This window comes from Dryobates pubescens, chromosome 10 (genome assembly GCF_014839835.1).
Source record: "Dryobates pubescens isolate bDryPub1 chromosome 10, bDryPub1.pri, whole genome shotgun sequence".
NCBI lineage: Eukaryota > Metazoa > Chordata > Aves > Piciformes > Picidae > Dryobates > Dryobates pubescens.
Window position 1 is genome coordinate 2,137,639 of NC_071621.1, and position 288,358 is coordinate 2,425,996.

The 288,358-nt window shown below is 39.9% G+C and overlaps 1 protein-coding gene across 2 annotated transcripts; it reads left to right on the plus strand.

Annotated features, from left to right (window-relative positions):
- Nucleotides 1–31,000: 31,000 nt before the first annotated feature.
- On the plus strand, nucleotides 31,001–206,168 carry NLGN4X (neuroligin 4 X-linked). 2 transcript variants are annotated; one of them, XM_009904350.2, is made up of 7 exons: nucleotides 31,001–31,080; nucleotides 49,832–50,682; nucleotides 104,003–104,062; nucleotides 107,434–107,586; nucleotides 193,297–193,482; nucleotides 195,146–195,935; nucleotides 205,274–206,168. In XM_009904350.2, the coding sequence occupies exons 2-7, from the start codon at nucleotides 50,211–50,213 to the stop codon at nucleotides 206,121–206,123; spliced, it is 2,511 nt and encodes an 836-aa protein (XP_009902652.1). In that variant the 5' UTR covers nucleotides 31,001–31,080; nucleotides 49,832–50,210; the 3' UTR covers nucleotides 206,124–206,168. The 2 variants fall into 2 exon arrangements, with proteins under 2 accessions (XP_009902652.1, XP_009902653.1); XM_009904351.2 differs by lacking the exon at nucleotides 104,003–104,062.
- The last annotated feature ends 82,190 nt before the right edge of the window (nucleotides 206,169–288,358 follow it).

Below are 288,358 nucleotides of genomic sequence, written 5' to 3' on the forward strand. Positions count from 1 at the left end.
TGGGTAATAGGGTCGGGGAGCAGTGTAATGCCCCAGAAATCCATGAGGAATTAGTCCGGGACCTGCTGAGCCACTTGGACACCCATAAGTCCATGGGACCAGATGGGATCCATCCTAGGGTGCTGAGAGAGCTGGCAGATGAGCTGGCCAAGCCGCTCTCCATCATTTTCCTCCAGTCCTGGCTCACTGGAGAGGTCCCAGATGACTGGAAACTGGCCAATGTGGTCCCCATCCACAAGAAGGGACGGATGGAGGAACCTGGAAACTACAGACCAGTCAGCCTGACCTCAGTGCCAGGGAAAGTGATGGAACAGATTATCCTGGCGGCAATAACTGCGCACCTGAAGGATGGCCGAGGGCTCAGGTCCAGCCAACATGGATTTAGGAAGGGCAGGTCCTGCCTCTCCAACCTGATCTCCTTCTATGATCAGGTGACCCACCTGGTGGATGTGGGGAGGCCTGTGGATGTAGTCTATCTGGACTTCAGCAAGGCCTTTGACACCGTCCCCCACAGTAAACTGCTGGCTAAGCTGTCAGCTCGTGGTTTGGACCACAACACTCTGTGCTGGGTTAGGAACTGGCTGGAGGGCCGAGCCCAGAGAGTGGTGGTGAATGGTGCCACATCCGGCTGGCGGCCAGTCACCAGTGGCGTCCCCCAGGGATCAGTGCTGGGCCCCATCCTCTTTAACGTCTTCATTGATGATCTGGATGAGGGGGTTGAGTGAGTCATCAGCAAGTTTGCAGATGACACCAAGTTGGGAACAGATGTTAGTCAGTTAGAGGATAGAAAGGCTCTGCAGAGGGACCTTGACCGACTGGACAGATGGGCAGAGTCCAATGGGATGGCATTTAATAAGTCTAAGTGCCGGGTGCTGCACTTTGGCCACGGCAACCCCATGCAGAGCTACAGGCTGGGGTCAGAGTGGCTGGAGAGCTGCCAAACGGAGAGGGACCTGGGGGTGCTGATTGACACCCGCCTAAACATGAGCCAGCAGTGTGCCCAGGTGGCCAAGAAGGCCAATGGCATCCTGGCCTGTATTAGGAATAGTGTGGCCAGCAGGAGCAGGGAGGTCATTGTGCCCCTGTACTCTGCATTGGTTAGGCCACACCTTGAGTACTGTGTCCAGTTCTGGGCCCCTCAGTTTAGGAAGGACATCGAGACACTTGAACGTGTCCAGAGAAGGGCAACAAGGCTGGTGAGAGGCCTTGAGCACAAGCCCTATGAGGAGAGGCTGAGGGAGCTGGGATTTTTTAGCCTGGAGAAGAGAAGGATCAGAGGCGACCTCATTGCCCTCTACAACTACCTGAAGGGTGGTTGTAGCCAGGTGGGGGTTGGTCTCTTCTCCCAGGCAACCAGCACCAGAACAAGGGGACACAGTCTCAAGTTGTGTCAGGGGAGGTTTAGACTCGAGGTGAGGAAAAAGTTCTTCACTGAGCGAGTCATTCGTCATTGGAATGGGCTGCCCAGGGAGGTGGTGGAGTCGCCGTCCCTGGAGGTGTTCAAGGGGAGATTGGACGTGGCGCTTGGTGCTATGATCTAGTTGTGAGGTCTGTTGGAACAGGTTGGACTTGATGATCCTTGGGTTCTCTTCCAACCTTAGTTACTGTGATACTGTGATACTGTGTGAAATGAAACTAAACTGAAAGCTCCAGCCACGCCGGGTCTTAAGGTCTCACTCCCCCATAATCCACCAATGAAATTCATTTAGAATATAGTATATTTACAAACATTTAGCCAGAGTGCCCCTTCCTTAAAGGCACAGCCTCAAACGGCCACAGTCCACCCCTTCTAAACAATTTCATTGGCCATTCGTACTGTCCGTCCAATCTGGAACAATATTTACAGTTCATGAGTAAAGTTCATAGTCCATTCCAGCTATCCTCAGATGTAGATGATCCAGAAGTCCAAGAAAGTCAGGAAGTAAGAAAATGGAAAACAGTTTGTTTCTCTGCCGATGAGGCGAAGAAAAGGGGAACAGAACACCGGGACTCTCAGTTGACTCAGGGCTCTCAGGGTTCTCAGGGTTCATGCACCATAGATTCCTCAGGGGTTCTTCTTTTAGGCGTGATGTAGCTGTACAGCAGTCTGAAATTAAACTCTTTCAGCTAAAGTTAAATTTCTTTGTGGGATACACTGAATTTCAGCATTCTCTTGCATTACCCAATAAGTGTGACAAGGACCTTCTGCTGAAACCACCCCTCGGACAGGTTTAGCCTCTCCTGAGGGTGAAAATACCCAAACAGTTTTACCTAACAGATTCTTTTCTCTAACAACAGGAACTCTATCACCTTCTACTTTCTGTAGCAGATCTGAATGTGCCGGTCCAGCTCGGTTCACCGAACCGCTACTATTCACCAGCCAGGTTGCTTGTGCTAAATGTTTTTCCCAGTTTTTCAAATATCCCTCCCACGGCTTTGAGAGTGGTCTTCAACAAACCATTGTAGTGTTCAATCTTCCCTTCAGTTGGTGCATATTAAGGAATATGAAATATCCACTCAATACCATGCTCTTTTGCCCAGCTCTTTACAAGGTTGTTCTTGAAATGAGTTCCATTGTCTGACTCAATCCTCTCTGGAGTTCCGTGTCTCCACAGGATCTGTCTCTCCAGACCGAGAATGGTGTTGCGTGCAGTTGCATGTGGAACTGCATAAGTTTCCAGCCATCCGGTGTTTGCCTCTACCATAGCAAGCACGTATTGCTTACCAGAACGAGAACGTGGTAGAGTGATGTAGTCAATCTGCCAAGCTTCACCATACCTGTACTTGGACCATCTGTCACCATACCACAAGGGCTTAATTCACTTTGCCTGCTTAATAGCAGCACAAATGTCACAGTCATGGATGACTTGTGTGATGACATCCATGGAAATGTCTATGGATCTGTCATGAGCCCATTGGTATATTGCATCTCTGCCTTGATGTCCTGAGGAATTGTGAGCCCACCGAGCTAAGAATATCTCGCCTCGGTGTTTCCAGTCGAGATCAAGTTCAGAGTCCTTGTCTACTTGAGAAACTCTTGAAGCTAAATCTGCCTGATGGTTGTGTTGCTGTTCCTCAGTAGCTTTGCTCTTAGGAATGTGAGCATCAATGTGTCTCACCTTCACTGGAATTCTCTCAACTCAATCAGCAATGTCTTGCCACAGTTCAGCTGCCCAAATAGGCTTTCCTTTCCTCTGCCAACCATTCTTTTTCCAGTTCTTTAGCCAACCTCACAGAGCATTGGCTACCATCTATGAGTCGGTGTAGAGATAAAGCTTTGGCCATCTCTCATGTTCAGCTACGTCGAGAGCTAGCTGGACAGCTTTTACCTCTGCAAACTGACTGGATTCTCCTTCTCCATTCTTTACTTCTGCAACTCGGCGTGTTGGACTCCACACTGCAGACTTCCACCTTCGCTTGTTCCCGACGAGACGACAGGAACCGTCTGTGAGCATAGCATATTTCTTTTCATCATCAGAAAGGTCATTGTAAGGAGGAGCTTCCTCAGCACGAGTTACTCTCTCCTCTGGAGGTTTAGTATAGTTGGTATCTTCAGGCCAACTTGAGATCACCTCCACCAGACCAGGTCTTTCAAGATTTCCCATTCGAGCTTTCTGTGTTATCAGAGCCATCCACTTAGACCAGGTGGAATCTGTGGCATGATGTGGTGTGGAACCTTTGCCTTTGAACATCCAATTCAAAACTGGTAATCTGTGAGCTAGGAGAAGTAGTGATTCAGTTCCAATCACTTCAGAAGCTGCTTTCACTCCTTCATAGGCAGCTAGAATCTCTTTCTCTGTTGTAGTGTAATTTGCCTCTGAACCTCTGTAACCTCGACTCCAGAAACCAAGAGGTCGTCCACGTGTCTCACCTGGGGCTTTTTGCTACAAGCACCAGGTTGGACCATTGTCACCTGCAGCCGTGTACAAAATGTTTTTAATGTCTGGACCATCTCGGACAGGTCCCAGACCCATTGCTTGAACTACCTCTTGCTTTATCTGGTCAAAGGCTGCTTGTTGTTCAGGTCCCCAGTGGAAACTGTTCCTCTTTCAAGTCACATCATACATAGGTTTCACAATCTGCCTGTATCCAGGAATGTGCAGTCTCCAAAATCCCACTATTCCCAGGAAATATAGAGTTTCTTGTTTGTTTGTGGGATTTGCCATGGTGGAGATTCTATTTACCACATCCACTGGAATGTGTCCATGTCCATCCTGCCACTGCTCTCCCAGAAAATGAATGTCTGTGGTGGGACCTTTCACCTTGTCTCTCTTGATGGCGAAACCTGCATTCAGAAGAATGTCAATGATTTTGTTACCTTTTCTCGAAGAATTCCTCAGCAGTTCTACCCCAGACGATGATATCATCGATGAACTGGATGTGTTCTGGAGCACCACCTTCCTCCAGAGCATCATGGATCACTGCATGACAGATGCTGGAGCTGTGGATCCAGCCCACTGGCAGTCTGTTGAAAGTGTACTGGATTCCTCTCCAGGTGAAAGCAAACTGAGGCCTGCATTCCTCTGCTATGGGAATAGAGAAGAATGCATTAGCAATGTCTATGGTAGCATACCATTTGGCCTCTTTGGATTCCAGCTCATATTGGAGTTCCATCATGTCTAGTAGTGCAGCACTCATAGGCGGAGTCACTTTATTCAGGGCTCAGTAGTCCACTGTCAGATGCCAGTCTCCGTTCTGCTTTTGCATAGGCCGCACTGGACTGTTGAAAGGTGAATGAGTTTTGCTGATGACTTTCTGACTCTCCAACTGACGAATCAGATTCTGAATGGGCAACAAAGAGTCACGGTTGGTTCTGTATTGTCTGTGATGTACAGTCCGAGAAGCAACAGGCAATTTAATGTCCTGAATCTTGTGTTGTCCCACAACTGCAGATTCATCAGAAAGCTCATGTCTAGTAGACAGCTTCAGCCTTTGTCCATCAATTTCTACAGAAGCTACTCCAAAAGCCCATTTGTAACCTTTAGGGTCCTTGAAACGCCCTTCTCTCAGGAAATCAATTCCCAAAATACAAGGTGCATCAGGTCCAGTCACAACTGTATGCTTCTTCCACTGTTTACCCGTTAGACTTATATTAACCTCCACCTTACTTAACTCTTGATATCCACCAGTGACTCCCAGAATAGTTATAGACTCTGATCCCTGATAATTTGATGGCATTATGGTGCACTGAGCTCCTGTGTCAACCAAGGCCCTGTACTTCTGAAATTGTGAAGTGCCAGGCCACTGGATGTACACATCTGAATAGATTCTGTTATCTCTATTATCCCTTTCCTCCCCCTGGTGGGAGGCAGGGCACCCCTAATTATGGGGAACATGCCCACATGTGCAATGAGCACAGTGCAGTGTTAGAACTGGAGCCACTGTTGGAGCTATTATAGTTGTCCTGGGGAACTCTGGAAGCAACAGCTACCCTTTTGGTATTGCTACCCTGGGTTCTGCCACTTTGCAGTTCCCTCAGCCTCCTGAAAAGATTAGAAGTTGGTTGACCATCCCATCTGTTCATGTTCTCACCAAACTGATCATGCAGAGTTATCCAAATAGTCCTACGTGATTGCCTTGGTGGTCTGTTTTGGTTTGGTCTGCTTTGGAATGACCTCCTTGAAGGACATCTATTCCTCACAGATGAAACCTGTATCCACCTGGAGGAATAATTGGAGTCACCTCTTTGTGCCAATTGGTATATGGAATCTTTGATTTCATCCTTCAGCTCTCTCATGCAATCCTTTATCTCACCAGACAGAGCTTTAATGGCTGAAACCAAAGAAATACATGTCATGCTATCCTCCAATTGTCTCAATTGATCAGTGAATTGGCCAACATTAGGAGGATCTCCACCATAATTTTTTGCTGCAATTCTGCTTGCCAAAATATTCACATAATTAGAAGGAGCAAGCTTGATGAGCTTTTTAGCAAGACCAGTTGCCACAGGAATATCGTCAGGATTCAGAGTTTCATGTTCACCATAGAGTATCTTTCTAACAGCAAATTCTCTCAGACACTTAATTCCCTCATCTATGGTAGTCCAGGGCTTAGGATTCCATGGAAGGTCATCTCGGGAAGGGTATATCAGGAAAACTTCCATTAAGAGGTGTATCCACAGATTAACCTTACTGAGAGCCTTGCCTAGATGTCTATCTATTCCATTATCCTTTGAGAGAGTTCCTAGCTGAGCTGCTGACTTGTGTCCAACTATTAGAGCTAGAGCACCTGTATCATAACATCTAGCAAGCCAAGATAGGGTTGGTTCCTTTTCTGCTCTGATGTAATCCTTACGCACATTTTTCAATTCCTCGCGAGAAGAGCAGCTCTGTAGATCATCTTCTTCTCCATCTATCACATATTCCTCAACCTTTTGTCCCCATAATCCTGCTGTCACTCTCCTGAGGACCTCTTTAAGCTGAAAAGCACCACTGCCAGGTGCTGTCTTAGCTGCATCTCCCTTCTGTGATGATCTCAATAACTCAGCTATATCTTTAAGACAAACCTTCTCTTCCTCTCCAGCAGGCCCTTTTCTAGCAGAGGTTCCCTCACCAGGATCCGTCTCCTGCTCTTCACAGTATCACAGTATCACAGTAACTAAGGTTGGAAGAGACCCCAAGGATCATCAAGTCCAACCTGTTCCAACAGACCTCACAACTAGATCATAGCACCAAGCGCCACGTCCAATCTCCCCTTGAACACCTCCAGGGACGGCGACTCCACCACCTCCCTGGGCAGCCCATTCCAATGACGAATGACTCGCTCAGTGAAGAACTTTTTCCTCACCTCGAGTCTAAACCTCCCCTGACACAACTTGAGACTGTGTCCCCTTGTTCTGGTGCTGGTTGCCTGGGAGAAGAGACCAACCCCCACCTGGCTACAACCACCCTTCAGGTAGTTGTAGAGGGCAATGAGGTCGCCTCTGATCCTTCTCTTCTCCAGGCTAAACAATCCCAGCTCCCTCAGCCTCTCCTCATAGGGCTTGTGCTCAAGGCCTCTCACCAGCCTTGTTGCCCTTCTCTGGACACGTTCAAGTGTCTCGATGTCCTTCCTAAACTGAGGGGCCCAGAACTGGACACAGTACTCAAGGTGTGGCCTAACCAATGCAGAGTACAGGGGCACAATGACCTCCCTGCTCCTGCTGGCCACACTATTCCTAATACAGGCCAGGATGCCATTGGCCTTCTTGGCCACCTGGGCACACTGCTGGCTCATGTTTAGGCGGGTGTCAATCAGCACCCCCAGGTCCCTCTCCGTTTGGCAGCTCTCCAGCCACTCTGACCCCAGCCTGTAGCTCTGCATGGGGTTGCCGTGGCCAAAGTGCAGCACCCGGCACTTAGACTTATTAAATGCCATCCCATTGGACTCTGCCCATCTGTCCAGTCGGTCAAGGTCCCTCTGCAGAGCCTTTCTATCCTCTAACTGACTAACATCTGTTCCCAACTTGGTGTCATCTGCAAACTTGCTGATGACTCACTCAACCCCCTCATCCAGATCATCAATGAAGATGTTAAAGAGGATGGGGCCCAGCACTGATCCCTGGGGGACGCCACTGGTGACTGGCCGCCAGCCGGATGTGGCACCATTCACCACCACTCTCTGGGCTCGGCCCTCCAGCCAGTTCCTAACCCAGCACAGAGTGTTGTGGTCCAAACCACGAGCTGACAGCTTAGCCAGCAGTTTACTGTGGGGGACGGTGTCAAAGGCCTTGCTGAAGTCCAGATAGACTACATCCACAGGCCTCCCCACATCCACCAGACGGGTCACCTGATCATAGAAGGAGATCAGGTTGGAGAGGCAGGACCTGCCCTTCCTAAATCCATGTTGGCTGGACCTGAGCCCTTGGCCATCCTTCAGGTGCGCAGTTATTGCCGCCAGGATAATCTGTTCCATCACTTTCCCTGGCACTGAGGTCAGGCTGACTGGTCTGTAGTTTCCAGGTTCCTCCATCCGTCCCTTCTTGTGGATGGGGACCACATTGGCCAGTTTCCAGTCACCTGGGACCTCCCCAGTGAGCCAGGACTGGAGGAAAATGATGGAGAGCGGCTTGGCCAGCTCATCTGCCAGCTCTCTCAGCACCCTAGGATGGATCCCATCTGGTCCCATGGACTTATGGGTGTCCAAGTGGCTCAGCAGGTCCCGGACTAATTCCTCATGGATTTCTGGGGCATTACACTGCTCCCCGACCCTATTACCCAGCTCAGGAGGCCACTCATCCTGGACTCCTACCTTGCTGTTAAACATTGAGGCAAAGAAGGCGTTCAGGACCTCAGCCTTTTCCTCGTCTTTGGTCACCATGTTCCCCTCCAGGTCCAGTAAGGAGTGGAGGTTCTTCTTGCCCTTCTTTTTAGCATTGATATATTTGTAAAATTGCTTTTTATTATCTTTCACAGAGGTGGCCAGCTTCAGTTCCAACTGGGCCTTTGCCTCTCTAATTTTATTCCTACATAATCTAACCACTTCCTTAAACATACCTCGAGAAGCCTTCCCCTCCTTCCAAAGGTGATACAGCCTCTTTTTTTCCCTTAAATCCTTCAGGAGCTGCTTGTCCATCCAGGCCGGTCGCCTTCCCCGCCGGCTCATCTTTCGGCACATGGGGACCGCCAGTTCCTGTGCCTTCAAGAGCTCCTGTTTGAAGTAGGTCCAACCCTCCTGGGCCCCTCGGTTCATGAGGGTTGGTACCCAGGGAACTTTACAAATAAGTTTCTTAAAGAGGCTGAAGTTTGCCCTCCGGAAGTCCAAGGTGAAGGTTCTGTTGGTACTCCTCCCTATCTCCCTGCATATTGAAAACTGCACTATCTCGTGGTCACTGCACCCTAGGCAGCCTCCCACGGTCACATCTCCCACTAGCCCTTCCCTATTGGAGAGCAGCAAGTCAAGCAGAGCCTGTCCCCTGGTAGGCTCACTTAACAGCTGCGTCAGGAAGCAATCCTCTATCCGCTCCAGGAATCTTCTGGACTGCCTTCTCTCTGCTGAATTAAGTTCCCAGCAGATATCTGGCAGGTTGAAGTCCCCCACGAGGACAAGATCTGATGATCTTGAAACAGCTTCCAGTTGTTTATAGAATAATTCATCAGCCTCCTCATTCTGGTTGGGTGGTCTATAACAGACTCCAACCAGGATGTCAGATTTGTTGGGCTGCCCTCTGATTTTAACCCACAGGCTCTCAATTCCCTCATCTTCCACCTCGAGTTCTGAGGCAGAAAGTGTCTCCCTAATATACAAAGCCACCCCTCCTCCTCTCCTCCCTCGCCTATCCTTCCTAAAGAGCCTGTAGCCCCCCAGTGTAGCACTCCAATTGTGCCTGTTGTCCCACCATGTTTCTGAGATGGCAACTATATCATAGTTGCCCTGGTGGATTAGGACCTCCAGCTCATCTTGCTTATTGCCTAGGCTGCGTGCATTGGTGTACATGCACTGCAGCTGGGCTCCTGAGCTCTCAATTGACCCTACCTTGTGCTCTACTCTTACCTCTGCAGAGGGACCGATGTCTTCACCCACCCCCTTCAGACCTAGTTTAAAGCCCTCCTAATGAGTCCTGCCAACTCTAGTGCTAGGACTCTCTTGCCCCTTCTAGATAAATGCACCCCATCAGGACCCAGGAGGTTGGGTGCCGTAAAAGTAGCCCCATGATCAAAGAAACCAAAGTTCTTCCGCTGGCACCATTCCCTGAGCCACTTGTTGATGGTGTGGGTTCTCCCGTTCCTCTCAGTGTACTCCCCTGCCACTGAGGGAACTGAGCAGAACACCACTTGTGCGCCTGCCCCATCAATCAATTGTCCAAGGGCCCTGAACTCCTTCTTAATTGCCCTGGTGCCCTTCCTGTCGATCTCATCACTCCCAGCCTGTATTACCAGCAGAGGGTAATAGTCAGAGGGACTGATGAGCTTGGGGATTCCCCTTGCAATGTCCCTTACCTGCGCCCCAGGTAGAGAGCAGACCACCCTGTGGGATGGGTCGGGACGACATATGGGTCCCTCAGTACCCCCCAGGAGAGAGTCCCCAACAACTATAACCCTTCTCCTTTTCTTTGTGGAGCTGGTCGTTATAGCTGGTAGTGGCCGCTTGGCCTTAGGCTTGGCCTTAGGCTGCTCCCTGGAGCTGGTCGTTACAGCTGGCGGGGACCGCTTGGCCTTGATCTCCCCTCTGGATGGCTGCTCCTCAGCCCTCTCATCCCCACCGCCCTCAGCCCGCAGGGCCTCATACTTATTATGCAAGGGCAGCGGAGGGGGAGGAGATGGCCGGGGTGGATTTCTCTTGCCACCCTTGGCAGGGACTTGTGTCCATCCCTCTCCGTTTTCAGGGGCCCGTCCCTCAGCAGGGGAGATCTGCAGAGCCTTCTCCCACAAGTCTAACTCCCTTTCACTTTCCCTTATTGACCTTAGCCTAGACACCTCCTCTTTCAGCTCGGCCACTTCATCCTTCAGCTCAGCCACCAGGCTGAGGAGAAAGTTCACCTGTTCACACCTGACACAGGTGTCCTCACCCTCTCCCTCTATTCCAACTGCCAGGCTGAAGCACTCTCTGCAGCTGGCAGCCTGGACTCCAGCATGCTGGAGAAACAACTCTGTCTGGGTAGATGCTGTTTTTCTACCCTTGGTCCGAGTAATGACCATGGTGCAACGTGTGGGTGAAAACCAAAATTTTTTTTTTTTTTTTTTTTTTTTTTTTCCTCCCAAGCAGCCGAAAGGCTCTCGGCTACCGAGCCAAAATGGCGCCGCGCGCACAGCCCGCCCGGGATTTAAATCTCCCGCGGCTGACGTCAGGCACTAGCTCCCGTGCACGCTCGCGAGAGCACGAGCCCGCCTCAATCCCTGCCCCCGAGGAGTCCTCCCGACCCGCTAAACCCCGAAAGCAAGGCAAAAAGCCGAGCAGAAACTCACAAAGCGAGCGGTGCTGTCCCGAAGGAGCGGTTCTGACCGGCTACCGAGCCAAAATTCTCCTCCATTAGTTCCTGGATCAGCTTTGGCCTTTCCACCTCTGTTTTTTAAAATTGCTACTTGCTTAACTAGAGCTGTGTTTGAATTTACAGCCACCTTGATAGAAGCTGACAGGTCTTGATCCAAATCAGCTGCTGTGGGGGCCCCTTCCAGTCCTGTCATGATGGACGGAAATGACCTTGCCTGGGTAATGGTGGCTGACGATGGGGGAGTTGCCATGTTAGGAGCAGCCATGTTAGGAGCCACCGCCCCTGGCTGCTTGCCAGAATCAGCAACAGTAGCATTTAAAGCAGCCTTTCCAATAGACTTTGCTTTATCCTTAACTGATGCAGATTCTCCACATTCCTCATCACTGGAGGTTCCTGGGCCAGACCCAGAGGAATGCTTCCACTTCTTGGATCTATGCCTAATGACAAAACATGGTCTGGAAACCTTTTTCTCTGCCTGCGCAAAGCCACTAATAAGTATGCAATTACTATCTTCAGCAGCAGATTCACACACATCAAATAAATCACTTTTGGATCCCAGCCATCGGTTAAAGTTATTCTTTCACCTACTGGAACCTTAAACTCCCTTATCTCAATCAGCAAAGTGGATGACGTTATATTGCCATAATTACTGAGCCGAAAAAAACCCAAACAGCGGTCATATAGCAGCTGGATCCTATGCATAAACCATAAATAGATTTTACACATTAAATATTTACCTAGGTGGTCTAACATCAATCCAATGCAATACTTGTAGATCAATATAGAACACACTGAAAAGAGCAATTGCTTAAAAATCCAGAGCACCTTCATTTCACTCCTCTAGCTGAAACAAGCAATAAATCAAATTAATTCTCATGCCCCATGCTGGGCGCCAAAAAAGGAATGTGGTGGGTTGAAAGGAAAGGCCCAGCTTTCCCTCCCCCACTAAGAAGAATTAAAGGGAAAAAAAACCCACAAGTAGCCCAGCCGGTGAAGCGAAGGGAATGCTGTATTTACAAAGGCAATTTTGGAATGCAGGGAACTTATGTACACAAATATACAGAATTTGCAATATATACAGAAATATACAGCAAAGAAACAAAACAGGAATAGGACCCCCTGTGGTAGGTTGAGAGAGGGCTTAGCTCTCCCTCCTCCACAAAGTAAGAAACCACAGCTAACTCAGTCAAAGAGCAAAAGCTATATATTTACAAGCATATATGGAAAGCAGGTTATATATAACACAATATATACAGGTATTTAAAATATATACACAGAAATACACAGCAAAGACAAATAACACAACAAAAATCCCTCCCCAAGGGAGGGATCCCCTCCTTGGAACCCCCTCTCTCCCCCCCCTACCTCCCTTTTTCCCCAAAAAGGGGTTAGAGAGAGAGAAAGGCAAGTTACTAAGGAGAAGAGTTGTTAGCAAGCTTCAAAAGCCCATGCAGGATTAGTGTTTGCTTATCTGAAGGCCAACTCCAGCAGTTCGCAGAAGCAGGCAGGGAGAACAGGCTGAAACCTCCAACTCCCCCAACTCCCAAACTGAAATCAACTGAGGAAAAAAAAATAAAATTTCCAACTGCTTCACAATCTAAAGTTGAATTTTTGTTTATCAACCAATGAAATTCATTTAGAATATCAGAATGTTTTGGTTCTAGTACCAAAAACATTAGCCAGTGTGTTCCAGCAGTGTTTGTTCTTAAAGGCACAGCCTCAAACGACCACAGCCCCTAACAGAGGGGGCTTCCCCCTGGACCCCCTTCACCCCCCTACCTCCCTTTTTCCTCAAAGAGGAGTAGAAAGAGCAAAAGGGTGTTAACAAGGCAAAAAGAGGCCTAAGTAGAGGGGAGTTAGTAGCTTATCTGTTATTTGGCCAGAAGCCCAGAAGCGGCCAGCTAGAAGGGAGGCAAAAGGAAGCGAAACGAAACTGAACTGAAAGCTCCAGCTGCCCCGGGTCTTAAGGTCTTACTCCCCCATAATCCACCAATGAAATTCGTTTAGAATACAGTATATTTACAAACATTTAGCCAGAGTGCCCCTTCCTTAAAGGCACAGCCTCAAACGGCCACAAGTGCACATACCAGAGGCCTGAATGATCAGACTATTGTTCTTTCTGATAGCAGGTTTTTTCACATTTTGCTGTGAGTTACTGAAACTTCATTCTCCCACCCAACATAGTCATTCAGTGGTTTCAATCAGGTGAATAACAGAAGCTAATCAGTTATGATAGATGCAGATTGTTATGGGTGAAAGGGTGTCTTATACAAGTACTTTCTGTGTGAGATATTATTGAAAAAAAGTGTATGTTTCATAGGCTTTTCAATTATGCTGAATTTAAAAGGGCTGGAAAAATTATAGTTGGTGCAGACTCTATGGGAAATTATTATGGATATAGTTCTATGTGGCTGAGGTTTATGAACTCAGACTACTGTCTTCATTTCTTTCTTGAGGTTCTTAGAGTGCATGGAGGACAGCTGCTTATCCCAGGTGCTGCACAAGCCTACCAGGGCTAAGGCTATGCTTGACCTCCTTTTCACAAATAGGAAAGGGCTGGTGGGTGATGTGGTGGTCGGAGGATGTTTAGGGTCCAGCGACCATGAAATACTTGAATTTTCAGTACTCAGTGAATCTAAAAGGAGCAGCAAGAAGACCTCCACTCTGCACTTCCGGAGGTCAGACTTCAGGTTACTCAAGGAACTAACTCAGAAGGTTCCTTGGGAAACAGCCCTTAAAAACAAAGGGGTCCAGGAGAGCTGGGATTACTTCAAGAAAGAATTCTTGAAGGCACAGGAGCAGGCTGTGCCAATGTGCTGGAAAATGAGCTGCCGGGGCAGACGGCCAGCCTGGATGGGTAATGAACTTCTAAAAGAACTAAGGGAAAAAAAAGTGGGTGTATCATCTTTGGAAGAAAGGTGAGGCAACCCATAGAATGTTTAAAGATGTTGCTAGGTCTTGTAGGAAGAAAATTAGGGAGGCAAAAGTGCATTTAGAGCTTAGACTGGCCTTTGCTGTGAAGGACAACAAAAGATCCTTCTATAAATATATTAATAACAAGAGGAAGGGCAAGGACAACCTCCACACCTTGGTGGACACTGAGGAGAACATAGTAACAAAAGATGAGGAAAAGGCAGAGGTACTTAACACCTTTTTAGCCTCAATTTTTACTGGCAGAACATAATGTCTTCCAGACAGCTGGCCTGCAGAGCTGGCAGATGCAGCCAGGGAGCAGCATAGTTTGTCTCTGTTCCAGGAGGAGGGAGTTAGAGATCTCCTCAGCTACTTGGATCCCCACAAGTCCATGGGACCAGATAGGATCCATCCTAGGGTGCTGAGAGAGCTGGCAGATGTGCTGGCCAAGCCACTCTCCATCATTTTTCAGCAGTCCTGGCTCACTGGAGAGGTCCCAGAAGACTGCAAGGTGGCCAATGTGGTGCCCATCCACAAGAAGGGCCGGTTGGATGAGCCAGGGAATTATAGGCCTGTCAGCCTGACCTCAGTGCCAGGCAACATTATGGAACAGGTCATCTTGAGTGCAATCACACAGCACTTACAGGATGGCCAAGGGATCAGGCCCAGCCAGCATGGATTTAGGAAGGGCAGGTCGTGCCTGACCAACCTGATCTCCTTCAATGATCAGGTGACCCGCCTGGTGGATGTGGGGAAGGCTGTGGATATAGTCTACCTGGACTTCAACAAGGCCTTTGACACTGTCCCCCACAGCAAACTCCTGGTCAAGCTATCAGCCCATTGCTTAGACAGGAGCACATTGCTTTGGGTTAGGAACTGGCTGGAGGGCCGAGCCCAGAGAGTGGTGGTGAATGGTGCCAAATCCAGGTTGCAGCCAGTCACTAGTGGTGTGCCCCAAGGATCAGTGCTGGGCCCCATGTTCTTTAACATCTTTGCTGATGATCTGGATGAGGACATTGAGTCCATCATCAGGAAATTTGAAGACAACACCAAGCTGGGGGCAGGAGTTGATCTGCTGGAGGGTCGAGGGGCTTTGCAGAAGGACCTCGACAGGCTGGACAGATGGGCAGAGTCCAACGGCATGAGATTTAACACATCCTAGTGCCAGGTTCTGCACATTGGCCACAGCAACCCCATGCAGAGCTACAGGCTGGGGTCAGAGTGGCTGGAGAGTGGCCAGGCAGAGAGGGGCCTGGGGGAGCTGGTTGATCGTAGGCTGAACATGAGCCTGCAGTGTGCCCTGGCAGCCAAGAGGGCCAATGGCATCCTGGCCTATATCAGGAACAGTGTGGCCAGCAGGAGCAGGGAGGTCATTCTTCCCCTGTACACTGCACTGGTTAGGCCACACCTTGAGTCCTGTGTCCAGTTCTGGGCTCCTCAGTTTAGGAAGGATGTTGTCTTGCTGGAATGTGTCCAGAGAAGGGGAACAAAGTTGGTGAGGGGTTTGGAACACAAGCCCTGTGAGGAGAGGCTGAGGGAGCTGGGGTTGCTTAGCCTGGAGTAGAGGAGGCTCAGGGCTGACCTTATTGCTCTCTACAACTACCTGAAAGGAGGTTGTGGACAGGCAGAGGTTGTTCTCTTCTCCCAGGCAACTAGCACCAGAACAAGAGGACACAGTCTCAGGCTGTGCCAGGGGAGGTTTAGGCTGGATGTTAGGAAGAAGTTCTATACAGCAGGAGTGATTGTCCATTGGAATGGGCTGCCCAGGGAGGTGGTGGAGTCACCATCATTGGAGATGTTCAGGAGGAGACTTCATAGGGTGCTTGGTTGCATGGTTTAGTTGATTAGGTGGGTTGGATAATAGGTTGGATGTGATGATCTTGAAGGTCTCTTCCAACCTGGTTTATTCTATTCTATTCTGTTCTTTGAGAGTTTTGCTAAGCGGAAAGCAGTGGAGATGGCTTAATTTTTGGGGGTGGTGAAATGAAGTGTGGAACACTTAAATTTACTGGACTAAGTTTCAATATAGTCACTGGGAATTTCATAAGTATTTCAGAAGGACAATCCCCATGTGAGTTGTATGCCCGAATGCATTCAACTCAAGATATAAAATCCCAACTTTCAAAAGCCACGACAGAAGCAGCAGCTTGCATCTATTCAAGCCTGAATGCTCTAACCTCCAAAGTTTTCTTTGGCATTATGAATTAATTGCAATATGAAAATTTGGAAGCAGAAGACAGTTAAATGATTCAAGCAAAGATCTAAGAATTTCCAGTACAGCAATTCAAATTGGAAATAAAGGCGCTGCAATCTGCAGTTTCCTATAAATGGGATCCTGTGGCAGATCATATGGGGACTCAGGACTTGCTTCTCTGTCTCATATCTTCTCAGATGCTGTGACTATAATTCAAGTTGCCCTTGGCTTGCAGAGGGCTTGGGGGGGGCTCCCTCTCTTGTGTGCTCTATAACCAGGCTGTAGTCTTTCTGTGGCTCTTTTGGGATTCAGTTCTCTTGGAGCTTTTCCCTTTTCTGCCTTGTGCCGGGTTCAAGGCCCAGGTGTAGTTGTTGCCTGTTAGGACAAGCTCTTCAGCTGCTACTCTGGCAGCATTTGACTCATGTTACTGTCTGGGTGAGAACAAGGCAAGTTGCCTGACTTCTTGGCTGGTTTAAATACTGTTTGAAGACAATTAATACCCTTTGGTAACACAGAACCCTGATAACTGGAGCTATAGGAGAGGGAATATCCAAACATGGTTTATCGAGACCATCTGGACCCCAGGAAGTGTCCAGGTTTGCACATTCACAGGTGCTCACAAGGTTAGTTACACATGCTATACAGTTGCCTGGACCATCTGGACCCCAGGAACTGACCAGTTTAGCACATTTGCAGGTACTTAGCCCATGGTCTGGGCTGGGTCATGTTTCAGGGTTTGATCCTTCAGGACAGACATATATTTCGGTTCTGTTTTAAAATTTTACCCAAGGATACCAATCAAAAGAATAGTTAGTATATTGGTTGTTGCAGTACAGGTCTCTTGGTTCAGAGAAACTGCTAATCCTTTGTCACATGAAAGGGGCAAAAGGGTTAGGTGGGTTTGGATTTCTTCCTAAAACTCATGTTAAAAAGGTTCTATTAGAATAATAATGTGCTTATGTATGCATATATATATTCTTCATATGTTTCTTATTGCCAAGCAAAAGAGTGCATATATCCACTTGATTATCATGAATAGCTTTGATTAACAGCTGCTTTTTAATAAGTGGTTAAAAAAAGAAAAAGACAAATAAACCCCCAAAACCAAAGAAACACACATGCAAACTCAAATTCTAAAAAAGCCCAAACAAATCACCTGTAGTGGTTGTTATACTGTGAAAATCTGTCTTTTGAATGTCAGCTGGAAAAGTTTGGGTTTTTGAGGGCACGCATTTCAGCTGGATTCTTTTGTTTATGCATTTGGAAGTGATTACGTAAGAATCTCACTTCAACACATTATGATCTGTCCTCTCTATAGGATGGTATTTTTTCATCACTATCTCAAGTTCACTTTCAACTTCAATTAGTTGAGAATATCATTAACACAATTTGAAACCTTCCCTAAATATTGCAAAGTTAAGACCGCCATTGAAAAACACCAATGAACTTATGCCACTATTATTATTAACTAAAATTAATAATTATTATTATTAACTAAAACCAGCTAATGGTTTCAAAGGCATTTATCATTCTTCTATCTATAAGTCTTGGACATCTTATTTTTTTTTTCCTTTCTATCTGCCACATGATTATCATAACAGAACTGCATCTTCATCTCACTTTCATCTCTAGGCATAGACCTAAGGACCATGGAGCTATGGAGCTTTGTAAAGCATTTTCTGACCCAGATAGATTGAAGGATAAATCAAGAGATGGAGGACAGATAAGACCATAAAACTCCCCAAGATGAACAACCACAACCACTATTTTTGCACCCATCCCAGAGCCAGGAGCAAGAGCCTCACCAGCTGAGATACCATACAGAGGAGCTCAGCCCCAGTAAGGAGGCCCAGCCAGCACCTATGGATGATAGTGAAGGAGCCATCAATCCTCTTCCTACCTAACCTGGGGGCCACCAGGCCCCCCAACCTTTGTTCCCACCCCAGTTAGCTGGTATACATCATGGGGATACACTAGTGATGAGAAGTAGATCCCTCAGCCCAGGTGGCTTCTGCTTTTCCTGGTGGGGAGGGCTTTCAAAAGGGGAGTGGGTGGGAAGGGCCAAGTGGCCAAACCCATGGTGGGAGGATATGCCAACAGAGCCCAGGTGCTCTGGGATTTGAGGGGAAAATGAGGTGGGTGAGGGACTTTTATGGTGTCAGGACTAGGAGGAATGGAAAAAAATAAAGACATGCGTTGATTCGATAGGATGTTAGGAAGAAATTCTTCACCATGAGGGTGGTGAGACACTGGAACAGTTTTCCCAAGGAGGTGGTAGAAGCCCCATCTGTGGAAGTTTTTAAGGCCAGGCTGAATGTGACTCTGGGCAACCTGATATAGTGTGAGGTGTCCCTGCCCATGGCAGTGGGGTTGGAACTGGATGATCCTTGAGGTCCCCTACAACCCCAACAATTCTATGATTCTAAAACACTTTTGCAGTTTAGGCTGGATGTTAGGAAGAGATTCTTCACAGAAAGAGTGATTGTCCATTGGAATAGGCTGCCTGGGGAGGTGGTAGAGTCACTGTCCCTGGAAGCATTTAAAATAAGACTGGATGAGGCACTTAGTGCTATGGTTTAGATGATTAGATGGTGGTGTGTGATAGGTTGGGCTTGATGATCTTGAAGGTCTTTTCCAACCTGGTTAATTTTGTGATTCTGTTTAACAGAAAAAACAAAACAAAACAAAACAAAACAAAACAACAACAACTGTAAACTGCAATGCTTTTATGTGTAATAGGGATTATGCATTAGTAGAAGATTTGGTATATTTGTAAAAATGTCAAATGTTTGCTAGCATGCAGAATGTATTTGTTAGCATGCTTGCCTATAGTGAATTTTTTTTATATACAAATAAGCAATTATTTTTTAAAAAAATACTAACCACAAAATTTGCAGTTTACAGTGCTCATGAAAGACAAGGATTTTATTGCTGCAGTGGCTTGACACCAGAGGGGTCTTTTGAGGTATTAGTTTTTTTAAGCTTTTGAAAATCAGACCACTTAAGCTGCCTGATGTGAGGTTACACTTTATCATTATCCTCCATATTGATATTGACTGCACATGTGTTTCTGGAGGCTGTGTATACTTGCAATAATACTGCCACAAGTATTTTTCAGCAATATTTGCAGCAATTTGCAATGGGTAACTCCAAGTTACTTGTAGAACTGGACTCAGTACACTTATAATGCTGTTCAGTCCTCCAGATGCTGGGTGAATTTTTCTCAGGCAGAAAGTCTTCTGACATTCTTCTTCTGGGACTTGAACTGTTGACTTCTCACAGCACTGTGAGGTAGTATGTGATGTACTAGTTTGGTCAGAATTAGCTTTCTTTGTGTGGTGGTAGAGCCAAACGGGCCCAACACAAACCCAGACAAGTCCTGGTGTGTCTAGACACGATGCCTCTCTCCTCCCTCCCTCCTACAGGAGTCTGGGGAAACACGGGAAAAGGACTAAATAACAGGCACCAATAAGTCAAGTAAACAAAGGGACATATTCTCCCTTTATGGTTGCAAGAGCATGTGCACTGGCCATGTTCCTCCTAGACCAGGCCTATGTCTTCACCTTTTATGATCACACCCTGGCAGAAGCCCATTTCATTGGCTAACTGCTTGCTTCTGTTCCCCTATTGGCCCAAATTGAGTCTCGGGCAAGTGATAAGTACAGGCCAGACTGTATCTGCCCTTCCTTGCCTAACCTTGCATGACATCTGGAAGAGAAGCCGCAAGCCTTACCCTGCAAGCCTGAGAAGCCAAGCCTCACTTGTCTTGCAACGTGGAATCTGTGATGTACTTCATTTTACTCAGGAAGACGCAAGTGCCCTTTGCAGTACCATGTCATAAAAGCCCAGGAGCAGACAGGTGTGTCTTGCCAGGCAGAAAACCAGGCTATTTGCAAACCCCCAAGACAATCTGCAGATCCTGGGAAGAAATGTCAAAAGCCTACTGGCTAACATAGAGCAGCAGCAGCCCCCTACTCGGGTGATAGTAAGTGCATAGGTTATTGCCTCCTTTGTTAGAAGGTTCTTGTTGAGTCTCCCCCAGTGGTCAAGCATCATACTGCGTCAGGGATTCTCTTTCCCAGTTATTTTTCTGGTTTGCTTAAAATTGTTAAATATTGCCTAAATATTGTACATTCCCATTGCGATTATATATACCAGCTGTACACCAAATCTAATAGTGAAGTTTTGAAAATTTTTCATATTAATATAAGGTTTTAAATATAATATTTACCTAATTATTGTTTCATAAATCCATAATCATAACACTTTGTCTATATAACACCAGTTATATCATCACTTCTTACAGCTTTTTGAAACAAAATTTGTCCTGTGGTTTGGAAAATGGAAGCCGTTTTTCTTTTGTGCAAGAGACTTCTAAAATATGTTTCTCTGTAATACTGTACTCGAGACCTCGTGATAGTTATTCTGTCTCAAACCATTATTGTAGGTGTGATTTATAATTTTCCAGTAGTAGCTACCACTGTGTAGTTACCTACGTCCTGTCAGAATTTTCTCACAAAAATTATGTGTCCATTAGGCTGCAGCTAAATATGAGGCAACAAATATGAAACATGGATACTTTGACTGACCTCTGCAGTCTGCTGATCTGGTGAGGACTTCATTGACTACAAATGACTCTGGATCAATCTCTTCATTTCTGTTCAAAGAATGTGTAGCCTTTCTTAAATTTTAGAAACTAAAACACTAAAAGGCCAGCATATTCCTAACTCATTCACTCCTGAATATTTCTATTCTTTAAAGTAGCATCAGGGCAGAGAAAAGCAATTGTCTTCTCAATCAGGTAAGTGAAAAGAGAATGGAGATACTGGATTCATGACAATCATAACTTTGTTTTTGTTATGACCTGTAATCAACAGCTCATGATATAACTATGGATATTGCTGGCAGAAGACCTGAAGCTGACTGAGCCTTGAGTAAACAAGTTCTAGTCAAATCCAAGGGGTTCTGAACAGAGAAAAATGACTTTATATATACCCCTACATTAAGAGAAATATTTTGATTTTTGATTCTGATGGAGGACAAAAGAGGGCTTTTGGGAAGCTTTAGACTCTTTAGCAAATATTCCAAGACACTGGAACCATTTTAGGCAACTTACACAGTTTACACAATGCAGTTTTAAAAAAAATAAAAAATTACCAACATAATTATTTCCTGCCCTGGGAAACTTAAGGGCCTTTATTATTACTGTTTTTTTATTAGCTTGTTAAATTAATTATTCTTCACTGTCTGGTGCTAATTTTGGAGAATTCTGAATCTAACAAATTCAGTTAGTACATGGAGTGGTTGATTAGTTGAAGATTGAGATAATTCATAGTCAGGGGCTCATGTTTCTCTGTGGGTGTTCCAGGAATCTCTCATCACTCTTAACCTTTATCTAACATTTGCTACACAGTTCATTGAATACAACAGAATTATAATGCATGATTAAGTTATAATCAATGAATTCAGCTTAATTCTTAGTAAGAACATTAAACAAACTGCATTTATTGCATGAAAAGGATCTAGGGCTACATTTTCGCCTGTTACATGTAATTTAAATCAGCCTCAAGTCATGAAGTGCAAGGAAAGCAGTTACTGTCAAGGCAGGATCCTTTCTCATTTAGTTTCTCCATTCACTTGCAATGACACTAATGCTGGTAGCAGCCGCCATTGTTGTTATCTCGCATTTTGACTGTAAAAAAATTTACACATTTTAAAATACTTGCTTTCTTCTATACTATGATTTTGGTAAATTGACAAATTTCCTGAAATCAGCAAGAAAAGCACTGCTCAGATAGGCCAGAATGGAATTTAGAGGAAGAAAGACTTCCAGCAAGACAATTTTCTCCTCATTGAATTTGAGGGAAGAGGCAAAGGAATGTTAACTATAAGTTCTTCATTATTTTCTTTTGTTAATTTTTGTTGCTCAAGTAAATTCTGACTATATTCAGACTGCAAGCTGGGATAGGATTTGGAATACTTGGGGCAGATTGGTCTATGGGCAGGTGGAGCCATGATCTGACGCTGATTCTGTAGTCCCTTTTCCTCCTTGCTTCCTCCTCACACTTACAGTTATTTTATCTGTTGGGAGGAAACCTCACATGTTTAAAAGCTAAATAAACTGTGGTTTTACTAAGAGGTCTTGTGGTGTAGACAGCTGTTGAGGTGCAGGGGAAGGGACTACAGAACTATTCAGCTGTAAACTTATAGGAGCTCTCATATCAGTCATGTGAAACAGTGTTGCAAGTTTCAAATGTGTTCCTGTTTGCCATTTAGCTACGGTTGCCAGATAGAGACTTAAGTGCTTTTGTCTTGGCAAGGAAGCTAAAAGAGGTGTGAGGGTATCTGTTCTGTGATGTCAGTGAGTTCTTTGTAGTGCTAGAAGATGATGGATCTGTTTCTTTTCTTGTGCTGGTTGTGATTTTCCATTAGTAGGCAGGTGATTCTGTACCAAATGATTTGTACCAAATGGGAAAGAGTTTGTATGTTTTTCCCTTAATTCTTTTGAGCACAGACCAACCCCTGGAGATACAGGACTATAGCAATCCCTGTTACACTTGACTTGAATAAGGCTTTTTCTTGGTTTTGCAGAAAGATACTCACTTGAGATGTGGGAGACTACAGTTCAAGCTGGTCATCAGTTGCTAATAACACTGCTCCATAAAGAGAAATAATGGTCTGAGTAATGGATGAAGTGATTAATTGCCATGAATTAGACATAACCAAACACTGAACATACGCTCTAACCTTTACAACAGAAGCATGACTTCTTTGAGTCAGGCAAGACTATTTTTGATGGCATATTCTGTTTTTCTCAAAAATGTGCATGTATTTACAGATCACAGAGGCACAGAATGTCTGAGTGAGGGACACCTACATCTGGTTGCTCAGAACTATGTCCAGTCAACATTTGAATATTTCCAAGGAAGGAGAGTAACCTCTCACAGCAGCCTGTGCCAGTGCTTGGTCACCTTCACAGTGGAAAAAAATAAATGTGGTTCTTGATACTCAGAGGGAACCTTCTGTGTTAGTGTGTTCCTATGGGCTCAGGTCCTGTTACTGGACATCATTCAAAAGAACCTGGCCCTGTCCTCTTTGTAACCTCCTTTCACATACTTAAAAACGCTAAGAACATCCCCCGGAGCCTTTGTCTGCTCATCCATCCCAGATGTCATCAGCTTCTCAATGCGGATCTTAAGGGAATCAATGTGGAAAGCCATACTAAAGCTCTACTGGATAGAGTAGAGTAGAGTAGAGTAGAGAAGAGTAGAATAGAATAAACCAGGTTGGAAGAGACCTTCAAGATCATCGTGTCCAACACATCAACTAATCCAACCCACCTAATCAACTAAACCATGCAACCAAGCACCCCATCAAGTCTCCTCCTGAACACCTCCAGTGATGGTGACTCCACCACCTTCCTGGACAGCCCATTCCAATGGGCAATCACTCTCTCTGTGTAGAACTTCTTCCTAACATCCAGCCTAAACCTCCCCTGGCACAGCCTGAGACTGTGTCCTCTTGTTCTGGTGCTGGCTGCCTAGGAGAAGAGATCAACATCCGCCTGTCTACAACTTCCCTTCAGGTAATTGTAGAGAGCGATAAGGTCACCCCTGAATCTCTTCTCCAGGCTAAGCAACCCCAGCTCCCTCAGCCTCTCCTCACAGGGCTTGTGTTCCAAACCCATCACCAACTTTGTTGCCCTTCTCTGGACACGTTCCAGCAAGTCAACATCCTTCCTAAATTGAGGAGCCCAGAACTGGACACAGGACTCAAGGTGTGGCCTAACCAGTGCAGCGTACAGGGGCAGAATGACCTCCCTGCTCCTGCTGGCCACACTGTTCCTGATATAGGCCAGGATGCCATTGGCCCTCTTGGCTGCCTGGGCACATTGCAGGCTCATGTTCAACCTACCATCGACCAGTACCCCCAGGTCCCTGTCCGCCTGGCCACTCTCCAGCCACTCTGACCCCAGCCTGTAGCTCTGCATGGGGTTGCTGTGGCCAATGTGCAGAACCCAGCACTAGGATGTGTTAAATCTCATGCCGTTAGATTCTGCCCATCTGTCCAGCCTGTCAAGGTCCCTCTGCAGAGCCTCTCTACCCTCCAGCAGATCAACTCCCGCCCCCAGCTTGGTGTTGTCCACAAATTTACCGATGATGGACTCAATGCCCCCATCCAGATCATCAAGAAAGATGTTAAAGAGTATGGGGCCCAGCACTGATCCTTGGGGTACACTACTAGTGACTGGCCGCCAGCTGGATGTGGCACCATTCACCACCACTCTCTGGGCTCAGCCCTCCAGCCAGTTCCTAACCCATCGCAGTGTGCTCCCATCCAAGCCATGGGCTCACAGCTTGGCCAGGAGTCTGCCATGGGGGACAGTGTCAAAGGCCTTGCTGAGGCCCAGGTAGACTACATCCACAGCCTTCCCCACATCCACCAGGCAGGCCACCTGATCATAGAAGGAGATCAGGTTGGTCAGGCAGGACCTGCCCTTCCTAAAGCCATGCTGGCTGGGCCTGATCCCTTGGCCATCCCGTAAGTGCTGTGTGGTTGCACTCAAGGTGACCTGTTCCATAATGTTGCCTGGCACTGAGGTCAGGCTGACAGGCCTATAATTCCCTGGCTCATCCAACCGGCCCTTCTTGTGGATGGGCACCACATTGGCCACCTTGCAGTCTTCTGGGACCTCTCCAGTGAGCCAGGACTGCTGAAAAATGATGGAGAATGGCTTGGCCAGCTCATCTCAGCTCATCTTGGCTCTCCTCAGCCGCTTGGACCCCTACAAGTCCATGGGACCAGATGGGATCCATCCTAGGGTGCTGAGAGAGCTGGCAGAGGAGCCCATGGCTTGGATGGGAGCACAGTGCATTGGGTTAGGAACTGGCTGGAGGGCCGAGCCCAGAGAGTGGTGGTGAATGGTGCCACATCCAGCTGGTGGCCAGTCAGAATGGGACCTGGGGTTACTGGTTGACAGGAGGCTGAACATGAGCCAGCAGTGTGCTCAGCAATAACCTTATTGCCCTTTGTTCTTTTATTTAATTTTTAGTTGCTCAATTGAAGACAAGTTGCTGTGTTGAAAGTTCAGTTAGGTAATCTCAAATTTTAACAAAGCTTGTAAAAGGACTTAATATCATTCATTTTATCAACAGATGTACTTGGATAAAAATGAGTTTCTGGATGCAGATGGCCATGTCTGAAAGGGTTGAAAAAGTAGCAGACTTTACTGAATACTTGCTTACAATACATGTTCTGGTCATTGCCTCCTAAGGAAATATGTATACAATTCCTTTCCTTTCACAACATAATTAATCAATTTGACAATTTGAGAGGCAGCACCTCTGTGGCTGCTATAGATGATAGGTATCACAGAATCACCGAGGTTGGAAGAGACCTCAAAGATCATCAAGTCCAACTTGTCACCACAGACCTCATGACTAAAGTAGATCAGTCATGTAAAAATATGTAAAGAAAGGCTATAATAAAAATTAGAGCTTCTCCAAAGTAACATGGAGGCAATAGCAAGATTCACATCTCTGGAGTCTGTACTTTCAATTGCTCATCAAAGTTAAGAATTTTAGTGCTTAGGCTTGTCTCAGAAATTTTAGGTTTTTTGGGTGGAGAAACAGGAAAAGTTTCAGTAATAGAAGAATGTTTTAGAACAATTCAGTGGTAATTAGTTGCTTTCATTCTTGTCTGATTGTGTGAGTTTTTTCTGCTTCAGAGTTTGGTGGGATATGAACATTTTATGAGAATTTCTTCCTAATTACCTAGGCTCCTAAAAAATATCATGTGGGAGAAGGGCAGAGACATTTATCAGAGCTTGCTCATGCACAAAGAAGCATATATGAGTTCCTCAAGGGTAATTGTAGTTCTAGTACTTGGAAGTGACACAGAGTCAACATTATGTGGAGCTTAGCAAGAGCCTTCCTGTAATAGCTGTTGAAGTGTCTTTTGGTACTTTTTCTTGCTGTTAGTTTCAAAACCACAGAAATAATATTGAAAGTCCCGAGAAGACTTAACTGCATACCTGAAGTAAGGACTGAATAGATGATCTGAACTTCATGCCATTGGGTGGATTATTCTGTCTTCTATTCATCTGATTCCCTAACTACAGTCTCTGAAAGCTGTACCTTGACAGGCTTGAGGGTTATTCTGTGAAGCTCTTGCTGTTCCAACCGATCTTTAATTTCAGTATGTCTCCACATGGTCTTGAAGCACTCTTTTGGATTCTGTTCCTTTGACTTCAGTTTTGTCAGTTTTGTCAGTTTTGTCGTGGTGTGGGTGTTTTGTTTTGTTTGAATTGGTATTTTGCCCTCCCTTTTCTGCTGTCTTTCTCCTTTAGGTGTATAGTCCTCCTTAATCTCAGGTTTAAGGCCTCCTTAATCTCAGGTTTGCCTTTCTGTTATCCCTGACTTGAGAATCAGCCTTTTCTTTTGACAGAGAACTGGCATGCTCTTCCCTTCTCTTTGACCTTACACTTAGCCTTTCTTATGTCCTTCATTTTTACTATGTCTTATTCTGCATGCTTTCTTGGCATTGCTGCTTTCTGGCCTGTAGTTCCCCTAAGGGGATTTATCATTCCATTTACCATTCAGAATTTCTGGACATGACAAACCACTTTCTTCTGCATCATCAGCATTTCTCTTGTGTTTTGAGCTCAGGCTTTATGAGTTTAATTCTTCCTGACTTATCAGAGCAGTTTGCAAATTCTTCAAAGGTTTCTTTTATCTTATTTTGGTTTGATTCAAATCAAACATCTTTGTTTCCAGCCTGCTTGTTGTGTTTTGGGTTTGGTTTTATTTTTTTTTTCCCCCCATTGCTTTGTTTTCTGTTAGGTTTTATTTTTTCCCCTCAGCATTTTTTTTTTCCTGGAGCTTTTCAGGTTTTTGACCTGCAGTGTTAATTTGTAGGTTTGTTTGCAATCTCATTTTGCTGAAGTTGTCATCCTTTCAACCTTTAGATTTTTGTTTTTGTTGTTACAAAAATCTTCTAATTTTCTAAATAGATGTGTATTATATGCTATTCAAATATTTACCCTCATTCTTTCTTCTGATGAATTTTAGTCTGTCTTTTTTGCTGTATCACACATGATATTTTTATATATTTTATTTTGATAGGCAGTTTGTAGTGATTCATAGCTCACATAAAATTGACTCTGTACTTTGCCAGTCTTATTAGCAAAGATTCGTATCTAAATACTTTTGAAGCCAAGATTTTTTCAATTAATATTACTACTTTATGGAAAAAATAGGGACCTCTGCAAATTCACATAATTTGTTCATGACAGCCCTCATGCCTTATAAACACTATCACTCCTCCTCAGTCCGTATCCCATGTGTATTCAGCCTTTCTGTTTGTGTTACTGTTCCTCTGCTGCTGCAGTGGTTTACACCCCTTTTTCTCTGAAGAGCAGCCTCTGGTTGTCATCTGTGTCTGTTCCACCTGCTTTCTCAATTCATCACTTGTCTCTTGGGATTCTTCTTAACCCTGTAGACCTTGCCAAACATTTATCCATTCTTATTATTTTTCTTGTAATTTCTGAAGCCGACCACATGTTCTGTGGGATATTCTAATTGGTTGTGGTGGAGGATACAGTCTCTCACCTCTGTCTTCAGAGGAGTGTTGATCTCTTTTTCCTGTTTTCTCTGAGTATGCTACCAGAAAGGGGTAGTTATGGGACAGGCAGGAATCAAGAGCAAAGGCACAGGCAGGTTCACAGGTTTAACTAATTAAAACAGAAATACATGAGCAGAGAATCATGAGAAAACTGCTATGTCAGAGGGACAAAGAACCAACATAGGTTCCATCATGTCTTTTGGATATGCTGGGAATCAAGGAATGCAATTCAGAATTTAATCATTCATTCATGAGTGGATGATGGGTTCCTGTTTTATTCTGGGGTGTTGCTTTTGATTTAAGTTGAAAGATGACTCCCCAGCATGGGAGTGTTTTCTTGTTGCTGAATTTCCTCTCTATAGGCAAAGAGTTACTGTCCATTTAGCAAAGATCTTAAATTTGACTGCCTTTGCTTTATTTTATACTCCCTATTTTTTTTCTAAGTAACGAAACTGAAATACTACCAGTCAATTCATAGATATCTGGAAGTCAGCATTACCTCTGTTTGTATATGTTAAAACAGTTGTTTGTTTTCTTAATTAAAGCCCACATTCATTGACTTATGGAGGTAAACAAGCCTTCTGCCATTTTGGATGCCTATTTTTTCCTGCTAAATACAAAGGAAGCATGAGGTCAGATTTTGTTGTTTAGTTTTGAGTTACCTAAATTAGGGAAAAAAGTTAATTTCATTTGCACATCCCTAATACTTCTCAAGCTGGTCTGTGTCCATTTCCTGCTGTGAGGTCTGCCTCTAGTTGGCTTTCCTTTTCTGAACATCCCCCTCCTCCCACACTGTCTGGTTGAAATAGCATTATCTGCTTCTCTGATATTCTGACTTCTGGGCTACTGATGCTGAGAGAACATCACACAACTGTACAGATGCATTTATGCATTGTTTAGTCAGTCCTTGACTATAGAAGTGAAGACAGCTTATTAAAATGTTCAAAAGAAAGAACTTGATATGACATAGAATTATTCACCTATATCTGGATATTGCCAATAGCTGTCAGATTTTTGAGATAGTTGGAGTATTCAAAGCAAAGCAAAACAGTATTTTTATGAGACAGATTTTATTTCTCAGGTAAGGGCTGATGTAATTATGTAAACATAATGACAGAATGCGAGTCTTAGTTCCTTGTTGTTATATCATCTATAAAATCAGAGATTGTTGTGATAACTCTAAGAAATTAGCAAATTAAAGATGCTTAAACTTTAAACAATAGAAGTAAGGTAATTATAACCCCATCAAACTCAAGTTGTCTATGAGTGTGTGAACTGGGAGAACCTGTTTTAGGCTTCAGGAATACATGCTTAGAAGGACTGCCAGATTCCCTTAATATTTTTATTGAAATGTTATAATTTTATGAGGAAACCAATTGTCACAAATATGAAGATAAAATGACACTTTTTTAATAAAAGAAAACATAATTAGGCAACATCTGTATTTTTGTCTATGAATTTAACTAATAGTCTTTTAAGATGTGTGCACATGCTTCCTGATATAGAGGAAGTGCAGTTGGGTTTTTTGAGTGCAATTGCGCATTACAGAGATTAAATCTAAACGAGATCTGTAAATGGACTAGAGAAAACAGGGTAGTTTACTAGAATGTATGAAGTCTAACTTATAATCCATTCATCTACAATTAAAATCAGTCTGGCAAGGAGAATTTGAAGATCTGTAAAACAAACTGAAGGTGAAAATGATAAACATATAGGTGCAAAGATAACTTGTAAAACCTAGTTCACAAATATCACCATCTTCATTCATTTTTGTGCTTTGAAGATGGAAGTTATTTTGGTGCTATGGAGAGACACAAAATACAATACTTATGTTTAACAGTAAAGCAGAGATAAGTTTTGTTCTCTTCATGTAGCAGGAATTAAGCTATAAAGCTTGTCAAAATAAAGAAATGCAAAATTTAAATAACTGAGATGGGAAGCTGTGTTCACCTTAGTGGATTTTCACTGTCCAGCCATATCTTAAATCCTTCTTTATTTCTTATAATCCACATTTAATCACCTACTACTGTTGGAGAATTGGAATGGCTGTCAAAGTCTCTAGTACAAGTGCCACTGTCATTTGGAGAGATTTAAGACAGTACTGTAACTTGGCATAAAGACTGGTCAAAGCTTCAGCATCTGATTTCTCAATGGGTGTGCATGAAAAGTTGTAGTGTTGCCAGGCTTCCACTGTAGAAAGTATCCAGATGGACACTTTCACAGTTTAGCTAGAGTGTTTCACACTTCCTTATTCATAAGGAATTTTGCTTTGCTTCCATATTCCTGAACTACTTCTATTCAAGCATATATTCAGATAGCCATTTGCTGGTATTTATTTCTAATATACAAAGATAATCACTATCTTTACACATAATTGAGGGCTATGTTTGCAGCTCTATAAATGATTTAATTGCACTTACAGGGAGTGATTTAGCAGGGGTGTGTCAAAACATTCATGAGAAAGTGTTATGCAGTGTGATTAAGACTGCAGAATCTGCCAATAGCAAGTAAATGTTAAAGCCTGATTCCGTTTACTCTGTTAAACGGCCTGACATACCAAGTGCTTCTCTCTGTTGACCAGCTTAATGAAAACAAGAATAAATTATAGAAAGAGCTTTAGTACTTTGAGAAAGGGGGGGGGGGGGGGGGGGGGAACATGAATTACCCCTGCAAAATGTGTGCAGCTATAAATGCCATAAAATCAGCTTTGCTATCTGTTGAGGGAAGGGAAGTGTTTCAGCTGATATAGTCTTGGAACCCGTGGAAATAACCTGAAATAACTTTCTTAATACTGTTAAGGTTTTAGTTTTAAATTGCAGTGTCTCAAGGTAGCCCTAACAGAAAAGACTGTTGGCAAAAAGTACAATTTAGTCTATCTAAAATGGATAGAATATTGTCAAATAGTTTATCCTTTGAATTGTCATTTGAGGTATAAGCTACAGTTTTGAATTACCTATAGAAAAGAATAAATAACAGTTAAATGTATTTTTAAAATATTTGAATATTTGTATTTTAATGTATTTGAATATGTATAATATATGCTTACAGAGTACTTATAACCTAAGGGTCTTACGGCGACTTTTTTCTTTTCTCTTCTATTATTTTGAAGTGCTTGCCTTAGTTTTTTCCCCTTCAATCTATACTTTTATGGTATCTACTTCTATTTTTGTAGCAGTAATCAAAGAAAATATGTTTCTATTATTTTTTATGCTAGAAGTCAATGCATTATGAACAGTATATTTACTTTCTGAGTATCAATGTTGTAATTTTTCTTAATCTTGAAAAATAGCATTGCAAGTAACTCTTTTTTTCACCATTTATGACTCATAAATATGCAATTTTTTTCTTCATTTACTATATATATATGTGTTCCTAACAGGTAAAACGTCTGCTGTAACTAAAATGACATCATGCAGCCTTTTGTGGGGGAATTCTGAAGCTTTGTCAAAAATACGACACCGTGGTAAGTACTAAAAGTATGTTTGTAACAATTCTGCATTCCTTTAAAAAAAAAATAAATAAAAGAGTGTTTGCTGTTGATGTTATTAGATGTGTTTGAAGTACACCTTTGTAATATGTATTTCCAGTTAAAATGCTTATTTGCCATATTTTCATACAATGACACATCAAAGACAATTGGTTCTAAATATTAGTGCTGTTTATGTGCTTATTCATAAGCATCAATTTGTCTTGTTTTTCAGTCCTGTAAATACTGACTGACACCAATCAGTTTGCACTTAAAAGACATAGGATTAAACCTGGCTATTGTGACAATACTACTCACTAAGGTTTGGGGTGTCCAGATCATAATGCATCAGGTAAAGCTGACAGTCTCCACTTTGCAAAACAAGGTTGTGTTCCAAAGTTCTTATGGGGCCATATAAATAAAGGGGCTTGGTTGCTGTTTCATAGTTTTCCTCTCAATGTATTAGCAAAACATGAGATAACCTGTGGCAATGACAGTGATGAGCAGTGTGAGCAATCTGGCAGTGTAGGCCTAGAGCCTGACAAGATGGTAGGCCATGCTCAGCATAAGTGCAGAAGTGGCTAGCAGTGTAGCAAAACAGTGCTGTGCCTGCAGCATGTAACTAAAGCAGGGCACTGGTAGCTATAAACATAGAGAGTTATCTTGGAATAACAGGACACACACCTGCATCAAAAACCTTGTGTGTCATTAGTAGTTTGACCAATAATCTATGATAGTATGATGTGTGGGCACTCGTGGGGAACCAATGAAGCTATGCCAATGATGCTCTCCAAGTTTATATAAGTTGTAGAAGTTTCCTTGATACACACTTCTTTACTTTACTTTGCTATACTATACTCACTATGCTCGCACTATAGTCATGCAACACTGGAATAATAAAGGAACAATATTAAATCATATTGGTTGTCTGCATTGACTTTAGTCTCCATCGCCAACAATGACCTACTTCAGTATATAGTGTACGCACAGACACACACACAGATATATGCATATATATGCACACATACCTAAACATTCTCATGATAGAAATATGAAAAGGGTTTCATTTAGAAATCTATGCATAGATTAATATAATGAACATTCTTTCATATTATATCTGACACATTGCTTAATGAGAAGGGAAAGACATGTACAAATGACCAGAAAAAAAATTGCCTGATGCTTAGTTCTTCCTTCTTACTTTTTCATCTATGAACTTTAAAACAGTTGTGACTTTATCCAAATTACTGTGCTATCTGCAGTACAGTGACTTTTCAATTTAGTGTTATCTTCGGGTCCTAATTTTAAGAAATAAAATAGTAATATATATGATAGTAATAGTAGTATAGTAATAGTAATATATATGCGTGTATATATATAGTAATAGCAATATATATGATGTGATAATAAAGTTGTGAATAAGCAATAATTCAAAGGTTAGTTATGAGATCTGAGGGTATCATTATGTGAAATGTAAAAATCAGACAAAGAAAATGACAGCTTTGAAAACTCTAAATGATATTTGCATCACTGAACCATGCTTATTCCAATTTGCATCAATTTAAATGTAATTGAATAAAGACCACTGTATGAACAGGAGCCTGTTTAATAGTTTACCATCCACGCTAATCATGGACATAGCTGAAATCTTGTGGGTTACTACAGTGATTATTACATCTATGCATGGATGCCACATACAGGATTCAGTTAGTCTGCTCAGAGAAATCATGACATTTTTTCAGGAAAAAGACAAGTAATCAATACAAAGAATGTAAGACTGATATAAAGAATACAAAATTGAAGTCAAATTCAAAATAATTGCTTAATTTCTTTAGGAAAGAACTAACAATTTATGGTAGATTTACTGTGTCTTGAACTAGAATTGGCCACAGTCATGTGCCAAGAAGGGAGATTTCAAGATTACCATACACTGGGATAAACCACAGAAGCTGGGGAGAGGATTTTGAAGGGGAAGCTGAGTGATGGTATGATTCTAGTTTTCACTGTTTGCTAAGGAGTTTGTTTTTTCTTCATAATGCAGAGGGAAAGTCAGGGAGGAGAAGAAAAGGAGACAACATGAAAGCAGAGAAGTGAGACAGAGCCTCTTGATGTCTGGCTTCTAACTCCCACCCCAAGTTAGGTGACATTGGAAGCCAGCTGTGCCTTTTGAAAAATTCCTTGTTTGTGTGAAGTGATAATTGGACTATACATAACAAACCCCAGGAGAGTAGAAAATGTAGTTCTAAATCTTCATGAAATTGATTTCAACTTCTCTGTTTGCTAATTTCTTTAAGATCATTGAGTCAACCATAAGTCTAAAATCTCCTTTCAGGTAGCTGTTGAAAGTATTAAGGTCTCCCCTCAGCTTCCTCTTCAGATTAAACAACCCAAGTTACATTAGCCCTCTAAGACTTTCTCTCAACCCTTCACCACCTTTGTTGCTCTTTGGACATTGCTTCATTGTTTCCTCAAGCTATACAATACTAGGATTTTTAAAGATACTTAATCAAATTAAGTACCCAGTCAGTTTCTCAAAAACAAAACCCAAACTCTTGTACTCCTTTTTCAGCCTTCCCTGCAACACCAGCATTCCCAAATTCCATGCTAGCGGAATAGAACAACTGTGTCTCATTTTGTTATCATTCACTTAACCTTGAAGACCAAGATCTCTGATCACCTCTTTAGTCCTCTGCTTCCAATGAGATGAACTTCAAGAGGGTCAAGGATAAATAAAAAAAAAATCCTGGGTACTGATTTATATTCAGAATGTTATTCAGATAGTCTGCATGTGACTTATTAGTTAACTTCAGCAGCACATAAACTTACAGAGGCCTTCTTTTTTTGCATTCTAATGCTCTCTGATATCCAGAGACACAGTGATTTTCAGGTAAACTTCTAGATAGAATCACAGAATTACAGAATCCTTTTGGTTAGAAAAGACCTTTAAGATCGTCGAGTTCAATCTTTATCTAACTCCACAATAATACTGCAACCCTTAAAATCCCGATAAATATCTAGGCGCTTGAAAAGCTCACTGAAACCACCATTTTCTACAGACACACAAAAATATGCTTCTGTACCTGCCCAGATGTCCAGCACTCATTTTTGTTCTCATAACAAAACCTCAGAGCAACTGAGTCACAGTCAACTATATTGGACTAGGATTTCAGAATACTCTCCCTGAAGACAAATTTAGAGATGCCTACATAGAATGCTGTGAAACATCCTGCTAGCACACCTAGACAGAGTGGTTAAATTCCCGGATGGTAAGTGATCAGTTAAATTTACACTACCTAAATGTCTTGAAGAATATGCAGTTTCCAATTCTGAATCCTACTGAAATGTTGCTTATCAGCTCCATTAATTAACAAGACCAGACTAACCATTCTATGATTCTGTGATTCTATGATACTTGAAAAAATGTTCCAAATTATTTGCATGCAGGTGAAACAACTCAGGTGAAGTAAAATTCAGATTCTGTTTTCAGGAATTAAGTCTTTACTTTTCCTGAAGAGGAATGAACTAATACTCTTTCACTTGATTGCAGCTGCATTGATAGTGATGGAGATTTGGCCATCGGCACTCACAGCATTATCATGGATTTAAAGCTTACACAACTATTCACAGAATGTTAGGAAAACCATCTTAATTTTTTATGTTTTAATATGGGATTAGCAAGTAACTGAAAAAAATCAATGCTTAGTTATAATCTTTAAAATCTGCATTTTTTGTTGGTGTAAAAAAATAATAATCTACAACCAAATATCTAATAAATTGTGTTTTGGCTCTGCATGGTGGAAACAAATCTCTTTTATCTGGAACTAAATCACACAGTCAATTGAAATGTAGTTTGCAGTTAGCAAAGTTAATTTTACTGGGAAAAGAAGTGTTGCTTCCATCATATGAGATTTGTGCTTTGCTTTAAAGCTACATAGGTGATATTTCTTATACTACGTCATGTCACTCTTAGGGGTAGGCATTTGTCATGAATTCGGTTCACAGTATCACAGTATCACAGCACATTAGAATTTGGAAAAGACCTCGAGAGATCATCGAGTCCAATGCCCCATGACAAAGCAAGATCAATTAGGGTAGTCTTCACAGGAATACATCCAGGTATGTTTTGAAAGTCTCCAGAGAAAGAGACTCCACAACCTCTCTGGGCAGCCTGTTCCAAAAGCTGTCCAGACATGGATGGTCCTGGGCAATAATCTTCAGTTGTTACTGTTTGAGCAGAGGGTTTGAACCAGATATCCTCAAGATGTCCCTTCCAACCTCCACTGATCTGTGATCTTCATTTAAGAATGATTCAGTTTTTCTTCCCATGGATTAAAATAGCAGTTTGTGCTTTTCACTTTCATTACCTGTAAGAATCAAAGGAGGAAAAAACAAGCAAAAAACTATATTAAAATTTTACACGATGATAATCAGTCATCTGAAAAGTTACAGGATTGATGATTAGATACTGAGAGCCTCTATTGTTACTGAAGCTCTTTTTAAGGGAAGGTGAGTGCAATAAGTATACTTTATTTGCCCAAATGGAATGGAAGTAAATATTTTAAAGGCTGCTAAAATAATTTTTATTTCATATTTTTTATTAATTATTCATGAAATATAACTGATTGAGCTCAGTGGTGTGAGGCTACAATACAAAGTTCAACTGATGGTAGAACTAGAATCTGGTCCATACACTTAGAATCCATCAAAACTAAACCCAAAAGTGTGCATAATGAAGTAATAAGATACATAAGGGTACAGGAAATTCAGATGTGCTATTTTCAGCATAAACTAAATTAATTTGAAAGGAGAATTCCTTAAAAAAAAAAAGTCTGAAAGACAAATCTTTCATGGTAATGCAAAAACTAAGTAGTCAGAGTTTACTAATTTACAAAGCAAGAGTTTTCAATTAAGGAGCTTGAAAACAGAGATGTTTGTATTAGAGTTTTCTCAGTGGAAAATCAACATGGAACAGAACAATTACACTAATAACAATAAAAGGTTACTGTCTTTTCAGGTTCATTGTGTTTTAGAATGTGGACTTCACAATGCTTTTAAATATTAGCATAGCATTAGTACAACAGCATTCTGAGCTTGTTAACTTTGAAATATTATCACAGTATATTATGAGTTAATTTTTTTAAAAGGACATAAAGAGCTAACAAAACATTTGTGTTTCTTAAAATCATGAAATCATGATCGGTTTTCTTCTAGTTGACCTGCAGTTAAAAACAAGTTGACATTCACTTGATGCAGAGGTTTTTTTGTGAAGTTATTGGGAATTTAATTTAAAACCTTAGCTGATTTTTTTTTTTAAATTTTATTTTTTTCAGCTATGTTTGGTTATGGTTAAGTGTTTGAAATATACAGACAAGAAAATAGCAAAGTCAGGAAAAAAATATTTTATGGTAGTACAAATCTTTTTGTTTGAAATACAAACTTCGTAATCAATAGTGCCAGAAGATGACAACAACACTTAAAGCTCTTAGTAATAGCAGTGTAGATCTGATGTCCAGAAATGCATCTATATTGGTGCAAGAATTTCAGAAAGATAATTGTTACTAATGTTCTGAAATTGTTACAAGATTTCAATATTCCAGGAAATTAGAGACAGGGAAATGATTAGCTAGGACTACCAAATGGTTGTCTCCCATGCGTATAGGGAACAATATTACATACCAAAAAGAAATTGTTCAGAAACTTGCCACAGTGATAGTTATATCATCCTTTTGGGGGGACAGACTTCAAGGAGAATAGCAGTTATCTAAACAACACCAAAAAGAGTATTTGGTTTTCTTGTCCTAGGAATCAATGAAATTACTTCTGACAAAACATACGTAGGAAACACTTTCCCACCACTTTAAAAATAAATATTTACATAAAGAAGCAAGCAAGAGCTTTAGATGATTATTCTTGTCTCTCATGCCAAAGAAGGCATTATGGAAGGAATTATTTTGAAGAATAGAAGTATGAGATCAGACAGAAATCACTGACATATCCCCAATACAAGGTAGAATGATCTTCTCCTCTGTCAAAGGGATTTAATTGTCTGCCCTGACCTCCATCTGTTCTACTAATTGACTGCATTAGTTTGTGGTAGATATTTTTGGTTGTTAATAGGTTTTATTAGTGAGATTTATTGAGATGATATAATAAAAGCACACAGAAAGCTGTAATTCTTGCCAAATGACAAGTTTTATAATTTTTCAATCCTGACCTAAATCAGTTAACTGAGGGCAGGAAAAAATAGATCACTTCTTCCTAATGAACTTGGCAGCTGCAAACTGTCTCTTTTATTTCCTTTTTTTATTTTGTGCAATATCATTCCATGCAGATATGATAAAAGAAAAACAAAAGAGAAGAAAGGAAAAAGAAAACCAGAAACCCCTTATGAAATAAATGAAATAATTTCTCTTTAGAAATGTCTTTGACCTTGATTGAATGGATGGGTATATATTTTTCTCTGTATATCTCACCTATATGTGCAGAGAGTTGAAAGGAAGCTACAAACCAGGGAGAAGAAAAAATCAAGAGGAAAGAATTGTAGTTTGGAGGAAGTAGCAAGCTATTGATGTGCACTCTGTGAGAAAGTTTTTACAATAAGGCAGTGGACTGAGAAGGCCATATGCAGAAAAGGAAAAGCATGGAAGTTACCTTTATAAGAGAACACATTTTTAAGCTAGGGGAAACAAGAACAGGACAGGTCTGGGAAAGGTACCACCAAGGCATAATATTTTGTTATGAAATCATACTGTTAAAAATTATTTTTTGTCATTACAAAAGGTGCTAGTCTATTTGCTTACTACCTCCTGTTCTCTTCTTTTTTTTTTTTTCAGATGTGATCAGAAATTTATACCATATATGAATCTATAGTGCAGTGCTCTATGTATGTGTTACATGGTAAAAGACATCAGTGAAAAAACATACTAGTTTCTCTGTTTCGAAAGTGTCCATATAATTCCATAGTCCTGTGAAATCCTGTGAAAATAGGTAAAGTGTACTAAGTAATATGATAATAAGAGTGTTGCATGGGTCCTGTTAGAAAATAATTTAAAAAAAACCACATTACATTAAAAATGTCATGAGAAACATGTTTTTGTCAGGTTAAGAGACATGAACCGTACAATTCTAAGATAATATTGTTTTTCACAAACCTATCTGTTCCATGTTAGTGAAGACTAATGTTAGATGTAGATGGTGAAAATGGATAGGCTTATTCCCTGATGTTCAGTTTTGCTTCATGGAAGATAACATACAGCAAAATTTTCAAAATTATACAGGACATGGCTATGGGAATAGCTACAATAACAATAGCAGTTATAACAATAGTAGTAACAATAACAATAGCAATAATAATAATAATATGCATAGTAACATGGGTAATAAAAGGAATACCTAAAGTTTAGTCTAAACTCTATATATTGAATTTCTTACCAATGGGTGCTGTATCATTTTTAATAAACCACTAGCAGAACTAATGAATGAAAAGACAATAACTAGTAGAAACTCAGAGCAGAATATGCTTTTCCTGATTTTAGTCATGAGGACTTGGTTTATGTATGAAGCTAATGCGAGGCTACACCTTGAGTACTGTGTTAATTTTTGGAGCCCTAACTATAAGGTGCTCAAGTGAAGCCAGAGAAGAGCAAAGAAGCTGGTGAAGTGTCAGGAGAACAGGTCTTATGAGGAGCAGCTGAGGACACTGGGGCTGTTTAGTCTGGAGAAAAGGCTGAAGGGACACCTTATTGCTCCCTGCAACTACCTGAAAGGAGGCAGTAGCAAGGTGGGTGTTGGTCTCCTCTCCCTAGTAACAAGTGATATAGCAAGACGAAATGGCCTCAAGTTGCACCAGGGGAGGTTTAGATTGGATATTAGAAAGACGGTCTTCACTGAAAGGGTGACCGAACACTGGTATAGGCTCCACAGGGAGGTGGTTGAATCTTAATCCCTGGAGGCATTTAAAGATCTATAGATGTGGTGCCAAGGCAATGGTTTAGCACCAGATTCCAAAGAGTTAAATAATGGTTGGACTTGATGATCTTGAGGACCTTTTTCAGTAAAAAAAAAAATCTATGATTGTATGACAAAAAAGATAATTATATATATAATGGTATGAGGTGAGAGAAGAAATTGTTTTCTTGTACTTCAGCTACTGGTCAGTTAGCTGTCAAATCTAGGCTAGTGACTAATTTTGAGGATGTTTTCATGGTGGTTGGCTTCAAATAATATTTACATATTCCTACATTCTAGTAGGAAGAATTGCTGCTTCTCATTTAGACAGAGTATCTAACTTTATAACACAAACAATGAGACAAACATGAGGTTTAGTGATGTGTTCAAAGTAGAGGAGGTACTTTTTCACTGGGCAAAGATGGAAACTTTCTACTAATGGGGGTGGAAGGGTGAGAAGGAAGATAAATAACAGCTTTTTCTTTTGTTATTGTCTTTCCTTTTCTACTTGGATATTAGTTCTACACACTACAAAGCAAATAAGATATATATGTTAGAGTTCTGAAAAACCTTTGATGCAAGAAAATATAATTAACTAAATGTGGGATGGCTTTGAAGTTATGCATATAGTAGAATGGTAGGGGCTGTCATGCAGATAATTTTGATAAATTTGTGTTTTGTACCTAAGAGTAAAGCATTCACACAGTAGTTCTGAGATTTGTTTTGCAGTTAAAAGTCAGTGAAAGATGATCTGATTTTTATTACTGGGAGAGGACAAGGTTGGAAATGGAGGACCTTTTTAACTGATTAGAAAATTACCTAAAGAATCTTTTATTTTTATGCCACTTTCACATTCTGTCATTGCTTTCTGTTTTGTTGTTGTTGTCGTTGGTTTGCCTTTTTGTTGTTTGTTTGTTTTTGGGTTTTCGTGCTGCCTTTTTGGCAACAAATATAATTGAAAAAAGTGATTAAAACAAAAAACAAAACAGCATGGCTTGCATCTCTGTAGTGAAAATCTTTCTTACCCCAAAAAACACAACACCCAAAACCTGTCTGTTGAGGAGAACCTACAACCTGTCCTGCTTCTACTTGTGCCTGTGCTGGAATACTGTGGCAAGACAGTGCTGGAGCCCATGCTCTAGCCTTATTTCAAATATAATGTTTGTAACTTGGAAGAGGGGAGTTGTGGGTTTAGAATTCTTCAAGTTAAGGAAGGTAGTTACTTGCCTCTCCTGTTTCCAGGATGAGTTCATAATTGTAACATTATCATATGAATGAAAGCAGTATCACTACCTGGTAACTGAACTAGTTAATGCAAAGTACGTGTGAAGCCTATGACTCCTGTGTAGTTTAGTTCTGTGAATTTGTATAATAGAGCATCAACTATATTTTTTGAGTACATAGTGTATTTGAGTAGGAGAGCAAAATCTCAGCTGATTAAAATTGCTTTTCCCACCCTTATTTTGGTTATTGGAACATTTGTAATGTTTCATATTCTAAGACAGGAATGCCAACAGGCAAATATCAAATTATAATCAATAAACAGCCTCAAGAGATCAAATTGCCTAACAATCTCTCTCCTCAGTTTCTCTGTTGCTACAGACAGGAGTTTTAATTTCTTCCATCTTTGAGAAAGGCACACACATAAGCTTTATGGTGAAGAAAGAAAAAGAGGAATGAGACCTGTGAGTTTTCTTGTTTAATATTTAGACAAAACCTCAGAGATTCCCTTAAGAATTTTCATTTTTAGTCATTTGACCTTTCTTACTGGAGAAAAGTTAGACTCATTCCATGCTAGAAATGTTTATTTTTTTATGTCTTGCAATGGTAATAGGTATAAACTGATATTTTTGAAGATTTGCTCAAATTATAAATGTCTATTCTGCAAAACTACAGAACTGTATGAAATAGTGACTTTTATATGCATTTTTTTCTTTTTTCTTTTTATCCTAAGTCCACGGGACCTGTTGCATTACAGAAACACAGGGATGAATGTCACCTTCCAGATCATAACCTTTTATTTTGGAGTAACACATCTGAATTTAAGAGAATAGAGGTGCAGAGAAGAGATAAAGAGAGGCCCATTCGTTTAATAAGGTCATATCAGATGTAAAAGCTGCAATTGTGCTAAACTGTACTGATTCTATTTCTTGTACATTTCTCTAAAGTGTGTACTTGAAGAGTGGTATTTTCTTAAGCCTTTGCAGCCACAATTAGATTATCAAATAAGTGAATGTATACTGTGATTATTGTGCATGGTCATATTTTAGGCATTGGATTGTCTGAGCAAGAAAAGTCTTAATACTGCGTCATATTACCTTGCAATCAAAGTTAATTGCTGCTTTATTATTTCAGAGTGTGTCATGATCTCTCTTGCATTCTGGCTTCAGATATTTTAATAGCTACAGTGTCCGTTCAGTCACAGGAAGCATGACGGGTTTTTTTTAAATCATTTTAAGTACAACAGAAAAATAAAGGAAACCATCTATTTGAATATTCAACCACAGCTTCTTATAGTCAGATCCAAAAGGGATTTTTCACAGAATGTTTTTTACAAAGTGTATTTTTTTGTGTGTGGGTTTTTTATTTTTCTTGAAAAGGGGTGATGATTACACTTTTCTTTCTCTCTGCATGCTTTTCAAATTGTTTTAATTATGTAGAGAATTGACAATTGCAATAACAGTGTTGGGACCAAAAAGCCTTTTCCTTATAATCCTATTGCTCTTTTTGATACTTACAAGATTTAGAAATTCAAAGTAAGAGTGGTAGCTGTAGGCAAGAAGAAATGGTGTGATGTAAATGCATGTCTGTTTTCTGAAAAAGAAGTGGTGATTGTGGTTTCTAACCTGAGAGATCCACTGATGTTGTCTGAGAGACTCACTGGAGAGATTCATAGGAAGGTAAATATAGAATAGTATTAAAAAAAAAAAGCTGATTAATTAAAAGCTTGCATATAATTTCTATTGCTTTTCAATCTTTATTTTCCTATTTAAAAGGGAAAAAAAGTAAAAAACAAAATTTGTCCTCAGTTACTTCTAACCATAAATCTTAATACCAATGTCAAGGTTCATAGGCATGTTTGTATAGTTGACATCTATTTTCACTGCTATTTTACTTTCTTTTAAATTCTAATTTGTAAATATTCAAGAGAATATTAACTGTGAATTAAAAAGAGATGCATTAGAATTGATGTAAAAGATAAACGACAGTGTTCTCATCACTAAAAGCCCTTTCACCCCTTTCACATGCTGAATTGCTGTGACTAAACACAGAATTCATGCTGACATGTAACTTGGTTAAACCATTAACAATTTAGATATGCAGCTCAGATACTCATCACTAGTGAAGTTTCTAATGCAAAATCAGGGTTATTCAGAATCTAGATTTGTTTTGACAGTGTTTGGGTTTCTTTTGGTGGGTTGGGTTTTGATGATTTTTTTTTTCTTTGTTTCTTTGATACTAATGTAATAATACATTGTTGAAATCTATTCTTCCTGGGAAAATGCTTACCAAAAAAAAAAAAATCAACAAAACAGACATACAGCTCCTATTGGGAAGAAGAATTTCTCATAAGAATAGAGTTACTTCAGGCATAGCTATAGTTACAGTTCTAAAATTTAAATCTATCTATGATTTGCTTATTTCAGTTAATAACCATTCCACCAATCTTCTAAGTAATCCAATCCAGAAACCGCACATTAGTTCATGACTGATGTTCCTTTTTTTGAATTTGTCTGAGTTTCCGTTAAGATTTTGTGTAGTAGGAAAGAGACCTGGAAATTAGGGAAATAAACCCTAAATAAATTATAACTGCTTTTTGATTGGAAAGATTGTGGGCTAAATCAGTATACATATACTCATATTTGGAAGAACTATTCTTCTGTTATCCAGCAAATATTTTGAATACATCAATGATTTAGAAGCTGCAGTGCTGAATTTGACATGGAGGTGTTTTGGGAAGAACACTTACAGACAACTCTATGATTATATGTATGTATTGCTAAAATTAATATTGTAGACATATTCACATACTGCTATGCCTTAGGTAGTTCTTCTTTATGGTCTTCTGCCACTACATCAATTGATTATACAGTCTTATGTTTAAAGCAGGATAATATTTATAATTACTTTTTCAAACAAACAAACAACCCAACATAAACAAAACAACAACTAAAAACCTCCCACAAACTGATAGCTATATAACTGCCCTCCCCCAAAACACATAAAAAACCCAAACAAATAAAGAAACTAAACCACCATAAACCCACTTAATTTAATGACTTAATAACATACTGGTAGAAGAGAAGGGAAGAAGAAAAGCCACAGTTGATGTTCTTTGCAAATGAAATACTTTTGAAATCTCCATATTGAAAGAATTTGGAGTCCTGGTGGACAGTAGGTTATCCATGGGACAGCAATGTGCCCTTGTGGGCAAGAAGAAAAATGGTATCCTGGGCTTCATTAAGAACAGTGGCCAGCATGTCAAGGGAGGTTCTGCTGTTCTTCTGCTCTGCCCTGGTGGGACTACATCTGGAGTACTGTGTCCATTTCTGGGCTCCCCATTTCAAGAGGGACAAGGAAATACTAGACAGAGTCCAGTGGAGGGCTATAAGGGTGATTAAGAGACTGGAACATCTGTCTTATGTGGAAAGGCCAAGAGAACAGGGGCTGCTTAGTCTGGAGAAGAGTGAGAAAGGATCTTACTAATTTTTACAAATACCTGAAGGATGGATGTCAACAAGATGGGGACAGTCTGCGATAGGACAAAGGGCAGTGGACAAAAATTAGAACACAAGAACTTCCACCTCAACCCAGGGACAAACTTCTTTACTGTAAGGGTGATAGAGCACTGGAACAGGCTTCCCAGAGAGACTGTGGAGTTTCCTTCTCTAGAGACTTTTGAAACCTGCCTGTATGTGTTCCTGTGTGGCCTGCCCTAGGTGATTCAGCTTTGGGAGGGGGTTTGGACTAGATGATCTCTGGAGGGTCCCTTCTATCCCTTGGCATTATATGGTTATATGATATTCTGGGAAATGCATTTAATACTGTACAAGATACCACTATGAGGAGAATATGAAGTTTTATTGATTATGTTATTTGTTGTTTTGGTGACTAGCCAGTGTCTTTCAGGATTCAGATAATCAATCCAACTGTATGCTTTCAGAATGTATATATAAAGAGGGGGATGTGGGCATTCGACCCTGATTCTGTATTGAGATGAGACCTATGTACACATCAGAAACCTTGTCTCAGGGAATTTGAGCAGAAGGAGATGAGAGAGGACAGAGACTGAAGATAGTGACTGAAAGCTGAGGTGTGCAGTAGTGCACCAGTTTGTTTAGATAAAGCCTGAGAAACTCTAGAAAAATCTGTGCAGTTCTTAGTCTCCTGTCCTATTACATTTGTGGTTGGCATTCTCATGACCTGAACAAGGAGGCCAAAAAACCTGAAATAGCTTTGGAGCTTTCTATTCTACCCTGAAGAAAAGAGGACTTCTCTTATTTCCCCAGGAGGTATAGAATTAGTATAGAGCTATTGACATACTCATCGGCTCAAGTTGGAGAAGTGCTAACTGCAGATCCTGGAAACCATCAGGCCCTCAAGGCCTGATTCATAGTCTATTTAGGCATATCCAGTTGTGACTTAGGGTACAGATTTATAATCAAGTACCAGTTGTTTTTCTAGCAGGTACACATCCATGTTTTAACTCCAATCTGCAATTATTTCAAAGGCCATAAATGTCTCATTAGCCTGGAATTATGTTCCTTTGCCACTGAAGAAATCATGCATGTACATAGTTTCAGATCTTCTTTGACTTCTCTTTAAATATTGTGTTGCCAGAAGTTGCCATTTTAAATTGAATATTTTGCTATGGATTGTTTGAGTGGGTAATGTTTCCAACTAGCAAGCAAGTTTGTACACATTTTTCTAAGGCCTGAAACTGTTAAAAAGAAATAATGGAAAAATACACCACTATTAGTGGTAATAAATAAAGACATGACAAGTACAATTCCTGTACATACTCCATATGTAAAAATGCGTTACGTATCTGGTTGGAAACATTTAGATGTGCATCAAACTTGTTTTGGTATAATATCTAACAACATTCTAAAATACATAAGAGTTTTCTATTTAAGATTAATCTCTAAATGCAATGTGTGAGACTCTGTTTACATCTTCTAACCTTTTAATGATGCACATAGTAAAATCAGTTTGTTCATGAATGTATAGTTAGATGGCCTTCTTCCTTATCTGTAGATACTCTTACTGAAAATTATGTCTTTCTCCATGTATGAATGTGTCTTTTATATGTGAAACTGAACTTAGGAAAATTGTAGTTTCTCTAGTAATTTCAATAAGCTAAAAAAGGGCATATTTTATGCCTTTGCAAAACAATTTTCTTTGTGAGATGTATTTTTAAGGATTTACTGTATACAGTGACTGTACATAATTTATTGCTCATGTAGACTTGTGGAAGAGACCTGTTTAATAAGAAATTACTAGAAACTTTGCAGCAGAGCTGCTATTTAAGTATCTAGAATAACTTTCAATAACCAGAACATGTTACAGTAAATGTTAGTTTTATTCTGCCTTGTCTTGGGATTTCTCTTTTATGGTATACACCTTGCCTGTGTTGATGAACTTGCCCCTATCTGCTGTTTGTGTGTGTCTCTGCTGTTTGTTTATGTCTTTGCAGTGGTTGGCAAAGGCTGCAGGTCTGTTATAGGTGCAACAGGGGTTCTGAGAGACCTGGTTATATTCTGTGTGTTTAGCAACTGATTTGCTTTCTTATGGATTGGAGATCGTTAAAATTCAGATGTCTGCATGTGCATGTATCAGAAATACAACATTTGTATATGTTCCTGTTAAGGTACAGAGGATAATAAACCACATTATATGAGTGGATTAATACTGACCAAACTAACTTTTGTTGGTCTTACTTTCTAGATAAGGTAGTAGATAGCAGATAGAAAATTAAGTTCCAGGCCAATAATAAAATTTCCCCTTTTCCTTTCAGCCTATTCAAAATAATGACACATTACTGTACTGTACTTAGTATGGATAAATATTATTTATTAAATGATATTTTGACAGTTGTATATTCTTTCTAGTACTTGTACCAACAGAAATTTCTGCATTCCTTCGTGTTCTCATTTTTCTTTTTCTCAATGCTGATGATATGTGTGCTCTTTTCTATATGTCATTCCTATTTTCTTGTTTTGTTTTATCCTTTTTTAATTTGCTGTTTGCCCAGACAAATTTATTCTCCAGATATTTTTCATCATCTGGATCACTTGTCTTTCCTTCCACCTTGTCAATTTCCTGAGTGCTTTATTCCACATTTATTTTTCTTAAGTTCCTCAGTGTGAATATCAAGGGAATAGGATCTGTTGCTCCTCCCTGAGCATAGGTTAAGGCCTTAGTCAGTTACAACTGTAAAATGTGCTTTGTTGTGCATGGTCAGAAAAGTGTACTAAAGTCAGAATGGAAGAGGGCATGAGGGAACACTACCCAAATTTAAATGTCTGACTGTTTAAGATCCAAATATCAGAAGGGAAGATGGTGTTTGAGGCAGAATATAGGGTGACTGGTATCCAGCTGACCATTCTGAGAGCCAGGGAGCTGCCAGAGTGGGGCTGCCCTATGAGGGAGGATGAGCCATGAGCTGAGCACTGCAGAAGGAAGGCTAATATGTTCACTGACTGGGCATCCTCCTATAGCACCCTGTTGAGGCTGGGCTGGTCACAGGGATGGGACCTTGTCCAATGATCAACAGGCCAGACAGGGTGAGAGATCAGGTCCAAAGCAGATCCAGGGACCCAGTCAGGGCAAAATTCAGTCTGGGCATTATTCTGGGTACAGAGCTTCTTTTAGCATAGCTCAGGCAAGGACTGATTGCCCTAGTGGCGCCCTCTCAGGGACATGACAATTATTGCTGTTACCTTCAGAAATTATGCTTAAATTGCAAGACTTTGGAGGCAGCGTCTGAGCCTATTAGCTGCCAGTGAAAACATCAACAGAAATTTAGTTTCACCCTTAATAACATGTATTAGAATTTTTTTTGGTTCTCTTGTATTCAGGTGTTTCCAAAATTTTGTGGTGCAAGTGCTAAAAGGAAAGAAGTTCTGAGAGAATTAAATATTTTTATTTCAAATGCCTTTCCTTGTCTAAAACAATCACTATAGATGTCTCGTGTGAGACGTCTTGGTTGTTTGGAAGTTTTTTTTGTGAATATAAGTTTTGATTTTTTTTTTGTTTGTTTGTATATGTTTTTTGTTCGGTTTTGTTGGTTTGTTTTGTAGTGGGGTTTTGTTTTAGGTTTTTTGTTTGTAATTTGAAATCACTATCAATAGCTACTGCTCTTGGAAACTGATTTTATACCTCTATGACAGAGTCCTGGATCTGGTAGTCCATTTCTATAAATTTATATGTAAATATGTGTTCATCCTATCAAATATAAAGTATCAGCATCAGTTTCCTATAGCAAGGAAAGTTTTTGCTGTGGAATTGTTATATGTGTTTTTGAGTTGAATAGTGTTTAAGTCCTTTATGGTTTTGGGTGAGAGGAATATAAATATTAATAAGTATTAATGTATACTACATGTAATGGTTAGCATATATTGTAGAATCATAGAATGCTAAGTTGGAAGGAGCTTTAGGGATCATGCAGTCCATTTCGGCAAAAGCACAGGCTAGACAAGATGGCCTAGCACCTTGTTCAGCTGAATCTTAAAAGTGTCCAATTTTGGATAATCCACTGCTTCTCAGAGATGATTATTCTAATGTCTGGTTGCACTTATTTTGAAAAATTTTGCTCATATCTAATCAGATATAGGTAATTTATACCCATTACTCCTTGTCTTTCCATGCAAATCCTTGTAAAAAGCAGGTCTCCATCTTCTTTGTAGCCAGCCTTCAAATACTGGAACACTGTGGTAAGGTCTCCACTAAGCCTTCTTTGCTCAAGGCTAGACAAACCCGGTTACCTCAGACTTTCTTCATATGGTAGGCTTCGTTTTCCTTTAATCATCTCTGTAGCCCTTCTCTGGATCCTAATGTTTGAATCTAGCCTGTCCAAATCTTTTTTGTATAGTGAAGATGAAAAGTGAATACAGGATTCCAGGTGTGGCTGACAGGCTCTGATTGGAGTGAAAGAATGAGTTCTTTATCTGTGCTGTTGATGCCCTCGCTGATGCAATCCAGCATTCTGTAGGGTTCTCTTTGCCACAGCAGCACACTGTTAACTCATATTGAACTTGTTTTCCACAAGGACCCAGAGGTCGCTTTCCACAAATCTGCTCCCCAGCTGGGTAGATCCCAGCCTGTGCTACACTCCTGGACTGTGTTTTCCCAGGTGCAACAACTTATGCTTGTCCTTGAACTGTCATCCTGTTCCTCACCCATGACACAGACCACTTGTCTATACGTTAACACATCAATTTATTTAGGAGGAAGTTGTGGGAAACCATATCAAGAGACTTGGAGAACTCCAGGCAGACAATGTCTAGCACTTGCACATCAGCCAAGCAGGTTGAAGATGATCAGATTTGTCAAGCATGATTTGCCCTTGGTCACATGCTTCCTTTGACTTCTGGTAGCCTCCAGGAGGATATGTTCCATCACTGCCCCAGGAACTGAAGTAAAACTGATTGGTCTATGATTTTCTGGGTTCTTTTATGCTCTTCTTCTGGATGGGGGTGACATTAGCATTCTTTCAGCCTTTTGTGATGTTTCTCAACAGCTCCTCAAAGATTATGAGGAGTAGCCTAGTAATGATATCAGCCAGCATTCTTAATATTCTTGGGCTGGTAAGATCTGGGCCCATCAATTTATTGGGGTCGAGCTCCTGTAATGGTTTGCATACCAACTCTTTCACTGATGGTGTGTCTGTGTTGGCGTCAATCTAGATTTTTGTTCCCAAGGCATACATATATATTTGTATGTGTATATATGTGTGTGTTTGTATATATATATATATGACTGGTGTTTCATTACAAATTAACAGCATTATGGTAAGAAATGTCTAAAAATTAAAAGTAGGAGCATGCAAGAAGGTGGTGTTACATATTTGTTATACTATGTAGGTCAAATCTGACTTTTGAGATTGTAGCATGCTTTTTTATCTTTTTGGTACTCTTATGTCAGACATAGAACAAAGAAAATAGATATGAACATGAATAACTTTGTATCTAATTTTGACCAACTGTTTTCTTACACTTGATTTGAACCAATAGAATACTATTACATTAGTTGGAATTTCTGAATTAAGTGGAGGCAAATTATGTTGTCATACAGATGCGTAGGCATACTTGGGAAAAATACTATATAGATGTCATATTGTAACAAAGAAAGATTATTCAGTGCAGCAAAACATTTAATGAATGTTGTTTCCTGTAGGAGTGCAAATATGATTAAAAAGAAAATTATGTTTATTTAGGGTAGAAAATACCCTGAAGCTAGTGCTTAAATGTGATATCCTTCCTGAAAGCATCAGTGTTTGGGTTGTGGTTTGGTTTGGAAGCATACATAGAAGCAGAAATACTTGGTTTGTGGTATAATATCTGACAAGCTTGTGGCTTCAGTTTTAATCTCTCTTACCTTATGTATCTTTGGCAACATATAGCTGACCATGGTACCTAAATTTTATAAAACATTTGTGGACCTTGTGGAAACAGCATGTGGATTTAATAGTTTTGATTTATTTTTTTAGTGGTGGTGGTTGTTTCTTTTTTTTTGTTAAAAGTTATATCAATATGAATGTGTCTGCTATTTTGAATTGATTGTTTTCTTTTGGCCACAGGCTGACTGAGTGGGCTGGACTTCACTGGAAGGAGCCATTTTGCTGGAAAAGTGGAGTAACTGTGGATGTCTCTTCACACTACTTGCTAGAAAGTGCTGTGTGTTGCCAGGATTAAGCTAACACTGAAGTCTGGGATGGGCATTAGGGGCAAGTGCTCCTTTGTTTCTTCTGACATTGGGATTTGTCTACAGCCAGGCAACTGAGGCACCTACCACATACCAGCTTTTGATTTTTTTTTTGGCTGCCTGAACAAAGTTACATTTTCCCTCATATTATCTCATTTTGACTACTTTTTAATTTTACTGATTTTCATTCTCCTTGACTGATTAATTTTCTTCTGGCTGTGAGAAAGAGAGCCCTGCTGATGTTGATTTAGATAATGTCGAAACCAATGGGACTCCTATGGCTGCCTTTGATCTTCACCCCAATGTGTGTCATGCTGAATTCTAACTTCCTCCTGTGGATAACTGCACTGGCTATAAGATTTACTCTCATCGATGGCCAAGCACAATACCCAGTTGTTACCACAAATTATGGCAAAATACGTGGTTTAAGAACACCTTTGCCTAATGAGATCCTTGGGCCAGTGGAGCAGTACCTGGGTGTTCCTTATGCCTCTCCTCCAACCGGAGAAAGGCGATTTCAGCCCCCAGAACCACCGTCATCTTGGACAGGTGTCCGCAATGCTACACAATTTGCTGCTGTCTGCCCACAGTACCTGGATGAGAGGTCATTGCTTAATGACATGCTGCCGGTCTGGTTTACAGCCAATCTGGATACTGTGGTGACATACGTTCAAGATCAAAATGAAGACTGTCTGTATTTGAATATCTATGTGCCCACAGAGGATGGTAAGTACTCTAAGAACCTCACTGCAATGCACCCACAAGTTTTGCACACATGTAGCAGCCAGTCTTTAAAGCATTTTGCTCAATTTCCTCCATATTTTATCTGTGGCTGTAAATCATGCCTCTGAACACACATTTTAAGTAATACTTTATAGATTGAGCATGCTGCATGTATTTTCATGTTTCAGTGTAATAACTGCAATTTCATTTGCAGGCAATAAGGTGTATAAGCCAGACAATTTTACAGTGAACTAAGCTGAGCACTGAGCATCAGTCACAAGAAACAGAAGGGGAAATAAAGATTTACCAGAAGTAACATATTTATTTTTTTTTATAGTACAAATATTGCCACATACTAATTTTTAAAGGAGAATTCCACCCCCTCCTCCCCCCCTTTTTTTATTTCTCCTATAAACCCTCTGAAGCTAGTGTTAACTCTGCTTGATTTTAATAGATAATAGAAAATTGGTTTAGTGTTTCTGTATGCAGTTTTTTCCCAGGATTTTTACCTATGAAACTTTTCAATCCAAGTTATTTTTCTTTAAAGTGAAGTGAACATGATTTTATTATGCAGTGGTGAACAAGTGGCATTAAACTTTCATCTCTTTTCTGCAACCCTTTCTCAAGAGGGCTACTTTAAAACTACCTTCTATAGACAAAAAGGATGAACACAATTGGTAACAGACAGCTCTTTGAATGTTTTCATGATCTCAGTCTTAAAAATTGTAGTGTTATGGCATGCTGAGTGTATTTTTTTTGTCATTCTGAATGGTATTGCTTCCTACAGGCACAAAAAGCTGTTTTTGTCAGGTGCCAAATGTGTTAAGTTTGTTCTATATCACAAGGAAATAAAAAATTGTACTGGCAATTATATTTAATATTCTGCTAAAAGCCGGTTCTTTCAGCTTCTTACAATGTAGTTACGAATGCATAACATGACAGATTTCTCCCAGATATGCAAATCCCTTCAATTTATCTGAGGGTTTAATTTGCATAACCTAGGCATTGTGATTTCTCAGTAACCATAGTCTAAATATGCAAATTTTGTACTTTGATTATTATAATCCTTCTGCCTTGGTTTGCTTCTTTACTCAGAATTTCTAAGCTATTTGCCAGCAATAAACATACCTCCTTCTTTTCCTGTTCTCATCAACTGAAGCAAAAACTTGAAAGCTAAAAATAAATGGGTAGGGTTTAGGAATACTGGAAGCTCTGCACACATAAATACTACCAAGCTGCTTAAAGAAAAGTGCTCTGAAGGAAAAAAACGTGTATTTAGGGCCTCTATGTGTGCATGCGTTTTGTCTGCATGACTGTAGATAAAGGAGCAGGTCATGCCATTCAGTTCTTTCCCTCTTCCAGTTTCATTGCCCTGCATTTCATTCCTTGGATAATGACATAGATAATTATTTCAGACTTTTTTTTTTTTGTTTTTAATGATCTGGATTTTATCCTGCAGCTTTTAATTAGTCACTAGGGTAAGCTGACCCTATGAAAGTATTTCAGCTTAAGATTGTATTTGTTCTCACTGGAGGAGTATCAGCTACACTAATTCAGTCCTTTTTTAAAGCTCAATGTTAATATATATTCTTCCAATCTAGTAATAGGAAGCTTTATCCATTAATTAAGGAGGACAGGAAATTAAATATGGAAAAATACACACAAATATTTAGGAAAAGAATATTTTAAATCAAATGGATAATAATAAAATGCTGTGTGCTCAATGACGAACAACTTATAAAAATTCTCATTGTGCATGTAATGCCTAATGTTATATTTAACATAGATAGGTCTGATAAATTTTATTTTACCTGTTGTAGCCAGTTTTGTCCGTTTAATTCCATGAAAGGTGTGTTTTACATTTCCTTCTGGGTTTAGATTTATTTATTTAAACCAAGTAGCGTGACAATGGAAATAAACCTTGTTTTGTATATCCCCTTCAAAATATGCAAAATATTTTGCATATTCAACCTATGCAAAATATATACCTATGCATATAGCTGAATAATGAGAGACAAAATCGGCAATGAGCCGAAGGCAAAACTGTTGCTGTACAAAATTACAAGCATTTTCAACAGGTTCCAGTGGGGAATAAGAAACTTAATAAATGGAGTCCATACAATTTGATAAACACATTATACTTCATTATATGAGTCTTAGTTGGCAAAAATAAGCTACATTATTATGGAGGCAGACTATGAAATTAGTTTTTGAAATAAGATCTCATAGTGAGTGACTTGGAGTTAAATTCCTATTTTCAGTTTTCTCAATTACAGATTTGTTTAAAAGAGTTTTGAAAATGTTTTGTGTTGTGAAGAAAAGGTGCATGAAATCATCCAAACCTAATTAATGTTCTGACTTAATCTGAATAATCTCATGCTATCTTTAAAAAAAAAAGAAACACAAAACCCTACAAACTTTGGTATAGGGAGTTGACAAACAGCTCTAATGAATTAAGTGAACTGTGGACACATGCAGTGCTATTAGTGAATAACTAATCAAAATGCAGCTTTTGGTGTGTGGTGTTTTGTTGTGTTGTTTTGTTGTTGTTGTTGTTGCTATTGTTTGGGTTTTATTGTTTGGTTTTGTGTGTTTGGGTTTTTTTGTGGTATTTTTTGTTTCTGTCTTTTGTGTTTTTTTCCCACTATATAGCATGACCTATTTCTTACTCCTTGCATGGTTTGATCAAAGGGAACCAAATTTTGGTCATGTACATGGAATAAGGAATTGAAGAATAACTGCACACATGTATTCATATGATTACAGAATTGCTTCATTGGAATTTTGCCAGTATGAACTAATGGAAATAGGAGTATAGTTCCTTTAATTGAGTAGGTAGTTATTTCTAATAAAAATCATTTGAAATGTTGCTGCTTCATGCACACTGAAATTAAAAATGGCATAAAATTTTATAATTCCTTAAATTAATTGGAACATCTAGGTAAAGAAGTTAAAATCCTCTTACACAGTTTACATATGTATTAACCATAGCCCTTCTTTTCATTCTGGATTTCTAATGTCAAACAGTGGCAGAATCCAATCCACATTTTCCATGTTAATTTTAACATTTTTATAAAGCAAAAAGTATCTTTCTTGTAACGTGGGATTTTTTGTTTTGTTCAGGGGTTTTGTTGTTTGGTTTGGTTTGCTTTGGTTGGTTGTGGGGTTTTGTTTGTTTGTTTTTCATTTTAGATGGAAATATTATCTACAATAGAAATCAAAGCACTTACTTTACAAAATATTTTTGCAGTTCTTTCCATGTGGTTTTTCTATTCTTTTGCTGGACAAATGATTTGTACTGGCACTTTCCTTAGAGTAAGTTGTGTTTCAGAGAATCTAGGGTAGCTGGAGAATTTCAGTGTTCATTTTCCTTTGGAAAGGAAAGAATTGAAACCACTACATTCACTCAAGATTTTTTTTTTTAACATAAGTAATAATGCATTCATTTTAAAGATACATAGTACAAGCAATAAAGATAAAATTTAACAAACTGGGTTTATTTTATACGTCAAACTTATGATCATAAGAAATTACTCTGAACTGAACTGAACCAAATATTTATAGTAAAATTATCACTTATCCCACTTGCTTTCTAAGCATTTGGCTTGATCATCAAAATAATTTCTGTGGGTATATATTGGCTTGACTGCCTTTCCAGTTGCTATTAACTGCAATTTTCCATGAGAATACTTGGATGTCGGTTTTAAGGAGGTCATCTAGGGAAATTATATTGAGGACAGTCTGTTTATTACAACTTCAGTCTGAATATGGGTTTATCTACAGTGGAACTGCTAGACTGAAGAGGACACAGACTGTTAATCTCTGTGCTTAATCCCTGGCCTTCATTTTTATCTGTGCATGCTGAAGAAGGTTGAGCATAACTGAGGAAAAAACAAAAAGCAAACAGAAAAGACCCTTAATTTGGCGTTCTTTCATGCTAAAGTTCAAAACTCTATTAGTCGAAAGGACAGGTAAAAAAAAAGACAAAAAATCTCCAGACAAGCTAACCAAAAACCCCAGTGAACAAAAGGAATAAATATTTTTTTGTTTGACTGTTAAGATTGTTTGTTTAATACCTGCTCTGATGAATCAAACCAGAAAAATAAAAATAAGATTAATTTTTTTGTCTTTGCATGATCACTAGTAAGTGTATATACTTTATGTATTTTGGTATACTGACAGAAAGTACATTTTACAGACCTTTTACAGAAATGGGTGGCTACTCAATGACTATATATTTGTGAGGGATCAGCTAATGGAAGTGTTCAGCATCTTCAGAGTTTTACTCCCTAAAAATGTGCTGTAAGCTCTTGTCTCATTTACATCATAATAAATACTGACAAAGTGACAAAAAAATGTGGCAGGCCTTGACACTTATTAAGGCTGAATGGGTAAATCATAATTTTTAATGAGATTAGGGAAACTGAAAATACTATCTGGGATTAGTGGTACGTTTAACTGTGAGTTACCAGGAAGAAAAATTCCTGGGTAACTGCAGGGGAAAAAAAACCACCACAACAAAACCACAAACCCAGGATTAAGTATCCAATATTTCTTGTCCATCAGTTTATAGTTTTGATTCCTCCTCAAAATCTTTATTATATGCTTTTTTCAGTCAATTATAAGATACAGGAACATAGATACTTCTGTTTTCAAAAGTATTTTTTTCAAGGAAATTATTTAAAAGTAGTTATATTGCTAAAGAATATTTAAAATCTTTTAAAAGACATATTTAGGCATGATATTCTAACAGATGTTTGAACATGATTGTTTCATATTATAAATAATGTTTTTCTAAAACAAAACAGAATCTTAGCAAATTTGTTTTCAGTTTCAAGATTGTCACAGGTTTTGGCAAATGGTTTATTTTACCCTCCATCCTTTCAGTTGCTTCTTTGTTTCCTTCAGAAAATTACATATTATTAAAATTATCTTTTAATTTGAAATGCATTTCAGTTTATACTGTGCAAAAATTGTACACAATAAGTTTTGTAAAATACTTCTATCACTTCCCAAAGTGAGAAGGCTTAATAGTAGAAAACAAAATTATCACTTAGGAATGATTATATATAATCCCAGTTGAATATAAACTTTTTAGCATCACATATAAAGTCACTATACAATGTGAAAGAGAAACTCCCCATTGTGTCAGAGCACCTCAAGTCAATTCTTTCACTGTTGAAGTCCAATGTATCCCCCCCTTCAAATACACAAATACTGCAGTACCTGTGAGAAGGAACAAGGCATATGTCTGAATATCCTGTGCCTGCCAGGATAAAGCTGTGGGTAATCCAGGCCCTTGTTTGACGTTCTTGCTTTTAAGAGCCACAAATACCTTCTGACACCAAAGAGCAGGATGCTAATCTCAATGAAATAAAGTTCTTAAATTCTTAGAGCTAAATTCAGCTTTAGTCACTGATTTCAGAATGCTGTCCTTCCCTTCAGGAGTTGTCCATTCCACAGGCACTTTACAGGATTGCACCCAAATGGCCTTTTCAGGACTTTATATGCAGTGAAGGCCAGTGAGAACGCTCAGCATTCAATTTGATGTTATCCAATCTGAACAGGATTTTTGGCACAGTCTCTCAGAGTCTCATCATTGCTGATATTGAAAAAGCTGTTAGAATGTGAGGAATATTCTTTAAAACATGATGAATCAATGTTCCTTCTGCAAAGACAAATTCATGTTATTGTCCTTTTAGTCAACAGACAGTTCCTTTGGAGTTGTAGAGGCTGTGCCATTTGGTTCAGTGACACAAAAGAAGTAGTCTTTAGTCATGTGGGTCACAAGGCAGATAAGATAGGAAAATTGACTTAATTCAGCCCATTGACTTCTAGTTGTCTCTTCAGGGCACTTTGGGACTTCCTTTTTTTGTTTTATTTGGGTTTTTTTGTTTGTTTGTTTTCTTAATGTAGCTTTTCTCTGCACAAGCAAACTTGTCTGCATGTGCTTTTCACCATGTGTCTTGAATTCTCACAAAACACAAATCAACATGATACCTACTAACACTATGGCAGTGCCTCTGTTCTAGAGCAGTACTTGTGGGTCCTCATCAGAACTCTGAGTAGTGAATAGTGTGAATATGCTTGGATCTTATCAGTGTCATGGTTATACCAGTTGTGTGAGCTTTGATTTTCTATTAAGGCTTTGTGATCTCATTGATCTTCAGGTGTGGTGTTTTGTTGTTGTTGGGGTTTTTTGTTTTGTTTTGTGTATGTGTGTGTGTGGGGGGGAGGGGTTTGGTTTTTTTCCACATAGGTCAGAAAGTTTTGAAAGTTATTTGTATCTTTTCATTCAACTTTTGTTTAGTTTCCCTTACTTGGCACACTAATAGCATCTTTGGACAAAACTGCCACTTGATGAGTAGTTCAATACGCAAAGATCATAAATCTGTGGAACTACTTAAAGCAATTGTCTCCACATAAATGTGATAGTCCTAGGTAGCGTGTGATCCAATCAGATTTGAAGTTCTGTTGTAAAAATGTTGAGGTACTTAAAAAATAAATTAGCACAAATTAGAAATTAAGCAAATTAATTAGAATTTGACCAAATTAATGATAACAGAAACAAAGATAAAAATTCCTTCTAAACAGAACTGTTTTGCACAATATATTGGTTTGTCATATTTTTTAAAGTGAAAGAATATCTCCAGCATTCAAGTCTTTATGCCAGTGCTTCTTGCTTATGATTCCAGATGAAATTCTCAAAATGGCATGTAATCAATTATGCATGCTGCAGCAGGAAAGTTATGATGTAGTTGCCATCACAGAGATGTGCTGGGTCGACTCACATGACTGGAGCGCTGCAATTGATGGCTACAGGCTTTTCAGAAGAGACAGGCAGGGAAGAAGGGGTGGAGGGGTGGCCCTGTACATCAGGGAGGCACTAGATGCCATTGACCTGGAGATCAGGGATCATCACGTTGAGTGCCTGTGAGTGAGAATTAGAGGGGAGGTCAACAGGGCTGACATCCTGGTTGGAATCTGTTATAGACCACCCAACCAGGAGGAAGACGTTGATGAAGCATTCTATAGGCAGCTTAAGGCTGTCTCAAGATCGCCTGACCTTGTTCTCATGGGTGACTTCAACCTGCCTGACATCTGCTGGGATCTCAACACAGCAGAGAGGAAGCAGTCTAGGAGGTTCTTAGAGTGCATGGAGGACAGCTTCTTATCCCAGGTGCTGAGTGAGCCTACCAGGGGTAAGGCTATGCTTGACCTCCTCTTCACCAGTAGGGAAGGGCTGGTGGGTGATGTGGTGGTCAGAGGCTGTTTAGGGGCCAGTGACCATGAGATAATTGAATTTTCAGTATTTGGTCAAGCTAAGAGGGGCAGCAAGAAGACCTCCACTCTGGGCTTCCGGAGGGCGGACTTCAGACTACTCAAGGAACTAACTCAGAAGGTTTCTTGGGAAACAGCCCTTAGAAACAAGGGGGTCCAGGAGAGCTGGGACTACTTCAAGGAGGAACTCTTGAAGGTGCAGGAACAGGCTGTGCCAATGTGCTGGAAGATGAGCCGCCGGGGCAGACGGCCAGCCTGGATGGGTGATGAACTTCTAAAAGAACTAAGGGAAAAAAAGAGGGTGTATCATCTTTGGAAGAAAGGGGAGGCAACCCATGAAAAGTTTAAGGATGTTGCTAGGTCTTGTAGGAAGAAAATGAGGGTGGCAAAAGCACATTTGGAGCTTAGACTGGCCTCTGCTGTGAAGGACAACAAAAAGTCCTTCTATAAATACATTAATAGCAAGAGGAAGGGCAAGGGCAACCTCCACTCCTTGGTGGACATGGAGGGGAACGCTGTAGCAAAGGATGAGGAGAAGGCAGAGTTAATTAACAACTTCTTTGCCTCAATTTTTTCCAGCAGGACAGAATGTCTTCCAGACAGCTGGCCTGCAGAGCTGGCAGAAGGAGTCAGGGAGCAGCATAGTCTTCCTCTGTTCCAGAATGGGGTAGTTGGTGATCTGCTTAGCCACTTGGGTCCCCACAAGTCCATGAGACCAGATGGAATCCATCCCAGGGTGCTGAGAGAGCTGGCAGATGAGTCCTGTGAGCAGTCCTGGCTCACTGGAGACATCCCAGAGGACTGGAAGCTGGCCAGCGTGGTGCCCATCCACAAGAAGGGCCAGCTGGATGAGCCAGGGAATTATAGACCTGTCAGCCTGACCTCAGTGCCAGGCAAGATTATGGAACAGGTCATCTTGAGTGCAGTCACACAGCACTTAGAGGATGGCCAAGGAATCAGGCCCAGCCAGCATGGATTTAGGAAGGGCAGGTCCTGCCTGACCAACCTGATCACCTTCTATGATCAGGTGACCTGCCTGGTGGATGTGGGGAGGCTGTGGATGTAGTCTACCTGGGCCTTAGCAAGGCCTTTGACACTGTCCCCCATTGCAGACTCCTGGCCAAGCTGTGAGCCCATGGCTTGGATGGGAGCACACTTTGTTGGGTTAGGAACTGGCTGGAGGGCCGAGCCCAGAGAGTGGTGGTGAATGGTACCACATCCAGTTGGCAGCCAGTCACTAGTGGTGTGCCCCAGGGATCAGTGCTGGGCCCCATGCTCTTTAGCATCTTTATTGATGATCTGGATGAGAGCATTGAGTCCATCATCAGTAAATTTGTGGACAACACCAAGCTGGGGGCGGGAGTTGATCTGCTGGAGGGTAGAGAGGCTCTGCAGAGGGACCTCGACAGGCTGGACAGATGGGCAGAGTCCAACGGCATGAGATTTAAGACATCCTAGTGCCAGGTTCTGCACATTGACCACAGCAACCCCATGCAGAGCTACAGGCTGGGGTCAGAGTGGCTGGAGAGAAGGTGGAGAGGGACCTGGGGGTGCTGGTTGATGGTAAGCTGAACATGAGCCTGCAGAGTACCCAGGAAGCCAAGAGGGCCAATGGCATCCTGGCCTGCATCAGGAACAGTGGGGCTAGCATGAGCAAGGAGGTCATTTTGCCCCTGTACACTGCAAAAAGAAATAATTATTGTAAGACTGTTAAAATGAGTGAATGCTTATAGCTATCTGGTGCTGATATATTAAAAATCCATTCCAGAAATGTTATAATAAAAGGAAAATTTGTCTTTTACAGTTCTTGCTGTAGGCAAACTTATAGTGAAGAAGGAATTTGCTTGCAATCCTAAACCAATTCCTACACTGTTTTTAGGGAGTTTTAGTCTTAAATATAATTTCTGGTGCCTTGTTCCAAAATGCTTGTTATTGCTGAGTTGGTGTTAAATGGATTTTCAATTGACAGGGTGTGACATATACAATCTAATGGAGAGAAATTACTTTGTGCTGACTCAAATGACTATCCAGTTAATCACTGGTAATATTTACAAGCCGTTGTATCTGGAGAACATGGATACATTGTCTGATTTATTAAATATGCAGTAGAGCAAATGAAAATCTAATCCAAATATATATACATTTAATCCTCTTACAAATAAATTAACATTGTTACCATTCATGTGCTATATTTACTGTGTGTGAAATTGGTGTCTAAGGTGTGTCCTTGGAAATTGGATCAAATCTGATGTTTACTATGATGATGTGTAAAACTATCCATGTGAAATAATTCCTTTGCTTTGTCACTAGCAATTACCTCAAAACATATTTAAAGTTAAAGAAAATGACATAACCATCATACAGAAAAGAGCAGCTTAGTATGACAGTCTATCAGTGGGAATATTTTGATGGAAACAGATTGAAGAAAGGACTTAATACAAATAAAAGGAGCAGCATGAACTTAAAAAAAAAAAAAAAAAGGGAAGTTTCTAATAATCATGCAGGATGGTTTATTCTTTATTTTCATTATCAAGGGATTATCTATAATGCTTTCTGTCTGATTCCCAGAACTAAACCAGAGTAGATGGATTGAACCGCTGCATTTTTATTTGGAACTGTAGCCATTTTCACAATTAAACCTCTGAGGGATGTTCAAGCCATATTTCTTTTCCTTTTACCCAGTTTCACTGTTCCTTGCAACCACTTGTTGTTACTGAATTTACCAACATAGTTTTGCTCCTGTTGTAAGCAAATACCTTTCCTCAGTTTAGAAGTGAATATAATAAAATAGATGCTGTGAAAGATCACCATTGTGTAACTCTTGTCTTACTTAAGTTCAACCAGTCATTTTTGGTTTTTAGAGTATTTGAAAGTGAGGCCTGTAATACCTAAGATAATTTTCTGTCATTCTTAAATGAATGAAGTTATTAGTAAGCTTAGAACACACTAGCATATCTCTTGTATTGCAAATACTATTAAATTAATGGTTTATGCTATCTGTGAGTGCTGCTTCCAGATGTGTTATTTCGTAATATTGTACCAAAATTCTAAATGTGTGCTGCTTTAACATGCATGTCTTGTGTATCTAACCCATTAAATCAAGATGGCTTAATCTTGGGATTTAACTGGATTTTTTGGAAATGCAAATGAATAGCTTTTGAATTTGCTTGTCTATATTAGTTTTCTTCCCACTTTACCTCAACAGAAATGATAACATAGTTATTTTTGCATCATAAATGGAAGTTTAAAGGATATTTTTCTTCATTAATATGTTATTTTACTAAAAGTAACCTTTCTTTTTCTTTTTTTTTTTTCTATTTTGTGACTTTCTTATTTCTTTTGCAAGTAATAGTTGGAATCACAAACACCTCATAACTTAATTCCCAATTTCTTCATGTCTTATACAGACTTATTATAAATTTCTTGTTTAATTGGAGATGTGACACAAAATTGCCTTTTTTTTTCCTTTTTTTTTTTTTGGTAGAAAATTATCCAACCAAAAAAATTGTATGGCTTAGGTACATTGGGACTGAAGTGGTCTAAGGGCATTTCTAACAGAGAGATGTGAGATAGACTATCTGCTGCCTTTGTGCCTTGGTGGTCCATTGTGAAAATTAGGATCATATTGATTGTTATGATTGGAGTTAGAAACAACTGTCAGAAGAAAGTGTCACTAGGTGATAAAAGTTACTTTCTATATACTTACAACCTAAAAGAATTCATTATTGCTTTTCTTTGTGCGTAGATTTTTCTACTTTTCTCACTCACCTCTGTGACCCATTTACTGGCAGCACTTTGCATATCAATGCATTGCATTGTAATGTCTAAGCGAAACTATGGAAGGTCCAAAGTGCAACAGATGTAAGAACCATTTTACTGTGGTGATTTTAAGGTATTCAATAAAGAGGTTTAAAACTAGGATATCTAAAAGATGTTCTGACTTATTTAATGATAGAATAGTGATGTCTTGCTATCAAATTTACATTTATGTTTTACTCTCAGTCTTCACGAAGTAGAGGAAGAAATTACATGAGAGAATTTTTAGAATAGAATAGAATACAATAGAATACAATAGAATAGAATAGAATAAACCAGGTTGGAAGAGACCTTCGAGATCATCATGTCCAACCTATCATCCAACACCACCCAATCAACTAAACCATGGAACCAAGCATCCTGTCAAGCCTCGCCCTGAACACCCCCAGCGACGGTGACCCCACCACCTCCTCTGGCAGCCCATTCCAATGGGCAATCACTCTCTCTGTGTAAAACTTCCTCCTAACCTCCAGCCTAAACCTCCCCTGGCACAGCCTGAGACTGTGTCCTCTTGTTCTGGTACTGGTTGCCTGGGAGAAGAGACCAACCTCTGCCTCACTACAACCCCCCTTCAGGTAGTTGTAGAGAGCAATAAAGTCACCCCTGAGTCTCCTCCTCTCCAGGCTTTCCAAAAGATAAAAGACATACCAGGAGATAAAAGACATATGCCAGAAGAGGATCCTAAGGCTTTCAAATACTGGAAGATGGGAAATACTTTGTGACTGGGTGAGATGTAAAATCTGCCAGTGTACTGTATTTAAACTCCGAAGGGATCGGATAAATTACTGATGAATGTAAAAAAGCTATTACTGTTAGGATGCATAGGTACTAGGTTTCTTTCATAAAGCTTACCAAAAGCATGCAGTCAGAAAAGGATTTGGAAGAGAGTATGATGTTTGCAGATGCAACATAATGACTTGGAATGTTTCTGTGAGGCCTTTCTTTTCTTCATTATCCCTTAACTAATACCAAAATTACTCCCGAGTACAATATCAAGTGCTTGCTCTAGCAGATCTGTCAGCTGGTACCTAGTTGGCATAAGCCTTGTGGATGATTCTGAAATGAATGCTTTTCATGAAGCATAAACACTTTCCTCAGACTAGACCTCCTGATAGAAGGTTATGGTGAGGTGGTGTCTCATCCCTCAAGTATCAGGTGACAGGACAAGAGAAAATGGCCTGAAATAGTGCCAGGATAGGTTTAGATTGAATATTTTAAAAATTTCCTTACAGGAAGTGGTCAGGCATTGTTATAGGTTACCCAGGGAGGTGCTGGAGTCATTGTCCCTGGAGGTGTTCAAGAAATGTATGGACATGGCACTTCAGGACATGCTTTATTGGCCATGGTGGTGTTAGATCAGCAGTTGAACTCAATGATCTTAGAAGTCTTTTCCAGCCATTGGAATATGTTCTTGTATGCTGGGTCCAGCACTCTGGTACCACCAAATGAATTCTTTGTGCACAGAACTTTAGTGCCCTTTTCAATTAGTGTAGACCAAGACCCTCACCTATGCTGACTCTTGAGTTGTGGCTGTTGAACAATGCTTGCAAGGAGCAATCAACTACTTCTATTTTCAGAACTTAAATCTTTTAAGATGTTTTGCTTGCAGCCCATGTTGTGTAGAACTAGAAAATGTTTTTTTACCTAATCCAAGAGGTGCTAGAAAATACCACACCTTTTGGTGGTTCCCATTTCCTTAATACAGCATTTGGTTCTGTATTCTCTAGCTTGTTTTTTCTGATCAGTGACCTATAGCCTTGTCTATAACCTTGATTTGATTTCAAAGTCTAAATGATTCCATGGTAGGCGTGTTCCCTCTTTGCTGGCAGGTGTGTTGCTCTATTTTCCCCACAACTAAGAAAGAATAAAGAGGTCAGACATTGTTGGGCTGTTGCAGTAGGAGAGATAGCTACATGAGCTGACTATATGCACATTCTTAGTCTATTATAAATGCAATGAATTTTAACCTAGATGTAAATAACATTAATGAAGGATGCTTAAGATAATGCATGTTGTCCAGTATTTACTGTGAGTTTAAGGTACACGTACTATGAACATTTACAGTTTATCTAATGTGTTTTAATGGTAATGTTTCACATCCTGGAAATTTAAATGTGCCAGCTCTAGTAAACAAAATGACATATGAATATGCAATTTGTAATTTTATCCTAGTTGTATCTGAGGGTAAAGGGAACTTCAGATGAAGCAGAATAAAATAGCAACAGCTATCCACCTTGTATGTTCATCAGCATAAAGAAAAGGGTGATTGCTCCCATTCCTACATGACATACCAATCAAGTGAATTAGCAAAATTTTATGTTTCCTTATCAATAATAGGAATTCTGGAAAACATAGATTCTATTTATGATTCGCTATGGTCTTTGTGAAAATGTTGAGATCAGCATTTCTTAGTAATTTTTTATCAACACAAAGAATTACATACTTGTGCAGTCCTGATGCTGCTCCTATGTAGCCTGAAGTTTATAAAGAAATAGATTTGAGAGCCTAATGTATTGTTTGTGGAAAAAATAAGTTGGCTCGAGTATAACCAAGAATTGTGAATTTTTCATGAACGATGACAAAGCACTAACCTGTTTGCTTGGTAAGTGCTTTGTCAATTGCTTTCATATTTACTGATATTTCCTGCAAAATTAACTGTATTTGCCGGTAATTTACAGTACACTTCAGTACTTTTTACTGTGCAGTACAGAGGCATAGAAAAGCTCTCAGGTAAGAGAGCTAAGGATAAACTATATTTTTGCTGAACAGTTACACTTCATCGGTGAAGTTGTTTGCCACAGAAATAAGCAAGAAAAAGAAAGTGTTCCTTTATTCTCTAAAGAGGGCTCTGAGTATTCAAGCTTTAAGGAAATTTCTTTAAGGAATCTGATAGAACTCTCAATTCTCCTTTGAAAGGAAAACATCTACTGGAGCACAGCCATTACAATTTTAGAAAGGACTTGTATGCTATGCTGGATTAATAGTATCACAGTATCACTAAGGTTGGAAGAAACCTCGAGGATCATCGAGTCCAACCTGTCACCACAGACCTCATGACTAGACCATGGCACCAAGTGCCACGTCCAATCTCCTCTTGAACATCTCCAGGGATGGTGACTCCACCACCTCCCTGGGCAGCCCATTCCAATGACGAACGACTTGCTCGGTGAAGAACTTTCTCCTCGCCTCAAGCCTAAACCTCCCCTGGTGCAGCTTGAGAATGTCCCTTTATTCTGGTGCTGGTTGCCTGGGAGAAGAGACCAAACCCTTCCTGGCTACAATCACCCTTCAGGTAGTTGCAGAGGGCAATGAGGTCACCCCTGAGCCTTCTCCAGGCTAAACAATCCCAGCTCACTCAGCCTCTCCTCATAGGACTTGTGCTCAAGGCCTCTCCCCAGCCTTGTTGCCCTTCTCTGGACATGTTCAAGTGTCTCGATGTCCTTCTTAAACTGAGGGGCCCAGAACTGGACACAGTACTCAAGGTGTGGCCTAACCAATGCAGAGTACAGGGGCACAATGACTTCCCTGCTCCTGCTGGCCACACTATTCCTAATGCAGTCCAGGATGCCATTGGCCCTCTTGGCCACCTGGGCACACTGCTGCCTCATGTTTAGGTGGCTGGGGACTGCATTGGCCAGTTTCCAGTCATCTGGGACCTCTCCAGTGAGCCAGGACTGGAGGAAAATGATGGAGAGTGGTTTGGCCAGTTCATCTGCCAGCTCTGTCAGCACCCTAGTGTAGATTCCATCCTGTCCCGTGGACTTGTGAGTGTCCAAGTAGCTCAGCAGGTCCCGAACTAATTCCTCATGGATTTCTGGGGCATCACACTTCTCCCTGATCCCATTGCCCAGCTCAGGAGGCCACTTCTCCTGAGCTCCTGCCTTGCTGTTAAAAATTGAGGCAAAAAAGGTGTTCAGGACCTCAGCTTTTTCTTCGTCTTCAGTCACAGCATTCCCCTCCAGGTCCAATAAGGAGTGGAGGTTCTTCTTGCCCTTCTTTTTAGTGTTAATATATTTGTAAAAATGCTTTTTATTTTCTTTCACAGAGGTGGCCAGCTTAAGTTCCAACTGGGCCTTTGCCTCTATAATTTTTTTACGACATAATCTAACCACTTCCTTGAACATACCTCGAGAAGCCTTCCCCTCCTTCCAGAGGTGATACAGCCTCTTTTTTCCCCTTCAATCCTCCAGGAGCTGCTTGCTCATCCAGGCCGGTCGCCTTCCCTGCCGGCTCATCTTTCGGCACATGGGAACTGCCAGTTCCTGTGCGTTGTAGAGCTCCTGTTTGAAGTAGGTCCAACTCTCCTGGACCCCTTGGTTCATGAGGGTTGGTACCCAGGGAACTTTACAAATAAGTTTCTTAAACAGGCTGAAGTTTGCCCTCCGGAAGTCCAAGGTGAAGGTTCTGTTGGTGCTCGTCCCTATCTCCCTATCTCCCCCTATCTCCCCCATATTGAAAACTTCGCTATCTCATGGTCACTGCACCCTAGGCAGCCTCCCACGGTCACATCTCCCACCAGCCCTTCCCTATTGGAGAACAGCAGGTCAAGCAGAGCCTGCCCCCTGGTAGGCTCACTTAACAGCTGTGTCAGGAAGCTGTCCTCCATTTGCTCCAGGAATCTTCTGGACTGCCTCCTCTCTGCTGAATTAATTTCCCAGCAGATATCTGGCAGGTTGAAGTCCCCCACGAGGACAAGATCTGATGATCTTGAGACAGCCTCCAGTTGTTTGTAGAATAATTCATCAGCCTCCTCATCCTGGTTGTGTGGTCTATAACAGACTCCAACCAGGGTGTCAGATTTTTTGGGCTGCCCTCTGATTTTAATCCACAGGCTCTCAATTCCCTCATCTTCCACCTCATGTTCTGCGGCAGAAAGTGACTCCCTAATATACAAAGCCATCCCTCCTCCTCTTCTCCCTTGCCTATCCCTCCTAAAGAGCCTGTAACCCCACCAGTGTAGCACTCCAATCGTGCCTGTTGTCCCACCATGTTTCTGAGATGGCGACTATATCATAGTTGCCTTGGTGGACCAGGACCTCCAGCTCCTCTTGCTTATTGCCCAGGCTGCGTACATTGGTGTACATGCACTGCAGCTGGGCTCCCGACCTCTCAATTGACCCTGCCTTGTGCCCTACTCTTTCCTCTGCAGAGGGACCAATTTCCTCACCCACCCCCTTCAGACCTAGTTTAAAGCCCTCCTAATGAGCCCTGCCAACTCTAGTGCTAGGACTCTCTTACCCCTTCTAGATAAATGCACCCCATCAGGACCCAGCAGGTCGGGTGCAGTAAAAATTGCATCAGGATCAAAGAAACCAAAGTTCCTCCGCTGGCACCATCCCCTGAGCCAATTGTTGATGGTATGGGTTCTCCCATTCCTCTCAGTGTACTCCCCTGCCACTGAGGGAACTGAGCAGAACACCACTTGAGCTCCTGCCCCATCAATCAATTGTCCCAGGGCCTTGAACTCCTTCTTAATCGCTCCTCACTCCCAGCCTGTATTACCAGCAGAGGGTAATAGTCAGAGGGATGGATCAGCTTTGGGATTCTCCTTGCGATGTCCGTTACCCGCGTCCTGGGTAGGGAGCAGACCTTCCTGTGGGATGGGTTGGAATGACCTATTGGTCCCTCAGTACCCCCCAGGAGAGAGTCCCCAACAACTATAACCCTTCTCCTTTTCTTTGTGGAGCTGGTCATTATAGCTGGTGGGGACCACTTGGCCTTGGTCTCCCCTCTGGATGGCTGCTCCTCAGCCCTCTCATCCCCACCGCCCTCAGCCTGCAGGGCCTCATACTTATTATGCAAGGGCAGAGGAGGAGGAGGAGAGGGCTGGGGTGGATTTCTCTTGCCACCCTTGGCAGGGACCTGTATCCATCCCTCTCCGTTTCCAGGGACCCTTCCCTCAGCAGGGGAGATCTGCAGAGCCTTCTCCCACAAATCTAACTCCCTTTCTTGTCTAAAACAAGGGAAATAATTTTTGATTTGCATTTTGTTTACAGCTTTGCTACCAAGGGGCACCTACTGGAAGCCTGGGGAAAGACTGTTACGAAGGGCTTGTAGTGATAGAATGAGGGGCAATGGTTTTAAACCTAGATTTAGGTTGGACATAAGGTAGAAGTTCTTTACAATAAGAGTAGTAAAACACTGGAACAAGCTGCCCAGGGATGTGGTTGAGGCCCCATCCCTGGTGTGGCAGATTGGGATGGGTGCCCCCTGCTGCTGTCACATATGATACACCTCCAGTGTCCTGAGGGTCCAGCCCAGTGGGTGGACACATGAAATAGAGTATTTCATTTCCATAATGTCCTGCTCCCTATAAATATATCGGCGTGGTCTCACACTTCCTCTTTCTTCTCTTGCTGTTCCTGTGGGAGATGCTCCCTATCTGGTAATGGAAAGGGAGTTATCTCAAGGCCTCTTGGGCCTGGCTAGGCCTAATGCCAGGATGAGAAGGGGGAAGAGCAATCTCAGATCTGGCCAGATGAGATTAGCCTAACAGTGGAGGTGGGGAGGAATAAAGAGACCTGGGGGTTTTGGGTGTACCCTCAGGTGGGGAGAAGGGGAGTGCTGGGAGGCTTCTGGTTATATTTTGGGATCTTTTTTGTTGCTGTGCTTGTAGCTCTCTGTAAAACATTCACTGCTTTTCCATTTAAACTTTCTGTCACTTCTGCAATCCATTTGTTTGAGTCTCAGGTTTTTTCTGCCTCAGTGGGAGGTAAGGGAGGATTTGCCTTTAAATTCCCACACCTGGAGACATTCAAGATCATTCTTGATATGGCCCTGGGCAGTCTGATCAAGTCAGACATGTCCCTGCTCACTGCAGGGGCATTGGATAGATGACCTTTGGGCATCCTTTCTAACCCAATAGATCTGTAAATTTACTTCAGTTGTATATTACAATGATAGCCATTATTATACCTCTGTATTGTTTCCTTAAATTGTAACAGAGTCCATTTTTAATGCTGCAATAAAAAGGATGTGTTTCTCATGCATTTTTTTTCTCCTATGTGAACATCAATATTTGATAGCACCTGATTCCAGGGAAATATTTAAAACAGATGCCATTAAAAAAAAAAAGGATATGTTTGATAATTGGAGATTTTAAATGTCTTCATTTTGTTTAAAGAGACTAATCACCATATGGATCTTTTATATATATACATATATATATGTAAAACAGTCCTTAGAAATACAAGATGCTTCAGAAAATTAGTATAGTACAGATTAAGTTTTCCTACTAGAGGAAAACCCATGAGATAATGTTAACCTTGTAAAATACAATACTGTTTTGAACGTTTCTATGCTTGACCTAAGCTAACCCCAAATAAAACTATGTATCTACAGTATGCAGTGTGCAGTGCTGTGTGGGGAACATAATGAATTGCTCCACCTAAACTAACTGTTCTTGCCACTTGTCAGAGTTAATTATCTTAAGTGGGAAGAATATAAGTTTTTCTGCTTCTAGTTGCCAGAAACCTGTTTGGTGCTAGCTTTGGGATCTCTGTACACTGCGACTTCACACATTCAGTCCCTTTGGGACTCATTAAAAGCATTTAAATTTTCCCCATATTTGAAACTTCTGTGTGTTGCCCAGTATATATGTTTATTACTGTAACTTACTTTATTTTACAAATAACTTACTCTTCTGAAAGCATTCCAAAGCTTTTTCAGTTTTCTGTCTAGTCAAAGCTTTACTACTACATGTTGTCATCTGTTGGGTTGCCTATTTTTCTTGAAGTAATAGACTAGACAGTAGCAACTGTGTTTACAAGATAATTTCTTTATTTTACAAATAACTTACTCTTCTGAAAGCACTCCAAAGTTTTTTCAGTTTTCTGTCTAGTCAAAGCTTTACAGCTACGTGTTGCTGATTTTTCTTGAAGTAATGTACCAAACAGTAGCAATTGTGTTTACAAGAGAATTGTGGATACACATTTTAGAACTAAACTACTTAGTGAGTGCTCATAAATCCTGCCTGTCAGTAATGGCAAATTTGCTTCCTGGAGAGACTTCCTCTCTCTGGTGCTCACTGAGCCTCAGTTTGATATTTTTTTTTCAGGGTCCTAAATTACATTTTGAAAATCAAAATTTGTATAGCCTCTAGGCATATGTGACAAATACAGCTTAGCCCTCTGCTCCCTAGTCTCTTCTATTTTTCTAATATTGCACAATTACTGTCTATGTCTGTAATTTCACTGATTTCAGACAATGCCTACTAATTTGACAGTAGTAGGTAGTATATGGAAAGTGAGCAGAATTCTTACTTTGAGTTTAACAAGGGGTTAAATCATCTGCAAAAAGACAGTAATTTGTAGGTTTGTAGGAAAACCACCAAAAACCAAGGGTGGTAAATTTGGAGTCCAGTTTAGGAGCTACTCCTAGTCACCATATTTGTTACACTAGCCACAAACTTGAGATACCAAACATAATTTAATTGACTGGGAATTGATATTTGTCACAGGATCTACAAGATGTAATGATATGCAATTTACCTTTTCTAAGCAAATTTAAACCTCAAATTTGTATTTTGGTCAGAAGATGTATAGCTGTTTGTGATGCTTTAAAAAAATAATGAAAGTGTAATTATGTATACTCTGGTTTATTATTTTAATTAATCTATTTCTTTACTGATATTCTTCACTTTTCATTCATATTTTGCAGATTTCTAGTTCATTTGAGTAGTTTGTGTATTCCTGTGGAGCTTCCTGACTTTGTTTGACTCTGATGCCTTTGAACATAGTATAAAGCATAAAAAGTATAAAATATTTCACTCTGACCATTTATTCTTGTTTGCTCAAATGGTTACATTTCTTGTTCCTGTAGTATTTCTTATAGTTTATTGTTTTCCTGATCAATTCCTACACCTTCAGGTGACACAACTACTTTATACAGTGTTGGACCTCACCATGTTATTCAATTGTGTGTGCCACATTATGGACTTCAATTATGTTTTTCATATTGTCGAAAGTAAACTTGACAGCAGCATTTGGCCCATAGGTGTGCCACTGCTTCCAGAATGAATGCCCAACAGGCCAGCATTGAAGCTAGTGTCTTACAGTGTGGTCTGAGGCAACTAGGCAATAGAGGAAGGTAGTCAAGAAAAACAAGCATTTCTTTCTTTGTGCACCACATCAGGGAGCAATAAAAGTCTCATCGGAAGTTTCACACAAGTGCAATTCATTTTTTTATTACCCGAACTGTTAATTAAGCACCTGTTCATGGGACTTGCTACATGTTCTCTGACTTTCTATGTGTCCTCTTCCAGTCATATATGGCAACTTTGGAAAGGAACTCTTAAGTGGAATGGTTAAGGGTAACATATATGAACAGTGTGAGGTAGCTTGTCATGGATTTTTGGGACCATGTTCTACTGGTAAAACAGCTTCTTCAAAATATAGTCCCTAGAAAAGAACTTGTTTATTTGTAGGTATCCAATTTATTTAGATGAACTACCAAAAGCTAAGAGCACAAGCTGTGCAGTTTCTTGTAGAAAATTGATCTTTTCATTTTGCTTTTAAATTATAGGTGGGTTTAAGATTATAATCCTCTCTTAAACTCACACTTTCCTTTGTATTGTTTCCAGGTTTCCATTTACAGTATGTCTCTAAACAGTATCTGAAAATATAGTTATGTTTTGCCATTCTAACAATGCATTTAAAACAAATATGGCAGTCACCCTAACAAGTCTTATGGCAAAGCTCACATTATGCATGGTTGGACTGAGGATGAAACATGGCAAAACATTAAGTAAGTTAGTTGACTCTCTGCAACCAGTTGTCCCATTTAGAACTTTTAAGTTCCACAAGCACACAGTTGTTCACATACAGTACAATCCTTTTCAGAAAAGAGAAGATGCTGAGTTTAATGAAGGCTGACGAGACAGGATTTTAATATACTTTCTCCTTTTCTAGTTTGTTTTTTCCTATGCTGATGAATCCCAACTTTTTCTTATTATAGCAAATGGATACAATACAATAATCTTCATCTCAATCCATCTACATAAACTAATGGTACTTTATGTGGAAACAGATATATTTTTTCATAATATTAATGAAAGAAATCTGTGCCTATCCTGAAGTCAGTAGTTGTTTTTGCAGCTTATATGAAGACACGTTTCTACAAGTTCAATAAGCATTAAGATTGTCATGTTTAAAATAGGGATTAGGACTTCAGTGTTACAGCAGTGAAAACACTGGCAATGTAATGACTCAGGATAAATAATTTTCAGTGTTCTCTTTGGAGAACATGAGGTGAATATATCTACAACATTTAATACAGTAAATCATGCTATGCAAAAAACCCCTGATATGGTGAGGTCAAAACTCCTTGAGACTGGAACCTTTAAAGGCAGTGTTAGGTTCCATACTTCTCTGCTGTATCTCAGCTAGTTATGCACGTCATTTTAAATTTCAGATAAAGTTGTGGTTAGTTTGCAAATATGAATGCAATTGTAAAGAAATATCTGTGAAACTGTTTATCAGTAAAAAAAACACCAAACAAACCAAACAAACAAACAAAAAAAAACCAACAGAAAATCTCCAAACTAAAACCCAGAAACACACTTATCTACTCAGAGTTTGTTTTCCTGTGCTAGGGTACATTTTCACAACTTCTGCCTTGTAAAGTCTGCTCTTTGCAGTATAATCCACCTATTTTTTTTTCATTGCAAGTGTGAAACATGACACCATGAACTTCATAAACCAAGACATTGTTTTGCCAATACTTCTCTTGCGGGTGACAAACTGCTGAAGTTTTCATTCTGCAAGATTCTGCTTATTCCTCGTTAGCAGAAGCCTGATTATTATGTTTAGCTTGTCATGTCATAAAGCCTTGCAGCCTGGGTGTAGAAATGACATAGTACTTTTTCACTAAGGTGGTAGAAGATTCCAAAATAAATGGTTGTATTCATTATAAGGAAATGCAGATGGTTTAGTATAAGCCTTAGAGCAAGTTCATACATAAACCTATTTTTTCCTTTAAACTCTTTTTATAATCTACAAAGGAAGACTTTTCAGCTTAGTTAATGTTTATGGGGTTCTGACCTGATTCAGAATTTAGCATTCTTGCTTTTAGAAAAGAATGAAGTCAATGGTATGAATAATTATTTATAGCTACATTGTGCCTTTAGGCAAAGCCCTGAGTGAAAGCTGATGCATAATTAGCATTGTCCCAGAAGTAGCCCTGGAAGGTATAGTTCCTTAGGGACAACCTTCAGACTCAGTCCCCTTTTTCTCCCCATCTTGCTTCATGGATTCAGTCATTTTAATGCAGCAGAGTTAAAAAAATGACAGGTACTCAAACACAGTATCTGAAGACTGTATTCTGCATGTAAAACTACCCATATTAATACAATTATTCTGCCTACACTATTGTATTTGCATTACATTTTGGTTTTGTTTGGTTGGTTGTTTTGGTTTTGTGTTTTTTTTGCTTTAGAGTGGGTCATTTAAGATGTAAAGTTTTGTTCTACTTTAAGTAAAACTGACTCCCAATTGACCTGATTTCACAGGGGCTCTGTGCCTGATAATATATTAATTTTTCCAAAGTATCAGAATCAAGATCTCATTCCAGTAATGTGTCATCCTTTTGCCAATCATAGTTAATCTCTTTGTGTTGGGATCTAATTCCAGGCATCTCATTGTTGTTTTAAGATAGGGATATTTGATTCAATGTATGTATAGTATGTTTTGTAACTAAAGGAGAAGGACTAGAAGTAATATGAACAGAAGTCAGATGGAGGATTTCTTTCGCGACTTGGAGTCACACATTTTTGAGATCAGATGGATTGAGTGTCTTGAGACTTGTCATTCATTGACATATACTCTTTTTATCAACTGTAACTTTTTCTTCCTGATGATAAAATACCAATCAACTTTCCCACTCCATTCTTAGAGATTTAATTAGTATTTATATTTCTCCAGCAAATTCATAGTCCTTCCTTCTCTGCTGATGGCTTCTCACCTGCTTGATATTTCAGACAAGTGGATACATCTTTTCCTATTTTAGCTGTACAAGCAAACAAAGTCACTGCTTGTCACCCTTCAAGATATCAATAGCTGCCTCTGCTAGTGAAACTTCTTCATTGATTGTCTCCTAACCCATTTCAGTCAGGGTGTTTTAGCTTAATAAGTTTAAAGAGTCATTCTTTGTTGACTTGACACATTTTTATCCTAGATGGGCTCTAGAGAAATCACCTGTGCAGCTGAATTAGCTTCTAACATGAAGTCAGCAATAAGCACATGACAGAAGGTTCAGAAAGCATGGGATTTAGTTGAGAATTGGTAAATTCTTTCATGTCTGTAATTGCCAATGGAAGAGAATGGATGCTGGCAGCTAAATTGAAGAACAACCTTTAAAAATATTTTATTTACAATCAGTTCTTCAAAACAAAGTGATATCTGTTTGTGCACGTGTGTGTGTTTGTTCAAGATAAAAGCAAAGTATGCAAGATGGAGAGCAGTGTAGAAAATCAGCAAGACTATATGTTCTCTGCATATACCTTTTGAAAAGATAGGCAGAATAGGAGAGACATTAAGTGAACATAAAGAAAAACAATAGTGAAAATGCTGGAGTTTACAGTACATTAGATGTAATTTATGATCAAATATGGTGCAGAAAAAGTAAGAATATACTGACTAATGACATCAGGCTCTCCTTGCCAGTTTTTTTGCATCCTATACTAAGGATCATTTCCCCATCTGAGGTTTAGTATTAAGAAGCGTAAGACTGATCAAAACATTGAAAGTTTTGTGAATGTGATGTTCATGCCTCATATGTTTATAAGTTAAAAAAAAAAAAAAAAGCTTTGCGAGGGAAAGTATAAAAAGCAAAATGACAAATAACAAACTTATTGTGGTCTATTACAGGGAAAATCTACAACCATATAATCAAATCCCTATCACCTTTTCAAATGGAAGGTATTTGGAAAAGTTTCCCATAGATAAAAACAAATACTTCTACTTAACACCTGGGAAACTGCATCAAGGCTATATGCCTTTGACACTGTTCCCCACAGTAAACTGCTGGCTAAGCTGTCAGCTCATGGTTTGGACAGCAACACTCTGTGCTGGGTTAGGAACTGGCTGGAGGGCCGAGCCCAGAGAGTGGTGGTGAATGGTGCCACATCTTTACTGATGTAACTGTCCAGCCTGTCGAGGTCCCTCTGCAGAGCTGTCCTATCCTCTATCAGATCAACACCTGCCCCCAGCTTGGTGTCATCTGCAAATTTACTGATGATGGATTCAATTCCCTCATCCAGATCATCAGTAAAGATATTGAACAGGATGGGTCCCAACACTGATCCCTATGGGACACCACTAGTGACTGGCTGCCAGCTGGATGTGGCACCATTCACCACCACTCTCTGGGCTCGACCCTCCAGCCAGTTCCTAACCCAGCATAGAGTGCTGCTGTCCAAACCATGAGATGACAGCTTGGCTAGGAGTTTGCTGTGGGGGATGGTGTGAAAGTCCTTGCTGAAGTCCAGGTAGACTACATGCATAGCCTTCCCCACATCCACCAGGCAGGTCACCTTATCATAGATGGGGATCAGGTTGGTCAGGCAGGACCTGTCCTTCCTAAATCCATGCTGGCTGGGCCTGATCCCTTGGGCATCCTGTAAGTGCTGTGTGATTGTGCTCAAGATGACCTGTTCCATAATCTTGCCTGGCACTGAGGTCAGCCTGACAGGCCTGTAATTCCCTGCTTCCTCCTTCCAGCCCTTCTTGTGGATGGGCATCACATTGGCAGCTTCCAGTCATCTGGGACCTCTCTGCTGAGCCAGGACTGTTGAAAAATGATGGAAAGCGGCTTGGCCAGCTTATCTGCCAGCTCACTCAGCACCCTAGGATGGATCCCCTCTGGTCCCATGGACTTGTGGGGATCCAAGTGACTGAGAAGGTCTCTAACTACTTCCTCCTGGATTACAGGAGAACTATACTGCTCCCTGACTCCATCTGCCAGCTCAGGAGGCCAGTTGTCTAGAAGACAACTCATCTTGCTATAAAATTTGAGGTAAAGAAGGTGTTAAGTACCTCTACCTTACTATATCCCCCCTCCATGACCACTAAGGAGTGGAGGTTTTCCTTGGCCCTCCTGTTGCTATTAATGTATTTATAGAAGGATTTTTTGTTGTCCTTCACAGCAGTGGCCAGTCTGAGCTCTAAATGGGCTTTTGCCTCTCTTAACTTTTTTCCTACATGACCTAGCAACATCCTTAAACATACCAGTGGCTACCTCTCCTCCCTTCCAATGATGATACACCATCTTTTTTCACCCCTTAATTTGTTCAGAAGCTCATTGCCCATCCAGGCTGGCCATCTACCCCGGCGGCTCATCTTCCAGCGCAGGAACACAGCCTGTTCCTGCACCTTCAAGAGTTCTTTTTTGAAGTAGTCCCAGCCCTCCTGGATGCCTTTGTTTTTAAGGGCTGTTTCCCAAGGTACCTTATGAGTTAGTTCCTTGAGTAACCTGAAGTCCACCCTCCGGAAGTCCAGAGTGGAGGTTTTGTTGATGCCTCTCTTAGCTTGACTGCATATTGAAAATTCACTTATTTCATGGTCACTGGACCCCAGAAAGCCCCTAAGCACCACATCTCCCACTATTGGTTAAAAGAAGGTCAAGCAAAGCCTTACCCCTGGTAGGCTCACACAACAACTGGGATAAGAAGCTATCCTCCATACACTCTAAGAACCTTCTAGACTGCCTCCTCTCTGCTGTGTTAAGTTCCCAGCAGATGTCTGGCAGGTTAAAATCACTCTTAAGAACAAGGTCTGCTGATCTTGAGACAGCCTCTAGCTGCCTATAAAATAATACATCAACCTCTTCATCCTATAACAGACTCCATCCAGGATGTCAGCCTTGTTGGCCTTCCCTCTAATTCTCACCCACAGGCACTCAACTTGATCATCCTTAATGTCTAGTTCCATGGTGTCTAGAGCCTCCCTGATGTGCAGGGCCACCCCTCCACCCCTTCTCCCTCATCTATCTCTCCTGAAGAGCCTGTAGCCATCAGTTACTGCACTCTAGTCATGTGAGTCATTTCACCACCTTTCTGTGATGGCAACTACATCATAACTTTCCTGCTGCAACAAGGCTTCCAGCTCCTCTTGGTTGTTACCCATGCTTCGTGCATTAGTGTACATGCACTTCAGCTGGGCTGCTGCTTTCACCCCTGACTCCAGCTTACCACCCCCAGACTCCTGTCTGGGGAACTGATTTCAGCCCCTTCCCCCTTCAAATCTAGTTTAAAGCCCTGTCAATGAGACCTGCCAGCTCCCTTCCTGGAACCTTTCTACCTTTGGGGCATAGGCCATTCTTATGTGCTAAGATCTTTCTCCTCCTCTGGAGGATGTACTCCATCTGTTGCCAGCTGACCTGGAGCAGTAGAAAGTTCTCCAAGATCGAAAAACCCAAAATTCTTTTGATTGCACCAGCCTCTAAGACACTTGTTGACTGTGGCTGCTGACCTGTTCCTTATGCTATTCCCTCCTGCAACTAAGGGTATTGACGAAAAACTTACCTGTGCCCCTGACCCCTCAACCAGTTTTCCCAGAGCATTGAAGTCCTTTTTGATTGTGTTTGGACTTCTGATTTCAACCTCATCACTCCCCACCTGCATAACTATCAAGGGATAGTAATCAGAGGAGTGTACCAGAGTAGGCAGCCTTCTTGTAGCTTCTCTGACCCAGCCCCCAGGGAGGCAGCAGACTTTCCTGTGGGAAGGATTTGGCTGACATAGGCCCCTTCTGTTCCTGTCAGGAGGGAATCATCAATAGCAATTACTCTCCTCTTTTTTTTGAGGGAACAAGTCCTGATGTGGGGGGCGGGCTGTTTTGCTTTGGACAACACCTTGGATGGTGTGCCTTCTGTCTTCTCATTCACTTCACCTTCAACTTCCAGTGACCCATACTTGTTTTGCAAAGGCAACTGGGAAGGTGAGAGGAGCCGTGAGGATTTTACTTTACCTCTCCTAAGAGGGACCTATATCCATTTCCTGCTGCATCTTGGGTCACCTCCCTCTGCTAGGGGAGTCTGCAGAGCCTGGTTACTCAAATTCAAACCCCTTTCACACTCCCTTACAGTCCTAAGTCTAGCAACTTCTTCCATCAGTTCAGCCACTAGATTAAGCAGATAATCGAGCTGCTCACACTTAATGCATATGTCATCTCCACTGCCCTCCATTTCAAGTGCCAGGCTCCAGCACTCTCTGCAGCCAGTTGCCTGGACACCTGCCTGCTTAAGTTCGACCACAGTCTGGGTCGACACTGATCTTTTGAAAACAGCTTTGCAGTGAGTTGCAACCATCCCTTTTCCTGGCCACGTGACCATCCATTTTGATGCTTTCAGCAGTTGCTGTGTGAAATTAATTTCTTTACCTGAAGCTGGTTTGGTATCACCAGAGAATAACACCCATGACATAGAGGAAAAGCTTACCTTAATACCCCATATTAAAGTTCTGTTAAACACCTTCCATTAAAAAACAAGAAACTCTTACTTCCTTAAAGAGGAAACATGATTATAGTGAGTGTGAAGCATCTTCTTCCTCCCATGACTTATTTGCTGCAAAGTTTACTATATAATATGTTGATATGGTTGGCTTTTCGTATCACAATCAGACCACATGTAGCTACATCTTTTACACATGTATGCTTTATATATTTAGAATACATTTTAGTTCTGTTTACTTTCTTTCTTTGTCCTAACCCAGAAAAATTCAATTTATGAACAAGAAATACCATAAAAATACAATAATTTTAGTTAACACAACCAAATCTCTCTTGGCCATGATGGTCATGAGGACAAACCAAAAGAGTGCTGACTGAATGCGATGTGTGCATTGCATTGCGACGGGTTACATCACTAGTCCTAACATGATGTAACCCAACGCAGCATGATGTAAGCGTCGTGATACATTGGAGATTTAAAGAAATAACAGCATTCCCTTGTATCCCTCTGTCCTTTTCCAGGAATATGCTGCCATTCTTCATCCAGGAATTAATAATCCCTTCCCATGTCCAGACTGTGAAAGCTCATGTCTTATTCTGACTTTCATTGTCTCCCTTGTAATTACAGGCAATGTAGACTCAATTATTTAATTCTGGGCTGTTTTGTTTCTTTTTATAAAATCATGCTATGTGTCTACATTTAACCTGATTCTAAGGCTGAACTATACCAGCTGTCCCATCACCCAATGACCCTTCCCCATCCAAGAAGGCAGACTGGAATAAAGAGAGAACATCCATAGGTTGAAATGAAAAGAGAGTAAATGAAACAGCAAAACTAATACCAGTATGAAGTATACAAAATTATACTCATCCCAGCAAATGTATGGCAGTCATGATAGACAAGAAAGTAGTCCTCAGGAGCAGAATTGTAAGCAAGCCCCTCCAGGATTGGAAATAATCAAAAGGGGAAGAAAAAGGAGTAGTCAACTTATTTTCATAAATGAGGGGCCCAGAACTGGACACAGGACTCAAGATGTGGCCTAACCAGTGCTGAGTCCAGGGACAGAATGACCTCCCTGCTCCTGCTAGCCACACTGTTCCTGATACAGGCCAGGATGCCACTGGCCTTCTTGGCAATGTGGGCACACCACTGGCTCATGTTCAGCCTCCTGTCAACCAGTAACCAGCACTGCATGGGGTTGTTGTGGCCGATGTGCAGAACCCGGCACTTAGATGTCTTAGTGTGGCTAGCAGGAGCAGCGAGGTCATTCTGCCCCTGGACTCGGCTCTGGTTAGACCACACCTTGAGTTCTGTGTCCAGTTCTGGGCCCCCCAGTTTAGGAAAGATGTTGACTTGCTGGAATGTGTCCAGAGAAGGGCAACAAAGCTGGTGAGGGGTTTGGAGCACGAGCCCTATGTGGAGAGGCTGAGGGAGCTGGGGGTGCTTAGCCTGGAGAAGAGGAGGCTCAGGGGAGACCTCATTGCTGTCTATAACTACCTGAAGGGAGGTTGTAGCCACGTGGGCGTTGGTCTCTTCTCCCAGGCAACCAGCACCAGAACAAGAGGAGACAGTGTCAAGCTGCACCAGGGGAGGTTTAGGCTGGATGTTAGGAAGAAGTTCTTCATAGAATTAGTGATTGGCCTTTAGAATGGGCTGCCCAGGGAGGTGGTGGAGTCACCATCACTGGAGGTGTTTAGGAAGATGCTTGATGGGGTGCTTGGTGCCATGGTTTAGTTGATGAGATAGTATTGGATGATAGGTTGGACTCAATGATCTCAGAGCTCTCTTCTAACCTGTTTAATTCTATTCTATTCTATTCTAATTTGTAGCTCATATCCAGATTCTCATCAACTAGTACCTCTATGTCCTTTTCTTCAGGGCTGCTCTCAATTTCATCATTCGCAGGCCTATATTTAGATGTCATGTTTAAATTGTCTGACATTGCCACAGTTCCCAAATAAAAACTAAGATGTCAGAGAAATAAAAAATATCAAAATTGGAATTTAATATGGTGTAAACTATTATCTTATCCATTGCAATGGAACAAAATTACATTCTTCAAGGATCCACTGAATTAACAAACACAATTATTTCCTGAATTCTCCAAAGGCACCTGCAAATTAAGCTTGTGTTCAAAATAAAGAGTTAAAATAGCTGCATCAAAGAATTGGAGGTATTCTTAAGAGCTGATTATTCAGTTCACAGTTTCCAGTGGTGCCTACAAATGCCCAAATGGAGAATTTGCAGAAACAACTTCACCAGCAGCTGCTAAATGCAGAGTATGTGCTTGTATTGTTCAGCTGTCTCACCTCACCCTCAGCAAATGGGGTATAACAGTTACTTTTAGTTATTGCAACTGGGTGTTAGTCACTTTGGGTTTTATATATTTATTCACATGCATTTTGAATGGGAATAAGTATTTATTTCTCTTAGAATTAAAATACTTACACTTTATTTATGGAAAATGTGAAGTTAACATTACTGAACTCTTCCTGCAAGTCTAATTACCTAGTTTACCTAGAGTATAGTTACATGGAGGCTTGGGAATTACAAATGTTGATTTGTGCCTTCTATTTTAGAAGTCCTCTACATTTATGGGAGGTTAATTGTTGTATAAACATCATGCTAACAAACTTACACCTCTCTGCATATCTTGCACCCAAACTTGCTGCTGCAGTTTATTACATATAATTTTGGACAAAACTTGGCAGTGGGGTTTATATATCCTGCAAGGGCTCTCATGTGTTTTGGATCTTTGCTGTAATATTTACTGTAGACATAATTGTGATCTCGGTCCTCATATTGGGCTGAGGCCAGCTTCATCACAGTGCTGAAGTTTATGCATAATGGTAAATTTTCTTTAAAGTCAGCAGGGCTTCTGATATGCTTAAAACTATGCACGTGCCTGTAAGCTTTGCTAACACAGAGACAACATATGTAACAGAAAGGGAAACAGTGTATTTTGAATGTTTCAGAATATCAAAAAGATTGTTATATTTTCAGTGCTGTAATTCAAGAAAGTAACATGGAGGTATCTTTTCTGAATTTCAGAATGACTTGGCTAATGAGGGAGGTGAGACAGGTGAAAGCAAATACTGTGCACTACATAGCAGTAACATTGCATGTGTTCATATTTTTACATTCAAATCTCATCAAGTGCACCAATTTAGCAGAGAAATGTAAGCTATTTGAGGTGACTGCCACACTTTCATACTGACAGTGTTCCTCCTGATACTTGTACAGAAAAATATAAGCTTCTCTTTAGATTAATTTAAATAACTAGATTGTAGATGTATGCTTTTAAGTAGTATTTCATTATTCAATGAGCAAGCACTGCAGTCCAGTCCTCCATCAAACAGAGCAGATTCAGTTACACTGAAAGGGCAAGAAACACTTTTCTTTTGGAGGTCACTGAAAGAATGCTTGTTTTCTTTTGAGCCATTATAGGTAGTTATGTCCGAGAAATGTACTGTACTTAGAAGACTTTTAAGTTCTAGATGGGGTGTAACTCACTTTAAAAAATCCTAATTCATAAAAAAAAAATTACTGAATTTACATAGCTAACATTTCTATGTTAATTATTGATCTTCTAGAGTAATAATTATTTCTCTATGTGGTGGGTTGAGAGAGAAGGCCCAGCTTCCCCTCCCCCACTAAGTAGGAATAAGAAGACCACAGCTAACTCAGCTGGTGAAGCAAATTAGGGAATGCTGTATTTACAAAGCAATGTGGGACACAGGAAATTTATGTACACAAATATACAGTATTTACAATATATACAGAAATATACAGCAAAGGAAAAAACCAGGAACAAGACCCCCGGAAGAGGGGGGGTTCCCCCTGTCCCCCCTTTACCCCCCTACCTCCCTTCTTCCCCAAAGAGGGTTAGAAAGAGAAAAGGGGAGTTAACAAGGAGGAAAGCTAGGCCTAGTGAAGGATTAATGCTTATCTGTTATTTGGCCAGAAGCCCAGAAGCAGACAGCGAAGAGGAACACACAGGAGCAGGAACACACCCACACTGACTAAGATTCTAACTGCACCAAAAACTTAAAACTGCACTCCCACGTACCTACCAATAAAATTCATTTAGAATACCAATATATTTACAAAACATTTAGCCAGCACTGTCCCTTTCTTAAAGGCACAGCCTCAAACGGTCACACTCTACTAGTAATTAACAACACAAGTAATCTCTTAAACCTTCAGTGGTTTAAAAAATTATTATTCTCATTACTTTTTATTCAAAACATTCTTTTATTTTTCTTAGAAACTAATGAAAAAAATGGATGAAGATAGCATGAAAGATAAAGCTTAATAGATGTATAATTCCATTTTTATTTTTTTTCAGGATGAATAAATACAATTAAATAAATGAATATATGTTTAGAATAAGAAATAGTTTTTAGGTATTTTTCTTGTAGTAATTGTGACAAGTGCCCAGTGTGATTGTCAGTGTGTCTTCATTATAGACCTATCTCCTCAAAAACAAGTAGCTCACTTTCTGAGAATAAAATATATAGGAAGCTTTGAAAATACTCACAAAAGAGAAGAAATACGGTTGTGTGCCTGGAGTTACATAAGATTGTATCTGTTTGTGGTAGTTTTAGGCTATGCCTTTAAAACTTTTGCACAGGTCTTGAGCAGAAAAGTAGTAAAATGTAAATAAATCACTATTGGGTGTAAAAAATAAAGATAATTCTAAACAATCCCATTTGAGAGATAAGGAACTTAAACTGGTTGTACCAAAAAAATATCTCTTTCTTGCTGCTTTGCTCTGGGGAGCAATACTAAGTTGCTTCTGCTTGACCCTAGCTTCATTGTTTTGGCATTAATGTCTCTTCTTCTGTCTCTTCTCTCATTTGTACAGGGAGGTTCAGGTGAAGGCAGGGGAGGTGAAGCTAGTAGCTACCCCTGGTCTTTGACCAGGGGGCCTCTTGTGCTGTTTATTAATTATAAATATCTGTAAATATTGTCAATAATGTATATTTTGTACATATTCACTGCATTCCGTTGTAGATTGTGGTTGTTTTACCATTTTGGTTCAAGAGCCTTTCAGCTGCTTGCATTAAAAAAAAAAAAAAAATTCCAATCAAATGTTGAACATGGTTGTTACTTGGATGAAGGCTAGAAAAACAGCATCTACCCAGACAGAGTTGCTTCATCAGCGTGCCAGAGTCCAGGCTGCCAGCTGCAGAGAGTGCTTCAGCCTGGCACTTGGAATAGAGGCAGGTCCTGCCTCTCCAACCTGATCTCCTTCAATGATCAGGTGACCCACCTGGTGGACGTGGGGAGGCCTGTGGATGTGGTCTACCAGGACTTCAGCAAGGCCTTTGGCACTGTCCCCCACGCAAACTGCTGGCTAAGCTGTCAGCTCGTGGCTTGGACAGCAACACTCTGTGCTGGGTTAGGAACTGGCTGGAGGGCCAAGCCCAGAGAGTGGTGGTGAATGGTGCCACATCCAGCTGGTGGCCAGTCACCAGTGGCATCCCCCAGGGATCAGTGCTGGGCCCCATCGTCTTTAACATCTTCATTGATGATCTGGATGAGGGGATTGAGTCAGTCACCAGCAAATTTGCAGATGACACCAAGGAGCGGATGTTGGTCAGTTAGAGGGTTGAAGGGCTCTGCAGAGGGACCTCGATTGACTGCACAGATGGGCGGAGTCCAATGGGATGGCATTCAACAAGTCCAAGTGCTGGGTGCTGCACTTTGGCCACAACAACCCAATGCAGAGCTACAGGCTGGGGTCAGAGTGGCTGGAGAGCTCCCAAACAGAGAGGGACCTGGGGGTGCTGATTGGCAGCCACCTAAACATGAGGCAGCAGTGTGCCCAGGTGGCCGAGAGGGCCAATGGCATCCTGGGCTGCATTAGGAATAGTGTGGCCAGCAGGAGCAGGGAGGTCATTGTGCCCCTGTACTCTGCATTGGTTAGGCCACACCTTGAGTACTGTGTCCAGTTCTGGGCCCCTCAGTTTAAGAAGGACATTGAGACACTTGAATGTGTCCAGAGAAGGGCAACAAGGCTGGGGAGAGGCCTTGAGCACAAGCCCTGTGAGAAGAGGTTGAGGGAGCTGGGTTTGTTAAGCCTGGGGAAGAGAAGGCTCAGGGGTGACCTTATTGCCCTCTACAAGTACGTGAAAGGTGGTTGTAGCCAGGAAGGGATCAGTCTCTTCTCTCTAGCAACCAGCACCAGAACAAGAGGACAGAGTCTCAAGCTGCGCCAGGGGAAGTTTAGGCTGGAGGTGAGGAGAACGTTCTTCACCAAGCGAGTCATTCATCATTAGAATGGGCTGTCCAGGGAGGTGGTGGAGGTCATCATCCCTGGAGGTGTTCAAGAGGAGATTGTACGTGGTGCTTCGTGCTATAGTCTAGTTATCATGAGGTCTGTGGTGACAGGTTGGACTTGATGATCCTTGAGGTCTCTTCCAACCTTAGAGATACTGTGAAATACAACTGTGAAAGAAATGCAGTTTTCATTCTATCCTATCCTATCCTATCCTATCCTATCCTATCCTATCCTATCCTATCCTATCCTATCCTATCCTATCCCATGCCTTCATCCAGATCATCAGTGAAGCATGGGGCCCAGCACTGATCCCTGGGGATGCCAATGTTGACTGGCTGCCAGCTGGATGTGTCACCATTCACCACCACTCTCTGGGCTTGGCCCTCCAGCCAGTTCCTAAACCAACACATAGTGTTGCTGTCCAAGCCATGAGCTGACAGATTACACAGCAGTTTGCTGTGGGGGACAGTGTCAAAGGCCTTGCTGAAATCCTCGTAGACTATATGCATAGCCTTCCCCATGTCCACCAGGTGGGTCACCTGATCATAGAACGAGATCAGGTCGGTCAGGCAGGACCTGCCTTTCCTAAATCCATCTTGGCTGGACCTGAGCCCTTGGCCATCCTTCAGGTGCGCAGTTATTGCTGCCAACATAATCTGCTCCATAATTTTCCATGGCACTGAGGTCAGGCTGACTGGCCTGTAGTTTCCAGGTTCCTCCATCCGACCCTTCTTGTGGATGGGGACCACACTGGCCAGTTTCCAGACATCTGGGACCTCTCCGGTGAGCCAGGACTGGTGGAAAATGATGGAGAGCAGCTTGGCCAGCATTCGGCCTTTGATCCTGTCCCCCACAGCAAACTCCTGGCCAAGCTGTCAGCCCATGGATTGGCCAGGAGCACACTGCCCTGGGTTAGGAAGTGGCTGGAGGGCCGAGCCCAGAGAGTGGTGGTGAATGGTGCCACATCCAGCTGGCGGCCAGTCACTAGTGGTGTGCCCCAAGGATCAGTGCTGGGCCCCATGCTCTTTTAACATCTTTATTGATGATCTGGATGAGGGCATAGAGTCCATCATCAGAAAATTTGCTGACGACACCAAGCTGGGGGCAGGAGTTGATCTGCTGGAGGGTAGAGAGGTTTGCAGAGGGACCTCGACAGGCTGGACAGATTCCAACGGCATGAGATTTAAGACATCCATATGCTGGGTTCTGCGCATTGGCCACAACAACCCCATGCAGAGCTACAGGCTGGGGTCAGAGTGGCTGGAGAGCGGCCAGGCAGAGAAGGACCTGGGGGTGCTGGTCGATGGTAGGCTGAACATGAGCCTGCAGTGTGCCCAGCCAGCCAGGAAGGCCAATGGCTTCCTGGCCTGCATCACAAACAGTATGGCCAGCAGGAGCAGGGAGGTCATTCTGCCCCTGTACACTGCACTGGTTAGGCTGCACCTCGAGTAGTGTCCAGTTCTGGGCCCCTCAGTTTAGGAAGGAGGTTGACTTGCTGGAGCGTGTCCAGAGAAGGGCAACGAAGTTGGTGAGGGGTTTGGAACACAAGCCCTATGAGGAGAGACTGAGGGAGCTGGGGTTGCTTAGCCTGAAGAAGAGGAGACTCAGGGGTGACCTTATTGCTCTCTACAACTACCTGAAGGGATGTTGTACCCAGGTGGGGGTTGGTCTCTTCTCTCAGGCTACCGGTACCAGAACAAGAGGACACAGTCTCAAACTGTGCCAGGGGAGGTTTACGCTGGAGATTAGGAAGAAATTCTACACAGAGAAAGTGATTGCATATTGGAATGGGCTACCCGAGGAGGTGGTGGAGTTGCCATCACTGGAGGTGTTCAGGAGGATACTTGATAGGGTGCTTGGTTGCATGGTTTAGTTGATTAGGTGGTGTTGGATGATTGGTTGGACACGATGATCTTGAAGGTCTCTTCCAACCTGACTAATTCTATTCTATTCTATTCATCTGCTTCCATCTGGGCTGGGCTAGCAAAGTTAATGTTGGAGGGGAAATTTCAACCCACCACACTATTGCATCTTGCTTTGAGTAAGAGTTAGTAGGATTTAGCTGTTGAATTCAGAACATATAATCAGAATGTAGACAGCCCAAAACTTCATGTAAGAACATAGCTCCTAAGTGATAAATGTCTCATCCTAACCACTGCTCAGGGTCTGTGTAGATCATTTGAAGATTTCCCCTACCCTGGAATCTGCATGAATATCAGATTTTCTGCATTGAGATGAATCTGTACCTGTAAACTCATGAGGAAAGCAACTTCTGTAATAGAGCTAATAATTCTGGTTATTAATGGCAATTAATATTTGTTTCCTCAATATTCCTGTAGAGAAGTGCTTGTATCCTTCTACAGAACTATACAGGCCATCGCAGTTATTCCGTATAACAGTTAGTATATAACCCTGCCCTGTATGAAATTGTTGGAAGATATCAGATTGGATATTAGGAAGAAGTTCTTCACCATGAGAATGGTGAAATACTGGAAGAGGTTGCCCAGGGAGGAGGTAGAAGCCCTATCCCTGGAGGTTTTTAAGACTAGGCTGGATGTGGCTCTGGGCAACCTGATCTAGTATGAGGTGTCCCTGCCCATGGCAAGGGGGTTGAAACGAGGTGATCCTTGTGGTCCCTTCCAACCCTGACAATTTTGACATTCTATGATTCTATGATAAACTAATTTAAAGCATGTGAAACTGAGTGATAGACTGATTTAGTACACTTACTGTTATCCAGGAAAACAGTTTGCAGGAAGCACGTAATTTAGGGCATGAAAGTAGTCATTATTTCTGTCTTTTTTTTATACAGTCTCATGCTATTTATAATATAAGAATTTCAGCCCACTTTCATTCTCTGTACATGGAATAGTTAATGCAACAGATATGAAAGACATTTTTAGGAAGAAAAAATGGTCTGTGTAATCATACAATTTAAAACTACAGACAAGGTGGAGTACAGAGCTGAAGTAGTATTAGAATTTTGTGGTTTTAATCTGACACCTCAGAATTTTTAATTTTCGGTAGAAGTGCCTATGTAATTTTTTTATTGTTTGTCTAAAATTATTTGAAAAAAATTGTGAAATAACATTTTCCTTTCATTTTAATTATCAGTAAAACCTGAAACAAAATTCTGTAGGGATTTTTTGCTGCATTTTCTTACAGTAAATCCAATTTCAAATATGACACAAAATTGTCATATTAATTCTCATTCATTGCTAATTATCTTTTCTTATAAGGAAGCATTTCCTTGGTATATGTCAGCATCTACACATTTGCTGTGGTCTGGAATTTTAACCTTTTTGTGTGTGCGAGTGTTGCATCTGGAGTCATGAAGAACACAAATTCAATTATGTTGCATGTTAGTTAAATGTTGCTGCTATATGGAGATAGCAGTTGCAGCCCAAATAACTTTGGTGCTATTGTTATTGTTAGTGCTATTAGAATAATGATCCCTGTGATCATGTGTCTTCTGCTGTTTAGTGATAATATAGGAGTTAAACCAAACCAAATCTAATTCAGGCAGATTTAAGTAAAATTCTGAACTTTCATTGTGTGTCACATTAAGAACTACCTAGGACAGTAAGAAGGCATCAGGCATCTAATTTATGTCTAAGGACTGCTTTAAAATCAGTGAAAGTGGATGTTTTCTGGAGTTGTGCATACTGATGATAATTTCATTTTAACTCTATTCTAGAAAGATATTTCCAGAAAATAAACCTGTGTTCTTTATGGAAGTCTATAGGACATCTTTAGGTACATACATGTATATGTATTTGTGCACATATATATATTCACACACAATTGCACACATAATGTTGTGAGTATTCAGTGAATAATAAATAATGGCTGTTTAAATCCAGACAATCCACAGTTTGTAAGACACTTTGACAAACTGCAATTCTCAGGAATTGTTTTCTCTGCTTTTATCAGAAATTTCAAATGCCTATCTTGATCTTTCTTCACCTGCCAAATGAGAACTTCTTGATATAGCAATAGTGATAGCTGGAGAGCCTTGTGACATTGCCACGAGCCAGGGACACTGTTAGGAGAGTGTGATGAAGAAGGTATTTATTAATATGAAATATGAATTATGTAGTGTGACCGTTTGAGGCTGTGCCTTTAAGAAACAGACAGTGAGGGGACACTGGCTGAATGTTTTCGGTACTAGAACAAAAACACTCTGATATTCTAAATGAATTTCCTTGGTGGAGAGGCAGAATGCAACTTTTAAGTTGTAGAGCAGTTGGAATTTTTTCAGAGTTTGGGTTTCGGTCTGTCCTCCGTGCCAGCCTGAACTGCTTCTCCCCCTGCCTGCTTCTAAGCAAACTAAGCGGAGCTGACCTTGAGATAAGCAAACTAATTCTGCATGGGCTTTTGAAGCTTAATAACAACTCTTTTCCTTAACAACTTGCCTTTCTTTCTCTCTAACCCCTTTTTGGGAAAAAAGGGAGGTAGGGGGAGAGAGAGGGGGTTACAGAGAGGGAAACCCTCCCTGAGGAGGAAATTTTGTTGTGTTATTTCTCTTTGCTGTATTTTTCTGTGTATATATGTGGCCGTTTGACGCTGTGCCTTTAAGAAAGGGGCACACTGGCTAAATGTTTATAAAATATTTTGGTATTCTAAACGAATTTCATTGGCCAAGTTGAGGTGGGAGGTGAGATTGGACCCAGGGGAGCTGGGAACTTTCTCTCAGTCTTCCTTCCTTCGCTGTCCCTTTCGGCTGGATCTGCTTCTGGGCTTCTTGCCAAGAGATAAGAACTAACTCACTCCCTGTAACAGGCCTGTCCGCTTCTTTCCCTGTCCTGCTAACCATCCTCGTCTCTTCTTCTACCTCTTTTGGGGGGAGAAGGGAGGTAGGGGGGTGAAGGGGGCACAGGGGGAAGCCCCCTCTGTGGGGGGGTCTGGTTTCTGGTTGTGTTCATTTGCTGTATATTCCTGTACATATTGTAAAATACCTGTATTTGTTGTGTTACATATAATCTGTTTCCTTGTAAAATATAATCTCATTTCTCTGACTGGGTTTAGCCGTGGTCTCTTTCTCAGTGGGGGAGGGAAAGCAGAGCCTTTCCTTTCAAACCACCACAATATATTGTAAAAACCTGTATATATTGTGTTATATATAACCTGCTTTCCATATATGCTTGTAAATATAGTCTGCTTTCTCTGACTGAGTTTAGCCGTGGTTACTTATTCTGTGGGGGAGGGAGAGCTAGGCCCTCTCTCAACCTACCACATTATTGGCGTCCAACGTGGGGCTTGGTGATAAATTAGCTTGATTTATTGCTTGCCTGAGTCAGAGAAACAAACATGAAGATGTTTTGGCTTTTAGAGCATCTGTTCTTCTCAGTCTTTGGTGTATTGATCTACAAGTATTGCCTGGGTTTGATAATCGATCAAGTAGGTAAATATATAATGCAAAAATTATATTTGTAGTTTACGTACAAGATTCAGCTCCTATATGATCGGTGCCTGTAATTCTTTTGGCTTAGAAGATACAGAAATGTTACCTCTAGCACTCTCCCAATTGAGATAAGGGAATTTAAGATTCCAGTCAGTCAAAGGGTAATTTTAAGTGATGGCTGGGATCCAAATCTGATTTTCTTGATGTGTGTAGTCCTGCTATTGGTGATGATTAATGTGTATTTGTTAGTAGCACTGTACCGGGAGAAAAAAGTTTCTAAGGCATGTTTTGTTATAAAATGGAGGTCAAAGAAAAGAAAACACCACCCTGGCTCTGTTCCAGAAACATCTAGTGATAATGGAGGATCTGTGTCAGTTAAAGATAAATCTAAAAAGTCAATTGGAAAGGCAGCTTTGAACGGCACTGTGGCTGATTCTGGCAAGCAGCCAGGGGCTGCAACAGCCCCAAACATGGCGGCTTTTTTGTCTTAAAAATATAGCCGAGTTATTGAGATCATCAGAGGATCGAGATGCAGCTCTTGGTAGGACAGCAGCTTGTGGTGGTGCTTCTCAGCATAAAGGGATCCTTGAGAGAGTGACAGAAAGGTTATTTGGACCACAAGTTGAGGAAGAGGAGGCAAAGGAGGAAGAAGATGATATTTCTGACTGTTCTTCACCACGGGAAGAATTGAGAAATGTGCATAAGGATTACATCAGAGCAGATAAGGAGCCAGTTCTAGCTTGGCTTGGTAGATGTTATGATACAGGTGCTCCAGCTCTAATGGTTGGAGACAAGTCAGCAGCTCAGCTAGGAATTCTCTCGAAGGATAATGGAATAGATAGACATCTAGGCAAGGCTCTCGGTAAGGTTAATCTGTGGATACGCCTTTTAATGGCGGTTCTCATGAGATACCCTTCCCGAGATGATCTTCCATGGAATCCTAAGCCCTGGACTACCATAGATGAGGGAATTAAGCGTCTGAGAGAATTTGCTGTTAGAGACATACTCTATGGTGAACATGAATCTCTGAATCCTGACGATATTCCTGTGGCAACTGGTCTTGCTAAAAAGCTCATCAAGCTTGCTCCTTCCAATTATGCAAACATTCTGGCAAGCAGAATTGTGGCGAGAAATTATGGTGGAGCTCCTCCTAATGTTGGCCAATTCACTGATCAACTGAGACAATTGGAGGATAGCATGACACGTGTTTCTTTGGTTTCAGCCATTGAAACTCTGTCTGGAAAGCTGGAGAATTGCATGAAAGAGCTGAAGGATGAATTTAAAAACACCATATCCCAATTGACACACAGAGATAATTCCAATTCCTCCTTCAGGCGGATACAGGTTTCATCTGTGAGGAATAGACATCCTCCAAGGAGGTCATTCCAAAACAGATCAAACCAAAACAGACCACCAAGGCAATCACGTAGGACTATTTGGATAACTCTGTGTGATCAGTTTGGTGAGAACATGAACAGATGGGATGGTCAACCAACTTCTAATCTTTTCAGGAGGCTGAGGGAACTGCAAAGTGGCAGAATCCGAGGTAGCAATACCAGAAGGATAGCTGTTACTTCTACAGTTCCCCAGGATAATTCTAGTAGCTCCAACAGTGCCTGCAGTTCTAACACTGGACAGTGTGCTCATTGCACCTGTGGACATGTTCCCCATAACTAGGGGTGCCCTGCCTCCTGCCAGGGGGAGGAGAGGGGTAATAGAGATAACAGAATCTATTGGGATGTGTACATCCAGTGGCCTGGCACTTCACACTTTCAGAAGTACAGGGCCTTGTTTGACACAGGAGCTCAGTGCACTAATGTCATCAAATTATCAGGGATCAGAGTCTATAACTATTCTGGGAGTCACTGGTGGATCTCAAGAGTTAAGTAAGGTGGAGGTTAATATAAGTCTAACTCGTAAGCAGTGAAGGAAGCATACAGTTGTGACTGGACGTGATGCACCTTGTATTTTGGGAATTGATTTTCTGAGAGAAGGGCGTTTCAAAGACCCTAAAGGTTACAAATGGGCTTTTGGAGTAGCTTCTGTAGAAACGGATGGACAAAAGCTGAAGCTGTCTACTAGACCTGAGCTTTCTGATGAATCTGCAGTTGTGGGACAACACAAGATTCAGGACATTAAATTGCCGGTTGCTTCTCAGACTGTGCATCACAGACAATACAGAACCAACCATGACTCTTTGTTGCCCATTCAGAATCTGATTCGTCAGTTGGAGAGTCAGAAAGTCATCAGCAAAACTCATTTACCTTTCAACAGTCCAGTGTGGCCTGTGCGAAAGCCAAATGGAGACTGACATCTGACAGTGGACTACCGAGCCCTGAATGAAGTGACTCCGCCTATGAGTGCAGCAGTACCAGACATGATGGAACTCCAGTATGAGCTGGAATCCAAAGAGGCCAAATGGTATGCTACCATAGACATTGCTAATGCATTTTTCTCTATTCCCATAGCAGAGGAATGCAGGCCTCAGTTTGCTTTCACCTGGAGAGGAATCCAGTACACTTTCAACAGACTGCCAATGGGCTGGATCCACAGCTCCAGCATCTGTCATGGAGTAATCCATGATGCTGTGGAGGAAGGTGGTGCTCCAGAACACATCCAGTTCATCGATGATATCATCGTCTGGGGTAAAACTGCTGAGGAAGTCTTCGAGAAAAGGTAACAAAATCATTGACATTCTTCTGAACGCAGGTTTCGCCATCAAGCGAGACAAGGTGAAAGGTCCTACCACAGAGATCCAGTTTCTGGGAGTGCAGTGGCAGGATGGACATGGACACATTCCAGTGGATGTGGTAAATAGAGTCTCTGCCATGGCAAATCCCACGAACAAGCAAGAAACTCTACATTTCCTGGGAATAGTGGGATTTTGGAGAATACACATTTCTGGATACAGGCAGATTCTGAAACCTCTGTATGATGTGACTCGAAAGAGAAACAGTTTCCACTAGGGACCTGAACAGCAAGCAGCCTTTGACCAGATAAAGCAAGAGGTAGTTCAAGCAATGGGTCTGGGACCTGTCCGAGATGGTCCAGACATTAAAAACATTTTGTACATGGCTGCAGGTGACAATGGTCCAACCTGGTGCTTGTGGCAAAGAGCACCAGGTGAGACACGTGGACGACCTCTTGGTTTCTGGAGTCGAGGTTACAGAGGTTCAGAGGCAAATTACACTACAACAGAGAAAGAGATTCTAGCTGCCTATGAAGAAGTGAAAGCAGCTTCTGGAGTGACTGGAACTGAATCACAACTTCTCCTAGCTCACAGATTACCAGTTTTGAATTGGATGTTCAAAGGCAAAGGTTCCACACCACATCATGCCACAGATTCCACCTGGTCCAAGTGGATGGCTCTGATAACACAGAGAGCTCGAATGGGAAATCTTGAAAGACCTGGTCTAGTGGAGGTGATCTCAAGTTGGCCTGAAGATACCAACTGTACTAAAACTCCAGAGGAGAGAGTAACTTGTGCTGAGAAAGCTCCTCCTTACAATGACCTTTCTGATGATGAGAAGAAATATGCTCTGTTCACAGACGGTTCCTGTCATCTCGTCGGGAACAAGCGAAGGTGGAAGTCTGCAGTGTGGAGTCCAACACGCCGAGTTGCAGAGGCGAAGGATGGAGAAGGAAAGTCCAGTCAGTTTGCAGAGGTAAAAGCTGTCCAGCTAGCTCTCGACGTAGCTGAACGTGAGAGATGGCCAAAGCTTTATCTCTACACCGACTCATGGATGGTAGCCAATGCTCTGTGGGGTTGGCTAAAGAACTGGAAGAAGAATGGTTGGCAGAGGAAAGGAAAAACCATCTGGGCAGCTGACCTGTGGCAAGACATTGCTGATTGAGTCGAGAGAATTCCAGTGAAGGTGAGACACATTGATGCTCACATTCCTAAGAGGAAAGCTACTGAGGAACAGCAACACAACCATCAGGCAGATTTAGCTGCGAGAGTTTCTCAAGTAGACAAGGACTCTGAACTTGATCTCGACTGGAAACACCAAGGTGAAATATTCCTAGCTCAGTGGGCTCATGATTCGTCAGGACATCAAGGCAGAGATGCAACATACCAGTGGGCTCGTGACAGATCCATAGGCATTTCCATGGATGCCATCACACAAGTTGTCCATGACTGTGACATTTGTGCTGCTATTAAGCAGGCAAAGTGAATTAAGCCCTTGTGGTATGGTGACAGATGGTCCAAGTACAGGTATGGTGAAGCTTGGCAGATTGACTACATCACTCTACCACGTTCTCGTTCTGGTAAGCAATACGTGCTTACTATGGTAGAGGCGAACACTGGATGGCTGGAAACTTATCCAGTTCCACATGCAACTGCATGCAAGTTATCCAGTTCCACATGCAACTGCATGCAACTCATGAACGATTCTCGGTCTGGAGAGACAGATCCTGTGGAGACATGGAACTCCAGAGAGGATTGAGTCAGACAACGGAACTCACTTCAATAATAACCTTGTAAAGAGCTGGGCAAAAGAACACGGTATTGAGTGGATATTTCATATTCCTTAGTATGCACCCGCTGCAGGGAAGATTGAACGCTACAACGGTTTGTTGAAGACCACTCTTCAACAAAAAAAAAAACTTTAAAAAACTGGAAAAAACATTTAGCACAAGTATTTTCGCCCTCAGGAGAGGCTAAGCCTGTCCAAGGGGTGGTTTCAGCTGAAGGCCAGGTCATGCTTATTGGGTAATGCAAGAGAATGGTGAAATTCAGTGTATTCCACAATAAAATTTAACTTTAGCTGAGAGAGTTTAATTTCAGACTGTTGTACAGCTACATCGCATCCAAAGGAAGAATCCCTGAGGAATCTATGGTGCACGAACCCTGAGAACCCTGAGAGCCCTGAGTCAACTGAGAGTCCCTGTATCCCTTTTTCCCTTTTTCTTCGCTTCGTCTGTGGAGAGACAAACTGTTTTCCATTTTCTTGTTTTCTGATTTTCTTGGACTTCTGAATCATCTACAGCTGAGTATAGCCAGAACGGATTATGAACTCTACTTACAAACTGTAAATATTGTTTTAGATTGGATGGACAGTACAAACAGCCAATGAAATTGTTTAGAAAGGGGTGGACTGTGACCGTTTGAGGCTGTGCCTTTAAGAAACAGACAGTGAGGGGACACTGGCTGAATGTTTTTGGTACTAGAACAAAACCACTCTGATATTCTAAATGAATTTCCTTGGTGGAGGGGCAGAATGCAACTTTTAAGTTGTAGAGCAGTTGGAATTTTTTCGGAGTTTGGGTTTCGGTCTGTCCTCCGTGCCAGCCTGAACTGCTTCTCCCCCTGCCTGCTTCTAAGCAAACTAAGCGGAGCTGACCTTGAGATAAGCAAACTAATTCTGCATGGGCTTTTGAAGCTCAATAACAACTCTTTTCCTTAATAACTCCCTTTCTTTCTCTCTAACCCCTTCTTGGGAAAAAAAGGAGGTAGGGGGAGAGAGAGGGGGTTACAGAGAGGGAAACCCTCCCTGAGGAGGAAATTTTGTTGTGTTATTTCTCTTTGCTCTATATTTCTGTGTATATATTGTAAATACCTGTATATATTGTGTTATATATAACCTGCTTTCCATATATACTTGTAAATATAGTCTGCTTTCTCCGACTGAGTTGAGCCGTGGTTACTTACTCTGTGGGGGAGGGAGAGCCAGGCCCTCTCTCAACCTACCACATGTAGATATTTTATTATTAAAATTAATAACTGATGAATACTATTTTATGTACATGTTCTAGTGCACGATTTTGAAACACATCCATAAGTGGTTTAGTATCTATAATTACGACTGAATTGGAATATTTACAGAATTATTTTCTTTTTGTATAACAAAGGGTGCAATTCTGCCACTTGTCCACCAGATGGCCACTCGATGGGACGTTGGCAGCTGCTAACTATATGCAGAGATATTACAATGTGTATCAGAGGGTTGGACTGGAAATATTATGCTGGTAGACACGGGTGCTTTGAACTGAATGTTAGTGAGTGGAAAGGATGTGGAAGATACACTGTATCCTTTGTTTGATTGAGGTTAGGTTCTGGCAGACTACTGTTGCCGGGCTCATTCCTAGGCTAGTCAGGAAGGTGACAGTGGGTGGCAATCTTCTCTCTGTGGCAGCGGAGAGGAGATGCAAGCTAGGGTAGCTGATAGGCAGGTTCCCTTCACAGGACTCAGGCAGTTCCCTCCAGATGACAGGGAGCAGTCCTGTGAGGTCAGCCTGGCAGGGCCAGTATGGCTGGTCCTGGGATGGGGTTGGCTTTCAGAGTCGGTCTGCATGGCAGGGTGGGGCGCTGGGTCCCGGTAGGCAGGCTTGGAGGTTTCCGATCTGGCGCGATGGCAGACGGGGGTTGGTCCTGTGGCAACGGGCTTCGGGGCCTGTGTGGACGGCTCTGGGGAAGAAGCCCAGTTCTGCAGAGTGGCGGCTTCCCCTTTACTTGGCTCCTGGCTTTGGAGCACAGGCATGGACAGTGCTCAGGATTTGTCTCAGGTTTACAGAGCACAGAGCGGCAGAAGTAGTGACTCCTCTCCAAGCTGACACACAGGTTGCATCCATTCGTCAGTCTGCTGCTTAAGGCTAACGCAGATGCGTGGACTGCCAGACTCAGCTAAGTCCCTTCCCCAGCAACTGGGCAGATTTTACCCTCGGGGGTCCTCTTGAGACACAGTGGGCTGTTCCAAGACTGGCAGTGCAACGCCGGAGCTTCTGAGGCTCAGCAAAGGTCCCTCCTCTGGAGATAATCTCAGGCTGAGGCTCAACAGGCCTGCCTGGATGTTGGCTCCTGCTTGTTGTGCAGAAGCTACTAGTTTGCATATATGAGGGAGAAGACTTAATAGCAATGAGCTTAATGGCAGAGGCTAAGGCACGAGCTTAGGCTCAGGCAAGGAGAGAGAACAATGTGAGAGAGGGCAATGTGTTTACAAATTGGGGTAATACTAACCGGTTTCTCAAGGCTAGATGTGGCCTGTGGGCACTCTCGTAAACAACTGGCTTCAGCCTATAGAAAGCGTGAATTATGCCCATGCTTGGTATTAGCACCAGCGTTCCATGCAATGGGTCCATGCTGCCTGGATAATGCCTTGACCTTTGTTTCCCTTCATGAAAAGAGGAGAAATTTGTCCATGTGCTGGGACAAGTTTCAGTATCTGGGCATAATGTGTCTTCACCACAGAAAGCCATATTCTTTCACTGAGAGACCCTTCTTTTTGGACATGTGTGGCAGTTTAAGGCTAGGTGCCTTTAAGAAACCACAAAGTTGTAGACCTCTAGAGGGGCCAGAGTGTCCAGGAGGTAGACCAGAATATGTATTTCATGCCTATAAGTCCTGCATCCCTATAAAACTGGCTGCAGATTCACTTTTTCTTCCATTTTCCCTCCTTCTCTCCTCCAGGGAAGGATGCCCAGATTCTTACCTCACTTGGCAGAGGAGTGAGGCCTTGTGTCTGCTTTGGAAATACTGACAATTAGGCATGGAGCAGCTTTATTAGGGCCTGGAGCTGCCAACCCAAATTTTGTGCTGCATCACAATGTTGTAGTATGGAGGGTAGAGAGGCTTGTTAGGGAGGGGGCATGAAGGCTTGTGTTTGTTAGACTGGTTTAAAAAGAGGTTTGTGTAAACCTTTGCTTAAATGAGCTTCTGTGTTAAGCCCAGACTATGGGCTCAGACTGTGGATGAGAGGGCTGAGGAGCAGCCATCTTGGGAGATGCCTAAGGCCAAGCAGTCCCCACCAACTATAACAACCAGCTTCACAAAGAAAAAGAGAAGGGTTATAGTTGTTTGGCACTCTCTCCTGAGGGGTACTGAGGGACCCATATGTTGTCCCGACCGATCCCACAGGGAGGTCTGCTCCCTACCTGGGGCCCAGGAAAGGGCCATCACCAAGAGACTCCCTAAGCTGATACAGCCCTCTGACTATTTCCCATTGCTGGTGATCCAATCTGGGAGTGATGAAATTGACAAGAAGGGCACCAGGACAATCAAGAAGGAATTCAAAGACCTCAGACGATTGATGGGGCAGGAGTTCAAGTGGTGTTCTGCTCAGTTCCCTCAGTAGCAGGGGTGTACACTGAAAGGAACAGGAGAGCCCACACCATCAATTGGCTCAGGGGATGGTGCCAGAAACAGGATTTTGGGTCCGCTGATCATGGGGCAACTTTTACTGCACCCCACCTGCTGGATCTTGATGGGGTGCATTTATCTAGAAAGGGCAAGAGAGTTCTAGGACTGGAGTTGGCAGGGCTCATTAAGAGGGCTTTAAACTAGGTCTGAAGGGGGTGGGTGAGGAAACCAGTCTCTCTAGAGAGGAGAGAGTGGGACACAAATTAGGTTTAATTGAGAAATCAAGAGCCCAGCTGAAGTGCATGTACACCAATGCACGCAGTATGGGTAACAAGCAAGAAGAACTAGAAGTCCTGGTGCACCGGAAAGACTATGATATACTTGCCATTTCAGAAACATAGTGGGACAATATACATAATTGGAGTCCTACACTGGGGTGTTACAGGCTCTTTAGGAGACACAGGCGAGGGAGAAGAGGAGGAGGGGTGGCTCTGTATATTAGGGAGTCACTTGATGCCACAGAGCTGAAAGTGGAGGATGAAAGGATTGAGAGCCTGTGGGTTAAAATCAGAGGGAGGCCTAACAAATCTGACATCCTGGTTGGTGTCTGTTATAGACCAACCAACCAGGATGAGGAGGCTGACAAATTATTCTATAAGCAACTGGAGGCTGTCTCAAAATCATCTGATCTTGTCCTTTTGGGTGACTTTGACCTGCCAGACATATGCTGGGAACTTAATTCAGCAGAGAGAAGGCAGTCCAGAAGATCCCTAGACAGTATCAAGGACAGCTTCCTGATGCAGCTGTTAAGTGAGCCTACCAGAGGTCAGGCTCTGCTTGACCTGCTGTTCTCCAATGGAGAAGGGCTTTTGGGAGATGTGACGGTGGGAGGCTGCCTAGGGTGCAGTGATCACGAGATAGTGAAGTTTTCAATATGCAGGGAGGTAGGGAGGAGCACCAACAGAACCCTCACTTTGGACTGCTGGAGGGCAAACTTCAATTTGTTTAAGAAACTTATTTGGAAAGTTCCCTGGGTAACAGCCCTTAAGAACTGAGGGGTCCAGGATGGTTGGAGCTACTTCAAACAGGAGCTCTTGAGGACACAGGAACTGGCAGTTCCCATGTGCCGAAAGATGAGCCAGCAGGAAAGGCGACCAGCCTTGATGAGTGTGGGAATGCCAGCGACGAGCAGTGTGAGCAATCTGGCAGTGCAGGCCTATAGCCTGACATGGTGGTAGGCCATGCTCAGCATAAGTGCAGAGCCAGCCGCCAGTATGCCAAAACAGTGCTGTGCCTGCAGCACTGTAACTAAAACAAGATGCTGGTAGCTAGAAACACAGCAAGTTATCTTTGGACAACAGGTCATGCTCCTGCATCAACAAACCTCACATGTCATCAGTAGTTGGACCAATAATCTATAATAGTGTGATGCGTGGTCACTCATAGGGAACCAATGAGTCCATGCCAAAAAGGCACCCTGAGTTTATATAAGTTGTAGCAGTTTCCTTGCTATGCACTTCTTCTTCTGCCTGTTCTCTCTCTTCTCCTTCCATGCTTTACTTTGCTGTGCTATGCTCTCACCATAGGTCTGCGCCTTAGGCCTGCAATACTGGAACAATAAAGGATTACTACCCAATCATATTGGTCAGCTGTATTGATTCCAATCATCATCTCCGTCATCACTAAATCTGGCTAAAGATGAGCAAGCAGCTCCTGTAGGATTTAAGGGGAAAAAAGGGGCTGTATCACCTTTGGAAGGAGGGGGAGGCTTCTTGTGATATGTTTAAGGATGTTGTTTGATTATGCAGGAGAAAAATTAGAGAGGCAAAAGCCCAGTTAGAAATTAAGCTGGCCCCTTCTGTGAAAGATAATAAAAAGCATTTTTATAAATATATTAATGCTAAAAAGAGGGGCAAGAAGAACCTCCACTATTTATTGGACCTGGAGGGTAATGCTGTAACTAAAGATGAGGTTCTAAATACCTTCTTTGCCTCAGTTTTCAACAGTAAGGTAGGAGGAGTTCAGGACAAGTGGCCTCCTGAGCTGGTTGATGGGGTGAGGGAGCAGTGTATTGCCCCAGAAATCCATGAGGAATTAGTTTGGGACTTGCTGAGCCACTTGTATACTTACAAGTCTATGGGATCGGATGGGATCCATCCTAGGGTGCTGAGAGAGCTGGCAGGTGACCTGACCAAGCCGCTTGCCATCATTTTCCTCTAGTCCTGGCTCACCGGAGAGGTCCCAGATGAATGGAAACTGGCCAATGTGATCCCCATCACAAGCAGGGTAGGATGGAGGAACCTGGAAACTACAGGCCAGTCAGCCTGACCTCAGTGCCAGGGAAAATTATGGAGCAGATTATCTTGGTGGGAGTAACTATGCAACTAAAGGATGGCCAAGGGCTCAGGTCCAGCCAACATGGATTTAGAAGGGGCAGGTCCAGCCTTTCCAACCTGATCTTCTTCTATGATCAAGTGACCCACCTGGTGGACATGGGGAGGCCTGTGGATGTAGTCTATCTGGACTTCAGCAAGGCCTTTGACACCATCCCCCACAACAAACTGCTGGCTAAGCTGTCAGCTCGTGGCTTGGATGGCATCACTCTGTGCTGGGTTAGGAACTGGCTGGAGGGCCGAGCCCAGAGAGTGGTGGTGAATGGTGCCACATCCAGCTGGTGGCCAGTCACCAGTGGAGTCCCCCAGGGATCAGTACTGGGCCCCGTCCTCTTTAACATCGTCATTGATGATCTGGATGAGGGGATTGAGTCAGTCATCAGCAAATTTGCAGATGACACCAAGTTGGGAGCAGATGTTGGTCAGTTAGAGGGTTGAAGGGCTCTGCAGAGGGACCTCAACTGACTGGACAGATGGGCAGAGTCCTACAGGATAAAAATTAACAAATCCAAGTGCTGGGTGCTGCACTTTGGCCACAATAGAGAAGAGGAGGCTCAAGGGAGATCTTATTGCTGTCTACAACTTCCAGAAGGGAGGTTGTAGCCAGGAAGGGTTTGGTCTCTTCTCTCAGGCAACCAGCACCAGAACAAGAGGACACAGTCTCAAGCTGCACCAGGGGAAGTTTAGGCTCAAAGTGATGAGAAAGTTCTTCACTGAGACAGTCATTAGCCATTGGAATGTGCTGCTCAGGGAGGTGTTGGAGTCTCCATCCCTGGAGGTGTTCAAAAGGGCATTGGACATGGCACTTGGTGCCGTGGTTTAGTCATGAGTTCTGTGGTGACAGGTTGGATTTGAAGATCTTTGAGGTCTCTTCCAACCTGGGTGATTCTGTAATTCTAGGATTTTGTGTATTTTATAGGCTTTGTATTCTTGTATATAGTTGTGAATAGTATTTCCGTTTAAACTTCCCAATCTTATCTAATCCTTTGTTTGAGTGATTTTCTTTTGCCCCTTTGGAAGAGGTAAAAGCAATCTGTCTTGCTCTAAACCATGATAACGTGAAATTACTTAAGTTTTGTGCCTTAAATGGGACTCAGAATAAAGCTAACCCATGATTGGAGAAATTCAGAAAGGAAAGCGGAGTTCTATTTTCCTAAAGCTCCCTTGAGACTGATTCTAAAATTATAGTAACTCTCATGGGATGTGAAACCAAGAAATTTAGAGATCTGTTCAAATGGCTGTATACATAAGACATATGACTGAGAGACTTACTACTAAATCCTTTATTTATATGGTTTTAACTGGAAGTTTTGAGAAGGTTGAGTGTGTTCTATGTGAAACTGGAATGTCATACAACTAATCATGTGCTGTATGATTTCTGAAAATAATGCTTTCCCAAAATTACATGGGGTCACAAGGTATACTGTGTGACAGATGGAGCAATTACATATAAATTGGAAAGAAATTACATCAGCTTAAGCAGTAGTTGATATTCTTTGCAGCCATTAGTAGCTTCAGAAAGAATACCTAAAATGCAAGGATTTGACTATATTACTTGTGTAACATATATTATCTGAATAGAGGAAGATACAGCATAAATTGTAAATGCATCTGGAGTGACTTGAAACCCTGGAAAATCTGTTTCTGAATGAGATTTTTATTCATTATCAAAGGAAAAGTGAGTCAGAGGATCAGCTTACAGTAGGGTGATTTCTTCATTTGTAATAGATGGGTGCTTGGCATCAAGAATAAATCTGGGAATACAAGGCAACTTTACATCCATAGGTAAATTACATTATGTTGTATTTTTTGGTATTTTTTTTAAGTTTATGAGCACATGACTTGGTGTTTCCAGAAGAAAAAATTCTAAAAAGTGGTGCTGATTGAATTAAAATTTAAAACTCTATTGCACATAGAGCTTCTTATGGAGAAAGATGTCTTTATTATGGATATGTTGACTGTCACTAGGCTGGACTGGGTCGTATATACCTACATTATTCTATATCTGTACTATAACATTATATCCTAAAAAAATATAAATAAACTTTTTCTGAAAAGCAAAAATCCTTTACAAAAGAGATTTGACACAGCTCAGTAAAGGATTACACCATGACTTTTTCTCTCAGCAATGAATAGAATTATAAGACAAATGAGGTCACCTGATATTTAGTGTATACATTATGAAGTCACAAGTGTAATCTTCAACAGAACTATGATATCTACAGCACATTTAATATATGTAATTATATAATTTCTTCTTTGACCATTCAAAAAAAAATCTCATTAACATATTGTAATAGTTTTCTTTGGTGCTTTCCATCAACATAAAACTGAAATACAAACCTTGAAACAAAGCTCTCCAGTCAAATCATAGATTGACCAATAAAAATACTTCTGGATTTCAGTGTTGTGCTAGAACACCCCTGCTATGTGCCCTTCTCTCCTCTCTATTGCTGTTTCCAGGATTGTTGTTAAGATTACTGTTTATGTTTCCTGTGCAATGAGTGAACCCTTCTTAGACTGAAGAAGGGCCAATCCTTTAAAACAGTGATAGTGTTTGCTTGATGAATGGGAATCCAAAGCTAAAATTGGCACTTCTGTTATTTTCATGTATATGGGGAATAAAAGTGCCCCAACACTGAATACCTGCAAAAGAATGTATAATTAAACTTGGGAGGAAGGATAGCTTGGAGTAAATTTTTGTTTAAGTTAGAAAACAGAACAACTAGCCAAGGAGATGGCTGAGTATGTTTATTTACTCTTGCTCCCATAATCACAGGCTATGGCATGTATGTATGTGTGTGCCTGTATACACCTCAAAAGTATTTTCAGAAAAAATATTGAGCACAAATTAAAATGTATTATTTACTAAATCTTCTACTAAATGTGTAAGTTATTTATTATGGTAAGTAATGGTTTTCAGTTAATTTCTGGTTATTTTTTCTTTTCTTTCTAAAGACCATAATAAGAACTTTTGGACTGGCATTGACTCAGCTCTGTTTCACCTTTGTTTACAGTTAGCTGTTTTAAATATGGTTTTGCTCATATGGGAAACAATGTTTATTTTTAAGGAGGTCTATATGTTTTGTTTTCATGCATTCATGTTGTGAAAGACTTAATGATAATTTTATTTGCATTGGTTCCATCTAAAATGAAGGTTGTGTCTAATTCTTAATAAATTCTAATGAGGATTAATAAAATGTTAAGTCATTGATGACAGTGACTGAAGGCATTATTTCTTGAAAGCTACAGAATGGAATGAAATTAATTGCATTTATCATGTAGAAACCATAATTTGGTACATTTTTAATATACTTTTTTGTTTATTCTTTTTAATAGCACATTAATTTTGCTTTTGGAGAAATTACTTTTAACTGAAGTACCTGCATTGTCACACAATACAACTTATTTTTCCAAATATTTTCAACTTGTTCTTCTTGACATTTTATGTTTATGTGCAGTTTGCATCTTTTTTTTTCAATTTCAAATGTAACAGATTTTGACATTTTTGTTACATTTTTTTCGTACTAGTGGTTTTTCTTTATTTTTTTTTTTATTTTTGAGAACCTGCTGGTTTTGAAATCTCTTTTTTCCCTTTATTCTCCTCCTTACTATGATCCCAGGAGCCAACACAAAGAAAAGCGCAGATGATATAACCAGTAATGATCGTGGTGAAGATGAAGGTATTTTTTGTTTTGTTTTTTTTTTCCAAAGCTCAACCCTGATGCATGAACATAAACTTTTTAATTTTTATGATGATGATGATAATAATGATAATGATAATGGTAATGATAATAATAATAGCTTTTATTTCAATATTCTTTTTAGTCCCTTATTTGCAGAAACACAACTCAGTGTGCCTTTTTATTTTCTTCTTTAGAAATTACTTTCATTGTTTTTCTTTTTTAAATCCAAATCAGTGTATAGATGACTTCAGTTTCTCTGTGACGTAGGTGTAAAGGTTATTCCTAAATGAGTGAAGTGAGTAACATAAATATTATATTAAACTATATACTTTCCCCCCTCTCTCCTTTCTTAGGTTGAGAAAATGGAATTTAAAAACTTGCATGTGCTCTTTTCCCTCCTACACATTTTGTAAATTCACCTGTTTGAAATTAATGAAAAAACTTACATATATCCTTTCTTTACTTTCCACGGTTTTCCCAGTGCACATACTGTACATTGATACAGTTGCATTGGGCTTATGTTTTTGCTATTTTTATTTACTGTTTTTTTTTTTTCTTTTTCTTTTTTTCCCTCACAGGATGTGGTTTATTTTAGGACACAAAAATAAAGGAAGCTGTTGATGTTGCTTTATTGTTATTTCCTGTAATAAGCCTCTGAAATAGATTAATTCTGACTGACCACTTTCCCTTTGAAATCAATGACACTCTTTTTAACTGACATCTTTCAGAGGTGGATTTCCTTCCATGAAAGGAATTATTAAAGTTCACAATGAAGTACCCAAAAAATGTTTTGCAAGTAAATATTTTTTTTTTCTTGGCTTGGCAGAGCAGAGCTAGTTTGGGATGCACTAAAATAGAAAAATATAATGAAATCTTCCTATATTCTCATCCTTTCATTTAATTAAAGCTACATGAACAGTTTATTTTACTTTATTATTTACCAAATCACAGACCCAAAAAAGTTTCAAGTTAATTGAAAGGATAACAACCTTGGGTAATTTATTAGTCTATTTCTGAAGCAAAGTGTTTCTTAATCCTCTCATGTTTGGCCAATCTGAAGTGTTATTCCATGTCTTCTTTCCTATTTTCTTCTGTCTAACATTGGTTCAAGTAACTTTAAAACATTTCTGCTCTTTTCTCCTTACATAATGAACACATATTGCAGTGAGGCCATTTACCTCCTCTTTTCCTAGGTATTTAACTCAACTGTAGCTACTCTATCCATATATAAAATACTGTCAAAACAATCTCTGGCCTTTGATTCATATTGGTTGCCCTCTGCTGTATCACCTTCATTGCTGACTACACTATTTTTAATAACACAAAAATGATATGCAGAATACTCCAAACTTATTCTGTTATTTTCTGAGTATCACCTTCTTGTTTCTGTGCAACATGCTATTTTTTACAAAATTATGTAATCGTGATTTTCTGTACCAAATTTTGTACTTAAGGTAAAAGATAAGCAATATGCAAAGCTAAAATTGCTTTAAAAAGAAAGATATTGGATTATGAATACATTAGCCTTCAGACCTCTCTAAAAAATTATAAGCTAATTATCAAGGGCATCTACTTTAGATCTAAGTACATAAAGCGTGGAACTCATTTCCTTTATGTTGAAGCTAATCATGTTCCTATTGAAGGGGAAGAGGAAACCTGCCATTGACTTAAGCAGTGAAAAATCCAACACTGAGGTAGAACTATGTAATAAGGAAAGATTAAATATAAGATATCATGACATGACACTTCTGAGAAAGAAGGGAAAGGTAGTTTAGTAATACAAATAATTATGCTCAATAATTGTTGGTTTCATGTTTTGAATGTTATCTGTGCCTTCACAGGAGACAAACATTCATATGCTTTGCTGAAAGTGCAGAAAGTAAAATTTAAAACATCCACTAGGATATGATAGGTTTAATGGCTGCATTTCTCTTATGGTCACAACAACTAAAATGATGTTGTGGCAAAAACCCTTTTGTTCTATGGCTCCAGTACAACACATAAAATAGATGTAAAGTACACACATTTTTTTATATAAAGAAGGCATATTCTACAATAAGCCTTATAATCTGGTGACTGGACAGCTGTACATTGGAGCTTGAACATAAGTCCCTTGCACTCAGATGACTTTTTTTTTTATATTTAGAGTAGTGCATACACATGAGTAAAATACATGTGGGCCATAGGAATATGACCAGTCAAAATTTACGTTTAAATATGCTCAGATTAGTTCCACATACACAAAATGCTATATGTTACCCCCTTTCTGTTCACATTTTCATTATCTTAGAGTATTTCCTAAGAAACCTGAGGAGAGGGAAGAGTTTTGGGAGGCTTTCAAACCCAGGTCCTGTAGCTCTAGGTATTTTCCTTTTTCTTCCTTCTCTTTTCTGCTTTTCAATAATGCCTGTCCATCCCAAAAGAAACCACTCTTTTTCCCTGTTTTTTTTTTTTTTTAATCCTGAATTAAATAGTCTGACATTCTTCCTTCCATTTGTGTTGTGCTATATGATTGAATGAAGTTCCTATTTCACATGCAGATGCACTAAATTACTTGTAAAAGGTGTGTTTATCTAATGTCATCTCACTGAACTGGACCTCTGCTTTTTAAAAGACCCAGTTTACCTATATGAAGGCAGTCAAGAGCCTTTCTGCATATGCAAAAGATCAGCCCTATCATTAAGGAGGATTAATTCAAGGCTGTTCTTTGAGGCTTGTTTACAATGACAAGGAAAAGTACAAAGAAACATCATTTGATTTAAATACAAAAAATCTGGGCCAGGAATTCATGTAAATTCTTTCTTTGTTAACTTCCAAGCCATTTGAAAGAAGGAACAGTTTTCTATGTTTACTTCTATAAGAACAATTTGATATTCTGATACTACCTTTTACTGAACTATTGGAAATATAATTTCAACAAATTATGTCTTAGTGAGGAATAAGAAAATAAGGATCATTATTGTAATTTTATTATTAGATATACAGATACTTATAAATTGAAGAAGATATGTATCAGAATATTCTTTTTAAAAATCCTGTAAGACAAGTTTCTCTAATTTGATTTTTCTCTTCAGCCTTTTAGATGTTTATATTAAAATTAAATTCCTTGTAATATTGAAGGTATTTCAAGTGTTCTGAGAAAATTTCAGGGAAAATAGTGTTTGAAGTAACCAAGAAAAATACTCAAAGTATAAATAATATATTTTTAGCATGATCCTGAACTGTGTAAGCTGGTTCATTAAAGTAGTGGTGGTAACATTGAAAATGTAGGAAATATTTAATATTTTTAGCACTGTTATGAATTGCTAATGCCATATTTACTTATTTGTTATTACTTTATTATGTTCTCCTTACTCAAATTTTTTCAGACATTCATGATCAGAACACCAAGAAACCTGTTATGGTCTACATCCATGGTGGATCTTACATGGAGGGTACTGGCAATATGATTGATGGCAGCATTCTAGCAAGTTATGGAAATGTCATTGTTGTCACTCTCAATTACAGGCTGGGGGTTTTAGGTAAGTGACTTTTCTTCATCATCACTTGCATAGAAATATTTGATTGTTTAATTTATCTACTGATTAATCATAGATCCTTGGGCCAGCTAGGCAGCTGCCTTCACCTTAGAAAAATATGACTGGATATATATAGTAATCTTAGTGATAGTTTATGTTTTGTCATCAGGTGATATTTGCTCTTGGCTCAGTTTCAAAACAGTAATCATAGCAAAAAGGGAAATGTTAATGTTTATCAGTATTTATTATTTTTGTGTGCAAACTGGATTTTAGGACAGAGGATGTATTGGTAATACAGACAAAACAAAACAGGCTATGCTCACCTATGGAATTTATGTTACAGGTAAAGTGAAGTGAAGGGATTTCAAGGAGTTGTGTAAAATTATCTTCCTAAAATCATGAATTGTAATATTGAGATGAATTAATAATACTGTATTTCAAACAACAGGGGCTGCACCTTCTTGACGTTATAAATATTCCTCTGTGAGCATTAGCTTGAGTAACAAAATAACCTTACATCCATGAAAATAAACCAAAAATCTTCCCGGCCTTCTCAGTGATTCCAGCCTCTGGATGCTTGCATGTACCAAATGCAGGGTTCATAATTGAACTTCTACTTTTCTATAAAAAAATTAAAATGTTGCTCACAAGAGCAGACTTTAGAAATAGTTTTTTATCTTAATTAAAAAACCACATAGTTGATATAAGAAAATATGTGTAGTTATAGTCTATATAAAAGAATAGCATATAGACTACTCAAAAGCCTTTTTTTCCATGATTTTGGATACACAAGGTAAGGTGTAGTCACTTTTTTGCGTGCTTATTAATTCAGAATGGCCTTTACAAAGATTTTGATTTTGTTTTTCTTGATAGCAAGGTTGATCTGTATTCTTGGCATGTACTATTTTGGAACACAGGAAATTTCTTTTGCTGAATTATTTATTAACGTGGTTAATGCATACAACAATCTTCTATCTCACTGGAATATGCCAATTTTTTATTTGTCCCCGATTTTGACTTTTTTAAATACAAAAGAGCTTTTCTTCTACTGTAGAGTTGGACTTAAACATAAAGCCAGAAACTAAAAGGAAAAGGTATTTTGGTGTATTTATACATGCAATCTCGGTACTCAGAAACATTCTCCCCCCCAAAAAAAAAAAAGAAAAAAAATTACAACTCTAAGTTATGAACTCAAGACTCTTAAAAACAATCAAACCACAGTTGTTGTTGCCAAAGTGTATACCCAAGAACTTGGTTATAGTTATTTACCTGTAAAAAAGGTTATTTCATGGATCACTTGTTTTTTTTTTTTTTAATTAATATTGTTGAAGGATACAGATGTTTATAAGTACTTTAAAATGTTTTGTTGTCCATCCGCTTCATATGAATCTAAAGGAAAAATTGCAGTATTTGCACTGATGAACTCCTATTTTATGTTTTTATATTGATAACAAACAAGGGAGAAAAAGACAAAATGATGTACTTTTTCTATTGTGGCATTTAGGAAAAATGTCACAATACAAGAGCGTTAATGTAAGAAATTGAAAAGTTTCTTATGAGGATTTTAAATGGATTAAGAAAAATACAGTGTTATATTTGACATTAAATATTGCCTCTTGACAGTACCAAAGTTAACTTTTAAGACACTATGAAATTCATGTTTTCTTACAGAAAGTACATGTTTGCATTAGAAAAGTAGATATTCAGAATATATGTATCACACTTTAAAAAATCAGAGGAATTTTGTGGGATTTTTGTGAGAGTATTTCTGGTTTTAATTCCTAAGTGAAATGTAAATGTGATCCATGAGAATTCATTAGGTTCTGCCTAGACGTTGGAAGATATTAGGTGAATTCCATGTATTTTTCATTTGCTTCAGAAGTAAAAAAAAAAAAAATAATGAAAGAGAATACACACATTTCTTCAGGTAAACAACCATACGGAAAATAAACATGATTGTTCCTAAAAGTTAAAAAAGTAGTATAATTATTCTGGCATACTATTTGAAGATTAACAATATTTGGGGTATATTTTTTCAAGTCTGGATTGCCTTCCTTTTGAAAAAATTTTTGTAGATCTGGTATGTTCCATTTACATTTGATTTATAAGTTTATATATAAGAGAACAGATAAAAGCTTGATTTTAATGCTACAGATGTGTTAATCTATCAGTATTATCAGACCCTGTGATGGAGGAGTACTAGTTGAATTCATTACAATGATGAGTTAATGTGGACTCTGTGTGTGTGTGTATATATATATATATTTCCTTCCTCTGGAAAATTATCACTTTAATAGACCTGAATACTGGATGTTAGCTATAAATGTTAATTTTGTTCTTAAGGCACATTCAATTGTTTTCCCTTTGGTTTATATTTGTGTCATTAACAGCAGTAGACAGAAAATCTGTTAGGACTGCATAGATAATCACTGGATAATATTAGCCAGACAAATCATAGAATAGTTTGAGTTTAAAAGTCATCCAATCCAACACCCATGGCATGAGAAGCGACATCACCAGGTTGATCAAAGCTCTATCCAATCTGACCTTGAATGCTTTCAGTTATGGGGCATGCAAAACTTCTCTGGGCAACCTGAGAATATGAACAATTTCTTCCTTTTATCCAGTCTTAATCTACTCTTTTTCATTTTAAAACCACTGCTCCTTATCCTGTCACTACAGGCCTTGCTAAAAAGTTTCTCTCCAAGCCCAAATGAAGTCTCCTCAGAGCCTTCTCCAAGATTAACAACTAGTCTAGCCTAGCCTTTCATCCTAATAACAGTGTTCCAGCCTTCTATTCATTTTCATGACCATCCACTGGACCCAGTCCAACACATCCATGTCTTTCTTGTACTGAGGATCCCAGAACTGGATGCAGAACTCACAGATGAGGTCCTACAGGACTGGAGTAGAGTGGGAGGACCACTTCCTTTGACCTGTTGACCACACTTCTTTTGGTACAGCCCAGGATGTGATTTGTTTTCTAGGTTGCAAGTGCACATTGACAGTTGTGGTGGTTTGAGCCTTAGCTAGGAGTTAAAAGCTCAGATGGGGGCAAGGCTGAGAATCTCTCCCCCACTCCCCCTTCCTCCCTCCCAACAGAGAGGGGAGAAAAGGAAGGAGCAAATCCACCAAAAAATAATTTGGAGTCCGCTTGGAAGTACAGAGGTAAAGAGTTGTCTTTAAACAATATATATATACAAAACAATAACAGGAAAGGTTCACAAGGGCAAGAAACAAGGATGGATAGGAGTGGGACCGAAAAAAAAGAGAATAATACAAACCCAGTCTTTCTCTGAGGAGGCGCGGAGGAAGCAGGGAGAAGGATCAGGTCCAACCACATGGCAGAGGAGCAGGAGGGCAGCTGCAGTAGCTCTCATCCAGCAGAGGCAGGAGCCAAAAGGAGAGCCAACAGCTACGATGTCCTGCTTTTTATACCCCAGCTGGGCAGGGAGGGGGGAATGGAACAGACTCAGCTTCCCAGGGGAAAATGCCCTGCAGGGAGGGTAAAGTACCCGCAAGCCCTCCACCCTGCTTTGGTTTTTTTGTTTTCAGAAAAGGACGTTAACCCACCACAACAGCTCATGTCTAGTTCTTTCATCTACCACTATCCCCAAGGTCTTCTCTGCAGATCTGCTCATAATTCATCCATCCCTCAAACTATATTGATATTGGGAATTGTCCCAAAGCAGGTACAGGGACCTGTTGTTGTCATTATTGAACTTCTCAAGGCTGTCATCCTTTCTCTCTAGCATATGACTCACATTTGTGGTGTCCACAGACTTGCTGAGGATGCATTCAATCCCACTATGTCATTAATGAAGATACTAAATAGTATTGGATCCAGTGTGGGCCTTTAAGGAACACCACTGGTTTCAGGCTGCTACTTGGACATTGAACCATTAAATGTAACTCTTGAGAACATGGGTATTCATCCAGTTCCTTATTTATCCAACAATCCAACTATCAAAGTTGTATCTCTCCAATTTAGTGACAAGAATTTTATATGGGACTGTATCAAAAGCATTTAAAATGTTGAGGTGGCTAATATCAGTTGTTCTTTCCTTGTCTACTGATGCAGTCACTTCAGAGTAGACCACCAGATTAGCCAGGCTAATCTGCTGCTGGTGAAGCAATGTTGCTGTCTCTAATGACCTCTGTCTTCCATATGTCTCAATATAACTTCCATGGGGATCTGTTCTATGATCGTACTGGGCATCAAGGTAAAGGTGAGTGGTCAGTAGTTCCAAGGATCCTCATTATCCTTTTAAAAATGGGTGTGATATCTCTTCAGTCTCTTGGAACTTCCTCTGACTCTGTGACTTTTCAAACAGGATGGCAAGTGGTTTAATGACTAAGTCCACTATTGCACTCAAGATCCTGGGTCTTACTGGGTCCCATAGAACTATGTATGGTCAGGTTCCTCAAGTGGTGTCAGACTTGCTCTTCTTCTACAGTGGGTCTCTGTTCCCACAGTCCTTGCCTTGAGGTTCAGGGATCTGACAGGTGTAGGAAGAGAGACTACTAGTGAAAACTGAGGGGAAAATACTTGTTGAGCACCTCAAACTTTTTCATGCTGGTGTTCACTAGTCCTTCTGTCTTTTTTATTGGGAGGAGTATATCTTCATTTTCTGAGCAATGTACCTGTTAGAAGCCCTTCTTATTCACAGAATCACAGAGTCAATCAAGTTGGAAGATACCTCCAAGATCATCAAGCCCAACCAATCACCCAACACTAACTAGTAGTCTAGACCAAGGCCTAAGTCATCCAGCCCTTTCTTAAACACCTCCAGAGATGTTGACCCCACCACCTCTCTGGGCAGCCCATTCCAATGGGCTATCACTCTTTCTGTTAAGAACTTCTTTCTGAGATCAAGCCTAAACTTCCCCCTGCACATCTTGAGACTTCTTCACATTTCTTGTGAAATTCAGTGCTAAGTGTACCTTAGCTTTTCTGATCCCATCTCTACACAGCCAGGCAGTATCCTTATGTTCTTTTCCAAATACGTGCCCCTGATTCCACTGTCTGTACATTTCCTTCTCACACTTTAGTCTGACCAGAAGATCCTTGCTAAGACATGCCAGTCTCCTGCCTCATTCAGTCTCTTACACATAGGAATCAAGAGCTCTTGCACTCTTAAAAAAATGAAACATAAAGAGCTGCCAGCTCTGTTCTTCTCCTTTATTCCTGAAGAGAGTTTCCTAGAGGCTGTCATTTACTAATTCCTTAACAACTGAAAGCTTGCTCTCCTAAAATTTAGAGTTCTGACTCTACTCTTCACCTGGCCCTGATCCCTCTAACTTGTGATTTCCACCAGGGCATGATCACTGTAGGTCAGGCTGCCACCAGTCCTTTTTTTTCTTTTCTTTTCTAATGACCACATCTGTGTCGACAAGCAATGGATCTAGTTATGCTTCTCTGGTTGGGTCATCTTTCACCTGGATTAAGAAAGTATCCTTGATCTACTCTAAGAGTTTTCTTAATAGCTTGCTGTGCTATTTTTCCAGCAGATTTCAGTGACTGAAACTCCCTATCAGGATCACAGCCTATGAGTATGATGTTTCCATTAGTTGAAATAAGAACACTTCATCAACATCTTCCCCTTCATAGGGTGGCCTACAGTAAACATCAGCCACAAACCTTCCTTTATTGGCTTGCTCCAAGTTGACACTGTCTATATTTACACAGTCTGTACGCAGAGCTTCTTGGTGGCTGGCATGGTAATATGCATCTTCCTATGGTTTGAGCCATAGGCTGAAGATGATGTCCCACTCCCACCCACCCCCCTAGGGAGACCTCTCTCCTGTTGCCTGGTACCTCCCGCCTCACCAGCCACATTATACTGGATGCCCTGAAACCCCTCAGACATCCACCGGGGATCTGACAGCCTTCAAACTGTTCTCAGCAGGATGCAACTGCTACTGCTGCTGGTGATGATATTCCTAGCATCAGCTTCTTGAAGTTTAAACTGCAGGAGCAAATCCCAGTTTTAGATCCTGGGGATAAATTAATAATGGTTGCTATATATGTTTAAGAAAAGCTGGATTTTGCAAATGCATCTTCATAAATGAGGGAAAATGAAGATTGTTAGGGACCACTTACTTTACATGACTATTGTTCACTGAATTTGACCTCAAGAAATACAGCCATTGGATATTTGTCAAGATAGAATATAAATTATAGAATATAAACTATATATGTGTTTCTTTTACTGCTTTCTGGTATAATTTTAATTATATTTAATAGACTCCATGACCATCTTATAACTTAGTAAAAGTCCTATGATTTGAAATGTTCTGGTTTTAACACACATACTGCACCCACTTAATTTTAAAACCAGGTTTTAGCAGACACTATAAAGGTAAAGATTCTCCACCATCTGTAGGTGGAAGTCCAGTTACCTGTTGACTGATTGCCTATTGACTGTAATTGAGATACTGAAAATTCTAAACTCAAGTTGTATTTCGTTTGGATGAGAAGGAGTTAGAATAGAATAGAATAGAATAGAATAGAATAGAATAGAATAGAATAGAATAGAATAGAATAGAATAGAATAGAATAGAATAGAATAAACCAGGTTGGAAGAGACCTTCAAGATCATCATGTCCGACCTATCATCCAACACCACCTAATCAACTAAACCATGCAACCAAGCATCCTGTCAAGCCTCACCCTGAACACCCCCAGCGACGGCGACCCCACCATCTCCTCAGGCGGCCCATACCAATGGGCAATCACTCTCTCTGTGTAAAACTTCCTCCTAACCTCCAGCCTAAACCTCCCCTGACGCAGCCTGAGATTGTGCCCTCTGGTACTGGTTCTGGTACTGGTTGCCTGGGAGAGGAGACCAACCTCTGTCTCTCTACAACCTCCCTTCAGGTAGTTGTAGAGAGCAATAAGGTCACCCCTGAGTCTCCTCTCCAGGCTCAGCAACCCCAGCTCCCTCAGTCTCTCCTCATAGGGCTTGTGCTCCAAGACCCTCACCAACCTTGTTGCCCTTCTCTGGACTCGTTCCAGCAAGTCAGCATCCTTCTTAAACTGAGGGGCCCAGAACTGGACACAGTACTCGAGGTGCGGCCTAACCAGTGCAGTGTACAGGGGCAGAATGACCTCCCTGCTCCTGCTGACCACACTGTTCCTGATGCAGGCCAGGATGCCATTGGCCCTTCTGTCTGCCTGGGCACACTGCAGCCTCATGTTCAGCCTACCATCAACCAGCATCCCCAGGTCCCTTTCCACCTGACTGCTCTCCAGCCACTCTGACCCCAGCCTGTAGCTCTGCATGGGGTTGTTGTGGCCAATGTGCAGAACCCGGCACTTGGATGTGTTCAATCTCATGCTGCTGGACTCTGCCCATCTGTCCAGCCTGTCGAGGTCCCTCTGCAGAGCCTCTCTACCATCCAGCAGATCAACTCCTGCCCCCAGCTTGGTGTCATCAGCAAATTTACTGATGATGGACTCGATGCCCCCATCCAGATCATCAATGAAGATGTTAAAGAGGATGGGGCCCAGCACTGATCCCTGGGGCACACCACTAGTGACTGGCCGCCAGCTGGATGTGGCACCATTCACCACCACTCTCTGGGCTCGGCCCTCCAGCCAGTTCCTAACCCATCGCAGTGTGGTCCCATCCAATCCATGGGCTGACAGCTTGGCCAGGAGTCTGCCATAGGGGATGGTGTCAAAGGCCTTGCTGAAGTCCAGATAGACTACATCCACAGCCCGCCCCACATCCACCTGTCGGGTCACCTGATCATAGAAGGAGATCAGGTTGGTCAGGCAGTACCTGCCCTTCCTAAATCCATGCTGGCTGGGCCTGATCCCTTGGCCATCCTCTAAGTGCTGTGTGACTGCACTCAAGATGACCTGTTCCATAATCTTGCCTGGCACTGAGGTCAGGCTGACAGGTCTATAATTCCCTGGCTCATCCAACCAGCCCTTCTTGTGGATGGGCACCACTTTGGCCAGCTTCCAGTCCTCTGGGACCTCTCCAGTGAGCCAGGACTGCTGAAAAATGATGGAGAGTGGCCTGGCCAGCTCTCTCCCATCTGGTCCCATGGATTTGTGGGGATCCAAGTGGCTAAGCAGATCACCAACTACCCCATTCTGGAACAGAGGAAGACTATGCTGTTCCCTGACTCCTTCTGCCAGCTCTGCAGGCCAGCTGTCTGGAAGACATTCTGTCCTGCTAGAAAAAAATTGAGGCAAAGAAGTTGTTAAGTAACTCTGCCTTCTCCTTATCCTTTGTTACAACGTTCCCCTCCGTGTCCACCAAGGAGTGGAGGTTGTCCTTGCCTTTCCTCTTGCTATTAATGTATTTATAGAAGGACTTTTTGTTGTCCTTCACAGCAGAGGCCAGTCTAAGCTCCAAAAGTTAGTTCTTTATATAGCTGTGTTCTGCAGCGGTAGCTGGAAGGGCATTGAAAACACACCAGTATTTTGGTTACTGCCGAGCAGTGCTCATGCAGCAGCAAGGTTCTGCTTTTCCAACATTTCCAACATTCCAACATTCCACACACCCCCAACAGAAGGCTGAGGGATGGGCAAGATCTTTGGAAGGGACATGGCCAGGCCAGCTGACCCAAACTGAACAGAGGCATTCCATACCATATGATGTTGTCTTAGATATAAAAGCTAAGAGAAAGAAGGAAGTGTGGGGGCATTCACTGATGGTGTTTGTCCCTCCAGAGCAACTGCTACATGTATTGAAGCCCTGCTTCCCAGGCAGTGGCCAGACAGGATATAGAGAAAAGCACCTCCATCTCTCTTTTTTTCTTGCATCTGGCTAAAATATCAGCATTTACATCATGGGATGAACATCATTTATTATCATTTATTTGTAACTCCAGAATACATAAAACCCACATTTCCTCTCTGTCTTGAAAGACTGCAGAGCTTCTCTGGGAATAAATATGACACCTCTATCTCTCTCTGTTCAAGTAGCACCATGGCAAAACAGCAGACACCTGGGCCCAAGACTTTCCAACTTTTTTGCTATCCCTCTCTGTCCTTTGAATAAAGTCCTTCTGAAATTATTCTTGCTGAAATTTCTACACACCCCCCCAAAGTATGCATGAAACAATAATTAGGGTTATTGATGTTATTTAGAAGTCTATAATTTCCCTTTAAGTCTGCATTTATCAAAACATATTTCATAGATAGGATAGTTTCAGTACAATAAAACAGAAAGATTTCTCTTTTCCTTATTGGCATGGGTGCAATTCAGAAAGTGCAGTGCTGCAGCATTTAATTTCTCCTGCACTTTAGGATTTGGGAGAATCACACCTTTGCCCAGCTCAGCAATTTTTGTTCCTACACCATGATGATAAATGAAGACCCCACCATGATGAAGACACAACTGCAGCTAGAGGAAACTCTTAACTTGTCCCAGTGCAAGGCAGTACTACCATATCACAGTATCACAGTATAACTAAGGTTGGAAGAGACCCCAAGGATCATCGAGTCCAACCTGTCTCCACAGACCTCATGACTAGACCATGGCACCAAGTGCCACGTCCAATCTCCTCTTGAACACCTCCAGGGACGGTGACTCCACCACCTCCCTGGGCAGCCCATTCCAATGACGAAGGATTCGTTCAGTGAAGAATTTTCTCCTCACTTCGAGTCTAAACCTCCCCTGGCGCAGCTTGACACTGTGTTCCCTTGTTCTGGTGCTGGTTGCCTGGGAGAAGAGACCAAACCCTTCCTGGCTACAACCACCTTTCAGGTAGCTGTGGAGGGCAATGAGGTCACCCCTGAGCCTTCTCTTCTCCAGGCTAAACAATCCCAGCTCCCTCAGCCTCTCCTCAAAGGGCTTGTGCTCAAGGCCTCTCCCCAGCCTTGTTGCCCTTCTCTGGACACATTCAAGTGTCTCAATGTCCTTCTTAAACTGAGGGACCCAGAACTGGACACAGTACTCAAGGTGTGGCCTAACCAATGCAGAGTACAGGGGCACAATGACCTCCCTGCTCCTGCTGGCCACACTATTCCTAATACAGGCCAGGATGCCATTGGCCCTCTTGGCCACCTGGGCACACTGCTGGTTCATATTTAGGCGGCTGTCAATCAGCACCCCCCAGGTCCCTCTCTGTTTGGGAGCTCTCCAGCCACTCTGACCCCAGCCTGTAGCTCTGCATGGGGTTGCCGTGGCCAAAGCGCAGCACTTGGACTTGTTGAATGCCATGCCATTGGACTCCGCCCATCTGTGCAGTCAATCGAGGTCCCTCTGCAGAGCCTTTCTACCCTCTAACTGACCAACATCTGTTCCCAACTTGGTGTCATCTGCAAACTTGCTGATGACTGACTCAACCCCCTCATCCAGATCATCAATGAAGACGATAAATACAATACTGTAATACACAGAAGTACTAAAAATCTTCACAATCCCACCTCATGCTTTGAGCATTGTGTAGGGTAGTATTTTTTATAATAAGTTTGGGTTATTCAGCAGTTGAGTTGGATTTTCAAAATTCCCAAACTATTTAGGAAATTATATTACTGAAATAATGGAAATTCAGCAAAGTAGAAGAAATAGGCAAAATAGATGTCCAAATTAAAAAATGTTCTTACATTGCAGAAAATGGGATTGTTTAAATGGCTTGTTAAATGGGTTGTTAAATTACTTTTATTCAGTTAAATTCAGTCATGATGTTACACACTCAGAAGAAGAAGATCTTAGGCAATCTTAAAAAAAAAAGTTATTATATACAAATATTAATTTAGTGTTCTTGTGTGAGCTATTAAAGGCAAAACCAGAGATAAATTCTGCAAATATGAACCAGGTATTTTTCAGGCCAGAGTTAGATAAATCACTTACAGCAGTAAATGGGATGCACTCAGAGTTCAGAGTTGTAAAATTGACTTAGTATTTCTGACATTACTTACATTGTAACATTTTCTTCCTTACAGAATTCCAAGTCATGCAGATAAGAATAGCCTATTTTTTATCTACCTCCCTTCCTGGTAACAAGCAGGAAAGGATGGACTTCATTTTAGTAGAAATTATATCTACATGCAATTGTAGCTCTATAAGTGATCATATTAGGCAGTTCAGTTTACAAGGAGGCTCAGTACTTCTGAAAGTTTTTGAGAGCTTTAACTTTCTTTACTTCACTGAGTACCTGGTTTGCAAATTAAAACACCAATGCAGTGAAACAATGTGTGTTTGAAAATGTTTAGGTTTTGACTGACCATTTTAAGTCCCTTCCAGTGGAACTCTACTCCTATTCTATTCTATTCTATTCTATTCTATTCTATTCTATTCTATTCTATGTAATTAAGTAGTATATGACCTCATAAGTCAAATTATTTCATAATGGCAATGTACAGTATTCTTCAGTAAGTAAAATTTCATCTTTGCTAGTATAATTGTTGTACAGAGTAACTCTGCATTTTAAATTAAAAAATGTACATATGTGTTCCCTCATTGCCTCCAGACTGTTCTACTCTCCTCCAGTGCATGTGATTCCATTAGTACAGGAGACTGAAAAGTAACCTGATAGAAAAGGCCAGAGGAAAATTAACACACATGGGAATGACCCAGGAATTGTAGTGTACTAAGTAACTCACAGTCTCATGATTACACAAGAAAGGAGGTTTATTTAAGCTCAATTTACCTTTTAGGACTGCTTGTCTCACTTAGGACTGCGTAGTCTCACTTACACCTCTAAGGTTCATGCAGAAGATTTCCTGGATGATTTGGTCCCTGGTCTGTCTTCTTACATGACCAATAACTGTGTCAGTTAATGTCAATTGTAGCAGATTTTCTAATTCAGTGGAATTCCAAAATTCCCAGCAATGTCACATAAGTGTTGATTCCATTGCTACAACATGTTTTTGTAGATACCAAATTGTTTGCTTGTGGTTTGGGTTTGGTTGGTTGGCTTGTTGTTGTTTGTTTGTTTTTAATCTTGTCTTTTTCTTTTTTTTTTTCTTTTTTCTTGTTTGAAATGTATTGTTAAGTTACAGAAATTGTATTTGTGTCAGTGCCACTGATAAACTCTATCCAGGGAGGTTGTTAAATCTTCATCCCTAGATGTTATTAAAAGACACATAGGTGTGGTAGTAAGAAACATTGTTTAGCACCAGAATTTGCAGATTTAAATGATGGTTGGACTCTATAATCTTAAAGGTCTTTTCCAAACAAAACAATTCTACAATTCTATATAATTGTCTACTCAGGGGCAACTATAAGCATCCTTGAAATACGATTATCAGACGTGCAATTTAGCAAGAATCTTTCGACAAATAGTTTTGCTTCTTACCTAAATGTTGCATAATCTGCTTCTTCAAGCCTTGGTGGATTGATCCAGATGACTAAAATGACAACCTGATCTAGTTGAAGATGCCTGTCTACTGCAGAGTGCATCACGCTAGATGACCTTTGGAGGTCCATTCCAACCCAGACCATTCTATGATTCTATGAAAGCATGCTCTCAGATATTTATAGTAGCCTATTGTCGTGGATTGAGTTGAATCTGCTGCTGTTATTCATACCATGCTGCAGTCATGCCAGCTTCAAAAATGAAAGTGCTAACTGGAGCAAGGTATTATGGGGCAACATGGGAGGCTTCCTCTTCCAGTTGCTCCTTCTGGGTTTTCTGCTGTTTTGGTTGGTTGGGAATTTTTTGTTTGGTTTTGTTTTGTTTTCCCCTCCCTGTATTTCACTGTGCTTCTTCTGCAAATAGGTTGAGCTAAGGTAAACATGCATTGTATGATCAGATTAATGGGATTATTAGCTAAGGTAATTATGCATTGTGATCCTGATATGTTATATTAAACTCTTATCTCTTTATCTCTGCCCTGAGCTGTGTATGTTACTCTTTCCCTCACTTTTGTGTTGGGGGAGCAGGCTGGTTAGCCCTTGCACTAAACAGTTACACCTGTATACTCAAACAGGACAAAATGTTACAAGACCATGTAAGGGAAGTAAAAAGATCAAATTTTTTTGATAATTCATTGAGTTTTGGTAATTCACTAAGTAAGCTGATACATGTTCATCTCTCTGAGCATACTTATTTTCTTTAAGAACATTTTGTGGTAACTAAGATTTATGATACATTATTTTAACAAGTTTAATAAAATCATAGAATCATAGAATGGTAGTGGTTGGAAGGAACCCCTGGAGATCATCTAGACCAACACCTCTGCCAAAGCAGGATCACCTAGGGCAGGCCACACCACAGTGCATCCAGGTGAGTTTTGAAAGTCTCCAGAAAAGGAGAGTCCACCACCTCTCTGGCAGTGCTCCAGTGCTCCATCATCCTCACAGAAAATAAGTTTTTCCTCATGCTGAACTAGAACTCCTTGTGTTCCCATATGTATCTTTTGCCCCTTGTCCTATCACAGGGCACCACTGAAGAGAGACCCCTGCCCTTCAGTTATTTATAAACATTAATAAGATCCCCTCTCAGTCTTCTCCAGTTTGTCCCTACTGTATGTGAAAGAACTAGAATTGTGGTTTTTGCAATTACATACTTAGGACAGGATTTGGGCAATGTAAGAAGAGTGTCCTAATTTGATAAAGCATATTCAGAAATTGAGTAATGAATAGATGCTCTGTCTCTTTTTGAGACAACTTTTTGTACAGATGTTCAAATGTAGGTAGAGTATCTGAACTTCAAACAGGCAACTGTAAGGACCCCTGTCTTCATAATAAATATGTGAAGGAAAATAAATCAGATTTGAGGCTTTAAAAAGTCTTGTCTCATTCACTAACTACTTACAAGGGAGAATCAAATGCACAAGTGTTGCATGTACTGATATAAATGTATGTTATGCACAGTTTTGAAATTGAGATAAAGTAATTTAGAGTCTTAAAAATTAAAAAGGTATTATTAAAAAGCATTTGGTGGGCTTGCCTGTGAAAATAAGCTACAGTGAAAATACTAAATATAGCTGTATTGTAAATATAACTCAAATCTCTTATAATTAATTTGAAACTCACATTTAGACACATTTTTTGGGAGTTATATTTTTATGCAATTGAAGACTTAATTTGATAAGATTTCTGAAAATGATAAAATGTATATATATATAATGAATTATTGTCACAGTGACTGATGGTCGAAATTCTATTTTCATTATATATCTTAGCTCTAAGATGATTTTTTGTGTAATCTGCATAAATTTTCTGAAGATTCCATAGTTAATCACTCCATACAAAAGATGGGTTTTTATAAAGTATGAAGGACATTTTTTTCCTAAATCTTACATAATGTTGAATTTGTATTCCCTATTTTTTTGTTTGATATTTTGAATTCCTAATGTCATTATTGATACTTTAAAATATTTATACTAATCAGTGACTTATTGGCACTAAATGTTAACGTTCTATGAGGTAGTTCTAATTTACTTAGTTTACAATTTATTATTGCAATACATGTGGAAGCATGGCAGTTCTCACTTGAACATTCTGACAAGATCCAGGTAAGTGTGACAATATTATTAACTGAAATGTAGAAATAGAATTGTGACAATTTTTTTCATAGTATGTATTAATTAATACATGTTTTTCCTCTATAATAACACTGAAGAATGTAATTTATTTTTCAAATGCCATGCTTATAGATGATGCCTAAAAGTTTACAAGAAGGGAACAAAGTTAGAGTCAAACTCTGTCCTTGCATATGCTTAAAAAGCAGGCTGAATGAATTAAAAGTTTGGCATACAGCCTGGCACATATTAGTTTTTTATATTCAACTCATGTATGTAGTATTACTATTACAAAATTCAGAAATTAACAACAGTGATAATCTGCTGCAAACCTGAAAGTATTGCCTCACTCCCTCATAAGGAGAAAAGAAGTGATAAAAGTAGTGTTACAAACTATTGAAATAATCTGAGATTAAGCAACTGTCACTATAAAATGATGGTTGGTGAAAAAAGGAAGCAATTTAAAAGTTCAAATGAAATTCCAATTTCCTTCAAATGAAATTCCAATTTCCTTCAACAACTAGTAGTCTGTAGTAAAACCCAACCACCAAACCTCTTTCTATAAAACCTTCTATTTAATCTTTGTTATAGGTAAATATATTTAAATCTGGAATTACAATTGTTCTTCTCACAATGACATAATTTCAGCATAAATTCTAAGGGGAGAAAATGAAAGTTACTGGTTGCTCACATTTCCAAGGATGTTACTGGCCTGTTCTGCAGTTTCTGTCAAAAAGAATCATTTAGGTTGGAAAAGACCTTTAAGATCATCAAGTCCAAAGAAATGTATGACTTAATAAATTATCCTGTTGACTTTTTTTCACACTTACCTAAGCCTGTGATGGCCAATAGGCATTTGTGAAGAACAGGTTGTCATTGGAATTAAAACTTTGTGACAACACTATTGTTTTTTCTTGCTTTCCCTTATATATACAACTAATATTCCTTTTGGCAGGAGTTATCCTGATTAAGGACTTCAATTTGGAGAATTCTAAAAGAGGTTGGAAGCCACAACACAGGACAGAATGGAATGCATACTATAAATCATGTAAAGCTGAGCTTGCATTTGAAAGCGACAAGTTGCTCTTAGCAGCTTGTATGAAAGCCCATGAAAGCTACACAATCTAACCATCCCTTGGAAATGAGCCTGCTAGTAAAAGCAGAATGTCAAAAATGTGCATGAGGTAATGTCAGTATGCTGCTCATGAAGAGGCAGGGCCACACTGTGAAATAGTTTGTAGAGCTAAAGTTCCACCAGCCAACGAGATGTTGTCCTGGAAGGATAGCACAAAAGAAATGCATTTTTTTCCTGAATTATTTTAGACCTCCATGTCATTCCTTGCAGTCAGACAGTCTGGCACTGATGGATCAAAATACCTTAGCTGCCTTACCAGTATTCTGTCAAGTCTCAGTTCGTTTGTAATAGCCATTATATGAATATATGTCTAAAAATAGGCTTCCTGTGTGATTTTGGATCTTCCATTTCAGAACAGACAATGATATTTTTTCTTCAATAGATACAAAAAGCCTGCATAAGAGATCTAAAGTTGAAAAATTCATGCTTTTCTGGTGATGAATATTAAGTGCATTCTTTAATAGACCTCTGCAGGTAAAGTTTACAGCTGAGACAGACCATCGGTTTTCATCTTTTCAATTCTGCTTTCTAGCTGAAAATAATTACTTCCAAGTAGGGAATTAAAAGAATGTGTTCTTTTGTCATTTCGTGGTGCTAGGTCTCCTTCAACAGCACTGGTTCATTTAGAGCATACATCTATTAGGAGAATATATACCACCACGTCTCTGGGCAGCTTGTTCCAGTGCTCCATCATCCTCACAGAAAATAAGTTTTCCCTGATGCTGAACTGGAACTCCTTGTGTTCCCGTATGTATCTTCTGCCCCTTGTTGTATCACAGGGCACCACTGAAGAGAGACCCCTGCCCTTCAGATATTTATAAACATTAATAAGATCCCCTCTCAGTCTTCTCCAGTTTGTCCCTACTGCATGTGACAGAACTAGAATTTTGGTTTTTGCAATTACATACTTATGACAAGATTTGGGCAATGTGAGTGTCCTAATTTGATAAAGCATCTTCAGAAATTATGAGTAATGAATAGATACTCTGTCTCTTTTTGAGACAACTTTTTGTACAGATGTTCAAATGTAGGTAGAGTATCTGAACCTTGAACTAACATTTTGGCTTGAGAGCTGACCAGGACTGGCATTTGGGACTGCTCCGCTTGAATCGTGAGCTTTCTGCTTGGCTTTTTGCTTTCTTTTCAGGGCTTTGTGGGCCAGGAGGACTCCTAGTTGGCAGGGAGGTCCGGCAGGATCGTGCTCTCGTGAGCCTGCTCACGATCGGGAGCCTGCCGTCAGTTGCGGGAGGTTTAAATCACACCCGGGCTGGATGCGCGATGCCATTTTGGTTCGAGAGCCTTTTGGCTGCATGCATTAAAAAAAAAAAAAAAAAAATTTAAATCAAACATTGAACCATGTTTGTCACTCGGACGAAGGCTAGAAAAACAGCATCTACCCAGAGAGTTGCTGCATCAGCATACCCGAGTCCAGGCTGCCAGCTGCAGCGCATGATTCAGCCTGGCACTTGGAATAGAAGGGGAAGGAGAGAACACCTGTGTCAGGTGTGACCAGGTGAACTTTCTCCTCAGTCTGGTGGCAGAGCTGAAGGATGAAGAGGCCAAGCTGAAGGAAGAGGTATCTAGGCTGAGGTCAATAAGGGAAAGTGAAAGGGAGTTAGATATGTGGGAGCAAGCTCTGCAGATCTCCCCTGCTGAGGGAAGGGTGCCTGGAAATGGGGAGGGGTGGATAAAGGTCCCTTCCAGGGGTGGCAAGGGAAATCCATCCTGGCCCTGTCCTCCTCTTCCACTGCCCTTTCATAATAAGTATGAGGCCCTGCAGGCTGAGGGCAGTAGGGATGTGAGGGCTGAGGAGCAGCCATCTGGAGTGGAGCTTAAGGCCAAGTGGTCCCCACCAACTGTAACGACCAGCTCCACAAAGAAAAGGAGAAGGGTTATAGTTGTTGGGGACTCTCTCCTGGGGGGTACTGAGGGACCCATAGGTCATCCCGACCCATCCCACAGGAAGGTCTGCTCCCTACCCGGGGCGTGGGTTAGGGACATCGCAAGGAGACTCCCAAAGTTAATCCAGTCCTCTGACTATTACCCTCTGCTGGTAATACAAGCTGGGAGTGATGAAATTGACAAGAAGGGCACCAGGGTGATTAAAAAGGAGTTCAAGGCCCTTGGACAGCTGACTGATGGGGCAGGAGCTCAAGTGGTGTTCTGCTCAGTTCCCTCAGTGGCAGGGGAGTACACTGAGAGGAACAGGAGAACCCACACCATCAACAAGTGGCTCAGGGGATGGTGCCAGCAGTGGAATTTTGGTTTCTTCGATCATGGGGCAACTCTTACTGCACCCTACTTGCTGGGTCCTGATGGGGTGCAATTATTTAGAAAGGGTAAGAGAGTCCTAGCACTAGAGTTGCCAGGGCTCATTAAGAGGGCTTTAAACTAGGTGTGAAGGGGGTGGGTGAGGAAATCAGTCTTTCTGAAGAGGAAAGAGTGGGGCACAAATTAGGGTCAATTGAGAAGTTGAGAGCCCAGCTGCAGTGCATGTACACCAATGCACGCAGCATGGGCAATAAGAAAGATGAGTTGGAAGACCTGGTCCACCAGGCTGACTATGATATAGTCGCCATCTCAGAAACATGGTGGCATAAAATGCACAATTGGAGTGCTACACTGGGAGGTTACAGGCTCTATAGAAGAGACAGGCAAGGGAGAAGAGGAGGAGGGGTGGCTCTGAGTCACTCTCTGCCACAGAACTTGATGTGGAAAATGAGGGGATTGAGAGCCTGTGGGTTAAAATCAGAGGGCAGCCCAACAAATCTGACATTCTGGTTGGAGTCTGTTATAGACCACCCAACCAGGATGAGGAGGCTGATGAATTATTCTACAAACAACTGGAGGCTGTCTCAAGATCATCAGATCTTGTCCTTGTGGGTGACTTTAACCTGCCAGATATCTGCTGGGAACTTAATTCAGCAGAGAGGAGGTAGTCCAGAAGATTCCTGGAGCGAATGGAGGACAACTTCCTGCTGCAGCTGTTAAGTGACCCTACAAGGGGTCAGGTCTGCTTGACCTGCTGTTCTCCAATAGGGAAGGGCTGGTGGGAGATGTGATCGTAGGAGGCTGCCCAGGGTGCAGTGACCACGAGATAGTGAAGTTTTCAATATGCAGGCAGATAGGGAGGAGCACCTACAGAACCTTCACCTTGGACTGCCGGAGGGCAAACTTCAGCCTGTTTAAGAAACTTCTTCGGAAAGTTCCCTGGGTAGCAGCCCTCAAGAACTGAGGGGTCCAGGATGGTTGGAGCTACTTCAAACAGGAGCTCTTGAAGGCACAGAAACTGGCAGTTCCCATGTGCCGCAAGATGAGCCAGCGGGGAAGGCGACCGGCCTGGATGAGCAAGCAGCTCCTGAAGGATTTAAGGGGAAAAAAGAGGCTGTATCACCTTTGGAAGGAGGGGAAGGCTTCTTGAGGTATGTTCAAGGAAGTTGTTAGATTATGTAGGAAAAAAATCAGAGAGGCAAAGGCCCAGTTGGAACTGAAGCTGAACACCTCTGTGAAAGACAATAAAAAGCATTTTTACAAATATATCAACACTAAAAAGAAGGGCAAGAAGAACCTCCACTCCTTCTTGGACCTGGAGGGGAATGCTCTGACTGAATATGAGGGTAAGGCTGAGGTCCTGAACACCTTCTTTGCCTCAATTTTTAACAGTAAGGCAGGAGGAATTCAGGACAAGTGGCCTCCTGAGCTGGGTGATGGGGTCAGGGAGCAGTGTAATGCCCCAGAAATCCATAAGGAATTAGTTCGGAACCTGCTGAGCCACTTGGACACTCACAAGTCCATGGGACCGGATGGGATCCATCCTAGGGTGCTGATAGAGCTGGCAGATGAGCTGGCCAAGCCGCTCGCCATCACGTTCCTCCAATCCTGGCTCACTGGAGAGGTCCCAGATGACTGGAAACTGGCCAGTGTGGTCCCCATCCACAAGAAGGAGGAACCTGGAAACTACAGGCCAGTCAGCCTGACCTCAGTGCCAGGGAAAGTGATGGAGCAGATTATCCTGGCGGCAATAATTATGCACCTGAAGGATGGCCAAGGGCTCAGGTCCAGTCCAGGATGGATTTAGGAAGGGCAGGTCCTGCCTGACCAACTGCCTCTCCAACCTGATCTCCTTCTATGATCAGGTGACCCACCTGGTGGGTGTGTGGAGGCCTGTGGATGTGGTCTACCTGGACTTCAGCAAGGCCTTTGACACTCTCCCCCATAGCAAACTGCTGTCTGTGCTGTCAGCTCATGGCTTGGACCACAACACTCTGTGCTGGGTTAGGAACTGACTGGAGGGCCGAGCCCAGAGAGTGGTGGTGAATGGTGCCACATCCAGCTGGTGGCCAGTCACCAGTGGCATCCCCCAGCGATCAGACTGGGCCCTGTCTTCTTTAATGTCTTCATTGATGATCTGGATGAGGGGATTGAGTCAGTCATCAGCAAATTTGCAGATGACACCAAGTTAGGAGCAGATGTTGGTCAGTTAGATGGTAGAAAGGATCTGCAGAGGGACCTTGACTGACCAATGGGATGGCATTCAACAAGTACAAGTGCTGGGTGCTGCACTTTGGCCATGACAACCCTATGCAGAGCTGCAGGCTTGTGTCAGAGTGGCTGGAGAGCTCCCAAACAGAGAGGGACCTGGGGGTGCTGATTGACAGCCACCTAAACATGAACCAGCAGTGTGCCCAGTTGGCCAAGAAGGCCAATGGCATCCTGGCCTGTATTAGGAATAGTGTGGCCAGCAGGAGCAGGGAGGTCATTGTGCCCCTGTACTCTGCATTGGTTAGGCTACACTTTGAGTACTGTGTCCAGTTCTGGGCCCCTCAGTTTAAGAAGAACATTGAGACTCTTGAACGTGTCCAGAGAAGGGCAACAAGGCTGGTGAGAGGTCTTGAACACAAGCCCTACGAGGAGAGGCTGAGGGAGCTGAGATTGTTTAGCCTGGAGAAGAGGAGGCTCAGGGGGGACCTCATTGCCCTCTACAACTACCTGAAAGGTGGTTTTAGCTAGGAAGGGGTTGGTCTCTTCTCTCTAGCAACCAGCACCAGAACATGGGGACACAGTCTCAAGGTGCACCAGGGGAAGTTTAGGCTCAAGGTGAGGAGAAAGATCTTCACGGAGAGTCATTCGTCATTGGAATGTGCTGCCCAGGGAGGTGGTGGAGTTGCCGTCCTTGGAGGTGTTCAAGAGGGCATTGGATGTGGCACTTGGTGCCATGGTCTAGTCATGAGGCTGTGGTGACAGGTTGGACTCAATGATCTTTGAGGTCTCTTACAACCTTGACACTGTGATACTGTGATAATGTGAGACATAACAAAATAACTGTTGAAAAGATTGGAAGGCAAATCTTTTCAGGCAACAAAGTGTTTTCAAAAATTTCCATTGCTATTTTTTCTCCCATTTCTTACACCATCTGTGGACTGTATTATGAATTAAACCTAAAACTAAGCACTCCTTTTGAGAAGGGAAAGAGTAAAATAAGTATGTATTCTTTAGCAGAACTTAAGAAAATCAAACAAGAAGGAGCACAGGTTTCCTCACTATTGCAATGTCAATTTGCATAAAATAAGGTCCTAGACATGTAAAGAAAATCAAACCCAATCTGTAAATATGCTGCATGAATTAGTATTTTCATTTCTACTAGAAATATTAAATATTTAATGTTCACTTAGGTATGTGACTATATTTTTGAAACTAAGTACACTTTTTCACATTTCATTTGTGTTCCAAATATATAAAATTAATGTCTGACTTTATATGATCTGTGAAAATATTGTCACATTTGGATATCAAGTGGCTACCTAATGCCCTCATGTCTCCCTTATAATATAACATTAAAGATTTATGCTTTTGGTACAGGTTACTTAGTTAGGAGATTTGACTGTGAAGTTTCTTCTTTACCATTTTCTTTTTACCAAAGAAATATCACCATAATCCCTGTTTCTTAAAAAGAGGGGAGGAAAGCAACAACAACCAAAAAAAAGGCCAACCAAAATCAACCAGTCAATCAAAACCACTTCAAACTTACCTATAATTTTTATTTTACTCTTGTACTTAGGCGGAATTAAACACACATTCTGTCTGAGATTTCCAATTGCTTTCCATCAAGGACTTGTTTTAGTCCTTGATAAAAATACAGGGAATTCAATTCTGAATATTCTTGAATAAAGGGTAGCTTACAGCTGTTGTGCTCCCGAAATAGAAGAGAGAAAAAACTATGACTCATAAGGTCCTAATTTCATCTCTGCTTTCCCCTTGATCTTGGGAGGAATTATATTCCTTCATTTGATGAATTCTCAAACAAGTGAAATATTTCTCTTTTCTCCTAACCTGGATTACAGGTTGGTAAATGAAGCAGACTTGTTAGTTCATAGTAGTAGGGTGATCAGAGAATAATTGTTTTTCTCCTTACAACCATAATCAGGATCTCTGAGGAAGGAACCATTTTTCTGGTGGTTGGTTTAGCCAGTGCAATGGCTGTCCTTGCACTGGCTGTCCTTGCCTGTGACTACAGCTTCTAACTGTTAATGGCACAGAAATTATTAAAGGATGAAGAAAAAAAGTGATTCTGTTCCATTATGCATGAGACTAAGAGCTGTCAGAGTATCATCAATCAAATGGGCACCAACATAGCAAGAGCTTTGCTCTCACACCCCATAATGAAGGTATAATACAGCTTGCAGTTTGCCTGCTCAGAGCTCACGACTGCATCTCCTCATATAGATGTATAGTCTCTGGCTTACTTTTTGTTGTAGTTTATTTTGGTTCTGGTTTGGGTGGAGTTTTTTGTTTGGGTGGATTTTTTTGTTTGGTTCTTGGTTACTTTTTTTCTTTTCTATCAGAAATGCTCTCACATTTCATTGCAAATGCTAAAAAGCCATTTTTAATGAAAAGATATTTCAGTTACTTATCTTCATGCATGGACGTTTCTGTTACTTGTCAGAAGTGGCTATTTTATCAGTAAAGAAAAATGGGGCCTTTGTGAAAGACCTGTGGATTCATTTATTTGATAGAACCGACTGGACCAAATCATACTGGACCAGATTATTTCACTTAGAAGCAATCATTGAGTCCAACAGCCTGACCAATTCAGGGCTGACCAAAAGTTAAAGGATCTTGTTAAAGCCATTGTCCAAAAGCACTTTAAATATTGAGTGGCTTCAAGCAATGATTACCTCTCCAGGAAGGGGCTGTTCCAATGTTTGATTTCCCCTCTTGTTAAAATAATCCTTCTGAATGTCCTGTCTAAACCTCCTTTGGCACAGCTTCGAACCATCCCCAGGTGTCCTGTCACAGAGATCAGCATCTCTCTCTCTATTTCAACTTCACAGGAAGCTGTAGGGAGCAATGAGGTCACCCCTCAGCTTCCTTTGCTCCAAACTAAAAAAGCCCAAAGTCCTTAGCCTTTTCTTGCAGGACACCACTTCCAGTCCTTCAACAGTTTTGTTGCCCTCCTCTGGATGCATTCAAGGACCTTCAGAGTTTTCTAAATTGTGGGGCCCAGAACTGCACAGAGTATTCAAGCTGAGACCACACTAATACCATATATTGTGTGACAATCACCTCTTTTGAGCAGCTGGTTACATTATGTTTGATGCACCACAGGTGTGGTTTGCCCTCTTAGTTGCCTTGGCACACTGCTAACTCCTGTTGAGCCTCCTGTTGACCAGCACTCCCAGATTTCTTTTTGCAGGGCTGATTTCATTCATTTCCTGCTTTATATTTATGATTTTTCCTGTGATTTTAGTCAAAGTTCAGTTAAGATGCAATCTAATTTTACAGACATCTTTGTAGTGCCGACTGGGGCCAGCTAGACATGCCTATGTCTGATGAAAGAATCAAACCTGGCTAGTCTTCCACTTTTCTGTGAGTGTTGCTGATTTCTTTTCCATCTTAGGTTTCTCTTTGAAGTTATTTAATAAAAATCTGTCTTCACAGGGTATATTTATATTAAAAACCAATAATTTGCTCTTATTATGATCTGCATAGAAGATATGTGCAGGGACAGCATTTATGTGAATATATATACTAAGGTTTTACTTCAAATAAAGCCTTCTGAAAGAGAACATTTATGGAGAAGAGAAAATCCATTGTGTGTGCTAAAAAAACCCAACGAAACAACACAAAGCTTGAATTATTTAATCTTCATAACCACATTCAATGTATTCAATAACCTGTGGGACAAATTTTGCTCACATTCATGCTGAACTCCCCCTGCTGTTTAAATCAATAGAACTTTTACCTTTCAGTTTATGGTATCCAGTTTTCACCTTCAGATTGCTTTACTTAAAAGACAATAGCTTTTCTTACTGCAGAGAAGGTCTTCCTTTCATTTTAATGAAATGATTCTGTCATTTGCAAAGATATTAACGGGAAGCAAAACACTCAAAGAAGTATCTCCATCTGGTAAACAGTTAACTATATAGCTGACTCATCAAGGACAAATTGTCCATATCTTGGTATCTGTGAAAAGATGGTACCTAAAAGAAGAATATATTAAAATTCCCATAACTGGAAACATTTTCTATGTCATGTCAATGGGGAAAATTTACATTTAGAATGATAAAAGGATAAGCTACCACAGAAGTTCTAATTTGGCAATGTTTTACTCTTTCCATGCTTTTTTTGTTGATTTATTTTTTTTTCCTGAAGTCAGTACCCAGTATGTGTGACTTTGATATATATACACTGCCTACAGGAAATTAAATTGCTGGAGAGGGAAATATCTGGAGGGATACTGCTTTAGACGTCAAACATCTGTTAAGTTTCCTGTAAGCAATTGCTTGTGCTTTTAACAACTGGGACATTTTACAAAATCTTTTAAAATGTTAAAAAATATAATGGTTTAAGGCAAATGTTCTGTCCATGTAACCTGAATCCTGCATGCATCAATTCTTTTAAAGGATAGGAAACAGCACAGTTCCCTTCATGTCCAAGCATGCAACACAATAGTCTGAAATATTTACAAAATACATGGGAGATGTACTGGAAGGGCTGCCAGACTTCAGCTTAAAAAAAAAAAAAAATTAAAAAAATGAGGAAGCAGTGCTTTCAGAAAAAAAAATCCTTTCTTTTTTTGTTTCTTTTTTTTGTCTTGAATGCCTTGTGAATTACAGTTTAGAGGATAACCCAGAATTCTGACACTCTAAAACTTAATATATATTTACTTCCCTTGTGAAGTGTTTACGTCACTTATGAGATTAGGAATGCGAGTACCTCATCTTGGATAAATCTGCTCATTTACTGATCTTCCTCACAGAGAAATATGCTCAAGGTGAAAGTAATCAGAAGCAGTGAGAACAGAGGAAAAAGCAAGACCTTTACAAAGTCATTCAGAAGATCACTGGCAAATTCAAGAACACAAGTTCTGTTCTTTGACTCCTAGGCTAGAACTTTCTGTCATAGGCAATGACTATTTAGATACAGGTGTTACAGAAACCTTTGACATGATCAACACATCAGGTATGGACAGAGTGAATTCCACTGAAAAAACATTTTATTATTTCAATATGTTTATTTTGCTTTTATTTAAAGGATCCCTTTTTGATATTTTCTGCCATATAGGAATATTTAATTCATTACAAAACTTGTTTTAATTAAGAAAATTCACTGTTTTGGAGAAATGTCAGGTATGACTATTATATAATTTCTCTAATAAATATCCTCTAATATATAAAAAGCACATTGCTTCTGGAAAAATGTGGAGTAGTTAATAAAAAAACAACCAGCATTTGGCATATCTCTTTTGGACCTAAGCTGGAACATTTTTTATGCTTTTATCTTTCAGAATAGGATACTGTTGTGAAGCAGAATATATGGCTTTGCAGATACCATGTTTAGTAAAATAGTGTCCATTAAAAAATATAGTGGTCTTAGCCAAAATAGCATAAAGGTAGTGAAGAATATGATGACTGCAATGCTAATTTCTTACTATACTCCTTTTGCACTGTTTTGGGAATTTTTTTTTTTAGTTTCACACAGTTCCCTACTTCTGACTAGAGGTTAAGACATTTCTAATAGCAGCTGTTACAAGAAATTTCTTCTTACATAAATATTTCCCTAGGGCACTGACTTTTCCATGTCCTGTAAAGTAGGAGATTTCCCTGATTAAATATTGAAGCGTCTGGCATTAGTGTGGAAGATAACAATTTGTTATATTGTAAGTCCAATAAATTACTGACTGCCAACAAGTGTTGCCTATGTGGAATCAACCAAAAATATGAGCACTCAAGGAAATTTTTTAACACCATTTAGTATTTAGCTTGGGGGGGGGGGGGAATTTGGTTCCCCCACTCTGAAGCAAAAGAGTAAAATTTTGTGTTAAGCTGTAACTCACGGTTCTTTTTTCTTTCAACGGACAGTAATTGCTCTATTGTCCTGTATTTTACTTTTTGTAATATGCTTCTTTAATTAAAAGTCATTGGTTGGTTTTGGGCTGTGTGTGTTTCAGACTGTATGAAGAGCTTGTTGTCTTTGAAACCCCTGTAAGAGTCTTTGAACACTGTATTTTTCCTCCTCCTATTTCTATTGTACTGATAGTTTAGGACACAAAATGGGGATCTGGCAGAACTTGCCTTAAACTATATGGTCAAAAGTTAAGTTTGTTCTTCAACTCACTCTAGCAAACAAGCAGCAGTGGGCTGAGAGAGAGCATTTGTGCCAGGGGAGGTTTAGACTGGATGTTAGGAAGATTAGGGGATTGAGGCCATCATCAGTAAATTTGCAGATGACACCAAGGTGTGAGCAGGTGTTGATCTGTTAGAGGGTAGGAGAGCTCTGCAGAGGGACCTCGACAGGCTGGACAGTTGGGCAGAGTCCAATATGATGGCATTCAATAAGTCCAAGTGCCGGGTGCTGCACTTTGGTCATGGCAACCCCATGCAGGGCTACAGGCTGGGGTCAGAGTGGCTGGAGAGCAGCCAAACAGAAAGGGATCTGGGGGTACTGATTGACAGCTGGCTGAACATGAGCCAGAGTGTGACCAGGTTGCCAAGAAGGTCAATGGCATCCTGACCTGCATCAAGAATAGTGTGGCCAGCAGGAGCAGGGAAGTCATTGTGCCCCTGTACTCAGCACTGGTTAGGCCACACCTTGAGTCCTGTGTCCAGTTCTGGGCCCCTCAGTTTAAGAAGGACATTGAGACTCTTGAATGTATCCAGAGAAGGGCAATGAGGCTGGTGAGAGGCCTTGAGCACAAGCCCTACGAGGAGAGGCTGAGGGAGCTGGGATTGTTTACCCTGGAGAGGAGGCTCAGGGGAGACCTTATTGCTGTCTACAACTGCCTGAAGGGAGGTTGTAGCCAGGTGGGGGTTGGTCTCTCCTCCCAGGCAATCAGCATCAGAATAAGAGGACACAGTCTCAAGCTGTGCTAGTGGAAGTTTAGGCTGGAGGTGAGGAGAAAGTTCTTCACAGAGAGAGCTGTCAGCCATGGGAATATGCTGCCCAGGGAGGTGGTGGAGTCACCATCCCTGGAAGTGTTCAAGAGGGGATTGGACGTGGCACTTGGTGCCATGGTTTAGTAGTCATGAAGTCCTGGGTGACACATTGGACTTGATGATTCTTGAAGTCTTTTCCAACCTTATTGATTCTATGATTCTAAGAAGTTCTTCATAGGAAGAGTGATTGACCATTGGAATGGGCTGCCCAGGGAGGTGGTGGAGTCACCATCACTGTAGGTGTTTAGGAAGACACTGGATGAGGCACTTGGTGCCATGGTTTAGTTGATTAGATAGTGTTGGATGATAGGTTGGACTTGATGATCTCAAAGGTCTTTTCCAGCCTTTTTCTCTTCTATCCTATCCTATCCTATCCTATCCTATCCTATCCTATCCTATCCTATCCTATCCTATCCTATCCTATCCTATCCTATCCTATTTCAGAAAGCTGATTGAAAACAGTTTCTGCAAATGATAATTGTAGGTTTGAGCAAGCTAATCCATTTTATTTATGGTCACATAAGCATTAAAGCTGCTGTAAGCATGAGGACAGGAATTTCAGCTGTTGTATCAGAGCCTAAAATTTAAAACATGCATGGAAGTAATAGATCAGACTTCCATTTTTAAATGTATACAATAAATATAATTTCATATGATCTCTGAAGATAATGACAGTATCAGATACTGGGGAACCCATTTTTGTGAAACAGTACTGCTTTGATACAGAGCTGGGGTGAAATGTGTTCATCAGACTCTCATTACCTGCTTTTTCTTTCTCTTTTCTTAAAGACACTCCTTTAGCTTTAGCATAGCCTTTATAATGCTCCACATCTCATGGTGCAAAGTAGGTTGTATATAACATCTCTGAAAACATGATTACTCAAATGCAGTCAAAATGATACAGAGACATGAAACTCCTTTTTCCCTTAAGTTGATTTCTTTCATGTATGCCTCCTATTTATACTGCTTATCTTTGTTCTTCTTGGTAACCTATGAATCACACTCAAATCCTCTTAGTCAGAGTAGACTCTTTTTCATATATACAAGAATCAGACACTTCTTGAATACTGCCTGAGGACGATGGACCTGAAGGCTACCTTTGACATGGTTTCAACATCTGATTGCACATTGTGCCATAATAATTTTCTTGAGCATGCTGTGTATTTTGCACATGGGCTGCCAGGACAATCAAAAGGGAAAGGGCAAAATGAAATGCCAGAAGCAGAGAAAATACTCAGAAGCTAGGTGGAAAAAAAAAAAGGCAGATACAACCAAATGAGAACAACGTAATTATGCTGTTGAATTCCACCTTGATTTGATGACAAGGCTTAACACAAAAGGACCTCCAATTGTTAGAGTAATTAAGTATTTTTCATTTTTAATGTATTGTTTTAATATCATCCCTTTTTAGTTACTATGCAGATTGTCTCCTGAATTTTTTTGTAACTGAATAATTATCTAAAGCTTCAGCACTTTCATATGACACAGGCTAAGTGACAAGAACAACTGAACGAATGCTGTATGTGTGCACTGAAATGAAGACTTACTGTCTTTAACAGCATTGTGTTCTGTGGCTATCATCAAGCTGGATATGAACTTGCCTAGTAAAAGCCCTGGGAGTGTGATTGACATGTTTGTGTATTTAGTCTGATCTGGAAAACTTAGCTTGATCCAAGAACAAAGAACTAATTAAAATGACATAAATACTACTTGTATTCAAACCAGCTTTCTTAAAGGGAGACATAAACAACAACACATTATACAGACATATATTTTCATCTTTCTTAACTTTTCTAATGTCATGTCTGTACTAGTGCACAATTATGTTTGAGAGCTTTGCTTGTTTTCACATTCCCATTATATTGTGTTAAAATTGTAATTATATTTTTCTTTAGATGAGCTGTTTTTAAAGCCCAATGAAAAATTTTTGGATAAGGATATTCAAATTTAATTTGTGATAGTGGAAATCCAGGTTTCATGAAAGCAAGTTCTGGATTTTGAATGAGTGTGAAAAATAGAAGAGGTGTTGTATGTGTGTGTACTTCTCAGCAATAATGTTTTGTTTTCTTAAGTGATTCAAATTCTCATCTAACCAATTTCTTGGGCTCTGATTTCAATTGTTTATTTCTCTGCCTATCTTCCATACATGCACAGAGGTATGTAACTTGCTACAAATGCCATGATCACTGTTGTGAAAGAGGTTGAAATACTGTACCTTTATTTCCTTATGGAGAGAAAAACATTGACAGAAAAAGAAGGAAAAAAATTACCTGTTTCTGAAGAGCAGTGTCTGGTCCAGTGGGAATCATGCCAAGAAGTGTGGTTTTTTTTCTGAAAAATGATTCCATGTACTGAATCACAGAATCACAGAAAAGACCCTCAGGATCACCAAGTCCAACCAATAACCCTACTCTACAAAGTTTACCCCTAAACCATATCCCCAAGCACCACATCCAAATGACCTTTAAACACATCTGGGGTTGGTGACTGTGGTGGGTTGAAAGGAAAGACCCAGCTTTCCCTCCCCCACTAAGAAGAAGTAAGGAAAAAAAACCCATGAGTAACCCAGCCGGTGTAGCGAAGGGAATGCTGTATTTACAAAGCAATGCCCAGCAGGGAAATTGTGTACACAAATATAGAGAATTTACAATATTTACAGAAATATACAGCAAAGAAACAAAACAGAAACCAGACCCCCAACAGAGGGGGCTTCCCCCTGTGCCCCCTTCACCCCCCTACCTCCCTTCTTCCCCAAAGAGGGTAGAGAAGAGAAGAAAGGGAGTTAGCAAGGCAGACAGAGGGCTAGGTACAGGGGGTTAGTATTTCTTATCTGTTATTTGGCCAGAAGCCCAGAAGCGGTCCAGCTAGAAGAGAGAATGAAGGGAGGAAACTGCCCAAAAGTTCCAGCCACTCTGGGTCTAAGACCTCACTCCCCCAATAATCCTACCAATGAAATTTGTTTAGAATACAGCATATTTATAAACATTTAGCCAGAGTGCCCCTTCCTTAAAGGCACAGCCTCAAATGGTCACAGTCCACCCCTTCTAAAAAATTTCATTGGTTGTTTGTACTGTCTATCCAATCCAGAACAATATTTACAGTTTGTGAGTAAAGTTCATAGTCCATTCCGGCTATACTCAGATGTAGGTGATTCAGAAGTCCAAAAAAGTCAGGAAATAAAAAAATGGAAAACAGTTTGTTTCTCCGCAGACAAAGCGAAGAAAAGGGAAACAGGGACACAGGGACTCTCAGTTGACTCAGGGTTCTCAGGGTTCATGCACCGTAGATCCCTCAGGGATTCTTCCTTTGGGCGTGATGTAGCTGTACATCAGCCTGAAATTAAACTCTTTCAGCTAAAGTCAAACAGTCACAGTGACTCAACCACCCTCCTGGGCAGCCTATTCCAATGCATTACCACTCTTTCCATGGAAAACTTTTTTCTAATGTCCAATCTAAACCTACCCAGTCGTAGCTTGATGGCATTCCCTCTTGTTCTATCACTAATAACCTGTGAGAAGAGACCAGCACCAGCCTCTCCACAATATCCTTTCAGGTAGTTGTAGAGAGCAATGAGGTCTCCCCTCAGCCTTCTCTTCTCCGAACTAAACAGCCACAGCTCCTTCAATCATTCCACATAAGACTTATTTTCCAGACCCTTCACCACCTTTGTTGCCCTCCTCTGCACTTGCTCCACATCTCTCCTGTATTGAGGTGCCAAAAACTGGATGCACTACTTGCGGTGTGGTCTCACTGGCGCCGAGTACAAGGGGACAATCACCTCCCTACTCCTGCTGGACACAGCATTTCTGATACTGGTCCCTGTGTATTCTACAAAAGAATAATTCTAAAATGCATTCTAAGCACATTCTGAATTGCTTGGGGTTTTTTCTTTTTGTTTTTTTTTGCCATAAACTACTTTCTCTTCTGAATTTTGTTTTTTCCCCACTTAAATGCCAACATAAAGTTGAAAACTTTTCCATGTAAGGTATTCAATGATGAAGTAGGGACTTCACTGATAGTTTTAGAAGACAGAACATTTTTATAGTCGTGGAACAATCAAATAAAAATAAATATGTATATTTATACTAGGCTTTAGCTAGTCAAAGTGGTGGTTCCTTAGGCATGAATAAGAAATTGAATTGTTTTTTTCATTAATATCTTTGTGATCAAAGTTAATTGCATTTGAATATCTTGAAGAAATTCCCTTTTCACAGGGAATTTAATATTGATTTACACAATCAATATATACTTAATTTATGTGTTGAATTGCCTTATTAACTTGTCTAATGTTTATTAGTCATTACTTAGTGAATGTTATGCCCTAAAATTTAGTCCCAGCCTTAAAGTAGAACAGAAAAGACTACACTAAATAATTATCAATGAGGACACATGCTGTAGAGACACAAAGGGAAACCTGGATGCTCTTCAGAGCTATGAGCACCTACTGTGTTAGGGCCTAGGGGCAACTGGTAAAAGGATCAGGAGCTCAGGCTGTGTTGCCCTCCATCCCCCTGACATCAGTGACAGATGAGGGAATGTATAGGAAGAGCTGACAAGGTTGATTCATGGCCCCATGTCTGGTGCCATTGACAGGGGGTTGGGTTTTACAATCACAGCTCTGTATGCAGGGCTCCAGAGATGTGAGTAACAAATGGGTTACATTTGTCCCAGAGGGGCATAAGGAATCTGGACCAGGAGTTGGCAGGGTTCATTGGTATGGCTTTGGACTAGATTTAAAGGAGGAAGGGGTTAATAATCTCATGCCTGCCTGTGACACACAGTGGGGCATCACAGTAAGGGCCGAGGGATGGAGTACTAGTAAGGGCTCTCAACTTGTTTCCCTGAGGCAAGCCAGGGACAATGCACCAAGACTTCCCAAGGGAATCAAGGAGGATTCACCTAAGTGGGTGACATGTCCAGCAAAGCTGAAGTGGCTCTACATGAATGCACACAGCTTGGGCAATAAACTGGTTGAATTAAGGGCCACTGTGCTGCTGGAAAGCCATGACATAGTGGCTATTACTGAAACTTGCTGGGATGATTCTCATGACTGGCATGTAGGGATAAAAGGGTACAAGCTCCTCAGGAAGGACAGGCAGGGTAGAAGGTGAGGAGGTATTGCTCTCTACATCAGTGACCAGCTGAAATCAATGGAGCTCCACCTGGGGAAGGATCATGAGCTGGTTCAGAGCATATGGGTTAAGATTAAAGGAAGACAGAGGAAGGTGATGTTGCAGTAGGGGTCTGTTACAGGCCACTTTACCAGCAGAACCAAGCAGATGAGGCCCTACTTAAGCAGATAAAAGTGGCTTCATGTTCACAGGCTCTGGTCCTCATGGGGAGTTTCAATAACCCTGACATCTGCTGGAGGGACAACACATCTAGGCACCAGCAATCCAGGATGTTCCTGGAAAGCATAAATGACAACTTTCTCCTCCAAATGGGGGAGGAACCAACAAGCTGCTATGCTGGATCTTGTTCTTACTAACAGGAAAGACTGGTGACCAATATGAGGCTCATGGACAGCCTGGGCTGCAGTGACAATAATGTCTTAGAATTTAGAGATCCTCAGGTTATCTAGGATGATGTATTCCAAGTGTACAGCCCTAGACTTTAGGCATGCAGACATTGATAGCTTCAGGGATCTGCTGGCAAAGTATTGTGGGACAAAGCCCTAGAGGGAAGTGGGGCCCAGAACAGCGGGTCAGTGTTCAAGGATCACCTTCTCTGTGCCCAGGAGCAAAGCATACCAACAAAGAAGAAGGAAAGAAAGAATATTAGGAGACCTGACTGGATAAGCAAGGAGGTCCTAGACACACTGTTCAACAAAAAGAAACTGTACGACAAGTGGGAAAAAGGACAGCTAGAATGGGAGGCATATAAGGAAGCTGTCTGAGCAGCAAGAGACCTGGTTAGAAAAGCTCAAACTCAGTTAGAATTACATCTAGCCAGGGAGATCAAGGGAAATACCAAAAGTTTCTATAGGAACATTAATGACAAAAGGAAGGTGTGGGCCCCCTCAGAAAGGAAACAGGTGAACTGGGTGACAAGTGATGGTGGAGAAGACTGAGGTTCTTAATGACTTGCAAGGGCTTCAGCCACTCTCCTGAAATCACAAAAGGTAATGGCAGGAGCTGGAAGAAGGAATTGCCCATTGTGAGTGAAGATCAGGTTCGTGACCACCTGAAGAAGCTGAGAGTGTAAAAGTCACAGTATCACAGTATAACTAAGGTTGGAAGAGACCACGAGGATCATCGAGTCCAACCTGTCTCCACAGACCTCATGACTAGACCATGGCACCAAGTGCCACATCCAATCCCCTCTTGAACACCTCCAGGGATGGTGACTCCACCACCTCCCTGGGCAGCCCATTCCAATGACGAACGACTCACTCAGTGAAGAACTTTCTCCTCACTTCAAGTCTAAACCTCCCCTGGTGCAGCTTGACACTGTGTTCCCTTGTTCTGGTGCTGGTTGCCTGGGAGAAGAGACCAACCCCTTCCTGGCTACAATCACCTTTCAGGTAGTTGTAGAGGGCAATGAGGTCACCCCTGAGCCTTCTCTTCTCCAGGCTAAACAGTCCCAGGTCCCTCAGCCTCTCCTCAAAGGGCTTGTGCTCAAGGCCTCTCCCCAGCCTTGTTGCCCTTCTCTGGACACGTTCAAGTGTCTCGATGTCCTTCCTAAACTGAGAGGCCCAGAACTGGACACAGTACTGAAGGTGTGGCCTAACCAATGCAGAGTACAGGGGCACAATGACTTCCCTGCTCCTGCTGGCCACACTATTCCTAATGCAGGCCAGGATGCCATTGGCCCTCTTGGCCACCTGGGCACACTGCTGGCTCATGTTTAGGTGGCTGTCAATCAGTACCCCCAAGTCCCTCTCTGTTTGGGAGCTCTCCAGCTACTCTGATCCCAGCCTGTAGCTCTGCATGGGGTTGCCGTGGCCAAAGTGCAGCACCTGGCACTTGGACTTGTTGAATGCCATCATATTGGACGCTGCCCATTTGTCCAGTCGGTCGAGGTCCCTCTGCAGAGCCTTTCTACCCTCTAACAGACCAACATCTGCTCCTAACTTGGTGTCATCTGCAAACTTGCTGATGACTGACTCAACCCCCTCATCCAGATCATCAGTGAAGATGTTAAAGAGGACGGGGCCCAGTACTGATCCCTGGGGGACACCACTGGTGACTGGCCACCAGGTGGATGTGGCACCATTCACCACCACTCTGTGGACTCGGCTCTCCAGTCAGTTCCTAACCCAGCACAGAGTGTTGCGGTCCAAGCCATGAGCTGACAGCTTAGCCAGCAGGTTACTGTGGGGGATGGTGTCAAAGGCCTTGCTGAAGTCCAGGTAGACTACATCCACAGGCCTCCCCACATCCACCAGATGGGTCACATGATCATAGAAGGAGATCAGGTTGGAGAGGCAGGGTCTGCCCTTCCTAAATCCATCCTGGACTGGACCTGAGCCCTTGGCCCTCCTTCAGGTGTGCAGTTACTGCCACCAAGATAATCTGCTCCATCATTTTCCCTGGCACTGAGGTCAGGCTGACTGGCCTGTAGTTTCCAGGTTCCTCCATCCGACCCTTCTTGTGGATGGGGACCACCTTGGCCAGTTTCCAGTCATCTGGGACCTCACCAGTGAGCCAGGACTAGAGGAAAATGATGGCAAGCGGCTTGGTCAGCTCACCTGCCAGCTTTCTCAGCCCTCTAGGATGGATCCCATCCGGTCCCATGGACTTTTGAGTGTCCAAGTGGCTCAGCCGGTCCTGAACTAATTCCTCATGGATTTCCGGGGCATCACACTGCTCCCCGATCCCATTACCCAGCTCAGGAGGCCACTCGTCCTGAACTCCTCCCTTGCTGTTAAACATTGAGGTAAAGAAGGTGTCCAGGACCTCAGCCTATTCCTCGTCTTCAGTCACAGCATTCCCCTCCAGGTCCAATAAGGAGTGGAGGTTCTTCTTGCCCTTCTTTTTAGTGTTAATATACTTGTAAAAATGATTTTTATTGTCTCTCACAGAGGTGTTCAGCTTCAGTTCCAACTGGGCCTTTGCTTCTCTAATTTTATTCCTACATAATCTAACAACTTCCTTGAACATACCTCAGTCTCCAGTTGTTTGTAGAATAATTCATCAGCCTCCTCATCCTTGTTGGGTGGTCTATAACAGACTCCAACCAGGATGTCAGATTTGTTAGGCTGCCCTCTGATTTTAACCCACAGGCTCTCAATTCCCTCATTTTCCACCTCAAGTTCTGTGGCAGAAAGTGACTCCCTAATAAACAACGCCACCCCTCCTCCTCTTCTCCCTCACCTATCCCTCCTAAAGAGCCTGTAACCTCCCAGTGTAGCACTCCAATCATGTGGTTTGTCCCACCATGTTTCTGAGATGGCGACTATATCATAGTCGCCCTGGTGGACCATGGGACCTGACAGGATACTCACACAGGTGCCGAGAGAATTGGCGGATGAAGTCACTAAACTGCTCTCTATTATATTCCAAAAGTCATGGCACTCTGGAGAAGTCCCCACTGACTGGAAAAGGGGAAAAGTAGCCTTCATTTTCAAAAATGGAAAGAAGGATGATCCAGGGAACTACAAGCCAGTCAGTTTCAGCTCTGTGCCCAATAAGATCATGGAGCAGATCCACCTGGAGGCACTGCTGAGGCAGAAGAATAATGAAGAGGTGATTGGATACAATCAGCATGGCTTCACTAAGGGCAAATTGTGCCTTACAAACCTGATGGCCTTCTATGACAAGGTCACAACATCAATAGACAAGGGGAGAGCAGCCAACATCATTTATCTGGATCTGAGCAAAGCCTTGGACATGGTCCCACACAACATCCTGATCTCCAAGGTGGTAAAATGTGAGTTTAATGGATGGACACCTCAGTGGATATAGAACTAGCTTGATGGCCTCACCCAAAGAGTGGCTGTCAGTTGGTCCATGTCCAAGTGGAGTCCAGTGACAAGTCTTTCAGAGATCAGTACTGGGACCAGTCTTGTTTAACATCTTTGTTGGTGACATGGACAGTGGCATTGAGTGCACCCTCAGCAAGTTTGCTGAAAACACCAAGCTGTGTGGTGCAGCAGACATACTGGAGGGAAGGGAGGCAACTGGCTTGAGAGCAACCCTGAAGAAAAGGACTTGGGGGTGCTGGCAAATGAGAAGCTCAACATGAGCCATGTCTTGGTCCAGAGAGGGGAAGAGACTCAGTTCTTTTGAATATTCCTGTGTTGTGAAATTAGAGGCACAAACAAGGCCAAAATATCAACAGCTAGGCTATTTATTACATAAAGTAGATGGGTCAGAAGGGGAGAGAGAGAAAATAGAGAGACAGAAAAGAGAGAGAGAAGAGGAAAGGGATTATTTTAACACACCCCTCACCCCCCCAAAGACAGTTTAAGTCTGTGGAGGAAAGGTGCTGCAGGAGATGTTGAATCTGTAGAGAAATGGTGCTGAGGCTTTGGCTGTAGAAGAGATGTGGTCCTCCAGGCAGCCTCTTCAGCTCCATGAGTTGCATCAGGCAGTACTTGGGACACAGAGAGAGGGTTCTGCTTCTTCCAGGCTCCATGGTGATGTCTCTGTCATTTTTCCTCTCCTGTTTTTTCTTCTCAGCAGCATTGCCCCAAGCTTTTCCTTCTCTTGTGTTTTCCTTCTCAGCAGCATTGTCCTTATCCTGTGTTTTTCTTCATCTGTGTTTTCCTTCTGTGTTTTTCTTCTTCTGTGTTTTTGGTTCTCTTGAGCCAGTAGTTGCTCAAGCCTTTTATACAGTTTTTAGTCCTTAGGTATGTGTCCAAGTAGTGTCCCTCAGGAAATCAGGGGCCAGATGGTGAATCCATTGTCTCACCATCCTCCCTTGAGGATATTTGATGGGTGGAGATTATCCTGTCTTTGTTGTCAGGCCAGCTGTGGTCCAGTGAGCAATGTTATCTTTGCACCTTCCCAAGAGTGGTTCCAGTGGCTCTGTCCAATACACATCAGCTATTGTCTGGGCAAGCACCAAAGGTGATTTTATCTTTGTTGAGTCACACCACTCTCTCAAGAGCCACCAGTGTGCTATTGCAGCCCAGAACGCCAACCATATCCTGGGCTGCATCAAGGGAAGAAAAGCCAGCAGTTCAAGGGAGGTGATTCTCCCCCTCTACTCTGCTCTGGTGAGACCCCCACCTGGAGTACTGTGTCCAGTTCTGGAGCCCCTATTACAAGAGGGATATGGACATGCTGGAACGTGTCCAGAGAAGGGCCACAAGGATGATCAGAGAGCTGGAGCACCTCTCCTATGAGGACAGACTGAGAGAGTAGAGACTATTCAGTGTGGAGAACAAAAGGCTCTGAGGAGGACTTATTGTGGCCTTCCAGTATCTGAAAGGGGCCTATAAGTAAGCTGGTGAGGGACTTTTTGGGATGTCAGGTAGTGATAGGACTAGGGGGAATGGACCCAAGCTAGAGGAGGGTATATTTAGATTAGATGTTAGGAAAAAGTTCTTTACCAAAAGGGTGGTGAGACACTGGAACAGATTGCCCAGGGAGGTGGTGGAAGTCCCATCCCTGGAGGTTTTTAAGGCCAGGCTGGATGTGGCTCTGGTCAACCTGTTCTAGTGTGAGGTGTCCCTGCCCATGGCAGGTGGGTTTGAACTAGATGATCCTTGAGGAACCTTCAAACCCTGACAATTCTGTGATTCTCCAAGGCTTTTTCATAGTCAGCCATGTCAGAGTGTATTATCAGATGATGTACACATAAAGATACATAAAGTTTTTCTTATCGAATGACAGGCTCAATCATTTGACACTTGATTCTGTAAGGTGCTAAGCACTTGGCTCTGATCCATGAAAACTTTTTACTTCTACTTTAATCTGTGGTAGTAGGGCCAAATGGGCAAAGCACAAACCCAGATGGGTCCTGGAATGTCTAGACATAGCCCTTCTCCTATTCCCCCTCCTTCCTGCAGGACTTGGGGTAATGCAGGAAAAGGGACAAAAGAACAGGCACCAAAAAGTCTGGCAAACAAGTCTCCTTTTGGGGTAAGAGCATGTACAGTGGGCCATGCTTCTCCTAGACCAGGCTTATGTTTCTGCCTTTTATGGTCACAGCCTGACAGAGTCCCATTTCATTGGGTAGCTCTTTGCTGGCATCAGTTGCCCTATTGGCCCAGCTGAATCTCAGGCAAGTGATAAATACAGGCTGAATTGTATTCACCTTGCCTTGCCTGGACTTGTCTTGCCTTGAGTTGCCTTGTCTAAGACCTGGGATAGAAGCCATGAGCCCTACTTACTGCAAGCCTGGTAAGCCACAAGCCACAAGGAGCCAAGCCTCACTTTCCTTGCAAGTGGAATTCATGTCATGCCTCAGTTTACCCCGGAAAATGCAAGAGCCCTTCACAGAAATTTGTCTTAACATTTGCCATGCCAGATGCATGAGAGTGCCCCAAAAAGCCTCAATGGGTAGTATACAGCAGCCGCACCTCTGCTACTTGGGTGGAACACATTTGTGAGTAACTAATTCATTGCCTCCTTTGTATTTACAGTTCTTGTTGAATCTCCCCCTGTGGCTGAGTGCCATATTGCACCAGGGATTCTCTTTCTGTTATTGGTCCGGTTTGCTTAAAATTTTTGAAATTGTTATATTGCCTGAATACTGTACGTTCCCACTGTAAATACATATTCCAGCCATACACTGAACCTATTTAATATGTTTTTGGAAAAATTTCATATTCATAAGAAGATATTAGTATTTTTATTAGTATTCATATTTTCAATATTAATTTTCATAAATTTATACTACAATCTCATGAATGTCCATTTGAAGTGCACAGGAAATCCAGTGTTAGAAAAAAGGTTAAAAAGCCTGTAAACATCTAACCACAAGAAATATTGAAATTTTCAATTTTTTCTTTATTGTGATATCATTGAATATTTTCTTCACTTTTTTTTTTCCTTTTTGTCTAGAATGGTAGCGTGGAAGGTATGTTCTCTCCTTTTTTTGTTAATTGATGTTAACAGGACTATCCAGTGGATAAGGAATTGGTTGGCTGACTGCATACAAAGGATAGTGGTCAACAGCTTGATGTCCATATGGAGATGGGTGACAAGTGGTGTCCCTCAAGGGTCTGTATTGGGACCAGTGCTGTTCAGTATCTTCAGCAATGACATAGAAATCCTAATTGAGTGCACCTTCAACAAATTTGCAGATGATACCAAGCTGAATAGTGCTGTTGATAAGTCTGAAGCATGGGATGCCATCCAGAAGGACCTGCATCAATGCTGGGACAATCCTAGATATCAATACAGGCTGTGGGATGATTAATTTGAGAGCAGTCAGGCAGAAATGGACTTGGGCATACTGGAGGATGGGAAACTGGACATAAGCCAACAGTGTGTGCTTGCAGCCCAGAAGGCAAATGGCATCCTGGACTGCATGAAAAGAAGCATGGCTATCATATTGGGAGTGATGGTCTTGCCACTCTGCTCTGGTAAGACCTTACCTTGAGTACTGTGTTCAGCTCTGGAGCTGAAGGACCTGATGGAGTGAGTCCAGAGTAGGGCCATGAAAAGGATCAAGGGGCTGGAACACCTTTCCTACAGGCTGAGGGAGCTGGTCTCATTCAGCCTAGAGAAGAGAAGGTTCCTGGGGGACCTAATAGTGGCCTTCCAGTACTCGAAGTGGACCTTCAAGAAGGCTGGAGAGGATCTCTTTACAGAGGCCTGTAGTGACAGGGCAAGGGGCAACGGTTTTAAATTAGAGAAGAATAGATTTAGACTGGATGTTAGCAACAAATTTTTTAGCCCAAGGGTGGTGGAACACTGGAACAGGAGATATTCAACATTAGGTTCAACAAGGCTCTGGGCAGCCTCATCTGATGGAGTATGTCTCCTGCAGAGAGATGGGACTAGGTGACCTTTGGTGGTCACTTCAAACTAAAACCATTCTATAATTCAATGAATAGGCCTGATCTTTCCTAATATTTTTGAAAGGAGGATCACTCTTTTAAAAAGATATTATCATTATTTTATTGAAACATTCTAATGTGAAATGCAAAATCTTTGATGAAGTATTCTCTGGTTTATAATACTGGACTGACTCCAGTCTATCTAGACTCAAGTTAGGAAAGGGCCAGAAAAGGACTAAGACTTCAAAGGTCAAGTAGCACTGCACAGAATATTGTGTGTATATTTTCAGTGCTTGGGACCATGAGAGGTTACAGGAAAACCAGTTCCATTAAATACCATTGCATGTTATTTCCCATACTTTGTGGATAAAGCTTACTTCTGGCATGAGTATACTAGAACACTTTCTGGAATCTATGAAAAAAGCCTAAATTAGGTACTAAATTGAAGAAAGCAGATTACAATTCTTGTCTTTGAAACTGAGTTTCAAGCAGAATGAATAGTAATTTGTTGTTAAATAATTTGCCTATGGATGCACTACCTGCATCCTGCACAAAATTTTAATACTAAAGCATGAGAATGGAATGGAAAACTAGTTCCCAAAGTCTTTTAATCCTAAGAGAAGATCTGGTCATTTATACTGCCCTACATGACTGTGAAAATAAGAAAATACCAAGTTGTTTTTTCAAGTGTTCCCATTTAGAGATTTTTTTTTTTTTTTTTACTTCAATTATGCTAGTTGTATCTACAAGCTTGGATTTATGAAGTTGAAATAGTTTTTGTGTGAAGCAACAATAGCACCTCTAGTTGGAAGCTCAAATCATTAAGCAAACTGGGAACATGTGCAGCTTGGAAGTCTATATATGTATGATGAATCCTTTCCATATAATAGAGGTAGGAAAAGTTAATCTGATTAATTTTAGGCAGTGAATTATGAAGTAAAGATAGTCTTGGAAGTGACTTCTTCCATGAACTTACTGCAAAGAATGTCTTGGCAGCTCAGATGTATTTAAGTCAGTACTATCTTCTATTCACAGACTATTCCACCATATTTTTTCCTTCTGTTTTGGCCATAAAAACACTTCACAGTGTTGTAGTACCAGGAAAATGCTTTAGAATCAATAAAATTTCTGAAGCAATGTCCTCTATACTCCTGCTACATATACAAACACCTTCTTAGAACAACTACCATCTTCAGAGTGCAAGAGGAAAAAAAAAAAAGAAAGCCAAGCATTCCTCAAAATTTCAGTCTGTCTTTTTGACAGGACAGGAGTATATAAAAAGTGACCTTTCACAGTCAGAGAAAATAATATATTTGAATCTTTTCTCTTATTAATTCAAAGCATTATTTTAAAAAATAATAGTAATAAAAGAATACCATTAAAAATAATTTACAAATACCCTGACCTTTTTAATGTAAAGGATTTGAAAGCAGTTAAAATTATATCAACTGACTTTTAAGGAGAGTAATGTTTTTACAGAAACTTATTAAGAAATTGATAATTACAGTAGATAAAGCTGGTTATATTGAGAGAGTAGTCAGTCCATTAAAAAAAGGGTTTTTTTTCATATACTAAGTGGAATACAAAAATAAGACATCTGCAAGCTACAGATGTTGAAAAAGAGTAAAAAATCCCCCTTTTCAGCACTGTCACTTTCAAGTAATGGTAACCAACAATTTGACTCAATGTTCAAGTAATGGTTACAGTTATTTGCTCTGTGAAAAACTTTACTCTCTAGGACTCCAAAAGATCTTCAATATTTAGAAGTTTAAAATTTCCATGTACTGGAATTCAAAACTCAAATTTGTCATTGGAGCTGATAGCTCTATTCAGTTTCAGGATAAGGAATGCAAATGATTCAGACACCTGAATCAGATGTCTGAATAAGGCAATGAATCTGGAAAAGAAATAATTTATCAAGAGTACAGGCAGGGGGTACTATTTCTTGCACTATTTCCTAGTCTAACATTATGTTAGACTGAATTTGTCTATTGTTTGGGGCTTTTAGCTACCATTTTGATTTTGATTGCGGCTTTTCCCCTCATGTAACAGTCATACTTTGCTGGATTTTAAAATAAGAACACATAATTGCCCTCAGGGAAGTTTTGTTTTGACTGTAATAGGAATCGAGACATGTCCCTACTTGACGCTGCTTTTTACGTACAGGCCTAATTTCTTCTGTTAGATTTTTGCTATGAGATAATCTTATAACCCAGAGAATACCTTTTACATTCTTTCAGTAGACTTTTTCTATGAGGTAATCTTTTAACCCAGACAATTCCTTTTACATTCTTTCTTTATACTTTAGACTTGATTAAAAACCCAGGAATGGTAGTCTTTCTTAAGATTTGATGCTCTGTAAAGAAGAATTTTGTTCAATCTCAGATCAGATAGCCATTCACCAACAGAAGTAGAATCAAAACTTACATTTACTTCTGATACATTTAGAAGCAGTATCTGGAATGAGTAATAACTCATGGTAAGTAATTTTTGTTCCTGGGAAATGATTTGTCATTTTCAAGTAGAAAATAAACCAAAATAACAAAATGTGCAAACATAATAAAGAAATTTTCAAAGTTATTTTAGAACAAAATAATCCTTTCTCTGCCCGGCAATATAGTAAGCACTTATTAAATGGGTTTCCCAATAGCATGGAATCATACTATATGACTGTTACTCAATATCCTTAGCCAGCCTTCTCAACTATGTATTTTTTCCTGAGTTGATTGAAGGAACAGTGTTAACAAGATCTGTACATTTTGGAGATCTATTGACATTATATGACGCACATGCTGGTGTTGCTTACAACTCAAGACATGCTGAATGAAAGGAATCCTAACACAATTCCCAGAGGGGACAGTGTACACAGTATCTAATGGGAACACTGCACCTCTATTCAGAAACGTGGAGAAGACCTGACAGCACTAACAGCTTTGACAGCAGAAGATGTAGCTCCAGTGTATGGCATCTGACCTTTAAGAAAGGAAAAAAAAAAAAAAAAGAAAAAAAAAAGAGTCTCTCTAGTTATTAAAAGAAAATAAAAAGGATTTGTCTGAATGGGGTCACTGAGTCACCATTTCCTTTAGCATGACTAAACCCAGTACAGACTGGACACAATATTTGCATATATTGCTTTTTTGCATTTTCTTCCTTCCATAGTTGTAGCTCCTGTTATTACAAGACAAAGAAACATTATACCAGAGAAACAGAATATTGAAAAATATTGTTAAGTTTTATATGCTTTTAAAGCACCAAATCGAGTTTATTTTTTACATGACCCCACCAGCAGCTATGTCTTATTCACATACTGGTCTTGTAGACTGTTGGATTTGTGGCAGTAGAACCAATGAATAAGAGAGCTCTTTGTATGACATAGAAGAATACCTTCTTTGTAACTGAATGGCCCTGAAAAGATATCTAAGGTCAATAAAACAAATTAATAAAATTATATACATAAGACATCATTTTCAGTTGAGATGTTGCATGCATGGCTTTCAAATGACATTAGATATTCTAGTGTAAGCTAACTCCAAAACTTTTTTTTTTGGTGTAAAACAGTTCAACTTTTTAGCTGCATTCAATTTATGCATAAGACATTGGAGCACTTCAAGAAAGGAGAAAGGAGTAGACAATCAAAGTAAAAAATGAAACATGGACTAAAAGGGAATTTATTAAAAACATCATGTGACTTGTTCAACAACCTGCATTCTGTATATAGCAGATTGTACCTGCTGCTGCTGTTTCATTCCTGTAATGAGTAAATATATTCCCTACAGAAACAGTCTCCCAGCTTGACACTTGCCTTGTAATCATGTGAAGTTACTTTGACCACCTAAATTCAGTTTTTAATTAGTGAAGCTACTGAAGCTGATTTGTATTATAATGGCTCAGAAGGGGAAAAAAGGGAGTTAATGGTGAAAAGATCACCATACCATCATGAAAAGGAGACAATCGTTTTGTCCCTTTTGTTCTTCAAATGCAAAGTAGTATTTCAAATAAATCAAAGTAGAATGTATAGGATATAACAGTACTGAAATAATCTGAAATTTCTTTAACAGACCTAATTGTAATTTTCAAAGAATTTTTCATTGTTTCAGTTATCAGCTACTTAGATACATAAAATTATTTCTTCCAGAATAGCTCCTGTGAATGTTTAATCAAATTTAAAACGTTTCACTTCTGATGCTGTTCTCCTCAATTCTAATAGATTTAATTTACTACAGATTCAAACTCTACCCATACACTGCCTGATTCTAGCACATGCACAGTTCAAGACAACTAACCTTTAAAAGAGAATTAAAGCTATGGACCACAATAACATGAATTTGCTTTTAAAAACCCATCATAAAATTTTGACTGTAATTAACAACTAAACTGGAGTTTGGATTAATAAATTTCTATGCACTTTTATGTATAAAGATTGATAATAATTAGTTGTATTGAAATACATACACAGTTGTAAGGCACTTATTTTTTAACCATGAAGAAAATGAGTTGTGTTGTGCATTTCAGAAATAATAGCTTCACTGTAATTTAATTTACTCAAGGTAGAAACATCATTGCTCTGCAATGTATTTAATACACTAAGAAACTCTTGAGAGAGTTAAAAAATGGGAAAGAAATTTAAAACGTATCAGTGTACCCATTAGTTACTTATATATTAATGATTTTTTAGATTTTCCTGATTTAGAAGACATCTTCATCTTTGTCTACAAGTGCAGGACATATGGTAGAGAGAACCATCTGTACATCAGTCTTTGTCTTTAGGAATAATTTTTACCACCATTGTAAGCAGCTGACATGATTTACAGGAGCTCAACAACTGTTTATAAAGGGTATGAGCATGCTGAATATGATTTATTAGTGATCAAAATTTTAAATACTGAATTCAGGCTCTACTTTTTATTATTATTATGTTTCTTTGTATTTTCCACCTAAGTATGTCCTACTCAAATTGCAGAAATGCTCTGACAATGCACCTCACTTACCTCCTTTGTTCTCACATCAACATGCCAGTAGGCATTCTTACTGTCTTTCTTGAAGATTTTCAGTCAATGCATATACATGAAATGTCCTGTAATGTTATTAGCTTGGATCCCCACAAGTCCATGGGACCAGATGGGATCTATCCTAGGGTGCTGAGAGAGCTGGCAGATGAGCTGGATGGGCTGCTCTCCATTATTTTTCAGCAGTCCTGGCTCACTGGAGAGGTGCCAGAAGACTGGAAGCTGGCCAACGTGGTGCCCATCCACAAGAAGGGACAGTCGGATGAGCCAGGGAACTATAGGCCTGTCAGGATTACCTCAGTGCCAGGCAAGATTATGGAAGAGGTCATCTTGAATCCAATCACAGAGCACTTACAGGATGGCCAAGTGTGGGGGTTTGAAAGGAAAGGCTCTGCTTTCCCTCCAACACTGAGAAAGAGACCACGGCTAAACCCAGTCGGAGAAATGAGATTGTATTTTACAAGGAAACAGATTCTATGTAACACCACAAATACAGGTATTTTACAATATATACAGGAATATACAGCAAATGAACTCAACCAGAAACCAGACCCCCCACAGAGGGGGCTTCCTCCTGTGCCCCCTTCACCCCCCTACCTCCCTTCTCCCCCAAAAGAGGTAGAAAAGAGATGTGGACGGTTAACAGGGCAGGAAAGGAAGAAAGGCCTTGCACAGGGAGTTAGTATCTTATCTTAGTTGGCCAGAATCCCAGAAGCAGATCCAGCCGAGAGGGACAGCAAAGGAAGGAAGACTGAGAGAAAGTTCCCATCTTCCCCGGGTCCAATCTGACCTCCCACAGTCCTTGGCCAATGAAATTTGTTTAGAATACCAAAATATTTTACAAACATTTAGCCAGTGTGCCCCTTCCTTAAAGGCACAGCGTCAAACGGCCACACCAAGGGATCAGGCCCAGCCAGCATGGATTTAGGAAGGGCAGGTCCTGCATGACCAACCTGATCTCCTTCTATGATCAGGTGACCCGCCTGGTGGATGTGAGGAGGCCTGTGCATGTAGTCTACCTGTACTTCAGCAAGGCCTTTGACACTGTCCCTCACAGCAAACTCCTGGCCAAGCTGTCAGCCCATGGCTTGGACAGGAGCACACTGCGTTGCGTTAGGAAGTGGCTGGAGGGCCAAACCCAGAGAGTGTTGGTGAATGGTGCCACATCCAGCTGGTGGCCAGTCACTAGTGGTGTGCCCCAAGGACCAGTGCTGGGCCCCATACTCTTTAGCATCTTTATTGATGATCTGGATGAGGGCATTAAGTCCATCATCAGTAAATTTGAAGACGACACCAAGCTGGGGCCAGGTGTTGATCTGCTGGAGAGTAGAAGGTCTTTGCAGAGGGACCTTGACATGCTGGACAGATGGGCAGAGTCCAATGACATGAGATTTAACACATCCAAGTGCCGGGTTCTGCACATTGGCCACAACAACCCCATGCAGAGCTACAGGCTGGGGTCTGAATGGCTGGAGAGCGGCCAGGCAGAGAGGGACCTGGGGGTACTGGTCGATGGTAGGCTGAACATGAGCCTGCAGTGTGCCCAGGCAGCTAAGAGGGCCAATGGCATCCTGGCCTGCATCAAGAACAGCGTGGCCAGCAGGAGCAGGGAGGCCATTCTGCCCCTGTACACTGCACTGGTTAGGCCACACCTTGAGTCCTGTGTTCAGTTCTGGGCCCCTCAGTTTAGGAAAAATGTTGACTTGCTGGAACATGTCCAGAGAAGGGCAAAAAAGTTGGTGATGGGTTTGGAACACAAGCCCTATGAAGAGAGGCTGAGGGAGCTGGGGTTGCTTAGCCTGGAGAAGTGGAGACACAGGGGTGACCTTCTTGCTCTCTACAACTACCTGAAGGGACGCTGTAGACAGGTGGAGGTTGGTCTCTTCTCCCAAGCAACGAGCACCAGAACAAGAGGATACAGTCTCAGGCTGTGCCAGGGGAGGTTTAGGCTGGATGTTAGGAAGACGTTCTATCATGACGGAGACTGGTGTCAATACAGACGACCAATATGATCGAGTATTGTTCCTTTATTGTTCCTGTATTGTAGGACTTTTGTGCAAGCACAGTGAGTATAGCACAGCAAAGTGAAGCAAAGAAGAAGGGAAAGGAAAGGAAAGTGCGTACCAAGGGAACTTCTACAACTTATATAAATTCAGAAAGCCTCATTGGCATAGCTTCATTGGTTCCCACGAGTGACCACACAGCGCACTATTATAGATTATTGGTCCAACTGCTAATGACACATGAGGTTGTTGATGCAGGTGTGTTTCCTGTTGTTCCAAGATAACTTTCTGTGTTTATAGCTACCAGTGTCCTGCTTTAGTTACATGCTGCAGGCACAGCACTGTTTTGCTGCACTGCTAGCTGGCTCTGCACTTATGCTGAGCATGGCCTACCACCATGTCAGGCTCTAGGCCTACACTGCCAGATTGTTCACACTGCTCGTCGCTGGCATTGCCACAAATCCCCCTTTTTTTTTTTTGTGAGTAATCTGGTCATGGGAGTTATTCTCATCTCATACAAGATACTACTTGCAAACACAGAAGCAAGAAAGTTACAGCTAAGCTGTATAGCAAAAGCAAGAGTTCTGTAGAGCAGCATGACTGATGTAACCCATACAAGGCACGAAACTCAAGGTGAAGTTAGAATGTTCTAACAGAGCTGGCATAATACATGGTCAAAGATAACAGACATTGTAAAGAAGAACTTAGATCTTAATAGTTCCGAACTTTACTTTTCACTCCTCTTATTGACAGAGAAGACTTGATTATGCTTGAACACATTGCACACAGAGATTAAGACACAAATGCAATCCTTAGCACTATCTTTTACAATCTGCTTTAGGGGTATGTTGCATCTTTATTTTTCTCTAGGATGGTCAAAAATCATGTATTGTTTAATGGTAGCAAGATTTCTTTAATCTGTAAAGGTAGATCTGGCCAGGCTCTAGCTTCACAGATAGAAAACTTGCAGGCAAACAGGAAGAGCAAAAGAGCTTCATTGCTTTGCCCAATATAGAATTACACATCATAACGTGGTTTTGCTCATCCTAGTAATACTGATCTGTTAATGTTCACACAACAGTTAAGCAATCATAACACTCAGTTGTAAGTTAGATGCTTTCTGTTGATATCTTGGATTATCATGACAGTCGTTGAGGTCAGTGCTAGGCAGGTTTGCTGACTGTCATTTTCATGACAGTTGTGCTGTGTTCGTGCTGTCTTGTGGTGAGAGGGTTGCAGCACTTTGCAAAGTTGGTGTTTCTAGGTGTTGACATGAGCCAATTATCTCTTATTGGTACCATTAAAAGACCTTTTTTTTTGCTATGGGGTATTCTCTCTTTTCCCCCTTTTTAAATTTTTTTTTTTAAACTGTTTATAATCTCTAATAAGCAAAATATAAAGATGAAACTTTATCCTTTAGGATGTCTACATTCAGAGGCACATTTAGTTAACAAGAGAGAAGACAAAGTTACGAGATTCACATCCCTGTGACATTGTTTGTTGTTGTTTCCAACCTAAAATGAAAATGTATGTTGTGTTATAATGAATTTTGATTTTCCCTGTAGGTGTGTAGAATAGGATAGGATAGGATAGGATAGGATAGGATAGGATAGGATAGAATAGAATAGAATAGAATAGACCGGGTTGGAACAGTCCTTCAAGATCATCACGTCCAACCCCTCAACCAATCCAACCCACCTAAACAACTAACCCATGGCACCAAGCACCCCATCAAGTCTCCTCCTGAACACCTCCAATGATGGTGACTCCACCACCTCCCTGGGCAGCCCATTCCAATGGGCAATCACTCTGTCTGTATAGAACTTCTTCCTAACATCCAGCCTAAACCTCCACTGGCACAGCCTAAGACTGTAAAATTGTAGCAAACTGGTGAGATAACATATAAGTTCATATGAACATTTTCTCTAATCACACAACAATCAAACAACCATAATATTCAGTCACATGATGCTGTGGTACATTCTTCTGATTGATGCTTTTGATCCCAGATTGTCATAACAGTTACTGTGATCGATGTTCAACTTCATGGGAAATGCTGTTTCCTCATAGTCTTGATTCTTCTGCTGTTGTTTATTGCGATGATTGCAGTTGACAGAAAAGAAGGCTTGAGGTGACCTTATTGTGGCCATCCAGTATCTGGAGAGAGTCTACAAGAATGCTGGGGAGGGACTTCCTAGCATGTCAGGAAGTGACAGGACTAGGGAGAATGGAACAAAGCTGGGGTTGGGGAGATTCAGGCTGGATGTGAGGAAGAAGTTCTTCACTGTGAGAATGGTGAAGCCCTGGAATAGGTTATCCAGCCAAGTGGCTGATGCCCCATGCCTGGAGGTATTCAAGACCAGGCTGAACGAGGCTCTAGCCTGCCTGATCTAGTGTGAGGTGTCCCTGTCCAGGCAGTGTGGTTGGAACTAAATGATCCTTGTGGTCCCTTCCAACCCTGACTGATTCTATGAGTCTATGATTCCACATATTTTGTAATTTTTTTTGTTTGTTTTTAATGTAATCTATTTTTTAACTTGCATTTTTTAATTTCATTTTTTATAATTTTTAAATCTATTTTTAATAAATATGTTTCATTATGTTTTGATTTTATTATATAAATATTTTTCTTTCTAAGTTTAATTCTATTTTTTTTCATTATTTTTACATGTTTTTAATTGGTTTTGTTTAATTTTTTAATGTCTTTTTATTTCAAAATTTTCTGGTAAATTATTTTTATTTTTTTAATTCTAATTTGAGTGATTTTATTTTTCATTTTATTTTGAATGTATTTCTTTTATTATTTTTATATTTTTTATATTTTCTGTTTTTATTTTCTTAATCTAGATTTATTTTTTGTTTAATTTTAATTTTTTTAATTTTTGTTTTTAAATTATTTTTTATACCATTTTAATGGGTTTTTTAATTGAATTTTTTAATCTATACTTTTTAATATTTGTTTTGTTAATTTTTTGTTTTTGTTTATTATTATCATTATCATTATCATTATCATTATAATTTAATTTATAATTTTTTATTCTAATCAATTTTTTATGTTTAATTTCTTTTATTTTTATGTAGTTTTTAATCTTTATTTTAAAATTTTTTTGCATGTTTGTTTTATTTAATCTATTTTCTATTTTATTTTTGATTTTTTATTTTTTATAATTTTTAACCATCTTTTCTATTAAGTCTTTTTAATTATTATTTTTTATTTTAACATTCTTGATTTTTTCTTTTTATAGAGTTTTTGTTTGTTTTAATCTAGTAGTCTTGATAATCCTTATTTTTATTTTTTGCTAACAATCCTTATGTTTTTTGTTAATAGCTATTTTTTGTTAGTAATCCTTATGATTTTTTAGTTTGTTATATTTTGGTTTTATTTTTTTTTTATTGTTGCTCTTCTTTTTTATTATTATTCTGTTATTTAGTTCTCTATTTTTTGTATCTCGAGTTTTTGTACTTTTTGTTATTGTTAGGTGTCTTACTTTCCACTCATTGCTTTGAATTTCATAGTATTTTGTCACATGGAGGATTTAGCTGGGGTTGTTTAGCCTGGAGAAGAGGAGGCTCAGGGTAGATGTTACTGCTCTCTACAACTACCTGAAAGGAGGTTGTAGACAGGTGGGGGTTGGTCTCTTCTCCCAGCCAGCCAGCACCAGAACAAGAGGACACAGTCTCAAGCTGCACCAGTGGAAGTTTAGGCTCAAGGATGAGGAGAAAGTTCTTCACAGAAAGAGTAATTGGCCATGGGAATGTGCTGTCCAGGGAGGTGGTGGACTCACCATCCCTGGAGGTGTTCAAAAAAGGACTGGATGTGGCACTCGAAGCCGTGGTTTAGTTGTCCTGAGGTGTTGGGTATTAGGCAATAGGTTGGACTTGATGATCTCTGGGGTCTTTTCCAACCTGGTTGATTCTATAATTCTAATTCTATAAATCTTTATTGTACATTTTGTATCTAAGTTGTAATACTTTGGTTTTGTTTTGTTATATATTTGTATTTTTAAATTTTCTTCTGTACTTGTCACCTTTTTTTTTTTTAACTAGTTTTTCCTTTATTTTTGTCTAGTCAAGATCTAAGAAGGAAATAGAAAGACGTTACATTAGCTAAGGAATACTTTTAAAAATGAACACCTATTTACTACAAACCTTAACTATATTACATGGAGCTCCTTTGAAATGCCGAGGCACACAACTAAGAAGGTTTGAACCAAAAGAAAATCTTACAATTTGAATTTATTACTAAGTACATATACCTTACTGCAATTACTATGTGCTAAGTACCTGTAAATACCAAATGTTTACTATTCATTATGCTTACTAGGAAAACTAGCAAAACTCTAAATATCAAATCTCGGAAAGACATTGCAATCAGCAATGATGAAATTAGCACTGTTGCTTTAAATCAGAACAGAGCTTTGGTAGACTGGAGTCATACCAGAAAACCCTCCCTTTTCTGGGGGTGTGGGTAGAGGTGGGTTGAGGTTGGCTGGCAAGGTGTGCCCCAATTGCAATTGTTTCCCTATTAGGGTCTTAACAACTTGCAGCCTATCGTGTCTGTGCGACCATTGTTCCACCCATAGTGGATTATCTGCTTTCCATTTTAATTTGAGGGTTGGTTGCTGACCAGTAGCCGCTACAGAAAAGGAACAGTAACGAGTTTTGCTCCTAGCTAACTTAAGGCATCGCAGCCCAATAGAGCAACTGGAACGGTTAACACGTACAGTCTTACAGTGATTGATTTACCCTCGTTAAAAGCTAATTGCACTGGCTCTTTGCTAACCCAGGTTGTTTGGATACCTTTTAAACCCATGACTGCAGAATTTGCCATGAGCAATGGCTAGTGACCATTCCATTTATGACAAGGTATAATAATGACATCGTCTCCAGTATCCACAATCATTGACAATTGTATAATTTGTCCACAAGAGCGTCTGACAGTTCCAATCTGTTCCAGTTTTCCCTTTTGGATTTCTAGGGCCAATGAGATATTAGGCATGCTGGTGGAACCAAAGCCTTCTTGCCCTCGATTCCTGTTAGAGGTTTTAGGCACTCAGGACTCATATGGTATTAGCTGAGCAATTTTGGTCCCAATGGGAGTGTTAACAGGAGGGGTGATGGTATGGAGCATAATTTTCATAGACCAGTCATAATCAGAATCTATTGAACCAGGAATTATAAGGATGCCCTCTCTAGAGGTAGACGATCTGCCAATTAACAGAGCACAGGATCTGTGACCCAGAGGACCGTGCTGATCGGACTCGACAACATTTGTGGACTCAAGAGTGATATGCACAGCTGTTGCCAGGTCCGCTCCGTGCTGCATGAGGTGTCTACAAGGGGTGGGGTGGTCCAAGCACCCTGGTTTGGTGTCGTTGTGCGGGATGTACTTGCGCTGCTGGAGCAGTTTCCCTGCCTACGACAATGTGGAGTAATGATTAGGTCTGTGAAAGTGAGCACAGCACTTTTGAGTCTGTCCAGCAGTCGGGCAATTTGATTTAAGGTACCTAGGTTTCCAGAAGCATGATGTTTTCCACCCAGATTGTTTCCCTTGTGCGGTGGTCGTACTGGTGGTTTCACGACTGCTTCTATGGCCGTGGCTAGATACGTTGCTATTTGTCGGTGCTTCGTTTGTTCTGCTGCGTCCAGCAGTCATGAGACAGTGGCACCAGTTGGTAAAATGCTGAGAACCTGTTTAATTTTTTCATAAGCATTGTCAAATGCCAGAATATCCAGCATTTTTATTCATATTGTGAGTCAAATCTGGATTAGTATTCATGTCGTATGTAAGGTATGGACAAAGGAACCAAATGGCCCTGTTAGACCCTGACGAGTAGTGAGAAGCGCAGGATCAGATTTATTGTCCTGGAGTCTTGACCACATTTTGATCGCTAAATCCTGACTTAACTGTAAAGCCTTATCAGGAAGTTGCATTTGCTGATATGATCTAGCAAAAGTCTCACCCCAACGAGGTGGTTAGCAGTGACACCTTGCAAAGAGTCTGCTGTCTGCCGGGGCGTGGCTTCCGTGGCATTGCAAGCGAATTGCCACTTAATCGAGAAGTTGCAAGGTCTGATGTGGTGTTATTTTCAACTCTCTTCTTGCTAACACTCAGATAGTATTGTCTTAGGATCTAACTGTTTTTTGCAATTAGAATATCATCCATAGAATTATGGATGAGGAAGTCATGATGAGTCTGTCTAAATGGGAACAAAGCCCAAACCACATATATTTGGCAAGGGTGGGAGAATTCTGCATGCCTTAAGGCTGCCCATTGATATTGTTGGGTGGGGTCTGCCTTAATCGGTGGCTCAGTAGATGCAAACTTTTTTGAATCCTCCGAGTGTAAGTAAATGTAAAGAAACAATCCTTCACATCAATAATAATCCAGTCCCAATTTGAGGGGGTTGGGAGTTGGGAGGCCAGGTTGTTTACAACTATTGTACAAATGGAGTACCTTCACAATATAGGGGGATTATACAAGGTTTATTATGTGTATTTTTAAGGCACTCTAGTTGGACAGGTTTTGAAACTTTCATCTGTGTTTAAAAATACAGATTGTAAGGTGAAAGGTGTTATTTTTCTTCTGGGTTTTATGAAAATATATTGCAGTATAGTAAGGGAAGGGTAGCATATGTCTGTATGTATTTCTGGGATGCACAAGTTAGTCTGTTGATAGAAATAGTTGTGAACTGTGTTCTGTACCTTTATTGGTGGAAACTGTGTAATATTTAAGTTTTCCATTTGAAATTTATATTCTAGATTTTATATAGAAAGAAAAGAAGAACCTTAGAAGAAAACAACACAAATACAAGATAGGTTCTTCATGTATTGGATGAACTTTTGTTTTAGTTGAATTATTTTACCACCTTTGAAACTATTTCACACACTGGAAAACTTGCATAAAAAATATGTATGAAAATAAGAATATCGAATAGCCTTTAATAAGGGAAAAGTTGAAAGTCATTGTAGCAGACAGCATAATGTTACTGGGAGAACAAGGTATTCAGGGTTAGATTAAAAAACAAACCAACAAAATGTAGATATCTTTGGTGTGATTTAGGTCCAATCAGTGAAGTTGAGGGAGATATTCAGCTCTCATTGAACTGGATGCCTAGTTTTGGTCAACCAATACTCAGTTTGTTTTGCTGCATTGTTCAGAGCTCTGTTGCCTACAACAGGAATGTCAACACTTATCTTAGATGTTAACCTTGATCCTGAAGACATCTAATATGAAATTATTCAAGTACTGAACATCTAAATGCTCTATATTACTGAACAGATTCATTAATATCCAAGGATAGGATTATTTTAAGGATAGCATCATCATGAATAAAGAATTTGGTTCTAGCCATGACAGAGTAAATTAAATGAAAGAGAATCACTGAAGCACCTTGTGTCCTGCCCACACGTCCTGCTTGTGCCAACTACTGTGCTAATTCAAAAGGAGCCCCTGGGGTATACTTAGTCCCTATTTGTTCTCCCGGTGCCTGTTAGCCTGCCTGTACCAATTGCTAGACGCTCCCAGCTGTCTGACCACGCCCCCTCCCTCTCTTGCCCCACTCACTGGGTTCCAACAAGCAAGAAGACTGCTACCTTGCAGCTTGCAGTCTGAGAGCATCTGCTGTTGTCACCAGGTTTAAATTTCCCGCAGCTTCTCCGGGAACGCCCCCAATCACACCGCCCTCTCAGGCACCCTCGTGAGAGACGGCGAGTTGGGTCGGGTCGCCTCTCCCCCTCTCTCTGCAGCTCTCTCTCTCTGTGTCTCTCTGCCTGCGGTAGCCACTTTTTATCTTCTAAAGGTCTCAGCACAGCATGGAGCTAGTTGGTGCTACTGCAGTTGCCTCACAGCAAGCAGTCTGTCCCTGTCTTTCTGGCTTTTGCTGGGGCTTTTTGTTTGTTTGGTTTTGTTGTTTATGTTTGTTTGTGGGTGTCTTTTTGTTATTTGTTTACTTTGGGGTTTTGTTTGTTTGTGTTTTTGTTGTTGTTGTTTGTTTTGTTTTGCCCCTTTTTCCTGCAAAGGATAATTTTAAACACAACTGTATGTGAATACAGAGGTCTCATTATGTCATTTCATGATCCATATATTATTTATTTTGCTTTGAAAAGGTCTCTGACTCAACTATTGCCATCAGGTTCTACCCCAGTTGATTCCTTCACACTAGCTTTATTTTTTGTCTTAGTACTGCATTACATTGGCAGCAGTATATTGGGCTTCTCTTTGCATTTTAGTTTATGGTACTGCAAAAAAAGAGCAACATTCTCTGACATTATAAAATAAAACAGCTACACTCGTGTAGCTGAAGTACTGCTCATTTACATCAGCAGACAATGTAGACAATTTTTTAGCCATTTGTTTCAGAAGATTTTATAAGGAATGCAAAGATATTGCCTCTTTTGCTTTATCAGAATTCTGAACTCAAGCCACTATATACTTAATGTCTACATTAGTCATTAATTTAGCAAGGTTTGATCCCTTGAATCTCTGCAGAATATCTGCTGGCAGAGTTCAGCAGGGTGGTGTATCCTATTAGGGGGATTTCCTACAAGAATAGTTTGAGTGCTACTCTTCATCTTTATATACAGTCAGCTACTCTGTTGCCATCATCTTGCGCACAAAAAGAAATGCTTTATGTTTCACTCCCTTTGAGACAGCACTGCATATCAACAAAGTCTTGTATAAATTCTTTAAGATCATGCATACAATTGCTAATGATACGAATTTTCTTATACAAAATCACATGAAATACACACATTGAAATAAGTCATCATTTAACTTTAAACTCCCCTTTAAACCAAAATTGTGTATATATATATAAAATTGTAGAGTAAATGTTAATTGTCCTTCCTTAATATAAAACCATAAGCACTATGAAGAAATCCTCAACTTACACCCTTGTGTTGAATGTATATTCCATCTTTATTGCACAAAATGTGGAACTTTCAGTCATGGCTTTGGTATTTGACTCGAGTATTTCTTACTCTGCTCAGGTTGTCCAAAACAACCTATTGGACAACCTATTCAGAACAGTTTTGAATATTTTACTTTGTGATTACTCAAGGACAAGAAATGACAATATATTAAAATCATCAAATAATTAATCTAAAAACTAAATTGCCTAATCCAATCTAAAAGACTTTCTGTGCGGTGACATGAAAGAATTGCAAGGTTACAGAAAATTGATGTTGCCTTCCACCCCCCGGTGGGAGAATTCACAGAAACAGGTCTTCCTTTGAGTGCTCTAGTGAATAAAATGCCTTCCTGATCTTACAAAAATATTATGGATGTCTGAATCAAATAAATTACATAAACATCATGGGGAAAACCCTGACCTAACAAATGAATGTTTTCCTGAATTAAATAAAGTCTATTTAATATCTGTTTGTTGTTCCTATTATGGATATTACTATTGCTGCTATTACTAATGTTATTAGTGTTGTTTGCCATGCAATATTTTGGTGCTTAGTACACAGACTGCCATTGATAATCTCTGAACATTGAGTATGGGTTTTTATATATGCAAGTTTCATGAATGAAACAGGAATACATACTGCTATTTCTAAAAAACATGGAGCATCATGAAACTCTATATATTTTAAAAGGTTATCCCTTCTTGTAAATGCTTTTTTTGCTTATTTTTATATAAAATTTGCAAGTGCAATTCTATCCTTTGTGTTTGTTTTTAAACTTGAAAAACTTAAAAACTTTTCTGTATGTATTTATTTCCCTAATAATTGTGTGAGAGATTAATCCTTTTTATGCTTTTATTTCAAAGGACTGAAACTAATATTTTGTTGTTCTGCTCTGTTTGTGTAGCTCTATATGAGCCCTTGATCCACAATATTCTTTGGAGTGACTGCCAATATAATTTTTCATAGCTACTGCAGAATTGATTTGTGATTTATTTTATTTTTTTTATGGAGAGGGACTTACTTATCCGTCTCCAGTTTCATTAATAAGAGATTGTTGTTGGTTTTTTGCTTTGGATTTGTGTGATGATATTTTTGTAATCCTAGTACATAATCTGAATAGATGTTATACAATATGAGTAACCTTCAGTGGTGTCAGAGAAGATTTTTGTGGTCCCTTTAGGCAGCACTTGCACTTAGGATTAATGTTTTATTATTGTGGGACTTAAAACAGTAATACCTGTTCATGTTAAAGAATGCATAGACACAGAGCAGTAGGCACTCACTCTCCTAAACCCTTGTTTTAGACAGGCAATCACAGGCTAATGAAAAGAGGATAACAGAGGCACATAAAGAATATGGTGGTGGGAGAAATAATGGATAATCATTGATCTGAAGAGAAGGCTTTCTTAGAAGGGAAATCTAGTGGAAAGAAATTGGAAACAGAGATAAGTCCTGATAAAATGAGGTGAATGTGTTAAAGAAAGGACAGCTAAGAAAAATGAAAATACGTTAGAATATTTAGAAAAATTAATGTGCCATGTAATGTCTTTATTTCTGGAGCCAGCTCCCTCCAGTAGTTTGCATCAAGAGAATGTCAAAGAAAAAAGTCTCAAGGCACCCCAGGCTTTGGGTTTGCTTACTATTTTCAGCTAGGTCTTGTATGCAGTCTTTTCCTGTGTCTGCTTTGCCTTATTTGTCGACCTATCCAATGGTTGTCATTCCTAAATATCATAGGAATGTAAGGAAATAACATGACATAGGAAGGTTAGCCAGCTACTGCATCTTACCAAAGCAAACAATCAAAAAGTGATTTTGTTTTAATTCAAATGCTTTATAAATTTATTTTCATTGTCATAACAAAACTCTACTACTTAGTTGTTTCCAAAACATTTCTTCAATAAAATTGACTTGTTCACACTTGCACATAACAGTACTTGAAAAGGTAACAAAGAACAAGGAAATGCAGTTTTGAAAACACAGTAAAAAAAAAAAAATTATATAAAGATTAATCAGATGATAAAGACAACAAAGGGAAAGATGTGATTTGCTTGTTTGTACTTATAACAGTAAGAGCTGTAAATTATTTTTCTCTTATGAATGCTTTAGTCACATACAAGGTTTTCTCATTTTGTAATTTTCCTTGTCTGTCAAAAAGACAAACTTCTGTTCCTTGGAGAGATACAAATAATTAATTTTTAACAAGAAGTCAGGTTCACAGTAAAAGAGGCCAAAAGACTTTGCTACTTCTCACATTTGCATACATTATTCAGACAAACATTCATAAATTCTCTACAGAACTAAAACTGGAAGGAAAACCATAACACAAATGCAATTTATTTCATGTAAAAGAAGGATCTGAAGAACAGTTTTCCTGAATAAAATGGGTCTCACTAGCAAGTTTAATGGGATTGTTTTCTGATTACCACTTGTATGATGTTGGGTCAAGGGAAGAATACAAATAAGTCAAATAAATTATATAGAACTGATCACATATTACTTTGTCTAATCTCTTAGAACAAATTGTCTTGTTCTGTCAATTTCAGTCTTTCATAATATGCTATCAAACAACATATCTAATTTTAACCTTTGTTTAGTAGAGATCTTTTAATTCATCTTTTCCTGTACTGAAGGAACTGGTTTGACCACTTGCTGTACTTACCTCTGTTGAAAATTTTACAGTAATGGTTCATTTTATGGAAATAAAAATGGAAATAATGGTTTTCATTTGTATTCTGCAATGAATATTCTACTGCAGTTCAGCATTTTCCTTCAGTGTTTGGGTATCCAGCCACTGTAACACCTATTGATAATACTTAACTGTCAGAAGGGCTGATTTACCAAAGCATGCTTTGGTGGTGTTTTTTGAGAATTGGGAAGAGTTACCAAACAACAGGAGACAATGCCTATAGTTTGCAGAAGGATTTTAAGAGTCTCCTATCAAAAAGATATTTTAGAAAGCTGCTGTAAGAATAAACCAGTATCTCTTCCACCACATGTTGTTTTTTAAAGTCATAGTCATTTCGTATTTATTCAATCAGTGAAATAATCTAGATTTAAGTTACAGTTCCACTGTGAAACTTACAACACTAAAATGAATCAGTAGACAGTGCTTTATTTTCTGTGGAGCAGTAAGTAAAATATATAAATAAACCCGTTCTGAGTATGTGGGATTAGGTAGGAAATAAAGTGAGAATAAGCATTTTTACTAAAGCACATGAGATGAGCATGAACTAAATTACTCCTGAGCTTAAACACCACTAATAATAGCCATCCAAATATGTCATTATTGTTAAGCATAGATATCATTATTCTTCTATAGTGTCAGTTTAGATTTAAACTAGAAATTTGGCTGATAATGATCTGTGTATGTTAATACAAATATTTGTCTATCTTTGAGCACGGTGGATTTATTGACAGTCTCACAAAATCTTCTTTTTCTTGTGGTATAATTTCTTTCCAGTTTTAAAAGGCAAGAACAGCTGTTGGATTTTTTATTTTGACAAGTTTGTCTTCTCATCTTCAGAAATGAGCCAGCTTGTGTTGATTTGAGAAGAGTAAATCTATAGAGAAGGAAAACCAGATATATTGCTCCACTCCTATCTCAGGGTAAATGTGTCCACAGAGGGAGCTATTTCGAAAGAGATACTGAAGAATTCTTTAGAAGTAGCAGCCAATCAAATGTTTTCTCAGGGATATTTGGAATCTTGCTTCTTAGCTATTTACAGGATGGTTTGGTTTTGTTTTGGTTGGTTTGTGGTTGTGTTTATTTGGTTTGGGTTTGGGTTTTCTTGTTGATGGGTTTCTGGTGGGGTTTTGGGGGCTTTTTGTGGGGTTTTGGTGGGGTTTTTTCGTTGGTTTGGTTTGGGTTGAGGTTTTGAGGGTTTTTGTTTGTTTGTTGTTGGGTTTTTTTTGTTTTGCTTGTGCTTGTATTTGTTCTTTTCTCCTTTTTCCAGACATCATATGGACACTCTGGAATTCCTGGGTCATGATTATAAGAAAATGATATCATGTTATAGTGTGAATATCCTGCCACTCTACCACTGAATTTGCTTGAGTAATAGAGCAAGAATGTGAAAGGGTACATCATTTCAGGCACATGGATATCAATTACAAATGCCAATCCTTTGACAGTACTGTCCACTACAGGATATTGTCAGAGCTCTTTAGAGTCTGTATCAAGCCTGCCATATAAATCTTGCATTTATAACTGTGTAGATGCTCATAGTGCATTCATATGTATGTAGCTGCTGTAGAATTTACCATAAAACAAGAGACTGTACTGTGCATTTCAGAAATTCTGAGAGTAATAGTAATCCCTTGCTATCAACTGCACCACAGAAGGACTTGAAGCCTGTACAAAAAGTACAGAGTTACCATTAGGCATTTTCCATTGACTAACTAAAAGAAGAACCTAGATGATAAGATTCAATGAAGTCCTTAATCATGGTAAAGTTAGATGAATAGGAATCCTACTCTTAAAATCTTCTCTGGAGTCTCTAACTTGGCTAAGCTTCTTTAATACCTTAATACTTTCAGTCGAGGTTAGGCTGACATATAATTCTTATCACTACCAAAGTGAGTATTTTGAGCCATAATCCAGAGAAGATAATTTGTTCTGCATCCTTTTTTCTCTCTGTTATGTACATGTTCAGACTGTATGAATAAGAAAAGTGTCACAAGCACAGCAAATCAGTAAAAATCTGAAAGGAAGACAGCCATCTATGACATATCTCTGGTCTGATTTTCAGTTGCTATGCTAAAAAATATTTGAATTAGACCAGGAAATAGACTTCCCAAAATGACTGAGAACACATCAAAATGTATTGACAGTTTGAAATAGCTCATGACTTTTTAAAATGTATAAAAATTAATTGTATACATTGACTTAATACATTTCAATGTATAAAATTTAGTGTTATTTACTCCTATGCGTTCTGATGGCTGAACAGACTTTTACCACATATAATGCCCTACAGGATCTGTTAATGCTCTGATTTCTTATATCTAAAGATCCTGCTATGCTAATTGTATGGTAACTCTTTATAGACAGATTACTCCTGTATTCCCTGGGCATAGTTCAGATTGCTAGTACTTGTGGGTGTAAGTGATCCCATTGATTTCTGAAAACCTAATCAGATATAAAAATAGATCCATGTCTGTATTTGTGACTTGGTTTTAAGCACAATTTCTGCCTTAACATGAAAATACAATTGAAACAAACTAAACGACTAAACAAAATAAAAAGAAAAATGTTATCATATGTGTGTTAGGCTATGAAGTTTGGAGTAATTCTTAATTTCAGCATTTTATTTTGCTTCGCATACAAGGCCTGTTAAGTCATCAGTGAATCTGTTGTTTGATTTCAGATGTGTTCTAATTTAATTTCTTTGCATTCTTACAGCAATGTCCTTTTTACAAATATTAGAATAGAATAGAATAGAATAGAATAGAATAGAATAGAATAGAATAGAATAGAATAGAATAGAATAGAATAGAATAGGAATTGAGTCAACCAGGTTGGAAAAGACCTTTGAGATCATTGAGTCCAACCTATCACCCAACACTATCTAATCAACTAAACCATGACACCAAGTGCCCCATCCAGTCTCTATTGTGAGGCATTTAATAAGTAGGTAAATGCATGTAAATTCCACAGTGAGCTACTCAAAAATCCCAACAAAAAAAAAACCCCAAACAAACAAAAAACCAAGAAAATAGATACTGAAAATGCTAGTTAGAAATTAATTCTTTTTAATTTGCTTTTCATTCCATGGCATTTCTCCCCATGATTTCGTTCCTTGTACAATTTACAGAGCAGTTTACCATGCAGATTTGAACCATGATTTTTCAGTGATTTAGACTTTTGATCTAGCCAGTTACATTAAATTTAATTCTTATTTTTCATTTTTCATCTCTCTTCATTAAATAAATTTTCAGGAAAAGTTTGATTTCTCTGTAAAATCTTTTTATCTTTTTCATTTACTTCAAATAAACTCATATCTTAACAACAATGTAATTGTATTGTCTTGTATTCATGATGCAGTAGTAACACAGATTGTGTTACATTGTTTCTACTATTCAAAATTTTTAATCTTAAAGGAATATGAGCTTCTTTACAAGTCATCAATTTAAACTCTGAATTTTCCCCCTGAATCTACCTGAAAGATGTTACAAACTTAATCTATGATTTTTTTTCTCCTTGTTTCCCAGAATATTGATACATTTTATACTAAAATAAGTTGACAAGTAGGAAAAAAGTGTCCTCAGATACAGCTGTAATAAGTAAGACAGAATCCCTATTAAAGACACCAGGTTAGCTGTAGCCTGCATTCAAAGGAAGTCATAGGCAAAGCTAACATATACTTTATTATGCAGCTCAACACTTGCTGTTTTAAATTGAATTAGCAGTTTGTGTTGCTGTAATGAAAAGTGAACATCTCTCAAAGACTGAGAGAAGTAAGTTTTCTTACAGAACTGTTGATTTAATGTCACAGCAGAAAGCAGCTGAATTACTTGCTGTTGACTTGCTGGAGCGTGTCCAGAGAAGGGCAACAAAGTTGGTGAGGGGTTTGGAACACAAGCCCTATGAGGAGAGACTGAGGGAGCTGGGGTTGCTTAGCCTGGAGAAGAGGAGACTCAGGGGTGACCTTATTGCTGTCTACAGCTAACTGAAGGGGGGTTGTAGTCAGGCAGGGGTTAGTCTCTTCTCCCAGGCAACCAGTACCAGTACAAGAGGACACAGTCTCAGCCTGCACCAGGGGAGGTTTAGGCTGGAGGTTAGGAGGAAGTTTTACACAGAGAGAGTGATTGCCCATTGGAATGGGCTGCCTGAGGAGGTGGTGGGGTTGCCGTTGCTGGGGGTGTTCAGGACGAGGCTTGACAGTTTAGTTGATTAGGTGGTGTTGGATGATAGGTTGGACACGATGATCTTGAAGGTCTCTTCCAACCTGGTTTATTCTATTCTATTCTATTCTATTCTATTCTATTCTATTCTATTCTATTCTATTCTATTCTATTCTATTCTATTCTACTATCCTAATTGTGCAAGACAAGATGAAGGGACAAATTAGTCCTGATTATTGTATAGATTATAGACTGTCAGAAACCATCACATGAAAATCACTCTTTTGTCATGGAGTAACAGGAATATACACTCACAACATTGTGATGACCTGCCTTTGTTTAGGACATGCAGTTCAGGAAGTTGAACTGAATACTTGCCAGTGCCTGGCATCTAGTATAATTAATAGGAAAAAGGAATGTAAAATTAGTTAGGAAAAACATAGCTGAACAATAAAGTAATTGTATATTAATGGAAAAACTGCATGGAAATAATAATTGTTCCTGCTTTGTTAGAAAAGGAGCTTCCAACAAATTACAAAATGGAAATAATAAAAGGATCAAATTTGATAAGTGGTTTCTTATGCTAATACTTTGCTTAGAGCTGCCAGCTTTATTCTTGCTTTAAAATGATGTTGTACTCCCCATTAACTGCTACTGGTAGGATCATAGGTAGATACATCATTCACTTGTTGGACATAGGAACTGCATAAGCATTTTTAATGTGTATGCAGAAAGTTAAAATTAGTTGTTTCTTGGTCCTAGACTAGAACATAAACTTCAGTTATTTTCTTCATTAAATGCTAATTGTGCTTTTAGATTATAGTAATATATCCACACAGCATCTTCAAAGCTTCCTTTCAGTAGGAAATAAAATAATTCCTCTTTTTAATTTTAAGCTTTAGTGAGGTTGTATCAACATCATGCATTAACCATTAAAATATCATTATTCACTTTCTAAAAAACCTTCCATGATTTATATCTCATTTGAATTTGTCTCATTTTGACTTATAGCCTTTCTATTATTGTTGGTTTTATGACTTTTCCCATCTGAATAAGTGAGTTTTTGCAACATATGGGTATTTTTAGGTCACTGTTAAGTCATATTGCAATCTTCTTTTTGCAAAACATCAGCATACTTGGGCTACAAAGTCTAAAGAATAAGATTACTTTTATTAAATATGAATGCCTAAAATATAGTAGGTATTTATTACCAATTACATTAAAGGAAAAACTAGAGTATCAACTCAGCTGTCTATACTGACAACATTTGCAAGTAGGAGAGAGAAAGCCTACTGGTTTTTCTCATCATCATCCTGACTTGCTGTATTGTTTTGTCTTAGCACTCATTCACACTGATAATCTCTTAAAATAAAAACCTCAGAATGGATGGCAATGTTTTTAGTAGGGATGAAGTCATCCCCTCTTTTCTTAGAAACTGTGTAGTCCATATATATCCAAAGATAGCATCTATCTTATCACACTGGAGTCTTCTCTTCAGTTGCTTTTTTAACCCAGATTAACATGATTTGTTTCACTTAATATGAAAAGAGTCTCAGGTTCTTCAAAATTCTATGTAAACTGGTTTTTGTGTGGTTGGTCTTTTTTGTGGTTTTGGGTTTGTTGTTTTGTTTGTTTTGTTGGTTTGGTTTGTTTTGTTTTTATTTAAATTCAAATTATGAAGTGAGGGAGTTCAAAACCTACAAGGGTACTTGGAACCTAACACTTTGGTATTTTCATGTCAGAAAATACCTGCACAATGGCATGGATGTGGCCTCAAGTTTAAGACCCTTGAAGCAATATTTATGGTATACTAAAAATCCTCACATGAACCTATTACAATTAAAATAATTGTATCTATCTATCTTCTCACTGGAAAGGAGATTGGTTATATTTAGATTTATGTTTAATTTATTTCCTTTTTTTTTTTTTTAATGTGTGTCTGTATTTGTTTACATGTGCATTATTTTGTCATATTTTTAATGAGTGTGATTTCAAGCCAAGCAAATTTATTAAAAATACACTGACCTTCTGTCCTTGAAGTAGGTTATTTTCTTTCTCAAATGTTAATTCTCTGGTATTAGACAACACAAATAAGTATATCCATGCACTGATGACAAATCTCTGCAGCCCCTTCTCAGGAGGCTATTAATGCAATGAAAAATCTTGGATAAAAATGGGGCAGTTGGAGGGGAGGGGGCAAGAAAAACTGAATGGGCTCAATGACCCACTTACAAAAATAGTTGGTGGCCTGCCATGAAATAGAGAATTATAAAAAGCACCAAAATAAACCACAAACCAAGCCAAACCAAAACAACAAAAAACCTACATCCTGTTGGAAGCACTGATATCTTCAGCAAGAATATTGGTACAAAGACTTGTTGTTGCAAACAGACAAACAGTACTTGTGAGTCATTGCTTCGGTCCCAAAGTAGCATGCAAGCAAAATTGTCTCCTTACATAATGCAAAAATTCAGCAAATGATGACAAACAGCTCACCAACTCACACAAAAGAATACTCACACTATCAGGGTCGCTTCAAAAGTTCCACTAATTTGTTAGACAAATACCAATTCCCACCGTCTTACCCCTACTCATGTATTCTATATACATTTGCAATGCAAAAGCAAAACTCTTAGAGACATGAGGATCTAAAATGGAGGGCTTTATAAATGTACTCAGCAAGTTCATTCTACAGTAAGCCATGCTGGAAAATATTTCTGGAGACATTGTTTTATATGTTTGTATAGATGAGATATTTATTGGGCAGCCTTTTCTTTTAGTTACTTTTGTAATTGCTTATATGCTCAACTCAGACGCTATCTCCATTGACCTTGCAGATGTCTCGACTCCTCAGTTAGGATCTGTTCTAAAAAGATAAAGTGTGCAGGTTAGTACTGCAGCCAATGGAAAAAGATAAGCAACTATGAAGAGATTGGAAAAAAATGATTTATTTTCTAATAAAGGTTTCTCCTAAGTTAAAGCACAGCAACTATTCTACAGAGAGGAGGCACCACTGGGAGGCATCCCCTTAGAAACCAGTTTGACTTGCATTCAGAAGTAGGTGGTATAGTAACAGCTATTTATCATCTTACCCTGATACTAATCATCCAAGATGTGGGAAATATATTTTACAGATTTACTCAGTCCAAAAGGACAAGTGACAATAGACTCTAATCTTTCTGATAAATTGTTTAACTATTAACTATTCAGACAGGCTTGAAAAATCACGGGTTCATAAGATTAAGGGGCAAAATGAAGCTGTATGCATGAATGATGTATCTACTGAGAGAAAAAAATAAAGGTGGTATCTGAGGTGTGGTGTTTGGGTTATTTTCTGGTGGTGGTTTGGTTTAGTTTGATTTGGTTAAGACATCATTTGTATTACTGTTTAAATGAGCATGGGAAAAAAAAATAAAAACAGACCAAAAAAATTAACAAGAACCAAAACAAAAACACAAACCAAACAAAACCCAGACAAAACAACCACAGATCAGAAAGTTGATCTGTAACCTTCTCCCAGTTTAGCAATTTGGTTTTCTTACATTTTATTTTCTAGCACAAAATACCACTCAGTGTGTTGCCATGTTTGAAAAAAGACAGGTTATTGTTATTAATTATTGCTTGACGAACACTGAATACACACACAGACATACATTACATATATTTACATATATATAAAAACACACATATAAATCTATATATAATATACCTATTTTTATGTATGTATATTTATATAAAGTTATATCCATATATAAATTCCACTGTAGACTGAAATGTGGAGAACATACACAGGATAAGAAGTACAGTTCAACTTACAGAATCACAGAATTAACAGGGTTGGAAGAGACCTCAAAGATCATTAAGTCCAACCTGTCACCACAGACCTCATGACTACTAAACCATGGCACCAAGTGCCACATCCAATGCCCTCTTGAACATCTGCAGTGGTGGTGACCCCACCACCTCCCTGGGCAGCCCATTCCAATGGCTAACAATTGTCTCAGTGAAGAACTTTCTCCTCACCTCCAGCCCAAACTTCTGCTGGCACAGCTTGAGACTGTGTCCTCTTGTTCTGGTGCTGGTTGCCTGGGAGAAGAGACCAATCCCCACCTGGCTACAACCACCCTTCAGGTAGTTGTAGATAGCAATAAGGTCTCCCCTGAGCCTCCTCTTCTCCAGGCTAAAAAATCCCAGCTCACTCAGCCTCTTCTCATAGGGCTTGCACTCAAGGCCTCTCCCCAGCCTTGTTGCCGTTCTCTGGACACGTTCAAGTGTCTCAATGTCCTTCTTAAACTGAAGGTCTCAGAATTGGACACAGGACTCAAGGTGTAGTGTAACCAGTGCTGAGTGGCACAATGAGGGGCACAATGATTTCCCTGCTCCTTCTGGCCACTCTATTCTTGATGCAGGCCAGGATGCCATTGGCCTTCTTGGCCACCTGGGCACACTGCTGGCTCATGTTCAGCCGGCTGTCAATCAGCACCCCCAGGTCCCTTTCTCTTTGGGAGCTCTCCAACCACTCCAACCCCAGCCTCTAGCTCTGCATGGGGTTATTGTGGCTGAAGTACAGCACCTGTCACTTGGGTGAATAGACTAGACTAGAATAGACTAGAATAGAATAGAATAGAATGCATGCCAATTAATGCCACAAGATTGATTGAGATTTTTATTTTTTATTTATATATTGTATTTTTATGATCATGTATTTGTGATCTCGGCAGATATACAGTAAGATTGAGAATAAGTCTGTGCAAAATATTCAAGGAAATAATTTTAAACAAAGTGCAAAGTTGAATGAGCAGTACGTATATCTTCTAAATCATCAGATTTCGTTAAGACTCCTACAAATAAGCAAAATTATTTCAGCTGTTATAATGTGATAGGGCAAGACCGATCATAACTTTTCAAATATATTCACTTTATATAAACTTTATATAAAACTTCAAAAATAATGTGCTAAATCAAAGAAGCAACTCCATGTATACATTGATCTGAGCATAACATATTATCTTCAAATCTCTCTCTTTTTTTTTTATCAACTTGAAGATAACCTCAAATGATTACGAAAAAAGACCACCTAATTTGCTACTTCATTTTATGAAGGCTTTTTTGGCAAATATCTTTCTGAATGATTATGCTGATGTTTCTCTATGAATTGGATATCAGGAAAAGGAAAAGTTTCTTCACAGAAAGTGTTATCAGGCATTGAAACAGGCTGTCCAGGCAGGTGATGGATTCACCATCCTTGGAAGTATTTAAAAGGTGTGTGTATGTAGTGCGTAGGGATGTGGTTTTGTGGTGGTAGATTAGCAGTAGTGGTGGGATTTTTGAGCTTTAGGCAAGCAGTTGGACTTCATGATCTCAACGGTGTCTTTTACCTCAACAGTTCTATGATTCTATGATTGTATGAATGATCTAATTTGAAACTGTCAAAGTATAATTTACAGTATTTATATTCTCTGTGTGTAAATGATTGGAGTACTAAGGCTAACGAAGTGATAAGAAGGGATTTATACTTGCTTCTTCATGAGAAAATAGTTTTGGCACATAATAGTTCTACTGTTGCAGAAAAACTCCTTAGAAACACACGTTGTATGTGTTTGAATGTGCAGCAGAACAGATTTTGTTCACTTTGTTTGAACTCTTGACTGCTGAGGCATATTATTTAAATCTAGTTGTTTCTCAGAGGGGATTCATGAAGCGCAGAGTCAATCTGAGGCAGTCTGTTTTAATATATTCTGTGGACTTCAGTGTAAAAGACTTAGAAAGGATAGTTTTGTCAACAATTTCTTTTTCCGTAAAAGAAAGTGAATGTTCATCTAGGACATTTTCTTATCAGCAGAATTATAAAAAATAAAAATGTGGGGTTTTTTAAGAGTATGTAGTTATGTGTTCCTGAAATCTGTTAATGTAATTCTTGAAATTCTGCCTTATCTTATTCCAGTGTTCTTCATTTTGAATAGTGGATGGAGACAACTGAATATTTTTATCTTTCTAAAAATTTCATTTTAGCCATTTCTGAAGCTGCTTAGTAAAACAGTATAGACAACACGTACAAGACATGAGGGATGCAAGACAGTGGCAATGTTGCTCTTATCCATGGTTCTGGTGTTTAGATGGTTCCTGAGAGCCCCATAAATTACTGAAAGAATAAAATATGTAATATTTTGCTGTCTTAAATTTTTTTTTAATGCATTCATTCTTCCATATGAGACACAAAATAAAAATGTGAACAGAGGCAAAAAAAATCATCATCCTTTGAGGGACATGCATTGTGGCTTGGGAACAAAATCATTACTAACCATTATTTTCCTGTTGGTAGTGGACCTTCTCTCCTATCAGATCAATTGGCTCAAATTCACAATTTATGCCAGCTACGTGCATCTCAGAAAGGGATTTGGGGGACTTTGAAGAATTCCGACGCTTTTCAGATCACTGAAGATTTTGGCCACATCATCTGTTGTGCACATTCAAAGGAGGATGAATGGTGCTGAGCTGTAAATGCCTAGGGCAGCATTAAGAGTGTTACAGTCATGGCTGCAAGAGGCCATAATCCCAAACTGGACTGACCATTGTCATGTTATTTTTTTGTTGAGCATGACTCTTTTCATAATACAGGGCCAATGCAAAGAATGTGTGTTGTTCTACTTCCATTTCTTTGCCATCCTTTGAATCTTTACACTCAGCTCATCTCACTGCAAGAAGCTGTGTGAGCTTGATATTACCTGTAGGGTAGCTGTTGCATAAGCAGACATCTATCTTGAGTTCACTGGATTCACAGAATCAAGGTTGTTTTGCTGCTCTGTTTATTAGATAATTTAATAGTGCTATTTTATTTAGTTTGTTATTTATTTACAGAAATATACCATTTCAAGTACCCTTTAATTTGAGGTAGTAGGCACATATAATTAATATATCAGATAAAACTGAGTGCAAATTATTTTAGTCAATGGGAATAATGCACTTCAACTGATGTGCTAATGGTAGTTGTCAAAGTGTACAAAATGCTAATTGTATGCAAAACCTAATTTTCTAATAATTTTATTAATTCAAGAAAAAGTGATATATTTTGGTGTTTCTAGTTCCCATCCAGTTCTTACATAAGACAGCAAGGAGCATTATTCTTACTGACAAAGAGGTGGTCAATGGCATAAGTAATTAAAACTGGAAGTCAGAATATATTTGTCAATGTTTCTGAGTACGTTCTCAACTGACAACAGGATTCACTGGGGCCTTCTGGGGTGACTTTCAATTTGCTTGAATGCTAAACCAAATATTCAGCTTATGAAGACATACCTGCCTTTTTTTTTCAGAGGTTATAACACCATTATACTAAAAGCCCTGCTGAACAGAAGTTTATCTTTTTGTGAGCTTCTTTAAAGTTCATTGGAAAATTATGGGTTTACAGTGCAATTTTATTTTTCTTAAAAGTAACAATACATAAAAACAACAAAAAAAGTTGGGTAACTTTGTTTTAAATACTTAACAAAAAAAAAAAAAGCCATGAAGTTCTTAATGTTGTAAGCCTTTATTGCTCATTTTCACAGCAACTTGTAAGCACTTGTTTTTTGACACAAGTATATTGATCCAAAAATATTGTCTACTTGGTCACATAGTGTTTTTCCTAGCAAAGAATATATATGTCTAGTCTCCCATAACTCTTTTATTTAAAAAATTCCAATCTTTTGGAACCGATAACTAAAGATAATTCCTTTACTGTTGTGTGGTAGTTTTGTATCTCAGTTAACTCTTGAGATCCACTAGTGACTCCCAGAATAGTTATAGGCTCTGATCCCTGATAATTTGATGGTATTATGGTGCACTGAGCTCCTTTGTCAACCAAGGCCCTGTACTTCTGAAAGTGTGAAGTGCCAGGCCACTGGATGTACACATCCCAATAGATTCTGTTATCTCCATTATCCCTCTCCTCCCCCTGGCAGGAGGTAGGGCACCCCTAATTATGGGGAATATGTCCACGTGTGCAGTTAGCACAGCATCCAGTGTTAGAACTGCAATCACTGTTGGAGCTATTAGAGTTGTTCTGGGAAACTGAGGAAGTAACAGCTACCCTTCTGGTATTGCTACCTTGGGTTATGCCACTCTGCAGTTCCCTTAGTCTCCTGAAGAGATCAGAAGTCGGTTGACCATCCCATCTGTTCATGTTCTCACCAAACTGATCACACAGGGTTATCTAAATACTCCCATGTGATTGCCTCTGTTGTCTGGTTTGGTTTGACCTGTTTTGGAATGGCCTCCTTGGAGGACATCTGTTTCTAACAACTGAAACTTGTATTCATCTGGAGGAAGAAGAATTGGGATTTTCTCCTTGTGCCAATTTGGATATGGAGTTTTTTAATTCCTCCTTCATCTCTTTAATGCAATTCTGAGTTTTTCCAGATAGAGTTTCAATGGCTGAAATCAAAGAAACCCTTGTGAGACTATCCTCCATTTGTCTCATTTGATCAGTGAAATGGCCAGCCATAGGAGGCATTCCCCCATAATTTCTTGCCACAATTCTGCTTGCCAGAGTAGTAGTATAATTAGGAGGAGCAATTTTGATGAGCTTTTTTAGCAAGACCTGTTCCCACTAGAATTTCATCAGGATTCAGAGTACCACGGCCTCTATTCGTCACATATCTAATAGAAAATTCTCTCAAATGTTTAATTCCCTCATCCATGGTGTTCCAAGGCTTAGGATGCCATGGAAGGTCATCTCTGGATGGGTATCTCATGATAGCTGCCAGTAAAAGGCATGTCCACAGAGAAACCTTACCAAGACACCTGCCTAGATATCTATCTATTCCACTATCCTTTGAGAGAGTTCCTAGCTGAGATGCTGACTTGTCTCCCACTATTAGAGCTGGTGCACCTGGACTGAAACACCTTCCAAGCCAAGCTAGAATTGGCTCATTTTCTCCTCTGATGTAATCCTTTCTTACATGCTTAATCTCTTGCCTCAGGGCATTTTCTGTTTGGATATCATCATCTTCTTCCTCTGTCTTATCTTCCTGTAGTGGTTGTCCCCATGCTCCTGCTGCCACTCTTTTAAGCATTTCTTTATGTTCAGAAGCACCTCCATTAGCTGCTGCCCTACCAGAACCTGTGTCCTGTCCTGCATTTCCAGTATCCAGTGATGGTCTCAATAATTCAGCTATGTCTTTCAGACAAACCTTCTCTTCATCCTCAGAAGGATCTTTTTTAAAAGAAATTCCCTCACCAGCAGAGGACTCTTGCTGCTCCCCTGGGTTGTCTCCTACCTCTACTTTTCGCCTACCTGTCCTATGTAAGACTGCAATTTGCTTAATTTGAGCGATGTTTGAATTTACACCAGGCTTAGCGGAAGCAGTGGGAGTTTGCAAGGAAGCGGTGCCGGCAGATCCAGCAGCTGTTGCAGAGGCACCTTCTGGTCCTGCCGATGCAGAAGGAATTGATTTTGCTTCTATAATGGCTGCTGCTGAAACTGTGGTCGCCATCTTCGGTGCTGCCGCTGCCGCTGGCTGAATGCCAGAATTTGCAGTGGTCCCATTCAGAGCTGCCTTCCTGATAACTTCTCTCTGCTTGGTTCTAACTGTTTCCCCTATCTCCTCATCACTAGAAATCTCTGGATTCAAGTTAGAACTGCTTCTCCTGCATCTAGGTCTGTGTTTAAACATGTCTTAGCTGCTTGTCTTTCCCGAAGCAGATCCATTAACAAGAACACATTAATTATTACCAACAGCAGGATTACAAACAGCAAATAAATCACTTGAGGATCCCAGATATTGAGGATGACCTTTTTGCCCAGAGGAATGCTGAACTCGTGGATTTCAATAGGAAAAGTGGTTGTGGTCACATTCCCATATCTCTTAAGCCAGAAGAACCCCCAAAACTGATCATATAAAAGCTGAATTTTATATTTAAACACAAGGTACAATTTATACATCAGATATCTCCCCAGCTTATCAAACATTAAACCAATAATGTACTTTTAAATGATCAGTCAGAGCAGAATACATCAATTGCCACAGAATGCAAAATAGCTTCATTTTGTTTCCCTTATCTGAGCAGAAATAAATCAAGCAATCTTGCCCCACATCTGGAAGCCAATTATTTTGTATAATGTGGTAGTTTGGCCCACCAGCATTAACAAAAGCTCAGCCCACTCAGTTGGAAGCAAATAGAAGCTATATTTACAGAGCAAAAAACACCTACATTCTATGATGGAATGCAATGAATATGTACAAATACACAGTATTTACAATATTATACAGGTATTTACAATATTATACAGGTATTCACAGGCAGAAGACAGCACAGAAACCTCATTGAATCTTCTGGGACCCCAAAGGGAGCGGGGGTAACTGCTCAGTATCCCCCCCAATCTCCCCCCCCCCATTTTTGTCTAATTAGAAGAAAAGAGAAAGAGATGTTAGAGTTCTGTTAGATCAAAAAGCATTCTTAGTGCTCTTATCTCAAGGTTAGGTCCTTCTCCAGAAAAGCAGAGCAGAAGCAGCCAGGGAGCGAAAGGAATGAAGTGGAATGTAAGGTATTGCTAGGGGTACATCTCACATCTGGCCAATGAAATTTGTTTAGAATAATCTTTTGTTTTCCCTTTTACACCCAACTGTGAATTGTTTATACTTCTTCACTCTTCTGCTTGAAAATCTACAGCAAACTTTTAAAGACATAGCCTAAAACTGCCACATGTTTTTATAGCTGATTGCTATTTATGTCATGGAGATAAAATTTTCTGTCATTTACAGGGATAACCCTAATGTCTTTAAACTATATACTTGTATTCTATGTCCTATTAGATTTTTTTTCTGTTATAGCCAACACAGAATCACAGAAACACTCAGGTTGGAAAAGACCCTCAGAATCACTGATAACCCTACTCTGCAAAGTTCACCCCTAAACCATATCCACAAGCACCACATCCAAACGACCACTAAACACATCCAGGGTTGGTGACTCAACCACCTCCCTTGGCAGCACATTCCAATGCCTGACCATTCTTTCCAGGAAAATTTTTTTCCTAATGTCCAGTCTAAACCTACCCAGTTGTAGCTTGTTGTTCCATTACTTACTAACTATCAAAAGAGACCAGCACCAGCCTCTCCACAATGTCCTTTCAGGTAGTTGTAGACAGCAATGAGGTCTCCCGTCAGCCTTCTCTTTTTCAAACTGAACAGCCCCAGTTCCTTCAGTTGCTCTTCACAAGATTTATTCTCCAGGCCCTTTACCACCTTCGTTGCCCTCCTCTGCACTTGCTCCAGCACCTCCACATCTCTCTTGTATTGAGGTACCCAAAACTGAACAATACTTGAGGTGTGGCCTCACCAACGCTGAGTACAAGGGGACGATCACCTCCCTATGCCTGCTGGACACAGCATTCCATTTTCTTTCTTAGCCTCCTGGGAACATGGCTTGTACATATTCAGTTGTTTGTCAATTAGAACCCTCAGGTCCCTTTCTGCCAAACAGCTTTCCAGCCACACTTGCCCAAGCCTGTAGCATTTGTTGGGGTTGTGCAGGACTTCACATTTGGCCTTGCTGAAGCCCATCCCATTGGCCCATAGATCAAATCTATCCAGGTCCCTCTGCAGAACCTCCCTACCCTTGTGTAGATCAGCACTCCCACCTATTTTGGTGTCATCTGTGAACTTACTGATGACACACTATGTCTTCATCAAGATCATCAATAAAGATGTTAAACAGAAGTGGTCCCAACACTGAGCCCTGAGGAACACCACTTATGACTGGTCACCAGCTGAATTTAACTCCAACTAAAGATGTTGTGCTTTCATCATGATATTGATCATTTAGTTGAAAAAAATCAAATGTATATTTAGTCTTAGTTTCATTTTTTTTGTATTTTATAATAAGAAGTAAAAATACCCCATCAATTTCAGCTTTCACAGATCTACAGTACACCTCTTTTTGAAGAAATAGGCATTTCTAAATGGAACCAGATGATTTTGAAGTGGAGATTGGGCCAAAGCTGTGAAATAATATCCTGAGTCTGGCTATGATGGAATTAAATTTTGGGTTTAGGGCTAAAATGGTGTTGATTACACACTTGTGTTTTGGCTGTTGCTGAGCAGAACTTGCACAGGGCTGCAGCTTTTTACTTTTCCCACTGTATCCCAGAGCCAGTAGGAAGAGTACAAGTTGTTGGGAGAGTGAGCAAGAGTCAGGACAGCTGAATTCAAAGTGGCCAAGTGGGTATCTCATGCTCTGCAACATCACACTATAGGGAAGAAGTGGAGAGAGTTTGGCCTCCAAGTAGCTGTTGTTCAGAGACTGCCTGTGATACCTGCTGAATTATATCCTTTCTTTCAGTCTTTTTTTTTCCTTATTCTTTTTTCCTTCACTTATTACAGTCTTTATCTCAACCCACAAGTTTTCTTGTCTGTTCATTGCATTTCTCCTCATGTATTTTGTTGCAAGATTACTTCATGGCAATCTTGTAGGTGCTTGGCTGCTTGGCCAGAGTCAACACACCGCAAGAAGGTATTAGTTCATTCAGTTGTTTATCTATACTCATAAGGCATTTCTCCTGTTAAACACTTTAGGATGTGATCATCTGTCAAAGTATAGGTGATTTACTGCACCAGGTATTTGTTATTCTTTTCTCCAGCACACACAATTTATTTTTTATTATAATTTTTCCTGTCAATGACATTCTTAAAGCAATTGATTGATTTCAGCTTGAATTTTTGTTACTGGTTTGATTGGTTGATTGGTTTTGGTTTGGTTTGTCTTGGTTTGGGGTTTTTTTGTTCTGTCAGGTTGTATATAATGCATCAGACCTGTTGTTTTGTTGATTGCATTTTGTGTAATGGAAAGTTTTACTTGTGAATACTTGGATAAGCAGTAAGCAAGAAGAAAATAGACTAATGTATATGTTCTGCAGTGTTTCTTGCCGTCATCTGTATTTACTCTTTTAAAAAATCTATATTCATAACAACTGTCAAAAGCTTCTTCAATGATACTTCATATAGATGTATGTGCTGCTACTCATCATGAATCATGGAAATAGAACTGAGTGTTGAGAATAGCTTCAATCACTAATGCATTGGCCTAACCTCCTTGCACAGCATTTTCGTAACATTTTACAACAAACAAGGAGAATTTAAGAGAAGATTTTTTTTTACAAATTTCAATGGGATTCATTAAAAGTATTTCACAGTAGAAGTATTATAATAGTTTAATTGAAAGAAAATTGTTTACCTCCCTAGTACTCTGAACAATTTATTCTTCCTAAGAAGCTTTTCCCTGTTTAGAAATGTGTATAAAAATAGGTTTTAAATCTAGTTAAAATTCATACTATTGTCATTTCATACATAAGTATTCTTACAAACATGACATCCAGGACATTTTCAAAAGGCTTTTATGTATATAAGACTGTATACTTTTCTGCATTGTAAAGAATATATTTTATATTTCAGTTGTGAAACAATAGAGAAATAAATAATAATATCCTCATTTTACTCTCCCAGGCCTCTTCTTTTGTAATGCATGTGATAATGAGATGTTCTTTCTAAACAAGTAGATTTAGGTTTTGTCTTCATAATAGAAGTCGTTTGAAAGAATCACAGCAGAATCTTAAGAGACTGTTAGAAAAATGAATTAAAGACATTACAGTTCCTTACATTTTAATGTAATCTGTTAATTCATATGAAAACTGTAAGTTGAGTTGTCTTCTCTATATCATATCTTGAGTTAAAATTTAAAGGAACTGGATAGGGCAAGTAGCCATAGCAGGCAGAAATTTCTGTTATTTTACTTTAGAATAGCAGGCCATTCTACTGCTTGAGTTGCTGAATAAATGATGCTTTGACAGTTGTACCTGCAAATTTCAAACCATTTTGCAGTTGAAAGAAAAGAATTACTGTTTTTATTTCAGGATGAAGAAGCATTTTTGTAACATCATTTCTGCATAGATATGTACAGAGCTGCTCTACAGACCTCTCATTTGTCTTAGTCACTGTCCATCTGCTACCCTTGTCCCACATCCCTCTATCTTTTGCACTTTTTTCTTTTGCCCTTCTTTTCAAGCTGATGTCTGCTTCAGAAGACTAGTTCCCTGGCTGCTATTCAGACCAGATTTCCCTCTGATATTGTAAGCAGAGTAAATGTCCCTTAAAACAAATTGGAGTACTTCACTCAATGAGGCACTCATTCCTCTTTGTCAGCTGTTGCTGTCCATGGAATTTTGCATGTGGTCACCTTTCCAAATCATTATTTAAGGGAAGACAGATTTGTGATGTCAAAAACGGTGTATTACTGTTAATTCCATGCTGAATTATTCTGTGGAAGAAAATCCCCCACATCTTTATTTTCTATATTTAACTATTGCCATTTCTTCCTCTGTTGCATTAGGCTAGTGAGAACTTCCATGTTCCATCGAAACCCTCTCTTACTTGCATGTAAAACAATGTGCATAAATTTGTTTCTCAGGGAAAAAGAAAAAAAAAAAAGCTATGTTCCTCTTTGTTCAGGATTTTGAAGTGACGCATGTAGACACTGTTCTGAAATCTGGTGCTGGGTTACACCCATCCTGGGACAGGGGAGGGAGGGTTGTGAGAGCCCTGCTTCCCCCAGGGGACAAAAGAAACGTGATCCAGGTGGACATGGTTTCTCCCTCCTGGGAGGAGGGATCCCCTGGGTCTAAATTGGTCTGTTCCGCTCCCCCTTCCTGTCCAGCAAGACTATAAAGAGGAGGGCATGGCAGTCATCTTTTTCTTTGCTCCTGCCTCGAAAGGACCTACAGCTGCTGCTCGCCTCCTGGTTCTGCACATGGTCAGGCCTGATTTTCTCCCTGCTGCATCCATGCTTCTCTAAATCCACATACATCGAGAGAGATACAAGGCCATCCAAATTTGGTTTTCTATATTTTTCTATTAATCGTTATTCCTTGCCTTGTAAATCTTCCCTGTTATTGATATATATATATACATTGTTAAAAAATTTACTTCTCCTACTTCCAAATCAACTCCAGACTAAACTTCACTTAAGGCTCAAACCACCACAATATTTTGGCACTACAAAGTGGGGTTTAAAAAATAATATTTTATTTAAAAAGTCATACTTGGTGTAGAAAGAAGGAATCAGAAGTAGAGATGTTAATTTTGAAGATTCTAATGTTCCAAGCTTTTGCATGGGTTTTTGGCTGGATCTTTTGAACTCATATCTATAAACTGCTTTGGTTAATCATATACATGCTGCTTGACTGGATAAAAACTTTACCAGTGCAGTTGGGTATGTACCTCTATAACTCTATGAGTTTCACTGTCAGTGATAACTTCTCTGACATAGAGAATTTTTCTGAAGCAGGCTATGAAACTAACCATGTAAATAAAAATGTCTTTGAGGGGAAATTGAATTATATAATGATATGTTCTATGTTTTTAAATGTAATACTCATAGTAGCATTCACTCTAACCCTGTGGGAAGTGGGGAGGTGCCAACCCATTAAGAACTCTCTGCAGAGAGACAATAGCTGCAATATGATCTTTTGTAAGGGGTGGAGTGCTGTGAACACTATGTCTCTGTGTAAACAGGGACACAAAAAGGGAGGGATCAGATTGTAATGAGTGCTACCCAGCAAAAAGGGCCTCCCACTCTCAGCCTTAGCCCCAGACACATGGATTTGTCCCCGTCTCCCCCCCGCCCAGGTCCCCATTTAACCCCTGATGCTCCTGCCCACAAAGTTTGTCTAGCGCCTGTCACCATATGCCGGAAAAGGATGCAAAAATCATCTCCAAACATGGATGGTGAGAAAGGCATGTCAGCAGGACCCAGCACCTCGCAGAACCCAGCAGTGGATGAGGATGACTTGGTCAGGAAACAGTAACTATTACATCTCAGCCCAGAAAGGAATTATGGCAAACTCGTCTGGATTACAGGTGGAAAGAGGGTGAGCCAATACTAAGATGGGCCCTAAGATGTTGGGATGAAGGTGTGGACACGGTAGACTTAGATAAGAGGAAGGCAAAGCTTTTAGGCTCCCTGTCTTGTGAGGCTGGTTTGGACAAAGAGTTAGCAAAACTCGTTGGAACACACACACTCTCTGGGCCTGGATCCTCAATGCCATAAAAAGCCAGTACCACTCAAAAGACAACTTGCCCTGGGCCCAAATTAAATGGAGAGCTATGGAACAGGGCATAGAGTATCTGAGACAGAGGGCTGTGCAGGAAATAATTTATAGAATCATAGAATCAATAAGGTTGGAAAAGACCTCAAAGATCACCAAGTGCAACCTGTCACCCAACACCTCATGACTACTAAACCATGGCTACAAGTGCCACGTCCTTTTTGAACACCCCCAGGGATGGTGACTCCATCACCTCCCTGGGCAGCCCATTCGAATGGCCAACAACTCTCTGTGAAGAACTTTCTCCTCTCCTCAAACTTAAACTACCCCTGGTGCAGTTTGAGACTATGTCCTCTTGTTCAGGTGCTGGTTGCCTGGCTACAACCTCCCTTCAGGTAGTTGTAGACAGCAATAAGGTCTCCCCTGAACCTCCTCTCCTCCAGGCTAAACAACTCCAGTTCCCTCAGCCTCTCCTCATAGGGCTTGTGCTCAAGGCCTCTCACCAGCCTCGTTGCCCTTCTCTGGATATGTTCAAGACACAGTACTCAAGGTGTGGCTTAACCAGTACTGAGCACAGGGACACAGTGACTTCCCTGCTCCTGCTGGCCAGACTATTGCTGATGCAGGCCAGGATGCCATTGGCCTTCTTGGGCACCTGGGCACACTGCTGGCTCATGTGCAGCTGGCTGTCAATCAGTACCCCTAGGTTCCTTTCTGTCTGGCAGCTCTCCAGCCACTCTGACCCAAGCCTGTAGTGCTGCATGGGGTCGTTGTGACCGAAGTGCAGCACCTGGCACTTGGACTTGTTGAATGCCATCATGGTGGACTCTGCCCAGCTGGTCAAGATCCCTCTGGAGAGCCCTTCTACCATGTAACAGATCAACACCTGCCCCCAGCTTGGTGTCGTCTGCAAATTTACTGATGACTGAATCAACCCCTTCATCCAGATCATCAGTAAAGATACTGAACAGGATAAGGCTGAGATCTGATCCCTGAGGGACACTACTAGTGACTGGCTGCCAACTGGATGTGGCACCATTCATCTCCACTCTTTGGGCTCAGCCCTCCAGCCAGTTCCTAAGTCAGCTCAGAGTGCTCCTGTCCAAACCACAGGCTGACAGCTTGGGTAAGGAGCTTGATGTGGGGAACGGTATCAAAGGCCTTGCTGAAGTCCAGGTAGACTACGTGCACAGCCTTCCCCACATCCACCAGGCGGGTCACCTGATCATAGAAGGAAATCAGGTTGTTCAGGTAGGACCTGCCCTTCGTAAATCCATATTGTCTAGGCCTGATCCCTTGGCCATCCTTCAGGTGCACAGTGATTGCCCCCAAGATGACCTGTTCCATAATTTTTCCTGGCACTGAGGTCAGGCTGATAGGCCTCTAGTTTGCAGGTTCCTCCATCTGGCCCTTCTTGTGGATGAGCATCACATTGGCCAGTTTCCAGTCATCTGGGACCTCTCTGGTGAGCCAGGAATGGTGGAAAATAAAGGAGAGTGGCTTGGCTAGCTCCCCTTGGACCCAGCTGAAGTGTCCATGAGATGGTCCTTCATAAAGAAACTCACCCAGGGTGCCCCTCAAAAGCATGCACACACACTGGGAGGGATGCTCCAGACTGGACAGGATGGAAGTCCTAAAACTGTCTGTGAGTTTGCTAGTGACTTGAGGGAATATGAGGACAGTGTAAACCAGAGACCCATAATCTCAGCCATAGAAGCTATGACTAAAGAGCTTAAGGCCTCCATGTCTGAAATGAAAAAGGGTAATGATACCTCTTTCGCCCCTTCCTGTTCTCCTTCAGAATGGATCCATGTTTCAGCAATCAGGAATAGGTGACCTCCTCCCAAGCTAATCAGGAGATGTCAAGGGGGTCTCTCTGGAGAATTCTCTGTGACCTCAGAGAAAATATGGACAGCTGGAATGGCCAAACCACCTCTGCACTCCGGAACAGAGTGTGGGAACTGCAAGGTGGCCACGATGAGATAAACCTGACGTGGAATGAATGGGGAAAGCACACCATAGTGACGGGTCTAGATGCACCTTGCATTCTTGGCAGGACCCTAGGAGGGCCAAGTGGGCATTTGGGGTAACAGCTGTGGAGACTACAGGCAAAGAACAGATGTCTACCATGCCCAAACTGTCAGATGATTCATCCGTAGTTGGCGGCCATAAGGTGCAGGATTTGAAGTTACCTATTGCCTATTGTACATCGCAGGCAATGCAGGACCGACTGAGACTCACTGACTGGAGAGCCAGAAGGTGATCAGCAAGGCTCACTCACCGTTCAACAGCCTGATATGGCCAGTGCAGAGGGCAAATGGGGAATGGAGATTGCCTGTGGACTACCATAGCCTGAATGAAGTGACTGGACAGTGCTGTACCTCTATATTGAATCCTGAATGGTAGCAAATGCCTTGTAGGGGTGGCTGAGGGAATGGACAAGGATTGGATGGCAGAGAAAAGGGAAGCCTATTTGGGCCGCTGACCTATGGCAAGATATTACTGCCTGTCTGAACAGACTGCCACTAAAGGTACGGCACATTGATACACACATACCAAGAGCAGAGCCCCTGAGGAACACAAGCACAACCACCAAGCAGATCTGGCTCCTAAAATCTCACAAATAGACTTGGACTGGGAACACAAGGGTGAGCTGTTCTTTGCTTGCTGGGCCAATAACACTTCTGGCCACCAAGGGAGAGATGCCACATACTGGTGGGCTCGGGATAGATCACTGGACATATCTATGGAGGTCATCTCACAGGTTATTCATGAGTGTGACACCTGTGCTGCCATAAAGCAGGCTAAGCGCATGAATCCTCTGTGGTATGGGAGGAGATGGTCAAAGTATAAGTACGGAGAGGCCTGGCAGATTGACTGCATCACCCTTGGTCTCACAGTGGCAAACAGCACATACTAACCATGGTAGAGGCAAGCACAGGGTGACTGGAAAACTACCCAGCACCTCATGCCACTGCTCGAAACACCATTCAGGGCCTGGACAGATATCCTGTGGAGACACGGCACCCCAGGGATGATTGAATCAGACAATGGAACCCATTTCAAGAACCATTTCATAAGGGACTGGGCAAAAGAACATGGGATTGAGTGGTTTTACCATATCCCATACCATGTACCAGCTGCAGGGAAGGCTGAAGGCTACAATGGCATGCTAAAGACCACCCTAAAAGCCATGGGGGGGGTGGAACCTTTAAGAACTGGGAAAAACACCTGGCTCAAGTCACTTGGTTAGTGAATAGCAGAGGATCTGTGAACCAAGCTGGTCCTGCCCAGTCTGACCTGCTGCAAACAGTAGATGGAGATGGAGTTCCTGTAATTTCTGAGAAAAATCTGCTGGGGAAGTCAGTGTGGGTTTTCCCTGCTGCTGGTGGGGGCAAACCAACCCGAGGGGTGGTCTCTGCTGAGGGGCCTGGTCACGCGTACTGGGTCATGTTAGAAACTGGGGACATTCAGTGCATCCCACAGCAAAACATAACTCTGGCTGAGAGGGGATAAACTCAGGGGCAACGCGGGTCAATGTAATATAGTCACTGTATAATAGTTATAAGTTGTTCTAAGTTTTTTCCCTCCTAATTTAATATCAACCTAGCATCCAGGATTCAACATGAACCCACTGCACACAAGCACCAATCCAGAGGATTTCTGCATCATCTCACCTGCACCTGTTTCTGATGCCCTACAACAACAGACTGTTCCTGATTCTCCCCTTCAAAAACAGCTTCCTGGTTCCTGATTCTTCTCCACATCCCTGCCCAACACAAACACCACCTCCAGCAACCATCATGAGAGAGAGACAGACTGCCCTGAGAGAGAAAACTGGGATAAAGAAGGACTTGTATCAAGAAATCTAATGCCACATTTTTCATGACTGGATAAAGGGACTGTTATAGGAAAGTGAAAGTGGAACAGAGGGGTGTACTCTACTTGGTTATACCCATCCTGGGGAGGGTTCTGAGAGCCCTGCTTCCCCCAGGGGACAAAAGAAACGTGATCCAGGTGGATGTGGTTTCTCCCTCCTGGGAGGAGGGGTCCCCCAGGTCTAAGTTGGTCTGTTCCACTCCCTCTTCCTGTCCAGCAAAACTATAAAGGGGAGAGTGTCGCAATCATCTTTTTCTTTGCTCCTGCCTCAACTGTTTGAGAGGACCCACAGTTGCTGCTTGCCTCCTGGTATTGCATGTGGTCGGGCCTGATCTTCTCCGTGCCCCATCCATGCTTCTCTAAAAGACTGAAATCCACATACATCAAGGGAGATACCAGGCCATCCAAATTTGGTTTTCTATATTTTCCTATTAATCCTTATTCCTTACCCTTGTAAATCCTCTCTGTTATTGCTGTATATATATAGTTAAAAAATTTAGTTCTCCTACTTCTGAAACGACTCTAGATTATTATTTTTTTAGTACATTAAACTCTAGTTAAGGCTCAAATCACCAGTGGTCACAGAAATCTTTACACAAATCTTTACAGGGGTCACAGAAAAAACATCTCTTAGTGTTGTGCATTTCTGGACAACTCCTTGATTAAATTTTTTCAAATGGCTTTGAACAAATATTTTGATCTGATATTCAGAGCATGAAAGAAAACATGTCCTCATCAGGGAAAGACAGATTTATGAATTCAGTTTGTGTCATGTGGGGCTGGCCCTTTGCCATGATGATTAGTTTTTAAATTAAGAAAATTTGTCATTGCAATTAATGAGAATCAGCAGAGAACTGTGGAAATGAAAAAAAGTCTTCATTTGTCTAAAGTTTGACTGTGGTTCTACTCAGTCACCTTTAAGCACGTTTGGAAAGAATTCAAAATCACAATGATCAACTTTAGCTTGATGCTGCTTGAAGAGCTAAAATGTGTTTAGGCTCTTCAGAGAGCCTAAACACCATTAATTACCATGCTGCTGTAGAGTCACTTTCTCCCAGGGGGGTCATAGTTCTGATTGAATAAAGGCTTAATCATAGTGTATTATAGAATATTTCAGTGAGCTGCAGCAACAAAGCCAGCAAGTGGGTTGTTCTTTCTTTGGTAGTCAAAAAAAAGATAATAAAGGCATGTGAAAAAGAGAAAAAAACACATCTGTTAAAAAAGTTGATGTAATTATGGATTAATAGTTTGTTTGGTTTTTTCCCCCATGGGTCTAGAAGTGGAAAAAGATGTCACTGCTCTTTGACTACAGTGCTTGCCATTATTAGAGACTTTTTAATAAGAAAACCATATCAGATGTTACTTTGCAATAATGCTATGATTTATACTACTGCAACTGAAGCAACTCAGTACTGAGAAATTAGTATTTTTTAGAAACTTGATGATATTAAATGCCTATTAATAATTACTAATTAAATATGAGGAAGAATCTTTTGTGTGTGACATAGTATGTTCCATTCAGTCATGCCTAACTTTGCATACAGAAATGTATACCGCCGTAACACACAGGCCATATATCATTCCATATTTAGAGTTTAGTTCTTAGAACTTGCTTTTAAACCTTGAGGCTGGATTTTGCGCCTCATTGTAGGAATTTTAACAATAAAAAATATTATGGCAAAAGTCTGACGTATTAATGCCCAGCACATATAATTTCTTCTCTTTTTCTCTTGTCTTTCCTTCTCTTCTACAACTTCCATATTGTGAATCCCTTTCACCTTGTGAATTTTAATTCTTCCTAGCACAGAAAAAATAACTACAGCCAGTGCTAAGAGATCTATTTCCCTTTGCCAAAGTATGTGAAATGTATTGCAAGGCCTTTTTTTTCTCATAGGGAACACAGGCTTCCCTGCAGTCCTGCCCAGGAGCATGAAATTCTTGTAACATCATGCTAAGGTGGCTCAAAATTCCAGACTCTTATCTCAAACTACTCCAGAATTGCAGATATTCTGAGTCCTGGGGCCCTCTTCTGGCAAATTTGTCTGAACTGATAATTAGCTGGGAAATTAGCTGTTCTGTCTTGATAAGCAGCTGCCTAAATTTGTCATGTCCCTCTGAAAACTTCCATATACTGTTAAGATATTTCTAATAAACTTTTGGCTTCCATTTGTGACAGAAAAGATCTGTGGAAGTTAAAAAGAGGAAGATGAGTACATGGCTCAATGTGGTAGTTTGGATTTAGCACAAGTTCTTCACTGTTAATGATAGGCAGTGCAGATAACTGTCATATTTTACCTTAGCTGGTTTGTTTCAGAAAAACAAAATTAATCTCTGCCATAGTCTTTCAGTTATTTCATTCCCTATTGCAAGACAAGCTCCAAATGTGTCATGCTTTGTTTCTAGAATCTGATAACCACAGTACAGGAACAAAAAATAGCAGCACAGTTTTCCCTGCAATTTCCAAGGAAAGAGACAAAACCTGATTTGTTCAGATGAAATTTCCCTTAACAACAGCTGAACTGCTGAGGATTTACCTGCTATCTTCCTAGTAAATATCCTCTGGGAAATTGAAGTATGATTTTTTCCTAGGCTTTTCCGCATTGCTTTTCCTATTTTCTTGATAGTTCTTTTTCTGAGTGTGTCTGTTCATATCACATGTACAATAATTTAGCAAACTATGTAATTCATTTTGGTCCATGGGAAGAAGCTTTTAAATTAATATATTAGGGAGCCTTGTTCTCAATGGAAGACTGGGTATCTCCGCTCTTTCCTATGTTTTTTTTACTTTACTCACATACAGTTATCAATTTATTCACTCTACATTGAATTGATGTAGAATTGTTTTAGAGGAAATGTTTTTTCACAAACATAACCTCTGCAGTAGGCAAAAAAACTAAACAGCATAGAGAATGAGTTCTGCTGCCTGTACAGGAGACATTTAACAGAGACCATGACCTTTAAAAAAAAAATAATTAAAACATAAAGAAAAAAAAAAGAATATAGAAAGATGGGAATATGTGTTGTGAATATGTGGATACCCTGTGGCTAACTATGTATCTGGTGAACTAAAATTATCTTTTTTTGCCCTATAGGTTTCTTAAGTACTGGAGACCAAGCTGCAAAAGGCAATTATGGATTGCTTGACCAAATCCAAGCTCTACGTTGGATTGAAGAAAACATTGGATCTTTTGGAGGGGACCCAAAAAGAGTTACTATTTTTGGATCTGGGGCAGGAGCTTCCTGTGTCAGTCTCTTGACACTCTCTCACTATTCAGAAGGTAATGATACTCTGTAAAAAAGCACTTCTTAAAAAAATACTCAAAACCTCACAGTGTGGTGTAATGATATTGGCCATGTCAGGTAGGCTGAATTAGAATGACATGAGATCTATAATTCTTCTGAAATACCTACTAGCTAGTATTCTGGATTTCTGGCAGTCGGTGTAAATATTTGGATATGAAAAACCCACACAGAGTTCTTGAGATTTTGGTAAGTGTTTGAGCTGTGGGATTTTTACCTTCAACACCTCTCCCTCTAAAAAAACACCCCAAGAATGTACAGCACCAGTATTGAACCATAAATATTCCTGGTAATAAGACCAAATCTACAAAGAATATGTTAAAGAAGACAAGACAAAAATATCTGTGATATTTGTAAGTCGATGCTTCTTTCTATCACATTAAAACAGAAATCTAAAAAGGAGAAGGCAGACAGAAGGCTAAACTCTATCAAGCAGATGCAGCAGGGCAACTGGTAAACACAACCAATTTGGAAATACATTGAGATTTTTCAGTCAATTAATACAAATGGAATCATAGAATTGTTTAGACTGGAAAATACCTTTAAGATCAATTCCAAACATTAAACAAGCTTCAGTGAATAACTGTTGAGTAATGGCTATGCCAAAATCAAGCAGATGGAAGCATGTAAATCTTAACTAATTACATCACTGACATTCTCTGGCATGTATAATAAGTAATTATCACAAAGGTATACCAACCACAAAAAATGTGTCCTATAAGTGCTTCAAAATCTTTAAGTGTTTTTGTATCTCTTGCTGGCTTTGTTATTTCAAGAGCTTGAGAGTAAAAACCGTGTGCAGAAAAGGCCCAGAGATTTTAGTTTAAGTATATAAGAGGCCATTTTAACGATCTTACCAGGAAAAACTAAATGGAGCAGATTCACTGGTAAGCTCAGTGGCTTTTCAATGCTCTGACACAAAGAAGCTCTTCAGACTGGGTCTTTCATCTGTCATCTTTATGTTGATATATATAAAGCAATCAGAAAGTACTATTGAATTTCATCTTACGGTCCTCTGAAAAATGTGAATATATTTTAGTTCAACATATAGGTAGTGCTAATACACACACACAAAGTGATAATAATTTTAATAAAAGAAAGATGGTAAAGAAAAAAAATGTCAGAGTAGAAGACTCAAGCCTATTAATTTTAGCAGAGATTTTTTAAAATTATATGATATGTGGCTTCTGTGAAGAAAATGAGAGTCTGTAATTTTAATTTGACCTTTAAACTAATGAAGACCACATTTATGAAAGTCATTACTGTGGCAAAGAGCATCTAATTGCTTGTAGCTGCCTCTCCTTTAAAGAATTTTTTACAGATCTGCCACTGTGATAAAACTTCCATTAAAGATACAAGAAAACTGCAGTACAAGCATGAGTTTTATTCTTGAAACTGTAACCTGAAATCTTCAAGCTTTATGTGTGTGAACATCAAGAACAAGAAGCCTTTTAGAGATACTATAGCAAAGGAGCAGTGAGTAGAATATATGGAAATTTGAATTGAAATGTAGGTATATATGTCCTTTAGTTCTTGTATAATTGAAGCTTTCTTTGCTTAGTGAAATCTACTTTTAATTTTTTTTTTTTTTTAAATTTACATGTATAATTATGTTTGTATTTCAACAATTTGCGCCTGCAGGTTTGTTCCAAAAGGCGATCATACAGAGTGGAACAGCCCTGTCCAGCTGGGCAGTGAACTATCAGCCTGCCAAGTACACTCGGATATTGGCAGATAAAGTGGGTTGCGACATGCTGGATACCACTGATTTGGTTGAATGTCTGCGTAATAAGAACTACAAAGAACTCATTCAACAGACCATCACTCCGGCCACATACCACATTGCCTTCGGGCCTGTGATAGATGGAGACGTGATTCCAGATGACCCACAGATTCTCATGGAGCAAGGGGAATTCCTTAACTATGATATAATGCTGGGTGTGAATCAAGGGGAAGGCTTAAAATTTGTGGATGGAATTGTAGACAATGAAGATGGTGTTTCCCCCAATGACTTTGACTTTTCTGTCTCAAATTTTGTGGACAATCTATACGGCTATCCAGAAGGGAAAGATACACTGCGAGAGACCATTAAATTCATGTACACTGATTGGGCAGACAAAGAAAACCCTGAAACAAGACGGAAGACCCTTGTTGCTCTTTTTACAGACCACCAGTGGGTTGCACCAGCCGTTGCTACTGCTGACCTGCATGCCCAGTATGGATCTCCAACATATTTCTATGCATTTTACCACCATTGCCAAAGTGAAATGAAACCCAGCTGGGCTGATTCAGCTCATGGTGACGAAGTCCCTTATGTGTTTGGGATTCCTATGATTGGCCCCACAGAACTGTTTAACTGCAACTTCTCCAAGAATGATGTCATGCTCAGTGCAGTAGTTATGACATACTGGACTAACTTTGCAAAAACTGGGTAAGTTTGACCCTCAGCATCCCTTTTAGTTGATAACATACTTCTAGTCAGTATGCCATTGCAGTAGCCTCAAACCTAGATCTTGCAGTAGTATTATAGCACTATTTGCATAAGACAGGAAGTAACTGGAGCTTATTCATATCTAATAGATTTTTAATTAGTGTGTTCCCTGAAACTGTTTTCTTTGAGCAGCTTAGTAAGAATAATGCACTGGATTTTTAATTTAAAAAATAGGGCAACTGTAAAGACAAAGAATATCTCATGGAGAAAAGGTATCTAAGACAGGCATTAAAAAATTAGAGGCAGCATGTCTGCTACTTAAAGAAAGGACTGTTAGGCAGCTATCATTAATCTACTGCAAGAGAAAGGAAGTTATAATTTTTTTAAGCGACCTTCACAGGAATAGGAACTCAGGGAGGAATTTGAACAGGAAGGCAGACAATGGAAAGATTTTTTCCTCTGAGGGCTATAACAGCAATAATAAGTACTTGACTGGAATGAAGAAGAGACTCATATAAATTTTGCTTTGAGAAGGTTACAAATGTAAATTAATTCTACTTATGAAACAAAATAAAGACTTTTTTTTTTTTTTTTTTTTTTTCTGAAATGGAGTTGTAAACATCAAGGAAAGAATTCTCAAAGCAGCTTAATCTGTGCGTGCTATTAATAATTTTTGTCTCCTTCCTATAGCATTCCTTTAGAGACTATTGCAGTGTTTTACTTGAACAGCAAAGGCTTTTTTGTTAACCTTGAGTCTTTGGTACTGAATTAAAACAAAGATACTTGTGGCACAAAGGGGCTGTAAATCTTTCCAATGAATGCTTAATGGTAGGATTGGGCTCTGGAAACTGCAGCTTTACTGCACTGCAGTGAATGGTGTGCAGCTATATAAGAAAAATTCAGAGATGCCTAGTGTGAAACACTCAGAGGCTTCAGCAGCTCTTGCAACCTTTAATGAATCCAAATAACTTTCAAGGAAGAGAGATTTTGCAGTCTTAACAAGAACCTCAAGCATGAATTAAGTGAAAACCAATCAAATACTTCAGGTCAATTTACTAGGCAAAACCAAAGCTTTTGTTGCAGTATATTTTTGTCAAATTGGTAGTTTTGCATGCAGAAATCTCACAGTACTTCAACAATAGTGAATGAACTGTGGAATATTTAGATGTATTTGGCAACATGAAGTCATCGGTACTGAGATGGGCAAACTTCAAGATGAAAGTTTGGTTTATGGACAGAGAATGCCACATGCTGGCTGTATTGCACAGATAATTATACTGTCAATATGTCTTTATTTTTATATATGATGTGACACACACACAGAGGACTTCAGGTCCTCACATCACTGGAATTCTGGAGATGCAATATCTCCACAGTCTCATTATTATTTACAATTGCTTTATGACTGTTCCCTATAGAATAAAAGGACATTCTGAAGCAATTTGTTGAGGCTGACAGGGGCTTCTCACAGTCCCAGCTGCCACCATTACTCATAGTTGCAAGCACTTGCCAGCTGTTGCTACTTCAAAGCTAATTTCATCAGGCTGAATACATTATCTCCCAGTTCTTTGCTTATGAACTCATTGTCATACCGCAACTAAAGGCATAACAGGTGCTTTGGAAGAGCCTTTAGTAATCTCTGACAAATTTCTGATGAGACAGGAGTAGGGTATATCTTTTATTACAAACTTGCTCTTTTATAGATGGTGTGAAAGACACACCGTTAAAAATGACCTGTGGCTGTAAAATTTCAGTTTACACAAAGAAGGGAAAAGAGAAACAAAATATACATTACCTTCCTCTGTTGGTTTGGTTTTGGTTTTTTTTGTGGGTTGTTTGTTTGTTTGTTTGTTTGTTTTTTATATTAATTGTTCTGAATATTAGAAGAGAATATTTAGAGGAAAATAATATTTTAAGATTACATTTGGTCTGCACTTGTGATGCCACCAATGGAAAAGGGAAGATTTTAGCACTTCAAGCCTGAAGCAGAAGAGTATGGGGGGACCGTTCTCCTCTCTACCCTCCAGCACACAATCTGAAAGCTAATCAAGTCCTCCAACTCTCAGAAAGATTGCTATGGTTCAAGACTACATTGTTGGGGACTTTGTATTGTGTGTTCTTTCATCTTGTTTTAAACTGATTGTATCCTATCCTTATTCTAATAGAAATCATTCTGATTTGTTTTTTCTCCTGTGGCAACACATATGAAAAAAACTGTTAAATGAAAGATTTTATTATTCCACATTTATTATTCCTTATAGATGAGCCTTGAACATCAAAATTGCAGATTTATTTCATTAATTGTAATGTCTCTGAAACTTTTCCGATCTTGATGACATTCCTCCAGAGGCTGCAGCCAGGTACTCACTGTATAATTATGGCTCAGGTGGTACATAGTTCTGAAGAGCTGTGCTAATCTTTCAACTGACATACTACGCATTGCTAACAAACACACATTGTTTAATGATCCTACTGCCAATGCTGAGTTTGGAGGGCAGGTCAATCTTGCATAATCCCTAGATCTCAAAAGCACAGCACAAGCTGCAGTGCTTTTATTGTGTTTTGTTATGAAGTCAGTTATTGCAGCTAGCAAAAAGAGGGTGACAAAATGTTTAATGGCAAATAGGTCATCCTTGAAATCAATACCTGGAAGCTGTATTTTGTTAATCCTCCATTTTCTACCTTGCTATGACTTTTTTTTTTTTTCTCTCTCTTCATTGTCATAGTAGTTAGTACAGTGCCATGTTTTGGATTTAGTATGAGAATAATGTTGATAACACTGACATTTGTAGTTGTTGCTAAGTGCTATCCTGCATTAAGGATCTTTCGCTTTCCCATGCTCTGTCAGTGAGGGAGTGCACAAGAAGCTGGAAGGGAGCATGGCCAGCACAGGTGACCTGAGCTCTCCAAAGGGGTATTCCCTGCCATAAGATGTCATGCTCAGTATACAGCCTGGGGGGGAATTGACTGGGGTGGCTAGATCAGTGCTTAGGCATCAGTCACCAGATGGTGAGCAATTGCATTGTTCATATCTTCTCCTCTTCTTGTATTTTATTTCTCTCTCTTTAAATTATTTGTTTGTTATTTAGTAATTTTAATTACAATTATTACTTATTATTATTATTCTATTTTAATTTCTTATTCTTATTTTAATTTATTTTAGTTACTAAACTGTTCTGATCTCCAATCACAAGTTTTGCATTTTTTCTCTTCTTATTGTCCTCCCTATCCCACTGAGGGGGAAGTAGTGAGCAAGCAGCTGCATGATGCTTAGTTGCTCGCTGGAGTTAAACCATGATATGCATTAACAGTTGTTTTGGCCTTTTCACAACTGTGTTTCTAACATGCTTCAGAAATAGGAAAATAATGTGTTACAGAGTATAGGTGTGAGAAACCACATTTGGGATACAAAAATAACACAAACATACAGCTTTTGATTCCACTATGCACTTTTGATTCCACTAGGCTGGAGGTTAGGAGGAAGTTTTACACAGAGAGAGTGATTGCCCACTGGAATGGGCTGCCTGAGGAGGTGGGGTCGCCGTCGCTGGGGGTGTTCAGGGCGAGGCTTGACAGGATCCTTGGTTGCATGGTTTAGTTGATTGGGTAGTGTTGGATGATAAGTGGGACATGATGATCTTGAAGGTCTCTTCCAACCTGGTTTATTCTATTCTAAAATCATATGTGAGAGCTTCATCAAGAGGTGCACTTAAAGCTTCAGTCTGCTGGCAGTAGACTATCCTAACTGTAATGGTAGTTACGTATGCTCAAATGTTCCATAAATTAGGCCCATGTTACATCCTTTGCAGATATATCAGCAGCGAGAGAGTGAACAGCACAATGGGATGAGTGCCAGTCCTTCACTCCTCACTCTTGTGAGGAAGGATTTGAAATTTCAGAGTCGATGAAGTCATGCTCTCCTTAGAAGCATCTATTTGATTTCTAGAAATTACCCTCTTTTGAGGTGTTACAATACTCTATTTTGGCTCCCATTCATCCATCTCTTCTAGTGGTGAGAAAAATAAAGACAAAATATTTTCTTTGCAAGCCAGATAAATATTCCTGAATTATTTTACTACCATTGATTGAGATATGCAAAAACTAACTTACTAAGGATGTTTGTGGTTTTTATTGTTTGACTTCCTAGTGGAAACCACAATTAAACTTAAAATGATTAAATGGTATTTTCAAATCAATTCTCTGTGAACTGCTTCTTTTTGGTGTTTTTGTCTGAAGAAATTGCTATCTCCAATAGCCAATCTGTGTTAGTTAAACAAAACAAGCTATTTACAGTTTGCTTTCCTTAGTAGTTATAATAGCTGACTGGGAGCATGGCAACAATGGGACCAAGTGGTAACTGAGTAAAAGAGGCAAAGGAAAATATGCTTGTGTACTGGTGTTTCAGGCAGTAATGGCTGTACCATTAATAGTATAGTGATAGCGTGAAAAATCAGTGGAAGCATGAAGAAATGTAACAGGATAAGAGGCATGGACACGAAACACAGGAGGTTCTATGTTAAAATAAAGAGAAAATTACTCACTTTGAGGGTGGCAGAGCACTGCAATAGGCTGCCCAGAGAGGTTATGGAGTCTGTCTCTGGAGGCATTCAAAACCAAGGCAGATTGGACTAGATGATCTTCAGAGGTCCTTTCCAACCACTATCATTTGGTGATGCTGTGGTTGTGTTACTCTGTGAAATGCATATCGAAAAATCCATACGGAGAAAAGAGGACTGCTGAAAGAAAATAAATGACCAAGATGTCTTTCACTGTCTTGTAGACAGACTCAGTATATATCTGTTAGGACAGTTTTGCTCTCCAGTAAAGCTAGAGAATGACACAAAATACTAGAATACTTTAAGTGCATTAACGTAACAGTTCCATTGCTCTGAGTGATATTGCTGTTTCAGAAGTAGTTAAAAGATGAATGGTGTTTCAACATGTTATATGGAACTCAGGATAAGAGAAAACTACTTCAAATTCTCCATCCTCCTCCTCATGCCAGTATCACCAGATGTGAAATATTCAGTTTCCTGATTTGCTCTCCAGGTCAACTACTAATTCAACTTGTGAAGAGGAATGCATTTTGCTCTTCAGTCAGCATCCATTGCAGACACCTTTATATCATCTGAGTTAAAAAAAAATAAAAATAAAAAGAAATCAATGTTTTGGATGTACTCAGACAAGTATATCTCATGTAGGCCCAGGAGATATGCATAAAATTGCAGTAAACAGCAACATGTTAAATTGAGCAATTGGTAGTGAAAGTGAGGAAAAGAAAAGATAGGTGAAATCAGGTGATTCTGTACATTAATAAAAAAATACCTTAGATATGAGAAGAAAGTTCATTATATGGTCTTCCGTAGTATGGAAGACAAGCTCAAGCATTTCATGTTTGGGTCATTTTGATGGAAAAGTTTTTGTCAAACAGCAGATTTGATAGGAGAAGTGTTTTTATGTACATGTGTGTTATGCCTAACTATAGTACCAGAGAAGTGTTCATTACAGGATAAATTGCTCAACCACCCAAGAAAAAGACAACATTTCATAAGTTGTAACCTTGTGATTGTGCAGATTTTTTCCAGAGTATATAGAAGAAGGGGCAAGGACAATAAAAACCCTTTAATTTATAACCACTGAATATTTTCAGTAAATTATAATTAGTGTCTAAAACCAATACTTGTTTATTCCATTTTCTTATGAAAAAAAGAAAAAAAATACAAACAAAAAACTTTAGATACATAAGCTCCAAATTCAGAAAGAATATTCCCACTATTTATTCAGTTAATAAATGATCAACTCTAGAGCTGATGCCAAAGACACAGTTCTGTTACCCTCATCAAAATATGACTTACCTATAGAGCTGGCTGAATTTTTTCTGTTCCTTGTTTCAGTGGACATCTTCATGCCCACATAGAGCAATGAAAGTAAATACAACACTACCCACTTGAAATGTGTTTGGAGAAGGTGGCAGCGTAACTGGTTGTACTAATAGGTACTGTTAAAAAGGAGAGATGGAGGTAGAGAGTAGAAGAGAGTCAAAGGGAGGTTGATTTTTACTTGTTTTGTGGGTTGTTTGCAAAGGAAGGGAAGGCTAAATAAAAAAGTTTAGTTGTTAAAATCATCATCTGCTGTCATTTTTACAGGGATAATAATAATTTTTTAAAAAGGGAAAAAAAAAAAGACAGTGAATGTCCAGCTTGGCTCATTGAAATCAATGTTTAGCTGCTTCATCACCTGTACTGAATAACAAGTGCAACTCATTTATGTGCCCTAATTTAACTTGTATGTTTTCTGTAGGACCCATCTCAGAGTTATTCATGCTGTGAATCAGAACAGCAAGTGGGGAGAACACAAGATGGATTTTATGCTGTAACTCCTGCGGGATTTTCAATTTCACAAGAAAAAGGCTTTGTGTTTTGCTAATATTTCTGATTATTAATTTACTTTAGAATTTATATGTTGAACCAAAAAGTACTGTAGTAGTATATTGAATTGAGCCTATATCTCCCTCTTTCACTCTATTCTTTAGAGACAAAAATAAATACTTCCTTTTCAAATGCATGTTAGAATAGCTTAAAGCAGAAGAATGCATCTGCTACTGTGCTGCTTGGAAGTGGATATTGTTCCTCCTGCTAGGATGAACATTTACTAAGCAATTAACTTTTTGATCAGAATTAACACTATTTGGCTGATTATTACTACATAAAATTAGAAATAGGTAGGTAGGTAGGTAGATTAGAGAGAGAGATTCAATTAAATAGCCACAGTCCTGGAATCCCTAGTTTATATCTTACTGAGACAGGAAAGGTTAGATACGGGACAATATTTAAAAATCAAACAAACAACCACCCCAAAACCCAAAAAACCACCTAAAACACCATGCATAAGTAAACAAAAGTACCAAAATTGTATAGAAAAATAAATTTTCCTTTCACTCAAAAAAAACCCCCAAGTAAGATAAATTCATTCAAGTAAACAGATGAATACAGGAGTTGTAAAATTGTTCAAGTCAGATTACCACTCTGGTTTGAGAAGTAAGGAGAAGCTCTTTATAAACAGCAAAGGAATACTAAACTAAGTAATCATGCTCATGACCTTTTGAAAATGGAGAAAAAAAAGGAAAAGAAAAAGCTTTAAAGCTGCAACAGTGGGTTTTGATATTCATGTAACATACATATGAGTATAATGGAAGAAAAGGAAGATAGTAGAATCAGTTTCACAGGAAATAAACTAATGCATATGGGAATGAAAAGGAGATTGTAAAGTTCTTGGACTAATGCTCAGAAAATTAATCAGTACTCTCAGTAAAACATGTCACAAACTCCCAGAAAATACTCTTTACTGCAAAAGAAGGTTCATACTCATGCACAAAAAATACTAAATTTAGCAGTTTTGTATGCCTGTATTTTTTCTTTCCAAGAGGAAATCTTATTTATGTAAAATTTAGCAAAATTATGAGGATATATAAACATTAACCATAAAAGTTCTTTTTCCATTGGTTTGGTTTTATTCTGGACCTATAAGAAAAAATGAAAAAAAAAATGGCAAAACTATTTCAATTAAATATTTGAGTTACTATTTTTTAAAAAATTCTCTCTGAATACTGTACTAATGATCTCTACTAATACTACTTAACTACCATAAAACTTGTTGATAACAGCTAATATATTTCTTATTGCTACAAACTGTGACAGAATTTAGGCTCCTTCTCCTACAGTCATTAAATGTAGTCATTTAGTAGAAATGAGCACATAGAATTTTCAAATAGTAAGCTCCTAATGCTTGAAAGATTTGTGACACACAAACACTTCAAAGGCTTTTGCCCACAGTAGATATTTGAACGAATCACACAGAATCACATAGAGTAGTAGGGGACAGAAGAGATCTCTGGGTATTATCTAGTTCAGCACCCCTGCTAAAACAGGTTCACCTAGATCAGGTTGCACAGGAAAACATCCAGGCAGGTTTCAAAAGTCTCCAGAGAAGAAAAGTCCAAAATCTTTCTGGGCAGCCAGTGCTTCAGCACCCTCAAAGTAAAGAAGCTTTTCCTTATGTTTAAGTGGAATTTCCTGTGTCCTAGTTTGTGCCCATTATCTCTTGCCCTACCACTAGGCATCACTGAAAATAGACTGGCCTCATCCTCTTGAGATTCATCCTTTAGATGTTTAGAAGTATTTATAAGATCACTTCTCAGTCTTCTCTTTTCCAGACTAAATAAGCCCAAGTCTCAGCCTCTTCTTGTAAGACAGATGCTCTAGACCTCTCATCATATATGTAATCCTCAGTTGCACTCTCTCCAGTAGTTCCCTGTCTGCCTTGAAATGGGGAGACCAGAACTGGACACAATACTAAAAATATGATTTCACCAGAGCAGAGCAGAGAAGGAGAACCTCCTTCAATCTGCTGGTCACACTCTTGTTAATGCACCCCAGGATACCATTTGCCTTCTTGGCAACAAGAATACACTGCAAGCTCATAGTTTACTTGTCTACCAGAACTCCCAAGTCCCTTGCAGAGCAGCTTTCCAGCAGGTCAACCCCTAACCTGTACTGGTGCATTCCTCCCCAGTTGCAGGACTCTACACTTGCCCTTACTGAACTTCATTAGGTTCCTCTTACCCAACTCTCCAGACTCTCCTGGTCTTGCTGAATTGCATCACAGCCTTCTGGTGTGTCAGCCAACCCTACATGTTTTATGTTAATCAGCAAATGAAGGGATACTAATATCTCAGCAAAGGAACCCATAGAGAAATATGTCCCATTTAAGTAATATACATGGTTTGTGTAAGTTTTTATGGTCACATGGACATGAGACATTGACATAGATATAAGGTGTCCTAACTACTACAGCTTTGGAACTAGTGGTACCTTAAATGACAAATTTAATGTAAAACCTTAGGAGAAGCGGAACCTACAGCTTTACTAAGGGAAAAAGCAGCTAATACCTCTCTAAGACAGTTTTGGAGACTGATACTGAATCACAGAACATTGCATGGTATTTTGAGAGTTGAAACACAAGTCTTTCTCTGTTTTAATGTAAAAATGCATAATGTACTGTACAGGAAGTAATTTTTATTTTATTTATTCACAGCTGTTATTGAGGAATTTTAGGTTTTGGTTTTCAGGTTATGTTAATGATTACATAAGCCATTAATTAAAGGATGAAGGGTTAGTTTTAATGGATTTTGGGGTTTGTTTTGGTTTGTGTTTTAGTTTTTGTTTTGTTTTGTTTTTTTCTTTGGTGGGGGTAGTTTTTGTTGTTTTGTTGTTTGTTTGGGGGTTTTTTTAATTACTATAATGCTGCCTTTTTTCCCCCCTTTTTTGTTATTTTTCCAGAGATCCAAACCAGCCTGTCCCACAGGACACAAAGTTCATCCACACGAAACCCAACCGCTTTGAAGAAGTGGCCTGGTCCAAGTACAATCCCAAAGACCAGCTGTATCTGCATATTGGCCTAAAACCCCGAGTTCGTGATCACTACCGAGCAACAAAAGTTGCTTTCTGGTTGGAGCTTGTACCACATCTGCACAATCTGAATGAAATATTTCAGTATGTTTCCACAACAACTAAAGTCCCCCCTCCTGATATGACCTCATTTCCTTATGTGACACGACGTTCTCCTGGTAAATTGTGGCCAGCAACCAAACGCCCAGCAATGACGCCTGCCAACAATCCCAAGCATTCAAAAGACACCCATAAAACAGCTCCAGAGGATACAACAGTTCTGATAGAAAACAAGCGAGATTACTCCACAGAGTTGAGCGTCACCATTGCTGTGGGGGCATCCTTGCTGTTCCTTAATATTTTAGCATTTGCTGCATTATATTACAAGAAGGACAAACGGCGTCATGAGACTCACAGGCGCCCTAGCCCCCAGAGGAACACAACCAATGATATTGCACACATACAAAATGAGGAGATTATGTCTTTGCAGATGAAACAACTAGAACATGACCATGAGTGTGAATCACTGCAGGCCCATGACACACTGAGACTAACCTGTCCACCTGACTACACACTTACTTTGAGAAGGTCTCCAGATGACATCCCACTAATGACACCCAACACCATAACAATGATTCCAAATACATTAACAGGAATGCAGCCTTTGCATACTTTCAACACCTTCAGTGGAGGACAAAACAGTACAAATCTGCCCCATGGACATTCAACCACTAGGGTATAGCTCAGCCCTTTCCCCTCTACCTTTATGAGCCACTTGGAAGAAAGGAAAAAAAAAAAAAAAAACAAAAAAAAAAGAAAAAAAAAACAAAAAAAAAAGAAAAAAAAAAAAGAGGAAAAAGTTATAATGCCATCCATTGAACGCCTTGTCAAAATCTAAAGTAAAAATCAACTAAAAGAGAAGGATAGTCATTATTTTCTTACTGATCCTTCCCGCAGAAACTCTCTGATGTTGAAGATCAACTACAAACCCTATGAAATGTGAAAAGTGTACATTGGTGTTACAATACTGCTTTAAGATCTCAGCCACTTTGATTCAAAGTTGAGGCCAGAAGAAGTAATTTAAAATGGTGTTTTGAGTGTTACAAGTAAAGCAGAGTCTTCTGGAACACAGAGCCAGTGACTGTACAGGTGTTTTGTTTGGGTTTTTTAATAAACAAAATAATAAAAAATTCTTTATGTGCCATACCATGAATGGCCCTTGTTAAAATGAAGACATCACCGTGGGCTTTTACCCAGCATATGAAGCTGTAATCCAGATGGGGGAAATAGAATTTTATTATTAAAAACAAAAATGAAAAAAAAAGAGGAGGACTGACTATGCAGTAAAAGGCGTATAGTTCTGTGCAAAGAGATGACTTGCCAGCCTGAACAATGTTTAAAGAAACTTTGTAAAAATGTATATAGATGTGAGTTTAAAAACAAACAAACAAACAAACAAACAAAACAACAAACAAAAAAAAAAAGCTTTTATTGATGTTTTCAGTTTGAAAAGAGCTTTTAGAAAGATTGTGCATTCGGTTGTGACCTATATGTATATACATTAGTCATATCACCTCTGTTTCCTCCATGTCCAAAGGAGGAATTTCTTCTTAATTACTAGGGGTAAACAAAAAACATGAGTTTTTTCTAACATGTTTCATTTATATGAGGCCATGGTGTCATGCAGAGGATACAGTTGTCTGTGTGACCTGTGTTTTTCCTCTGACAGGTTACACTAGTGCATGTTAAAGTATTCATAGGACATTGTTGTTCTTTTCTAAAACTTTCTTTTTCTATAATTTAATTTTGTGTTTGCCTTTGTTAAATTGCAACACAGCAATGGATTGGAAAATGGAGAAAAAAATATCATGAAAGACAATATTTGCTATTTCAAGCTTGTTAAACTGAACCAAGAAACCAATAATATATACTCAGAGTCCAGTTTGTAGTTCTTGGTTGTTGTACTACATTAAGAAGAGTTTTGTGCCCTGACAAAAGCAAAGAAAGCCTGTGTTTTGGTCAGCTTTTTCTGAGGAAAATTAACTCTATGTTCACCAGCAGTTGCAGCAGAATCTCAGATGAGAGAGTACTTTCTTACCTTTGCTAAACAAAATAAAACCACAATTTTAAAGTGGGAAAATGGTGGGTTGGTTGGCTGTTTGTTTTTTTAAAGTGTTTAGAAATTATCAACGTGTAGAGAATTTCTCTGCCCAATATCCTGTTTAGTGCTTGGGAGCACACCTGTTAGAAAATACTTCTTTTGCTGATGTATTACACAGCAGTCACATAACTAGTGGACTTTGCAGAGAGAGTAAAAGAGATATTGTAAACAGTTCTGCATCTGAATAAACCCAAAAATCTCAGTGACTGTAACTCTCAGGAAGGGTAAAATTCTTCCCTTCTGCCATTCCTTTACTAGGAAACCAGGGGCCAAGCAGAACTATCAAGCAAAGGAACTTAGCAGTTTGATTCAAACAATTGATAGGAGCATGGAAAGATAGAAGTAAGTTCTCACAGATGAAGATGGATTTATATTTTGTCTTTGAAAGTTACTTCATCATTGAGAGGTAGTAACCAAAGATACTTGAACAGTTTGGTCTGCACTTCAATATGATTATCCCAGATGTATTTCTATTATTAATTCACAAATAAGCTGCATTGGTATCATATGTCCCCTATGTATCTATCGCAAGATGCCTTGTACCTCTTGTCTTCTCTGCTTTCTGTTTTCTAAAAAGAAATTCTTAAAATAGTCGCCCCTACAAATAAAATCAAAGACGAGGTGATTCATGGAGATCTGTTCATCCACACAACTGCTAGTTCTAGCAGGCAATAAAACAGATTCTGAAAGAAAGTTAATGGTATAGTAAAAATGCAACATGTAGCTGATACAGCCTTTAATCTGTAATAAATGTGCTCTAAACCTGACATGGAGGCTCAGGTTGGAATATGATGATGCAGCAGTCTCAAAGTACAGCTAGTAGCAAACTGAAATCTCTCTCTCTTTTTTCCCCTTCACTGATCCATCACATAATATTAATGCTGTCTCAATACCACCACTTATGTAATGCCTCAGCTGAGATGCAGCAGTTCATAACTTGTGCAAAAAAAAATTTAAAAAAAAAAAATTAAAAGATTTAAAGTTAAAAAAAAAAAAAAGGTAATGGTGCTTGGCATCATACGCAGTTGGCTATGTTTGTAATGTGAATTACAGTATTTGTTTAGTACTACCAATTTCTTCTGCTAGCAATATGTACAGTACAGTGTCAGGCTTGTGACATTTGGGTAAAAAAAAAAAGAAAGTTCCTTTAAGTGAAATATTTTAGCTTTTAAAAGTAATTACAATCAAGTTGATTTAATAATTTGATACATCTGGACTGATGTATGATTTATAGAGGAAAGAGATTTATAGGGTCTTCATTGAATTCTATAATAATGATATCAAAATATACTTTACAAACTGTAAAAGAGAAAGAAAAGTACTTTCCCAGGCTTATATTCTTGTCCTAAAGAGGCACACAGGGTTTAATGGTTTCTTCTGTTATTGTTTTGCAATTATTATTTTTTTTTTCCTTAAATAATGATAGAAGATATATATGGCTGGACACATATGTATAAAATTTTCAGCAGCATTTTTAATAATAAAATATCACAGTATTTTCTAATGCTTTGTGCAAAGAACTACGTGTTCATCCTTTTGTGTAGAAAGTCTTTCAGAGGTGTGTTTTCTGCCCATCTCCATTTCATTATCTAATGCCTTGATACATCACACAAAAATACTAAAGTAACAGTATTTGCACTTAGTTTTCATTGCTTTGGTAGTTATAAAAGCCTTCCATCAGAAGGAAAGAAACTCAGACAGTGAAGACAAAAGAGAATAAACTCCATATATTTATTACCTGTATTCATTGCAACATCCACTGAAGCAATGGTTTAATTGTTCTGTTGGTGTGTTCTGTAGCACTGAAAAAAGGCTTAGGTAAGCAGCTTCCCATGTTAGTGTATAGGTTAGCAGATGAAAAATGTATCTTCCAAATTAGGAATCAAAATAATTTAGATAAATCTAATACATCCAGCCTCCACAAGTAAATACTTTCATTTCATATTTGAAATTTAGATAATGAGTTTTGATAGCAAAAATATGTAGGAGTAGCAATGTGAGTTACTCATATATATTTAAAGGATTTACATATATTGCAGATATGTTAGTATCAGCCTTCCTTCAAAAGCTGAGTAAGTATACTTTGTTCTCTCATACTGTTGAATTTCATTGATCAACCAGTTTTCCGTTCACTGAAAAGGTACATAGATATTTTAGTCATTTGAGCTCAGTATTGTTTGCTTTCTGTAACTATTCTGCTGAATAGTGGTACTAACACGAATGTTTGATGAATTTTGAGCATATTATTGAAGAGTATTTGCAAAAAGCAAATTCTGAATGATTCATATCAGATTTTTGATACAAATAATTAAGCTTCTGATATAGAAACCTATTATGTGCCTACTGATCAAGCAGCTTGAATTTTGAATATTGAATTTGTATATACAGCTTTTGCAAATAAACTGCACATTTAGAATTGTTCAGCAAATATGTTTAATTACAGGTACTCTTCAAAATTCCAGATTTCTCTGAGAAAGTTTGTACACAAGAAAAGGGGTTACAATTGTTTCATTTCTTTGTTCACCTTAAAATACTGGGTGAACTCAATAAATTACCTTCTTTTCAGTTAAACAATTTCACATTAAAAAAAACCAAAACTTCCAAAGTTTATTAATGCTAACTAAATATTGTGGTTTATTTCTTTACTGTCTGAAATATAAGTCTGCAGATTAGTATGTTCCTATTTTGACTTTGCTAAAAGTATGTCAATTTAATGGTATTTAAGATCACATAAAAATCATATGAAATAATGCCATTACAATTATGTGCTTGTCTCAGATTTGTAGTTTTACATTTGTATTATTTAATTATTGTCAACTGTTTCTTATGTTTCCATCTACAGCTTTTTGACATCACAAACCTCATCAGCCTGAATCTCTCCAGAGGCCATTGCCAGCTGGTAGAATCTGGATTTTCATCTTGCTAGAAATTATGATATTATATATTTAATATCATAATATGTTAAAATGTTTCTAAGCACCTCAAATTAGCTTGGAAATCAAGATATTAACCTCTTATTAATGCAAATGAAAAACAAGGAGGGGGATTGGAAATGTCTAAACATCTTGTCTGAGCTGTTTCATAATAAATAATATTTCACTTTGGGATGAAGCTTTGGTTCAAACAATTTTGTTTGATGTTCCACTGTAACCACCAAGGTCCTCACTGTGTCTTCTAAAATTTCTGCTTTAAGGAAGTTATGCTTTCCTACACTTTCATAGCCCACCCAGACTACTTTATCCAAATTTTGCTGTGGTAAAGAAACCCAGATCACTCAGGGATGTCATAGATACAATACAATCACAAAGTACAGATTGGAGGAAAGAATTTTGTCATAGACCAAGTGCATGGCAGCTCCTCTGAGACACAGTGGTAATTAAGAAGAATATACATTAATATTCCAACAATTAAAATATAAAGTTAAGTAATAAATTAGGTACATACCATTTTTTTCAATGTAAAGTTGACAAATGTTTGCAGTATCTATCTGCAATTTTTCCAACTGTTTTTTTTCACCCCTTCCCCACAATGAATGGCAAAACATTTGAAATCAGTTCTAGTCATTTCTGGAATATATACTCACATAAATGAAAAACTAAACAAATAACATCCTTTTGTTTACCCTCCAACATGAATACCCTTGAATACTGAAAGGATAAAAATATCTTCCTCTACTGCCTTTTATTAGGGTTTATAGGTTGTCCAGTTGCTTCAGAATAGTCCCATTCCCAAGAGTCTGGGTTTAAATAAAAGGAAAAGACAGACACAGAACTGGCATGTGTTGACTTAGACCAGACAGTGGAGTTAGATTTGTCTCCCAACAGTCAAAGATATGGCACAAATATGTAGTGAAGTTTATCTGTTTTATTTTACATGTATTGCATTTCTAGAAACCACTTTTTCCTTTTTTTTTTTTTTTCAACCTATTCATCTGATATCATGCTTTTCTATACCTAACTCAGAGCCCTCTCTCATTTCATGTCATCTCATGTCTTTTATCACTACTTCATTATATACCTCTCTGAGAGGCACCATTTTCTTTTTCTTTTTTTTTTTTTTTTCCTTTCACTTAAGTTTGGCCTCAGATTTGTTCCATTCTGTGCTGTATGGCTATTAGAGAGCATTTTCATCTCACATTTTCCTTGCTGCGTTTAGTTCCACTGAAGGAGTATTTATGTGAGAGTATTCATCGTCCTTGAAATGCATCAATCTATATGTCTCCCTGCATTTTGTGCTAGCCCAACATCTTTGCTTTGACATAGTGTGTCTCTTAGTGGGAAGTATCAGCGTGGAGCCAGGCTCTCCTGCTACTCTGTAGCTTAAATTATTGTTATTATTTACTGTTGGCATTTGTTTCTTTCCTATATTGATCTTTAATCAAGGATAAATTATCACAGTCTGACATTCTTTTCCATAGAAAGATTTCTCAAACTCCAAAAGGCCGTTGTTTTTAATTCCTGTTTGGATACAGCTAATTACACTGTACTATCAAAATCTAAAAAGTTTTCTAAGCCTTTTGTATTTCCTGATTCTTCTGTCAGTGCAAACTAATGGGTGTCTGGCACAGTTCACCTTGTAAGAGAAGAATTCATGCTATACTGCCTTCCGCTTGCCGGGGCCTTGTTTCACATGTCTGAGAAAATAAATACATTTCCATGCACCAAAATTTCATTACATCATGTCAGAGGTAAGCAAGACTTAAGGTAAATTTCATAGAAATTGCTGATACTGAAGATCATGCTCTAGTATCATGCACTGGTGGTGATTTTGTAAAGACAACAACTTGCAGGTTGATAGAGAGCAGCTACACGAGTGCTTCATATACTTCAGTCACTAGATATCCCATTTCAGAAACTGCAGTGGAATTTGTGTATTTCAGGAAATGAGGATGATATTTTTAATGTATTTTTAATGGAGTTTGTACTTTCAAGAACACCTATAAGTGGCAGAAATGAAACTGCAGGAGGAATGGTTTAGAATAAATAGGAATCAAATACCAAATGTTTCTAAATTATTTTGACAAGAAGAAATATGATACAGTGTGATATGATGTGACCTTAAAATAACGTGATAGATTTATTTTCCATGAATGGCCAACAGAAAAAAAATAGACAAGTATCTCACAGGATACATTTTTACAGGGACTAGTCAAATGAAGTCACTGCAGATAATGAGATTATAGTGGGACTTTGAACAGAGATGTTTGTCTCATAATGCTATACCTTATAGATTTAGATATGTTGAACATAATCTACAGTTTTCATCTGGGTGTTGAGAAGTATAAAATTAGATCCTAAGATGCCTTACTTTAGCCAGGCAACAGCACTGCCATGGTCGATAACATTGCAAAGTGAAATGTGCACTTGTGTCAGGGAATGAGAATAGAACATTCAACTCTTTTTATTTCAAGAAAGGCAAAGTGCCAGACTCAATAATTAGTGAATAATGACAGTGCAAGCCAGTCACAGGTCCTGCCTGGAGAGCCATCCTGCATGTAGAGACCAACAAAATTTGCATTTTTCCTCAGTTTCTTGGCAGGGAGGCTTGGAAAGGGAAAGACCATGGAATATGCTATGTTCCAGTAAACACTGGTCCCTTGAGATCTCAAAAATCACTCACAACTAATACATCTTAGAGGTCCCTCTAGGCTGTTGCTGGGACAAGAAGCATGGGATATGAACTGTTTGCTAATTACTAGCATTTATTTATCCTCTCAGTGAAGGGCATTCAGAATGAAGTAAGGGATGAAGTGCAATGTGCTGACAGCTTTCCACAGTACTCATGGAATGCCAGTTGAGCTCCTTACTGGGGTTTTAGCAGTGCTGCCAACTGCAAAACAAAGGAAGTAGAGGTACTCGAGGAGAAATTGTCATAGAGGGGGTTGCTCAAGATGGGATAATGGTCATTTGCTGAGCTGATTTGAATAAATCAGACCCCATTATAATGGACTTATTAAAAAGTTTCTAGTTTCTATGCTGCTCCCCAGCCTCAAGATTCTGCACCATTAATTTAGGAGGAAGAATGTGGTTAAAAATTAATCAAATAAAAAAATTCATTAGAAAGAATTAAGGCTCCAGCAAGTCTAAGAGAAATAATACTTAATGTTCTTTGAGTATTTTGATCAAACTACAGATGTGTCATCATATCTCCAAATCAGAAACATACAGTAGGAGTGTTTTGATGGATGCACTAGGATAAATCTTGAGGTATATATGCACATAGATAGGATATGGTGTTTCATTTGCAATGAAATAAATTGCTTCTGCAATAAATAGTAAGTTTGAAGTTACTTACCTTTTCTTGCTGAGTCTGTGAAATGTGAAATAATGTATGCCAAGGACAAATGGAACAACTGGCAGCAGCTCTGATACCTGCAGCAGAAAAATGAAGACATAAGTTGCCAGAACTTTGGATAGTTGGGGCCTGTATAAGGAACCTGGTCTTCTTCAGCTCGTGGTAGCAAGACACCATTCAGATCTTACACGAATTTTCTTGTGGAGTACTGTTTCTTCCTCCAGAAAGCTGTTGTGTACCTAGGGACTAGTATGGATTGAAGAAAAAAAAAATACATCCTCAGTGTGGTGAATAATATATACGTGACTGAGCACAGTGTTAGATTTACAAACTTACTAATAGATGACCAATAAGAAACAGAAAAACCTACTCAGGAAGTAGCATGCAAGAACTAAGACCAACCACAAAGAAGAAATGCAGGTAATATCTCTTAATAAGGCTACTAGGGTTTAGAAACACTGCAGCAATTTCCAAAGAGGGACATATCACACAATGTTCTGGAGACTCAGTAATCCTGGAGAAATAGGCAAACACTAAACAACACAGTTGTATAGATTTTTGCTAAACTGTATATAAATCTCTAATCTGAACTCAAGATCTGATCTCATCTTTATTTGTTACCTGAAATTATTTGGTTTTATGCCTTTTGTATTGTTGGGAAATTTACAGATTCTGAACTTGCAGAATTTTTTACAGTCATCTTCACTTTTTTAAAAATAGAGCAATTAACAACGGGGAAAATTATCACATTTTAATCATCTCAATTATTTCCTGAAGTAGACAATAAAGTTATTTGAGAGACAACGTGCTTGAGCAGATGGCTTTTTACAAGTATTAAATTGTTATTCATCTTCATCACATTTTCCAAATTATACTTTTATTAGTAGCTAAGGTGGCACTGTGCCTTTTAATTTCACAGAAACCATTTTAGTATTGGAGCATATGAGCAATTCGTGTTATCTCTATTGCTTTCTTTTCCAGCTGTTAAGAAAGCAAAGTTAATTTTATAATTCTATTTTTCTCCTTCTCATCCAGCTTGACTCTTTGTAAAACTGTAATTTTTTTCCTCAGTAAGAATTGAGAAACTTATAAAACCAATGCAAACTGATTCAAAGAGGTAAATAAGTATATGTTTATAAAGTAGAAAAAAATTAAAAATCAAACTGTATTTTTTTGTAATTCTGAGATCATTATATTCCTCCACAAGTTTAGCAATCACTTTCAGAGCAATTTCTGCATTGCAAACTTTAAAATGTGAAAATATGAAAAAAAACACAAACCACCCACAACTCATTTTACACTTAATTTGAGCAAAGGCTTTTTTGGTAGATACACCACATCAGTCATTTTAATAGGCAACATGATGATTTATGTGCAAATACTGAACCTTAGTTGGAAATGTTGATAACTGAGGGTTTTTTTAGATCTGGAAGTTTACATATTTAGATATCTGGCATGTATTTCTGCATCTATATATGTGTAGATATAATTATGATATATATACACACATATATGGTTATTATCTACTTCTTCACCGCCAGTTTTCAGTGTCAGAATATAAAAGCTATTTACAATTAGTTATGGGTCACAGAATATGGCAAGTACCAATGTATTTCATAGATATTTTGGAACTGGTCCTTTCAAACGCCTTTTTTTTTTTTTTTTCCCCACTGGAAATGTACACAAGCTTTTATTCAGAAGACACACTTACAAATATAAGTGATGGAAAGGTGATAAGATGACTTAAATGTTTTCATTCATAAAGTGAAAATAACTCCTAAGCTGCAACAGTTGTGTTGCAGAATCTAGTCCTCATTTGTTCTCAGAGAAAAAGAATAAATCTCAGTCATCTGTGAAGAATTAGGTTACAGAAATGTTGGTAAAACCAAATGATGCAGAATAGACAAAGTCAAGTCAGGAGGATAGCAGAGGCTTCAGAAAAAATGTGGTCATTAACCAAAGATGCATGAAGAAGATCTGGGAAGTGATCTGAGCCTGAATTGACTGAGCTCAAAGGGCTCAAAAGGAGAAAATGAATTGGAAAAAGGAAACAACCAGAATGCACATAATACTGAGAATAAAAGTTCAAAAAGCAGTGCACAGAGCAAAGAAGTAATATTGGACTGACAAGGTGTGTTTACATGAGTATCATTTTGTGGGTATATGCTCAAAGACATTATCTAGAAATGGACCTCATATTTCCAAGAAAACCACTGAGATTTGTGGGTGCAAACCATTATCTACAATAGCCCTGGCACTAGTCCTTTTCCTTATTGCAATTTTGCAATATGGCTGGTAGGTATAAAATTGTAGGCTTTTCACATTTCATCAAAGCTAATTAATCCTCTTGTCTTTAGTTTGTGACACAATACCTTTGATTTCAGTCCCAAAATGCATCCTAAACTGCTAAGTTTTGAAACCATTTACAAAATACTGATTTTTAAATTCTGCTCAACACTATAAAAAAGGGAAAGTGTAGGTCCTAATCGTTGACTTTTTACAGCATATTATACTGACAAAAGGATATTTCTTCCTTTTTTTCCTTTATACAAAGGAGACATACATTTAATACTACATTCTGTTCCTGGCAGATTAAGAATGCAGCAATGCACTGAAATTTACTTGTTGTCCACTTTAGAATCTGAAACCTTTTGTTAAATACTTTAGTGGGAAAATATAGGCTCTTTGTATTTTATCTTCCTATATCTTCCTAAATCACTCTCTATCTTCCTAATACTGACCTAAAATGTCAACCACCTGCAGATGTTGGGAGTAGACATATGCAACAAAATTAAAAAAAAGAAAAGTAATCAAAACTTTTACAACTCTAGAGGAATTTTATTTTTCTCTAATTCCTCATTTTGTTTTAATCCTTATGTATTATGAAACCTAAAACCTGCCTAGCATAAGCTTTTAATAAGCATTATTTGTCTTACTTTGGTAATTGTTTTCATTATAAGATTGATGTAGGGATCAAATTATGAATTTCAGTGTTAGATTGCATGGCTCTGTCAAACTTAAAACTTCTAAGTAAATATTACATCCAAAAGGAATAGATAAATATGTTTTTTGGTTTCTTTTCTATACCAGACATAGTGAGAATTTTCATGTCAAAACTGGACTTTGTGTTATTTTAGAGTTTGATATTCCACTTGCAATACTATGTGTTATTTAAGAAAAGAACACAGAACAACACATTTTCCATACCACCATGGCAATTCTGATATCAGATCAAATGAGAGAAAAAGGAATTTTAAACTTAAGTAACAAAGCTGCACTGAGGTTTTAAAGCAGTTGTGAATGAGTTGGAATGTCAGATTATCTTGATTAAGCAAATGTAAATCTTCATGCAAAATGTTAGGCTTTGATGGGGTAAAAGTGCAATTTGCATAAAGTAATTTCAAATCAAGCAACAAAATTACACAGGAATATACTCCAACCTGAGGAAAACATTTTCCATATTGAACTGCTGAATTATATCAGCTTGATCATTATTTTGTTCTGAATATCTGCATCCTCCCATACATACATAATTTACTTTATTGCAGATTTCTAATCAGAGTAATTTTCTCAAAAATATGTTTTAGGTATATTCAATATGATAATTACATTAAATGTATTCAATAAAATAATTATAAATTATAGTAAAAAGGAAATTAAAATAAGAACTGAGCAAAGTGTCTACCACTAGTAAGAAATTTGTGAAAAGTATTGTAATCATGAAAGTTATTATATAGTGGCAAAGAAAATTTGACCCTCAAACAATTTCTGCTGTAAAGGTACTTTATTTTCTGATGTTCTTTAAACATTTCTGGTTGTTTGGGGAGGTTTTGTAGCCTGTGAACATATTAGCCATAGTAGAACAAGAAATAGAAATATTTATATGTTATAAAAAATACAACCCAAGAAAATCAGAACTTCTGTATCTGGATGTCAACATACTTGTTAGGCCTGCTTTTCATAACTCAGTATCTTACCATGATACGATAATCTGAAATGATTAAAGCTCCTTATCTTTTAATTATTATGAAGGAGAAGCAGATAATGTTGTTTTAAAGAAGGCAGTGAAAACAGTCCTTGTAAACTGAAAGTGGAGTTTGCAAACATGAAATGCAAAAGCATTCTCAACAGATGTTCAGAAATGCATGTTTGCATAAAGAAAATGCTTTTATTTTTTGTTGACACACTAGTGAAATAGCAATTCTTTAATTCTCTCTATATATTAATAGCTTTTTTATTGGCACTTTAAATCAACAAATCAGATGATCTGAAGACTCAAATAGTGGATACTTAAGTACTTCTGAGCATAGTGATATGCAAATTCAGGAAATACAGATATTACTATGACAGTCTTAAAGGTTTAGGAAATTGCCTCTCACTGGCAGTTTTCTTGTTCTGTAAATGAACAGGATTATTGAACTGTGTGAGTGGTATTCCTTCATCCTGTTCAGCTGCTCAGGCTGGGAATAAGGAGGAAGATTACAAAGCATACAGTAGCTCATGTCTGCTCCATTCCAGTTAAACTGCAACATTCCTTCAATGTATCCACACCTTGAGATTAAAAAAAACAAACAAACCAGATTTCCAATTTCTTCTGTATGTACCCTACTAATACCTAGCCTAAAAATAAAGACTAATGGAATGGAGAGTGTCACTGCAGTTATGTCACTAGACATTGAGGTACCATGAAGAAAAGGTACAATGGCAGGAAGTAAAAGGAGAATGAATCTCATGGATAAGAGGCATCTGCGCAGGAGGTAGGAGCAGAACAGATACAGTGCTGTGTGGAGAAAGAGATGCTGGAGCAGAAAAAGAATTAATAGTTGAAATCAGAGCTTCTATTTACAGAGGTGTGATAATGGCCATGCATAACAAATCAGAATTCTGAACTGTAATGCATGAGAAAGTCCATGAGTGAGGTAACTATTAAAAAATATTATATACAACAAGACAAGAAAAGAAGACTAGAAATAAAGAAAATAGCTTCCAATAAACAACGAGGCTGAAAAAAGTTCTTGTATTTAGGTACTTGTTATAGAAAAATTATGCAGAGGTTTATAATCTCTATGTTATAAATCTGCATAATGTGGACATAAGAGCAGAAATTCTTTCTTTTTACCTCTTCTGGTAACATGGGCTGTAGTGGCATACAGATAAAGCTAGTGAGTCCACAACTTTACAGTCTCAGTTTCCCTTAGTAAAGGTGAGAAACTGAAACCAGGAGAAGAAAATCTAACATTGATCATTTTGGAAAATAAGGTATTGTGTTTTGTTCAGAGTTTTTCCTCTAAACATACAGATGAATGCCTTAATTTATCTTCATCCTCACAATCCATTATTTTCTCAAGCTACAGAAAATTTTAATATCTCCTAAATCATCATCTACTGAAAGCCAGCTATTCCAGCACACACTTTGCAAATAATAGAATTGTCATTCCCATTTCAAATATCTATTTTTTTCCATTTCTAATACCTAATATTGGAACACTTGGGTGAAAGAGAAAATACCCAAGTCATGATTGCAATATTGTATTTTGGTTTGTCACACTTCTGAGATCAGAAAAACCCTAAGATACTTGCAAAGGGTTTTACCCACTAAGCTAACTAGTATTTAACTATCCTACCCTTTTCACTTCTCCTCTGTACACACTCCTGGAGGTACATGGTTTAGCCTGAGCCTCGGGGGAACTGGATAGAGCATGAATCTAGATTTCACAATATATCCAGAGGCAGTTTGGACATGATGTATATGACCCAATTTGTCTAGCACACTCTATTCCCACCACTTCAAGGGACCTACTAGATGGGTTCTCAGATACTCCTTGTCCCAGTGCTGGTCCATGACCTCTGAGGAGCAAAAGCAACCTTTTCATCTTTTCATCTCTTGACCATTTCTGGGACAAGAATTAACTGGCTTGTGCACTGGCAATCACATCTCTCATTTCAGCTACCTGGACCATCATTCTGAAGCAGCAGAAGGTCTATCAGGTGGTGAAATAACAAAACACTATACCAGAGAGGAAGGACTAAATGAAGAAAACCAGCCTCAGGTGTGAAGAGGCACCTTATGCTATGAAAACATATCAATAACACTGAGATGGTCTGTCAAGGGGAGTTTTGTCCACAGTGTGTAGTTGAGAAAATTTTCCTCTAGCTCCCTAAGAGGATAAAAGATATAATTCCTTAAATTAGACTACTTAGAAAATACCTTATTTTCCTCCTCCTCTCCTCTTCTTTTTATATTACATTTAAATATATGTTCCAGAATTAATTATTATGAAAAGACTACAAGCATTCACATAAAAAAGCCACTCCTGAAGACAATTAAGTGTTGCTGAAAGCACATCCCTTTGTTCACTACAAACTACAATAACAGATTTTTTCATACAAAGTCAAATGAGCAAATAACTTTAGGACATAAAGCCTACAAGAATTAAGTGCCTATTTGTGACTTTGGAAAGCACTATGCATTCCTCTTCAAAGCTTTAGTTTTCCTAGTTCTTTAATCACAGATGTGCATATTGATATCTTCACTCTAAATAAACTCAATAGCAACATTTCCAAAGAATTCAACAGTGCCGAACCAAGAACAATAATCCTGCTTTCTTAAAAATAAGACAAATTCATAACAGTTTCTTTATCATTTGTCATCTAAGGTCTTTTCTCTGTTTCTCCTTTGCATTAGAAGCTGAAAAAGAAAATTGCTGGTTCTATATTCTTAATAAATTAAAAATTTAGCTTATCCATACAAGAAATTTACAGTTAAGAGAATATTTTGTTATATATTTGCAGGATTTAGTTTCATGAGTTTAAAAACATTCAGTAGTCAAGTCCTTTATTAAGTAATATCACTAGAAGTGTTACATACCACTGGTTTTAAGTTATGTAATTAGTTTGGGTCACAATTTGTCAATGAAGATTGAGAAAAATGTTGGTCATTACAAAACACTCGGTTCTGTAAGCCAATTGCTAGATAGACTACTATAGAAATACCATATTCAGAGAAGAAAATGAAGCCTCAGGAAAAACTTTATTTCTCAAAGAGACATTCAGATTACTTCACTGACATCAAAGAATAATTTAATCCTGTGTTAACAAAATTTATTGCTTTGGTTATTTCACAACCTATATCCTATATGTAAATGAAAGACTTCTTATTTATACATGAAAGACTTCCTGTTTATACAGGTAATTTCTTAATTGGATACATATTCATAATTCTGACTTCTATCATTAGTAGAAAATGAGATCATGAACATGAGGGAGAAAACAGAAATCATGAGATGAGACAAAATAGAAATTAAATGTAATTTTTTATTTTAATACATGCTGTTCTTGTTAGTGTGTGTATTTCACTATTTAGATTCAGTTCATATGACAACATATAATTGCCTATAAGAATTTCCTACTCTATTAAAAAAAAAAATAATGACAGAATTGGGAATAAAATGATTGCATTTTTATTATACTATAAATTTTTTCACTGAATTGTATTTATTGACATTTTCAGTATATTTTCCAGAAATAAAATAATAAAACTTGTTTATCTTTGAAAAATATTACATCAGAGTGACTTTTATTATTTTATATACTTTGTAAATTCAGGTTTCTATTTTTTAACAGCATAAGACATAAAGAAGGGTAAGATAAATCAACTAGCAATTTACTCAAATTACCCCAGGTAAACTATGTTCATTTGGCCCAAAGAATTAAGCAACATAAAAGAGTAAAAGTTGTACCAATGAAACACAATCACACTCGTATTAATAAGGACGTACTGTACCATGGCTTACACACAGTTCATTCTTAAAAGCTTTAATGCAAGCCCCTCCACTCCCACCCCAAAATAAAAAGGCAAAAGGCATGCAGTAGTTGCAGTATCTCATCAAACTGTAGTTGAAAAATAAATGAATTCAAGCCTCAAAATGGACAAAGGAAAACATCACATATGACATGATATTAATGAGTCTTGTATGTTTGCATCCAAGTGAGCAAGGTGAGAATTTTTTTAGTGTTTAAATCTGCAATAAGCAAATAATTATCAATGAAATGAGGATTTGAGAGTTTCCCGTGTGACACCAATTACATGTCTAGAACAATAATTGTCTTAATTAATTAGAGTCCATTTTAACTCTATGTTCCTTATTTTATGGAAGAGATTGAAAGGTTAGTGTGATTTGATGTGGACATTTATTCTGCTATAGCACTTAATACAGAAGTAGAACAAAAAGAACAAAGTAAAACCAGTCTGGGCAAGAAAATCACATTATCTTTTCTAGTGATACTGAAATCTTTAATTTAGAGATAATTTGGGATTTTCAGTTTTAGATAAGTGGCTTTTCAAGAAATGTACAGCGCATTGATGCATAGTAATCTATAAAAGCAAAACAAAACTTGAATGAATACTTTCATTGCTTCCAACAAGGATTTTTTTTCTTTTGTTTGTCATGCACTCAGCCTGACCAGACATGGGGACCATTTTTTTTTTTTTTGAGTCTTTTTGCTGTTACTCGGCTATTCCTCACTACTGTAATCAGGATCATACATGATAAAATATTGTTCTGTGGGGGTTTTATTTGTTTAGCTGTAGTTTTGGTGACTGTTTTGGTCACTGTTTGCTGGGGGGGGAGGTTTTGTCTGTTTTGTTTGTTTGTTTTCTTGAGGGAATTGTTTCCCATTTTGCAATTTTAGTGCTATTGCAGCAAGTTTTCAGTGAATTTTCACTCTTTAAAGTAAGTTTCTGTCAGGAGTTAAACACTTATTTTTTTTCTTGAGCTCTTCAGTTGCTTTAGTGTTTGCCTTTAAATTAAGTTGCCAACAAAATATAAAATCACATCAGGAAATAAACAAGAATGATCATGACTTTTATCATATAAAGCTATGGGAAAATTGGGAAATACTGCTAAATAACCATCCATTCTCAGTGACCTGGTTTGAGGGTAGAAGGGGATTAAATATTTGTATGCAGGTGGAAATAATTGCTCAGGTTGTTCTCCAGTCCTCCACATGTAAATTTCAGGTCTTGAACCTACTGTTACTGATAATCCTCACAGCAAAGAACTGTTCCCTATTCTGGGTGTTATTTTTTTTTGGGGGGGGGGGGGGGGGGGGGGGGGGGGAAGAGTATACTACTCTGTTCAATATCTTTATTGGTGATCTGGATAAGGGTATTGAGTCCATCATCAGTAAATTTGCAGATGACACTAAGCTGGGAGCAGGTGTTGATCTGTTAGAGGATAAAAGAACTCTCCAGAGGGACCTTGGCAGGCTGGACAGTTGGGCAGAGCCTAATGGCATGAGATTTAACACATCTAAGTGCGGGGTTCTACACATTGGCCACAACAACCCCATGCAGCGCTGCAGGCTGGGGTCAGAGTGGCTGGAGAGCAGCCAGGCAGAAAGGGACCTGGGGTTACTGATTGACAGGAGGATGAACATGAGCCAGCAGTGTGCCCACGTGGCCAAGAAGGCCAATGGCATCCAGGCCTTGTATCAGGAATAGTGTGGCCAGCAGGAGCAGGGAAGTCACTCTGCCCCTGAACTCAGCACTGGTTAGGCAACATCTTGAGTCCTGTGTCCAGTTCTGGGCCCCTCAGTTTAGGAAAGATGTTGAGTTGTTGGAATGTGTCCAGAGAAGGGCAACAAATCTGGGGAGGGGTTTGGAGCACAAGCCCTATGAGGAGAGGCTGAGGGGCTGGGGTTGCTTAGCCTGGAGAAGAGGAGGCTCAGGGGAGACCTTATTGCTGTCTACATGTACCTGAGGGGAGGCTGCAGCTGGGTGGGAGTTGGTCTCTTCTCCCAGGCAGCCACCAACAGAACAAGAGGACAGAGTCTCAAGCTGTGCCAGGGGAGGTTTAGGCTGGATTTTGGGAAGAAATTCTTCACAGAAAGAGTGATTTGCCATTGGAATGGGCTGCCCAGGGAGGTGGTGGAGTCGCCATCACTGGAGGTGTTTAAGAAGAGACTGGATGAGCCACTTGGTGCCATGGTTTAGTTGATAAGATGGTGTTGGGTGATAGGTTGGACTTGATGATCTCGAAGGTCTTTTCCAACCTGTTTAATTCTAGTCTAGTCTAGTCTATTTTATTCTAGTCTATTCTGTTCTATACTCTTTGCTACAGACTGTTGCTATGGCCTTCACAGAATTGCAACATCATAGAATGGTTGAAGTTCACTTGACTTGGTTAAATTGGAGCCTTTAATTTTTATATTTTTTTAGAAAAGCCAACGCTTCACAAGAACATTTCTCCTTTCCCATCTCTACTGAGTGAAGTTTTTCTTTAAATTTCCATATGGGACCTACAAGTTGTTTTGGAAGTATCAGCTGTCTTAGATTTCTTGATTCTTTTGAATAGAGAAAGAAGACTGCCTGGCTTGCTGTCAGGGTCTTTATGCTTTGTAATAAAATACAGATAAAGTGCATGAATGAACATCAGGTCATCACCTAGTGTTCTGTTTTACTTTTTCCAGAGGGAATGAGACCGAACTACTTTACTTCCTACTGCTGTATAACTACATTCCTACTCTGTATTTTGACACAGACACTACCCTATGGCTGATCAAATAGAACAGCAAAAATAGTGAAAAAAATGCATAAGGATGAGCATGAATTTCACTGTATGCTCTTTGGTTAGTACCCATCACCTTTCTCAATTCAGTCTACTACTTGTGAAGTATCTATCCCTTTCTTCTCCTGAGCTTGTTTTGCAGTCTCTGAAGAAAATTGTTAACCTTTCTCTCGCTGAGCTTTTCAAGAACATGAACCTGCTGCTAATTTTTACTAAGGCCAGGTTCATTGGAGGAATTTGCAAAATCAGTGCCTCCACTCATAGTTCTCAAGTTTTGTCCTCTGATTTTTTCCTTCAGAATTTGCAGTGACTTTTACATTGTTACTAGAGTCTATTACAAATTAGTGACCAACTAACACTGATTGCTAGGAGTAAATTAGGTTTTCTTGGTCCATTAAAACCTGTAACTTAAGGCTGTGAATCAAGCAAAGGTATTCAATCTATCCTAAGCATTATGATATTAAACTGCATAATTTCTTGATTTCCCAAAACTCCATTACTAGTTCCTTATTAAAGGACAAACATTAAATTAGGAAAATTGGGAAAGAAGCAAATAAAAGTGTTACTGTATCTACTGCATTCTTTTAAACTGTTGTTCTTTTTCCTCAAATGATTCAAATTAGCATTACCACCATCTACATGCTTCTGGCCTCACATGCCAGGTTACATTAATGAAATTTGCTAGATTGATGCAATGCCCTGACAATAACAGCTTCACAGATCAGTTGTGATGTTAAGAACAGCTGAAACATCTTCCTGACTTCAACTGACTAATGCTATTAATCCTGTGACTCATCATTTCTCATATTCAAACAGGACAAAAGTCTTCACAGCCTTAATATTTTCATTTATCCACAGGGGAAAACAGTTATTCTAAATAAGGGGAAACTGTTATTTTGATTTTGTTCCTTATCAACATGGCCCCTCAGATCCTTAAATTTCTCTAAAGCAGATCCTAAGTCATTGTTATTATATTAGAGTTCCACATCTAAAAGTGATGTTGGATTACTTCAATTAAAATAATGCCTGAGAAGCTTCAGTCAAATCTAAAGTAATCTGTCACTTGTCACTATTGCTGAGAGTAATACTGATGTTATAGCTCTGTAATTGAAGCATTTGACAAATGTTAAAGGTTTTATAAACTCATCTATACATTTATCCTTATTTTTTCTCTTGATATTTGTTGTTCTCTAAAACAATGTCAGAGGTTAAAACAAACAGCTTTCATACTTTGAGACGGCATACCATATCTTTGCTTTACAGTAAACAAATATTCCATATAATCTGAATTGAGGTTTTTGAATTCAAATAAATTTGACATACAACTTTACTTCTGTGGGACTAGCTAGTGATGACCATGGAATCTGAAAATTTATTCACAGGATGTCCTTCAACTATACAACCACACAATCATTCATTGTATTCTTCAAATAAATAAATAAATAAATATGGAAGCATTACCATTGCTTAGTTTTTAATCTTCTGCAGAAAGGAAAACTTTTCTGGTTGTTTTTGCTTCTGATATTACCTGTTTTAATGATAACCAATAACAACTCAAAGATAAGGAAGTGTCTCATTAATATTAACAATGTGTGTATTTCTGTTGGGTTCGGGGGTTGGGGTTGTTTTTCTTTGTTTACTTGTTGCCTCTTTTTATTTTTTTGCTTTATTTTGTTTGGGATTTTTTTTTGTTTATTTGGTGATTTTTGTAGGGAGGTTTGCAGATTTTTTTGTTTGGTTGTGATTGTGTTGTTTGTTTTGCTTTGTTTTGTAATTTTGTTGTGTTGGGGTTTTGGTTTGGTTTGGTTTGGTTTTGCATGATGAAGAAGAATTGGAAGGGAGAGGAACATTCATAGATTCTAAAAAGGAAATATTCTTCCATCATTCCGCTATCCAAATAATTTATAATTCTCTCATGTTCAAAACATGTACAAGCTAAAACATCATCTTAATAGATCCTCTGAGGACTCCATCCTGCATCATTATTCATAGAGAATTTCGTAGCATGTTGTCAAATTGAGCATCTTGTGGTTTGATCATTGAGATTTTAGTCCCTTTTCTTGGGAATTCAAAGTTTAACAATAGATCTTATCAGTAGGATGTCTTTCTTCATCATTTTCCTTGAAAATAATTACATTTAATCTTTTTACTTGTCTATGCAGTTTCTCATAATTTGTCCTTGTTCGGTGATGAATACCTATGTTCAATGTCTATGTTCAAGTATTTAATATGCTTCTGTAAAAGCAATCAAAAGTGTGTTGAGTTTCTGATGCTGAATTGTTATACTTCATGTTGCAACCAATGAGCATTATATAATATAAGGTCCAATACTATTGCTTGAGCTCAAGAATCAGAAAGAATTTTACTGAAACAAATAAATCAGGTAACTTCCACTAAGTAAAAATACAAATGACTCAACCTTTTGCTTTCTGTGAAAAGTTACCTTTGGGAATAATTCTGTAATTTTTTTTTTATTATTTTTTATTTTTTTTTTAGTGCTGTGACTGAAATGGATTAACATCTTCCTCTTCAATTTCCTCATCTCTTTCCTGACTAGTGTTTCAATGGAAAAATAAGAAGTAGGAAAGAATACTGTCAAAATACATGATTTTTGTTGGTTTATTTTTTGGTTTGCTAGTTTGAAATCAGTATGTAACAATAATTGTTAACATAATATAATTCTGGTTAAAAAATACCTTGCAAATAAAAAAAAAAATCTTGTAACATACAGCATTTCTGTTTCAGAAATGTTTTAATATATTTTTGTTCAACAGAAGAACAAAAGAAATGCTAATTGCTCATACAGCATTAATTCAGTGCTATGCAGCATACTTATACAGCATCCCCAAAACATACCTTTTTACTTTTTTTCTTCTTAACACTTAATCATGCTGTATATCTGTATCATCCTTGTTACTACATTTTGTGTAATTTCTAGGATATCAGATATCAACTTCTAATAAAGTACTAATCTTAAATTGTATTTACCTAATATTTTTTATTATTATTTTAATCTTTTGTATTGTCACGTGTCCTCAAAATATATCCAAAACCAGGTCTCCTATTTTTTCATAATATATGTGTGCTGTTGTTTTCATAATACAAACGTGATCAAGCATTGGATGAGCAATACAAGGAAAGGACTACTGGTCTTTCCAAGGTGCTTCCAGTCAAGTGTACCCTTCCTACTGCAAATGGCTAGTCATCTCTGCAGGAACATAAATTTCAGTGCAACATTCTTTATCCCATATCAGACAGGTAGTAAGATGACGCTATCATCTGAGAGTCAACAGCACCATAGCTGTTAACATTAAGAGAAGAGCACAGGAAAAATCTGTTTTCATTTAAAAATCATAAATAATATGCAGAAAACTGCTCTGTATGGATGAGATGAGCATTTGGATGTATTGTAGGCAAGCATGACAACAAACAGTTTTAAAGCGCTTCTTTTTATAAATTCAGGAAATGTAGCCCTGGGATACAGCTGTGACTTTTTCATTGTATTTTTACCAAAGTGAAACTATCTCAAAACAGATTTTTCCTGGCAAAATTTTCCTTGTGCTTTTCTTTCTTCTCCTTCATCTTTCTTGTCCCACAAATGTTTCTCCTTTAAACTGTATTTTGCATTTCACAGAGAAGCCAGTCTTTGCTTCCATATTACTTTGTGACCATTGTAGGTCCTCTAGCTATAGTTGGAAGAGGGACAAAATGCAAAATTTAAAAAAAATAAATTAAAAAATGGGAGGGAATGTTGACAATGGAATATGGAATCAATATGGATGACCAGTATGATGTAAGTATTGTTCAGTTTAATTAAAGAACCTCTACAGATTATATAGACTCACAGAGCATCGTTGGCATAGCTTCATTGGTTCCCCACAACTGACCCCACTTCGTACTGTTACACATTATTGGTTAAACTACTAATATCACACAAGGTTGTTGACTGACCTCTGCATCCTGTTATTCCAAGATAGCTCTTTGTGTTTATAGCTATCAGTACCTTGCTTTAGTTACACACTGCAAGTACAGCACTGTTTTGCTATACTGCTAGCTACTTCTACACTTATGCTAAGCATGGCCTACCACATTGTCAAGCTCTAAGCTTATAATGCCAGATTGCTCACACCACTTATTGCTACGATTGCCAGAAATCCCCCTTTTCGTTTTTGTGAGCAATCTGGTCATGGGAATTGTTCCCATCCCCTATAGCATACTCTTTGCATACACAGAAGCAAGCAAGTTAAAACTAACTATATAGCACAAGTAAAAGTTCTGTAGCACAGCATGTGTAACAGACTGATGTAACCCATACAATGCACAACACATAGGTTGAGCTAATTAAAACATTCTAACAGAACTGGCATAATACATGGTCAAAGATAACAAACCTAATCTTCAGCACTGTCTTTTACAATCTGTTCTAATGGTCTGTTGCATCTTTATTTTTCTAGGATGGTCAATAATCATAAATTGTTTAATGTTAGCAAGATTTTCCTTAATCTGTAAAGGTAGAGCTGGCCAGGCTCTAGCTCCACAGCTAAAGAAAAATTCTTGCAGGCAAACAGAAAGACCAAAAAGGCTTCATTGCTTTGCCCAATATAAAATGGAACATAGTAATGCACTTTTACTCATCCTAATACTACTGATCTTTTGATGCTTTGTTTTTGCTAAGGAAAGGTACATATACAATGACAATTTGAGAACATAATATGCTTTAACCATTTTTTTCTTTGTGATATACCTAAATTCCCTCCTTTTTTTAACATAAAATGAAAATGTGTCTTGTGTTATAATTAATTTTGACTTTTCCTGTCATATTTAAAATTTCCCCCCCATATTTAAAATTATGACAAACTAGTGAGTTAACATATAAATCCATATGAATGCTTTCTCCAATCACAGAACAATTAAACAATCATAATATTCAGTCCTAATTCATATGTTTTTTGGTACATTCTTCTGATTGATGCTTTTGATCTCAGATTATCATAACAGTTGTTGTGATTGCTGTTCAACTTCATGGGAAATGCTGTTTTTTCATCGTCTTGATTCTTGTGCTGTTGTTTATTGTGATGATTGCAGTTGACTTGGGTTAGTTATTTCTTGCTGGTATCACTAAAACCCTTAGCTATAAAATGTATATCCTCTTTTTTCTTTTGTATATACATATAAACCTTATCTTAAAGATATTATGAATACAAAGAGGGCACTTAAAAAGAATTTCACTCTATGATATCCCTATATCAAACTCTTAACTTTACGCTAATAGAAAAATCCTTAAAAGCTTAAAGAACTATGTTAAAATTAAATTATCAAATCAATGTCTGCAAAGGAAATAAAAGGTGTTACATTAACTAAGGAATACTTTCAGAAGTGAAAACCTGTTTCCTACAATCCTTAACTATATTACATGGAGCTCCTTTGAAATGCCTAGGCACACACAGAAAACAAAGAAGGTTCGAACCAAAGAAAAGCTTAAAATTTGAACTCATTACTAAATACTTATACCTTACTATCATTATTATATACTAAGTACCTATAAATACCAAATACTTACTATTCATTATGCTTAATAGTAAAACTTAACAAAACTCTAAATAACAAATCTCTAAAACACTTTACAATCAGAAATAATGAAATTAGTACTGATGCTTTAAATCAGAACAGAGATTTCATAGACTAGAGTGTTATCAAAAAAAGGAGGAGGGGGCAGAGGTGGCTGGCTAGCGAGGTATGCCCTACTTGCAATTGTTCTTGCAGTAGGGTCTTAACAATTTGCAGCCTATCTTGTCTCAGCGGCCACTGCTCCACCCATACTACTTTATCTATATTCCATTTTAATTTGAGGGTTGGTTGCTGACCAGGAGCTGCTACAAAAAAAGATCAGTAACAAGTTTTGCTCCTAGATGACTTAAGGCATCTCTGCCCCATAGTGCAACTGGAAGGGTTAACATGTACGGTTCTACAGTGATTGATTTGCCATCCTGAAAAGTTAATTGCACTGGCTCTTTACTGACCCAGGTTGTTTGTATACCTCCTACACCTATGACTCCAGAATTTGCCCTCCGCAATGGCCACTGACTATTCCACCTATGGCAAAGTATAATAGTAACATCAGCCCCAGTATCCACAATCATTGAAAGTTGTACAGGTTGTCCACAAGGGTGTCTGACAGTTACAGTCTCTTCTGGTTTTCCCTTTTGGATTTCTAAGGCAAATAAGATATTAGGCATACCAGTGAAACCAAAGCCTCCTTCTCCTTGAATCCTGTCAGAAGCCTTAGGCACTCGAGACTCAAATGGTATCAGCTGAGCAATTTTTGTCCCAGCAGGAATGCTAATGAGAGGGGTAATGGTATAGAGCATAATTTTTATAACCCCTTCATAATCAGAATCTATTAAGCCGGGAACTATAAGGATGCCCTGTCTAGAGGTAGATGATCTTCCAATTAACAGAACACAAAGTCCGTGACCCAGAGGACCGTGCTGATCAGACTCGACAACAACAACATTTGTGGAGTCAAGAGTGACGTCCACTGCTGTTGCCAGGTCTACTCCACCACTGCCAGAGGTGGCTGCAGGGTGGCGGTCCAAGCACCCTGATTTGATGTCATTGCATGGGGTGTGATCGCACTGTGAGAGCAGTTTCCCTACCTAGGACAATCTTGAGTAAAATGATCGGAGTCTTGACAGTGAGCACACCACTTTCGGGTCTGGTCAGCAGTCAGACAATTTGATTTAAGGTGCCCAAATTTCCCAAAATTATGACATTTTCCACCCAGGTTCTCTCCCATTTTTGGTGGTCATACTAATGGTTTCATGACTGCTTCTATGGGAGTGGCTAGATACACTGCCTTTTGTCATTGCGTCATTTGTTCTGACACACCCAGCATTTGTGCGTTAGTGGCCCCTCTCAGTAAAATGCTCGGAACCTGTTTAGTTTTTTCATTAGCATTATCAAATATCAGAACATCCAGCATTTTTACCTTCATATTGTGATTCAAATCTGGATCAGTATCGAGTACCGTGTGCAGCCTACCCACAAAGGAACCAAATGGCTCTGTAGGGCCCTGGCGAATGGTAATAAACGTAGGGACAGATTTAGTGTCCTGGATTCTTGACCATGCTTTGATCACTAAATCCTGATTTAATTGTAAGACCTCATCAGGAAGTTGTATTTGCTGATCTGATCTAGCAAAAGGTCCTGACCCAATGAGCTGGTTAGCAGTGACACCATGTAAAGGGTCTCCTGGCTGCCGGGGCATGGCTTCCATGGCATTGCAAGTGATTTGCCATCTATCAAGAAATTGCAACTGCTGATGTGGTGTTAACAGAGTATTTGCTACCATATCTGTGTCATATGGGGATAACAAGTGTGCTGAAAACAAATGATCAATTACAGCAGTTGTGTGTCCTGACTTTAACCCATAGGTAGTCATGGCTTCTTTAGCTTCTTTTAATATTTTCCATTCCAGAGACTGCCTTATTCTTTGTTGACCTTGTAATACCACAGGAAATGCATGTACAGGAAAATCTAGAAATTCTCCATCCATTACTGCCTCTCTCACAATACCTCTCCACCTACGTACCGGGTCATTTCCCTGTCCCTCCCCTCCTGATCCCTTACACTATCATGCCTGGAGAAGGATGTTTTTAAGGTCATATGTTTACTGGACAAGGGGCAATGTCTTGAAACTAGAGCAGGGTAGATTTACATTAGACATTAAGAAGAGGTTCTTTACTATGAAGGTGGTGAGACACTGGAACAGGCTGTCCAGGGATGTTGTGGACACCTCGTCCCTGGAAGTGTTTGAGACAAGGATAGATGAGGCTTTGAGCAACTTGATATAGTGGGAGGTGTCTATGGTTGAAGGGTTCATATTTGGTGATCTTTAAGGACCTTTCCAACTGAAGCCATTCTATGATTCTATCTGGAATCATGCTCCAAGCATCTCAGAACATCCCAAGTACTTCCAGTGTTAATAGTAAATCAGAAATTGTGGCACTGTTTCAGGAACATACCTTAAAATCTTATCTTAAGATCTTATATTCTTCTGTATCATGGGAGCAATTAGTTTATATATTGTTATTGTGTCTCTATTATTCTTTTCTTTTTAATTTCCAACTGAAATATTTATTTATTCTTATTTAATCCCTATTTGCACTGCTTCCACTTTTAGTTCTGTTTCTTCATCTAATTAACACTTTACATCTCTTAATTTCTTTCCTGGATTTGAGCAATTTAGCATTATTAGCACTTCAAAAATCAGAGTGAGAACTTCAAGCAGATTGCTTAATTATATGACTAGTTATTTGCCATTACATAGAAATCCATATATAGTAAGCAGTCTTAAGCCTTTTAAAATTTCATATGAAAATACAGTGTGAAAGATTTTTTGTTGTTGTTGTTAATTGTTCTTACAGCAGTTTGAAACAAGTCACATGAAAGAGTTAAATAATGTATTTTAGTATTTGTTTTTATTGAAGCTTTGTGGAAGCCAGTAGCATGCACAGGTCCTTTAATACTTTCTCTCTTCATCTAATACACTCTGAAATCATAGCTATCTGTCAGTTTTAGCTTGAAAGGAGAGAATCTCTATAAGCATATTTCAAGCCAATTCATAAGCTTGCTAGTATCTTTTTTATATTGCAGGAAAATCCTATCTAACCTAAATTTGTAAAACCTATTAAAGACAGTATTTTGTCATCTTCTTTTAGAGTTTTCACTTCACACCTTACTGATTTGAATTTTAAAAAGAGTTTGTGACAAATTTGTGGTCATTCAGATACAAGATCTTTCCTCTTTCAAAAGAGTGATATATGAGTGCATCTAGCGAACAAAAAGTGGCTAGAAGTGAATTTAAGACATAGAAAGGCTTTACTCCTGTAGATTAACCCATAGAGTATGGATAAGAGTTGAAATACCTGTTGTTTTGTTGTTTTTTTTTCCTACAGGAGAAATTTGGAGAGGGAGAAGAAGATCTACAACAAACTACTTAGTCCCACTAGAGTCCAAAACATTGAAAGTCTTTAAATTACAGGGCTACATAAACATGTGTTGTCTGAAAACTGGACTGTGGATGGATGTAAATCAGCTGGGGTTGCTTAGCCTGGAGAAGAGGAGACTCAGGGGTGACCTTACTGCTCTCTACAACTACCTGAAGGGAGGTTTTAGTCAGGCAGAGGTTGGTCTCTCCTCCCAGGCAACCAGTACCAGAACAAGAGGACACAGTCTCAGGCTGTGTCAGGGGAGGTTTAGGCTGGAGGTTAGGAGGAAGTTTTACACAGAGAGAGTGATTGCCCATTGGAATGGGCTGCCCGAGGAGGTGGTGGGGTTGCCTTCGCTGGGGGTGTTCAGGACGAGGCTTGACAGGATGCTTGGTTGCATGGTTTAGTTGATTGGGTGGTGTTGGATGATACATAGAATATACATAGAATACATAGAATAAACCAGGTTGGAAGAGACCTTCAAGATCATCGCGTCCAACCCATCAACCAATCCAACACCACCCAAACAACTAACCCATGGCACCAAGCACCCCATCAAGTCTTCTCCTGAAAACCTCCAGTGATGGCAACTCCACCACCTCCCCAGGCAGCCCATATGATAGGTTGGACATGACGATCTTGAAGGTCTCTTCCAACTTGGTTTATTCTATTCTATTCTAATCAGTGGGAATATTAATTAAATATCTTTGAAGTGCCTATCCAATGGCTCTGACACACACAAAAAGTTGCTGTTCAAAACCCAGCTGTAGTACAACTCACTGCGTCTCGAACTCATCCTCTCTTCTTGTGGGTTGTTCTATCTCATTTGCTCTATAACCTCTTCAGTTTTATCTGAGACAGATCCCAAATGAGCAGTCTAAAGGCTGATATATTAAGAAAAAAAATTGTACACATTTATTTTTAAAAAGGCAGGATTATTCAGCAACATCCTCAGGAATCAGCCATATGTCAAGGATAGGAAACTCTGGTACTGGAAGAAGAACAATCCCCTTCCTCAAAGCAAGTTAACTTCACTAAGGAAAGAAAACTATGCATCTGCCCTAGTTTTGCTGGAGCAGAATTACAGGCCAGCCATGGGCTAACCATTCATGAGTCAGGAGGGACAGCTGACTTGAGCTGGCAGCAGGTATATCCTAGACCATAAATGTTATGCTCAGAATAAAGAGAGGAGTCTAATGGGGGTGGGAAGGTCCTTTCTGTTTGGCATTTCTTGCTGCTCCTTCCCCTCCATCTGCTTCCCTTCTTTCTGTTCTTGAGGACTACCTTTCCATTTATTGTAACTGGTGTACCTTTGCTGGCCTAAGTATAACTTTCTAAACTTTATACCAGCATTAGTATTAGTTTTGTTGTTTCATTAAATCTGTTTTTTTTTGTTTCAACTGTCAGGTCTTCTCTCCTTTTTCTGTTTTACAAGACAAAATCTGGAAACACTGAAGCAATTTGTGGACACATTCAGTGAAAAAAAAAATTAATTGAAGGTTTTGTATTGATTTAATTTTATATCAAATTGATACACTGGAAATATGATAAAATATTAAAATTATTTATTAAATATAAAAAAGATTTTTCTGAGCCACTTTGATCCAAGTTCATTTGCCCGGTTGATGATAGATTAATTACAGTATCACAGTATCACAGTATCTCTAAGGTTGGAAGAGACCTCGAGGATCACCAAGTCCAACCTGTCCCAACAGACCTCATGACTACACCATGGCACCAAGTGCCACATCCAATCCCCTCTTGAACACCTCCAGGGATGGTGACTCCACCACCTCCCTGGGCAGCCCATTCCAATGACGAACGACTCGCTCAGTGAAGAACTTTCTCCTCACTTCGAGTCTAAACCTCCCCTGGTGCAGCCTGAGACTGTGTCCCCTTGTTCTGGTGCTGGTTGCCTGGGAGAAGAGACCAACCCCTTCCTGGCTACAACCACCTTTCAGGTAGTTGTAGAGGGCAATGAGGTCACCCCTGATCCTTCTCTTCTCCAGGCTAAACAATCCCAGCTCCCACAGCCTCTCCTCATAGGGCTTGTGCTCAAGGCCTCTCACCAGCCTTGTTGCCCTTCTCTGGACATGTTCAAGTGTCTCAATGTCCTTCTTAAACTGAGGGGCCCAGAACTGGACACAGTACTCAAGGTGTGGCCTAACCAATGCAGAGTACAGGGGCATAATGACTTCCCTGCTCCTGCTGGCCACACTATTCCTAATGCAGGCCAGGATGCCATTGGCCTTCTTGGCCACCTGGGCACACTGCTGGATCATGTTTAGGCGGCTGTCAATCAGCACCCCCAGGTTCCCTCTCTGTTTGGCAGCTCTCCAGCCACTCTGACCCTAGCCTGTAGCTCTGCATGGGGTTGCCTTGGCCAAAGTGAAGCACCTGACACTTGGACTTGTTAAATGCCATGCCATTGGACTCTGCCCATCTGTCCAATCGGTCAAGGTCCCTCTGAAATTACATATAACAGGATGTTAATAAGCAGTAGAATAACAGTCTAGAAAATCAGAATACAGAAGAACAAACTGGAAGCTTCTTATATATGCAAAACAAACAGCAATGCTGCTTCGGGTGGTGAGGTCGACTACCTTGAATTCACAACAGAGCTAACCAACAGGTAAACAAGCTATAAACCCTAGAAATAACCAGGTAAATTAGCGTAAGTTACTCACAAACCACAGAGCTGTTAACTACCAAAACCTTTGTGGGATGAAGCAATATTCCGAGTTTGTATTTATAATCCTAAGGGCAGAAATAATCCAAAGGTAGTATCCAAAATTCGAGAAAGTGAGAGAGAGGGAGACACATTGCTGTGGTGAAGGTCTAGGCACTATGCTGCTAGGACAAAAGAAGTTAATTGCCCTGAAGACAGGAGCAAGTATGTGTCACCACCTTGAATCCCATTAACGAACTGGGTGTGTGGGGGGAGAAGATGAGAGAGAGAGAAAAAGAACAACGAACAATGAACATATGGGCTCTTGAAATCTTCCCCTATGTATCTTCCCCCTTTTTGCAAACTGAACGGCCCAATGGCACATTAACTATTCAAATCCCACCAATCACTTCAAAATGTTGTCTGGTCAGCAAAACTGCACACACCTTCTCAAATAGCCTCTGACACATGCAGTTGCCTTTCTGAAACGTGAGGCTCGGGGTCTAGCTTCTACCCCCTCCAGGCAGCCTTAATAGCACCTGCCTATTGGCTCCTTGACCTCACACTGGACCCTGCAACAGAGAGGGAGGAGAAAGGGCAGTGGCTCAAACAGGTTTACTTAGCTTGTTAATGCCTCTTCCAGGACACATATCAATGTGGTCAAAGTGAAATATTTATATTGGGATTTATTGAGATTTTTTTAACATCTTTTTCCACTTTGAAAATTTTAAAACAAATGGGGAAAAAAAAAGTTGTCCTTTCCCACTATACAAGGAGAAATTTTTCTAGGGCAAATGCAATGTTTTGTTTGACCCTTGGTAGTTGTGAGAAAATTAACATGGATATGTTTCTAACCATCCCACATTTTTCTCTTTGAAACCTAGATTAAAAATTCAGTGCACAACCAAAGAATCAGTTTCTTGTACAGCTCTGCTTAGGATTCTGACTCCCATTGAGTTTCAATGAGTCTTTGTGTTTGATATCGTCCCACTGAAGTCAATGGGTGCAGGATGAATCCCTTTATCCCTCACACACTTTCTAAATGCATGAGTCACCACGAAGCCAGGGAAGTGAGGCTATCAGCCAGAATTGTCAGGACTGAAGCCAACATTGCTTTGTTGATCTGCTCATAGGAAGAGCCATAGAAGAATGCAAATTAGTCCTTGCCCTTTGCTGAAATGAAAATAACTACTTGATGTTTCTAGATGCCTCAGTTCCAGACAAACATCCCCAAAATTCTGCTACATTCAATTTTCCCTGACTATTTTATAATGGCTGTAAAATTATTTGAGTGAGAGTTCTGCTTTGTTTTTATTAGCATATTTAACAGCTAAAAAAAAATGTTTCTCATTATATATATATATTTATGGCAGCTTTGATACACTTAATTTTATAATGCCTTTATTGTTTCCCCACTAGTATAGAGGTGATATCTAATAATTCTTGATAAATTAAAACACATGAACAAACAATTGCATATCAATGAATTAGAATCCAATAAATTCTGACGGGGCTATTACAGTGTGGGTTTTTTGAGTATTACTGAAAACAAGTGGAATCACATCACAGCTGTTCACCTATTTCAAGATATATTAATCCTCTCCTTGTGCAGATAGAATATATAGAGGACCATACAGGACTGTAAAAATTATCTTGCTGATTGTGCTATTGTACATGTATTGATAAAAAACATGCAACAATTAAAAAAATTAAACAATTAAAGAAATTAAACAATTAAAGAAATTAACAAGAACGTGGTGTGTTTGTACAAGGTTCAGTTTCTGTGTACCACATTTTAGCAAACCAACAAGGGAGGAACACTTCCCTATAATGAGCATCTCTATTGCCATGGAGCATTTCATATGACTCTGTTGGATCAAAAATTGAGCCTTTTAGTGGCAAAGGAGTATTATGTTCAGCATTTAGAATTAATCCAGCTCTGAGCTGGATTAACTGGTCCGCAGATTCTTTGGGCAGAACACCAGAGTCTAGAAGACAATGTATATAATGGAACTTTCTGAAATTATCTCCAGTCCAGATATATTCTCTGTCTCTTCACACTTATGAAGTACAAAAGGGGAGGCAGGGAGGGGTTGAAGACTCATGGCAAGTTAGCAAGTTCTGTGCCAAGAGCCATGCATGTCAAATAATGACTAAATTACATGGACATCTTGCTTTACATTTAGAATTACCTGTTTCTCAAAGGTAATTATTTATCCCTTCCAGCTCCATAAAGCTGCCAGATCACAAAGTGCTGTACATAAATACTTCATTAATCACTTTAAGCCAATTAAAGACAGAAAATTAAATAATAAAATAAAGAGGTTAGAGGAAACTTTTTCCCTTCTGCATTTTCTTTTGATAGTCAGTGAAGGAAACCTCTTAAACACATAAATCATCTGACAATCGTGATGATTACAATAAGAACTGAGAAGTGTCTCAACAAAGATGAGATCATCCTGAATGATCCACCTGGTGTATCATCTCTGCCCACCAAGACAGCAGCTGCCCAGGTGGGACAGTGGATGGCAAAGAGGGGTGGAGACTGATCGGCACTGACTGCTGAAAGTGCATCGGAAGCCCCCGTGGAAGTCCACATATGCATTGTTAATGTAAGCCAGATGGCACTATGATAAATGAACAGTATAAAATCCCTGAGTTCTGCCTGCTTACAAAGAGAAAAAAACATCACTAGAAACACTGCAAGCAGAAGCAAGGCCACCCAGGACATCACAAGCTGAAGGGACATCAGCTGGAGTGACAGCAGAACACCCTCTTCAGCAGCTCACCCAGGAACATCTCTCCCCTCCTCCCCACCAAAGAAAGAATCCTGGGGTGGTAACTATCTCTCTACATCTCTCCTGCTCTCTCTCTTTCTCCATTCTCCCTCTCCCTTTTATTTTCCTTCTTTCTCTGTTTTGTCTGCAAGAATTTAATAGTCTCACGTTGATACATGACCTTGTTTGTGTCTTAATTTCACACACGGGAATGTTCAAAAGAATTGCGCCTTCTTCCCAACTTTCAGATCGAGACAGTGGCATATACTGGAAGATGTGATCAGCATTTTACAGGTAGACAAGAGGACGATGAATTCAGGACTTTACCTCCTTAGTGACAGCATTCTGCCCTGCCATGACAGACTAAGGAAAGCAAGATTAAATGAACTCTGATTTGCAAATTGGCAAAGACAATACTTCATTCTTTACTGTGTACTTCTCTTGGACCACCTAAGGGGCTTCTTGAGTAAGACACATGTAGTAAAACAGTTTTAAAGGTGCTTCTGACATCCTGGTTTCCACTAAAGTGACACAGAAACAAGAGACATATGCAGGCCCTGAAATAGTCAACCCTGTTTTATTGTGAACTTCTGTTGCAGAATGGGTGATTCTTTGCATGGGGCCATTTTGACATCTGGTGAAGTGCCAAAATTAGAGGGTTTGTATGTTGATGTAGAAGTCAACTGGAAGAAAACAGGGCAACTATAATCTATTATTGAATTTAAAAAATGCACTGGTAGTTTTGCACAGAGCCCTTGCTTGTTAATTGTTTGTCTTCAACAGAAGATAGAAATAAAGGAAATATTTATTTTCCTCTTATTTACTGTTCTAGGCTTCACGCAAGTATGATTAAGACTTAAAATAATGTTCAATAAACAGGGTTCAATATGGGATATCTGAAGAAAAGCAACGCTTACTAAATTGTAGCAACAATTTCTGTTTGTTAAATTGGTTGTTGGGGAAGGTTCTATTAAATCTAATAAAAGATGTGTAATTGAAAAAGGAAATAATGGAAAGAGTCCCCAGCCATTTTGATTTCTTTAGCATTCCATGACACCATAGTACTAAATAACTGTTCAAACAGGGAGATTGCATATATTGTGTGGTCTGTGCTCCAAATTCACATTGTGGTGTTTTAGGCTGGGTGCCGGCCCAGATGCCACTGCACAGGCTACACCTGAGCCTTTTGTCTGTGGTGGGAGAATTGGTGTCTCAACCCACGACAATTAATGGTGTAGCCAGGCCAGGAGTTGGTTGCTGTGGAGAACTGCAGATTGGATTGCAAAAGATGGGGAGTTTAAAGTCAGATCTGGGGCGTTGCTGTTTTGGAAGTTGGGGCTCAAGTTTTCTTGCCAGGGTGACTGTGTGAACTCCTATGGACTGCAGGAGGATACCTGGTGTGTGGCTGATGGCATGGAAGTCCCTCCTGTTGCTTGAGAGAAGTGAGAGGTGGCTCTTTCTGTGACTTTCTGCTCAGGGCAGCTTAAGAATGATTGGGGTAGCTTAAGAAGGCAAGACCTGTGTGGTTGTTTGAGGCTGTGCCTTTAAGAACAAATACTGCTGGAACACACTGGCTAATGTTTTCAGTACTAGAACCAAAACATTCTGATATTCTAAACGAATTTCATTGGTTGATAAACAAAAATGCAGCTTTAGATTGTGAAGCAGTTGGAATTTGTTTTTTCCTCAGTTCAGTTCGGTTTGGGAGTTGGGGGAGTTTGGTGTTTCAGCCTGTTCTCCCTGCCTGCTTCTTCTGCAAACTGCTGGAGTTGGCCTTCAGATAAGCAAACACTAATCCTGCGTGGGCTTTTGAAGCTTGCTAACAACTCTTCTCCTTAGTAACTTGCCTTTCTCTCTCTCTAACCCCTTTTTGGGGAAAAAAAGAGGTAGGGGGGGGAGAGAGGGGGTTCCAAGGAGGGGATCCCTCCCTCGGGGAGGGATTTTTGTTGTGTTATTTGTCTTTGCTGTGTATTTCTGTGTATATATTGTAAATACCTGTATATATTGTGTTATATATAACCTGCTTTCCATATATGCTTGTAAATATATAGCTTGCTCTTCGACGGAGTTAGCTGTGGTTTCTTACTCTGTGGAGGAGGGAGAGCTAAGCCCTCTCTCAACCTACTACATTATTGGCTGCCCAACTCGGGGCTTGGTGATAAATTAGTTTGATTTATTGCTTGCTTGAGTTGGACGAGCAAACATGAAGGTGTTTTGGATTTTTAAGCAATTGCTCTTCTCGGTCTTCAGTGTATTGATCTACAAGTATTGCCTGGGTATGATTATCGATAAGATAGGTAAATATATAATGCAAAAATTATATTTGTGGTTTAAGTACAAGATGCGGCTCCTGTATGATCAGTGCCTGGAATTCTTTTGGGTGAAAAGATACAGAAATGTTACATCTAGCACACTCCCTATTGAGATAAAGGAGTTTAAGATTCCGGTCGGTGAAAGGGTAATATTAAGTGATGGCTGGGATCCAAAGCTGATTTTCTTGATGTGTGTAGTCCTGCTATCGGTGATGATTAATGTGTATTTGTTGGTAGCACTGTACCAGGAGAAAAAAGTGTCTAAGGCATGTTTTGTTATAAAACGGAGGGTTAAGAGACGAAAACACCACCCTGGCTCTGTTTCAGGAACATCCAGTGAGGATGATAATGGAGAATCTGTGTCAGTTAAAGATAAAGGTAAAAAGTCAATCGGCAAGGCAGCTCTGAATAGCAATGGTGATGATTCTGGCAAGCAGCCAGGGGCTGCAGTTGCCCCAAACATGGTGGCTCCTGTGTCCCTGGCAGCCACCATTAACGAGGCAAAGTCATTTCCTCCTTCTTCCATGGCAGGAGCGGAAGCGTCCTCCAAAGCAGCTAATCTGTCTCAAAGCTTATCAGCTTCTGATAAAAAGGCAGCTGGAAACCCAAACACAGCTCCAGTAAAGCAAGTAGCAGTTTTAACAACAAGGAGGGGTAAGACTAAAGCTGATTCAGGAGCTGACGGGGATGCACAGCAGGGTTCTTCTGCTGGGGAGGAAGAGAAAATTTGTCTTAAAAATATAGCTGAGTTATTGAGATCATCAGAGGATCGAGATGCATCTCTTAGTAGGACAGCAGCTAGTGGTGGTGCTTCTCAGCTTAAAGGGATCCTTGAGAGAGTGACAGAAAGGTTGTTTGGACAACAAGTTGAGGAAGAGGAGGCAAAGGAAGAAGAGCAACAAGATGACATAACGACTGCTCTTTACCGCGTGAGGAATTACGAAATGTGAGAAAAGACTATCTCAGAGCAGATAAGGAGCCAGTTCTCGCTTGGCTTGGTAGATGCTATGATACAGGTGCTCCAGCTCTAATGGTTGGAGACAAGTCAGCAGCCCAGCTAGGAACTCTCTCGAAGGATAATGGAATAGATAGACATCTAGGCAAGGCTCTCGGCAAGGTTAATCTGTGGATACGCCTTCTAATGGCGGTTCTCATGAGATACCCTTCCCGAGATGATCTTCCATGGAATCCTAAGCCCTGGACTACCATAGATGAGGGAATTAAGCGTCTGAGAGAATTTGCTGTTAGAGAGATAATCTATGGTGAACATGAATCTCTGAATCCTGATGATGTTCCTGTAGGAAATGGTCTTGCTAAAAAGCTCATCAAGCTTGCTCCTTCTAATTATGCAAACATTCTGGCAAGCAGAATTGTAGCAAGAAAGTATGGTGGAGCTCCTCCTACGGTTGGCCAATTCACTGATCAATTGAGACAATTGGATGATAGCATGACACGTGTTTCCTTGGTTTCAGCCATTGAAACTCTGTCTGGAGAAATAAAGAATTGCATGAAAGAGCTGAAGGATGAATTTAAAAACACCATATCCCAATTGGCACAAAGAGATAATTCCAATTCTTCCTCCAGGTGGGTGCAGGTTTCATCTGTGAGGAACAGACGTCCTCCAAGGAGGTCATTCCAAAACAGATCAAACCAAAACAGACCACCAAGGCAGTCACGTAGGACTATTTGGATTACCCTGCGTGATCAGTTTGGTGAGAACATGAACAGATGGGATGGTCAACCAACTTCTAATCTTTTCAGGAGACTGAGAGAACTGCAAAGTGGCAGAACCCGAGGTAGCAATACCAGAAGGGTAGCTGTTAGTTCTACAGATCCCCAGAACAACTCTAGTAGCTCCAACAGTGGCTCCAGTTCTAACACTGCACAGTGTGCTCGTTACACCTGTGGACATGTTCCCCATAACTAGGGGTGCCCTGCCTCCCGCCAGTGGGAGGAGAGGGGTAATAGAGATAACAGAATCTATTGGGATGTGTACATCCAGTGGCCTGGCACTTCACACTTTCAGAAGTACAGGGCCTTGGTTGACACAGGAGCTCAGTGCACCATATTGCCATCAAATTATCAGGGATCGGAGTCCATAACTATTCTGGGAGTCACTGGTGGATCTCAAGAGTTAAGTAAAGTGGAGGTTAATATAAGTCTAACTGATAAACAGTGGAAGAAACATACAGTTGTGACCGGACCGGATGCACCTTGTATTTTGGGAATTGATTTTCTGAGAGAAGGGCGTTTCAAGGACCCTAAAGGTTACAAATGGGCTTTTGGAGTAGCTTCTGTAGAAATTGATGAACAAAAGCTGAAGCTGTCTGCTAGACCTGAACTCTCTGATGAATCTGCAGTTGTGGGACAACACAATATTCAGGACATTAAATTGCCGGTTGCTTCTCGGACTGTGCATCACAGACAATACAGAACCAACCGTGACTCTTTGTTGCCCATTCAGAATCTGATTCGTCAGCTGGAGAGTCAGAAAGTCATCAGCAAAACTCATTCACCTTTCAACAGTCCATTGTGGCCTGTGCAAAAGCCGAATGGAGACTGGCATCTGACAGTGGATTACCGAGCCCTGAATGAAGTAACTCCGCCTATGAGTGCAGCAGTACCAGACATGATGGAACTCCAGTATGAGCTGGAATCCAAAGAGACCAAATGGTATGCTACCATAGACATTGCTAATGCATTCTTCTCTATTCCCATAGCAGAGGAATGCAGGCCTCAGTTTGCTTTCACCTGGAGAGGAATCCAGTACACTTTCAACAGACTGCCAATGGGCTGGATCCACAGCTCCAGCATCTGTCATGCAGTGATCCATGATGCTCTAGAGGAAGGTGGTGCTCCAGAACACATCCAGTTCATCGATGATCTCATCGTCTGGGGTAAAACTGCTGAGGAAGTCTTCGAGAAAGGTAACAAAGTCATGGACATTCTTCTGAATGCAGGTTTTGCCATCAAGAGAGACAAGGTGAAAGGTCCTACCACAGAAATCCAGTATCTGGGAGTGCAGTGGCAGGATGGACGCAGACACATTCCAGTGGATGTGGTAAATAGAGTCTCTACCATGGCAAATCCCACAAACAAGCAAGAAACTCTACGTTTCTTGGGGATAGTGGGATTTTGGAGACTACACATTCCTGGATACAGTCAGATTGTGAAACCTCTGTATGATGTGACTCGAAAGAGAAACAATTTCCACTGGGGACCTGAACAACAAGCAGCCTTTCACCAGATAAAGCAAGAAGTGGTACAAGCAGTGGGCCTGGGACCTGTCCGAGATGGTCCAGACATTAAGAACATTTTGTACACGGCTGCAGGTGACAATGGTCCAACCTGGTGCTTGTGGCAAAAAGCTCCAGGTGAGACACGTGGACGACCTCTTGGCTTCTGGAGTCGAGGTTACAGAGGTTCAGAGGCTAATTACACTACAACAGAAAAAGAGATTCTAGCTGCCTATGAATGAATAAAAGCAGCTTCTGAAGTAATTGGAACTGAATCACAACTTCTCTTAGCTCCCAGATTGCCAGTTTTGAATTGGATGTTCAAAGGCAAAGGTTCCACACCACATCATGCCACAGATTCCACCTGGTCTAAGTGGATGGCTCTGATAACACAGAGAGCTCGAATGGGAAATCTTGAAAGACGTGGTCTGGTGGAGGTGATCTCAAGTTGGCCTGAAGATACCAACTGTGCTAACCCTCCAGAGGAGAGAGTAATTCGTGCTGAGGAAGCTCCTCCTTACAATGACCTTTCTGCTGATGAAAAGAAATATGCTTTGCTCACAGACGGTTCCTGTCGTCTCGTCGGGAACAAGCGAAGGTGGAAGTCTGCAGTGTGGAGTCCAACACGCCGAGTTGCAGAGGCGAAGGATGGAGAAGGAGAATCCAGTCAGTTTGCAGAGGTAAAAGCTGTCCAGCTAGCTCTCGACGTAGCTGAATATGAGAGATGGCCAAAGCTTTATCTCTACACCGACTCATGGATAGTAGCCAATGCTCTATGGGGTTGGCTAAAAAACTGGAAGAAGAGTGGCTGGCAGGTCATCTGGGCAGCTGACCTGTGGCAAGACATTGCTGATCGAATCGAGAGAATTCCAGTGAAAGTGAGACACATTGATGCTCACATTCCTAAGAGCAAAGCTACTGAGGAACAGCAGCACAACCATCAGGCAGATCTAGCTGCAAGAGTTTCTCAAGTAGACAAGGACTCTGATCTTGATCTCTACTGGAAACACCGAGGTGAGATATTCTTAGCTCGGTGGGCTCACGATTCGTCAGGACATCAAGGCAGAGATGCAACCTACCAGTGGGCTCGTGACAGATCCATAGACATTTCCATGGATGCTATCACACAAGTCATCCATGACTGTGACATTTGTGCTGCTATTAAGCAGGCAAAGTGAATTAAGCCATTGTGGTATGGTGACAGATGGTCCAAGTACAGGTATGGTGAAGCCTGGCAGATTGACTACATCACTCTACCACGTTCTCATTCTGGTAAGAAATACGTGCTTACTATGGTAGAGGCGAACACTGGATGGCTGGAAACTTATGCAGTTCCACATGCAACTGCCCACAACAACATTCTCGGTCTGGAGTGACAGATCCTGTGGAGACACGGAACTCCAGAGAGGATTGAGTCAGACAACGGAACTCATTTCAAGAACAACCTTGTAAAGAGCTGGGCAAAAGAGCACGGTATTGAGGGGATTTTCCATATTCCTTACTATGCACCAGCTGCAGGGAAGATTGAATGCTACAACGGTTTGTTGAAGACCACTCTCAAAGCCATGGGAGGTGGATCTTTGAAAAACTGGGAAAAGCATTTAGCACAAGCAACCTGGCTGGTGAATAGTAGAGGTTCAGTGAACCGAGCTGGACCGGCACATTCAGATCTGCTACGGAGAGTAGAAGGTGATAGAGTTCCTGTTGTTAGAGAAAAGAATCTGTTAGGTAAAACTGTTTGGGTATTTTCGCCCTCAGGAGAGGCTAAACCTGTCCGAGGGGTGGTTTCAGCAGAAGGTCCGGGTCACACTTATTGGGTAATGCAAGAGAATGGTGAAATTCAGTGTATTCCACAAAGAGATTTAACTTTAGCTGAAAGAGTTTAATTTCAGACTGTTGTACAGCTACAACGCGTCCAAAGGAAGAATCCCTGAGGAATCTACAGTGCACGAACCCTGAGAGCCCTGAGAGCCCTGAGTCAACTGAGAGTCCCTGAGTCCCTATTTCCCTTTTCTTCGCTTCGTCTGCGGAGAGACAAACTGTTTTCCATTTTCTTGATTTTGGATTTTCTTGGACTTCTGAGTCATCTACCTCTGAGGATAGCCGGAATGGACTATGAACTTGACTTACAAACTGTAAATATTGTTCTGGATTGGATGGACAGTACGAACAGCCAATGAAATTGTTTAGAAAGGGGTGGACTGTGGTCGTTTGAGGCTGTGCCTTTAAGAACAAATACTGCTGGAACACACTGGCTAATGTTTTCAGTACTAGAACCAAAACATTCTGATATTCTAAACGAATTTCATTGGTTGATAAACAAAAATGCAGCTTTAGATTGTGAAGCAGTTGGAATTTGTTTTTTCCTCAGTTCAGTTCGGTTTGGGAGTTGGGGGAGTTTGGTGTTTCAGCCTGTTCTCCCTGCCTGCTTCTTCTGCAAACTGCTGGAGTTGGCCTTCAGATAAGCAAACACTAATCCTGCATGGGCTTTTGAAGCTTGCTAACAACTCTTCTCCTTAGTAACTTGCCTTTCTCTCTCTCTAACCCCTTTTTGGGGAGAAAGGGAGGTACGGGGGGGAGAGAGGGGGTTCCAAGGAGGGGATCCCTCCCTCGGGGAGGGATTTTTGTTGTGTTATTTGTCTTTGCTGTGTATTTCTGTGTATATATTGTAAATACCTGTATATATTGTGTTATATATAACCTGCTTTCCATATATGCTTGTAAATATATAGCTTGCTCTTCGACGGAGTTAGCTGTGGTTTCTTACTCCGTGGAGGAGGGAGAGCTAAGCCCTCTCTCAACCTACCATAACCTGCCTTTTCCTCCTTGTTCTCTGCAGAGCAGCAGGGAGCGGAGTGAAAGAGGGGCAGCGGCAAGCAGAGTGAAGTCGGCCCGCTGTTGCTGCAGGGGAGGGCCACCCGCGGCGAGCAGACAAGCAATGGTTCCCAAAACTTGAGAAGGCGAGCGGGGACTTCAGCTGGAAAGCTGTTCTCAAAGGCTCTGGGAATGCGTTCATAGCTTTGGCTGAAGAAAAAACATTTGGGTGTCCAAAGGGGTGGAGGTGACTTTGATTCTGCATCGCAGCAACAGAGACGGTGGGGGCCAGGCCATGCTGCTTTCAAGCAGAGGTGGGGGCGCCACCCGTGCTGTGCTGCATTCAGGTAGCGGCAGCAGCTGTAAATATTTTCCCTGTTTTTTTGGATATGTTCCAAAAATGGCATGTAGCACCTGGCTCTGCCTCCTCTCCTCTCAGTGAGTTGTGGTGTAGCTGCTCCCTCTTCCGGGGGAGGGCTGTGTGACCTGATGCTGTCATGCTGTGGTACGTGAACGCCCAGTGGGGGGGCGGTGTACCTGCGATGTGCATTTGTATAGCCTTGGACTGCGACTGGAGGCAGTCGGCTGCGAACTCCCTGGATGGATGGAAAAAAATGGTTGTGGAGCCTGATTGCTCCGACCAGCTTGCCCCAGGGGTGGAAAAAAAAGCGTTGAGTAAATGCAAATAAAGACTTAGCTGAGAAGTTGTGTGGTTCTTCTAGGTGACCAGGATGTCCCAACGAGTCCACAAGGAATTCACACTGTAGAAGAATGACTCTGTGTCGCTAGGAGGTTCCATCATATGAGGAAGAAGAACTGGAATGGACTAATACTTGAGCATGAATGAGAGACTGTGTGGAAGGATGCCCAGATGGAGACATGGACTTTCGCTAGACATGTCATCAGAAGACTTCTAATTTGATGATATGTTTTGGGTGCAGAGATTATGGTATGAAATAAGGGGTGGTGTGTGGTGGTTTAGGCTGGGTGCCAGCCCAGATGCCACTGCACAGGCCACACCTGGGACATCCCAAAAGGGAGCCCAGCCCAGTGGCTGGTCACAGGAAGCCAGGTATTTCACCCAAAATTCCCTGCTCCCTTATAAAACATCAAGTGCAGGGTCCTCACTCTCTTTCCTCCCTCTACGCTGCTGAGGTAAAATGGCATGAGCTGCCTCCCTTTGGCCTGTCCAGGCCCAAGGCTGGGTTGCAGGGGGGTGGGGGGGGAAGAGCCCTAGGCGGGGGTTTGGGTGTACCCCTAGGTGGGGATGGGACATTCTTGGGTATGTTCTGGGATCTCTCTCTTTGTCATGGTGCTTGTGGTTTTCTGTAAAACTCGTATTGTTTTTCCATTTAAACTTTCCACCATTTTTTACAATCCATTTTGTCTGAGTCTTTCTTTTGCCTGATGTGGGAGAATTGGTCTCTCAACCCATGACACACATGCACAGATTAATTTTTTTTTTTTACTGCTTTTTCATTGAGATTTCCTAGCAACAGAGAAAAACAAATCTTGAACTAGAAGCTGACTTATGATAGCACCTGAATTGTTTGCTTGCAGCAACATAATGTGTAAAGTATGCATTATTTATTCTAACACATTGCTTATCCAGTTTAGCCTGGTATTTTTAGATGTGTAAGTAGAACCATATCAGTCAGGCTTATTCAGAAAGATATTAAACAGAATTTATCTGAGTGAGGGGGGGAACCAACACAAAAACAAACATCAAAACACAACCCCAACAAAACAAACAAATAAATAACTGAACAAACAAAATCTTAAATTATTAATTTTTTTATGAAGTTATTTCCAGCTTCATCAAAGCCTGTAAGTGAAAACAATATGTAATTCTAAAGTCTGTTCCTTTGTACAAAGACTCTGACTGAAGCAGTTGCTTCTCAATTTTCTACTGAAATTCCTTTGTTTTTAAGACATATTATTTATACCTAGAGAACAAGTACAACTATAAAATATACTTGTTACATATATCAGATATTTCCTTTTTTTAAGTGAAATATATTTTTTTTAAAAAGGTATTTTATCCATGCCAGTGTTTATGAATAAAAAGTGGGTATGCAGCAGGAAGGAGCACGGTCATAGAATTCCAGTACTTTCATTACCAAGTCCTAATGCATTTCTGAGGTAAGTATAAGCTCAAGAGCTTCATATAGCTCAGATCATTTAATAAATAGTATTCAGAAGGAAGCTATTTTCATAACAAGAACTTGATGAACTTTCCTGCTTTTGCAAAAGAGAACTTTAGAAGATGGTTTCCAGTAATCAAATCAAAATCAACCAATCAAATAAAAAAAAAAGAACAACCCTGAAAAGTATTAGTACATACAGCAGTCAGTGTATACATATATAGCATAACCACATTATCCACAGACCAGAAAAAAAAAAAAAAAAAAGGCAACTTCTGCACCAACAAAACAGAAAATATTTAATCTGTTTGTTGGGACTCAACTCCATCTACAAGCCCCACTATATACATTCATGTTGCTAAATAAAATGTCTGGAGGACACACAGCTCTGAGGCCAGTGGCTCAAGTGAATTTATGCTGACACTGCTTCAGGCTTTACTTCCAATAGTACACTTATTTTGAAGAAACTGTTTCACAGCAAAGCTGTGGGGTGCAATTATTATTATTATTATTATTATTATTATTATTATTATTATTATTATTATTATTATTTCCATCTTCATGTATTTAGTAGCACACATATTCCTACTTACAGTACTAAGGTACACCTGAGGACAGATTTCAGCACATTAAGTAAAGCACAGTCCTTCATACAGCTAAATGACTTTTTTCTTATGGATAAAATCCTACTGATATCAAGGCATTGGAGTCCTTAATAATTAGAAAGCACTCTTCACGGTTGAAAGCTACTATTTAAGAGAAGCAATTGGCATAAAGATGTTTAAATATGAGTTTACAATATATCACTTTGAACTAATTAATTCAACTATGAACCAGAAGATGAACAGTAGTAGAGAAAGACTCTTTAGTTAAAATCCACATGCCTGTAAGTAAACCATAGTATTTCTCAATAAACTCATTGTTCACATTTTAGTAATACAACAGAATAAAAATTGCCATAAATATTTAAGAATTTATCTGACACATTAGTCAATCCATATTATTTTAAACAGATTGAAAAGGCATCCTCTTTTCTTGAAGTACTTAAGGAATTTGTGGTGTTATGTGATCGTACTCCCTCTCAGTGTCTCAGCTCTGAAGAACTGAATGGGTGAATTTGTGCTCCAAGGGGAAAAGCACATAATAAACCCCTTTGAAACAACTTGAGGATTGAATAAATTCTAGTTTTAGTTATGTTAATGAGACTTTGAGGGGACAGTACAGCTAGGAATCACAAAGAATCTGTAACAATGCTGGTCTGCAGTAGCTAGTTGGAAATCCCTTTCATAACTCTCAAATGCATGGCATAATTTTCTTATGATCAACAGACTGCCAAGGCCTTTCTTTTTTTTTTTTTTCAAAGGCAGGGTATTGTTTGTTTCATGGTAACAAGGGACATGACTTAATCTGGGACAGAAAAAAGAAGACACAAAGCAATTTACAGCAAACTACTGGAAAAAAACCCAACCAAACAACAAAAAAACCCCCAACCTAACACCAAAACCACAAACCAGGTTAGTAACACTCTAACAATCTTGAATACTAGATTTTATTCAGGTCATGTGGCAAAACTGAATATTCTGCCATGAAAGCCTATTATCTCTACTAGCCTGTCTAAGTAAAGCCCATAAAAGATGATGATGATAATAATAGTAATAGTAATAGTGGTAATAATAATAATAATAATAATAATAATAATAATAATAATAATAATAATAATAATAATAATAATATAAAAAAACAACCAGGTTGGAAGAGACCTTCAAGATCATTGCATCCAACCCCTCAACCAATCCAACCCACCTAAACAACTAAATCATGGCACCAAGCACCCCATTAAGTCACCTTCTGAACACCTCCAATGATGATGACTCCACCACCTCCTCGGGCAGCCCATTCCAATGGGCAATCACTCTCTCTGTATAGAACTTCTTCCTAACATCTAACCTAAACCTCCCCTGGTGCAGCCTGAGACTGTGTCCTCTTGTTCTGGTGCTGGTTGCCTGAGAGAAGAGACCAACCTCCGCCTGTCTACAACCTCCATTCAGGTAGTTGTAGAGAGCAATAAGGTCCCCCCTGAGTCTCCTCTCCAGGCTAAGCAACCCCAGTTCCTTCAGCCTCGACTCATAGGGCTTGTGTTCCAAACCCCTCACCAACTAAAGCCTCTTCATTTGCCATTTGTTTCAATAACTCTTCCTTGTGTTTATTCAGTCATGAGCTTTACTTTCTTTAATATGTCTTCTTGGAATTGGGTGCAAAATGCTGTTAACAGATGAATTCCTCATGCTGGCAGTTACATTTCAACCTCCCATTCACTACTGCATGATATGTCCTGAGTTTCATAAGATTTCTATATCTGCTGTGTTCAGTAATCTGTAATTCTGTCTTCTTTTCCATCATGCCTTATATTTTAGGAGTACTTTCACTGTAACTCTCACCGCCATTAGTTGAAAAAAAACCACAAAACTTAGTATCCAGATAAGCACAAAAGTGACAATATAACACCAGGAAAAGAAGTAGAAACTAAGCATGTGACAGCTAGAAACTAAGCATGTGTATAACAATTTTAACTGCATGACTTTTTATTTTAAAAACAGTTATATATAGACTAATAAGGATTCTTAAATTAGACTATTTCAATTACAGTAATAATAAATTATTGGTTTTACACAGATACAGGATATGTTTCTTTGCCCATAAACAAGATTTTTGGCTCAGCCTACACACCTATAGGGATCCCAGCTATGAATCACATTCCAGTGAAATATATGGTTGCAAGAATTTGGAATAGATCTAACTTGGCTGTTCTTGCATACTACAACAAAATATGGTAGAAGTATTTTTTAACTGTCCTAAACTATGAAACCTGATTATCATCATCTGTGAAAAAAAGTGAACAACCCCACAATCCACATCAACCCCATCCCCCCAACATGAAAAGAAGGAAGATAACCCTCCTCCAGCTTCCTTCTTGAGAGAAAATCTCTTGCCTCTAGAAAGCTGATGGATATTTAGTCCCTCATGACTGGACTCAATCTTAAAGGTCTTTTCTATCTTAAACAATTCTATGATTCTATGTTTACAAAGATGATGGATGTTTTATTTCTTTTCATTTGGTGCCAAGTTAATCCCTAAATTTCATCTAAGAGCAGGCAGTGTTCTAGAAATAGCAACTAGATTCTTTCCCCATTGTAAATGGTGCTGTCTTCTCAAACATATAGGGTATTCTTTAAGACACTGCTCAATGCATTTTAATCTTTGTCTTCATAAACCTTACAGCTTTGCAGTTTACTTTAGTCTTTGCTCAGAAAAAGTTCTAGCTCTATAGTAATTTTTGGCATGAAATAATCACTTCCTGTCAAAAAAGCTCATATTATAATACTTTTTGTTCTCTTCAGTTTGGCTTGTATGAATACAGTTTTTACTGTATAATCCTTGTACTGGAGTATGTGATATCTTTAATACTATTTAGTTCTTTTTAAAATTACCTTTCTCTGAGGAGATGTATCCTTAGTAACTAGATAGTATCTAGTGAAGTCAGGTACCTTACTGATTTATTTTTCCTCACATATAAGAAACTGTTTTTCTTACAAGATATAATTGGTTAGGTGTTCTAGTAGGAAAAACCATTTTTATTCACTCTGCTCCTGTAATCTCACAGGTTTTCAACAGCAAATCATAATCATGTCACAAATAGGACTGTGTGTTTGTTATTGGTGTTTGCATTTATTTTCATCTTCTCAGCTGTTATAACAATACCTGAAACTTTAATACTTTGATGTCTGCCTGGTATTATGTAACTCCCTGATACACATTTGGATTTTAGTTTTAAAATCTCAGCTCATTCCTCCTCCAGTTTAACTGTCTCATTCCTCAAAAGACATTTCAGGTGCTAAAAATGTAAAACCAATTTCAATAACCAGGTACTTCTCTAGCATTTTTTTTCGTATGGACATGCACTCTTTACAGGAAAAGGGTATAAAATAATTCAGAGAAAAGCATATGATAGTCATTAATTGAAAAAAAGGGGAAAAAAGAATAAAATAAAAGCAAATGTATTTTTGCAAGTGCTGAAACCCTTTAGAAATCTAGAAGAAGGGGGGAAAAATCACACAAAGACCTACCTTACAAATCCCATAACTCAACCATTTTGTAAAAATTTTCTACTCCTTATAAATAATGCAAACATTTGCACTCTACATAACTGAAAATATTCATGACCAAATGTTGCAATCATAGCAATAAGTAGTGTGAGCAATCTGGTAATATAAGCTTAGAGCCTTATATAGTGGTAGGCCATGCTTAGCATAAGTGTAGAAGTAACTAGTAGTTTACCAAAACAGTGCTGTGTGCTAGCAGTGTGTAACTGAAACAAAGTTCTGGTAGCTGTAAACACAGGGAATTATCTTGGAATAACAGGATGTATAAGTCAATCAACAACTTCATGTGATATTAGTGGTTTAACCAATAATGTATAACAGTAAGGTGCGTGGACAATTGTGGGGAACCAATGAAGTTATGCTAACCATACTTTGTGAGTCTGTGTGTCTATATAAGCTGTAGAGGTTCCTTAATTAAACTGAACAATACTTAGATCATATTGGTCATCTGTATTGATTCTGATCTCTGTTGTCAAAAGACCAAAGATATCTTTCTAGTGTTAGTACTCAAAATCAGAATAATTAAACCTCATCAGTCATTCTAGTAATCAGTGCAGCATGCCTAGCTGTCGGCTGGATACTGTTGCAGAGGTGGGGGTTGATGGTAGTGTATTTCAGGGCAGCTGATCCCTAGAGTTCCTGTTTTGCTGTTTTGCTTGAATGACATTTGTGCTATGTATAGCCAAGAAAAAAAAAGCAGTAACTTCAAGTAGGTTTAAGCCAGAAATGTTTTGTTGTTGTTGCTATTGCAGGTGTTATGGTTATGTTTAAAGCTGGCATTTGTACAGTTAAAATAAATTAAATGTTCGTTTCTAAACCAACCTGTCAAAAGATATTACAAATCCTTGTGCAGCAGCTCTTGAAATAAGAATAGTTCTGAATAAAATCTTACTTATAACAACAGGTTGTAGATCTAAGCTTAAAATGGAGTTGAAAGAATAATATTAGTACAGTTTAAGTTGAATTTGGGAGATAAGTTCTTCATTAAAGTACTGGGGGATCTCACTAAAGAGGCTAAATTTAATTATATGGATCAATATAAATGCATGTGGCAGTTTGGGCTGGGTACATCCTGCTGCTGCCATACGGGGTGCACCTCTGGTGTCTTGGGTGTCCAGCCCAGTGGGTGGACACAGGAAGCTGTGTATCTCATACCCATAATGTCCTGCTTCCTATAAATCCATCTGCAAGGTCTTACACTTCCTCTTTCTTCCCTCATCTGCTCCCGTGGGAGATGCTCCTTATCTGCTAATGGAAGGGGACTTATCTCAAGGCCTCTTGGGCCTGGCTAGGCCTAATGCCAAGAGGAGAAGGGTGGCCAGCTGAGATTAGTCTAACAGGGGGTGGGGGAGAAAGAGCCCTGGGGGTTTTGGGTATACCCTCAGGTAGGGAGAAGGGAAATGCTGGGAGGCTTCTGGGTATGCTTTGGGATCTCTTTTGTCACTGCGCTTATAGCTGTCTGTAAAATACTTACTGCTTTTCCATTTAAACTTTCCATCACTTCTGCAATCCATTTGTCTGAGTCTCTTTTTTCTGCCCTGGTGGGAGGCAAGGGAGGATATGCCTCAAACTCGGACAATGCAGTAAAGCTAGAAAATCAAGAAGTAAAATAAAATGTAAACAATTCACAAAGCTGAAGAATTGAAAGGTTGACATAATGTCCATTTTGTGCGTACATAATAGAAAAAAAATAATTTGATGACATCAAACAAGAATACAATCCTACTCTTCAAAGAAACAAAAGAAAAAAAAAAAAAGAGTAGTGCAAAAGAACACTAGTCCTGCTCCCTGCCTGCCACTGGAGTGACCCTGCTTGCCGTGAAACTGCGGCTTCCCTTACACTGTGCAGACAATGCTACTGCGCAAGTTTTCCCTACGGTCTATGGTCCCTTGTCCTTTGGGTTTGTGCCACATTTTCCACAAATCGGATTATAAAACTTGCAGTTCTGGAGCCTGCCACCAAAGAAAGACCTAGGGACTATCTCCAAATTCCTGCTCCATCCTCGTGAGTAAAACTGGTATTCTCATACTTTCCCTAAGGTTCTGGCTTGCCTCTGATTTTATAAGTAGGGTGAAGCTAATTTGTGGCTTAGCGTGGTGGGTTGAAATTTCCCCCAGCATTATCTTTCAGCCTGACCAGCTCAGTTAGAAGCAAATGAAGCTGTATTTACAAGTAAAGACTACACTCCGCAATATGCAATATGCAATGAACATGTACAAAATATACAATATTTACAATATTATACAGATATTTACAAGTAGCAAACAACATGAAAACCCTTGCCCTCACCTCTCCCTCTCCCCCAAACCTCCCAAACCCCACTGTACTGAGAGAGAGAAAGAAGCTGAGAGAAAAGCAGTGGGTTAGGCTTATCTCAATGTCAGCCAGAAGCGTTATCTTCTCCCGAGCAAAGCAGGACAGCCAAGACAAGAGGAGAAGAGAAAAGGAATTGTTTTCCTTTTTACATCCAATAGTGATTTATTTACATTTTTCTACTTTTCTGCTCAAAATCTGCAGCTAAATTTTAAAGGCATAGCCTAAAACTACCACACTAAGCCTTTTTCATTTTCTGAATTCCCTAAATTGTACTAAAGTTGCCCATAAGCATCCTGGTAGAATTCACAACTGAATAGAACCTGTAAATAACTTAATCAGTTTTGTACATAATTTTGGGGCAGGGTTTTCATGAAAAATAAAGATAACTCTATTTTTATAATTCATGACATGTTATTTTCACCCCAATCAAAACAAGAATATGCAATTACTTTTGTACGTCTTTGAGCTAAATTGTGCTCCACACTCAAGAGCTTTGCTTCAACTAACATATATGCTTTAAAAAAAAATTAAAACTGTCACATATTTAATATTTATTTAATGTTAGTCCAGCCATGGAGAACCTAGCACATTTTTAATGATCTACCCTAATATTTAGCTACTTTTTTTTATGCTAAAAGTTTTAGTGAATTTGCACAGTAATTGGTTTTAATTCTAGCCAATGGTTCTGTGGGAACACCAGCAATGAACGGTGTGAGCAATCTGGCAGTGCAGGCCTAGAGCCTGACATGGTGGTAGGCCATGCTCAGCATAAGTGCAGAGCCAGCTACCAGTATGCCAAAACAGTGCTGTGCCTGCAGCACTGTAACTAAAACAAGACGCTGGTAGCTAGAAACATAGTAAGTTATCTCGGGACAACAGGACATGCACCTGCATCAACAAACCTCACGTGTCATCCATAGTTGGACCAATAATCTACAATAGTGTGATGTGTGGTCACTCATAGGGGACCAATGAGTCCATGCCAACAAGGCATACCAAGGTTATATAAATTGTAGCAGTTTCCTTGCTACGCACTTCTTCTTCTTCTTTTCCTGCCTGTCCTATCTCCTTTCCTTCCATGCTTTACTGTGCCATGCTTTCACCATAGGCCTGAACCATAGGCCTGCAATACTGGAACAATAAAGGAGCAATACCCGATCATATTGGTCAGCCGTATTGATTCCAAGAATCTCCGTCGTTGCCAAATCTGGCTAAATGGTTTTATTTAAATCATGTGACAGCTTGAGAAAAACTGTCTAATGTTCTTGTTAAGAAGTTATGATCAAATTACACTATTACATTATATTAATAAATTGGATAGAACAAGTTAATTAAGAATTATATGTATCAACATAATTCTGTAACCTTTTCCAAATACTTGATGCTTTGTGGATAGCAGTGGCTTGATCCCTTAACAAGGGACTATGCTAGGTAAGTGGCTGGAACATTCCTTTTATAAGGAAAGACTGATAAAGCTGGGGCATTTCAGCTTGAATAAAAGAAGCCTCAGGAGTAATCCTATCAATGTATGGAGATGCCCAGAGGGAGCATTCAAAGAGGGGTGAGTCAGGTTTTTTTTCAGTGGTATCCAGTGACAGGACATGAAACAATAGGCAGAAACTGAAAGAAGGGAATTTCCCTTCCGTATCTGGGAACAATTCCCCCCCACCCCACCCCGCCATGAGGGTGACTGAGCATTGACACCAGCTACCCAGACAGATTGTGCATGCTCACTCCTTAGAGATATTAAAAAATGTATGGACATCCTCCTGTTTCTAGGAGGCCTTGCTTGACCACACGTACTCCAAAGATCTCATCCAACCTCAATCATTATGCGATTCTGTGATTTAGTTGGCTATGAATAGGCACCTAGTGCAGGTCGAGGTCTCCCATAGTATCCCGATGTAAAGATTTGTGGAACAAATCTTAGGATTGATAGAATTACCTATGAATTATCATTTGTATGTTAACATTATATGTATGATTTTGATGAATGATTGTTTAATATAAGACTGATAAAATGGTCTCAGAAAGACAAATTCTTATGCTGATACTGTCTACCTTAAACCTTCTGCACAAATATGCCCCTTAACTTTTGAAAATATATAATGAATTTAAAGGTAGCTGTATCTTTAAGAAAAAGCAAGAAAGAAACTAACAAATATCATGATTTTGTATGTTGATTGACTTTTGCACACTGGGTAAAGAATCCAGATTTGATACAACAGTTTCATTCAAATGGAGAAAAGGAGCAAATGACATAAAAATGAGGTATCAAGATTATGAAGAACAGATATGAACATCAGATATGGCACAGGATTTGGACTAGATTGTCCTTAATGTCACCTTCTGACCCCAAACATTATGCAATTCTATGATTCTATGAAAAAATTAAAAATTATGAAGCTCAGTTTTGCATGAAATCTAGGAACAATGAAATAAACTAATGGTATAAAAGATCCCAAGCATCATTCACTCAAACTAGATTGAAGAGATTTGTTGTCATCAGTGAAGATGGACTCCAGAGATGTAGCGAGGCCTTAACCCATAGCTTTCCTCATTTGGTGTTAAGCACAAACAAAAGGGTACACAAAGCATCTTCCATTTTGATTCTGGCCACACTGCTTTCACATACATATCTTGATGATTTCCATATGAAGAGGCAAAGTTAAATGAGTGAGATGGTTTAACCCACCCACATCAAGAAAAACTCAGCTGAACTCAGTTGGAGAAGCAAAATGGAAAAGCTGTATTTACAAAGACACAATGAAATACAGTGAATAGGTACAAAATATACAGTATTTACAATATTATACAGATATTTACAAAGAGAAAACAACACAGAAATACTCTTTGGGCAGGAGGATGCTGTCTCACTTGTCCCCCTCAACCTCCCCTCCCTTTTTTATCTCTGATTAATTAGAAGAAAAGAGAAAAGGAGAGATGTTAGGAAAAAAGCCAGCTAGTTCAAAAGCATTGTTAAAAAGAGTCAGTAATGCTTATCTCAAGGCTAGATAAATCCTTATTTATGAAGCAGACATGCCAGCATCCAGAAGGAAAAAAGGAATGAAGCGGAATGTGAGATATTGCTAGAGGTACCTCTCACATCTGGCCAATGAAATTTGTTTAGACTAATCTCTTGATTTCCTTTTTACACTCAGCTGTGGATTTGCTTGAAAACTTGCGGCTACCTTTTTTAAAGGCACAGCCTGAAACAGTCACAATCCACCCCTTTAAAAAAAATTTCTTGGCTGTTAGTACTGTCCATCTAATCTAAAACAATGTCTACAATTCATAAATAAAGTTTACAGTCCATTCTGGCTGTTCTCAAATGTAGATGATTCAGAAGTCCAAGAGAACCAGGAAACAAGAAAACAAAAGCCAGAGAACAGTTTGTTTCTTTGCAGACGAAGTGAAGAAAAAGGAACAGGGACTTGCATTTGACTCAGGGCTCTCAGGGGTTTCAGGGTTCATGCACTGTAGATTCTTCATGGATTCTTCTCTTGGGTGCGATGTTGTATCTGTACAACACTGAATTTAAACTCTCTCAGCTAAAGTTAGGTTTCTTTGTGGAATACACTGCATTTCACCATTCTCTTGCATCACCCAATAAGTGTGACCAGGACCTTCAGCTGAAACCACCCCTCAGACAGGTTTGGCCTCTCCAGAAGGACAAAATACCTGAACAGTTCTGCCTAATAGATTCAATTCACTAACAACAGGAACTCTATCACCTTCTACATTCTGTAGCAAATCTGCGCATACAGGTCCAGCTCGATTCACTGAAACTCTACTATTTACCAGCCAGGTTGCTTGTGCTAGATGTTTGTCCCAGTTTTTCAAAGATCCACCTCCCATGGCTTTGAGAGTGGTCTTCAGCAAACCATTGTAACATTCAATCTTCGCCGCAGCTGGTGCATAGTAGGGGATGTGGAATATCCACTCAATGCTATGCTCTTTGGCCCAGTTCTTTACAAGATTGTTTTTGAAATGAGTTCTGTGGTCTGATTCAATCCTCTCTGGAGTTCCATGTTTCCATGGGATTTGTCTTTCCACACCAAGAATGGTGTTATGTGCAGTTGCATGTGGAACTGGATATGTTTCCAACCATCCAGTGTTTGCTTCTACCATAGTAAGCACATATTGCTTACCAGAATGAGAACATGATAGCATGATATAGGCAATCTGCAAGGCTTCACCATACTTGTACTTGGACCATCTGTCACCGTACCACAAAGGCTTAACTCGCTTTGCCTGCTTAATAGCAGCACAAATGTCACAGTCATGGATGACTTGTGTGATAGCATCCATGGAAATGTCTATGGATCTGTCACGAACCCACTGGTAGGTTGCTTCTCTGCCTTGATGTCCTGACGAATCGTGAGCCCACCGAGCTAAGAACATCTTACCTTGGTGTTGCCAGTTGAGATCAAGATCAGAGTTTCTGTCTACTTGAAAAACTCTTGCAGCAAGGTCCGCCTGATGGTTGTGTTGCTCCTCAGTAGCTTTTCTCTTAGGAATATGAGCATCAATGTGTCTCACCGTCACTGGAATTCTCTCGATTTGATCAGCAATGTCCTGCCACAGGTCAGCTGCCCAAATAGGCTTTCCTTTCCTCTGCCAGCCATTCTTTTTCCAGTTCTTTAGCCAACCCCACAGAGCATTGGCTACCATCCATGAGTCAGTGTAGAGATAAAGCTTTGGCCATCTCTCACGTTCAGCTGTGTCAAGAGCTATCTGGACAGCTTTTACCTTTGCAAATTGACTGGATTCTCCTTCTCCATTCTTTGCTTCTGCAACTCGGCGTGTTGGTCTCCACATCACAGACTTCCACCTTTGCTTGTTTCTGACAAGGCGACAGGAACCGTCTGTGAACAAAGCATATTTCTTTTCATCATCAGAAAGGTCATTGTAAGGAGAAGCTTCCTCAGCATGAGTTACTCTCTAATCTGGAGGTTTAGTACAGCTTGTGCCTTCAGGCCAACTTGTTATCACCTCCACCAGACCAGGTCTTTCAAGATTTCCCATTCGAGCTCTCTGTGTTATCAGAGCCATCCACTTGGACCAGGTGGCATCTGTGGCATGATGTGGTGTAGAACCTTTACCTTTGAACATCCAATTCAAAACTGGTAATCTAGGAACTAAGAGAAGTTGTGACTCGGTTCCAATTATTTCTGAAGCAGCTTGCAGCGATTAAGAGATGGGGCTCAGCATGATTCAGGCCAGGTGTCCACTTTACTATGCAAAATCTTTTCTTTATAAAAGCTAACACAACACAGAAGCAGTTTGTGATTGGTTACAGAAAATGCATCATACGGATACCTATCTTATCAGGGTTTTAGCAAACATCAAAGAAAAATGAAGAGACCAGGGACTCTGTTATAACAATCTATGATATGTGTGAAGTCTTACACTTTCAGGTCATAATAACCATTCATAATCAGGTATCTGTGCTACTCCAACTACACTGCTGCACCGTGTTCCCATAGTTCACAAGCCATCAAGGCTAACACTGTCTCCTCTTATCAGTCTAGCAGTGCTTGGAGCTTGGCTCTCCAAGTTTTAACCCTTCAGCAGCTTTTACTCCTTCATAGGCAGCTAGAATCTCTTTCTCTGTTGGAGTATAATTAGCCTCTGAAACTCTGTTGCCTCAACTCCAGAAACCAAGAGAACATCCTCTTGTCTCACCTGGAGCTCATTGCCATAATGGTTGGACTATTGTCACTTTCAGCCATGTACAAAATGTTCTTAATATCTGGACCATCTCAAACAGGTCCCAGACCCATAGCTTGAACTACTTCTTGCTTTACCTCGTCAAAGGCTGCTTGTTGTTCAGGTCCCCAGTGAAAACTGTTTCTCTTTCGAGTCACATCATACAGAGGTTTCACAATCTGACTATATCCAGGAAAGTCCAGTCTCCACTATCCCCAAGATACAGAGTTTCTTGCTTGTTCATGGGATTTGCCATAGTAGAGACTCTATTTACCACATCCACTGGAATGTGTCGGTGACCATCCTGCCACTGCACTCCCAGAAACTGAATCTCTCTGACAGGTCCTTTGATCTTGTCTTGCTTGATGGCGAAACCCGCTTTCAGGAGAATGTCAATAATTTTGTTACCTTTCTTGAAGATTCTTCAGCAGGTTTACCCCAGAAAATTATATCATTGATGAACTGGATGTGTCCTGGAGCACCACCTTTCTCCAGAGCATCATGGATCACTGCATGACAGATATTTTAGCTGTGGATCCAGCCCACTGGCAATCTGTTGAAAGTGTACTGGATTCCTCTCCAGGTGAAAGTAAATTGAGGCCTGCATTCCTCTACTCTGGGAATGGAGAAGAAGGCATTAGCAATGTCTATGGTAGCACACCATTTGGCCTCTTTGCATTCCAGCCCATACTGGCATTCCATCATGTCTGGTACTGCTGCATTCATAGGCAGAGTTACTTCATTCAAGGGCATGGACTGTCAGATGCCAGTCTCCATTCTGCTTTCACACAAGCCACACTGGACTGTTGAAAGGTGAATGAGTTTTGCTGACAACATTCTGACTTTCCAACTGATGAATCAGATTCTGAATGAGCAACAAAGGGTCACGGTTGGTTCTGTATTGTCTGTGATGCACAGTCTGAGAAGCAACTGGCAACTTTATGTCCTCTATCTCATGTTGTCCCACAGCTGCAGATTCATCAGAAAGCTCAGGTCTAGCATACAACTTCAATTTTTATCCATCAATTTCTACAGAAGCTACTCCAAAAGCCCATTTGTAACCTTTAGGGTCTTTGAAACGCCCTTCTTTCAGAAAAATCAATTCGCAAAGTGCAAGGTGTGCCAGGTCCTGTCACAACTGTATGCTTCTTCCACTGTTTACCAGTTAAACTTATATCAACCTCTACCTTAGTTAACTTTTGAGATCCTGTCCTGAATGGCTCTTGAGTCAGACAATGAGTCAGGTGGGTGTGCCTTTGGCCACGTTTGAAAAGGTGGTTTTCTATAGGTTGCAATACCAGGGTTTTACCCCTAGATCTGTGTTGCTACTGGCCATTATTGCCTTGGGAAAATCTATAAGTATCAGCCCAAAGAGCCAGAGGGTCATCTTGCAGTTGTCCACCCTCTGGAAGGAAGCACGAGCTTCGCCTGGAAGCTAAATTGTGTTTCAGTTTTGCCCAGACAGGATAACAGAGACCCCTCGCTGCCTCAGTGCTGTAAAGCCCAGAGGACAAACACACGTCTTGCCAGGCCGAGAGGCGAAACCCCAGAGCTGAATCCCCGGGACAGTTTCGTTTGACTGGAGCAAGGAGCGAGCACTGCTACAAAGGATTACAGCCGAGAAACCTCCTCTTTACAAAGCTTTCAGCTACAAATCTTTTGGGAATAAAGCCTGCCTCAGCAATAACCTGCAGACACCAACAGAATGTGAAACGGTGATCCTGTAGCTTCCATGTGGTCGACGCCATCTTGGTTTGTCTAGATCTTAACGTGTGCCACGAGGTATCAGAATCAGTGAGTAATTACAATATCTGATTTTTATAAGCATCTATTGAAGGTCTGTTGCCCTAGGGAATTCTGGAGATCCCCCCCCATTGTGGGCAATCGCCGGCTTCATTGCCGAGATTCCTTTTCTTTACAGTTTAAAGTGCTGTTTGTAGTTTCTGGATTTTTGTACATATTGTTTAAATTGTTACTTGTTCCTGCTGGTGAGGTATCTGTTCCACAGCCGAACACCTCGAACCTGTAAATAGGTTTGAATTAGTTGTTTCTTTTTTCTTTTTTGTGGTATTTTTATGATTAATAAATTATTAATATTTTAAGTAATTGCCCTGCTTATTGAACATTAAAATATCCTTTTATAGACCCCCTCCACAACAGATCCATCAGTGACTCCCAGAACAGTTAAAGGCTCTGATCTCTGACAGTTTGATGGCATTATGGTGCACTGAGCTCCTGTGTCAACCAAGGCCCTGTACTTCTGAAAGTGTGAAGTGCCAGGCCACTGGATGTACACATCCCAATAGATTCTGTTATCTCTATTATCCCTCTCCTCCCTCTGGCAGGAGTCAGGGCACCCCTAATTATGGGAAATATGTCCACATGTGCAGTTAGCCCTGTGTCCAGTGTTAGAATTGGAATCACTGTTGGAGCTATTAGAGTTGTTCCGGGAAGCTGTGGAAGTAACAACTACCCGTCTGGTATTGCTACCTCGGCTTCTGCCAATCTGCAGTTCCCTTAGTCCCCTGAAGAGTGTAGAAGTTGGTTGACCATCCCATCTGTTTGTGTTGTCATCAAACTGATCATGCAGCATTATCCAAATATTCCCATGTGATTGCCTCTGTTGTCTGCTTTGGTTTGACTTGTTTTGGAATGGCCTCCTTGGAGACATCTTTTTCTAACAGCTGAAACTTGTATCCATCTGGAGAAAGAACTAGAATTATCTTCTTGTGTCAATTTGGGTATGGAATTTTAAAATTCCTCTTTCAGCTCTTTCATGCAATTCTCAATTTTTCCAGACTGAGTCTCAATGGCTGAAACCAAAGAAACACATCAAAGACTATTCTCCAGTTGTCTCATTTGATCAGTGAAATGGCCAACCATAGGAGGAGCTCCACCATAATGTCTTGCTACAATTCTGCTTGTCAAAATAGTAGCATAATTAGGAGGAGCAAGTTTGATGAGCTTCTTAGCAAGCCCTGTTCCCACAAGAATTTCATCAGGATTCAGAGTACCATGATCACCATACATGACTTCTCCAGCAGCAAATTCTCTCAAATGCTTAACTCCCTTATACATGGTGTTCCAGGGTTTAGGATTCTATGGAAGGTCATCTCTAGATGGGTATCTCATCAGAGCCGCCAATAAAAGGCATGTCCACAGAGAAACCTTACCAAGACACCTGCCTAGATGTCTATCTATTCCATTATCCTTTGAGAGAGTTCCTAGCTGAGATGTTGACTTGTCTCCCACTATTTGAGCTGGTGCACCTGTATCAAAACAGCTGCCAATCCAGGTTAGAATTGGTTTATTCTCTGCTCTGATATATTCCTTCCTCACATGCCTAATCTCTTGCCTGGTTGCATTTGCTCCCTGAATCTCATCTAAATATTCCTCGTCTGTCTCATCTTCCTGTAGTTTCTGTCCCCATGCTTCTGCTGCTACTCTCTTAAGGATTTCTTTACGTTCTGAAGCACCTCTATTAGCTGCTGTCTAACCACAACCTGTAACCTGTCCTGCATCTCCACTATCCAGTAATGGTCTCAATAATTCTGCTATGTCTTCAAGACATACCTTTTCTTCATCCACAGCAGGATCTTTTTTAACAGAAGTTCTCTCACCAGCAGAGGAATCTTGCTGCTCCCCTCCAGCAGCTCCTGCATCAGCCTTTCACATACCTCTCCTATCTAAAGCTGCTACTTTCTTAATTGGAGCTGCATTTGAATTTACAGCATGCTTAAGAGAAGCTGACAAGTTTTGAGGCAAAGCAGCTGCTGCAGAGGCCACTTCCAGTCCTGCCAATGAAGAAGGAAATGATTTTGCCTCTCTAAGGGCTGCCAAGGACATTGTGGCTGCCATCTTAGGTGCTGCCACTGCTCCTGGCTGATTGCCAGAATTACTGATAGCCCCATTCAGAGATGCTTTACCAATTGCTTCTCCCTTTCCATTGTTCACTGATTCTGATCCTCCTATCTCTTCATCATTAGAAATCTCTGGATTTGAGTTAGAACTGCTTCTTCTACCTTTAGGTCTGCATTTAAAAATGAAATAAGTCTTAGACTCTCACTTCTGATGGAGCAGAGCCCACTAACAAGAACACATAAATTATTATCAAGAGCAGGATTACACACATGAAATAAATTACTTTTGGATCCCAGCCATCACTAAGAATGACCCTTTCACCTACTGGAATTTTGAACTCATGAATTTTCATAGGTAATGCTGTGGCAGTCATATTTCTGTAACTCTTAAGCCAAAAGAACCCCAAAAGTCAATCACAGAGAAGTTGAGTTTTATACTTAAACCAAAGGTACAATTTATACATCTCCCTAATTTATTGAACAAAAATCCTACAATATATTTGTAAACAGCCACAGTTAGAGCAGAAAAGATCAGATGTGGAAGATTCCAAAATAGCTTCATGTTGCTCCCCTAATCTGAGCAGAAATAAACCAAGCACTGGAAGCTAATTATTTTGTGTAATGTGATGGGTTGTGTGTAATGGGTTTAACCCACCTGCATCAACAAAAACTCAGCTGAACTCAGTTGGGGAAGCAAAATGGAAAAGCTGTATTTACAAAGCCACAATGGAATACAATGAATAGGTACAAAATATACAGTATTTACAATATTATACAGGCATTTACAAAGAGAAAGCAACACAGAAATACTTCTTGGGCAGGAGGATGCTGACTCACTCCTCCCCTCAACCTCCCCTCTCTTTTTTATCTCTGATTCGTTAGAAGAAAAGAGAAAAGGAGATATGTTAGGAAAATTTCAGTTAGTTCAAAAGCATCATTAAAAAAAGAATCAGTAATGCTTATTTCAAGGTTGTTAGATAATTCCTTATTTGTGAAGCAGACATGCCAGCATCCAGAAGGAAAAAAAGGAATGAAGTGGAATGTGAGAAATTGCTAGAGGAACCTCTCACATCTGGCCAATGAAATTCATCTAGAATAATCTCTCATTTTTCTTTTTACACCCAACTGTGTATTTGCTCAAAAATTTGCAGCTATTTTTCTTAGAGGTGCAGCCTGAAACTGTCACAATGAGAGATTAAAAAAAAAAAATAAATTAAAATTGTCTTTCCTTCCATAGAATGTCTTACTGATTTTTAAAATACTATTTTCAAATGCCTTCCCTAATTCAGAATAAAATTTCTCTTGTGTAGGATCTCTCTATAACCAAGTCTTTGCAAAATGGCCTGGATAACAACAGCTGTTAAATAGAAATGAAATCACAACCAGTATGTGAATGAAATATCCAAAGATATCAGAAAGTAGGACAGTGCTAGATAGGAAGATGACAATTTTTATTGAAAAAGAACCAGGTAATTAAAAAATAGACTTTTGAAATAAAGGAAACAGTTTGCAAAAAAAAAAAAAAAATCAAAAAACATCTTGAGAAGTCAGACATTGGAGCTGCAGGAGGGTAATAGCAAAGCAGTTCAGCACTGTGGGAAGTCCAGCCTAGACAGACCACCTCCCCATGCATCGAGCCAGGGTCCACTCTCACAGGGCAGAATGTAGGGACAACTGCAGGGTGTGTGGGACCTTGTGGGATGTTTCCTCTCTATGCAGGTTAGAGGACACTTGGGTGTGGTGGGGACTTACCTGACACTGAAGCGGCCACCTTTCCCACATGTTGAATGGGGGAACCCCCTGGAGAAATGATAGTGGGGACCTACATACCTGGAGATGGCAGTGCACACCTACCTCTGTGTGAGCACCTGTATGTGATTAAAACTTCTGGGGAGTCATCACAGAAGGATGATTTGAAATTTGTAGCTAGTTTTTGCATAGAATAGAATAGAATAGATCAGGTTGTAAAATAATAAAAGGGGGTTTGTGGCATTAAAACCTTCCTGTGCTTGCCCAGAAGGAGGTGGATGACCCTGGCTCCCAAAATGTCCTTGTGCTACCCAGCTGGTCCAGATCATGGAAAGAATTAGCTATGGATTTTCATAGTCTTCTTAAGATGAAGGCATCATTGTGGAATATGTCTTCTAAAATAAAGGAATAGTATGAGGAAGAGAGGTGATCAGGGTATCTGTGATACTGAATACTGAATACTGAATACTGTGTTGATAATGAATGATTGAACTTCAGGAAGGACAGGAAACTGACCTTCAAAAGTCGAACAAAATTTTAGATGTTTACAAATGAAGAATGCCTATTTGCTGATGAGGTTGCTGCCTTGGGGCATGCTCAGCAGGGTCCAGGCTTTAGAGAGATGGCAGCAATGATGTCTCTGCAAAGGACTAAGCATGTTGAGAGTGGGGGGGACCTGGTTCCTCATTTTTGTCTCGAGCTGCTGCACAGACCACTGGCTGATACTAGCACTATGAACTCAGAGATAATTTCAACTAGGCTGCCAGACAGAAGGTTTCCTGTTCTCCAACTGCAGGACTAGATGCTTCCTGTTTTCCGAACTTGGAACCAATTAAGAGAAATCAGGTCTAGCTCCTGGAGGGAGGAGGGGCTTGGAGACCCTTGGAGACCCTTGAAGACCCTGAGGACTCCCCAGTGATGGTACTGAGCATTTGCGCCACCACTGGGTGGTGAGTGTGGCTAAGCAAAACTGGTCTCATAATATGATAAGTGGTCATATGAATATTCACCAAGGCAGCCTGATAAAAAGGGAGCGACCACTAACTTTGGAATTAATGTTCCCCCCCACCGAGTTTGACAAGGAATTGGACTTTGTTGTTGTACCTAAACTTTGCTTTTCTTCCTTTCTCTCTTTCCCCCTCTCTCTTTCCCCTTTGCATTTGCATACTTGTTGGTGGGCAAATTCTTAATTCTGTTTATGAGAACACCCATAGAACCATCACCCTGGCCAGCCAGAGCATGACAAGAGGTGAAAGCAGAAAAGGCACAAAGAACTCCACAAGGGACTGAGAAGCTTTAATGGAAGTCCCGATTGAAGACTGAGATCCAGAAACAGGAGATAAAAGTAACTGAGGATCAAGTGGACAGGAAGAGGAAGAGTCAAGACCAAAATGAGCACAATGCCCATTGCTATGCTCCAGAGTGGCATGCATGTACTATCAGAGCATCTTCTGCTTCAGAAAGTTATCCTTCATTTAATTCAGTTGTTGTTGTAGCATTCCAATTGGGTGGTACCAGTATGAGACTTTCATGGGAATATTTTCATATCCTCAGATTATCATGTCCTTTTTTTCTGTCCTTAGCCCTGGTTTTGTTTGTTGGTTGTTTTTTTTCTTTTCATCCCCCGCTACTATTTTGGAATTTCAGTGGCTTTTTTTTTTTTTCCCCCCTCCACATTACAGCCCTGTTATTTTTGAGTGTGTGCTTAGAAAATAGATGTTCTTCCATCTGCACATGCTTTTTCCAAAAAAACAACAGATTGGTTGATGGCTATTTTCAGGGGGAAAAAATCAGCTGCTAATGGCATAATTTCTCTTTGCAGGCTCTCCAATATGATTTTCTTCTATTTGTTCATACATGCTAAACAACCCTTTCATGATAATATTTCATATTTTTTGCACTTTTAAAAATATTGAGAAGCTCATTTTGTTAAACAAAGGAATTTTTATAACAACCTTTTCATGGTTTTCCCTTCAAATGGTTAAATACTAATGCAGTTGATTTGTTGATGATAGTTAAGTATTTACATGTTTTCATTGAGTGAATTATTAGGAAAAAATATCATTAGAGAAACTCAAAGTACTCTGAAGAATCTGAACAATCAACTAATTGGCTTTCAATGGTCCATGAACTAGATGAATTTTTCAGTCTTCACAGCAAATCTAAACTCTTCAGATTTAGATAAGATAAATGTTCTTCAAAATACAGGTTCAAATCTTTTTGAATTAAAAGTACATTCTTCTTCAGATGAGGGGGGCTCATGCAATGTATTTCACAATTTCATTGGACGATGAGTTTCAAACACAAACGCTGAAACATACAGAAAAATCCCCAATTTCTTCCCTTTTTGTCTTTCAGGTCCAGAAACTGATAAATGATTTTTGGTCCTGTTGAGGATCTCGAAAATTGGCTGTGTAAAAATGGAATGAATACTTACACATCTGTATTACCTAATCCAAAGCTTTCTTTCACAGAACATTAGTGAAGAAAATGAAAATATTTTAATTTTAACATTTGGTTATTTAGTATGAATGAGCTTGTTAGCAAAGTGAGAACGCATTGAATGAGTTCAGTGTTGAACTATAAATGCCTGATCCCACTAAGAGAAATACCTTAAACTGAATACAAAGGCTTCCTATCTAGTAAGAGAGAGTCAGCTTAGACAAGGAACCTCAACTCTGAGCAGAAAAAAAACCTCTATCTTATAGGGACTTTTTGAGCCTTGTGGGATTTTCACGGCTTGTACACCTTGAATGAGACATGATCAAAAAATAGGCAGTAAAATCTCATAGAAGATCAGTCACAGCAATATGCCTGTCTTCAATATGGAGTTATCTTCTGGAAGTGTATACCTAACAAAGGACAATAATTATTTTGGATAAAAACTTACTGATTACAGAACTCATGGAAAAAGTACTTGATTTGCCTATAATTTTCAGTGAGAATTTAAGCAAAATATTTCCACTTCTTGGGCTCTGCATACCTTAGGACACAAGAACAGTATGTGCAAAGAAAGTAATGGGAGATGCAACTTTTATGAATGACTATGGCTTATAAATATCTTCACATTGAAATGCCTCACAAAACTTTTACAGCCACAGTTGGAGGATTTCATCTCACACTTAAATTCAGATCACTGCAGGGAAACAGTGTCATTGTTTCTAGACTCTCAGAAGAAAGGCATTTTAAAAGCAGTTTCTCTTATCTTAGGTGTTTACATTACAGTAGATCAATCTTTGGGATCCTCTCCAAATGTAGCTTTACTGCATCTAAACAAGCATTACTGCAGTTGAGAGATGGAGACAAAGCTTGATGCAAGCAAAGTGTCTACTTTATTGTACAAAGTCATTTCTTTATATAGGCTAACATAATCAAAAGCAACTCGTGATTGGTAATTAGATGTGTCCGTGCGACAGTTACAGATTCATGACTGGCTGCCGAGGAAATGCCAGGGAACGCACATCGCTGGGCAAGGCCCAGACAGGTGTTAGACAAAAGGCAAATGATCACGGGTCTCTTATCTAAGTACAGAGAGAAGACAAAAGACTCTCCTGCAATGTTTACCAGCTCTTATTCTCAGGTCATTGTGTGGCTTCCTGAGTCACAATGGCCGTTGGTAATCAGCTAAATGCTTTTTTCTCTCTACATAGCTGCAGTTTGTTCACAGGGTTTGTGGCCCACAAGAGCTAAAACATTTCTATCAGCTGAGCATTGCTTGAGGTTCTACCCCCTAAATTCAGTGTGTCATTTCCCTCTTTCTGTTGCACGACAAGAACCTTCTTAAAAGAACGATCAAGCAAGCGTTGTAAGCATTGCAATATACAAGGTAACAGAAGTAATACAAAGAGTAAAGCAACAAAAGCATAAATGATTGTTTTAAGAAAGCTACATAATAACATAAAAAAGATGATGGGACTGGCCAGTTATCCAAAGGCTATCCCATAAGGCAAGTAGAACAAGGATTATCAGGAGAGGCAGTAGCCAGACATAAAGCAAAACACAACAAACCTAATCTTCAGCACTGTCTTTTACAATCTTCTCTAAAGGTATGTTGCATCTTTACTTTTCTAAGATGGTCAAAAATCATAACTTGTTTGGTAGCAAGATTTCTTTAATCTGTAAAGGTAGATTGGCCAGGCTCTAGACAGAAAACTTGCAGGCAAACAGCAAGAGCAAAAGAGCTTCATTGCTTTGCCCAATATAAAATTACACATTTTTTTGTTTGGTTTTTTTTTGATCATCCTAGTAATACTAATCTCTTCTTGGTACCATTAAAACTTCTTTTTTTGCTATGGGGTATTCTCCCTTCTCCCCTTTTTGTTGTTTTCAACCTAAAATGAAAATACATGTTGTGTTATAATGAATTTTGATTTTTTCCTCTAGGTGTATAGAATTATAGCAAACTGGTGGGATAACATAAGTCCATATAAACATTTTCTCTGATCATACAATCATTAAGCAATTATGATATATAGCCCTAAGTTTTAAACAATCCTTTAAACTAACCTTTATTATCAATCTGCAAATGTGTTACTCTCTATTCCAGTTCTTGAATATGCTTATGCATTGAGACTAAATGATCTAACAGATTCATACAACACAATTAAAACAATCCTATAGAACATAAACCCTTTTGCTAGTTATGGCCTTGATTTCAACATGCGTCACAGCATCGTGGCTGAACCATAGAGGGTTATGGCGCATGCGCAGGGTTGGAGTTGCGCATTCTCATACCCAAATCATGAGGTGACACTACTTGAGGTGGAAGAGATGGCCACCACCAGAGAGGATGAGACCACCCTGGATCCATTTCCAGAGCTTTCTGAGGTGCCAGCCAGTCCACCAATGGTAATGTTTCTCTACAGTATTTTAATAAAAACCCAGACAATATTTCCTAACTTGGCTGTAACCCTGCAATGTTTTCTCACCATTAGGCTGTTAGGCCACTGTCACCCACCAGGGAGGAGAGGCCCAGATGAGCAGGTGTTCGCCCTCCACAACAGCCAAAGAGGTTAGTTCTGCTAAGGCTCTGGTTGATTCAAAAGAAATCAAGGATATTCCCTTTTTTATGATTGATATCTTCTTTTCTCAGGAGGAGAGCTGGCACCATCTATCGCACCACGCTGCATCCAGATGTTGAGGTAGTTGGTCGAAGGCGGCTTAGAGTGTTAGTTTATTCACTGTTCAGTGTCTCAGTCTGTGCTGTTATCCTCATTTTTGTTACTGCCATTCCCACAATTGTTGACACACATTATAATGAAGTTTATCTTTTTCTACAAAGTTTAACTCTATAACAAATAAAATCAAAAGGCAACAAAACTGTATCATTCTAACCTAACATCCTTTGCACACATAAAAACAAGCAAGGTAAAATTAACAATATATCAAAAGCAATCAATAAAATCAAAAACCCAATATTGATAAGAGACTGCATCCACCCTGGTAACAACACATCCCATCAAAGTCTTTAATTTACTTTGACTTTCCCTTTAACTATTTGACATTATTACCTAACTATAACAGACTGTTAACATATAAATCCATGTGAACATTTTCTCAAATCACACAGTAAATAAGCAATCAGAATACTCAGTCTTAATTCAGATATTTTTTGGTACATTGTTCGCATTGTTGCTTTTGGTCTCAGATTGTTGCAACAGCCATTGTGGTTGGTGTTAGGGAGTTCTGGTGATTTCCAGCTTCATGGGAAATGCTGCTTTTTCATCTTCTTGATTCTTGTGCTGTTGTTGAGATGGTTGCAGTACTGCATTGCTGGTATCACTAAACCCCTAGTTATAAAATATGCCTCTTTTTTCTTTTATTTTTGTTTTTTTTGGTTTTTTTTTGATATTTATAATCCTTAAAGCTATTATGAATACAAAGTAAGACCCAAAAAACCTCCATTCTATAATATACCTATAACAAAGCCTTAACTTATGCTAATACCAAAAATCCTTAAAAACTTAAAGAACTATGTTAAAATTAATCCATCAAATCAACATCTAAAAAGAATTAAGAAAGTTGTTACATTAACTAAAGAACACTTTCTAAAATTAAAACCTGTTTACTACAATCCTTAACTAACTATATTACATGGAGCTCCTTTGAAATGCCTAGGCACACACAAAAAACAAAGACAAGAAGGTTCGAACCAAAAGGAAGACTTAAAATTTGAACTCATTACTAAATACCTATACTTTACTATAATTGCTAAATACTTAAAATTACTAAATACTTACTATTCATTATGCTTACTGGTAAAACTTAACATCAAAATAACAAATCTATAAAACACATTACAATCAGTAATAATGAAATAAATAATGAAAGCATCTCAAGGAAAACAGTAACACCAAATACAATTACATCTGATATTGTAATTTCAATGTATTGTCACTGAAGTTACTGCTTGACTATTTTTCTTCTTATATTTTAATGTATTTTCAAATATTGTAACTTTGTCAATGTCTGGAGAACACTTGTCTAATCTTAAAGCTAAGAAATGAAACTGATCTGTTACCCCTTTTAGATTGTTTCTCTGCCATGCCAAATTGTTTCCTACTGTCTTCAGTCTACTGTACTTTTAAAAATCTTAGACAACTAGGTATCATATCGCTATCTTCAGAAACAGATTTGATGCCTGGCATAACTGATCTATTTTGCCATCAACAATTATTTCTAATTAAGTTATTTATAGTAAACAAAAGGTAAAAATAAAATAAATACTTTCATTCTTGAATCTTTATGTCCTTTAATAACTGCATGTTAATACTGAGTGATCTTTGCCCATCCACAGTAATCTTTAATATTTTTGCTATTAAAATATGGGCATTTTCTATGAGTTGCTTAAAAGATCCAATTGAGACAAGGCCATTTTGAGGGAGAATAACTTATAACAAAATCATTCCTAGTTGCTTTGAAAACATAGCAGTCCTATTCATGGCAAATATATCAGATCTGCTAATATGGATTGGAAGCATAGCAGTAAAATCTGGACATTTCTGCTACTTTAGCACTGTGCTGTCTCTAAGAAAGAGTCTCACAAAGAGCTGCAAATGTTATTGATGGTTCTGTATAATTGTCAATACTCCTCCAAAGAGGACTCACCTAGTTTGAAACAAAATTATATATGCAAGAACAGTCTTCATCACTGTTCATGCTTTGATATTCTTCAAGTTTAAACAAAACACCTGTATCCAAAACCTATAGTCAGCCCTATATACACTCTCTCTCCTCTCTGCTCCCAGTGACTCTAAGAGCACAAACCAGACTGGGAATTCACAGCACAGATGGTGCAGAAGACTGAAGACTGTTCTGGAACTGCAACAAACCATACACGTAGTTTAGGGATTATGTAAAAATGAAAAGAATTTATCTGGAAAGTTGTAATAACCTGTGACTCTCATGTGTGGCATTGCTGGGAATTGCTAGCATCATTGGCATCCTGGAGTGACCTAAGAGGCTGAAGCATGATTAATCGGATGGAACAAATTTGAATATACCTCTAAGTATTTAAGTAGATTCTCTGTAGACAATGACCAGATACTGGTCACATTCAGGATGAGTAGTTTTTAGTTTTGTTTTCTTTTTTTAAGAGAATGAACAATGAAGGAAAAAAATGTGTCTTTGAATAGGATTCTGAGACACTTGTGTTGGTCAGGCAAAGATATCATTGCTTAGAAACTTGGATTTATATTCTCATTTAAAGAGAAAAATGGAAATATAACATAGGCTTAGAGGTGTGTCACTGATTAACAAGAGAAAAGAAGTTGTGGAGGCATGTTTAGGAAAACATTCATTTTCATCAGCAAGAGAATGGAAGGAGGCATTGCAAGACAAATTCTCTTCTATATTCCACATGCTGATGTGGTTACAAAAAGGTGAAGATTTAAGACTACTAGACACAGTAGCTTTTTACTATAGAATGAAGAATACGACAGATTCAACCATAACTTCAAATAGTCTTTTAAAATTTGGAACTTACTGTGGTGGGTTTAGAGGCAGACCCCCTCCCCACAACAACCATCCTCTGCTACCAAGAATGTGCTGGGTTGAGGCAGCCCCCTCTCCCCACCACAGGCAGGAATAAAACACTCAGACAAATGGATTGCAAAAGTGATGAAAGTTTAAATAGAAAGCAGTGAATGTTACAGAAAACCCAAAGTGCAGTGGCAAAGAAAGATCCCAAAACAAACCCAGAGGCATCCCATTCCCACCTGAGGGTACACGCAAGACCCCCAGGGCTCCTTCTTCCCCCTCCCTCTGCTGGGCTAGTCTTAGCTGGCCAGGCCTGAGACTGCCCATCCCCCCGTGGCCTTGGGCCTAGCAGGCCCAAAGCCAGCAGACATCTCCCCCAGTTACTGGCTGACGGAGGAGGAAGAAAAGAGACAGTGCTAGACCCCGCACTGGATCTTATAGTGGTGCAAAGAATTATGGTAGGAAATACACACAATTTCCTGTGTCCATCCCTCTGGGCTGGACTTCTGGACACAGGAAGTGAATACATCAGGGGGGCACCCAGCTCAAACCGCAACACTTACTTTACACAAAAAAATTCTAAATAATTATATATATAGACAGGAATTCTTCCTGATATAAACCCAAATAGTAACTTTAACCTATTTAACTCACTTATTTAGGCTATAGCATTATCTTTGTCTGCATAAGGCTTTCTATATTCATACCTGCAGCTGTTAAAAACAAAAAATTGGCTAGTTTTATATTTAAAATACTATGTAACTGGCTGAGGTTTACTAACTGAATCAGAGCAATCATACTGTTACCAGCAAATGAAAAGTACAGAATACAGAATTAGTCAGGTTGGAAAAGACCTTTAAGATTCTCAAGGCCAAGCTATCACGCAACACCATCTAATCAACTAAACCATGGCACTAAGTGCCTCATCCAGTCTCTTTTTAAACACCTCCAGTGATGGTGATGCCACCACCTCCCTGGGCAGCCCATTCCAATGGCAAATCACTCTTTCTGTGAAGAACTACTTCCTAATATCCAGCCTAAACCTCCCCTGGTGCAGCTTGAGACTGTGTCCTCTTGTTCTGTTCCAGGTTGCCTGGGAAAAAAGACCAACCCCCACCTGGCTACAACCTCCCTTCAGGTAGTTGTAGACAGAAATAAGGTCTGCCCTGAGCCTTCTCTTCTCCAGTCTAAATAATCCCAGCTCCCTCAGCCTCTCCTCATAGGGCTTGTGCTCTAAACCCCTCCCCAGATTTGTTGCCCTTCTCTGGACACATTCCAGCAAGTCAACATATTTTCTTAAATGAGGGGCCCAGAACTGGACACAGGACTCAAGATGTGGCCTAACCAGTGCTGAGTACAGGGGCAGAATGACTTCCCTGTTCCTGCTGGCCACACTATACCTAATAGTGGTCGAGATGCCATTGGCCTTCTTGGGCACACTGCTGGCTCATGTTCAGCCTACTATCAACCGGTACTCCCAGGTTGCTTTCTGCCTGGCTGCTCTCCAGCCACTATGTCCCCAGCCTGTAGTGCTGCCCCAGCCTGCAACGCTGCATGGGGTTGTTGTGGCCAATGTGTAGAACTCGGCACTTGGATGTGTTAAATCTCATGCCATTGGACTCTGCCCATCTGACCAGCCTGTCAAGGTCCCTCTGCAGAGCCCTCCTACCCTAACCTGCTCCCAACTTGGTGTCATCTGCAAACTTACTGATGATGGACTCAATACCCTCATTCAGATCATTAATAAAGATATTGAACAGGATGGAACCCGGTACTGATCCCTGGGGGACACTACTAGTGACTGGCTGCCAGCTGGATGTGGCACCATTCACCAGCACCCTCTGGGCTCAGCCCTCCAGCCAGTTCCTAACCCAGCACAGAGTGCTGCTGTCTAACCCACAGGCAGACAGCTTGGCCGGGAGTTTGCTGTGGGGCACAGTGTCAAAGGCCTTGCTAAAGTCCAGGTAGACTACATCCACAGCCTTCCCCACATCCATCAGGTGGGTCACCTGATCATAGAAGGAGATCTGGTTGGTGAGGCAGGACCTGCCCTTCCTAAATCCATGCTTGCTGAGCCTGAACCCTTGGCCATCCTGTAAGTGCTGTGTGATTGCACTCAAGATGACCTCTTCCATAATCTTGCCTGGATCTGAGGTCAGCCTGACAGGCCTATAATTCCCCGTCTCCCCCTTCAGGCTCTTCTTGTGGATGGGTATCACATTGACCAGCTTCCAGTCCTCTGGGACCTCTCCAGTGAGCCAGGACTGTTGAAAAATGATGGAGAACTGCTTGGCCAGTTCATCTGCCAGCTCTCTCAGCATCCTAGGATGGATCCCATCTGGTCCATAGACTTGTGGGCATCCAAGTGGCTGAGCAGGTTTCTAACTGCTTCCTCCTGGATTACAGGGGAACTATAGTGCTCCCTGACTCCATCAGTGTGTTGTCTTAATCAAAATTTTAACCTCTTTTCTTAAGTTAATATATCAGAACAATACTCTGTTTTATGCCCTGGCTGAAATTTAGAAAGGTTTGTTAAAAGTATAAATGTGATTTTTGTAATCTAGAGAAATGACAAAATATTTTGCATTCCATCAATGGTGAGGGAAGACATTCAAAAGAAATTTGCGCTTTCCATGTTAGTGCCTTAATGTGACAGTTTTAGACTACGCCTTTAAGAAGAGACAGTTACTGGAGGACTGTGGCTGAATGTTTGGGTGGAACAAGGAAAACAAAGATAATTCTAAATGAATTTCATTGGTAGATTGGTAGAATGCAACTTTAAATTTTAGTTTTAGTTCAGTTTGAGTCTCAGTCAGTCCATTGCTTTCAATCTGTCTGAACAGCTGTCTTCTGTCTGTGCTGATGGGTGCTGACCTTCAACTAATGAGATAAGAAACTAATTCTTTTTTCCTTTCCTTATCATATGCTTTTAAATAACAGAATTTGTGAAAGCAGAACAGATATTGGCATCTGACAGTTGACTTCCATGCCCTGAATGAAGTAACTCTGCCTATGAGTGCAGCAGTACCAGACATGATGGAACTCGACTATGAGCTGGAATAGCATAGCATAGCATAGCATTGTTTGAGTTGGAAAAGACCTCCAAGATCATCGAGTCCAACAATCAACCTAACACCACAATGGGCATTAAACCATGTGGCAAAGGGCCATGTCTACACATTTTTTTCCAGACTAAATGATTCTATAATTCTACAAACCTTTCCCCAAATCACCTGAAGTATTATTCTGCCATACAGAAGCCAAATGAAGTGTCCATTTCTGCACTCATTAGCTGCCACAAGATGAGAGAAGAAGAATGCCGCAGAGATGTCAGGAGTCTTTTGTTGTGCAATCAGAGAAGGCAAAGGATATTCCATCCTACTGAATATGTGTGGAAGTGGCAGGCAGGGTTAGTTTCTTCCAGTTTTCCCACCCCAGACATCGAAGATCTCTCTAGGATGCTCCTCTCACCTCCCCATGAGCACAGAGCACTGACAGCCATGTTCTCAGGCTGCTTTTCCACTGATGTGCCTGTGCTTCAGCTTCCCTCCCAGATTCAATGTTAACCTTAATAAGAGTCTGAATAAGAGACATGTAAATCTTCTCTTCTGTCTTCCTTTAATTTATGAATCCTCATCTACCAAAGATAAACATAATGAGATTCAGCATTTTTGCACTGAGAAAAACAATCCCATGCTGACTAATTGCCCAGGTTCTTAATGTGTGGTATTCAGTAATTGCCTACACAGGGAGGTGATGGCCTGCTGATTGTTAAAAAATGGAAGGATTGACCCATACATGTCAACTCCCTTCCAAGCACTTGTACAACAGATACCAATGTGAACAAGGAGAGACCTTCACCCACTGACTTAAGACAGAGCCAGGTGTCTATTAGACCCTTCTAAAGCTGTTTGCACTTGTGACCTCTGCAGCTGCTAGTATCCCTACACAATCTCCTTGCCAAGCTGCTTCCATGCACATCTGTGTTTGACAGTCTCCTGAGTACTTGCAAAACCAGACAAGAGGCAGACACACCATCAATAGGTGTTCAGCTGGCAAGGCTGATGTTTTCTTTCTTGGTCACAGTCGAGTATTTCCCAGGGAAAATGATATTTTCTTGCTGATAGATTCTATGCACAGAAGCAAAATAGGGAAGCAGGTGAAAACTAGTGAAAACAAACAGGAAAGGAGACTGATAGTGGGTCTCATATCAGGTTAATCTGCTAGATTATATGTTCACAGATTGCATTGGGTTGGAAGGGACCCTCAAAGGTCCCTTGCAGTCAAAACTCCCCTGCAGTCAGCAGGGACACCTCCAACTAGCTTAGGCTGCCCACGGCTACATTGAATCTGATCTTGAATGTCTCCAGGGATGAGGCCTTATCCTCATCCCTGGGCAGCCTATTCCAGTATTTCACCACTCTCATTGTAAAGAACTTCCCCCTGATGTCCAACTTAAATCTCCAGATTTAAAACATTGCTCCTTGTCCTATCATTACAAACCCTTCTAAACAGTCCTTCCCCAGCCTTCTTGTAGGCCCCCCTCAGGTACTGGACGGCTGCTCTAAGGTCTCCCCGGAGTCTTCTCCAGGCTGAACAGCCCAAATTCTTTCAACCTGTCTTCATAAGAGGCATGTTCCAACCCTCTGAATATCTTTGTGACCATCCTCTGGACCCACTCCAGCAGGTCCATGTCTCTGTTTGTTGGGGGTCCCATAGCTGGACACAGTGTTCCAGGTGAGGTCTCACAAGAGACCTCATATGTTCATAGAAATCCTTCTGGAGTAAGACTATGAAAAAATATTGCACAGAAGTCAGATCTATTAGGGAGAAATGGACCACAATTTATACCTCTTTTGCTCTATTAAAACACATTAGAGCTATTTCTGCTGTTTCCTGGTTGTTTTGAGGATGAGGCCACTCACATCAATGAATCTCTCCCTGATGCATTGATTTAATTTTTACTTTTTTTCTTTTACTGGCAACCAGGTTAAAACACATACTTACACATTAATTTCTAAGATCTTTGGCTAAGGCAAACTAACCGTCATCTACAGAGAAACAAACAGCCAACAAATGGGTTATAGAGCAATTGCCAAAGATTCTGACTTGTGGCTGAATAACTTTTCCCTTTCAGTTTGGATACCAGCCCACGGGCCTGAGAATTTACACAGCAACTATAAGCAATGACCTCTGCTTTGTCTATTTTACTGTAAGCACAACAACGAAAACAACAAAATAATTTGCTCACAACTAGATTTCTGTTTTGCTTAAAATCCTCACATTGATTTTCATAGAACCACAGAACAACCTGAGTGAGCAGGGACTTCTTCTTACAGCTAGTAAGAACCTAGAGCTGGTATTGCAGGGAAGAACATGGAAGCATTTTCACAGTATCACAGTAACTAAGGTTGGAAGAGACCCCAAGGATCATCAAGTCCAACCTGTTCCAACAGACCTCACAACTAGACCATGGCACCAAGTGCCACGTCCAATCTCCCCTTGAACATCTCCAGGGACGGCGACTACACCACCTCCCTGGGCAGCCCATTCCAATGACGAATGACTCGCTCAGTGAAGAACTTTTTCCTCACCTCGAGTCTAAACCTCCCCTGGCACAGCTTGAGACTGTGTCCCCTTGTTCTGGTGCTGGTTGCCTGGGAGAAGAGACCAACCCCCTCCTGTCTACAACCACCTTTCAGGTAGTTGTAGAGGGCAATGAGGGCAATACAAAGAGGCCAAATGGTGTGCTAGAATAGACATTGCTAATGCCTTCTCTATTCCCATAGCAGAGGAATGCAGGCCTCAGTTTGCTTTCACCTGGAGAGGAGTCCGGTACACTTTCAACAGATTGCCAATGGGCTGGATCCACAGCTTCAGCATCTGTCATGCAGTGATCCACGATGCTCTGGGGAAAGGTGGTGCTCCAGAACACATCCAGTTCATCGATGATATCATCGTCTGGGGTAAAACTGCTGAGTAATTCTTCAAGAAAGGTAACAAAATCATTGACATTCTTCTGAATGCAGGTTTCACCATCAAGAGAGACAAGGTGAAAGGACCTACCAGAGAGATCCAGTTTCTGGGAGTGCGGTGGCAGGATGGACGCCAACACATTCCAGTGGATGTGGTAAATAGAGTCTCTACCATGGCAAATCCCACAAACAAGCAAGAAACCCTATGTTTCCTGGGGATAGTGGGATTTTGGAGACTGCACATCCCTGGATACAGTCAGATTGTGAAACCTCTGTATCATGTGCTTCGAAAGAGAAACTGTTTCCACTGGGGACCTGAACAACAAGCAGCCTTTGACCAGATAAAGGAAGCGATAATTCAAGCAGTGGGTCTGGGACCTGTCTGAGATGGTCCAGACATTAAGAACATATTGTACATGGCTGCAAGTGACAATGGTCCAACCTAATGCTTATGGCAAAGAGCTCCAGGTGAGACACAGGAATGACCTCTTGGCTTCTGGAGTTGAGGTTACAGAGGTTCAGAGGCTAATTATACTCCAACAGAGAAAGAGATTCTAGCTGCCTATGAAGGAGTGAAAGCAGCTTCTGAAGTAATTGGAACTGAATCACAACTTCTCTTAGCTCCCAGATTACCAGTTTTGAATTGGATGTTCAAAGGTAAAGGTTCCACACCACGTCATGCCACAGATTCCGCATGGTCCAAGTGGATGGTGCTGTTAACACAGAGAGCTTGAATGGCAAATCTTGAAAGACCTAGTCTAGTGGAGGTGATCACAAGTTGGCCTGAAGGTATGAACTGTGCTAAACCTCCAGAGGAGAGAGTAACTCATGCTGAGGAAGCTCCTCCTTACTGATGATGAAAAGAAATATGCTTTGTTCACAGACAGTTCCTGTCATCTTGTTGGAAACAAGCAAAGGTGGAAGTCTGCAGTGTGGAGTCCAACACGCCAAGTTGCAGAATCAAAGGAAGGAGAAGGAGAATCCAGTCAATTTGCAAAAGTAAAAGCTGTCCAGCTGGCTCTCTATGTAGCTGAACCTGAGAGATGGCCAAAGCACTGTCTTGTGGATAGTAGCCAATGCTCTGTGGGGTTGGCTAAAGAACTGGAAAAAGAATGGCTGGCAGAGAAAAAGAAAGCCAATTTGGGCAGCTGACCTGTGGCAGGATATTGCTGATCAAATCGAGAGAATTCCAGTGAAGGTGAGACACATTGATGCTCACATTCCTAAGAGCAAAGCTACTGAGGAACAGCAACACAACCACCAGGCAGATTTAGCTGCAAGAGTTTCTCAAGTTGACGTGGACTCTGATCTTGATCTCGACTGGAAACATCGAGGTGAGATATTCTTAGCTTGGTGGGCTCACGATTCATCAGGACATCAAGGCAGAGTGGGCTCATGACAGATCTATAGACATTTCCATTGATGCTATCACACAAGTCATCCATGACTGTGACATGTGTGCTGCTATTAAGCAGGAAAAGCGAATTAAACCCTTGTGGTATGGTGACAGATAGTCCAAGTACATGCATGGTGAAACTTGGCAGATTGACTATATCACTCTATCACATTCTCATTCTGGTAAGCAATATGTGCTTACTGTGGTAGAAGCAAACACTGGATGGTTGGAAACTTATCCAGTTCCACATGCAACTGCCCGCAACACCATTCTTGACCTGGAGAGACAAATCCTGTGGAGACACGGAACTCCAGAGAGGAAAGAGTCAGGCAACAGAACTGATTTAAAAAACAACTTTGTAAAGAACTGGGCCAAAGAGCACGGTATTGAGTGGATTTTCCACATCCCCTACTATGCACCAGCTGTAGGGAAGATTGAACGCTACAACAGTTTGTTGAAGACCATTCTTAAAGCCATGGGGGGTTGGATCTTTGAAAAACTGGGAAAAGCATTTAGCACAAGCAACCTGGCTGGCATATTGTGGAGGTTCAGTGAACCAAGCTGGACCTGCACATTCAAATATGCTACAGAATGTAGAAGGTGATAGAGTTCCTGCTGTTAGAGAAAAGAATGTTAGGTAAAACTGTTTGGGTATTTTCTCCCTTAGGAGAGGCTTAGCCTGTCCAAGGGTGGTTTCAGCTGAAGGTCCAGGTCACACTTATTGGGTAATGCAAGAGAATGGTGAAATTCAGTGTGTTCCACAAAGAAATGTAACTTTAGCAGAGAGAGTTTAATTTTAGAGTGTTATACAGATACATCATGCCCAAAGGAATCCATGAGGAATCTATGGTGCACGAACCCTGAGAACCCTGAGTCAACTGAGAGTCCCTGATCTCTTTCTTCGCTTCATCTGTGAAGAGGCAAACTGTTTTCTATTTTCTTGTTTCCTGAGTTTCTTGGACTTCTGAATCATCTACATGTGGGGATAGCTGGAATGGACTATGAACCTTACTTACAAATTGTAGATTTTGTTTTAGATTGCATGGACACTACAAACAGCCAATTGTTTAGAAGGGGTGGATTGTGACAGTTTTAGGCTACACCTTTAAGAGAGTTACTGGAGCACTCTGGCTGAATGTTTGGGTGTAATAAGGAAAACAAAGATAATTCTAAACAAATTTCATCTTTAGATTGGTAGAATGCAACTTTAAATTTTAGTTTTAGTTCAGTTTGAGTCTCAGTCAGTCCATTGTTTTCAATCTGTCTGAACAGCTGTCTTCTGTCTGTGCTGGTGGGTGCTGACCTTCAACTAACGAGATAAGAAACTAATTCTTTTTTCCTTTCCTTATCATACACTTTTAACTAACAGAATTTGCTCCTTAAAAATTATTTCTCTCTCTCTAACCCTTTTTGGGAGATAAGGGAGAAGGGGGAAGAAGGGGTTTTGAGGGGACCCTCCTTGCTGGAGGAGGGCAGGTTTTCTGTGTTAAATTCTTTGCTGTGTATTTTTGTAGATACTGTAAATACTGTATATTGCATCTATATTCATTGCATTTCATCCTGCTTGTAAAATATAGCTCTTGTCCATTTTTGCTTCTCCGACTGAGTTAGCTGTGTTTTGGGGGGGGGGAGTGTGGGGGGAGAACTGAGACCTTCTCTCACCACCACACTTAATCAACAGCTTATCTATTGCTTTCGGTTGAATATACACATATTAATGGGTTACAATACATGATCTAGAATTATGTATTTTTATATTTATTTATATTCACAACAGTATTAAAAGATGTTTTTTCTTATATAGAATTTTGTGTTCTTGTATTTAATTTAATCAGTAGTTTTTTGGGTCAGTTTTGCCTCTTGGCCTATTGAGAAAATTGTGGTGTAGTGAAGTGAAATTATATCTCTAGCCTATAATCCTACATGATAGAGAATTTCTGTATCAATTAATATGAATTGTAAAGATTTTTTGCAATTCTAAATTGAAGTGTTGGAACCACTAGGCCTTAATGTTGTGTTTTTGGGTGCATAAACCATTGCTGAAAAAACATGCTAAGATTGAATGAAGTATACTTTACAGATAAATTCATTGCTCTGCACAGAAAGAGGTCATTTACAACAACATGAGACAGCAGTCTATGCACATTGACACTAAAGAGTTAAATCATTCAGACATAATAGTGGTATTGTATCCCTCATAGAGAAAATGAAGGCACCACAATAGTCTACTGAAGAACTCTATTCAATGAGCAAGACTCATTGAAAGCATGAACAGGATGTTGAATCTGTTAAGAAACACAGAAAAGTCATACAGCAATATGGAAAATGTTAGTTTCATTATTACGCCAGCTATTCACCCACACGTTAAATGCTGCATCTAACATTTTAAAGTGGTATTTTGGAACTCAGCAAAATTTAGATAATATATCAAATTTTCACTGGTGAGGGGGCTGGGGTAAAGGGCTTTATTCAGTGAAAGGATGGAAAAGCTTATATTATTTGGTTTGAAGAAGGAAGGATAGAGAATAAATGTGATAGTATAACATTAAAGTAAGGCTAATAGAACTGCAGAATCAATTTTGTCAAATCTCTGTATCTGATGTCAACATTATGCTTTATTTCATTTCAGTAGAGGTTCATAGAATATTTATGGAACTGCATGGTTGGAAAGAAAAGAAAATCTGTATCTGACATTCTGTAGATAAAAAAGGAAGCGTATGAATAAAGCAGAATGAGGATAAACATATTTTGCCTAGATTTTTTGTCTGCACAGAAGAAATGGTGATCAACATAGTTTATGTTTATTTTATTTTGTAAGAAATGTATATTAATAAATTGACCCAACAGACACTGTCTGCAAAAACATGCCTTTAAATTCAGAAAGTGCAATTACTTGGGAAAAACTGAGTTGAAATATAAATGGAATTAATTATATTATAACTCAAACCAGGAAAAAGAAAAAATGCACTGAAATGTAAAAATGAATTGATCATCTCCTATAGGAAGTTTTTTATGTCTCATACAATGTATTTCTCTTAGAACACAAATATTTGACAGGCAAAAAAAAATGCAAAGCACAAAATCTCAATACTTGGATAACTTTTAATCTGGTTTCATTAGAAAAGAAAATACTGCATTTGTTTCCTTGAAGGTGATAGATTTTTATTCACAGAATCAGTTAAGGAGACAAGCTTTATATTAAGCCTTCAAATCTGGGCCAATATGGACCATCAAAAGGGGCCAGTACTTGAGCTGGCTTTCCACATTACTAGTAACTGCTCCTTCTTAAATTGAATTGAAGACCAACCTGCAAATAAATCCTGAAATGGAGAGCCAGCAAATTTGTTTTAGACAATCTTGGGATTTATATGTCTTTTGTTGCTGACCTATATAATGCAGCTTATGCTGTCTCTCTAAAAGATACTGAGTGATTCATAAATTTGCTTCAGGGAATCTTTGCCCTCATCTTCTTCAAAAACATATCTATCTGTGCAGAATCATAAATCCCCTTAGTGGAATGAATTGTTCAGTTTAATGCTGTGGCAAAAAGCAACAAAAATAACTAATTCTAATTACCCACTCAACTTATGTAAAGATGTCATCCATAATGAGAAGGTTATATTAATCCATTTCTCAATAAACAGGTACACAAAACCGCTTTTTCTTAGATCATTTAAAAGGCACAACAAAACAAACAAACAGATGCGCTTCAGAGCTGTGTTTCTTAGAATGTAACTCTGGATAATATAGGATTAATTTCAGTCCCCATTTTTAACTAGTGATACATTCACATTGTCCAATTATTAATCGACTTTTTAAATTTTTCCTCACATTCCAGAAAAGAGTTTCTTTCTATCTTCTTATTGTAGATACTACATTTAAAATTTACAGAAAAAATATTCATGCTTAGGAAATAACAATTAAAGAACTATCCGTGCTGGAAATTAGTGTCTAGGGTTCTAGGGTTACGTTCATGGAGAGTTTTCTTTTGACAGAACTGCTACAATCAGTTCTCTCCAATATATATAAAAATTGTTTCTACGATGCTTAAGGAAAAGAGACTTTTTTTTTTTTCCAACTTGTGAGAAGATATTAAACAGACTTCTTTATTTTTAAAAATGACATTTTGAGGACTGAATTTATTTCTAAAACTGCTCCAACTAAGCTCATCTGATTGTATCCTATCAAGGACAATATGTTCCTTCCAGAGGATGTTAAACAAGTTGATAGATTTGTTGTGGAGGAAAAGGATTAGAGTTGCTGGAGTCAGGACTGACCACATGGTGAGAACACTTCTCTCTATCTAGCTAAACATATGGTTTTCTCTGATCAGACTAGGCATTTGGGTAGCCCACCCGACTCACTCCAAGTACTGACAGTGTGTTACAGCTCATCCCACTACTGTAAGACTGCATTTAGAAGCATTTTGGGAGGCTGTATTTTTTTTAACTGGAATATCAATTCTTAATATATTTTGCTTAGTTTAATGTTCCAGAATGATTAACCTTTTCCCAGTACCAAACCAAAGTTGTTGCTAACTACATCTATTCTAAAGTCACTTCCTTCCCTTTTAAAAGAAAGGGGTTTTTCGCCAATCTCTTAAATTTCCTTTGTAGTAACAATCATTTATTCTTATTGTTGAAATCATTCATCGTGCTATTAGCCAAACTCTGTGTCTTGCTGTGATCCAGAAAAGGAGATAGGCAGATCCTCAATGGTATGGAGCGATGTTCTTGTGGCTCTTGCACTCAGTGCTTCCTAGTAAAAAGAAAGAAGAATCATAGAAGTAAAGCAGTAATGTTACTCAGTCATTCTCTTATGAAATAAAACTATGTAGCTATATGGTGCAATATCATGCAGGCATGCTAGCCTTTCATACAAAAAGTACCTTGAAAATAAATTTTCACATATGAGCAATGAACTAAATAAACCAAATATCTTTGGCAACTTTTTATCCATTAGAAAACCCATTCTCTTTATTAATTTTAATCTACTCAAAAGCAGCATGTTTATTGATGCCTACAATTTCGTTTAGAGGGCACCTTGCAAAGCTAGAACATAATGGGCATTTCTGATGGCAAGCCCATTATTTCACTCTGAGGATCACTTAGTGAAAACAAGTAAAAATATCTGCAAAATCTATAGGAAGAGAAACCAATTAAGAAACATGTCACCAACTATCTATTCTGCAGTGATAAATGCCACTCAGATGAAACCAATTTCAAACAAAGACAACAGTATTTCTATGATCATACAAGTATTTACCTCATTTGTGTACAGTGGAAATAGAATAGAATAGAATAGACCAGGTTGGAAGAGATCTTCAAGATCATCGCGTCCAACCCATCACCTGCTAAATCTTGTGTACTAAGTTGGGGGTGCAGAAAGTGAAAGGCTGTAGCTGCAGGGAGAAGTGGACAGTTCAACTGATCCTAAACTGACCATGCATGTCCATATATGTCATATTTGGTCTAAAGTTCAGGAATCATGATAGTCAACTCTCAATTTCTTCTTCAATGTCTGGCATCTGAGGAGGACTCTGTCCATTATGCCTTTGATCTTAACCCATGAGTTCCTGAATTCATTTCCATAACTCAGCTCCTGAATCTGATCCCCACCTGCTGCTGAGTCAGGTCTGGGACTTCTGCCACAGTATCAGTGGAGATGGTGACCAACTGCCATTAGGCATTTTGATTCTATATTGACTTCATTATTATTTCTATATATTTTATAATTTTAATTAAAGTAGTTTCAGTTTTCTTTTCCCATTCCTAAGTATCTCTCCTTTATTCCTTTTCTCCTCCACTTTAGGAATGGAGAGGGCTTAATAAAGAATGTGTGTAAGTCATTTAGAGGCTGACCCAGCC

Excerpts from the sequence above, each read along its gene's own strand:
- NLGN4X (XM_009904350.2), top strand. The coding sequence starts at position 50,211 with ATGTCGAAACCAATGGGACTCCTATGGCTGCCTTTGATCTTCACCCCA. Across the intron at positions 50,683-104,002 it reads CTATGTGCCCACAGAGGATG|GAGCCAACACAAAGAAAAGC; the intron begins GTAAGTACTCTA and ends CTATGATCCCAG. Across the intron at positions 195,936-205,273 it reads ACTAACTTTGCAAAAACTGG|AGATCCAAACCAGCCTGTCC; the intron begins GTAAGTTTGACC and ends TTATTTTTCCAG.